The sequence below is a fragment of the Chelonia mydas genome, chromosome 1, assembly GCF_015237465.2.
Source record: "Chelonia mydas isolate rCheMyd1 chromosome 1, rCheMyd1.pri.v2, whole genome shotgun sequence".
NCBI classification, from domain to species: Eukaryota; Metazoa; Chordata; order Testudines; family Cheloniidae; genus Chelonia; species Chelonia mydas.
This window is the reverse complement of record NC_057849.1, coordinates 274353360-274639938: the sequence shown is the minus strand read 5'-3', so window position 1 is coordinate 274639938 and position 286579 is coordinate 274353360. Positions and strand designations below refer to the sequence as shown.

General features: G+C 42.0%; 2 protein-coding genes across 3 annotated transcripts; one reads left to right on the top strand and one right to left on the bottom strand.

Annotated features, from left to right (window-relative positions):
- Window positions 1-160347: 160347 nt before the first annotated feature.
- Window positions 160348-178315, bottom strand: CCDC59 (coiled-coil domain containing 59). The gene is made up of 4 exons (XM_037885729.2): window positions 177701-178315; window positions 176531-176753; window positions 166201-166300; window positions 160348-162547 (listed from the first exon to the last, which is right to left on the bottom strand). The coding sequence occupies exons 2-4, from the start codon at window positions 176599-176601 to the stop codon at window positions 162386-162388; spliced, it is 333 nt and encodes a 110-aa protein (XP_037741657.1). The 5' UTR covers window positions 176602-176753; window positions 177701-178315; the 3' UTR covers window positions 160348-162385.
- A 353-nt stretch (window positions 178316-178668) lies between these two features.
- Window positions 178669-275931, top strand: METTL25 (methyltransferase like 25). Of its 2 annotated transcripts, XM_037885711.2 has the most exons (12): window positions 178669-179303; window positions 196915-197079; window positions 205361-205461; window positions 210903-211544; window positions 214213-214357; window positions 248016-248110; window positions 250176-250205; window positions 253514-253587; window positions 258111-258204; window positions 272699-272773; window positions 273359-273430; window positions 275656-275931. In XM_037885711.2, the coding sequence occupies exons 1-12, from the start codon at window positions 178919-178921 to the stop codon at window positions 275740-275742; spliced, it is 1965 nt and encodes a 654-aa protein (XP_037741639.1). In that variant the 5' UTR covers window positions 178669-178918; the 3' UTR covers window positions 275743-275931. The 2 variants fall into 2 exon arrangements, with proteins under 2 accessions (XP_037741639.1, XP_037741645.1); XM_037885717.2 differs by lacking the exon at window positions 210903-211544.
- The last annotated feature ends 10648 nt before the right edge of the window (window positions 275932-286579 follow it).

The following is a 286579-nucleotide window of genomic DNA, read 5'->3' as shown; positions in this document are numbered from 1 at the left end:
AGGGATGCATAAGCTAGTGGGGAGCCTGCAGAAGTAAAATTATGAGAATGCCAGAAAGGAAGGAATTCCATAAGGGCGTTACAAACCCGGGCAGAATCACAGCTAAAAAGAAAGGGGAGTGTAGAAGGAGTGAACCATTACAATGCACAAGCCACAGCAGCAAGTTCAGCATATTGAGCCAAGTGAGGGGGTACAGGAGAGAGAGAGGAAGAGAGATGGGTCAAACAGAGAAAGGACTGGAACGGTCTGTAAAAATTGAATGTATTAGAGGAGGGAGGTCAAGGCTGGAAAGACTGAGGTAGTGAGGATGGGGAGGCAGGCAAAGATAGGTCCTCAGCCTGTCTTTGCCTTCCTTACTTTTCACCTTTCTCCTGGTTACATCTATTTTGATATCTTCCTAGTATCTCTTTTATTTCTTCCAAATTATGAGCAAGAGATTTGAGGGTACTTACACTTAATACTTTTAAAAAATTATTTATTTTGTTCTTCTAGTTTTAATCTTTCCTTTAATTCTTTTATTTACTTACTCATCTGTACTACCTTATTATTAAGGGCCATGCAGGCCATATGGAAGCCCCTGAACTGCTTTTGATTCTCCTTTCCTTTCTTACCTTTGTCTTATCTTGCCTATACCCCTTATAAATATAACTCCATAGATCCTTTTTGTGTCGTGTCCAGCAAAAATGAAGCACATCCATATTCCATTATATATTACATTTAAAAAAATGCTTGAGTGGTTCTTTATTTTCTATCAGCATTGTAGAGGCTTCACCTATAAAAGTGTTCTGTTAAAATCGGTATTTAAACAATTACACAGCCTTGCTGCTAGCATATGCTGTACCCCCTAGACTGTTAGCCATCAGAGCCTTATCTCTATACTGCTATCACCTATTACTGCTAACCAAGCTGCCGTCTCTGTTAAGGGGCTTGATTGATATGGGCTATTCATATCCCATCTGGGGTGCCAATTTGTTAGCTATTGGGGTTAAATACAAAGTGAGTCAGATAACCAGGGTCAATTAATTAAAGGTCAGCAGAATACATAAGTACTTAGCACCGAGCTAGTTAACTATTTTATGCTAATAATCCCTGCTGCAGCCATCACTGGTGGTGGCCCTGTAGAACCCCAGCAAAATTTTGTGGCTCCTCAATCCCTGAAAGAGTGGTAATGGGACTTTTTTTTGAAAAACAAAATTATTTTCCCCCCACCAGTTTTTGCATGATTTACACAAAACAACTGATTACCCCTAAAAGAATAGAGCATCAACAAGCCATCTGAATTTGAGAGATCCTTTTCATATGAAGTTTCGCACACATAAAAGTTAGTGTCATTATCATGTGACAAAGCACACGTAAGAATTTTGAAAAAGCTACTCCAGGAAGAGAAGAAAGTGGTGGCCCTTCAAAAGTCAGTCTATTTGTATTACTGTAATATCTATGATCTCTCGTCATGGACTAAGACCCCATTGTAGTGAAATAAGCTCCACGCTGAAAGCAAGGAGACCTTGAGTGCTAGTTTCATTTGTGCCTCTGACTGAATCTTAAACCTTATATTTGCACTTACGTAGTACTTTACAAACATTTAATTAATAAGTCAGTAAACATAAGCAGTCCCATATTACAGGAGGAAATTTGACCCTTAACCTTTCTAAGGGTTAGATTTCTAAAAGTAGCCTTGAATTTTAGATCCCTTAGTTTTGGATGCCCATCTTTAGATACCAATGGCTTGATTATAAAGGGTGCTCTTATTGACTCCTTTTCGAGTTGGGGGTACTCAATACTTTTGAAAAGTCATGCCCTTAGAAACTTAGATTTCAGAGATGGCAAACTTCAGTCGATTGTCAATAACCATTTCTTCTGGAATGCCAGAACAAGAAAAGACTTGTCCTGGAATGCCAGAACAAGAAAAGTCCTAGATTTGTAGATGTTAGTCACAGGAAATAGTCGCTACTGTATACAGTATGTCCCTGTTCCGTACACAGGTCTGGTGCTATTCTTTCCCAAGGCCTAACAGCTAATGCTGTGGGTAAGAGCTTTGAGCTGCGTGTGAGCGTCCGTATCCCCTTTTACAGGACTATGATAAATTTCATACAAAGTATGCCTTATGAGGTATCATTTGAAAACTCAATTTGCTGATCATTATGGTCCTGGTAAAGTGCGTGGCCACACTGTATGTAAAGATATAAGATTATACTGTATGATATTACTGAGCCATGTTCCAAGTCTGGAGCACAGTCACAAACCAGTTCCCACGAGACAAAAGGCTAGCCAACACCTCAGCTAGGTGTCAACAAAATCAAATGGACTATCATCTGGTTAACTGGCCATTCTTTGGCAGGAAAGAGGATGTGGGAGAAAATCTGTACCTTGACAAAGACAGCAGGGGGACTTTGTCTCCTGAACCTCACCTGGAGATGATTCTCAAAGACACGAAGGGAGAGGAGATGCCCCAAATGAGCTCTCTTTTTCTCTCTACCCATGGCATCCACAACACTTGAAAAACAAAGGAAGCAGCATTAGACTGGCGAAGGGATCCTAACTGAAAGATTTAGCCAGTAAGGCCTTGTCTACATTACAGAGTTTTGTCAACAAAAGGCAGCTTTTGTCCACAAAACAAACAGTGAATGTGTACACCTTGCAATGTGATTTTGGCAGCAAAAATGTCCAGTTTTGGTGACAAAATAAAACCACCCTGACAAGACACATAAGGCTTTTTGTGCAAAATTTTTGTCGACAAAGTGCCAGTGTAGACACCATGCTTGATTTTATTGCTTTAATTGGCTACCGGGAGGTGTCCCACAATGCCCATCCTGACCACTCTGGTCAGCGGTTTGAACTCCACTGCCCTGCAGCCAGGTAAACAACCATCTACCCCCCCCCCCCCTTAGAAGCCCTGGAAATTTTTGAAATTCCATTTTCTGTTGAGAGGTCTCATTGCATCTTCCCAGGTGACCGTGGTGGCTTATCGCAGCAAATACTCTCCCACTTGGTCCACTGCACAACTGCTGGATTTGCTCAATATATAGGGAGAGGAGACTGTGCAATCCCAGCTGTGCATGAGCCACAGGAATTTTGATACCTATGGGCAGATTTCTCGAGGCTTGTGTGAAAACAGCTATGATCGGGACACACTGCAGTGCAGAGCGAAGATAAAGGAGCTGAGGCAGGTGTACCATAAGGCGAGGGAGACAAACCGTTGTTCCGGCATTGCACCTAAGACCTGCCAGTTCTATAAGGAGCTGGATGCTATCCTCTGTGGCAACCCCACCTACACTGCCAAGAAACCTGTGGATACTTCGGCAGGCTGGAGACAGCAGAAAGAGGACCTAAGCCGGAGGATGAAGTCATTGATAAAGAAGTAGAGTTAGACAATTATGTGGAGCTCCTGGTGGGGTTGCACAGTGGGGCAGGCAGCCAAGAACTGTTCATCACTCCGGAGGTGTCTAGCCAGTCTCAGCAGTTGCTCTCTGGTGAGCAAGAAGCCGGAGAGGAGATGCGTGGTAAGTGGCTGTGGTTTGTATAGTGCGGAGGTGGATTCAGGGTATAAAAATGTACAAGGCTGGGCATTTCCCTGTGCAGCTAATCAGTGCATTGGAACAGGGTGTTGATGCACACCGAGATCTCATGGGAATCCTCCGGAGAGATCTCTAGGAAAGTTTCCTGGAGGTAGTCGGCAATCCTCTGCTGAAGGTTCCTTGGCAGAGCTGCTTTGTTTCTTCCCACATTGTAGGGAACTTTCCCACGCCCATTCAGCAATCACTTCTGCAGGGACCAAAGCAGCACATAGGCAAGCAGTATAGGGAGCAGGGCAGAAGCCACAAGCATGTAGTAGACATACCCTCACTTCCCTGCTTACCCTCAGTAGTAAGAGATCTGCTACAATGACCCCCGCCTGTAGAAAAGTGTGGGAGAATTTTACAATTTTTCCCTAGTCAGCTGCATCCTGGCATGGAAAATACTTAACCTGACAAACAGCTCAGTGCTGGCTTCCAACAGCAAAATAGATTAGAGTACAGCCTTTCTAATTTCTCAGTCAGCAAGGCCTCAACTTCCAAAAGCAGCTGAACCACTCTCTGATAAACAACATTTTTTAAGGTCAGATATGATGGACCAGAGGCAAATTGACATCAAACTTTGTTTTAAAAGAGATCTGCAGTGTTTCATTTCCCTCTCCTTATTTTGGCTCTAAGTATGAATCTTTGGTTTCCCCACTACCATTGCACTCTGGACTTTGTAAATCAGTGAATACGCTCAATGTAATTGGGAATTACCTGCTGAAGTCATTTGACTGTGCTACTGTTCAATCACACAGTGCAGTAGTCCAATTCCCCTACTTTCTTCCTCGAGAGTTAACACGGTTATTGGCAATCATTTTCTGTTATTAGGAATCCTCTGCTCTTCCTTTGTTACAAGGGACAAGGAAGAGAAGGAAAATGGCATTGCAGTGTTTCAAAAGCAGCTCCAAGTATTTGCCAATGTCAATCTTAAAGTTCTCTGAATTTCTGCTACAAAAGTCAATCCTAAAGGAGTATTTTAAAAGGGACTCTGCACTGTCAGATAATTGTACCAATCCCAACATTAGTAAAACTCTTCTAATCCATCATGGGTTTAGAAGTGCTTCATTTCTTTTGCCCTGTGGTTCTTACTTAACAAAAACTCTTTTTGTTGCACCTTTCATGCAAAACAGATCCCAAAATGGTTTATAGAATTAATATTGGAAGTTTGTAGCTATTTACCCCAGAGAAATAAAACATTGGGTGGATGGGGGCATGACAGCAAAGGAAAAGGAATAAATTTGCAGATGAGAATTGAAAATTGAGTTGATGAGGCAGAGACAAAAAGATTTTACTTTTTTTAGTATTTTGTGATTACATAGGAAGGATTTTCATTGCTGTAAAGTGATTTCACAGTAAGGTTCTCACTGATTCGCAGCTATTCAGGCAGACCACTTCATCAGTTGCCCTCCTACATCTAAGTGGGAATCTAGACACTTTTGAATTAGAAGAAAAATCAAGCAGAGAAGAAAAGCCTTTCAGATTTACAAGAAGATTTACAGTGCAGTCTGTCCTTTGCCATCTCTGCTTGGTTTAGCTCTATATTTGTGTATCTGACAAATGCATCACTGGTTTGGTAATCTGTTTTTTTTTTGTTGTTGTTGTTTAATTCTGGCTTTACTTTTGTTTAAATTAGTAAATTATAATTCAGTCCTTATGGGTTGGCCAAAAGTAATTATAACACAACATCAAGCAGTTCAGAAACACTGCAGTGCATCTTGTTGGCTGAAACATCACATAACCCTGCTAATATTCATACTTTATTCTCACAATATTCTGCCACACAATGGATTGGTTCTGAAATTTTATGTTATTCAATTTTGATTGTCTATTTGACAGACACCCTTGTTATTTAGTTGAGAACTACTGGAGATTTGCAAACCCCAGCCCATTCTCTATTCTACCTCTGAAGAGTGAGGCCTGAATCATGTATTAGGTTGTTTAACAATGGACACCAAGCCTCCTCCTAGATTGTGAAACTATTGACCTTCAAACAAATTTCAGGTTCTGAAAAATTTTCTTTACAGCAAAGGCAAAAGCCTGTTTTTTAAAAATCTTGTAAAACTGTGGTTCTGAGTATGTCATATTAAAATATGTTCTGAATGCAATTGAATATTTCAGGATATATGATAGTCAGGATTACACTGTTCCGAGCTTTGGAATATTTTACGTGGAAAATTCATTAGCAATGTCTATTTAATGTAATGTATTTTAATTTGAAATAATGGTGTTTATCTGAAATCAGATTGCCAGCATATTCCACAAATGCCAGCACATATGTGTAAACGGGGGGTGACAATACTTACTTTTCTTTGTAACGTGTTTTGAAATCTATGGATGAAAAGCAAAGTTAATTATTATGAAAGGATCCTTTCGATACATCAGAATGTGAATAAGTGTAGTAAAACTACTAGAAAGTTATAATTCAGTAAAATTGTGTGTGCTGGAATTCATGTATACATATGGGCTCAATCCTGCAAGTTGCTAAGTGCATCTCTTAGAAAAGGCTCCGTGCATTGCAGGATTGGGCCCTAATGCTACATGCATATACACTCTCTGTGCTGGCACTTGTGGAATATGCTTGTTGTGATCTTGAGCAAGTTGGTCAGCTGAGCCAGGAGAACAACCCAGAAATCCTACTTGCAGCCCAGTTCCCCATTTACTAAACCACAGTGCCTCCCAGATTCCCATATGTAGGTTAAAAGCAGCAGAAGTGTACTAACATAGGGCCAAATTTTCAACAAAGTTAAAATTTTTGGCTCTAAAGTCGCACACACAAATAAGGTAAACTAATTGTGTAACTATCCAATTTGTACACATAAGTGAAATTCACACAATAAAAGTGAATTTTTGCATAATAAATGCAGCTGGGATGTGGAAACACAAAATTTTGCCTATAGTTTTAGAAGTCAGGTCAACGCTCAGTGAAACTTTGAGCCATAAACCCTGGACTTCATAAATCAGAAGTTCTCAACCCGGGTGGTGGGAGGGAGCGTTGTCAAACTTTCAGGGGAGGGGGGCATTGCAGTGAGGCTAATAATTCAGTAATTATGGTAAAAGTATTCCAGGCCAAGCATCAGGTTGCAATGCCACTCACTCAAAAATTTTGGGAGGAGGGACTCCAATAAAAAAGAAATTCCAAAGGTGGGGCAAAATTCTAAAGGTTGAGAGCCCGTGTCAGATATATGTATCCAATCCCAAAATTATGCAAGTAAACATGAGGTTAAATTCTTGAAATATACAAGCAGAAGAAAAGAAAGGGGGGGAAAGTACCAAGCAGAAGAAAAGAAAGGGGGGCAAAGTACTATAAAGGTATACTCTTCTACTGTAGCACACAGAGCTTCTAAACCACATACCAGATGTATTGCTCCTTTGTCTGTTAACATTTCCCTAGAGTTAATGGCCTCAGGATAAGCGCAGGACCTGCTTCACCATCTCACAGTAACATGCTTTCATTGCCTTAAGCAATTGTTGCTGTCATGGAAAGCTATTGTGTAAAAAGACTTGGCACTGGACTTAAGGTTGGTTTTTGACCGGAACGCCTGGTCGAAAAGGGACTCTGGCGGCTCAAGTCTGGTTGGCAGCACAGCAGGGCTAAGGCAGGCTCCTGCCTTCCCTGGCTCCGCATGGCTCCTTGTAGTGCCGGCATGTCCAGCTCCTAAGTGCAGGGGGCAGCCCTGAGTGCCAGCTCCACAGCTCCCATTGGCTGGGAGCCACAGCCAATGGGATCTGCAGGGCCAGCACCTTTGGGCAGCACACAGAGTCCTTGGCCCCTCTGCCTAGGAGCCAGATATGCTGGCCACTTCTGGGAGCTGCCTGGAGTAGGCACCCCAAATCCCCTCCTGCACCCCAACCCCCTGCCCTGGGTCAGAACCCCCACCTGCCCCCGACTCCCTCCCCCTTCCCCAGCCCAGTGAAAGTGAGTGAGGGTGAGAGAGAGCAAGCGATGAAGGGAAGGAGAGAATGGAGTGAGTGGAGGTGAGGACTCAGGGAAGGGGCGGGGCAACGGTGTTCAGCTTTGTGAGATTAGAAAGTTGGCAACCCTAACAGACTTTTTAGACTAGATTTCAATGGGTGATAATAGCATACCTAAGAGTCTTTTGCCATTTCCATTAGATACCCCATTTATCAAAAATGGTTTATTGCTTGCCTCTTTTATTTTTCCATTGGTGTGAAGATTGCTTATAAAAATTGGGCATCCTGGGTACACAGTTATTTTGTTTGTTTTTTAAATAAACTAGGATTTAAGGGCTCGATCCAAACCCTTATTCATACAAATAATGCAGTTCCCTTCTATTAAATGGGCTAGTTGCATGAGTAAGGGTTTCCATAGTCAGGCCTGAGTCAAATTTGCTGATCCCATAAAGTGCTATTTGTTCTCACTTTGAATTGAAGGCGCACATGCTGCACCTCATAAGAGATGTTCTGGTTTTGCAGGACCCATAATACCTGAACCTTAGTCAGAGACCCTTTTCTAATCCAAACACTCAGTAACGTGCATTCAGAAAGGGTGCCCTCTCCCCAGTTAACAAGTTAGAATGCAAACTAACAGCAGAAGTCTGCTGCTTGCCAGGGGCTAAGATTCGTGATGTGACGGAGAGACTGCCGAGACTCATCAAGCCCTCAGATCGCTACCCCTTCTTGCTTCTCCACGTGGGCACCAATGATACTGCCAAGAATGACCTTGAGCGGATCACTGCGGACTACGTGGCTCTGGGAAGAAGGATAAAGGAGTTTGAGGCGCAAGTGGTGTTCTCGTCCATCCTCCCCGTGGAAGGAAAAGGACGGGGCAGGGACCGTCGGATCGTGGAAGTCAACGAATGGCTACGCAGGTGGTGTCGGAGAGAAGGCTTTGGATTCTTTGACCATGGGATGGTGTTCCATGAAGGAGGAGTGCTGGGCAGAGATGGGTTCCATCTTACGAAGAGAGGGAAGAGCATCTTTGCGAGCAGGCTGGCTAACCTAGTGAGGAGGGCTTTAAACTAGGTTCACCGGGGGAAGGAGACCAAAGCCCTGAGGTAAGTGGGAAAGCGGGATACCGGGAGGAAACACAGGCAGGAACGTCTGTGAGGGGCGGGCTCCTGCCTCATACTGAGAAGGAGGGGCGATCAGCAGGTTATCTCAAGTGCTTGTATACAAATGCACAAAGCCTTGGAAACAAGCAGGGAGAACTGGAGGTCCTGGCGATGTCAAGGAATTATGATGTCATTGGAATAACAGAGACTTGGTGGGATAACTCACATGACTGGAGTACTGTCATGGATGGTTATAAACTGTGCAGGAAGGACAGGCAGGGCAGAAAAGGTGGTGGAGTAGCACTGTATGTAAGGGAGCAGTATGACTGCTCAGAGCTCCGGTATGAAACTGCAGAAAAACCTGAGTGTCTATGGATTAAGTTTAGAAGTGTGAGCAACAAGAGTGATGTAGTGGTGGGAGTCTGCTATAGACCACAGGACCAGGGGGATGAGGTGGATGAGGCTTTCTTCCGGCAACTCGCAGAAGCTACTAGATCGCACGCCCTGGTTCTCATGGGTGACTTTAATTTTCCTGATATTTGCTGGGAGAGCAATACAGCGGTGCATAGACAATCCAGGAAGTTTTTGGAAAGCGTAGGGGACAATTTCCTGGTGCAAGTGCTAGAAGAGCCAACTAGGGGGGAGCTTTTCTTGACCTGCTGCTCACAAACAGGGAAGAATTAGTGGGGGAAGCAAAAGTGGACGGGAATCTGAGAGGCAGTGACCATGAGTTGGTTGAGTTCAGGATCCTGACGCAGGGAAGAAAGGTAAGCAGCAGGATACGGACCCTGGACTTCAAGAAAGCAGACTTCGACTCCCTCAGGGAGCGGATGGGTAGGATCCCCTGGGGGACTAACATGAAGGGGAAAGGAGTCCAGGAGAGCTGGCTGTATTTCAAGGAATCCCTATTGAGGTTACAGGGACAAACCATCCCGATGAGTCGAAAGAATAGTAAATATGGCAGGCGACCAGCTTGGCTTAACGGTGGAATCCTAGCAGATCTTAAACATAAAAAAGAAGCTTACAAGAAGTGGAAGGTTGGACATATGACCAGGGAAGAGTATAAAAATATTGCTCGGGCATGTAGGAATGAAATCAGGAGGGCCAAATTGGAGCTGCAGCTAGCAAGAGATGTCAAGAATAACAAGAAGGGTTTCTTCAGGTATGTTGGCAACAAGAAGAAAGCCAAGGAAAGTGTGGGCCCCTTACTGAATGAGGGAGGCAACCTAGTGACAGAGGATGTGGAAAAAGCTAATGTGCTCAATGCTTTTTTTGCCTCTGTCTTCACTAACAAGGACAGCTCCCAGACTGCTGCGCTGGGCATCACAACATGGGGAGTAGATGGCCAGCCCTCTGTGGAGAAAGAGGTGGTTAGGGACTATTTAGAAAAGCTGGACGTGCACAAGTCTATGGGGCCGGACGAGTTGCATCGGAGAGTGCTAAAGGAATTGGCGGATGTGATTGCAGAGCCATTGGCCATTATCTTTGAAAACTCGTGGCGAACGGGGGAAGTCCCAGATGACTGGAAAAAGGCTAATGTAGTGCCCATCTTTTAAAAAGGGAAGAAGGAGGATCCTGGGAACTACAGGCCAGTCAGCCTCACCTCAGTCCCCGGAAAAATCATGGAGCAGGTCCTCAAGGAATCAATCCTGAAGCACTTACACGAGAGGAAAGTGATCAGGAACAGTCAGCATGGATTCACCAAGGGTAGGTCATGCCTGACTAATCTAATAGCCTTCTATGATGAGATTACTGATTCTGTGGATGAAGGGAAAGCAGTGGATGTATTGTTTCTTGACTTTAGCAAAGCTTTTGACACGGTCTCCCACAGTATTCTTGTCAGCAAGTTAAAGAAGTATGGGCTGGATGAATGCACTATAAGGTGGGTAGAAAGTTGGCTAGATTGTCGGGCTCAACGGGTAGTGATCAATGGCTCCATGTCTAGTTGGCAGCCAGTGTCAAGTGGAGTGCCCCAGGGGTCGGTCCTGGGGCCGGTTTTGTTCAATATCTTCATAAATGATCTGGAGGATGGTGTGGATTGCACTCTCAGCAAATTTGCAGATGATACTAAACTGGGAGGAGTGGTAGATACGCTAGAGGGGAGGGATAGGATACAGAAGGACCTAGACAAATTGGAGGATTGGGCCAAAAGAAACCTGATGCGGTTCAACAAGGATAAGTGCAGGGTCCTGCACTTAGGACGGAAGAACCCAATGCACAGCTACAGACTAGGGACCGAATGGCTAGGCAGCAGTTCTGCGGAAAAGGACCTAGGGGTTACAGTGGACGAGAAGCTGGATATGAGTCAGCAGTGTGCCCTTGTTGCCAAGAAGGCCAATGGCATTTTGGGATGTATAAGTAGGGGCATAGCGAGCAGATCGAGGGACGTGATCGTTCCCCTCTATTCGACATTGATGAGGCCTCATCTGGAGTACTGTGTCCAGTTTTGGTCCCCACACTACAAGAAGGACGTGGATAAATTGGAGAGAGTCCAGCGAAGGACAACAAAAATGATTAGGGGTCTGGAACACATGACTTATGAGGAGAGGCTGAGGGAACTGGGATTGTTTAGTCTGCGGAAGAGAAGAATGAGGGGGGATTTAATAGCTGCTTTCAACTACCTGAGAGGTGGTTCCAGAGAGGATGGTTCTAGACTATTCTCAGTGGTAGAAGAGGACAGGACAAGGAGTAATGGTCTCAAGTTGCAGTGGGGGAGGTTTAGGTTGGATATTAGGAAAAACTTTTTCACTAAGAGGGTGGTGAAACACTGGAATGCGTTACCTAGGGAGGTGGTAGAATCTCCTTCCTTGGAAGTTTTTAAGATCAGGCTTGACAAAGCCTTGGCTGGGATGATTTGATTGGGGATTGGTCCTGCTTTGAGCAGGGGGTTGGACTAGATGACCTCCTGAGGTCCCTTCCAACCCTGATATTCTATGATTCTATGAAACTAAGAGCTGTGGACTCTTGATCCCTGACCAGGTCTCGGGAGACATCTAAAACCAAACTATAATCTATATGATGGGGAAAGCTAACACACTGACAGTAGATATAATTAAGGCTGTAATGTAAATAAGGGAAACAAATATAAAATTAGTTGAAGTAGGCTTTGCAAGATATAAGGCTTCCAATCAGTAAGCATGAGGCCTTAATGCTTGACTTAGTGTTATAAGATTTCATAATATGCATCTGTGATAAACTTGTTTTGTAGTTTATGGGTTTAAAATAGGAACATTTTAGAGGCTTTTGGTATATGTAACCATGGAGCAAAACCACAATTTACATATCAAACCACTGGGAAATGTATTGATGCAAATAGCGTAAGATAAGTCAGAACCCTAATATTTCAGGTATTTACTAATACGTTGCAAATTATTACAATAGACACTAAACTTCACTTACTGGAGTAATGATTGCAGTACAGATAGTACTGTGTTGTCCTTAGGTTGGTTTGTGTAACAGGGTACACTTCATCCCCATGCTCTGATGCCCCAGAAACGATTCAGACTCTGTCCAGTAAGTAGTAACTTCATATGAAGAAAAGGAGTACTTGTGGCACCTTAGAGACTAACCAAGTTTCTAAGGTGCCACAAGTTACTCCTTTTCTTTTTGCGAATACAGACTAACACGGCTGTTACTCTGAAACTTCATATGAGTTATATATAGGCCCATTACCAGCATCAATAGAGTCTTGTGTAGCAAAATATTTATAGTGTTTCTTGCCTTTTAGCCCTTTCCCACAGGGCTAGGGAGAAACAGTTGTCTCCCCCTCTTTACAAACTGGGTGCATACTAAGGTTACTTTACCTAAATCCTCCCCTGTATTTCCTTCCTGTGTCTTCTTTTATACCCTTCAGCTGATGACCAATTGATTCATCAGCCCTCCCACTCTGATCAGCTAATGAGGGGCATATCCCCAGTCAGCCTTCATCAGGAACTGACTGGTGCCCAAGTGATCAGATGGCTCACCTGCCAGCTTTCAACATGCTCTCACAGTCTGCTAAGTCACAAACTTCAGTCATTTAAAATGCGTCACCTAGTCACTAGATGGTGAATTTCAACCCTATGGAGAGGGGTGGCACAAATCCTATGCACCATGTAAGTGCCCTTATGACTTCATGCTAGCCCTCTGCACAGCGGTGAATTTCACCCTCTGGTGTATTAGCAACATTCCATTCTAATTTTCTTGTGGTGCCTTAAAAAAAACAAACGTTCAGCATGAACTAAATGTACAGTACAAAACACACTTGCATCAGCAGGGAACTGGATAGGAGCCTTGATCTTGTTCACATTGGACTAGATTGTGCAACCCTTTCACACACTAGTGAGAACTCACTCACATCAGTATCCCCAATGGAGCACTATGTGAATATGTACTCACTATTGTCGAAAGCGTTCGATTCAGTGACAAAACTCCTACTGACTTCAGCTCTGTAGGATCAGACACCATATAACCGAATAGGCTTTTTTCCATCTCCAATATGTATGATAATTCATTCTTAATTAAAATAAGGATAAAAATAAGAATAGAGTTTCACAGGAATTCACAGTAGATGAATGTATAGACCTTTTGCAGATTTATTTTTAAATAATCTGTTTATTGCAGATGCAAGGGTTAACAAAAACAAGTGGATATGTTCAAGATACATTGTGAAAGATAGGAGCAGTATAAGAGTACAAATTATTTGAACTAATGCTCTATATAGTAAGTTCTTACAAAAATGATCAAGTGGCATGTCAAAGTAACAAGGCTAAAGAGTTCAAGCCCTTTTGGATTTTTCAACATGCAAGATAATGACAGGCAGGTATGCATATATTTTATGAGTTTCTCCTGGACTGTGTCATTTCCTCCCCTTCTTCCCCCCATCAAGAAAGTGTCCCAAATTTTAACATTTCATCTGTTCAAGTCCAGTGCATTGGGATGGCTCCATTCCCTGAGTAGCAAGTTGTTGTAGTTGCAGATTGTGAACCTCTTTCCCCACGGCATCATGGGAGTTGTAGTCTCTAAGGCTAGATTGCAACACATAAGCTTTTCCCTGGAACACTCCCAATAAAGTTCAGAGGCCCCTCTAGTAAAGGTTGCATATATATATATATATATATATGTGTGTGTGTGTGTGTGTGTGTAAATCTGTTACAAGAAAAATACAAAATTGAGAAGAGCAAAATAAATTATTCTTTCCCCGTTATCACATTTAAAGAACAGTTGGTGAATCAGACTAGTTGAGGCAATTTAATTAAAGCAGTCTGGCTAAAATCAAACATTTGAAGTATACAATTAAAAGAAATTATTTTTCCCTCCCAATTTCCCCTTTCTATAATTAAGACTGCCAGGGCTTCCCTGCTGGAGGGTTAACAATATCACTAACCTGCTGCAAAATGTTTCAGAGTTAGGGAAAAAGCCTGCTTTCTGCTCTTGGGCTCAGCTACTCCCAACTCACACAGTGCAAGTGGCTTTTGTAAAGCAGCTGCCCTGACTGCTTGTCTTCATGGAGTCTGAGTCCAGCTACAGGGAACCTATTGAGCATACCCAAACTTACCACAGCCACTTCCAGAAACTTCTGGATGTGGCATGCTAAGGAAAAAGAGAATAGGTTCAGGTGATGCATCTGCCTAGCAACAATGACCCAGACACAACTCACTCCTACCCATCACCCCTCAGATAGATCTCTGAAAGAGATATCTCCCTATTAGGCACCGGGGTTACATTTGCAGGGTCAACTCCTGTGGTCAGTGCTAATTAAGCAGAAAGCTGATTGCTGAGAAAAGATTTGGTGATAAGTAACATACAGACTTCCTCTTGGGTGATGACCCAGATCGGTCAATTGACCACTTTCTGAAATTAAGTACCAATGTAAGGAAGTGTACCTGCTTGTGTATGTGTTTTAGAGATTGTCAGAATTACAGGGTGTGTCCTTGTTTTGTAACAAGTTCCAATAGAGGTTGTTCTAAAGTTGCTTTGAAATGGAAAAAGTTGTTGTTCTGTGTGTGTGTGTGTGTGTGTGTGTGTGTATTCTTACTATATGTTCCATTCTATGCATCCGATGAAGTGGGCTGTAGCCCACGAAAGCTTATGCTCTAATAAATTTGTTAGTCTCTAACGTGCCACAAGTACTCCTGTTCTTTTTGTGGTTAACTAAGATGGTAGAACACTGTATGGGTGTCTCCCATAGCTAATGGTTTCATACTGCCTTTCAAGTTCTATGTGTATACAGACATAAAATGAGACCAAGTATGCAAGCCTTTTGAACTGTACTCAATCTATACATCTTGTCATAAGCTTATTTAGATAGGGTATAAAGGCTGTTTACCCATATTTTCTGTGGGGCTGGAGGTGAAAAGAGAAGTGGCTCTCCCGTTGAGGGAAGATGAGCCTCACTCAGCAACCTTCACCATAAAGTGAATGCATACGCATATAGAGAAACAATTGCCATGATGAGCTATTATGATGAATCAAAAGAAGCTAGTGAACTAGTACAGTGGCAACCACAGGTTTTTTCACTGGTGTCTCATGTATTTGCACTTCAGAACAAAAACTAAAAACATGAAGTGACGCACAGAAGTGTAGTGAAGTGTCTAAAATATGCACTGACGTTTTAAGAATATGCACACAGAATATTAAATAAAGCCCTCAAGTCCATTTGGCTGCTGACTAGAACCAGCAGTGCCTTCTGTTTTATATGCAGCAATGATTTCACAGATTTTCTAGTACTGGAATATGCACACTGGTGAAAAATCTGATCAGCCACAGACAGCTATAAAAGCACTTAAAGCATGCCAAGAGTTTGATCCAGGGAATTTTCATGCATAAATTTACTGCATTTAACAGCATTCCCCCCTTCTCAGCAGACATAGTTTGTGATGGTGGGGAGCAGCCACCATTGCTTGACTATCCTTGGCACTATTAGATGGATGTCTATACTGATCTCAATATATATGTCTATATGGATCTCAAAATTAGTATGGTCTAAATATTGCTGTCAAAATTATTCCCCACCTATTGGTTTGACCTTGTTATCCCCCCCTTTTTAAGGCATTTCACTGGCTTTTCATTGTGCCATGCTTCAAAATTCAAACTTGTTTTCAAGGTCCTACATACCCTAAAATGCATTGTTCATAAAAATAAATATTGAGAATTTACTAACTTTTAGAAGTGAATGGTTTTGCGTGTATTCTCTTTTCTTTTCCTCCCCATTCTTTCAAAATCTTCTCTCTGCTTCCATTTCCCACTTTTCAGCCCTGTTCATTCTCTCTCCCCTTTCTGTGCATTTATGTGCTCATTCCCTTTTATTTCTTCTTTTCTGGCTCTGTTTCCCCACCTTTACTCTGCTTTGACTCTCCGCTCCCCACCCCCACCTCAGCTCCAAGTATGACTCTTTGGCCCCAAAATGATCTGTCCCTTTCACCTATTACAGTTATTGGGTTTCCACTGGCTCAGTCACCACCTGGACCCGTTCTCTTTTCCCTTCAACCTATTTCCCTATGCTCTAACTCTACAGTATTGCCATTTGCCCTCCCTCTGCCTTAATCATTCTCTTTCATTCCTTCCTTCCCAGTCTTTTCTCCTGCCTTAGTAACCACGAGTCTGAAGATTCCTCATGATCCAGGGCATACACAAATCTCTCATTTATGGAAGTTAGAAGGAAACTTTACCTCAGACAGTGATGAACTTGAAGATTTTTTTGGCATTGTCCTACTTCAGTGAACACATTTTTTTTCCTGTGGCAGAAGTTCCTGGCCACTGACAGAGGCAGGATACTGGACTAGATGGACCACTGATCTGATCCCATCCAGCAATTCCTGTATGTTCTGATCCATCCATAAAGATGCTGGTACAGGGCTGGGGTGATTTACATGGTGCTTCTCTGTTAGGGATCAGTGTGCAGAAACCTTCTTACTGCACAGCAGTAAGAGTGGCAGAATAGCCACAAGTGGCATTGCAAGAGTGATGCCATGTAATAGATGTAGCAATTAGAAAAACGTTATAGAGTTTAAGATTCACAAAGTTTAAGTCCAGAAGGAGCCAGTAAATCATCTCATCTAAGGGCTTGGCTACTCTTGCAGATGGAGCCAGTAAATCATCTCATCTAAGGGCTTGGCTACTCTTGCAGATGTAGAGCGCTGGGAGTTAAACCCGCCTTCGGAGACCGCAGCAGGGAAAACGCTGCTGTGTGTTTACACTGTCAGCTGCAAGCGCACAGGCGTGGCCACATTAGCAGCTCTTGCAAGGCCACGGAGAGCAGTGCATTGCGGTAGCTACCCCAGTGTGCAAGTGGCTGCAACGTGCTTTTCAAATGGGGGGGTGGAGTGTGACAAGAGTGTGTTGGGTGTATGTGGGGGGAGAGAGAGTGTTTTTTGGGGGGGCAGAAAGTGTGTCAGCATGCTGTCTTGTAAGTTCAGACAGCAGCAGACCCTCCTCCCACCGCCTCTCTCTCACACACACTCACAACAGCAACATTCCACAGTCATGGGTTGCTTTGTCCCAGAGCAGATAAGCAGCCGGCTGTCAGAAACTGAGCTTTGAAAGGGCATATCTGCATGCCTGCAGCCGAGTTCAAAACAATGACAAGAGTGGCCACTTGACTTCAGGGGATTATGGGGCGTTTCCGGAGGCCAATCACAGCACAGTAATGCAACACGTCGTCCACACTGACACCCAGGCGTTTCAGGTGGGGAGCAGCAAGCTTTATGCTTCTCGGGGAGGTGGATTACCAGGAGCGCTCCAGCTGCAGAGTCCAGGCGCTCTACGTGCCTTGCCAGTGTGGCCGGGTTGTGAGTTAGGGCTCCTGGGGCTGCTTTAATGCGCTCTAACTTGCAAGTATAGCCAAGCCCTGGCTTCCTGTATATCACAAACCATTACATTTCATTCAATTACCCATGTACGGAGCCCAATAACTTGTGTTTGGCTAACGTTTATCATCCAGAAAGGCATCCAGTCTTGATCTGAAGACTTCAAGAGACAGAGAATCCATCACTTCCCTTGATAATTTGTTCCAATTGTTAATCACTCAGAATGTAAAAAATGTTTGCCTCATTTCTAATTTGAATTTATCTAGTTACAGCTTCCAGCCCACTGGTTCTTGTTGTTCCTTTCTCTGCTAGCTTCAAGAGTCATTTGCTGCTCAGTATTTTCTGCCCATGAATGAGAGTACACTTATGCGCTGTAATCAAGTCACCTCTCATTCATTTTTTGATAAGCTAAACAGATTGAACTCTGAATTCTCCTACTGTAGGCCATTTCTTCCAGCCCTTGAATCGTTGTCGTGACTCTTTTCTGCATGCTCTCCAGTTTTCGAACTTTTTTTTAATGTGGACACCAAAACTGTGTATTCTAGTATCAGTCTCACCTGTGCCCTAGACCAGAGGTTTTCAAACTATGAGGTGTGCCCCCCTGGGGGGCACGGAGGAACGTTCCAGGGAGGTGGAGCAGGATGAGCTCCTGACCCCACAACCCAGCTGGAGCTCTGGGTGGGTGGAGCAAGCCCCCATGCCCCAACCCTGCTTCCCGGCAGGAGCACCGGAGGGGTTCGGGGGGACTTTAGGCAGAAGGGATGGGTAGGGGCCCCACAAAACCCTAATCCGCCCCTGCGCCTTCCAGTTTAGTATCATATGCTGTCCTTACCACAAGCAGTTGTGCAGTGTTTATTCTGCTGGTGACTTTGATATTTTTTCATATCATTCTGTGGTGAAAAATGGATTGGTACCTAAGTCCCCTCTAAGGTGCTCGGCCGCAGGCTATAAAGGGCCACGCAGCCACAGGGGCCTGGGGAGGAGAGAGGTAGGGGGTGGGCGGGGACTGGGACGGGGAGCAAGTTGGGGCATGCAGGGCTGCCGCAGGCCTCTGCCCCTCCCCCGGAGCTTGCTGCTGCCGGCAGGGAGAGGTCTGGGGGTAGTCCTCTGGCCCCAGCCCCAGGGCAGCCTGCACCCCAAACTCCTCATCCCTGGCCTTACCCCCAGCTGAAGTCCTCATCACCCTCCTCCCCCGCACCCAATGCTCTGTCCCAACCCTTAAGCCCCCTCCCACACTCTGACCCCCTCATCCCCAGGCCCACCCCAAAGCCCACACCCCCGCAGCCCGAGCCCTCACACCCTGACACCCCAACCCCCTGCCCCAGACCTGAGCCCCCTCCCACACTCTGAACCCCTTGGCCTCACCCCTGACATATATCACCTCCATATTGGTGCACATAATAAAATTCATTCTGCACATGGATATAAAAAATTAAAAGGAACATTGATTCGTACTTATTGCCAAAAGGTGGGAGTGTTCCAAAAAGAAAGCCAGAAGCTAAAATGGCTAAAGTTGATACAGAGAAAAAATCTGCAAAAACAAGAAAATATGATGAAGCATATTTGGATTGTGGTTTCAATTCCATTGCAGTTAATGAAGAAAGTAGGCTTCAATGTGTAGTGTGTGCAGTAACTTTAGCAAACAATAGCCTGAAGCCAACAAAATTAAGATGCCATTTTGAAACAAACCATGGCGATCTTGTAGGAAAGAACAGCGATTTTTTTTTCAAATGAAAGCTACAAAAAATTATAAACAAAAAACACAATGAAAAATGTGGTATCCACCCCTGCAAGTGCTTTAAAAGCATCATATCAAGTTGCGAACCACAAGTTGCAAAGAATAAAAAGCTTTACACAACGGAGGAAAAGCTGATTCTCCCAGCTACAATTGACATTTGCAAGACGACGCTTGGTGACAGTGCAGTAGAGAAGTTAAAAAATGATCCCGCTGTCAGACAACACATTCAGCTGCCAAATCTCTGACATGTCAGAAAATAAAAAGGCACTGCTGATCTGTTGATTGCAATCCAGTTATTTGCAATCCAGTAGGATGAAACAATGGATATATCAAAAGAAGCTCATTTAACTGTTTACATTTGATACTCTCATGAAATATCAATATTGGAAGATGTTTTGTTCTGCTAGCCAGTTAAGATGCATGCAATTGGATCTGAACAGTTTAATGTTTTTGATGACTTCCTAACTTCTCAGGAGCTGAAGTGGGAAGCCTGCATTAGAATCTGCACAGATGGAGCTCCTTCTATGTCTGGAGGTAGGGCAGGCTCGAAAGCTGAAGTGTCTGAAATTGCTCCACATATATCCTGGATTCATCGTATGATACACCACGAAGCCTTTGCAACTCAAAACATGGATTGCGAACTTACTGATGTGCTTAGTTCCATTAAAATCATGAATGTTATCAAGATGCATCCCACAAAGGCACATCTCTTTGCAATACTTTGTGCAGAAATGGGAGTGGAGCATGCTGCTTGGTTGTTTCACACTGAAATCAGGTGTCTATCCAGGGGGAAAGTGTTGCAATGTATTTATGAACTAAGAAATGAAGTTCAACTTTTTTTAGTGGATTTGAATTTCAGCAACACAGACAAACTTTGTGATCCCCACTGGCTTGTGCTTTTGGCTTACTTTGCTGATATTTTTGACAAACTGAATTCTCTAAATCAGCGGCGTATTAACGCCTAGGGCGACAAGGCCTAGGCCTAGGGCGGCATATTTGCAGGGGTAGCAAATTTATAATAGCAGCCAGAGGCTGCTTCCCCCAGTGCCGGTTTGCGCCCTCTGCCCCTGGCCCCACCCCAACTCTACCTCTTCCCCTCCCCCTCCCCTATTGGTACCCTTCCCCAAATCCCCACCCCAGCCCCATCTCCTCTCCTGAGCACACCGCATTCCCCCTCTTCCCTCCTCCTTCACGAACCTGTTTCGCACACAAGCACTGGCAGGGAGCGGGGAGAAGCAGGACCCAGCAGCGCGCTTAGGGGAGGAGGCGGAGGCGGAGCGGAGGCGAGTTGGGGGGGGAGGGGGCAAAATCATTAATCCGCCACTGCTCTAAATGTCTCGTTACAAGGAGAGGAAAGTACTATTTTTGACAGGCACAACAAGATATCTGCATTCAAGAGAAAGCTAGATTTCTGGAAAACATAGATTTGTTGGTAGCATCAGTTAACAATGGGAATGCAATGCTTAAACCAAACAGAATCTGAACTATTGAGTGTCGTGCAGCCAATCAAGAATCACTTGACTTCTCTCAGAGCCAGTTTGGATAAATATTTTCCCAAAGGAAATGCACCCCTGAATGACTGGATTATCCAACCTTTTGTAGCTGAAGCAGTGACCTTGTCCCATCTTTCAGATGAGATTCAGGAAAAGCTGACTGAACTTCAGAGTGATAGGACACTGGAAATTCAATGTAAAAAACTGTGTTTGCAGGATTTTTGGTTGAAAGTTGGCTCAGAATATCCAGCTTTGTCAAAATGTGCAATCAAAGCTCTTTCACCGTTTGGTTCATCTTATCTGAGAGAGATTGGATTCTCTTTTCTGGCTGTGCTAAAGAGAAAGTACCAAGACTGGAAGTGGAGGACAACCTCAGAGTGACTGTTTCAAAATCTCACCACAAATTGATAAACTGTCTGCAGAGAAAGAGGCACACTCTTCATGTTAAGTATCTGTGTATTTGAAACTGACAGGTGTAGGCCATTTAATTAAAAAGTTCTGTTAAGGTCAATCTGTTAGGTTTATAAGTAGGCTATCAAGCATACTTTTGTATGTGTGTATTTTTGTCTCGGTTGCGGGGAGACGACCATAAATTGTAACTCAAAGGGGCTCAGCTCAAAAAGTCTGAAAACCACTGCCTTATACAGAGCTAGAATCACCTCCCTACTCCTTGAATATACTGTATGAACAAGGGAGCAGGAGCCGGATTATATTAGCCCTTTTTGCCAGATCATTGCACTGGGAGCCCATGTTCAGTTGCTTGTCTACTATGACTCCTAATTCCTTTACAGAGTCACTGCTTTCCAAGATACATATTACAGTGCTGTTTTCTTTTAACAGTTAAAGGGGAGGGGAAGCTCAAGATAATGATGGATACACAGAGGCTTTTTAAAAGGTTAAAAATCAGTGGGGCTTTCTCATGGTGATAAAATATAAGAATGTGTAAACACATTAAAGAAAATAGGTAAATAAAGTGTTTGTGATGATTAAAAGTCATGGAGAAAAATCGAGCATTATCTAAAGCTAATACTGTTCTGTTTTAAGATCAATATATCCTCATTTATTTAAAAATTAACCATTTTCTATATATTTCATCATATATAGAAGCCTAGTTTAGAAAAAGCGTTTCTCGCACTTGAGAAGCTGAAATAACTAATTTGCAGCTATTTGAGGCATTACTCCACAGATTGCCTGAGTTTAGGTTAGCCCTACAGGTACTCCAGCATGTATAATTTGTAATTCATTAATCTTGGGAGAGAATTATGAAACCACTTTGAGAAATAAATATGGGCACTTTTAAGTGCAGCCTTTTACTAAGACATATTAGGGGGAATAAAGCATTCAGATGTCTTCCCCTTCTCACCCATCCCATGAATTACATTTTTTAAAGTATTTAAAAAATGAATATTTTATATGTACCTGAAAATTAAAGTATGTTCTTAACTGGCTTTATTCCATTATAAGATGACTATATATGGCTTTGCAGTACAGAGAGTCTGCTTCAAGAGTCCATTAAATGACAGGAAAAGTGTCTATATTCTTTAGAAATATTCATTCAGAACAGATTTATTTAATGTATTTACTTACAAACACATGCAAGCATGCAGAATATTAAAACAAAGACAAAATCAAGCACTTTAAAAATACAAAGATGTTCCCACAGTGTCGTTTTTGTTAAGCTGGGTCCAAGCTTCAAAATAGGTTCCAGAGTGTCTCCAAAGTTCAGGACTTTGATTCAGTTTATTAGTGCTAATTAGCACAATGCCAGACAGTGTTGCACCTCACATGTTGTCCGTTTCTGCGCCTAATAAAGGTAATGTGTATCTCCCATTAGCTTCAGTGGGAGCAGGACTGGCCCCGCAGTATTATAGTTTGAGTTTGCAGCACTGCCTGTTAAAGCTGCCTGATGCTTTCCATCATAAGATGCAGTCTTCTGTTGCTTATAACTTTGCCAAACTTTAACTACCTGGGCTGAAATTTTCCATGCCAGGTGTTTGCCTCCCAGGCAAAACTATTTTGGAAAGTTTCAGTCAAAAAGCTTCAACCATTTCCAAGAATGAGGTTGGGAAACAAATATGGGTGTTGCCATGTTAAAAAAAAAGTCTTATAAACAGTTTTGTTGAGAAGTTCTAGTGTCCCCATTCTTTGGGGGGAGGGACTTGAAATTTGACAGGGGTTCCTTTTTTATCAGGAATGTGCCTTTTGCTGTCCCCCATGAAAATTTGGCCCAGTTATAAGCCTTTGAAAACTCTAATTTTGCATACCATCAGAAGAGACTTCTTAGAGTTTAGCGGCTAAGTTCCCTGATGATTCTGTATGTACTGAGCATGCTTGAAGATGCGACCACAGTGCACATGCACCATCCCCACAGAAACTTAGCATGTTCCAGCCCAAGGCTACAAGGCCTCAGCAGGACTTTCCCTGCAATTGCAGGTATTGGCTGGCTCAGGCCAGGGAGCCTGTCTTTCCTGTGCTCTCAGTGACACTCTCCCCACCTTTCTGGAACCCAGGAAGCATAGAAGAGGAAGGAGCCTAACTTAAAGGAAGAGGGGATGGGAGCTGGACCATAGCTGTTGGGAGAGGAGTAGAAGGGGTAGAATACTGGGACTGGAGGGTAGCAGTGAGGGAAGAGAGAAACTGGACTTGGAGCATGGGGGGAAATTGGAACTGGGTTGGCATACCGACAGACTGGGAGCTGAAGTGGGAGACTGGAACTGGCTGATTTCTTATGTGATAGTGAGCACCTCTCTTACACCAAACTTTTCACAGGTGATCACTATGTGTGTTCCTCATCTTCTGGGTGCCCAGCTTAATGCCCTGGAGTCTGATCTGTCAAAACTTCAAAACAAACTGTCCCCCAAAAAATTGCAATTTGTTTTTACTTTTTCCCCGCAACCAACCAGCACTGAGAGAGAAAGAGTGTACAGGTGTAAGAGAGAGAAATGCCACCAAATGGTAAAGTCATTAAATTAAGTTGAAATGTAATTAAAATGCATAGTTAAATCATCTCAGGTACAGATTGTGCATATAAAATGGAAATAAACTTCCAGGTCATTCACATAGATTCATAGATTCCAAAGCCAGAAGGGACAGCCATGATCATCTAGTCTGACCTCTGGTACAACACAGGCCACAGAACTTCCCTCAAAATAATTCCTAGACCATATTATTTAGAAAAACATCCAATCTTCATTTAAAAATTATAAGTGGTGAAGAATCCACCATGACCCTTGGTAAATTGTTCCAGTGGCTAACCACTCTCACCATTAAAAATGTACACCTTATTTTCAGTCTGAATTTGTCCATCTTCAAATTCTAGCCATTGGATCGTGTTATACCTTTCTCTTCAGGATTGAAGAGCCCAATTTAAATATTTGTTCCCAAGGTAGGTGCTTATAGATTCATAGAAATGTAGGGCTGGAAGCAGAGGTGAAAGTAAGCTGATACGCCCCAGTACGGCGTACCGGCAGGAGCCGGTGTACCGTACTGGGGCAGCCCAGCTTCCCCAGGGGGCAATTTAAAGGGGCTGGGGCTCCCAGCAGTGGCTGGAGCCCCAGGCCCTTTAAATTGCCTCCAGGGCCCCGCTGCAGTGGCTGCAGGGCTCAAGCAGCTATCTAAAGGGCCCGGGGCTCCTCTGCTTCTACCTCCCTGGCCCTTTAAATAGCCGCCGGAGCCCCGCCGCCGCTACTCCAGGGCTCCAGGGGCTATTTAAAGGGCTGGGGCGCTAGAATCAGGGGAGCTCTGGGCCCTTTAAATAGCCCCCGGACTCCTAGGGTCGGGGGGACTCCAGAGGCTATTTCAAGGGCTGGGGTTCCAGCTGCCTCTGCCGCCCCAGTCCTTTAAATAGCCGCTGGAGCCCCGCCGCTTCCCCAGGACTCCGGCAGCTATTTAAAGGGCTGGGGCAGTAGAAGAGGGGAGCCCCGGGCCCTTTAAATAGCCCCCAGAGCCCCAGGCTGCTGCTTCTGCTACCCGCGGGGGGGGGCACTTACCTTACGGGGTGGGCTGGGGCTGGCTCTGACCCCCTCAACCCTGCCCCTTCTGCTCTAGGCCCCACCCCTTCCAGGGGCCAGAGCTGGCTCCAGCGTACCAGTAAGTCACTGAATTTACTTTCACCCCTGTCCGGAAGGGACCTCAAGAGTTTATCAAGTCCATCTTTCTGTGCTGTGGCAGAACCAGGTAAACCTTGACGATCCCTGATAGATAGGTGTTTGTCCAACCTGTTCTTAAAAACCTGCAATAAAGGGGGAATCCACAACATCCCTTGGAAGCCTATTCTAGAGCTTAACCACCTTGAGAGTTGGAAAGTTTTTCCTAATATCTAACCTAAATCTCCTTGCTGCAGATTAAGCCCATTACTTCTTGTCTTATCTTCAGTGGACATGGACAACAATCAATCTCAGTCCTCTTTAGAACAGCCCTTAATATGTTTGACGACTCTTATCAGGTTCCCTCTCTGTCTTCTTTTCTCAAGACTAAACATGCCAATTTTTTTTTAGCTTTTCCTCATAAGTCAGATTTTGTAAACTTTTATCATTTTCATTGCTCTCCTCTGGACTCTCTTCAATTTGTCTACATTTCCTAAAGTGAGACACCCATAACTGGACACAGTATTCCAGCTAAAGCCTCCCCAATGTTGAATGGATTGGGACAATTACCTCCCGTGTCTTACATATGACACTCCTGTTAATACACCCCAGAATGATATTAGCCTGTTTTGCAGCAGCATCACATTGTTGACTTATCCAATTTGTGATCCACCTTAACCCCAGATCCTTTTCTGCAGTACTACCAGCTAGCCAGTTATTCCTCATTTTATAGTTGTACATTTTATTTTTCATCCTTAAGTGTTGTACTTTACACTTATCTTTATTGAATTTCATCTTGTTGGTTTCAGATCAATTCTTCAATTTGTCTAGGTTGTTTTTAATTCCCATCCTGTCCTCCAAAGTGCTTGCAACCCCTCCCAACTTGGTGTCATTTGCAAATTATCATCTGCACTCCACTATCCAAGTCATCAATGAAAACACTGAACAGTACCAGACTCCTCTGGGACCCCACTAGATACACTCTCCCACCCTGACAGTGAATCATTGACAACCACTCTGAGTATGGTCCCCCAACTTGTTCCTCACTCGCCTTATAGTGATTTCATCTAGATCACATTTCCCTAATTTTCTTATGAGAATATCATGTAGGACTGTATCAAAAACCTTACTACAAATCAAGATATATCACACCTACTTCTTCCTCTATATCCACTTGGCCAGTAAGCCTGTCAAAGAAGGAAATTAAGTTGGTTTAGCATGATTTGTTCTTGTCCATGCTGACTATTCCCTATAACCGTATTATCCTGTTGGTGCTTACAAATTGATTGTATAATAATTTGTTCCAGTATCTTTCCAAGTATCAAAGCAAACAGACTGTAATCAAGTCATCCCTTAAACTTGTCTTTGTTAAGCTGAATAGATCAAGTGGTTTGAATCTATGACTATAAGTCATGTTTTCTAATCCTTTAGTCATTCTCATGGCTCATCTCTCCCCCCTCTCCAATTTATCAACATCCTTCTTGAATTGTAGGCATCAGAACTGGACACAGTATTCCAGCACTGGTCACACCAGTGCCAAATACTCCTACTCAAGACTCCTCTGTTTATACGTGCCAGGATTGCATTAGCTCTTTTGGACACAGTGTTAGGATATAGATATTCAGGCCTGTCTGTAAAGGCCTGTACTTTAAGAATTTAGGTGTATTCTTATCACTTGGCTAGTTAGAGGTATAAAAGAAAGAATCAAAATCACTGTCTGCCAGTGTAAGGTCCTTCTCTTACTGTGACAGTCTGAGGCCCTGTTCTTAGGCTAAGGCCTTTGGCTAAGCGACAGAGGCAGCCATAAGCTGGGAAGCGACCGGTCACATCCTCACATTCCAAACTAGTCACATTGAAAGAAGGTGCTATTGGGCTGTTAGGAATACAATCCTGTCCTGATAGTGCCTATCACCTCCGGAGAAAGGGAAGTGCCTAGAAGATGTAAAAGGAAATTGAGGTTGATAGTTTTCTGTCTGGTAAGAACTCATTTATCAATAGACACAGCTGGGAAACTCTTATGTCTTTATAGATGTAGTTGTGAAATCCTCACTTCTGTATTGTTTTGTCATTATAGTTCCCACTTTGCTATTGTTTATTGGCATGGTCTCTGTCTGGTTCTGTGATTGTTTCTGTCTGCTGTATAATTAATTTTGCTGGGTGTAAACTAATTAAGGTGGTGGGATATAATTGGTTAGCTAATCATATTACAATATGTTAGGATTGGTTAGTTAAATTTCAGTAGAATGATTGGTTAAGGTATAGCTAAGAATATTACTATATAAATTAGAGGCAAACAGGAAGTAAGTGGGGATTCGAAAATAAGGAAAAAGGAACTTGTATTTAAGCTTCCTGGAAGCTCACCCCAATAAACATCGAATTGTTTGCACCTTCGGACTTCGGGTATTGTTGCTCTCTGTTCATGCGAGAAGGACCAGGGAAGTGGGAGAGTGAAGGAATAAGCTCTCTAACACACAGCATCACACTGGGAGTTTATGTTCAGCTGATGATCCACTATGACTCCCAAATCTTTTTCAGAGGCACTGCTTCTCAGGATAGAGTCCCCCATTCTGTTCCTATATGTATACATTTACATTTAGCCATTTTAAAAGACGTATTGTTTGCTTGTACCCAGTTTACAAAGCGATCCAGATCTCTCTGCATCAGTGACCTGCCCTCTTCATTATTTACCACTCCCGCAATTTTTGTGTAATCTGCAAACTTTATCAGTGATGATTTTATATTTTCTTCCAGGGTATTGATAAAAAAAAAGTTAAATAGTATAGTCACGGTCATTAGTCCACCTCATCTGGGGTCACAGTTGTCCTAACTAAAACTAAAAGTCCCAAAATGTCTTAATACAACAACAACAACACCTACTCTCTCTGCCTCTTTGCTGTTTGAGAAGTGTGCCTGTGAGGCATTCCTGCCTGGAGAGCTATTCCAGTTTCTTCCTTGCTTTTACTCAGTGTCTCTCCTCAGGTCTCCCTACCTGGAGAATTTTTCTCCTGCAAATTCAAGGCCCTGCAGGAGCCTTCTTGCTCCCTGAAATCTCTACAGCTATATTGGCAATTTCCTGGGCTAGCCCCCCTTCACTGACACTTCCTGCTTCAAGCCTGTATAAGAACCTCCTTCCAGCTCTTTCCCCAGCTGGGCTTTATCACTACTTAAGCCTGAAACCTGTTACCTAGTAATCACCTGATTCCTCTCAGGTGGGGCCCATTCTGTACTCAGGTTGGCTTAGCCCTGGACTTTCCAGCCCTTGTGACAAGCCACCCTGTTACAGTTCCTAATATACTTTAAAAATGCCTTCTTATTGTCCTTAACTCTGTTGGCCATAGATTTCTCCTTGTGTCCCTTTGCGTGCTACAATTTTTAACTTCTGATTCATAGTTATTGCTATTAACTTCCCCTTTTTTCCATTTGTTTTATATATATATATATTTACAGCTGCCTGCACTTCCTGTCTAAACCATTTTTTTTTACACCAGTACCACCCTTCTTTCTCGATTGTGGCTTTTTGGGCATCTAGTACAGTGTTCTTAAATGATTCCCAATAATCATTCGCATTTTTCTGATTAAATTCTTCCTCCCCGTTGATTTGGCTGATAATTGTTTTCAGCTTTGTGCAACTGGCCCCACTAAAGCACTAAGTATATATATTAGTGGCCTTGCACATGATAAATGTAATCAATTTGATCACTGGTACCTAGTTTTCAGTTTTGTGATCCATTCCTCTTTATTGGTTTAGACAAGGTCTAATATAGAATTTGCCGATGTTGGCTAAAACACTTTCTGAGTTAGAAATTCCAAGTATGTTTTAGTACTGGCAGCATGAGACCTCCAGCATATGTCACTCAGTTGAAGTCTCCCATGATCACACAGCTCTTTTTCCTACACATTATATATAGGTACCTAAGGAGTTGGTCATCCTGTTCCCCAGTGTGAGTTGATGGTCTGTAGCAGACACCATTTAGTACCCCATTTTGTGATTTATCAGTTAGTACATTGATCAATAAGCATTCAGGATAATTTTCTTCCAAATTATCAGAGACTTGGAAACAGGTAATGCTATTTTTGACATAGAGTGCTATTCCTCCTCCCTTTTTGCCCACTCAATCCTTCCTCAATAGATTATAACCATTGATTTAAATATTCCCATGATCCCACAGGCCTCAAACCCAGGTCCATAGGGTTTACAGGAGCAGCCATGCTTCAACCCTTCACTTGGCAGCCTGCTGACAACTGCTGTCCCAGGACCTATGAAGTCCAGCCCCAGTCTGAGGCTCTGCCATTGATGTGCCATTGGTGGAGCCCACCACAGCCAATTGGCCCACTGGCTAGCAACAGGCAAAGGAAGCTGTCTGAACAACAGCTCTGGACCTTGTACCTCAAGCCTGAACTGGCACTACTGCAGGAATACCTACAAGAGAACCTGGCCTGAGGGTTCATTCACAGGTCAACTTCAGCAATTGGTGCCCCAGTTCTTTTCGTAAAAAAAAAGACAGGTGGCAGCCCCCAGCTCCTCCTTGATTACTGACTCCTAAACCAGGTGACAATCCAGAACTGTTACAAATGACCCCTAATCTCCAAGTTGTTGGACTGTGTGGGGGCTGCCCGCACATTCAATAAACTGGACCTCCCAGGAGTTTACAATCTCATCCGTATCTGAGAGAGGGACAAGCAGAATACTGCCTTTCGAACTCGCTATGGCAACTTTGAATATTTAGTCATGCCATTCAGATTGACTAATATCCCAGAAACATTCTGGCACATCATTAACAATGTGCTACATGACCTACTGGACCAGTTTATAGTAGTATACTTGGATAATATATTGATCTTCTTGAATGATCTGAACCAACACGCCACTCATGTCTGCACAGTCCTGAAGAGACTGTGACAACATGGTATCTACACAAAACACACACCATGAGCATTTGATCACTCCTAGACTGAGTTCTGGAGTTTCATCTTGTCCCTGGAAAGAATCAAGATGGACCCACGCAAGGTCTAGGCTGTCTGTGACTCGTCAGCTCCCCACAGTGTGAGTGATCTACATTTTCTAGACTTTGCACATTTTTACTGGAGGTTCATCTGAAAGTTTTCAAAACAAACTGAGCCACTCACTGCCCTGCTCTAGGAGAACATCTAATTCTACTGGTTGCCTGAGACCATTCAAACAGCTAAAGTGTTCCTTCACCACTGTTCCAGCACTGGCCCACCCAGGCGTGATGCAAGTTTTCATTTTGGAGGTTAATGCCTCTAGCACAGCGATTGGGGCAGTCCTCTCCCAGAGGCATGGACCCAAGCAAGTACTGCACCCCATCGCCTATTACTTGAGGAAACTTACTTTGAAATCTTAGACAAAGAGGTCCTGGCAATCAAGACTGACTTTGAAGAATGGTGACACGTTTTGGAAGGGACCCAGCATCTGGTCCAAGTATTTACTGATTTCTAGAATCTGCAGTATCCGTGTAGGGCTAAGGCCATAAACCAATGACAGCTTTGGTGGACCCCATTCTTCTCACGGTTCAACATTACCTTGACCTATTGTTAACGTTCAACCTAGCCAACAGGGTCAGGAACTTGGGCTGGCATACAATATCTGATCATCTGTGGAAGCAGTTTGTCAGTCCACCCACCACCCTCTCATGTATGACAGAAAAGAGACAGAGAGATGTGTATGCTTCGAAAACAGTTAACAAAGATTTATTAAGGAAATTGACAATAGCAGGGATAGGGGAATGATAACTAGAGTAAATAACCCAATAAAAATGTAAATGTGGCTGCCCCAATTGGACGTGAAGCCTGGACACCCATACAACCCTTAACTTTGGCTATATTTAAACTAAACAAAAGGAAAACACAAACTACCCCAATACTGTTCTGAGTCAGAGGAGACAATTTCAGGTAAGACAAAACAGCTGATGGTGGTGTGTCCTGTTGTAGCTTGACAGCGTAGGTTCTGAATCTTGGACCTCAAACAAAGCTTCGCAGCTTGACTTGGCCTACGGGAGGGAGGAACACAGGATCATCAGCAAAGATCAACTGGAACCAGGATTGCAGGTAAAGACGTCACTGGAATCAGGATATAGGTAGGTGTTATAGTTCATAAGTGATGGTAAAGAGATGTCTTCTTGGCCGATGGTGTGGGTCCGAAGTCACTGAGGAGATCCTCCATTTCCGCGCAAATCAACATGATACCTGGCTGCTGCTCTGATGGACAGCAAGAATGCTCAGGCATGCAGCCCTCTTTATAGGCTCAGTGGCGTGAACCTAGCAGTCTGAGCTGGTTCTAGCTGCCCCTTAAGAGTCCATTGCTCTTTTCCCGCCACTAGTTTGAAAAGGTGCGAAAGTTCTGACAATAAGGAGCAACAAAATGGAGTCTGAGTTGTCATTATGGTACAACACCATCTTGAATCATGGCGTCCATTGATTTCTGTTCCATAATTAACTCATTTTATACTAATCATTACAGCAAACACATTAATTCAAACATAAGCACTAACATTAACAACATTAAACATACATTTAGGGGAAAGCTTCCCAACACTACCTCCATGGAACTAGAAATGGCAAGGCTGACACCTTGTCCTGAAGATATAGCTCTGATCCATGAATCAGCCGACATTCTTAAGTCCCATAACTTCATCAATGTGACCCACCGCAGGACCTGCTCATGCTCATCCACTCTGCCTCTGTTTCTGTAGTTCCCCCGATGAGATGGATATTATCAACCGAGAACCACATAATACCCGGATCACATCCATAAGGGACCATATCTATGTTCCCACCAGACCTGAGAAGGTGGCAGTTCTTCAGTTGTGCCCTAACTCCATCTTGGGAGGTTACTGAGGAAATATAAAACCCAATGATTAATGTCCCAATACTTCTGGTGGCCCTGTATGCACCCCACAATAAAGACCTGTGTTGCTTCCTCCCAGGTGTGTGCCCTTACCAAAATCCCACACCAGAAAACCTGTGGCCTCCTCCAACTCCTGGACACCCCCATCTCGGCCCTGGGAGACCATTTCCTTGGACTTTGAGGTAGAACTACCAGAATCCAGTGCCTTCATGACCATCCTGACAGTGGTGGATCACTTTTCGAAAATGGCCCATTTCACTCCTTGCATAGATCTATCCTTCACAGGGGAAACTGCCCAGCTCTGGATAAGCAATGTAGTCCATCTTCAATTGCCTCCCAGATCATGCCACCTCCGACTGGGGGTCTCAGTTACCTGCCAGCTTCTGGCTTCATCTTTTAGGGGTCTCCATGCACCTGTCCTCTGCCTACGATCCTCAGTCGAATGGTCAAACGGAAAGAATCAACTAGATCCTAGAGCAGTACCTATGAAGCTACACTAACCATCACAAGAATGATGGTTCTGCACTATTACCACATGTTGATTTCTCATGTAATAATGCAGACCATGCATCCAGAGACCACAGCCCCTTCTTTGTTAACTATGGATATCACGCTTGATTTTAGTCACAATTACCAACATTTTCCTCCAACCCATTGGCCTTGGACATACTACAGCACATCCATCATACTCAAGAGGAGTTGAAGGCAAAGGAGGACCTTGAGAAGGCAAAGGAGGACTACAGAAAGCATGCAGAGAAGCATAGGCACCAAGGCCCAGCCTACTCTGTAGGACAAAAGGTATGACTTTGTACAGAGCACCTCCACAGAGTCAGACCCTCTCAGAAACTAGCCCATATCAGAATAAGCAAAAAATCAACCTGGTCATCTTTGAGCTGCAGCTCCCTCGATCTCTTAGAGTCCACCCCATATTCCATGTCTCACTCCTAAAACCCTACACTGAGAACACATTTCCTCACAGAGCCCAATCACCGTCCCCACCAGTACATGTACAAAATCAGAAGGAGTACATTGTCCATGAAGTCCTTAGTTCCAAGGTCAAGCAGAGTAAATTGTGATACCTGATTTACTGGGAAGGTTATGGCCCAAAGGAGCACACTTGGGAGTCAACGAAGAATGTTCACTCTTCTGCCTTGGTTCGGGTCTTCCACAGGAACCAAGAAACATGGATCCATGTCACCCAGAGGGTGCCCCTAGGGGAGGGAGTAATGTCATGACCCATGAGACTCAAACCCAGGCCCCCAGGAGCAGCCAACGCTTCAACCCGCCACTTGGAAGTCTGCTGACAACTGCTGGCCAGGACCCATGAAGCTCAGCCCAGGTTTGAGGCTCCACCCCTGACATCCCACTGGGAGAGCCCCAGATCAGCTGATTGGCCCACTGGCCCTACTTAAGCCAGCTATAGGAACAGGAAGCTGTGTGAACAACTGGGATCCACCCTGCTCTGGACTGTATACCTCCTGCTTCCCTGTCTTGACTTCCTAGCATCCTGATCTGGCTTGCCTCCTGACCTCTGACTTGACGTTCTGACCTCTGGTTTGCCTCCTGCCTCTGGCATCCTGACTCAGCCTGACTGGTTACTGACTTGTGGTTCTGATCTCCAGTTTGTCTGCTGCATTTGATTTCCCTATATGCTGACCCAACTGACTCTTGACTCATGACTGTCAACTCCAGCTCTGACCACTAGATCTGGCTGCCTACAACTCGGCCATGACAAATAGTGTAACTCATCCCACCAGGTTTCAGTAATACCAACCAGATCGAATTTATGCTCGTAAATAAGCAATTCCAATTCCTCTTACTTGTTATCTGGATCTGAGCATTAGTGGATAGGCAATTCAAGAATTTTTTCTCTTCATGTCCTTTGGTTCCTTGATTCATTTTGTTCTCAACATCTTGACTTTGTGCTGACTGCTCATATCTTCACTCTTCTTGCCATCCTCTTTTTCTATTAGTTTAACAACCTCCTGACTACTCTAGCCAGCCTGTCCCCATTAGACTGGTTCCCATTCTGCTGAAGTGGAGGCCATTCAAACTACACAGCCCCCTTTCTCCATAGAAGGTAGACCAATGTTCCACAGAACCAAAACACTTATCTCTATATCACTTCCCTAGGCATTGATTCACTTCCAGAATCTTATACCTTCTGTCTTCATTTGCTCACGGGACAGGAAGGATCTCAGAGAAGATCGCTTGGATTTTCTTCTTCAACATGCTTCCAAGTTCTCTGAAGTAATCTGTTTTCTGTGATATATCCCATGATGCTGTATATATATCACTGTGCTGGTGTGAATCATCACCAATGAATCCTGGCCCATCAATGTCAGAAGACTATCCAATCTTAGAGTGATATCTAGTGTCTTGGCTCCAAGGAAGCAGCACACCATCCCATTGTTTACCTGTCCCTTGCAGAATGTTCTTTCTATTCTTCTGAGTATTGAAACTCCAACAAGGATCATTTATTTCTTCCTCAGATGTTTGGAGAACTCCTTGAGGGCCAGTTTGAGTTTCTTGGATTGAGCCGCAACCCATAGTGTGTGCCCTGTACATCTCTCCATTCCTTTGGACCCGCGGGATCTTGAGAAGTGTCTTCCATAATTTCCACACAGAGGACTTGGTATCGATTTGAAACTTTTAATTGTGTGGAATTCCTTCTGCTTCTCTTCTCTCTGGTAGCCACAGCCTGCACATCCTCATCTGGCTTCAGCTGTATAGAAGGCTATCCTGACCTCTTGCCTCTGGTGATTCTTCTTTGATTTCCTCTCTCTTGAGTTCCTTGGTGGCCAGCTCCAGGCTCCCTTAAACCTGGGGTATTGGTGTTTTCTGAACCTGGCTGTCTAGGAACTCCTCAGCTTCTCTGATTCTCAGTTTCATCTCAACTTGCACCTGCAATCCAAAAATCTTTTCCTCCAGCATAGCCACCAACTTACACTTCTTGCACAGGAAATACCTTCTCGCTTCATTGAGGAAAGAATGTGGCACATCTATTGCAGGTCACCACCACTCTTCCATTGCTGGCCACCATGATATCACATGTAGTGCTGAACCTGGAAGGAAATCCACTCACTCAGTCTCTAAACTCCCTCCAGAACTCTCGTTAGCTGCCTCCGTTAGCAGCTCTCAAGTTTACCTGGCTTTTTATACCAAGGCTTCCCTCTTAGCATAGCTCAGCTATGCAGCCAGTACACAAAGAACAAACAAACAGTCAACTAAACAACCACAGGCAGACCAAACACATCAGTCACCACTGATACAGAGAAAACCCATTTTGAAGTCCCCAGACTCCATTTTCTATGTTTGGTCTCCATTGTGAATAAACCAGAGTCACTCCACCATTAGTTGGAAGCTGTAGATCACATGGTGCTAAATATAGAATTTGTAGGAAAACCAAATTGGTGGGGGGGGGAAGGTGGTAAGCAACAATGCTTCAGATCATAACACTGTGAGGTTTCTAAATAGCGGTTTCTAGTCTAAAAATAGAACTGGCAGTTAGTAAAAGAAGGTAAACAAGTAGGATGATGTCATGTAAAAATAGAATTGAAAAACAGTATAAAGATCAGTGTGTTAGTTGACAGCTAACAATTAAGGAGACAGGTTGAGGAGACAGCTGAGAAGACAGAGAGAGAGAAAGGAATTCTGAGAGAACGCACAGGAGAGACAGGGCAGCATAGTCATCCGAGTAAGTCTGTCAGACAAAGTTATAGCTATAGCCACTGCTATAGTATAGTGTTAATGTGTATATGTGTGTGGGGGGGAGCGGGGGAAGGGGTTAATAAAGATGAATGTGTAAGAGGAATGTATATATGTAAGACCTTAAGAACTGCTGTCAGCGACTTGTGGAAGACTGACCATCTGAAGCAGGGTGCACCATTTAACATTGTTTCAACCATAAAGCAATATGGTTTGGAGTGCCCTTTAACTTGTTATAAGGGATTTGTGTTTTAGATTATTATTGTGTCAGGAATTGTTGTTTGAACCATTAAAAGGGTGCCTTGTTTTGGAACACTGCTTGTGTCAATCATTTATTGGAAGGCTGTGTCCATGTCTCCTAGGATTAACAGGTCTGAGCTGTTCTGTGGAGTTTCTGAAACAGGGAATCCCTGGCAAGCCCATCATATTCCTTGGCCACCCTCGAGACCCATACTTAACGAGAACAGACTGATGTGGTCATAACAGGTGGACTGTTTTAAGAGAGCCTTTGATAAACCTGGGAGAGGACAATCAGTAGGCTATTCTGGGGGTATACTAAATCTGTTTTTGAGATAACAACCACAGCCCTCTACCTCCAAGGACAGAATCTACAGCTATTCTCCCCAAACTCTCTTGTCTGATGCCTCTGTTCCCATAACCCAAATCTATATAACAGCATGTTTCAATTGTGTAAACTTATTAGTTTACATCTGATAGTGAATTGAAAACAAATTACAAATACAGTTTGAAGCACACTGGAGACTGAAACAAATCATATTTTTTTTCAAAATATACTTTGACTTCATTTCTGTTCTTTTCCCCCAATCATTAAAAAGCAAATGTTTCCTATGAAAATGTAATTATGAAATATATCACTATAATCTTTTGTACCCCGCTACCATTGTAAGAAAAAGCAAAAACAAATCTACAACTATAGAGGATCTATTAATTATACAGAAACATCTCATCTTAAATATTTAAACATGTTTAGAACCATCTTGCTAGTCATTTCTTCCTTTACAAAACAAGATATTAAAGAAACCCCACCAACCCATTAATATGGTAAAATAAAAAGCGTCATTACAATTCTCAAAGCTGAGTTAAGTTGAAAGTGAATATTCACACAAGCAAAACCTTGTTAGATATATTAAAATACAGCTTTTAATATTTGGATTTACAAAAACAAAATATACTTGTACATATTCAGTACTCCTCCCAAAAGATTACTATATATACTATATATCAGTGGTTCTCAACCAGGGGTATGAGTACCAGTTGGGGTATGCAGAGATCTTCCAGGGGGTAAATCAACTCATCTAGATTAGTGTTTCTCAACCTGGGAGTCGTGAGCTCCAGGGGAGATCGCGGGACGGTTTAGTGGGGTCGTAAGTGCAGGGCTGGCGTAAGGGGGTGGCAAGCAGGGCAATTGCCTGGGGCCCCATGCCCACATGAGGCCCCAAAAAAGCTAAGTCACATGCTTTAGCCCCAGGTGGTGGGGGTTGGAATTCAGACTCCTGAAAGGGGTACAGTAGTCTGGAAAGGTTGAGAACTCTTACTGTATATTAACAGTATAGATAGGTTATAATGGGTTAATAAATGATTATCTGATATTTTAATAAGTGCTACAGATTATTACAAAGTTCAACAGGTTGATTATAACTATGGCTTATAACCTTCTGTATCTCCTTCTTCTGATGTGCTTAGAGCTATCTATAACATACTATTCATGTCTGTAATACACTTATAACAGCTATTAATTATTTATAAATAGTTTATAAAGGATTAATAAGTGTTCTCTTAATATAAAGTGTGACTTCTAAAAGTGCCATGAATTTCACATAGGTATATGGGTCTCAGAGTCTTCATTACACATTTACTAATAAGGAAGGAGTACATACATAATCAAGTGGTTGTTGTCAGGAAGCAGGCTCTATAAATACACATTTTCCACATTCCTGAAAACACCACAAGGTGACTTAGGTAACTACAATACAGACTGTGATGACACAAAGGGTCTGTCTAAACAAACAGTGTCAAACAGAACTGTGTCTTAGGACCCAGTTACTACCCATCTGAGACTTTAGTCAGAAGCAGCAGGAGCAGCCAAAGCAGGGACTGCTACACTGTGGGTGTGTGGGTAAAATCGAGCTCAGATGGTGCCACCCTTCCCCCTCTTTTGGAACATTCAGAGAGCTTTCTATAGTTTCTGGACCTTTTCTGCCCTTTGCTGATAAGAAATAATAATAAATAACAATAATAATAATTAATAGTTGTCCCCTGAATCATTTGCTTTCTACAATATAGACAAGACCTTCACCATGTAGTGATAAAGCCTGTAGTAGTCAGGGAACAAGTCTGTGGTGACTGGATGCCACCGCATGGCTGTGCAAATCAGGTTGATGTAAATGCCATTTCAAATTAGAACTTATTTTCTGTGAATATTCTACATGGTGGCTTTATAAAACAGAGGTCTGGTGAACATTCCTAGCAGTAATGTTAGAATTGTTAGAATATTTTCAGAAAGCAAATTCAAAAAAGGCATGAACACAAGCAAATAAATATGCTTAAAATGTGAACAATCACACAAAATAATACACAATATCTACCTAGTGCTACAGAAAATTAAAAGCAAAAATTAAGGAGTGCAAATGAAATGCAGTGGGTGAAATCCTGGCCCCACTGAATTAATGATAAAATTCCCATTGATTCCAATGGGTCAGAATTTCACCCAGTATCTGCAAATACCAACATTATGTCTAGTATTTTATCATATGTTAAATGCATAAAAGCAAGAACATTAAAACCAGCATTCCAGTTATCACTATTTTGAAAATACACTGATTTCTACATGGAATCTATTTGCTGAAAAATTTAAAATTAGGTCATTCTGAAATTTGATGACTAATTTAAAGTATGAAAATCTAAAATAAATAAAATAAATTCTGTTTGATCTTCTCAAAATGTAGAACAAATAAGTGTATTCTGTTCCTAACATCTGTCAAATCTATGCCAGAGGCATTACAGGCTTCTAGTGACTGAGGGATCCTGCAGAATTTTTCCTTCAATACTTGCTATTTTAAGGCACAAGGCTACATGGGCTGAACATCTCTGACATACATATATAAATCATTTAAATTAATATGGTGGCATGCTTTTTCTCGGAAAGCTTTGAGCCAGAAAACAAATGGCCCAAAACTTTCTAAGCAACACTAAAAGCTTACCAGGAATACTCCAAGGATAGGTATCTTGCAGAAGGCAAAACGTTGTACACAATTTATTACCAAAAAGAAAAGGAGTACTTGTGGCACCTTAGAGACTAACCAATTTATTTGAGCATGAGCTTTCGTGAGCTACAGCTTACTTCATCGGATGCGAAAGCTCATGCTCAAATAAATTGGTTAGTCTCTAAGGTGCCACAAGTACTCCTTTTCTTTTTGCAAATACAGACTAACACGGCTGTTACTCTGAAATTTATTACCAGTTATGAAAATACCTACAGCTAAAATTCACTAAAGAGCTATACCAATAGACTTCGGTCCAGAAAAGTCTTCAAAAAATGCTTCAATTCCCCTGACGTACAAATCTTTAAGTACACCACTTCTTTAAAAAAAGAAAGTGGTGTACAGTAAGATCCAGAAACTTTGATAAGGTGCAAATTGACACCCAGACACAAGCAAAAATTAGTAATAATTAAGCTTCTATATGAAGTGCTGGGTTTGTGAGGGAGGTCCTCGAGAGACAGCCTCATGGCTGTGTTCCCCGCCCAGTGAATGAGCCAGCAGAATCCTCCCTTCGTTAGATGAAGGGTTTTTAGGGTCCCCTTCTGCCATTCTGGCCCTTTCACCTGGTAAACAGGGGCCAAAGATCACACCCCAGGATACTGACCAACAGACCCCTTCCTGAACCATTATGGTATACTTTCTCCCAAAACCTACATTACTCAGGGCTTGTCTACACTGGCAAGTTTCTGCACAGTAAAGCAGCTTTTTGCACTCAAACTTCAGACGTGTACACACTGCCAAGCCACTCTGTGCGCAGAAACTCCTCAGTTGCAGCGCTGCAAAAAAATCACCTTGACAAGAGTCGTGAGGCTATTTGTGCAGAGGCTCCAGCACTCTATTGCCAGTGTGAACACTTAATTGCTTTCTGCGCTATAACTGGCTTCCGGAGCTGTCCCATAATGCCTCAAGTGACCGTTCCGCTCATTGTTTCGAATGCGGCTGCCCTGGAGACATGAGCCCCTCCCCTTTCAAAGCACCGTTTCTGACAGCCGTTGCGTGCTGTGCTGAGTTGCTCTGGGACACAAAGCAAACCATTAATGTGGAATGTTCATGCTGTTGAACACAGAGGCAGCTGTCTGTGTGTATGTGTGTGTGTGGTGGGGGGGGCGGGTGAGAGAGAGATTGCTGTGCAGAGAGCCCAGGAGGGAAGCGGGGGCTGATGTCAGGGTTTACCCCTCCCCCTGCCTCAGGGCTGGTTGCTTCCTGCCACTGTCTGAACTTACAAGACAGCATGCTGACACACTCTCTGTCCCCCATAACACACTGTCTCTCTCCCCCATTCTGTACACTCACACTCACACCTTGTCACACACTCTCCCCACCCCACTTCAGTTGAAAAACAGCTGGCAATGTAGTAGGATGCCCATCGAACAATGGGATTGGGAAACCTGCATCATGTGACTTTTTGCTTGCCCCAGGTGGCATTGCAAACCCTTCCCAAAGCACTTGTTTCCAGTTGCACAGTGGGATAGCTACCACAATGCACTGCTGTCTTTGCCTTTGCAAAAGCTGCTAATATGGATGCGCTCCAGAATCACAAGGAGCACAGTGTGGACATGCAACAGCGGTTTAATTCCAGCGTTTTAATAAAAGTGGTATAACTTGTAGTGCAGAAACCTGCTGGTGTAGACATATCCTCAGTTATTATGGTATATTAGAGATGTGGACAAATCTTTGAGGACGATATCAATTTATTGGAGCTGTTCCAAGAAGGAGGAGTGCTAGGCAGAGATGGGCTCCACCTAACAAAGAGAGGGAAGAGCATCTTCGCAAGCAGGCTGGCTAACCTAGTGAGGAGGGCTTTAAACTAGGTTCACCGGGGGAAGGAGACCAAAGCTCTGAGGTAAGTGGGGATGTGGGATACCAAGAGGAAGCACGAGCAGGAGAGCACGAGAGGAGAGGGCTCCTGCCTCATACTTAGAAAGCAGGACAAAGAGCAAGTTATCTCCAGTGCCTACACACAAATGCAAGAAGCCTGGGAAACAAGCAGGGAGAACTGGAAGTCCTGGCACAGTCAAGGAATTATGATGTGATTGGAATAACAGAGACTTGGTGGGATAACTCACATGACTGGAGTACTGTCATGGATGGATATAAACTGTTCAGGAAGGACAGCAGGGCAGAAAAGGTGGGGGAGTTGCATTGTATGTAAGGCCACGTCTACACTACCCGCCGGATTGGCAGGTAGTGATCGATCTTTTGGGGATCGATTTATCCCGTCTAGTGTAGACACGATAAATCGATCCTTGATATCTCTGCCGTCAACTCCGGAACTCCACCACTGCAAGAGGCGGAAGCGGAGTCGACGAGGGAGCGGTGGCTGTCGATCCCGCGCTGTGAGGACGCGAAGTAAGTGATTCTAAGTCGATCTAAGATACATCGACTTCAGCTATGCTATTTTCGTAGCTGAAGTTGCGTATCTTAGATCGATCCCCACCCCCAGTGTAGACCAGGCCTAAGAGAGCAGTATGACTACTCAGAGCTCTGGTATGAAACTGCAGAAAAACCTGAGAGTCTCTGGATTAAGTTTAGAAGTGTGAGCAACAAGGGTGGTGTCATGGTGGGAGTCTGCTATAGACCACCAGACCAGGGGGATGAGCTGGACGAGGCTTTCTTCCGGCAACTCATGGAAGTTACTAGACCGCAGGACCTGGATCTCGTGGGAGACTTCAATCACGCTGATATCTGCTGGGAGAGCAATACAGCAGTGCACAGACTATCCAGGAAGTTTTTTGAAAGTGCAGGGGACAATTTCCTGGTGCAAGTGCTGGAGGAACCAACTAGGAGCCATACTCCTCTTGGCCTGCTGCTCACAAACAGGGAAGAATTGATAGGGGAAGTAGAATTGGGTGGCAACCTGGGAGGCAGTGACCATGAGTTGGTCGAGTTCAGGATCCTGACACAGGGAAGAAAGGAGAGCAGCAGAATACGGACCCTGGACTTCATAAAAGCAGATTTTGACAACCTCAGGGAACTGATGGGCAGGATTCCCTGGGAGAATAACATGAGGGGGAAAGGAGTCCAGGAGAGCTGGCTATATTTTCAAAAATCCTTATTGAGGTTACAGGGACAAACCATCCCGATGTGTAGAAAGAATAGTAAATATGGCAGATGACCAGCTTGGCTTAACAGTGAAATCCTTGCTGATCTTAAACACAAAAAAGAAGCTTACAAGAAGTGGAAGATTGGACAAATGACCAGGGAGGAGTATAAAAATATTGCTCGGGCATGCAGGAGTGAAATCAGGAAGGCCAAATCACACCTGGAGTTGCAGCTAGCAAGAGATGTTAAGATAACAAGAAGGGTTTCTTCAGGTATGTTAGCAACAAGAAGAAAGTCAAGGAAAGTGTGGGTCCCTTACTGAATGAGGGAGGCAACCTCGTGACAGAGGATGTGAAAAAAGCTAATGTACTCAATGCTTTTTTTGCCTCTGTCTTCATGAACAAGATCAGCTCCCAGACTACTGCACTGGGCAGCACAGCATGGGGAGGAGGTGACCAGCCCTCTGTGGAGAAAGAAGTGGTTCGGGACTATTTAGAAAAGCTGGACGAGCACAAGTCCATGGGGCCGGTTGCGTTGCATCCGAGAGTGCTAAAGGAGTTGGAGGATGTGATTGCAGAGCCATTGGCCATTATCTTTGAAACTCATGGCGATTGGGGGAAGTCCCGGATGACTGGAAAAAGGCTAATGTAGTGCCCATCTTTAAAAAAGGGAAGAAGCAGGATCCTGGGAACTACAGGCCAGTCAGCCTCACCTCAGTCCCTGGAAAAATCATGGAGCAGTCCTCAAGGAATCAATTCTGAAGCACTTAGAGGAGAGGAAAGTGATCAGGAACAGTCAGCATGGATTCAACAAGGGCAAGTCATGCCTGACTAATCTAATTGCCTTCTATGATGAGATAACTGGCTCTGTGGATGAGGAGAAAGCAGTGGATGTGTTATTCCTTGACTTTAGCAAAGCTTTTGACACGGTCTCCCACAGTATTCTTGTCAGCAAGTTAAAGAAGTATGGGCTGGATGAATGGACTATAAGGTGGATAGAAAGCTGGCTAGATTGTCAGGCTCAATGGGTAGTGATCAATGGCTCCATGTCTAGTTGGCAGCCGGTATCAAGTGGAGTGCCCCAAGGGTCAGTCCTGGGGCCGGTTTTGTTCAATATCTTCATTAATGATCTGGAGGATGGTGTGGATTGCACCCCCAGCAAGTTTGCAGATGATACTAAACTGGGAGGAGAGGTAGATAAGCTGGAGGGTAGGGATAGGATACAGAGGGACCTAGACAAATTAGAGGATTGGGCCAAAAGAAATCTGATGAGGTTCAACAAGGACAAGTGCAGAGTCTTGCACTTAGGACGGAAAAATCCCATGCACCGCTACATACTAGGGACTGAACGTCTAGGCAGCAGTTCTGCGGAAAAGGACCTAGGGGTTACAGTGGATGAGTAGCTGGATATGAGTCAACAGTGTGCCCTTATTGCCAAGAAGGCCAATGGATTTTGGGCTGTATAAGTAGGGCCATTGACAGCAGATCAAGGGACGTGATCATTCCCCTCTATTCAACATTGGTGAGGCCTCATCTGGAGTACTGTATCCAGTTTTGGGCCCCACACTACAAGAAGGATGTGAAAAAATTGGAAAGCATCCAGTGGAGGGCAACAAAAATGATTAGGGGACTGGAACACATGGCTTATGAGGAAAGGCTGAGGGAACTGGGATTGTTTAGTTTGCGGAAGAGAAGAATGAGGGAGGATTTGATAGCAGCCTTCAATTACCTGAAAGGGGGTTCCAAAGAGGATGGCTCTAGACTGTTCTCAGTGGTAACAGATGACAGAACGAGGAGTAATGGTCTCAAGTTGCAGTGGGGGAGATTTAGGTTGGATATTAGGAAAAACTTTTTCACTAGGAGGTGGTGAAACACTGGAATGCGTTACCTAGGGAGGTGGTAGAATCTCCTTCCTTTGAAGTTTTTAAGATCAGGCTTGACAAAGCTCTGGCTGGGATGATTTAGTTGGGGACTGGTCCTGCTTTGAGCAGGGGGTTGGACTAGATGACCTCCTGAGGTCCCTTCCAACCCTGATATTCTATGACTCTATGATTCTATGATTTAAACACCTTCTGAGAGAGTCCACACAAAATGCCTCAGAAGTCAAGTTCTGTAGAGCAAAATATGGTAAGTAAATGGTAAATTCAGCTTCTAAGCCTTTCTGGTCAGCTCCTGGAATGCCTCTGATTTGCCTCAGAAAGTGAACATTTTGTTTCCATGTATCACCCTCGGTTTGGCAGGGGATAAGAAAAATCCTACGATTTACAGAAACAGCTTCTTCAGCTCTGTGATGGCATGTGCACCCTCCACCCCTGGGGAATTGATCAAAGGGTTAATCTGCTTATCTACAAAAGGGCCACAACTGCCTGCCTTTATTGCAGAGATCTGCAAAGTAGGGCTGGATTAACTGAGAGAGAATCAGACTCTCTCTAGTCTCTGCTAGAATAAGCAGAGCTACAATGAGGATGTGCAACTGCACACAGAGACCATCTTCAACAGTAGATAGGTCTGTCCGTTCCCAACCATAATCCGACAGTGTGCTCAAAGCATTACTGATTATTATGACCAGCACACAGAGACAGTCAGAGTGATAATGATGATCCATAAACAGTAAGTCAGGCAGCAACAGTAGACTTAGAACCAACATCCAGGACCCCAGGCAGGACATCACTCTCATTAATGTGCAGCCAAATCATTGCTGAATCTGTCTTGTAACCACAGAAAAGTGCTGCTTCTAAGAGACTTTTTTTTCATGTCCATAATTAAAGGAATATGAACCAACTGATGCATGTGTATATCAGCTTAGACCTTAAAGCTAAAACGTGAATTTGGGGAACTGTATGACTATTAAAAGACAGGCTTGTACAACAGAGTATGGGAAATACAAAGCGACTGAGCAAGGTACAGGCTGCTTCAGAAAGCTAATTTAACTTTAATGACCCATAGACATTTGTTGAGCCAGTGAAATTGGAAACATACAAATTCAGGCTCTAAGAAATCCACTACAAAATGAGTCGCTGCCCTTGTGGCATCTTTTCAAAAAGACAAAATGAAAAGCAAAAGGTAACCAAAATCCTGTAGCAACCAAAAATGTGTTATAATAAACTAATATTCCTATCCCCTGGGGATGGTTGAGAACATGAGCCACAAACTGCATGCACAAATATGATAAATACTGATACTGAAACTGATACTTGGGGTTATGTCATACAGTTAAAACTAAGACCATTTACCCAGTTGGAGAAGAGTAATGCAGTGACACATCAAGATGTGTCTTTTAAAATGGATACTCAGGCCCATTTCAGTGACATTCCAAAATGTATAAGTGTGTGTGTATATGACTGTTATAAATAACACTGCCACTAAAAAAAGTGTGCTGTACCCTAAAGAAAATCATGTTTAATAGAAGTCATAGAAATGTGGGCTGGAAGGGACCTTGAAAGGTCAACAAGTCCAGTCCCGAGTGCTGTGGCAGGACCTAGTAAACCTAGACCATCCTTGTTAGGAGTTCGTTCAACATGTTTTTAAAACCTTCCAATGATGACAATTCCACAACCTCCCCTCGAAGCCTATTCCAGAGCTTCTTAGCTATTCTACTATAGTTAGAAAGTTTTTCTAATATCTAACCTAAATCTCTTTTGCTGCAGATTATACCCACTACTTCTTGTCCTACCTTCAGTGGCCATATAAAACAATTGATCCTTGTGGTCTTTAGAACAGCCGGTAACATATCTGAACACTGTTATCAGGTCTCCCCTCAGTCTTTTTTTCTCAAGATTAAACACACCCAATTTTTTCAACCTTTCCTCATAGGTCAGGTTTTCTAAACTTCATTTTTGTTGCTCTCCTCTGGACTATCTCCAGCTTGTCCACATGTTTCTTAAATTGTGGCATCCTGAATTGGACATAGTACTGTAGCTGAGGCTTCACCAGTAGAGTGGGACAGTTACCGCCCATGTCTTACATACAGCACTCCTGTTAATACACCCTAGAATGATATTCGTTTTTTTAGCAGCTGAATCACATTGTTGACTCAGATTCATAAGAACATAAGAATGGCTATTCTGAGTGAGACCAAAGGTCCATCTAGCCCAGTATCTTGTCTTCCAACAGTGGCCAATGCCAGGTGCCCCAGAGGGAATGAACAGAACACGTAATCATCAAGTGATCCATCCCCTGTTGTCCATTCCCAGCTTCTGGCAAACAGAGGCTAGGGACACCATCCCTGCCCATCCTGGCTAATAGCCATTGATAGACCTATCCTCCATGAACTTATCTAGTTCTTTTTTGAACCCAGTTATAGTCTTGGCCTTCACAACATCCTCCGGCAAGGGGTTCCACAGGTTGACTGCGTGTTGTGTGAAAAAATACTTCCTTTTGTTTGTTTTAAATCTGCTGCCTATTAATTTCATTTGGTGACCCCTAGTTCTTGTGTTATGAGAAGGAGTAAATAACACTTTCTTATTTACTTTCTCCACACCAGTCATAATTTTATAAACCTCTGTCATTTCCCCCCTAAGTTGTCTCTTTTCCAAGTTGAAAAGTCCCAGTCTTATTAATCTCTCCTCATATGGCAGCCGTTCCATACCCCTGATCATTTTGTTGCCCTTTTCAGAACCTTTTCCAATTCCAATATATCTTTTTGAGATGGGGCGACCACATCTGCACGCAATATTCAAGATGTGGGCATACCATGAATGTATATAGAGGCAATATGATAATTTCTGTCTTATTATCTATCCCTTTCTTAATGATTCCCAACGTTCTGTTCTCTTTTTTGACTGCCGCTGCAAATTAAGTGGATGTTTTCAGAGAACTATCCACAATGACTCCAAGATCTCTTTCTTGAGTGGTAACAACTAATTTAGACCCCACCATTTTATATATATAGTTGGGATTATGATTTCCAATGTGCATTACTTTGCATTTATCAACATTGGATTTCATCTGCCATTTTGTTGCCCAGTCACACAGTTTTGAGAGATCCTTTTGTAGCTCTTCGCAGTCTGCCTGGGACTTAACTATCTTGAGTAGTTTTGTATCATCCACAAATTTTGCCACCTCACTGTTTACCCCTTTTTCCAGAACATCTATGAATATGTTGAATAGGACGGGGCCCAGTACAGACCCTTGGGGGACACCACTATTTACCTCTCTCCATTCTGAAAACTGACCATTTATTCCTACCCTTTGTTTCCTATCTTTTAACCAGTTACCAATCCTTGAGAGGACCTTCCCTGTTGTCCCATGACAGCTTACCTTGCTTAAGAGCCTCTGGTGAAAGCCTTGTCAAAGGCTTTCTGAAAATCTAAGTACACTGTATCCACTGGATCCCCCTTGTCCACATGCTTGTTGACGCCCTCAAAGAATTCTGGTCAACCATGTTGACTCTTCCCCAACAAATTATGTTCCTCTATATGTCTGACAATTTTGTTCTTTACTATAGTTTCAACCAATTTGCCTGTTATTGAAGTCAGGCACTTACAGGCCTATAATTGCTAGGATCACCTCTGGAGCCCTTTTTAAAAATTGGCATCACATTAGCTTCCTCCAGTTATTTGGTACAGAAGCTGATTTAAATGATAGGTTACAGACTACAGTTAATAGTTCTGCAATCTCACATTTGAGTTCCTTCAGAACTCTTGGGTGAATACCAGCTGGTCCTGGTGACTTATTACTATTTAGTTTATCAATTTGTTCCAAAATCTCTTCTAATGAGACCTCAATCTGGGACAGTTCCTCAGATTTGTCATCTAAAAAGAATGGCTCAGATTTGGGGATCTCCCTCACACGTTCAGCAGTGAAGACCGATGCAAATAATTAATTTAGTCTGTCCACAATGGCCTTATTGTCCTTGAATGCTCCTTTAGCATCTTGATCGTCCAGTAGCCCCACTGGTTGTTTAGCAGGCTTCCTGCTTCTGATGTACTTAAATTTTTTTTTGCTATTTCTTTTTGAGTCTTTGGCTAGCTGTCCTTCAAATTCTTTTTTGGCCTTCCTAATTATATTTTTATACTTCATTTGCCAGAGTTTATGCTCCTTTCTATTTTCCTCACTAGGATTTAACTTCCAGTTTTTAAAGGATGCCTTTTAGCCTCACACTGCTTCTTTTACCTTGTAGTTTAGCCAAGGTGGCACTTTTTTGGTTCTCTTACTATGTTTTTTAATATGGGGAATACATTTAAGCTTAGCCTCTATTATGGTGCCTTTAAAAAGTTTCCATGCAGCTTGCAGAGATTTCACTTTTTGCATGTACCTTTTAATTTCTGTTTAACTAACTTCCTCATTTTTGTGTAGTCGCCCTGCTGCAGTGTTGGGCTGCTGTGGTGTTTACCCCTCCACATGGATATTAAATTTTATTATATTATGGTCACTATTACCAAGTGGTCCAGCTATATTCACCTCTTGGACAAGATCATGTGCTACACTTAAGACTAAATCAAGAATTGCCTCTCCACTTGTGGGTTCCAGGACCAGCTGTTCCAAGAAGCAGTCATTTAAGGCTTCAAGAAACTTTGTCTCTGCATTCCGTCCTTAGGTGACATGTACCCAGTCAATATGGGGATATTTGAAATACCCCATTATTATTGAGTTTTTATTTTAATAACCTCTCTAATCTCCCTGAGCATTTCACAGTCACTATCACCGTCCTGGTCAGGTGGTCGGTAATATATTCCTATTGCTATATTCTTATTATTAGAGCATGGAATTACTATCCATAGAGATTCTATGGTACAGTTTGGTTCATTTAAGATTTTTACTTCATTTGATTCTACATTTTCTTTCACATATGGTGCCACTCGCCAATCAGCACAACCTGTTCTGTCCTTCCAATATATTTTGTACCCTGGTGTACTGTCTTCCATTGATTATCCTCATTCCACCAAGTTTCTGTGATGCCTATTATATCAATATCCTCATGTAATACAAGGCACTCTAGTTCTTATTATTTAGACTTCTAGCATTGGTATATAAGCACTTTAAAAACTTGTCTCGAGAGATCTGCAATCTTCGCACCAGCCAGGCAAGTCACCATGCAGTTCTCCCGGTCATTGCAAACCCAGCTATCTATGTTTCTAATGATCAAATCGCCCATTACTAATACCTGTCTCTTCCTAAACCAGAGTTCCCTCCCCCAGACAGGTATCCTCAGTGCAAGAGGATACCACATCATCATCTGGAAGGAGGGTCCCAATTATGGGATCGTTTCCCTCTGCTCCGGTTGGATGTTCTCCTTCCCTGAGACTTTCATCCTCCTCAACAGCACAGAGGCTGTCATACGGGGGGTAAGACCATTCTACTGTGTCCCAGAAAGTCTCATTTATGTATTAGGAGGCTGGGCACATACTCATGAGGAGAGGCTGAGGGAACTGGGCTTATTTAGTCTGCAGAAGAGAAGAGTGAGGGGGGATTTGATAGCAACCTTCAACTACCTGAAGGGGGATTCCAAAGAGGATGGAGCTAGCCTGTTCTCAGAGGTAGCAGAAGACAGAACAAGGAGCAATGGTCTCAAATTGCAGTGGGGGAGGTCCAGGTTGGATATTAGGAAAAACTATTTCACTGGGAGGTAGTGAAGCTATAGAATGTACTCTTTGTGTTGGTTGTTGCTTTTCATATTATTAGATTCATCTTTTGCTAATTTTAAACTTTCTTAAGGCATGTGGAATATGTTTTGGAAGGATCTGGATTTGTTCATTCATTCTTCTACCTTTATGGAATATTCTGTAAAGAATCATAGGAAGACATGCAACCTTAATTCTTGCGCTGCCTACTTTTGAGTGCTTGACTTTCCAACCTTAATAACATTGTTTTAACATAGTTTTTTAATGTGTAATAACTATACTAGGCTATAGACAAGCTCTTGGGTCATTTAAGTGGAATTATTGTGATGTCAGAGGTAACTCAACCAATCACCCCCTTTCTTTACAACTAATTTGCATGCAACAATTCAACTGTTTGTGGTATGAGAGACTCAGTGGTATGAGAGAATCACGGACACATGGCAAGAGTTGGTAGATTATTTGTCACTGCTCTTTATAGATTATGTGGCTGCATACTTGCTTGGCCATCAGTGCTTAAAAGGCTCATGCCAGAGGAACTAAGGCAGGAGTGCAGTGCGAGGCCTGAAATCACAAGGGCAAAGGGACTCAAAGATTAGATTTTCCCTGCCCCCTTCACCTGACACAAGTCATTAATACAGCCTTCTAATAAAAAAAATTCACAAGCACACTTTAGGTGCTTTGTACTGCTCTAATTCCTAGAATCCAAGGCTCAAGAAGAACCATGGTGATCATCTAGTCTGACTTCCTGTATAACACAGGGTATAGAACTTCCCCAATATAATTCCTAGAGCACATCTTTTAGAAAAGCATCCAGTCTTGATTTAAAAATTGGCAGTGATGGAGAATCCCCCATGACCTTTGGTAAAATGTTCCAATGGTTATTTACTTTCACTGTTACAAAGGTCCATCAATGGCTATTAGCCAGGATGGGCAGGGTTGGTGTCCCTAGCCTCTGTTTGCCAGAAGCTGGCAATGGACGACAGAGGATGGATCACTTGATGATTAGCTGTTCTGTTCATTCCCTCTGAAGCACCTGGCATTGACCATTGTCAGAAGACAGGATATTGGGCTAGATAGATGTTTGGTCTGATCCAGTATGGCCGTTCTTATGTTCTTAAATGTATGCCTTATGCAATTTAATTACTGTGGTGGCTGTATGTTGACATAACTTAAATCGACATATCTTTGTAGTGAAGACATTCCCTAAATGTGCAGATACATAAATATCTTAAACGTACTTTAACAAACCATTTAATCTGTTTGTGTGTGTGTGAGAAAGATTATTTCCACTTTTATGTGAATCTAATAGCTAATGTATTAGTTCTGCAAAATGTATCGATCATTTTGGATCCTCAATTAATGTTTCAGTGATTAATGAACTACTCGTATTGAAGATTTTCACATTTAATCATACAGAACCCTTTTAAGAGCAAAACAATATCTGTGGAAGATAGTAAAAACAATTATTACCTTGAAACAGCCACTATCACAAAGCCATCTTTGATTTTCTGTGTGAGAACACCCTTTGAACCTTTAGTTCATGCTTGACCCATTTTTGACAGAATTCTGCATCACAGGACATTTTGAACCATGATAGCTCTGAAAAGGAAAAGAGCATTTTAACCAAAAAGCTCTCTAACACTACGCATCTCACCATTGTTTAAAAAATGAAAGGCAAATAAGGTAATTGTCATAAACATTATTTAGCCCAGTGCTTTTCATGTGTCTACTTTTTTTCTTGTAGAGTTTTTCATATTTCTCTTCTATTTTGACAATCAAATTCTGTCATATTGAGTACATAGGCTTAATTCAGCAGCCAAACCTGCTCCCTCATATCTATCCCCAAAATATTTGTGACAACATATAATTGGGTCTGCAAACCATACACTGAGTAAAGGCAGAAGGGGGAGGGGAGCCTCTCCTACCGACAGGCAAAGAGCATGACCACACCCCCACTCAGCTGTCACAACTGCCAATCATGGAGGAAGGCATCCTCAGCTGCAACCAATAAAGGTAACAAGGCCAGCTATAAAAGGAGAGAGCTCAGAGAAGGAGGGGAGGCAAAAAGGTTTGGGACAGTGAAGGCCCAACATGCATGCTCCAGGCTGACTCCAGAAACACAGCCTAAAGGGACCAAAGCAGACTAGTAGACCTAATTAGAGGTAGGGGCAAGAACTACGCTGACCAGGAGTTAACCAAAGAAAGCCAGTCAGGGAACAGCAGAGACCCCCTGACAGACCACATCAAGGACCACTGACAATGTAGTACCAGAAGTGAGTTTGTGCCCTTGAATTTCCCTACAGAGAAGGGAAGCAAAACAAAAATAACAAAAAAAATTATTTCTTTCATATATTCCAGAGAACTATAGGGGTGAATAAACTCCTGCAGTGGCAACAAACCCAACAACAGGGGCAATAACAGCTGTTTGAACAGATGACAAGCCATCAGCAACAGTTGTTACAACAGACAGCAGAGCTAGTACCAACTGCTACACCCCTCCCCCCCCCCCCCCGAGTTCTGCCCCTAAGGGAAATGCATCACCCTTAATTCAGGGAACCACTCCAGTCTTGATGATCCCTAAGATGACAACAGACAATGACCCAGAATCATTCCTGATAACCTTCAAAAAGGTAGCCACAGCTTCACACTGGCCCCAGGCTCAGTGTGCGATCCGCCTCGCCCCACTTTTCATCGGGGACGCCCAAACTGCATACTAGGAACTCAACAACATTGCAGGCCAAGACTATGAGCATGTGAAGACAGCCATATTAGACAGGCTATGCCTAGACGAAGAAGCCTACCGCCGGCGTTTTTGCCAAAAGTGCAACCCCGCCTCTCCCAAAGGCATAACCTCGGACAGTCACTGAAAGGCTTAAGGTCTTCTGCTGGTGTTGGTTAAAACCAGAGACTCAAATGGGAATCTAGATATCTGAATTCATTGACCTAGAACAGTTTGTACAGATCCTTCCATCCACCAGCTGAGACTGGGTTTGTAGGCTCTGCCCGGTAACCCTAACTGAGGCCACCCACCTCATGGAGGACTATATGGTTGTTCAAACCATTTGTGGACCTGCCATTGAGGGAATGACAGCTCCAGATACCCGGAAGAAGATGGGCTGAGGACCCAAAAGTGGTGGTCTAGAGACGCCTGAGACAGCAAAGGGGCAACATCCCTGCACCAAGCTGCCTCTAGAAACACAGCCCAAAAGGATCAAAGCAGGCCACTAGGCCTAATTAGAGGTCAGGAGCCAAGAACTGCCCTGACCCAGGGCTAACCAAAGAAAGCCAGTCAAAAAGCAGTAAAGACCCCCGGGAAAGATCACGTCAAGGACTGCTGACACAATATTATGATGAAATGAATTCCTGTCACAAAATTGCTGATGAGAGCTTTAAAAGAAATCTGTTTGAGTTTTTTGCCAATGTTGTTCTTTGAGTTGTTATCTGGAAGATGCTAAATTTAGCGTAAGTTCCATGTCAGACTGTGTACTCATGAATGTGCCACGGTGTCTGCTTTGCCATTTTCAGGAAACCTGTCAAACAAGAAGCAGCACAAAGGCAAGAGCAGACCTTTAATTTTCTGACTACTTGTGCTGCATCTGCATCCTTCTTACCTGTCTTCCATTGAATCAGCTTCAATTGTAAGTCTTTTTTGGAGTAAATTGGTTCAATTCCAGGTTTCTCATGAGAATGTTTCAAGACGAGTTGTTATGACTTTAAGATAGAGATTCAGCTTTTTCTATTAAAAATAACAGCGTCTTTCACTCTGTTTACAAATCTTTCAACCCACATTGGACTTTTTTGAAAGAAAAAAAAAACTAAACAGACTCTCTGGGGGCTGTTAAATATTTAACATTACTGTTGGCTTTGTCTTAGCAAAGGTTTCCTCTACTCCATTTCATTTTGTAACTGGATTACTCCTAGATGGACATGATAAAGAAAAATGCCTTTGAAGTGGGCATGTACCTTTGTTCATGTTAGTCAAATACATTTAAATGTCACAAAGTGTCTGAACAAACGAGTGTTGTAATACATTTATTGTCATGATCTTTAGTGTGAAGCACTAGTGTTTTGAGTTCCTCTGAACTGTCCTGTGAAATTAAGCTTTGCTTTACTTGTAGCTAGTTATGCAAATGATGCACATGTAAGCAGGAAGCAACCTTGGAGTCAGCTGAGAAATATATTAACAAGAAATCACTCTGTCCTTTTCAGTGATTCAATTAATCAGAAACAGAACTTGGGGTTTTTTTTATGATATCCCTAACAGTATGTATACTAAGTCATCAGGAGTCAAATGACTGCAGATAAGAAAATAACAGACCCCAAATACTAATTCTTTTAGTCTCTTGCTGTAGTGTATAGGAAGTGGGTAGTATCCCTTTAAATAGTCCGTGAGCCCTCTATTGGCACTGTCTTTCTTCTGTGTGTCAGAAGCAAGTGAAGCCACCAGAACCCTGCCAGAGCAGCAGTGTGTAGGGGTAGGTAAGCCTTGCATGCCACATATGGTTAGTAAACATGGTAATTGGTCCTTACTGTGCCTTCCTTCCTATTATGCATGTTGTATAAAGAGCAAAAGAGGCACCATTTGCCATACAGTAAAAGTTAAGTGACACAGCGAAGGAAAATTATATTGAAAACAATGTCAAGAAATGTTATTTTTAAAAATGGCTTTTCACTCCTTTGCCAGTATTTATAGTTTCTTCTTTTCACAGCATGGCGTAGATTCACAAACTTTAACTTCAGGTAAGGGATATCACAATACTGGATCAGCCTGGGGCACAGACACTACTACTATCTATAACAGACCTTCCAATATTAAGTCAACAACAGCTCCTTTGGCTTATTTGAGACAACGAAACTGAGTGGGATCAACTAAGTATTGATTGAAGAAGGTGTAACTCAGTGGGCATTTTTGTAATACAGGGTCAGGTCCTTTTGCAGGTACGGTGTGTATTTTTCACATCCACTATAGCGTGCAAGAAGTATATTAGATTCCCTGCAGATATTTTTGCCCTCTGCGTTTTATAGTTTGGTTTCTGGATTGACAATGAGTAACAGTTAACTGTTTTTTGCAGGTTAGTGCTAGTACTGTATATTGAAACAGTCTCTAACCATGTCCTCATGGACAGCTGTCCCATGTCATGTCATTGATATTTTCAGTAGTCCCAACAGAAAAGGAAAGTCTGAAGGGTGATTGGAACTTAACTATCTTTGAAGCCCTGTACTAGGGTTGTGGCCTGGAGAATAGGCACGGTTGCTGCCTCTGTTGTGCCTGTTCTGTGGCTAATCGGAGGATATTAGAGTGCTGAAAACCAAGAGCAGGAATAATGGTCTAGTGATTGGCATTGGACTGTGACACCTGGGCTTAACTCCTGCCTCCAGCCACAAGTTTTCTGTGTGATCCTTGGTCTACCCTGTGCCGTTATATCCAATATTTAAAATCGGGGATTCTTCATCCAACAGGAATGTCATGAGGATAAAAATCCATTAATGGTGAGGTGCTCAGACACTATGGTGTTGAGGGCCATATGTAAATAGACACAAGCAATCAGTTTACTTTGAAAAAATTAAGTACGGTGTTTTTTTGGCATTGGTGTTCCCAGGAACAACCAGAAAATGCAGCCAAGAGTCCTGTGGCACCTTATAGACTAACAGACGTATTGGAGCATGAGCTTTCGTGGGTGAATACCCACTCATGCTCCGATACGTCTGTTAGTCTATAAGGTGCCACAGGAATCTTTGCTGCTTTTACAGATCCAGACTAACATGGCTACCCCTCTGAAGCCAGAAAATGCAGAGGCATGTGAAAATGAAAAGCACCTAAAAAATTAACTAAACTTATTTTAAAACTCAAAAAAAGGTTCTGTTGGGATGGGACAGAATTTTGGACAGAGTTGGTTGTTATTTGATTTGAACCAGTTCTCTTTCTGTATAAAAATAACATGAACAGCATGTTTCACAGTGTTTTACATTAGATTCAGAGTTTTACATTTGGATTCATTCATTCTCTGCTTCTCACTTGTTGGACCCCACAGCCAGCTGCAAATGTGTGCAGTAAACAAACTGGGAGGTTTGTATTCCTGATGATTTTTTAAAAAAGAATTCCACATAGTGCTGAACGCATACAAATCCAGGTGCAGCTGCATTTGTTTGTACTTTCTGTTTGTTGAGCATCTTCACTACATTGGCATCAATTTCTCCATTTCTCGTTCTACCAGAGGATTAGCTATAATCAGTTTTGGCTCAACCAAGCATAAATATTCTGCAAAGGATTTTGCAAATTGTAGTTCACTGGGTAGATAATCATTGAATGGCAGAGTTTTTCCTTTTGGAGTCTTTTTGATCATATTCTATCTTAGAATCATAGAATTGGAAGGGACCTCAGGAGGTCATCTAGTCCAACCCCCTGCTCAAAGCAGGACCAATCTCCAATTTTCACCCGAGATCCCTAAATGGCCCTCTCAAGGATTGAGCTCACAACCCTAGGTTTAGCAGACCAATGCTCAAACCACTGAGCTATCCTTCCCCCCATCTTGTTTTAGAAAATATATAATCTACATATTACTGTCTTAAATGTAATTCCAATCCACTGGGAAGTGATTCATCTGTGTGTGTGTTCTGGAAAGTAGGAAATAATTTATTTACTGTGGATTTTAGCTGTGCGGTTTATTGGCAAACCCATGCTGGAATTCCCTGCAGCCTGTTCTCTCTCATTATGTAACTGCATTGTCACACAACATAAAAAAAAAGTCACATATTACTAACCAAGAGGATGCGATTGAAAGCAACTGCACCAGAAAATAAACAGCTACATTATTCCAGAGGGAATTAATGTTCAGAGGCTACTTTAGATGAACAACTTAACTTTACTATTAAAAGAAGTAATTCATGTGCATAGATGGGAGAAATAAGTCTTTCAACAAAAAGCAGCACAACGGTCTTCTAAACCAGTGCTACTCACAGTGGTGGTCCGCTGACCAGTGCCGGTCCGCGAGCCATCAGCTGCCAGTCTGCGCGCACACTGGAAAAAAAATTGCCGGTCCCCCACATCAGATAGCTTGAGAAGCTCTGGTCTAGACTGTATTATGAACTAACATACACAAGTCATCACAGTGCAGAAACCAGCATATTTTACAGGGAGTATATATGGCGAGAGCTATTGATGGAGTAGATTGCATAAGAAACAGTGTGGGGAGAGACTGTTCTTGGTACAATCTCTCCAGTGCTCCTTATAGGGTGCAGTGATTCCATGCAGCTCCCCATTGACAAATGGCTTTTTTCAAAACGAAACTGCTGACCTTTTCAACATTTTTCATGTGATTTTTTTTTTAAAATTGAAGCTAGTGGAAATTTCTCATTTTCTCTGGGTTTTCAGATACAAAACATATCACTATTTTGATGAAAACGTTACAAAAAATAAAAATGTGTTTCACAAACCCTATGAAATGGAAACACCTTCAACATTTGACGTATTTTTCCATTTTTAACCAGCTCTCTGAGTGACTTTTCTGGAAGCATTGTCTCCTGAAAGCAGATCCTGTCTTTTTAGTAAAGTATTACTATTTCAGTTTCTCTACATTACAAAGGGCAGCCTCCTTGATTTAGACAGCACAGAATAAATGTAATATAACTGTTGCTGGGAAGGGTACAGAATTACTGCATTTCAGTATTGTATAAATGAAATAGCCTTAGAAAACACAGACAACATATTTCACTAGAGTGTTTTATTAGATTAGGTCTTGTACTTATTTTTTGTACCTCATTTTCCCTCCAGAGACTGATGAAAGTCTGTCCCAGATGATTGGCAAAATAAGTTTAAAAACATCAATTTTTCACATCCAACAAATTTTACAGTATTTGCTTGAGGGAATCAAGACAATGACTTTGTCTACACAGGAAAGTTTTTGTAGTAGGATCCACCTCCACTGCTCACCCCTCTTAAGAGCCAACCATGGCACCACTCACCCTTTCTCACTTTCCTCTGGGATCTTTAATCCCCCTGTACCTGAACTTTCCAGGTCTCTCTTTAATCAATCTTATCTCGAGGCTTTCTGCCTCAGGCCTATTGTCCCTTCAGAGAGGCTCTTGATCAGTAGTGGGCAACCTGCAGCCCACGGGCCAAACATGGCCCATCAGGGTAATCCGCTGGTGTGCTGTGAGACAGTTTGTTTACATTGACCGTCCGCAGGCATGGCTGCCCACAGCTCCCAGTGGCCCCGGTTCGCCGTTCCCGCCACTGGCTGCAGGTTTCTCACTACTGCTCTTGACACTCAACCATCTCTCTCAGCACCCACAGGCAGGCCATTGACAACAAACGTAAACTTAAACTCAAAAGAGAGACAAAACGAAAGGGTCTTCCATCCCTCCTGGGCTACCCTTCTACCTATTCCAGTTTTCCCACTGGCTGGATCCTCATTCTCAGTCTACCTCCTAGCCATCTGCCTGTGTCTACACCGCGCTGGGTTGATGGGAGATGCTCTTCCATCGACTTACCTTACGCTTCATGTTCAGGTGGAGTACCAGAGTCGACGGGAGAGCGCTCTGCAGTCGATTTAGAGGGGTCTTCACTAGACCCGCTAAATCGAGTCCCCCAGTGCGTCGATTGCAGCAGCGATCCCTAGTAAGTGTACACATATCCTCAGGCAGAAACGGCTCCATCCCACTCCCCGCCCAGATGCCAGGGACAGCAGCCAAATGTGCCGGGGGAGAGGTGCAGGGAGAGAAGGACAGAAAGCCCCCCGCACACACACACAGACAGATAACATGGGGTGGGGAGAGCAGTGGCCCTGGGGTGTGTGGAGGGCAGGAGGGGTCACTGGGCAGGGGAGACATGTGGGGCGGTCATGTGTCCCAGTATGGGGAGGCACCAGTTGTCTATCTTTTGCAGCCCATTCACTCTCACCCCTGAATTCCATCTCAGGCCTGGTCTACAATAGAAAATTAAGTCATCTTAACTACATGGCTCAGGCGTGTGAAAATCTACACCCCTGAGCAGCATAGTTAAGCTGACCTAGCTGCCAGTGTACACAGTACTAGATTGATAGAAGAATTCTTCTGTTGATTTATCTACCATCTCTCCAGGTGGTGGATTAACTCCACTGGCGGGAGAACCCCATTGGTGTAGGTAGTGTCTACGCTAAAGGGCTGTGCCACTGTCGTATTTCAAGTGTAAGTAAGCCCTAACACCATTAAATGATAAAAAGGGGAGAGATGGAGGTTGCCCACACCACCTTCCTTCTGCCAGCTCCAGGGGGAACAGTAGTCAATGGGAATTATCTGGATACAGTCCAGGTGAAGTGTCTGTAGTGTATTGGGTGTAACTATGCTAAATAATAGAAGCAGTCGTTAGGCCTTCTTGTGTGTTTGGTATATGAGGACTTGTGTGAATTACTTTGAGGTGTGTGTGACAGACCTGTGATTATGATATGAGATCTATGTTTGGACCCTCCAATGTGTGTAAGCAAAGGGAATAGCTGCATGTGTACCAGTATTCATCATTACTATGCAGAATAGCAGGGCACGGGGAGGTGGGAAGAGGAGGTTAATAACAAAAGATACTGTCAGTAGCAAGCTGGGATATGTGAGCAGTCTAAGCATTTATTATCTACATGCACTCCAGGTAAAGTGAGTGTGTGCTTGCTGTCTGGTGTAGCTGATCTGAATGAAAATCAGAGACATTACAACGATTTGGAACAGACCCTGGTGTCTATTACCCTCCTTTGTCCTATGACTGCAAAGGTGTTAAGTGCCCACTTCATTTCAAGTGGTTTCTTGCAACATGTGTTAATACCTTATGTTTAACAATCTGTCCTACCTTCTATTTAGCTATGACACCCTGATTACCTTTTCCAGACCTGAAGGAGGGGCTTTGTTGAACTCAAAAGCTTTTGTCTCTTCCACCAGCAGAAGTTGGGCCAATAAAAGATATTACCTCACTCACTTTGGGTATGTCTTCACTACCAACGTTAAAGCACTGCCGCTGGTGCTGTAAATAAACCACCCCCACGAGGGGAATAGCTCCCAGTGCTGGTGCACCATCTACACTGCCAGTTTACAGCGCTGAAACTTGCATCGCTCAAGGGGGTGTTTTTTCACACCGCTGAGGGAGAAAGTTCAGCGCTGTAAAGTGGCAGTGTAGACAAGGCCTTTGTCTCTCTGAATGGTGGAGTCAGTAGTTGGCTCTGCTTCATAGAAGTGTGTTTGCGAGACTTGTGGATTACTTTGAGATGTGTGACAGAGCTGTGATTGTGATATGAAGACATCTATGTTTTACACCCTCATGTGCGTGCAGAAAAGGGAGAAGGTGTGATGTGTACCACCAGGGAGCAGTGTGCATCATTTCTATGCGGAATTGTGTAGGTTACGTCAGTAGCAGGGCATAGGGCTTTTATTACAAAGGATATTGTCATGAGGTGGAATAGGAAAGGATCAAATGCTATAATCATAATTAAATGAAAGTGTAGTTTGAGACGGTATCCTGTGAGTAAGCGTAAGGGAGCTGTAAAAGGCTGTGAAGTGGTTCTTACATTATACACGTGTGGTATTCTTTCTGGGGAATTGACTGGGCTATGTCTACACTACACAGCTTTTAGTGACATGGCTGTGTCGTCACAGCCGTTGCCGCTAAAAATCGCACGGTGTAGCCGCTGTTTGTCAGCTCTCCTGCCGACAAAAAAAACTTCTTCCCCCCAGTGAGCGCTGTTTGCGTTGTCGGCAGGAGAGGGCTCCTGCTGATAACGTGCTGTTCACACTGGCACTTGTTGTGGCAAAACTTTTGTCTTTCAGGGCTGTTTTTTTTTTAAACACCTCTGAAAGACAAAAGATTTGTCATTCAATTGCCACTGTAGACATAGCCTGAGTGTGTGAGTCAATGCCAGGATCTGGAGCCTTCTGAATCTTATAATGCCAAAAGCCAATATACGTGCATATTGAGGCACTGCTCCAAGTGGGTAAAAGGAAGATAACATAAGCGGTTTGGGGGTTTGTCCTAGTTAGAATCCTGTAGGTGAGATTCAATGCACTGTAAAAGGAGAAAAAGAGCTTGTACATTTTCACAACTGTGGGTTAGTAGAGTCAAGATATGTGTGTTAATGGAGCATATTGGGGCATTGGTGAAAGAGGGCAGAGTAAAGGTTGCATGGGCAACCTTAACTGTATATTTCCTGGTTTTCAGAAGTTTGAGTTTTGCTCAATTCATCGTTCTGCAAGGGAATGACATACCTCCAACAATCTTAGCTGTGTGGGTTTTTTTCATTGAATATGAGTTTTTATTCATACCTGAATTCATACTTGAGGAGACTGTAAATGTTTGTGTAGCATCTGCTAAAGTTTAGCACTATGTAATAGAAACTCTATAGTAAGACTAAAACACATCAAATTCACCTAAATTCAGAACAGAGTGTGTAGAAAGATGTTTATGAAAGACTGCGATTTGGAGAATGCTCCATCAGAAGGGATAGTGTTGTGAGTGTGGGAATTTGGAGATGTGCCCTGGAGGCGGGGGTTGGGAACACCACATGGCTGTGTGTAGCAGCTCACTACAGAAGCTCTCTAGTTTGTTTCATTAAAGTTGTATTCCTTTCTCATTCATTGGTTTGTCATTTAATGAACCCTAAGATCCTTACATGGTGTCAGAAGTGGTGAATGAGAAGAAAACTGCAGTTTGCAACTGAAAGCAGAGACAAAGGGAGGCACCAGAGAAGTACCTTGAGCAGGGGGGAGGGGCTTTTGCATGTGTTCGGTGAGCACAATAGTAGCTTGACTAGCTTAAGAAGGGGGAAAAAACGTAAAATATGGATGTGTTGCAACCTCCACCCAGTCTGCAACTATCAGGCAATGTTGCAGAGAAGTGGAAAACAATCAGACTGAGATTTGAATTGTATTTAGCAGCCATAGTGGCAGAAGAGAAAAATGATAAAGTGAAATCATCAATTTTTTTCATGTTGTTGAGGAGGAAGCATTGGATATTGAGAATAACTTGGTGAAACCATGAAGTTAAGTAAAGTACTGACTAAATTTGAGGAACATGTCATGCCAAAGAGGAATGAAACCTTTGAGAGACAAATTTTTAATATGCATGCATAAACTTGATGACATCATAGAGCAATGTGTCACCGAATTAAGGAAACTCAGTAAAACCTGTGACTTTAGTGAACTAACAGAATCTCTGGTCAGAGATAAAATCATTTGTGGCATTAAAGACAATGTGTTAAAGGCATGGCTACACTTGCAAATATACAGCGCTTTGAGTTAAACCAGCCTTCATATAGTGCAGTAGGTAAAGCGCTGCAGTCTGTCCACACTGACAGCTGCAAGCGCACTGGCACGTCCACATTTGCGGCATTTGCAGCAGCATTGGGAGCGGTGCATTGTGGGCAGCTATCCTTCAGAGCACCTCTTCCCATTCTGGTGCTGCGGCTTGTGGGAAGGGGGTGGGGGCATTCTGAGTGCTGTCCCAAAGCCCCGTGATGCATCAGTTAGCAACCCAGCATTCCCTCTGCTTCCGTCCACATTTGGCGCCATCTTTCAAAGTTTTTTGTACTGCGCGCTCTGTCTTCCCTTTCGGTCTCCGGGAATGGAACCCGAACTACTGACGAGTCTCGCCAGCACATCACGGTTGGCAGTTGAGTTACTCCTTAAGATCCAAAGGGACAGTGAAGACTCCGACGATGATATCGACGCGAGTAACGCATACGACACAAGATTGCTTGTGGCATTCCTGGACATGCTCACCACCGTGGAACGGCACTTTTGGGCTCGGGAAACAAGCACTAAGTCGTGGGATCACATCATCATGCAAGTCTGGGATGATGAGCAGTGGCTGCAGAACTTTCGGATGAGAAAAAGCCACTTTCATGGGACTATGTGAGGAGCTCGCCCCCACTGCGGCGCAAGGATACGAGATTGAGAGCTGTCCTGATGGTGGAGAAGTGGGTGGCTATTGCAATCTGGAAGCTAGCAACTCCAAATAGCTACCGATCAGTCGCTAACCAGTTTGGAGTGGGGAAGTTGACCGTTGGAATCGTGTTGATGCAAATTTGCAGGGCCATTAATCGCATCCTGCTCAGAAGAACAGTGACTCCGGGTAACGTGCATGACATTGTGGCTGGCTTTGCACAAATGGGTTTCCCTAACTGCGGAGGGGCAATAAATGGGACGCATATTCCAATTCTTGCACCAGCCCACCTAGCTTCCGAATACGTTAATCAGAAGGGCTATTTCTCTACGGTTCTCCAGGCGCTTGTGGATCACCGTGGGCATTTCACTGACATTAACACAGGCTGGCCCAGAAAGGTACATGACGCACGCATCTTTTGGAACACTGGCCTGTACAGGAAGCTGCAAGCCGGGACTTTTTTCCCAGACCAGAAGATCACTGTAGTGGAAGTCGAAATGCCCATTGTGATCCTTGGAGACCCCACTTACCCTTTAATGCTGTGGCTCATGAAACCCTAAACAGGGAGCCTTGACAGCAGCAAGGAGTGGTTCAACAACAGGCTGAGCCGGTGCAGAATGACTGTGGAGTGTGCTTTTGGCCGTTTAAAGGGCCGCTGGCGCTCTCTGTATGGGAAGCTGGACCTGGCCGCTAACAGCATCCCTGCAGTTATATCCGTTTGGTGTACCCTCCATAACATTTGTGAAGGGAAGGGTGAAAGTTTCACTCAGGCATGGAACTCGGAGGTTCAACACCTGGAGGCTGAATCTGAACAGCCAGAGAGCAGGGCTATTAGAGGGGCCCAGAGCAGGGCTGCAAGGATTAGAGATGCCTTGAGGGAGCAATTTGAAGCTGAAAGCCACCAATAATGTCTGGTGCCCTGCACGGGAGTGAAGTGCAGTGGTTCCAATGTTAGTAGGAATCTGTGTTTGCTACGTATGATACACTGACTTGCAGTGCCTGTTGCTTTCCTGGGCTAAGGTATATTTTATGTTATGCAATAATAAAGAATGTTTTCAAAGCAAAAAAATCCATTTAATGAAAAGAAAATGCATTTATTGAAAAGAAACACAACTGTTTGGGAAACACAAAGGGCAAGGGGGTGGAGTGGGGAATGGTACAATCACAGGTTTGTGTATGTCCTGTTATCATACTCAGCCTTCCTGTCTGGAGTGCTGTGCAATGAGTGCTGCACTCAGGATGGCTATGCTGCATGGTGATGGGGGTTGAGTGCAGTGGGTAAGTGTCGTAGTTTTCAGGTCTGGGTGGTGAAGCTACTGGTATTGGAGGCAGCTGGTGGAGATAAGAACCCAGATGTTGGGGAAAGTGGGTTGGAGGTGACATGGGGGCACAAGGGAAAGAGTTTTGGGACAAGGGCTGCGGACGGCTGAGATCTCAAGGTTGCATCTGTAAAGGCAAAATGCAACATTTAACAGAGGCAGCATTGTTCACACCAGACAGAGAAATGATTCTCCCGTACTTAAGGAGCGCAAGCACAGTCTACACAATCGCATAATTTGCCTGTCCCAAAGAAAGCACATATAACCCCCGGAAGTCCCAAAATGGTGAGTAAGCACAGGATCAAGGGGGACTGATTCTTTCATGGCTGTCCTGTCCTCTGGGTTTCTGTGCCTTGGGGAGAGCCAACAGCTGCAGGGGGCCCCTATACTGAACACTGTCCCCACATTTTCCACAGGAGTTCATCCTGGAAGATATCTCACTGCTGAGGGTGACCTGGGAAGCAAGGGAGGGTCTTCTACCACAATGCAGCTTCCACCCTGGCCCATACGCAGCTTGCTTGTGTGCAGCAATGGTCCCTCCACCCCTCATGGCACAGTGGCATGGACATGTTAGCCTGACTGGGACAAGGACCACGGTGGTTTTCCCACGAAACCTGCGCAAGCGCATTGCCCAAGTTCTGGATGAGACCTTTGAAGAGATCACTGAGGCCGATTACCACAATGTGAGAGAGCACATCAACGCCCTACTCTGCATCTAGGCGTGCATGCAGCCCTAAGCCTCCTTGCCCCAAGAGCCTGCACTGAATAACTTCCTTCCCAAAATAAAAGCCGCTTACCGGGAACCTCCTCTGGTGTTTGTCTTTCCCCAAGCACCGGTCGCCGCGACTGGCTACCTTCCTCCTGGCTTGAGAACAGCTCCTGGCTGCACGCATCTAGGGATGCCGGGGTGTCTTCCTCCTCCTCAGCACCCTTGCTCCCGCTTTGCTCCTCCTCCTCCTGCCTTGTTGGACTGTGCTCTGAAGTGTCCACGGTGGTGCTCGCCATGGAGATTAGGTCGTCCCCAAGTATCGCGTCCAGCTCTTTGTAAGAATGGCAGGTTGCGGGGGCAGCACCGGAGCAGCTGTTTGCCTCACGGGCTTTGCATTCCACAGCTCCTTCACTTTAACCCTGCACTGCATCCCGGTCATGGCCCCTTTCCATCATGTCCCTTGATATCTGCCCAAAAGTATCGTAATTCCTACGACTGGAGCACAGCTGGGACTGGACAGCTTCCTCCACACAAACAGTGATGAGGTCCAGCACCTCGCCGTTGGGGATCGCCTGGCGCATAGAGGCATGGTCATCTGGAAAGATGCGCTGAGAGCAGTCCACGCCTGGCTGAGCAAACAGGAAGGGGATCTGCAAAATTCCCAGAGAATTTAAAGGGCGGGTTTGATGGTTGGTCACCTGAGGGCAGGGCAGTAAAGTTCAAAGTGATGACCAGAGTGGCTAGAACAGGCATTGTGGGACACTTCTGGAGGTCGATCAGAGCGCATTAACAGATTAGGGCGTCCACGCTGGTGCTGCGGCACTCCAGTGGGGGCGTATCAAATGTTATTCCACTCGCCGAGGTGGAGTACCAGGAGCGCTCTAGCTGCAGAGTCAGAGCGCTCTACGTGCCTTGCCAGTGTGGACACGTTGTGAGTTAGAGCGCACTGGGCTGCTTTAATGCGCTCTAACTCGCGAGTGTAGCCATTCCCTAAGAGAGAGACTGCTCTGTGAAGGAGACAACTTTTAAAAAAAAGCTCTCCAAATACGCAGGGCACAGAAACTGTGAAAGCACAAGCCAAAGAGCTGAATTCACCAGAAGGGGTTATCCATGTACTAAGTACAAAAGAATATAGCCAGAATAGGTCAAATCAAAGAGCAGAACCACTCGCTATGAAAACCACTGGTAGGGGAAAAATTAGGTACAGATGGTCATATGAAGGTGTGAATCACAGCATGGTCCCAAACAGTGTGTTGCCTTTGGGAAACGCTGTCATAAATGTGGGGAAAATAAACATTTTGTAAAATTCTGCAGATCCCATATGCAGAAAAGTCAAGTGTATTCAGTTAAAGACAATCTGGTTGAGGAATTTTTCATAGACGTACTAGTATCTAGCAAGCCAGATGAGCAGTACCGGGTTTACAATGGTGCTGCTACACCGAGGGTTAGGTCAGCATAGTTATGTCTCTCAGAGGTGTGGATTTTTCACACCCCTGAGAAAGGGAGCTATGTTGATGTAAGAGATTGAATGGATCCCATCTTGCAAGCTGGGGTTTTTCTGCTGGGTCAGAAAGTTAAGCATTTGAAAGGAGGTTAATTAGTATCCCTAACAGACCTCCTCACACCTCTTTAGACAATTGGAGAATCTAAACTACACAGGCATCTACTTGAAGGTAGAGCGGAACAGTCAACTCAGTACTGCATGCAATACTGAATTAATCTGGGAAACATCACCTTCTTGACAGGTGTGGAGCTGTCTGAAATTAAATCAAAACAGCTAGACAAAAATTTAAAAAGAAATAACTGGTATGATCATGAAATCTAAACTACTACAAATTGTTGCTTTATTGCTAGTATTATTAACTTTGAGTGAAGATTTGTGGGATTTGCCCCATACCTTCAACTACATTAGACAACAGCCCAGAGTAGACAATAATAAAGTCACTGCCAAATATATGTGTATATATATTGGGGGAAGCGGGGAGGGAGAGCTAGGAGGAATCTCTTATTTGTCTTTCAGGAAAAGTCTTCATTTATTTTGTGAACTTCTTTAACATTCAATAGATCACAGTTGATTGATTCTGTAAATTTTTATTGATGACATCTGGCAAGATGGCCTAGTAAGTCTTTTGCTGTAACTCAGCAAATAAAAATTCAGCTAGTCCTTCTTTCAAACACCTCCTATGTTGCAACAATAATAGCAGCAGTGATAGCCATTTATTTTTATTCCCCTTGATTAATTTATTCCCCCATAAACTGTGACAAAAACTAAACCTGTAAATAGCAGCCTCTGAGATTATTTCATTTTAATACAGTCTGATTCCCATGCATGACTAAATTGCTTTACTTGCCTGCAGGAACAGCAGAAGGGACCATTCCAACCAAGTTAAAATGAATATTGATGAACTTTCAAATGCCAAAGTGATTTACATATAAGTTCAATATTCTGTGTAATTTACAGGTAAAGGATTTAGCTTTAATTAAGATTGGTGAAATATTCATGACATGTCAGAGGAGTATTAGCTGGAAGGGTACAGTAGTTATCTGGAAGTCATGAACAGATAATACCCTATTATAATTAACTGGTGCCAGCCATTCTTCCTTTATATTAACCTAACAATGTTATAGCTACTAATGAAATATTTGACAGAGCTGTTTCAGTCTCTATTGCTGGGACAATCTCAGATATATTATTTTACTGAATTTGTAAAGAATTATAGTTCAATATTCTTACATATATTTTTACGTGTGCATATACACACAGTTCTTATATTACATGTTCTTAGATAGTTGCAATATATGCACTGTACACTTTCTCACACAAGGTTTTCTTTGTAATACTCAAGGAAATATAGATTGAGAGAAGAGAACCACTGCAGAAGTGCAAAGGCAACGGTTTAAATATTTATTTAGGTTTACCTGATTTTTTTAAAGTGATTTGGGAGAGACTTTGGTAAAATAAAATGTAACATTTGGGATAATTAATTAAATGTCCTTTTTTTGTCCATGTAAGCTTGGTTTTGTCACAAAGAATTATGTTATGTCACCTTTTGTTATATTGCATCATAGCCTGAGCCAGTGAATTCCCCTGTGGTAAAATGTATCCAAAATACAAACCTATTTAAAACTTTGCTTTACATACATGAAGTAAGTGAAATGTATATTTATCTAGATGAAATTTAACTATTGGGTGTCATGATGGATTTAATTCATGTCTTGGAAAACATATGTATATCATGTACACTATGGTATATAGTGCATGTTTAGTACTGAGAAAAGACAGAGGGGGGACCTAATAATAGTCTTCAAATATGTTAGGGCCTGTTACAGAGGACAGTGATAAATTGGTCTCCATGTTCATCTTATTGGGATCCAGGTTGGTCTCCATGTTCGTGGAAGGCAGGACAAGAAGTAATGGGCTTAATCTGCAGCTTTTCTGCTCTCTCTGGATCTGGCACAGCTCTGCTCCCCAGCTTAGTTTGGGCCCCTGCTTTCTCCTTAGCTCAGCGCCACTCTGTCTGACCCAGGCAAATCCAGCTCACATGGAGGACGGGACCTCCCTGGCCTCCAGACTCTCTGATTAGCCTGCCTGCCCTGTCATTCAGGCTGACCTGGAGCATTGGCCTCTCCCCATTGTTCCTGGGGACTGTCAGTCTCAGGGTCCTGATTTCCCATAGACCCTTCCCCTTTTAGTACTGGGAAGCCAACCAAAACACCCCCACTGACTGTTAGTAAGGGGGCAACAATCCCCTTACACAGGACTCAAGTTTCACTATATAAACTGGGATCCAAAAGGCAGTTCTTTGGGAACGAATTCCAGGACACAGCCCCAAAGATCAGAGCTGCCAGACCTCAACACTCTACCAATGACACCGTGCAGAAACTGGAGTCCCCCAGATGGACCTGATCCTGACTGGCCATTGTGACCAGAGTGCCGGGGAGCCAAATGAGGCCACACAATTAGGGTGAACTGCAAAGAATGGGGCAGGCAATCCCCAAAGCTGGTGGATATTCCAATACTTGGATTTACCAAGCCAGCACAAAACAGCTTTGAATATACCTCTCTTGTTACCCATAAGCCAACAACACAGTTCCCTTGAAGTAACCCAGCCGTAGGCCTCCACCCAGACACCCAAGTAAAATATGATGAGGATTACTGAAAATCTTATTAATCATATATGAAAGTTTTACCAATCCCAAAGGATCGGACACATTACCTCCCAGGTTAATGAATATTTCAGATCTTACCTAAATACATGCTTACAGCCAATTTTATTAACTAAATTAAAATTTATTAGAAAAGAAAAGAGAGAGAGAGTGCGCGCGCATTGGTTAAAAGATCAGTATACATACAGACATGAGTACAGTTCTGAGATCAGATTCATAGTAGAAATGGTGAGCTTTGTAGCTGCAAAGAGTTTTTTCAGAATTAGTTCATAGATTATAGTCCAATGTCCATATTCAGGGTGAATCCAGCTTAGGACCGGAGATCTCAGCCTTGTGGCTTAAGCTTCCCCTGCATGAAGCATCAAGCAGATCTGAGATAAAGGATCAGGTCCCAAGAGCCTTTTATATAGTTTTCAGGCCTTCTTTGACAAGTCAAAGTCCTTAGGCGAAAAATAGGCAATCAGGGTGACTTCGAAGTAGCCCTATTTCCTAAGCATCACTGGTAATTAGCTATATGGATTAACATAAAGCAATTTATCTATTAGGCAGTCTACCACAAACTTTAAAGAGACATAGACAATGATATTATTTCACCCAAGAATTCATCTAAATGTTGATATTCCCTTTTTATCTCTGAATCAATAGCTATAGTGACAGACAGGAACTGTCTGTTTACATGGCTAACATTTAACAAGCTATAATTAAACACATACAATTAGTATCACCTCCAATTCTCTAGCAATACAGGTATGCATTTCAAAGTTCTAGCCTATCTAACATGGAGTGGCCCTAATTACCATTTATATATTTTTTAACGTCTCTACAGGTTGACTGTGGGTCATTTAGTCCGCAAGATACTTAACCCTTTCTGGCCATGCGTCACACTTTATATAAGATTCATTGCAATTATATAACAGTGGTAGCAACAATGATTTGCGTGGTCATATTTTAATTAGATAACATCACAGCCATCAAGAAAAGTTCATCTGTCTTATTGGGAGTGGTGAACATTGTATGTGTAGCGTGTGCATTCTGTTTTGGTAATTCTGTTTGGTTTTGTTAATAAATAGAGGATAAGGATATTAGAGGATACTGTGTAAGGCTCTTTCACTGGTAAAAGGTTCTGCAAACCCACAGAAAATTACATCCTAAGGATTGGGTAAGGGTGGGTACTTAAATTGACAGGGTTATGCCTGAGCCCTAGGAACAGGGTAAGTGTGGGTGTCCTGGAGTGAAAGGTTACGCCTGAGCCCACAGAAGGGTGAGGGTGGGTGCCTAAATTAAGTGGGTTACTCCTTGAGCCCTAGGAACTGGGTAAAGGTGGGTGCCCCTAGAGTGTGTGAGTAACAGAGAATTTTGTGCAGGTAACATCCTTACCAGTCTGGTTGGTCCCCAAAACTTCACAGCCTCTATTCCCCCCTCCGATCCCCCATTAACTTTCTGTCCTATCAAGATCCAAGCTTGTAAAAGCCTGGGTAAATATGGCCCAAGAAATTCAATGTTCCTCCATCAAGCTTAATCTTAATCTTGGACTTTTGATATGTGGTCACTAGAGGTAGTCAGGAAATTATATTTTTCCCTGTGAAAAGTTGATGAAAACATTTTTTTTTGAGTTTGTGAGAAGAAAGCCTCCAAAAACCCAAAATATTTTTGCATAAATTTCCATTTAATCAAAACCCTCATGTGGAGCTGCTTAGAGAGCTTCTCCTCCTCCTTCACTGCCCTAGCTCAGGGCTTTTCTGTTTCTTTGTTTTCCAAATTTCTCAGGCTGGTCATTTGCACAAACCCTCCTAAGGGTCAGAGTTGATTCTGTGTGACACTCCCATTCCCCAGCCAATCAGGTTTGTGCAGAGTAGCCAGGAGGGGGAGAAAGGAGGGCAGCCAACACCCCTCCACCAGACAGTCTGGACAGACTCAAGGTAGGGAGTGAATTGCATTGGCATGTGGGTGGGGGAAGAGCTATTTTGTTGTATGCTATATGAGGGGCAAGGGAAGCGGCGGAATTGCTGCTAAAGATCCTGACCTGGGTCTGTTCCTGGCTTTGCCTGGGTTAGGTAAAAGTGCTGTTCTTTTGGTAAATGTGGTGCTTGTTCCAGAGGTTCACTCTACCCCCGCACACACACACGAGGAAGGGTTGGTGTTTGTGCCAAGTCACATGGCTGGGACGTAGGACCCCTTCTTCCCCCCGCACAAACCCCATTTTCTATTAAAAAATAATTTAACAAAGTTTTTCAACCAACTCCAGTGGTCACCCAACGTTTATGCAGTAATACAAAATATTCCCTTTGTTCAACTAATGCAACAGATAAAGGTAAAATCTATCTGAATGCAATAAGGCTGTATATTACAGTAGCAAGATAGTTATTGACAATTTACTCTGAGTTTCTTCAGCGATGTGAAGAACAAGTACTTTCCAGTTTACCTAAACAGCAAATCTCTATGGCCAGAGCTGAAAATGAGACTGAATGAGAGACAGTAGCAATCTACTGTGTTTAAATATGCATTAATATGCAAAGTCCATGAGGGTTGGGAAGGGGTGACCTACAACAAAGAAAAATGTCTAGTATTTTGTTTGTAGCAGACAAGACGTGGAAGAGGTATAATCTCCCTGCCGCCTCACCTCTTCTGAAGAAAGGCTTGTCTATGCACATACCAGCTGCACTGTTTTAACAATACCAGTATAGATAAAGTGGTACAATCACCCCCAATGCAGATCCAGTCATAGTGTTATGAATGTGCTTATAGCAGTGTAGCTTATTCCTATGAAAACCTTTATACTGGTATAACTATATCCACATAAGGACTGTGTCAGTATAACTAGATTGGTAAAAATACCACACTCCTATCCAAAATAGTTATAATGATAAAACCTTCAAGTGTATATCAGGTCTTGATTATCGAAGACTTGGTTTAAAGGTCCTGATCCTGCAAAGGAGAAGATGAAAAGGCACAGGAAATTAACACCCTAGGGCCAAGATTTCCAAAAGTAAAAACCTAAAGTTAGGCTCTGTCTGCACACGAAGCTGCACTGGTTTAATTAAAATCAATTTAAAGTTTCATTGAGTTAACCCTTGTATGAACCCTCTTAAATCAACTTAAAGCAGGATTACGTTTAGTTTAAATTTATTCCTTACTCATTTAAACTAAATTGATAATCCAGATTTACATTGATTTAAGAAGGTTCACACGGGGGTTTGTATTGGTCTAACTACACCGATTGCTTTAAAAACACCTCTTTGGTTAAACCAGTTCAGTGACTTTGTGTATGGGTCAGACCTCAGGCTTTCAAACCTATATTAGGGACCAGCCTGTATTTCAAGAGTGCTGAGCAGCCAACAGCTCCCCTTGAGGTCAAAAGGAGTAAGCGTAGTAGAATATGATCATTGTTATTCCCATTGATCATGCTGTGAGAAATTCAGGTATCATACGTGGTGGAATAAATATTTCCACATCTACCTGACTGCGTAGCTAAGGACAAACCAGATTCCTCAGCCAGTCTAACATATTTATTTTTATTTTCTCTTTCAGAGTGTGGTTCATATGATATTATGACTTTGGGAGTCTCCCAGGCTGCTGATTACTATTTCTTTCTTAAGGCTGATGTTTTTAGTTGTGTGACACATCGTGCTCAGTTATGTCAGTGGACGACACCTGTGACCAGGCAGAAGTATCATAGCAATGACTAGTCAGATTGGGAATTTAGAAAACCTGAAACACCACAGCTTTCTGCAAACCTAAAAGAGAAGCCTCCTTCTATGACATTGGTTTTATGAGGCTGAAATTAGTTTCTCCCTTATATACAAAATCTATTGCTTTAATCAAACTTTCTGTTCTTTAAATGTGAAGAAAAACTTGTGTTGAATTGCCTATTTAGCTGTGGTGGAATTAAGCTAAAGAGGCATTGATTATCTTCCTAAAGTGATCAATCATTGCCTACTTCCTAGGTTTGTCATACTTTTTTTTCAAAAAAGGTCCCAATCTTACAAAGTCTACATCTTTTAAAATGAAAACTGTACTACATGCATTCAAGTCACAGTATAGTGACTTACTTAACTAATGCTTCCATTAAGGGTATCCCTACCTGTATGTTGAATATGTATCTGTACACCTCTGCGAGTGCTAACAACAATGCTACCTCAAACACCGCAGCAAAATAGAAATCAGAGTGGGTAGCCTCCTGAATATTTTTCCTGTGGGAAATATATTACCTTCATTTCAGGTTAAATCTCACTCAAATGGCCTCCCTGTGCCTCATAAATCTTCATTTTACACATGCCCACCCATCCCTCCAGCTGAATAGAGCATTTGGAGAAACAAACAATAACACTTTTTTAAAGTACCCCAAATAATTTAAGAACATAAGAACTGGGTCAGACCAATGGTCCATGCAACCATAGGCACTGACTCCGGGGCTGGAGCACCCATAGGGGTAAAAATAGTGGGTGCTCAGCACCCAGTGGCAGCCTCACAGATCACTGGCCCCCCTTCCATCTTTACCTCCCAGCATCTCTCACCCACTGCCATTAGCTGTTTAGCCACATGCAGGGGGCACTGGGGGGAAAGGAGGGAGTGGGGTGCAGGAAGAAGCAGGGGAAAGGGTGGGGGCTTGGAGGAAGGGGTAGAGTGGGGGCAGGGCCTGGGGTGGAATGGGGGCGAGGGTGTCATTCACCCCCCAGGAACTCAGGAAATCAGCACCTCTGCATCCAGCCCGGTATCCTGTCTTCTAACAGAGGCCAATGCCAGGTGCTTCAGAGGGAATGAACAGAACACGTAATCATCAAGTGATCCATCCCTGTCACCCATTCCCAGCTCTAGCAAAATTTAGGCTTTTGAAAATCACACTAGCAGCTGGATCCACAACGTCATCTGAGTGTGATGAATCTGCTAAGCATGGGACTATAGCTCCTTCCTCAGTGCACAGCCATTTCCCTGGGCAGGTAAGGGAAAAGGCCCTGAAGGCTGGGCTCTTTTAGGAATTGGGGAAGCAGCAACCACATTTATTGCAGGATCTGCAGAGAAGTTGGATGTAGAGTGGAATCCCCAGAAACTGAATGCAGAGCAGCATATGGAAAAGGCTGTGACTGCTCGACATGACAGCTGGGTGCAGCTCTGTGTGGGGCTTATGAGGGAGTAGCAGCAGCTGGGCAGGGAGCCAGTGCAGACAGGCCCTAATGAGAGACACTAATTGAGCCTGGCCTGGAAACCTGCAAAGCACCTGTTCGCTGGAATACAGGCTCTGGGGGGGAGAGAATTCCTCCAGCACTAGGACTGAAGAGCCCTCATTCTCAACTGGACTGCCCCAGGGGACCTAAACAAGAACTGCTATTGCTCACTCAAACTGTAACCATTTAAGCCTCTGTACCTAGGTATTTGCAACCCTTCCTTTTCCTGCCAGCCCTACTAAAATACCCAGTCACTGAGTCATGGATCTGAGTGGTTATTGGGATTCCCCCAGAGCTAGGACCTACAAAGTTAGCTGCTAGAGCGCCTACAGTGCTTGCCTCTAAGTGGGGACACATCTGGCACACTATTGGCACCTTAGGGGCTTGGTGTGCTCCAGTACTGAGCAGCCTCAATAATTACATTAGACTCAGCATTGCAGTGCCTCACATTTAGGCTTGTTGCCACCTAGTAGAATCCACAGCACTGAGTTCAGTGCCCAAACTCCCAGTACAATGTTGGAGGGCGTTAAGTGCCTAAGCCTGGGATCAATAAAAGTCAACCAGCTGAACAGGGAGCTGCCTAATAGGAAACACTGAGGAAAGGGGTGTGATGTAAGCCCCACCCCTCAAAGGAAATTAGATGTAGCCTGTGTCTGGGCCAGAGGTAGGTGGGCAGATTCCTTCTCTGCAGGCATGTCTACAGTACAAACAGCCACTGCAGGAATTCCTGTGGAGGTTCATGTCCACACTACCCCCCTTCTGTCAGTCATGCGCGTCCTCACCAGGAATGCTTCCACAAAACTAAGAGGTGCAATGTGGGAGGCTGAGAGCCCGTGCTCTCAGCACCTCACACAGCTCCTGGCCAGGATCCTGGCCACCCCCTGGAGTTTCCACTCCCTGCCAGGAGCACGGCTGCCTTCCCCCCCATCCCTGCTTTTGGATCCCTGCTCCCTGCCAGAAGCGCTGCAGCTGCCTGGACTCTCAGATCCCTGCTGGAAGCACTCAGTCTTTCCTGTTGAAGTGGTTTCATTTTGTCTGAAATAAATAGTAATTGAGCCAGAGAAAGAGTGAGAATGACTGTATAACCAAGTGGTTAGGACAGTCCCGGGGATGTGGGAGACTTACATTCCAATCCATTTTCCAAAGACTAATTATTTATACAAAGTGGAACAGCTTCAATAGGAGAGACTGAAGTAGCCCCCACATCAGACTATTCATAGCATGGAGGCTGGCATCTACCTGAGTGGTGGGAGATGTGGGCTCAAATCCCTGCTCCACATCAAATAGAGTGGGGAACTGAACCCTGGTGTCCCATGTCCTGGGGAAGTGTCCAACCACTGATCTAAAGGCTAAGTTAGAGCAGCAGTAACACTACTGGTTGTGTTCTGTGCAGGGTCCAAGCTGGTGGACAGCCTCTGAGCACACCTACCAGATTGGACCTCACATGGGGAAATGCTCAAGGATCCCTGTGGGGCTTAGGCCTGAGGTAGGCGTTGAAGTCAGTGGGAGCCTTTCCATTGACATCAGTGGATGTTAGACAGAACCCATATACTTATTATTTTCAGAACCATGGCACTAGCATTTAACCCTCTACCCTATTAAAAAAAAATTTTTAGGGGGGAAAACTATCTTTGAAGTAAAGCTCTTTAAAAAAAATTGCTATTTTGCCCACTCCGCTTTCCAACAGGGATACCCTTGGAGAGGTTTGGTGACTGGCTCACTAAATCATTGTGACTGGTGTTGGATGGAACAGATGCATTCTGTTTATATTTGAAGGAAAACAATTCAAGTACTGTATAAGTACTATAATCACATAATTTTTATCCTAGTGAAAGGATACTAAGTCAAGAAACCCAACAGTATTTGAACTTAATCAGCAATGGGAATAGAAGCCAGTCGGTTTGACATTACTTCATATTTTGACCTCAGGAAATAGAGCCAAATCGCATGATCACTTGTAAAAGCAACCTGTTCAGTTGAAAACACCACTGCCTTCTGATCTTGGAATTGCCTGTGTCTCAGCTAGGTACCATTCCAGTCTCACAATCCAGGCAGATAGCTTGGCCCTCCTAAATCAACATATATCCCACAAGTCATGGGAAAATCCTGCAGTTCTAATATCCACACAGCATTAATACTAGTATCTCTATGCTATTCCATGGTTTTCTGTGCCCCAGGACACATTTCTGTGTCCCATCTGTCTCAGGAGCCATGGCTGTTTTGCCATTAATGATTTGTCGCATTGTATTTGGTGTTTTTCTCAAAACCTCAGATACTGGAATCATGTGAATGTGAGAATTGCAGCTTTTATTTTTAAAAAAGTTTCTAGCTGTCAGTGCTGCAGAGAAGAGTTTGAAAGTGTGACCCAACTTCAGATTAAAGGCTTAAAAACCAGAAAACAAATCAAATGAAACACAAATGCTGTGTTCATTTTTTAAATATTTTTCACCTAGCTCATGATTTCAGAAAACATAGGGTTGGAAGTTGTCAAGGTTCCTTCCCCACTCTGAACTCTAGGGTACAGATGTGGGGACCTGCATGAAAACCCGCTAAACTTATTTTTACCAGCTTAGGTTAAAACTTCCCCAAAGGTACAAACTATTTTACCTTTTGCCCTTGGACTTTATTGCTGCCGCCACCACCAAGCGTCTAACAAATATATAACAGGGAAAGAGCCCGCTTGGAAACGTCTTTCCCCCCAAAAATCCTCCCAAACCCTACACCCACTTTCCTGGGGAAGGCTTGATAAAAATCCTCACCAATTTGCATAGGTGATCACAGACCCAAACCATTGGATCTTAAGAACAATGAAAAAGCATTCAGTTTCTGAAAAGAAGAATTTTAATAGAAGTAAAAAGAATCACCTCTATAAAATCAGGATGGTAACACATGGTAATCAGATTCAAAACATAGAGAATCCCTCTAGGCAAAACCTTAAGTTACAAAAAGATGCAAAAACAGGAATCTACATTCCATTAAGCACAGCTTATTTTATCAGCCATTTAAACAAAACAGAATCTAACGCATCTCTAGCTAGATTACTTACTAAGTTCTAAGACTCCATTCCTGTTCTGTCCCCGGCAAAAGCATCACACAGACAGAGAAAAACCTTTGTTTCTCCCCCACTCCAGCTTTGAAAGTATCTTGTCTCCTCATTGGTCATTTTGGTTAGGTGCCAGCGAGGTTATCCTAGCTTCTTGACCCTTTACAGGTGAAAGGGTTTTTCCTCTGGCCAGGAGGGATTTTAAAGGTGTTTACCCTTCCCTTTATATTTATGACAGAAGTACTGTATGGTTGTTCTCTGAGCATATTTGACCCAAAAACATCAGAGGAGAAGGGAGTTGAGAGAAGAGCTGAGCTAATAATTTGTTGTTCTGTTCATTGGTTATTCAATAGATAGCTAAGTAGATTAGCTAGATTAAAGGGGTCAAACTGAATTCTGAATTTTTTCAGTGAATAAAAAAAAAATCAGTTGTGCTGAACCAAACATATAGTTCAACCAACCCCTAGTGTTTCGTTTTCAGGCATTTTTCAAGGACTAGCTTCACACATCAGCTAGAGGAGGGCCCCCTGATAGTTTTTAACTCTGTGCTTAAAGCACTTGCCTAGGTTGTGGAAAATACAGCCTCTGGAACAGGGATCTGAAGTCAGGTCTCCCTCTAGGCAAGTGCCCTAACTACTGGATTTTTGGGGTGGGTGTGTCTCAGTCTCCCCTATTGAAGCTGTTCTACTGCATATAAATAAAGTTCTGGGATTTGAACCTGGGTCTCTCATATCCCAGGTGAGCACCTTAGTATTGGGCTAAAAGTTGTAGGGGAGCACCAAACCAGTGCCGCCTCCTCCAGATGCTTTGTTAAGGGTAGCAAGGCCCTTTAGTAAATCTAGCCTGAAAAAAGGTTTTGGCCAAAACTGTTGGGTGAATTCATGTCAGATTCACAAATAATTCCAGATTGACTGAAACTACATTTTTCAGCAAAAATTATTTGCCTGAAATTTTTCACCCAGCTCTAGTGGAGAGCATGGAACATACAGTAAGTCTGACCCTTAATTACCATGAATTTATGCAGGAAAATCCTTGTCACGTATGGATAGGGGAAGATTCCACAGAATGCAGTTCTCCCCAGGTCCTGGTTCCTTCGCACACCGTTACTGAGATGTGCCACTTTTTTACCATCAAGCCACAAACACATAGGGATCGCATGAAGTGAAAAAAGGGAACTATGGTGCTCAGACTCAACCTTCCCTTGTTTCAATAAAATCTGGGCCATTCTTACACATGTTCAGCTGTCCTTAGTCCACAAAGAAGGATGGCATGATCTGGCCGTAGTGTGGACAAGGGGAACAGAGATAAAGCAATAAGCCACAGCATAACATTTATGCTAAGGAAACATACAGTAAGAGCTAAAAGAAGCCACATCTAGGATTGCCACCTTTCTAATTGCTGGTAACTGGACCACCGAGGCCCTGGCCCTGGCCCTGCCCCTTTCCCCAAGGCCCTGCGTCTTCTTTGCCTCTACTCCCAGAGCCCTCCCCTTCCTCCACCTCTTCCTCCTCCCCATCACTCCCTCCTCTTTCCCCCTCCCCCCATCGCTCAGGTGATCATCTCCACCTCCCTTCCACCCTAGCTGGCTCCCTCTGCTCCAGGGCTGGAATGGGAGCTGCTGCAGCTTAACAAGGAGCCTGCCTGCAAGTAGGAGGCAGCCCCGCCTGAGCAGGGACTGGTGTGGGTTAATGACCCAATGCTTCCCCCCTCCCCATGGTAACCAGATTTTGGTTTCCAGTCAGTACATCTGACCAGACACTGCCTGGTCCCCTTTTCGACCAGACTTTCAGGTTGAAAACTGAGCACCTGGCCACCATAAATGGCACCCTGACACAGAAGCCAAAAACTGTACTGTCTGGGTAAAACCAGGATGGGTAGCAGCAACCCTAATCACACCCTAAACTGAGACAAAACAATCAGAATATTCTGTGCTGCATAATAATGCAGCAAAGATACACACACACACACAAATAATTAAGAACAGATTTAAAAATATCAGAGATGACAAATCTAATTATTACATAGGAATCAGAAATTCATTTAAAGAGATTAAAGTGCTCTACACACCGTTTTTGTATAAATATAAGGAATTCCAATAGGATTTCTTACCATTATGAAATAGTATAAGCCCTTGTGCAGATGTATTTATCCTACTAGAAGGATACCCCATTCCCCTTCCTTTTTGGGAATAAACTACATTGGGGCTGTCATCTTGGTACATGAACTGGAATTGAACTAGAGACCTCCTAAGCTGAAAGCATGAGCTGCTATAACTTGAGCTTAGAGCCCTGGCTCTACTATGCCCCTGTACTCTGTAGATCAGCAGAGAGGCATACTTGTAAACAAACAAAATCAAAAACCATACTCTCTCTGTAAGTTAGAGAAGCACATTCCTACTGGTATATCTCTATCCACAATTGGTCTTGTATCACTCTATGGGTACCTCTACACAGCGAAGAGGATGCCGTGGCAGTGAGTCTCAGAGCCCCATGTCTACATGGGCTCGTGCTACAGTGATAAAAATAGCTGCATAAACACACTGGAGCCCATCCCACTCTCTGGGCTTCAGAGCCTGCGCTCCAGTTGGAGCCCAGACTTCTCCGCCAGTTGTTTGTAGCACCATAGCATGAGCCCAAGTCTGCAGACCTGGGCTCTGAGACTCCCTGCCACAGGATCCTGCCTGCTGTGTAGATGTACCCTTACTTCACCCGTAAGAAATCATACCCCTAACTGAAAATTAGTTCTACTGCCACCTTGTGTATAGACAAGGCCTCAATCATTTTAACTTTAATATGAAATATTCGGTATCTCTATATACATAGTTATGCTGAAAGCTCAGTTGTTCTAGCAGAAATCCATTTACCATAACAAATATGTGTTTTTCTGAAGAAACATCATAATTCCCTCCTTTTGGCATCTAATAATCTTTTGCTAACACACGATTTAAGGAAACTAAAAATAAATTCTTCAGCCTTGTGACCCTAAGCGTACCCCAAGGCCAGATGTCACACTGTTGGCATGATATCTCCCCAAAAGGTGGCATGTAATATTGGAAAAATAATAACTCACTGATCATTCATATTTTTGTATGATGTATGGACTGCCAACCCACAGAGACTTTTACAGATGGGCTAGAAATAGGTGACTAAAGCCTTGTCTACACTAGAGACCTTACAGCTGTACTGATGCAGCTCTGCCTCTGGAAGATCTCCTGTGTAACTTCTCTATGCCAATGGGAGAGAGCTCTGCTGCCAACATAATTAAACCACCCACGATGACATAGTGCTGTGCACCCTACTACTTATGCTGGCAAAACTTATGCCACTCAGAGGGGTATTTTTTCACACCTCTGAGTGACATAGGTTTTACCGACAAAAGTGGTAGTGTAGATATGGCCTAAAAGATGTTTAAACCAGGCATGTCAGGGGGAGTTGATAAACAGATATTTTACAGACAAAAGAAAGAGGCCCACTCCTCAAACCAGGTGTGCTCAAAGACAATGGGCTATTCATTTGTACTGGAGGTTACTGGAAGAGAACATTCCCTTTATAAAAATCACCAGTGGAAGAGATGACAGCCCGGCATCCACATTCAGCGGGGAAAAGGAACTTTATCTGGGGCTACATTATAGGAGAATACATTACAAAGGTTTACTAGACTATAAAGAGAGAGAAAGAGACCCCCTGAATTATCCTTCACCCGAGGAGACAAAAGAACAGAACACTGACTTCTGTGAAGGGTCCTGACCAGGGGGCCTAGTTCCACACAAAAGTTTATTTGGAATTTTCTCCTGTTCCAGATAATTGCACAGGTGTCACTGTGATACACTGATTGCTGCTTAACCCATTTGTTGTGAAAACTGTGACTTCCTGTACATATTTCTGTTCCACATTCATCTTAAAAACATCCTCACTACATTTCACAAGCCCTAACTTCAGAAAGTTATATTTGGAATTACCTTCAAAGCTCTTAATCCACAAAATTCACCAACATATAAATGAAACTATATTGAAACTTCAGGTATGGTTCTCGAAAGGATGTCTCCTGGGTGCTCAGAAGTTTAAAGAAATGGTTCTGCAGGTGCCATTGGCTAGAAAGGTTTTATTTTTATTAGAATTTGCAGAACCTGTCCCAGAACACTGGACACAAAGTGATGAAAAATAAATTTTAAAAATCAGAAATAAAAAGCTGGACAATACCCAGCCAAACACCAGTATTGGCATGCATCCCTTCAGTCGTAATGTATGGTTTAATACACGTCTGCTGTAATATAATATATTAAATACAATTACAGATAAGGCAGGGAAAGTTGTAAAGTAAGGGTTAATGCACAAACAAGATTATACTCAAAGAAGGGACAGGATATTTCTTCCAGAGGTATTACCGCATCTTTCTATTTTTGTATGAAAGATTGTCTTTACTATAGCATTTCAAAATCCAGCCCTGATCCCCATCTCATATCATTTACAAATTCCTTTGTGGTTTGGAATAACATTTTTGGCACCATTCAATAACCAACAATCCAGGTTTCTACTCCATACCATTCTTCCTTAATTGGTTACAGAAACAATACAGCACAATAAATTAATTATGAGAAGTTACTTCTGGGAGTAGAACCCAAACTTTCTTAAATAACTCCATTAGCTGGTGCCAGCAGTGGATCTTTGTAATATTCAATGAAATCAGACTTCCTTTCATACTATATCTTCTTTTCCTTAAGGATAATTGATAATCACCATATTTTTTCTGTTAGGGTTCGTAGGTTCATATTTTGAGACACTCCTTCCTGATCTTTTCCTGATGGAGCACAGAATTGGATAAGAATATAAAAGGGCATATGGCTGTCTGAACACTTCCATAGGACTGAAGGGGATTAATCTGTAACAGCCTGGCTCAGTGCACACTGTACCCTCACTGGTCTGTTGAGAGTGACCCAATTGCTGGGTCCCACATGCTTTCAAGCCTACTGGGTCTGAGGAGACTCTTGTCACCATCTGTAGTTCTGGGGCCTTAGGAAAATAATCCTGAGCTCAGACCTCTTGCCTGATGCCATTCCTTGAGATGTGAGTCACTTCCATGCAACCACCCTAGACCCTGAAATCCGTGTCTAAGACCGCCCAAACCTCCCCCTCCCCAAGCACTGCAGACACTTATATGCTCCACTCCCCTCAGAGCTCCACCTAGGCTACAGTCACTCTCATCAGCTGGATCAATTATACCACCACTGTGATGGACCATTGCTAAATCTTAGTTGGTGGTTTTGGGACGGTGTGACCCTCGGACGTATTTCCAATTATTACACAATAACTCTACTCTGTGAGGTCTGTTTACACTTGGAAAGACATCAAAAGAGCCATTACTTCTGTGCTGCCCTGCTGGATTAATGCAGACGTGCCCAGTAGCTTCACACCAAGTAGCCTTAGGGCTCTGAAAAAAATTCAGAACAAAATAATTCTTGCAAAACATTCATTTTGGGAAAAATGCCATTTTTAACAGAAAATGTATGTTTGCAGAATTATGACCAGCTCTACTAATTACATAAGTTAGTGTTTACTGAGTTTATAATAAACTATGACATGGCTGCTAACATTTTAATGATCATCATCATGAAAAAATGTGTTTTCTTGTCACGTGTTAGGAAGTGTACATGAGTACCATACCTCTGATTCACTAAAATGTAACATCTTAAGCCACGTCTATAGTATGGGGACTAGGTGGCATATTTATAATGCTGTACCTATGTTGGCATAACCCCGTAGTGTACAGCCTATGGGGATGGAAGTATTTTTTTCTGTCACTGTAGGAATACCACCTCCCCAAGTGATAGTACCTAGGTCAGCAGAAGCATTCTTCCATTGACCTAGCTACATCTATACTGGGGTTTAGGTCATGTCATAAATATAAAGGGAAGGCTAACCACCTTTAAATCCCTCCTGGCCAGAGGGGAAAAAACCCTTTCACCTGTAAAGGGTGAAGAAGCTAGGATAACCTCACTGGCACCTGACCAAAATGACCAATGAGGAGACAAGATACTTTCAAAAGCTGGGAAGAGGGTCATCAAAGGGTCTGTGTCTGTCTGTGTGAGGCTTTTGCCAAGGACAGAACAGGAATGGAGTCTTAGAACTTAGTAAGTAATCTAGCTAGATATGCTTTAGATGATTTCTTTAAATGGCTGAGAAAATAAGTTGTGCTGAATAGAATGAATATTCCTGTCTGTGTGTCTTTTTGTAACCTAAGGTTTTGCCTAGAGGGATTCTCTATGTTTTGAATCTAATTACCCTGTAAGGTATTTATCATCCTGATGTTACAGAGGTGATCCTTTTCTTTTTACTGTTTCTTCTATTAAAATGTTTCTTTTCAAGAACTGAATGCTTTTTTTCATTGTTCTAAGATCCAAGGGCTTGGGTCTGTGGTCACCTGTGCAAATTGGTGAGGATTTTTACCAAGCCTTCCCCAAGAAGTAGGGTGCAAGGGTTGGGAGGATTTTTGGAGGGAAAGACGTTTCCAAACAACGCTTTCTCAGGAACCTAGAGAAATGTTTGGTGGTGGCAGTGGAAAACCAAGGGCAAAGGGTAAAATAGTTTGTACCTTGGGGAAGTTTTAACCTAAGCTGGTAAAAGTAAGCTTAGGAGATTTTCATGCAGGTCCCCACATTTGTACCCTAGAGTTCAAAGTGGGGAAGGAACCTTGACAGGTCAGCATAACTATGGCACTCAGGTTTTTTCACACCCCTCAGTGCTGTCAGTCTAAGGGCATGGCTACACTTGCAGATGTAGAGCACTGTGAGTGAAACCAGCCCTCAGAGAGCGCAGTAGAGAAAGCGCTGCAGTGTGTGCACACTGACAGCTTCAAGTGCACTAGCGTGGCCACATTAGCAGCTCTTGCAATGGCACAGAGAGCAGTGCATTGTGGTAGCTATCCCAGCATGCAAGTGGCTGCAACGTGCTTTTCAAATGTGGGGTGGGGTGGAGTGTGACAGGGAGTGTGTTGTGTGTATGTGAGGGGAGAGAGAGTGGGTTTTGGGGGGCTGAGAGCATGTCAGCATGCTGTCTTGTAAGTTCAGACAGCTGCAGACCCTCCTCCCCCCACCTATCTCTCTCACACACTCACAACAGCAACATTCCACAGTAATGGGTTGCTTTGTCCTGGAGCAGATAAGCAGCCGGCTGTCAGAAACGGAGCTTTGAAAGGGGATATCTGCATGCCTGCAGCCGAGTTCAAAACAATGACAAGAGTGGCCACTTGACTTCAGGGGATTATGGGACGTTTCCGGAGGCAAATCACAGCGCAGTAATGCAACACGTCGTCCACACTGACACCCAGGCGTTTCAGATGGGAAGCAGCAAGCTTTATGCTTCTCGGGGAGGTGGATTACCAGGAGTGCTCCATCTGCAGAGTCCAGGCGCTCTACGTGCCTTGCCAGTGTGGCCAGGTTGTGAGTTAGGGCTCCTGGGGCTGCTTTAATGCGCTCTAACTTGCAAGTGTAGCCAAGCCCTAAATGCTAAGTGTAGACTAAGAGCTTGTCTACACTTACATTTTACAGCGCTCTAACTTGCTGGCTCAGGGGTGTGAAAAATCCCCCCCCCCCCCCGAGCACAGCAAGTCTGAGCACTTTAAAGCGCTAGTGTAGACAGGCTTCGAGCACTGGGAGCCACGCTCCCAGCGCTCAGAGCTAATCCCCTTGTGGAGGTGGATTACCAGGAGCAGTGGGAGAGCTCTCTCCCAGTGATCGTGTGCAACCACACTCGCACTTCAAAGCTCTGCCGTGGGAGCACTCCTGAGACCGTGCTTTGAAGTTTCCAGTGTAGCCATGCCCTAAGGCCTGGTCTACATGGGAAAGTTACACATTTGGGAAAGTTCAATTTAAGATGTGATTTAAAACCAATTTAATTAAACCAATGCTAAATACTGTGTGGATCCTCTTATTTTGGTTCAAGAGTGATTTATTGCAGTTTAGCTTAATCCAATTCCAATCAATGAAATTGAAAGTAAATTAAGCCTGGTTTAAACCACAATAGATGTCCACACAGTCTTTCCATCAGTTTTTAATTCCATTGGTTTAAAAGCACACCTTAAGTTAAACCATTTCAACTTTCTCATGTACAGAAGCCCTTAGAGAACATACTCCCTATGCAGCTGTCACCTGCATACAAATGCAGAAAGCCGTGTGTGTGTATATTGCTCATGTTTAGGCTCCACTCCTGCAGGCAGAAAGAAGTTAATGGGATAACTGGGGTGCTTAAAATTAAGCCCATGCATATATGTTTGCTGGATTAGGGATTTAGTATCTGCTCAGACACAAATGAATGAGATCGCTGGAAAAAGGAGACAGGATCTTGGTTATAGCCCTATCTATGTACATGCTTAAAATAGTTTCATCTCCTTCATCTCTGCCTAGCAAAAAAAAGAGATTCCTTTAACATTGGGGGTGGTTAACTCTGGTTGCATGTGGCTGCCTAGAAGTAGGTATCTTTACTGAATATTAGAACACCTTGGGCCAACTCTACTGTCAGTTACAGTGGTATGAATCCAGAGTAAATCCACTGAAGGGTATGTCTACACTGGCAAGTTTCTGCCCCACAAGTTATACCACTTTTATTAAAACACTGGACTTAAACTGTTGTTGCATGGCCAGACTGTGCTCCCTGTGATGCTGGAGCGCATCCACATTAGCAGCTCTTGCAACAGCAAAGATAGCAGTGTATTGTGGTAGCTATCCCACTGTGCAACTGGCCGCAGGGTGCTTTGGGAAGGGTTTGCAATGCCTCATGGGGCAGGTACAGCATCACATGATGCAAGTTTCCCCAATCCCATTGTTCCATGGGCATCATACTACATTGCCAGCTGCTTTTCAACTGAAGTGCGGGAGGTTGGGGGTGTGTGTATGGAGTTGGGGGAGAGAGACAGTGTGTTTTGGGGGACAGAGAGTGTGTCAGCATGCTGTCTTGTAAGTTCAGACAGTGGCAGGAAGCAACCAGTCCTGAGGGGGAAACCCCAACATCAGCCCCCTCCTCCTTCTCTATCTCTCTCTCTCTCACACACACACATGCACGCCTCTGTGTTCAACAGCACAAGCATTTCACATTAATGGTTTGCTTTGTGTCCCGGAGCAGATCAGCACAGCATGCAACGGCTGTCAGAAACCGTGCTTTGAAAGGGGAGGGGTACCTGTCTCCAGGGCAGCCGAGTTCAAAATAACGAGCAGAGTGGTCACTTGAGGCATTCTGGGACAGCTCCGGAAGCCAACTACAGCTCAGAAAGCAATCAAGTGTTCACACTGGCAATAGAGCGCTGGAGCCTCTGCACAAATAGCCTCACGACTCTTGTTGAGGTGGGTTTTTTGCAGCTCTGCAACTGAGGAGTTTCTGCGCACAGAGTGGCTTGGCAGTGCGTATACATCTGCAGTTTGAGTGCAAAAAGCTGCTTTACTGTGCAGAAACTTGCCAGTGTAGACAAGCCCTTAGGTTGCAGCACCAGTTCAAGACACTGATCCTGCAAGGAACACCAAGTGGGTGGAACACTTCACTGGGGCTCAGCTGTGGCACAGATGTCCACCCACAAAGTGCACCTGGTAGGATTAGAACCTAAAAATGCTGTCAGATGAAAGGCCTTTTCTCTTTATGGATTCAGTGGGGTTCTACGCAGATACTTGGATCATGCTACCAAGGCAACCTGGTTAGTTGGGACTGTATGATATATTTCATGCCATCCTGTTTTGGAACATTTTTTCAATCTATATGCTTAGAAAAAGTCACACACACACACGCTCAAAAGAGAGAGTCTTAGTTATTAGCAGTTTCTTTGCTGTTAAACCTGAAATATCACTTTTGTTAACTCAGTTGGGAATTAATTAGATCTCTCTTTTATTTAACCTGGACCTCTTCATGGTAACGATAGAGTAAAATTGGAGTTTCAATAATCAGAACTATTATGTAACCAAAAATAAAAAGCAAAGCTTGCTTCATAGCATAAGTATGCAAGCATAATATGAATTATTCTAAAGTGATTAATATTTAATAACAATTGCACCAAAGTGCATTATGCATAATTGGAACTCTGTTGGCAAGGTCAGCTACGTTTCTTGGTTTAGTAAGGTCTATTTGGAGAACGTGAGAGGACAGAAGCAGAAATAAACAGGCCGTTTATTTCCCTTTGAGAGCATTTAATCCCCACCATCTGATCTGGTTAGCTGTTCTGCAATATAATCTGTTTTTTTTTTTTATTAAACTTAAATTTATCTTTGTTTTACAATCTACTCTGGTTCAGTTATAGTATTTGTGACTATGTCATCCCCTCTCTACTTTTCAGTACAGTCTAATTATATCCAGGTACCTTTAGTTATTTTCTTTCCTACTTTGTTTCATCTCATGCCAAGCAACTGTTTGTTCTCTATTTTGGTAGCTATTTCAAGCTAACAGTTCTCATTCTTTCAAAAATGTTGTGGGGGCTGAGGTTCCCAATCCTGCAGTCTTTGGGCCAGATTCTCAGCAAGTGTAAATCAACATAACTCCATTGACTTTAGAAGAGCTGCTCTTCTACCAGTTCCTACCAGCTGAGAACGTCATTGTTTGTATGACAAAGACCACCATTCACCTATATGGCAGTTATGAATTCATAAAGTCTGCCAAACCAAGTTATCCAGCACTGGTTATATGCTGTGAACACAGCGGTAGTTAATATCACATATTGCATTCTGATATTTCTTTGATCTATTTTGTCAACAAGAAAGGATGTGCCTTTGAAAATAAAAGGTCTATTTCGGTCAGCTAAGAGGCATGTGTTTGGTCAGATTTTCACATTTAGGGACAAATTCTTCTCTTAGTGCATTAGTTTTTCTCCCTTCGGACCTGGCTATCTCGAGGCTGAACAGTTCCCTGCCTTCACTGTGATATCCCAACAAGAGATTCTGCTTACTTTTTCTTCAGGGGGTTAATAGTGTCACTGCCCACTGTTATAAGTTACTAGACAGCACTTCCTGTTCAAGACTAGTTTATTCTGAAGGTAAAAACATTACAGGGAATACATATTAAAAACAATAAAAGAACCTACAAGCATGCTAATAAGCTTACCAGAGATCACCCCAACCCTAACATGAGCTGTGGCAGGGGCAGACCACCCAAGGGGTTTCCTTGTGGTTTCAAGTTCATCACAGCTTCAGCTCAGAACAAGCAGAGTCTTGTGGGCCCTCCCCAAATTCTTCCAACCCTTCACTAGGGACTGTGGACCAGAGGTGCTATCCATTGGCTGGATCAGGAAGAACCTCATGAGCCAGTTTAACATCATGCTATTTATCCAAAATCCTCTCTTGGTCTATTGATCCCTGGAGAATCCATTTTGAACTAGTGTAGGTAGCTCCAGCGGATGGCTTCAAAGATCTGATAACTGGAGGAATTGTATCAGCATTGCCCACTCCTAGAGAAGTTATATACTATTCCACAATAACACATACACAACTGAATTTGTAATACAGTGGAACTCAAAGGTATTAAACCTAATTCAATAAGATTTAACTTAATTCAACAGAGTTCTTTAATTCCACAAGGTTTGCCCAGGAAATTGTCAGTCTGTTGCAGGCCTAATAAAATGTTTGTGTAGGTTCATAGATTTTAAGGCCAGAAGGGATCATTCTAATCGTTAGTCTGACCTACTGCATAGACAGGCCATAGAATTTCACCAGCTGATTCCCACATCAAGCCCATAACTTCTGATTGTGCTAAATAATATTCAAGCATCTCATTTACATTCAATAAATTGTGCTACAGACATGGAAAAGGCAGAAAATCCTTCAGATCAAATGGCTTAATCTCAAGGCAACTGCCAGTTGAATTACATTTAGTGGATAGTGCATCTAATCTGGTCTAGAGATAGAGAGAGAGAGAGAGGATCCTGGCAGTGACTGATTTTTCTCCACCGGCTGAATCACTACAGTCCACTGTCAAAATATATTACCATTTTGCCTCTTCATATTAGTAAGTCGGCCAACAAAACACATTTCTGAAGTAGGTAAAATGTCCCAATCCTCCAATCAACTGAAGTGCCCTGCAGCCTCTGTGACAAAGTTCCTCCTCTACCTTGGTGGGTTTTGCGCTTATTGGCGGATTTGCTCACCTTGGAGCTTCACAGCAGCCCTCAGTTTGGCCGTTTTCATGACCGCACAGTCCAGGTCAACTCCTCCTGTGTCTGACCAGGAGTTGGGAGGTTTGGGGGTAACCCGAGCCAGGCCCGCCCTCTACTCTGGGTTCCAGCCCAGGGCCCTGCAGAATGCAGCTGTCTAGAGTGCCTCCTGGAACAGCTGTGCGACAGCTACAACTCCCTGGGCTACTTCCCCATGGCCTCCTCCCAACACCTTCTTTATCCTCACCATAGGACCTTCCTCCTGGTGTCTGATAATGCTTGTACTCCTCGGTCCTCCAACAGTATGCATTCTCACTCTCAGCTCCTAGCGCTTCTTGCTCCCAGCTCCTTATACGCACACCACAAACTGAAGTGAGCTCCTTTTTAAACCCAGGTGCCCTGATTAGCCTGCCTTAATTGATTCTAGCAGCTTCTTGATTGGCTGCAGGTGTTCTAATCAGCCTGTCTATCTTAATTGTCTCCAGAAGGTTCCTGATTGTTCTGGAACCTTCCCTGTTACGGGAAACGGGACCTCCCGTGCTTGCTCCTCAGCTATCTGCTTTCTATTCTTTCCTAAAGCCCCCTGGCCTGGATTTTTCTTACTTTTGACCCTGCCTTAGTTCCCCCCCCCCCGACCGGGCCAGACGCTTTTTTGTTTTGTTTTGATTTTTTGCCGTTTTTCTTTGCTGCCGTTTGAGTGCTGGTCGGCCTCCAGCTTGCCGCCAGCACGCCCCCCACACACGCCTGCTCTCGGGCGCAGCTATTTGCCTCAGCTGAAATCCCCGGAGGAGGGGGGGAAGATTGCCGGTTTTGCTACCCAGAGGGGGGATTGGAAGCCCCCAGACCCAGCCATTTTGCTGTCTGTTTGGGATTCCTTTCTTATCTCTACAACATTCTCGGCGTGCCGGAAGCCTTGGTACACGGCCAACAAGCTCGAGAAGAAATCACCCAGGGAAACTACAAATCATCGTGGAGGGGGCCGTAAGACTGAGTAATTTTTTGAATTATACTCTCGTGGGGGGGAGTTTGACTGTGGTTTAATTGCGTTTGTGGTGGCACAGGGGGTGTGGCACGGAGCTGCCCCCCAATCCATCGGTGCCCCCCCCAACATTACTACAACTGTCACGGCCCCTCCGCCGTCCGTCCCTGCTGGCAACCTGCCATCTGCCTTCGGATCCAGCTGTTTGCTTTGAACTTTGCCTTTCGAACCGGACATAACAGGCAACCAAACGAGACTCTTTGGACAAACGTGCGTGGGTCCACACCCCCCCGCCGGACTGTTTATTCCACAGCTTGCCCCTATCACCGGACCCCGAATTCTGTTTTTTCCCCCCTCCCAGTCCAACCCATTTGGCATTCCCCCTCACCCGCCTGCAGCCCAGCAGGGAGGAGCGGTTAATCTGCTTCCCCCTCCCCCCTCCTCCTTCTGGTGTCTCCCCATCTCTCCCCGCTCACAATGGCGGGGAACGAGAGGGGCGAGGCCCCTCTAACAATATCAGTTGTCCCTCCCCCACCTACCCCCCTGCCCAACCCCCAAGTCCCCCCCCCCCCACCACTGTCAAAACACCTGCCACCGCCCCCGCTGGGGCACCGGCAGCAGGAGGCACCGGGGCGATTACTGCCGCTGCTGCGCCCACCGCCCCCCCAGATTCTAGGAACCCCCCCCCAGTTGGCCGGAAAGGCCAGGGCGGGAAGAAAGGAAAGGGCCCCGCTAAAACCACTAGGCCCTCCATGGCAGGGGCTGCCCCCACCGCTGTGGCCTCGTCATCGACCATGGCGTCCCTCCCTGCTGGTCCCTCTACCAGCTCTGCGAACGTCCCTCCCCTGGCCCCCAGGACGTATGCCCGGGTGGTGGCAGGCTCTCCCCTGCCTGCGGCCTCGTCATCTCACCCACCCACTGCCTCCGCTACCATCACCAGCGGCCGGGGCCCCTTCTCCACCTTGACCAGGAGGCAAGGTGTCCGTTGCCTCCTGGTGCCCGCCTCACCCCACGTGGAGACATACGTGCAGGCGTTGGCGAAGGTGGTAGGACCCATGGCTATTGTGGCGGCCTCCAAAATGTATGGGAAGGTCGTTCTTTTCTTGGCTTCGGAGGCTGCCGCCCAGGAGGTGGTGGAGAGGGGCCTGGCGGTGGGGGGGGTGTTTGTCCCCCTAGAGCTGCTAGAAGACCTGGGCGTTCGCCTCGTCCTCACCTCCGTTCCTCCCTTTTTACCCAATGATGCCCTGTTACCCGCTCTCTCCACCCTGGGGAAAGAGCCCCACCAGGGAATACCCCGGAAATTGTAACCCCACCCCCCCATGAGCTGCAGCATGCACTACGGAAGTTCCTAGAACACACCCGTGCTGCCCGCAATAGGGTACAGCTGGCTCTTCAGATATGGGGGGACTTTGATCAAATTCTTCATGCCACAAGGTCCCTTATACAGGAGGGCAGGGGGCAAGGAAAGCGCGGTGCTGAGGCCTACGAGCGGGCCCGTGGCTTCCAAAAAGATCTACTCATCCACGGGATGGGTCACGGGTTGCTGCGCAACCCGCCGGGGGCCACGAAGATCCCCACCAATAAGAAACCCCCACCCCCCCAGCGCTCCGCATGACACCTCTCATTATTGCAACCTTGAACACCAGGGGCTGTAGGATGGCTCTCCGCAGGTCCCAGGTGCTCCCTTACCTTCAGAAAGGGGGGTACTGTGTAGCTTTTCTGCAGGAGACCCATACGGACCCGACCGTTGAGGACAGGTGGCGGCTGGAGTGGGGGGACGGGGTATACTTTAGCCACTTCACGACTTGGCAAGCCGGAGTGGCGACCCTGTTCTCCCCCACCCTACGGCCCGAGGTGCTAGGGGTCACTGAGGCCGTGCCGGGCCACCTGCTGCACCTTCGAGTCCATATGGAGGGGCTCGTGGTCAACCTTGTTAACATCTATGCCCCGCAAATGAGCCCAAAGCGACCACAATTCTATCAGCGGGTGTCCGACTTTCTCGGCACCCTAGATTCACACAAGTGCCTGGTCCTGGGAGGGGACTTTAACACCACCCTCGAGGAACAGGACCGCTCAGGGGCCGAGCCGAGCCCAGCCGCTGCGAACATTCTCCAAGGAATAGTCGAACATCACTCCCTAGTGGACGTCTGGCATGACCACCACCCGGATGACACTTCCACGTTCACCTTTGTCCAGGTGGAAGCCCATCGGTCGAGCCACTCCCAGTTGAACCGCATTTATTTATCATGCTTCCATCTCTCATGAGCCCACTCCTCCAGCATTCGGCTGGCCCCATTTTCTGACCATCATCTAGCCACCGTGACAGCCTCCCTCTGTGTGGAGAGGCCGGGGCCGGTCTACTGGCATTTTAACAACAGCCTGTTGGAGGATGAGGGCTTTGTGACGTCCTTCCGGGAATTCTGGCTGGTCTGGCGAGGGCAGCTGCGTGCCTTTCCCTCGGCGCGGCAATAGTGGGACCTGGGGAAGGTGCGCGCCAGGCTTTTCTACTGCAACTACACCCGGGGCACCAGCCGACGGAGAAATGCAGCGATAGAGCAGTTGGAACGGAGGTCTTAGAGCTGGAGAGGTGTCTGGCCGCCAGCCCTGAGGACCCGCTCCTCTGCGGAGCATGCCGGGAGAAGCGGGACGAGCTCCAGGCCCTCGAGGACCATCGGGCCCGGGGCACCTTTGTTCGATCCTGCATCCGCCTCCTTCGGGAGATGGATTGCAGCTCCCGCTTCTTCTATGCCCTGGAGAAAATGAGGGGGGCCAAGAAACACGTCACCTGCCTCCTGGCAGAAGACGGCACCCCCCTCCCGGAACCGGTGGAGATGTGCGGGAGGGCCCGTGCCTTCTACGCAAGTCTTTTCTCCCCGGATACGACCGACCCTGGCGCTTGCAGAGTGCTCTGGGAGGAACTCCCTACAGTCAGCGCGAGCGACCGAGACCGGCTAGAGTTGTCTCTCACTCTGGCCGAGTTCTCGGAAGCCCTCCGTCGTATGCCCACTAATAAGTCTCCAGGCATGGACAGGCTGACCGTGGAGTTCTACCGCGTGTTTTGGGACGTCCTCGGCCCAGACCTAGTCACAGTCTGGGCCAAGTGTCTGCAGAGTGGGGTCCTCCCTCTTTCGTGCAGGCAAACTGTGCTCGCCTTACTGCCGAAGAGGGGGGACCTCCGCAATTTACGAAATTGGCATCCCGTCTCGCTCCTCAGCACGGACTACAAAATCGTAGCGAAAGCAATCTCGCTGTGGCTAGGGTCTGTGCTGGCGGACGTGATCCATCCAGATCAGACCTACGCTGTCCCGGACCGCAGTATCTTTGATAACCTATTTATGGTTCGGGACCTTTTGGAACTCGGGCGTAGAGATGGTCTGTCGTTCGCCCTCCTGTTCCTAGATAAGGAGAAGGCATTCGATAGGGTGGACCACGGGTACCTCCTGAACACTCTGCGAGCGTTTGGCTTTGGACCCCAGTTTGTGGGTTTTCTCCGGGTGCTGTACGCCTCCGCAGAGTGTCTGGTTAAGCTCAACTGGACCCTGACTGAACCGGTCAGCTTCAGGCGAGAAGTACGGCAGGGTGCCCCCTCTCGGGCCAGCTGTACGCTCTGGCGATTGAGCCCTTCCTCTGCTTCCTTCGCAGGAGGTTGACAGGGTTGGTGCTGCAGGAGCCGGAGCTGTGGCTGGTCCTGTTGGCATACGCTGATGACGTGCTCCTCGTGGTCCAGGACTCAGGCAACTTGGCGCGGGTGGAGGCTTGCCAGGCCATCTATTCGGCAGCCTCCTCTGCCCGGGTCAACTGGGTCAAGAGCTCTGGCTTGGCGGTAGGAGACTGGCGGCAGGCGAGCTCCCTCCCACCCGTGCTTCAGACCATCCGGTGGAGCGCAGGTCCGCTGCTCTACCTCGGCGTTTACCTTTCTGCCACGCATCCCTCTCCGCTGGAGAACTGGGAAAATTTAGAGGGCGGGGTGATAGAGCGGCTCTGGAAATGGACAGGACTACTCCGATGTCTCTCCCTTCGTGGGAGAGCGCTGGTGCTTAATTTAGTCCTGTCAAAGCTCTGGTACCGGCTCAACACCCTGGTCCTGGCCCCGGGTTTCCTGACCAACCTCCGGACATTGATTCTGGGGTTCTTTTGGTCAGGACTGGACTGAGCCCCTGTAGGGGTTCTTCATCTACTCCTGAAGGAAGGAGGACAGGGCCTGAAGTGTCTGCACACTCAGGTCTGCGTCTTCTGCCTCCAGGCCCTACAGAGGCTCCTTTATAGTGCAAGCAGTTCGGCGTGGAGCATACTGGCGCATGCCATCCTGTGCCGCATCCGAGGGCTCCGATATGACCGGCAGCTCTTTTATCTCTGTCTGGGACGTCTTCCGCGAGACCTCTCCGGGCTGCCGGTCTTCTACCAGGACCTCCTCCAGACTTGGAAATGGTTTTTAATGACCAGGTCCGTGGCGGCCACCGTGGGAGCAGATCTCCTCGCGGAACCCCTGCTACACAACCCCCAGCTCCGTGTGCAGGTGGCGGAGTCCCGCTCAGTGCGCCAGAGCTTGATCCTGGCAGAAGTCATGAGAGTCAGAGACCTCCTGGACTACGACTGGGGAGACTGGCTGGATCCCCTGACGCTTGCTCAGCGCATGGGGCTCTCCAGACCTCGTACCCCCCGGCGCGTACTTCAGGAGATGAAGGCCCTTTGCCGCCCGCTGCTAGAGCTTAGCTCGATCGGGTCCTGCTCGAGGGCACAACCCGCCCACCCTCTACCCTAGGCCTGCTGGACCTTTTAATTGGACCCCTGCCCCGTAGACCCAATCGACTCCCTCACCCCTTTACGGCGAGTCGGCTGCATGAACTGCAGCCGGTATGCTTCCAAACCGCGCCAAGGAAACATCTATACATGCTCGTGCTCCACACCCTTCACGCCCTCACCCTAGTGTCCCGCCCCGACACAAAGTGGTGAGACCTTCTGCCACCTTTGGAGAGTGAGCAGCCCCGGTGGGCCAGCCTATATTCCACCTTGGTTCTGAGGCCCGTCGGGGACATCGGTTGATGGCTCCTTCATGGAGCTGTGAGCACGGGCATGTACTTGGCGCGGTTCAACCCCATTCCAGATACTTGTCCCTTTTGCGGTGTGAGGGAAACCCTGGCGCATGTATATTTGGAGTGCGCCAGGCTGCAGCCCCTGTTCCGGCTCCTCACAGATCTTTATTACGTTTTTGGTTGCATTTATCCCCTCACCTTTTTATTTATGCACTCCCCATCCGTGGCCTCACAAAGTCACGGGATCTCCTAGTTAACCTCCTCCTGGCCCTGGCTAAAACAGCCATCTATAAAGCCAGAGAGAGAAGGTTGGCCGATGGAGTTTCCCGTGACTGTGGGGCTGTTTTCTGATCCTCGGTCCGTTCACGTATCCGGGCGGAGTTCCTCTGGGCGGCGTCCACCGATTCCCTTGATGCTTTTGAGGAGTGGTGGGTGCTGTCCGAGGCTCTCTGCTCGGTGTCCCCGTCCGGCTCCCTTTGTTTTGACCCTTTGATTGGGGGAGAGAATAAGGGACCCCAGCCCCAGCCATTGCTGCTGCGGACACCACCACCTTAGAGGGGTCCTTTCACACGTGGGTGCACGTGTCCCCCCCGGGTTGTTCACCCCACAGCCTGCTCCTTCTGTTGGGTGCTTTCAGAGGAGGGAATTGTTGATGACACTCGGGTGTGGCGCCAGGTAACTTGAGGGGGTGGCAGACCTTAAGAGTCGATGAAGCCCCCTCGCTCTGGACCACCAGGTAACTCGGAAGGGTGGAAGACCACGAGAGTCGAGGGAGCACCCCGCTCTGCGCCCAGGCAAGCTTGAACACTTCCCTCCCCTGAAGCTAATGAGAAAACAATTGTGATTGGTTGCTGTGTTACACATTGCATATGCTGTTGTTTTGTTTTGTAAGTGTGTTATGCAAATAAAAAAACACCTTTTTTTGCTTCAAAAAAAATTACTCTTCTGTAGCCATCCAGCCCAACCCTGTCACACCTCATAGAGTCCCAACATGGCCACGTGGGGGCGCAGGGGTGTGTCCCTAGTGGAGCTCATTGAAGGATTGGGGCCAATGTGCTAAACAGTGAAAATGTCAGTTTGAGAAGATAAAATACTGCAGCTGGAAAATGTACAACAAAAACTTAGATCCCTGTTTGATATTTTTCTGGAACACATACATTTCTGTATTCCTCCCCTCTTGTATCGGGCTGTTTCCGTGCAAGTTATGGTAAAGCTCCAACTGACTTGCAAAGGAAGCAGAATAGAGCCCATAGTGCTTTATGGAAAGCAAACATGACCTATATTAAGTCACTCCCTTAAGTAACACTATGCACAGCATAAAGTACTACGAACAGACATGTAAAGCACAAGGGAATTGGGAAGTCTGAACCATTTTGCAAGCAAACTTCAACACTTAACAATCCTAGTGAAATCCTATTAAGGATTCTGTTATGCACTGGCTCTGCATTTTGGCTAGACATCCCATAAAGAGCTTCACGGTACAATAAGGTCAAGATATCTTCATAAGGTTTTATTTGAGGTCTGTACTTACTTTACAGCATTAGCTTACAGTGGGTTTAAAATGTGGCAATAAGACCATACCTTTAAATAGTATAATCATTTAAGTCAATTCCAATTCATTTTAACACAAAAATTCAAGTTAATTTATTGGCTCCAAGAATTGTTGTTGTTGTTTGTTTGTTTTAATTTAGCATAGTTTCAATTAGTTCAGATTACTTTTGGCTATTCTATTTTGAAAACATTTGACAGTACCCTTAAAAGATTATTGGTATTGTCACAAATTAGGCTAGTATAAATAGGTGGTGTTCCCATTATACGCACAGACAGCATCTACACACACACAAAACTTGCAGTGATTTAACTAAAGGTGTTATTTTAAACCAATTTAGTTAAACCAGTGGCATCAGACTAATAAGTGTGGACACATTTCAGTTTGAGAGTGGTTTAGTCTAAACTAATTCTAATCAATGTAAAATAAACAAAAAAAACCCCTAGTCTAAATCAAATTAAGAGTCTTCATACAGGCCTTTAAACCAGTTCAAATAAATTGTTTTTTTAGAAGTCACACCTTTAGTTAAACTAGTGCAACTTTTTTCTATAGGAAAGGCCCTAGATAGCATATACAGAGAGTACCAGCTCTTCTATTACTTTGCACCTTGTGTAGTCCTTGTATCTGTACAAAGTGGGTTGTTGCAGCATACCTTCCTTGGACCCCCTTGAGGCCCTGTGACCCTAAAAGTATCCCAGTGCCAGAAGGCAAGGAGCTCACTGCTATCAGGTAGTGAGTTTCAGCTGGCCTGATCAGGTCAGTGTACCCCATTCACTTATGTCATAATCTGTATCTAGTGGGTCTTACGTGAGGTATCATTGGAAAACCAACAACACACTGATCATTCATATTCTTGCATGTTGTATGTACTGTAAATGCCCAAAAGAATGTCAGAGTTCCCTCCCCACTCTGAACTCTAGGGAACAGACATGGGGACCCGCATGAAAGACCCCCTAAGCTTATTTCTACCAGCTTAGGTTAAAAACTTCCCCAAGGCACAAATCTCTATTTGTCCTTGGACTGAGGTATGCTGCCACCACCAAGTGATTTAACAAAGAACCAGGGAAAAGGAAGACTTGGAGTTCCTCTCCCCCCAGCAATCCCCCCAAGACTTTACACCCCCTTCCCTGGGGAAGCTTGAGAATAATATCCTAACCAATTGGTTACAAAATGATCAAAGACCCAAACCCCTGGGTCTTGGAACAATGGAAAAATCAGTCAGGTGAAAGAAAGACAGAAAGACAGAAATCATCTCTGTAAAATTAGGATGGAAAATACTTTACAGGATATTCAGATTCAAAACACAGAGGATTCTCCTCTGGGCAAAACCTTAAAGTTACAGAAAACAGGAATAAACCTCCCTCTTAGCACAGGGAAAATTCACAAGCAAAACAAAAGATAAACTAATCTGCCTTGCCTGGCTTACCTATACTGGTTGCAACATTGGAGACTTGGATTAGGATGGGTTGGAGAAGATGGATTTCTGTCTGCCCCCTCTCAGTGCCAAGAGAGAACGGCTACAGAAACAAAGAACCCAAAACAAACCCTCTCCCCTCACCTCAGATTTGAAAGTATCTTTTGTTCCCATTGGTTCCTCTGGTCAGGTGCCAACTAGGTTATTTGAGCTTCTTAACCCCTTACAGGTAAGGAGGAATTTTAGGCTACCCTTATGCTTGTGACAACTGTACAAAAGTGAAGAAAATATAGGACTAAAATGTGTTTGAACCAGACAGGTCTGGGGAGTGGGTAAACAGGTTTTTTTCAGACAAAGGAAAGGCTGATGCTTCCGTCCAGGTGCAATTACAGAAACTGGTAATCACCGTCAAGTGGCCTTTCATTAGCATATCAGAGGCTGCAGAGACAGATCACTTTGCATTGTCGAAAGCACCAGCAGGGAAGAAACCAGCATGGAACTCTCTCCTTCAGACTCCATAGCACCTCTTGTCACAGCAGGGGTGCAGAACTTTGAGAGGATACATTTCAAAAGTTCACTGGACAAGTAAAGAGAGGGGGGCAAAGAACCCACATTATCTTTCACCTAAGATGACAGAGGAACTAAGCACTTTGGACTTTGTGGGAGATTGTGACCAAGAGGATGGTCAGCCATCTTGCTGGAAGGTGTGATAAGAATCTTACCTTGAACCAAGCCAGTTGTTTTGTTAAGCCTTAGTTGCTAGAAAGCATTTTTCACTTACTTGCTTTTAATCCTTTCTGACTTTATCCCTCATACTTGAACTCACTTAAAATCCTCTCTTTTTGTTAATAAGATTGTTTTACTTTTAATATGCTATGTTTGAATTGGAGTTAAAGCAACAAACTGCTATGATTTTGTCTCTTTAAAGGAGCAATGGACCTTACTGCTTCTCTAAATGTTGCAAGAAAGGGTTAGACATTTCAGGAGAGATGGTTTGGGGAAAATTCAGAACTGGGTTGTGTGTTGGGGTTACTTGTTTAGTAGTAAGGCTGCTGGAGACAGAAATGTGGCTGTGGAGTAACAAGCAGGCCGCTGGAGTCAGAACAGCTGAACCAGGGCTGGTTCACATGCAGACACTCCATGCATGCTTGTTTGCTGGCTGGGAGCCTCCGGATAGGGAGCTGCTGCAGTAGAGCATTTTATGGTACTCAGGATTACACCAAAATTGGTGATATAACCTCATTGGTCTGGGGTGCATCCCAAAATGTGACAAGCCCACTATGGCACAATGCAACAGTGATTCTGCCTCTGTTTCCCTCCTAGTCCCTTCACTATTCCTGAAACATGCCTACCTTCTTTCAGGGAGCCTCTACCAATTAATAGTCTCTTCTTCAAAGGAAACAAAACAAAAAAGGAAGGGCAGGGGGCCATGGCCCTCCTACTTTTTACCAGATATAAGGATGAGTGACAGCAGGGGGAGGAGCAGAGAAGAGCAAGCCGTGGCAGGGCCTTGGGGAAAGGGATGGTGTTAGGATATAGATATTCAGGCCTGTCTGTAAAGGCCTATACTCTAAGAATTTAGGTGTATTCTTATCACTTGACTAGTTATAGAGGTACAAAAGAGAATCAAAATCACTGTCTGCTGGTGTAAGGGCCTTCTCTTACTGTGACAGTTTGAGGCCCTGTTCTAAGGCCTTTGGCTAAGCAACAGAGGCAGCCATAAGCTGGGAAGTGACCGGTCACATCCTCACATTCCAAACTAGTCACATTGAAATAAGGTGCTATTGGGCTGTTAGGAATACAATCCTGTCCTGAATACAATCCTGTCCCTATCACCTCCAGAGAAAGGGAAGTGCCTAGAAAATGTAAAAGGAAACAGCATCCTGTCTGGCAAGAACTCACTTATCAATACTGGGATGTGAAATCCTCACTTCTGTATTGTTTTGTCATTATAGTTCCCACTTTGCTATTGTTTGTCTGTATAATCTCTGTCTGGTTCTGTGATTGTTCCTGTCTGCTGTATAATTAATTTTGCTGGGTGTAAACTAATTAAGGTGGTGGGATATAATTGGTTAGCTAATCATGTTACAATATGTTAGGATTGGTTAGTTAAATTTCAGAAAAATGATTGGTTAAGGTATAGCTAAGCAGAACTCAAGTTTTACTATATAATCTGTAGTCAATGAGGAAGTGAGTGGGCGTGGGTGGGAGATGGGAACAGGGAATGGGGGTAAGGAAATTGGAATCATGTTTTGCTAAAGGGGGAGATGGGAACAGGGAATGGGAGTGGGGAAACTGGAATCCTGTTTTGCTAAGGGCAGGAATGGGAACAGGGACACAGGTGTAAGGCTCTGTGGTGTCAGAGCTGGGAAGGAGGATACTAAGGAAGGAAACTGGAATCATGCTTGCTGGAAGTTCACCCCAATAAACATCGAATTGTTTGCACCTTTGGACTTCGGGTATTGTTGCTCTCTGTTCATGCGAGAAGGACCAGGGAAGTGAGTGGGTGAAGGAATAAGCCCCCTAACAGATGGCATGAGGGTGAGGCCTGGGGGACAGCACAGGGAGTGGGGTCCTGGTTCTGGCACTCAGGGGGGGAACCTTTCACTTTTCCTCAGCTAGCCTTCTGTCTCATTAACTCAATGACAAAGGACTTTCTTCCTAGAGGTCTGGCTCCTATCCAAGCTAATGACCCTCAGCACTTCTTTTTGGAATCCTTCCCCAAGTCTAGTTCTCCCTAGATTGGATCCTTATTCCCCATCTGCCTGAGGTTAGCCTTTTCCCAGGCCTGCCACGGAAACCTCCATCTCCCCTACCACCCTTTCTCTTCAAGGGCAGGAACAGAAGACAACCTGCCAGTTGAGCTCTCCTAGTCCCAGTTATGGAAATCACCCAACCCTTCCCCAGCTGGGACATTTGAATTGTGCTACCTGGGCCCCAGCCAACTGGGGTCAACTGGAGGAGGTAGCTGATCTGCCCAGGTCAGGCTGAGCCCAAGGCCCCTTAAAGTGCCAGCCAGCCTGTGACATGGGTAAAAAGTGCTACCAGATCAGAATGATAGTGTTTGACAGCCATTTTGCACTGACATTGCACAGGTATAACTGACCACATAAGATGCAAGGCAGTGGAGAATCAAGCTCACAAATGTACCCTCTTCCTGGAATTTACTGCTACTAGTGACATAAGAATCAGCAAAACATAAGCCTAGTTTTAAGCTTTTCCCTGACCTGGACTGATCCTCACATTTTTCCCATGCTTCAGCCCCAGCAGAGAGAGAGAGAGAGAGAGAAATAACAATGCCCTGCCACCTCCTAACTCTCTTGGATCTAATAGTCCTTCCCCCTCCTGGCCTGCCAAGCAAGAGTCAGCAGAAATACCTTTGCTCCTTTAAGCAGGGTTCCAGCAGGTGACTGTAGGGTTAATCAGCATATGAGCCATATGTCCAGTCCCTTTCCAAAATCCTAAAACCTGCCATCTATGTTACTGAGTCATAGGTGAAATAAGGCCCATGGTGATATACACCCCCTTCTCATCTACAGCAAAATAACTATCTTAAGAAAAACCCTAGTTAAACTGTACCAACTTTTCCCAGGCCTACCAAAACATTATAAGCCCATGCTCAGCCACAGCCAAGGAAGCAATACAGAGTGGTTTTAGCAATCAGTACACACCTTGTTCCTTGGCTAGGTGATGGGAGGTTTGTCGGTGCAAGAGGTTGTCTGCCTCTTTCTTCCTTAGCTCTGACTAGATCATTCTAAAATCAGCTACACAAGAATAACCAAGCTTACTGCGTATTGAGAACCATGACACAGCAGCCGATGGACTGAAACACAATAAATAAGAGAACAACTTCATGTGTTTAGTCTAAAAATTCTCAGTTTGCATGTTTGATCTTCACAGCAGCATGTTGCTAACTGAATCATTTGGTATTGTTAGCAACGATACAAAGCCTGTATGTATGGCCAATAGACAAGTGTTTAATCTCCTGGCTTTAAAATAAACAGTTCTGTCTTTCTTTAGCATGTCTCTTTAGATAATGAAAATGGTAGGAGGCATTTATCTGGTTTTGATCACAGTTATATGCATTATTGCTTATTTAATAGCATAAAGTGTCTGAACAGTGAAATTGCTCCCCCAGAGAAAACTCAGCTCTAAAATATAGTAAATCAGGAAATACATCCAAGCAAAATGAAAGGAACAAGGAGAGGCTGTTGTGAAAAATCTATCTGTAAAATAGATCTTTAAATATTGGTGTTGCGTACGTGTCCATGGAAATGTGTTCTGTTGTGAACCTGTTTGGGATGCTGGCAAGGGTCAGCTTGATACATTAAAGGGAACAAAGCATTCTGTGTTGTCATCAGTGTGTTGCAGCCGATTGCAATGCTCCCAGGTGAACTAGATATGAAAAACTATCCGTTTCCCTAACAACTCACGTACCTTGGGGTAAATCAGACATTAAATCCCAGGACACCAGCTGACCTAGACTCATCAGTAAAGAAACAGCAGGGCTGCCCATTAGCTGCAGATAAGATACAAATAGCTGAACATTTTACAACTATAATAAAGGGAAGGGAAATTTGTTTGGGGAGAGTCCATTAAACACAGTATCGCTTATTATTTAGGAGTAATTTTGGTTATATTTAAAGTGGCACAGTGAACTGATTGTGTTTAACCTAGCTCAAACTGGCATTGTCCATCTTTTAAATTTTTTTTCTTTAGATTTATAAAAAAGGTACCTTTCCACCTGGCTCAGATTACACCTAACATACTTAATACCACGTATAAATCTACCACTTTTCAAAGGCAAAATGCAAGGCTCATCAGACAATCAAGCTTCTTTTCCTCAAGCCAATGCCTTAAGAAAATAGTTGGTCTTCCCTGATGCCCTGAAAGCTAGCAGATTCATTAACTATCATATCACCTAGAGGAGAAAAAATCCCCATAAGATTATGTCATAAAAATAAAGGGAAGGGTAATCACCTTTCTGTATACAGAACTATAAAATCCCTCCTGGCCAGAGGCAAAACCCTTTCACCTGTAAAGGGTTAAGAAGCTAAAGATAACCTCACTGGCACATGACCAAAATGACCAGTGAGGAGAAAAGATACTTTCAAAGCTGGAGGCGGGGGGAAACAAAAGGTTTGCTTGTCTGTGTGATGCTTTTGCCGGGACCAGAGCAGGAATGCAGGTCAGAACTCCTGTAAAGAGTTAGCAATCTAGTTAGATATGCATTAGATTCTGTTTTGTTTAAATGGCTGATAAATTAAGTTATGCTGAATGGAATGTATATTCCTGTTTTTGTGTCTTTTTGTAACTTAAGGTTTTGCCTAGAGGGAATCTCTATGTTTTGAATTTAATTACCCTGTAAGGTATTCACCATCCTGATTACAGAGGTGATTCTTTTACTTTTTCTTTAATTAAAATTCTTCTTTTAAGAACCTGATTGCTTTTTCATTGTTCTTAAGATCCAAGGGTTTGGGTCTGTGTTCACCTATGCAAATTGGTGAGGATTTTTATCAAACCTTCCCCAGGAAAGGGGGTGTAGGGGTTGGGGGGATATTTTGGGGGAAGATGTCCCCAGGTGGGTTCTTTCCCTGTTCTTTGTTTAACAGGCTTGGTGGCGGCAGCATAAGGTCCAAGGACAAAAGGTAAAAGTTTGTACCTTGAGGAAGTTTTAACCTAAGCTGGAAAGAATAAGCTTAGGGGGTCTTTCATGCAGGTCCCCACATCTGTACCCTAGAGTTCAGAGTGGGGAAGGAACCTTGACAGATTACCAGGCACTTTCACACATAAATGTAGGATATGTTTTCTCAAATGTTCAAGCTGTGGCAGATCCTGTGAGAAAGACAGAGCTATAGCCCAACCCATACAAAGCTTTATAGACCAAATTCAGCACCTACAGACTAATGTGCTCATGAATATATAATATATATTAGGGCTGTCAATCACAGTTAACTCATGTGATTAACTCCAAAAAATTAATTGTGATTAAAAAAAGTTAATCACTATTCATCACAAATTTAATCACACTGTTAAACAATAGAATACCAATTGAAATGTATTAAATATTTTGGATGTGTTTCTACATTTTCATATATATTGAATTCTGTTTTGTAATTGAAATCAAAGTGTATATTATTTTTATTACAAATATTTGCACTGTAAAAATCATAAAAGAAATAGTATTTTTTCAATTCACCTCATACAAGTACTGTAGTGCAATCTCTTTGCTGCAAAAGTGCAACTTACAAATGTAAATTTTTTTTGTTACATAACTGCACTCAAAAACAAAACAATGTAAAACTTCAGAGCCTACAAGTCCACTCAGTCCTATTTCTTGTTCAGCCAATAGCTAAGACAAACAAGTTTGTTTACATTTACAGGAGATAATGCTGCTCTCTTCTTATTTACAATGTCACCAGAATGCGAGAACAGGCATTTGCATGGCACTTTTGTAGCCGGCAATGCAAGGTATTTACGTGCCAGAAATGCTAAACATTCATATGCCCCTTTCATGCGTCAGCCACCATTTCAGAGGACATGCTTCCATGCTAATGACAGTCATTAAAAAAAAATGCGTTAATTAAATTTGTGACTTAACTCCTTGGGGGAGAACTGTATGTCCCCTGCTCTGTTTTACCTGCATTCTGCCATATACTTCATGTTATAGCAGTCTCGCATGATGACCCAGCACATGTTCTTTTTAAGAACACTTTCACTGTAGATTTCACAATACACAAAGAAGGTACCAATGTGAGATTTCTAAAGATTGCTACAGCACTCAACCCAAGGTCTAAGAATCTGAACTGCCTTCCAAAATCTGAGAGGGACAAGGTATGGAGGATGCTTTCAGTGTCTTAAAAGAGCAACACTCTGATTTGGAAACTACAGAACCCGAACCACCAAAAAATAAAATCAACCTTCTGCTGCTGGCATTGTGACACTTTGTACCTCAGGGGAACAACCTGCACCTTCATGTTCATCCTTATAATATGATTGTGTGGTATCCAATGCAAAGTTTGTCATGATGGGTGTTTTTGGAAGGCTCATGATGCACTAAGCATTGTTGTTATAGGTTGTAATTCCATGTATATAGTTATGAGGCTGAAAATGTGTCCTCATGGCTTAAAACAAGCCTAAGCAAAACTCTCCAGGAGCAGAGGGACAGCTCAGAGCTCATCATTGCACGTATAGGACAAACCCAGCCCAGCCTCACAGGAACAAAGGACACTGGCCTAGGCAGCAACAAAGGATCTGTTGGACTGTCAAGTGAGTCACCCCACCTTCCCATGGTCAGTTTGGGACTACGATCAGGTAATGCTCACCTGACTCTGAAGATGGGGGCAAAGCCAAAAGAGAAAAAAGAACATGATAAAAGGGAGAGATGTTTGCCACGCTCTTTCTCTCCCACCTACATCTACAGACACCACACCAAATGACTGGAGCACTGATCACATGGGAGAGCCTGGCTGAAGAGCGACCAGCTAGCCTGTGGTGAGAAGCATCTAAGTTTGTAAGAAGAAAAGGAGTACTTGTGGCACCTTAGAGACTAACAAATTTATTTAAGCATAAGCATTCATGAGCTACAGCTCACTTCATCGGATGCATGCAGTGGAAAATACAGTGGGGAGATTTATATACACAGAGAACATGAAACAATGGGTGTTACCATACATACTGTAACAAGAGTGATCAGGTATGGTGAGCTATTACCAGCAGGAGAGCGGGGGGGGGGGGGGACCTTTTGTAGTGATAATCAAGATGGGCCATTTCCAGCAGTTGACAAGAACGTGTGAGGAACTGTGGGGGCGGGGGAATAAACATGGCGAAATAGTTTTACTTTGTGTAATGACACATCCATTCCCAGTCTTTATTCAAACCTAAGTTAATTTTATCCAGTTTTCAAATTAATTCCAATTCAGCAGTTTCTCGTTGGAGTCTGTTTTTGAAGTTTTTTTGTTGACGAATTGCCACTTTTAGATTTGTAATCGAGTGACCAAAGAGATTGAAGTGTTCTCCGACTGTTTTTTTAATGTTATAATTCTTGACATCCGATTTGTGTCCATTTATTTTTTTACATAGAGACTGTCCAGTTTGGCCAATGTACATGACAGAGGGGCATTGCTGGCACATGACTAAAGACTGGGAGTGGATGTGTCATTACACAAAGTAAAACTATTTCCCCATGTTTCACCCCCCGACACACACTGTTCCTCACACATTCTTGTCAATTGATGGAAATGGCCCACCTTGATTATCACTACAAAAGGTTTTTTCTCCCCTGCTGTCCTGCTGGTAATAGCTCACCTTACCTGATCACTCTTGTTACAGTGTGTATGGTAACACCCATTGTTTCATGTTCTCTGTGTATATAAATCTCCCCACTGTATTTTCCACTGCACACATCTGATGAAGTGAGCTGTAGCTCACGAAAGCTTATGCTCAAATAAATTTGTTAATCTCTAAGGTGCCACAAGAACTCCTTTTCTTTTTGCAGATACAGACTAACACGGCTGCTACTCTGAAATCTAAGTTTGTAAGGGCATTGAAAATGTTAAGATCAGCTTAGAATGCGTTTTGCTTTTGTTTCATTTGACCAAATCTGACTTGTTATGCTTTGACTTATTTATAATCTATCTTTTATAGTTAATAAATTTGTTTGTTTATTCTACCTGAAGCAGTGCATTTGGTTTGAAGCATGTCAGAAATCCCCTTGGGATAACAAGCCCAATACATATCAATTTCTTTGTTAAATTGACGAACTCATATAAGCTTGCAGCATCCAGTGGGCATAACTGGACACTGCAAGATGGAGGTTCCTAGGGTTGTGTCTGGGACCGGAGATATTCGCTAGTGTCATTCGGCTGCACAATCCAAGCAGCAGCTGGCCAAAAGTACTCACTCACGTAACTGGGAGCAGCTTACATGCTAGAGGCTGTGCGTGAACAGCCCGGGAGTGGGGACTCTCACAGCAAAGCAGGGCAAGGCTGGCTCCCAAAATCGAGGTTTGGAGTCACCTAGCAGATCATCGATCCAGATAACACTAGGGAAACGTCACAGCATCTGACTCAGATAATGAACATGTGTCAGTTTACATTGCTTTGGATTCTTATCGAGCAGAACCTATTATCAGCATGGACGCCTGTCCCCTGGAATGGTCATTGAAGCATGAAGGGACGTATGAATCTTTAGCGCATCTGCCACGTAACTATCTTGCAACGCCAGCTAGAACAGTGCCATGAGAACACCTGTTCTCACTTTCAGGTGACATTGTAAACAGGAAGCGGGCAGCATTATCTCCTGCAAATGTAAACAAACTTGTTCGTCTGAGTAATTGGCTGAACAAGAAGTAGGACTGAGTGGACTTGCAGGCTCTGAAGTTTTGCACTGTTTTGTTTTTGAGTGCAGTTATTTTTGTACATAATTCTACATTTGTAAGTTCAACTTTCATGATGAAGATATTGTACTACAGTACTTGTATTAGGTGAATTGAAAAATACTATTTCTTTGGGTTTTTTACAGTGCAAATACTTGTAATCAAAAATAAATATAAAGTGAGCACTGTACAATTTGTATTCTGTGTAGTAATTGAAATCCATATATTTGAAAATGTAGAAAACATCCAAAAATATTAAAATAAATGGTATTCTCTTATTAACAGTGCGATTTATCACGATTCATTTTTTTAATTGCTTGACAGCCCTAATATATACACACGCACTCAAATGTAAACCAAAATGTCTTATATAAAAATCAAGTCGAGCTCTTCCTCTCCCTCCGAAAAACATATTCTTGTTCAGTTCTCAAGATCCCACATTACGTGCATGCTAAAGTTATAATTGTATTTTCAGTGACTAATCGGCTTCTCATTTTGTGGAGCTCAGTGTGTAATTTATTAAGAACTAACCTGCTCTTATTTAGTAACTAGCTGATTCACATGGTTTGAGGTTTTTAAAGCAGATCTCATATTTAATCATTAGTACATCAAATGCTTTCTGAGAATTTACACTTAGAAACAATGGAATTAAAGCTTTGAATACAAACATTGTTAAAATTATGTTGATTTGTGATTTTTGTTTTATTGGCAGCAATACCATATCAAGTTAAGCCATCAGTACAACTCTGCGTTCCTTAGTAATGATATATTTATCTATAAGCAGCAGCATTCTTTACCAAGGATATGCAGCTTGGATTGGATCTATAGCTCAGTAGGGGTTCTCCTGGACTCTCACAAGGCGTTGTCTAAATGCATATGCAATTTTCTGTGGCTTTCCCTGTGGGACAATGTTTATCACATAGCAACATCTGCTAATGAGCATGTTGCAAAGCTAGCTTCATACTCCCTCCCCCACTCTCCTTCCCCGGGGATGACTTCATCCCACTTGCGGGAAATGCATCCAACATCTTAACTATCACAGTTAAATAGAAAGACTTGAAAATATGGTGGTAATGTTATAAACAGGCAACCAGCATTTTGTACAAAGGTGATTAGGAACATGCTTTTGAGCGTAAAATGACTGTAGCTGATGCAATACTAAAACCTAGTTCACTGCTACTTACAGAAACTGAATAATTAAGAACTAATTTAGAGTAGAGTCCTTCACAGCTCCAGTCCAGCCAAGTGCTGAACGGAGAGCTCAGGTTGCTAAGCACTTTACCAGAAGAGCTCAGTAGCTTGCAAAATTTGGCCTTTAGTTTGTATACTCTTGAGGGCAGGGATGGTGGACCATATCCTCAGCTTGGCATTGCTCTGGTTTTCAATGGAGCTATGATGATATTCACCAGCTGAAGATCTGGCCCCTTTTCTTCTTCTGCATATTATACAGCACTGAGCACACTCTCTGCGTAACCCATAATGAAAATAATAATGAACTTGAAGAAAGCCACCCCCTGCTCCTATACATTAAATCTGTCTGCAGAATGGGATATATTGCATCTCCTTGCTTGCCTAGGGGATTATCCCTCAGGACCCAATCCTTTTCTCACTTGCACCTGTGTAGAACTGGTGTTACCCTAGGGACCTCAGTGGAGTTACTTTTGATTTTTACTGGTGTAAGAGAGAGAGGAGAATCAAGCTCTCAGTATGGATCTTATTAGATAACCCGTTTGTCTGTAACTGCTTCCTACTTGAAACAAAAGCTTCTACTCACATGCTTAGGGCCCTACCAAATTCACCGTCCATTTTGGTTATAGGATTTAAAAAATCATAAATTTCATGATTTCAGATATTTAAATCTGAAATTTCACAGGGTTAAAATTGTAGGGGTCCTGACCCAAAAAAAGGAGCTGAGGGGCAGTCACAAGGTTATTGTAGGGGGTTGTGATACTGCCACCCTTACTTCTGCACTGCTGCTGGCGGCGGCGCTGCCTTCAGAGCCGGGCAGCCAGAGAACGGCAGCTGCTGGCCGGGAGCCCAGCTCTGAAGGCAGTGTCGCTGCCAGCAGCCGCACAGAAGTAAGGATGACATGGTAAGGCATTGCCACCCTGACTTCTGCACTGCTGCTGGTGCTGCCTTCAGAGCTGGGCACCTGGCCAACAGCCACCACCCTCCGGCTGCCCAGCTCTGAAGGCAGCCCAGAAGTAAGGGTGGCAATGCCGTGACCCCACCCCCCACACTCAAAAAATAACCTTGTGAACACACCCCCACAACCCCATTTTGGGTCAGGATCCCCAGTTTGAGAAACACTGGTCTCCCCCGTGAAATCTATGTAGCATGGGGTAAAAGCACACAAAAGACCAGATTTCATGGTCCATGACGTGTTTTTCATGGCCGTGAATTTGGTAGGGCCCTACACTCTGAACAGATCACAAAGCCCAGGACCAAGTGCATGAGAGTGGGGGATATAGCTGTCTTGATTGAGAGGATCCAGCTATGGAACAAAATTCTGGAAGAAATTTAGATGAATCCAGAGTCTAACTATTTTTAAGGATATGCTACAAAGCTTTCTTCTTTCAGCCATCATAAAAACAAGAATGTCACTTACAATATCCACAAACCCTTCTACCTGCTTTCCCCATTTAAAAGAAAAAATAATCTCTTAGACCAATTATGTGTAAGAATTGTTGCCTAGTTACTGAAATGAAAAACTGATGAAATTTTATTTATACTGTGGACCAGGTCCTGGAGTCCAATTGAAATGTATAGAGTGCATGTCAGGAGGATGGCAATGCAAAGGTAGCATAAAGCTCACTTTTGCCTTCCTTTGATCCTGTGTGCAGGGCTGGGCCACCACCAGCTACAAACTGCTGCAAGGCTGATCAAAACTTCATCCCAGATTGCTATTGCATAGGAACATTCTGGCCATACCCCACCTTGTTCTAGCCAGGCCTCCTTTGCCGTGCCTCCCTTCCTCCGCTACCCAGGCAGCAGGGAGGAGTGGGTGTATGAGCTTGTATCGGGCTCTAGGCCACCGGGGACTCCCCCTTGCAATGGAAGAGGGTCTTTTTAAGGCTGGTTAAGTCATCTTGATGGCCAAATTCTGCAGGAGGTGCAGCACCAGAGAATATAGCCTTTTATCCTTGTGCCCAGCAGGCACTGGCCCACATTGAAGGAAGTGGAGAGCCACCCTACCCCAGAGAAGCTCCAGGAAGGCACAATTTCTCCCATAAATCCTATGAACACCCTCATAGAGTACAGCACGCTTCTCCCCAGAGAGGATGGGGCATGGCCTCAGCATCCCTTTTGGGATAACTAGTGTCCCCATGTGTGCTGTCACAGAACAAATCCTGTGCCAAATGGCACATAAATTATAACTGTGCCTAAGAAGATCTGAGGTGGGGGGGAGAGAAGCTACAAAAATTAAAACAGGATAATAGTTCCATTTGACTAGCTAATTCTTTTACATTTCACTGCAGTCTACTCCTCTCTTTGCATAATGTGGTTACACTGCTAAAAATGCAGTATTCAAGAGCTTTCTGCTATGCTTCTGAAATAACCTTTAATATTGGCATCATAAACTGCAGTTGTTAGTATGTATCATACCACTTACCAATGTACTGCTAATTAAATGAGTGAAATCTTTGCCACTCAGTGGGTTAATTCATACTTTTATCACCACACTTTTTGCAGGTTTTGTGTTCCAGGTGTTCCTACAGCAGTGTCACACCTGCCCACTTCTGCCTCACACCGGCCAGTAATGCAATTTAGAAGTTTAATAATACATATTATGAATGATCCAGGTCAGAGGGTATAAATCATAACACAAAATCTATGTCTTTGAGACATGGTATTTCTCAGGTATTTCTTTCTGTATATTTTGTAAATGTAATACAAATCAGATTATCTCTCACTCTAGAGGATGGCAGGGCTTGGGAAACTACATAGATTGTGTTTTCATCCCACGGAGACAGAAGACCGGGGAAAAATGGCTCCCAGTGTCACAACGGTGACCTCCTTTTGCTGATTAAGGACACAACTTCCCCTAGACACTGTTATATTTTATTTTGCCAGATGGCAATAAGACGTAGTATGACGTGAAAACCTGGTCATGCATGGAGAAACGCTAAAGACAGGATATTGACTGTGTGGTGGCATTGTGAATAGTGTCATGTTAAGAGTCATTTTGAATTTCCTCCTGCCCGTGCCGGTACACAAATAGTTCACCACAGCTCTTACGTTTGATGCATTTTTTATGCATCTGTCAACTCCCGCTTTTCTGTGGTGCTCAGATCGGGGCATTCATTGTCACTGCTTTGAAGATTCTGATGGAGATGTCCTCTCCCCTCCCCCTGAAGTAGCAACTGCCTTCATGAAACTGCCTTTTACACTGGAACACACACATAAGTGGTGCTCCTTTGATATGTTAGTCACATCTTTACAGTTCTGTGATAGACACTGATGCCATTTTATTTTCCAGTCTTAAGGAGAGGAAAAATACTGAGTCTCAGTGGGGTGGGGGAAAGCTTTTGAGGCAGATAAAACTCCAGTTCTGATAAATAAATGTGGTTGTTTTTTCCACAGGCAAGAAATCAAGCCTCATTGTATGAGGCAGAAACATTTAAACTCTCAAAACAAACTAGTTGAGTATTTTCCAGGTGTCTACTGCGGGATCAGTACTGGTGTAGAGTTGTTTTAAAAAAGAATGATTTTTACTTTAAGAGTAATCACCTGCAAATATTGATGTCTCCATAAAATATTAATGTATTGGATCCAAAGCCAAAGTTTGCCATTCAGTCAACGCAAATTTCTTTGAAAGTGGTAAATTCCCATCCATAAAATAAGAGCTTTTACAAATACATTGGAGGCAAAGAGTACTTGCATCAAACCTAGCATCAGGAGCCATGAGTGGACCCTTTTGCTTCTGCAAAATCCTGTTGAATCCAGTGGAAATCCATATAGGGCCAGGGAGGGATCCAAGTTAGCAGATCCCAATGCAAGATCAGAATTCTAGTTCTTTGTGGTGGGGGCCTTATTTATAAAGAGCCATTGTGGTGTTAATGTGATGCTAAATTTAATATATTTTATATATTACAGTAGGGTCAAAAGTCCCCAATTAAACAGTCCTTCCTTATTTTACAGAACACTGCACTCATGCTTAATTTTAATCGTGCGCTTAACTCCCACTGACTTAGAGTTAAGCACACTTCAGTGCTTTGCTGAATAGGGGATCAACTTAAGTATGGGCGTAAATGATTTGCTGACCTGGGGCCTACATATGCTAGGTGCTATATCAACATATAGGAAGACGCAGTCCCTGCACTGGAGAGCCTGCACTCTAAAAGACAAAACCCAACCCAAAGCAAAAAACAGATAAAAGATGGGGCTAAAAAGCAGGGATTTGAGCAAAGTGATCAAGCTGACAATTAGCACATACGTGTTAGTTCCTTTACTATATTGTTGCCCCTTTTTGACCGAGCAGTTAGTCAAAGTTCCAGTTAGGAGGAGAAATTGGTGACAGGTATTTCTTTGATGCAGTCTTTCATTATTTACAAGGGATGTACAAAGTCCTGCTTCACTGGGCACAGGAAAAACCAAGAACAAAAGGGGCAAAGACTTATCTTATAGCCCCAAGCCTCTTGAGCCAACTTCAGCCCCAAAAGCTCTCTCTCTAGCTTTTTCAAGGTCACACTGTCCTCACAGGCCAGTGTTCGGCTTTCTTGTTCTTCTTGCCTCTGCCTCTCTCCCTTTTCTTCTCTGTTCTCAGTTTCTGTGTATTCCCTATTTATTCACTCTCAATCTCTCAGCAAAGCCCCTTTACCCACACACCCCAGAACTCCTGGGTGAGTTCACATAACCCTTTTTGTCTTGGTTAGGAGCTTGTGATTAATTTATCTTTATAGTTATGTAAATTGAAGGGTGAGTTCATACCCATCAATCTCAGCAAGGTTTTACTTCAACCCATAACAAGATTGCACCCAGCTCATAACAATATTTATGCATATAAAAACTTCTTTTTAAATAGCCTGTACATGTTGACTAACTTCTTGTGGGCATTGTTACATAACAATTAATAATTAGGGCTGTCAAGCGATTAAAGAATGAATGGTACTGTTAAACAATAATAGAATACATTTATTTAAATATTTTGGGTGTTTTCTACGTTTTCAAATATATTGATTTCAATTACAACACAGAATACAAACTGTATAGTGCTCACTTTATATTTATTTTTATTACAAGTATTTGCACTGTAAAAAACTACAGAAATAGTATTTTTCAATTCACCTAATACAAGTACTGTAGTGCAAACTCTTTCTCATGAAAGTTGAACTTACAAATGCATAATTATGTACAAAAAACTGCATTCAAAAATAAAACAATGTAAAATTTTAGAGTCAGTCCTACTTTTTGTGAAGCCAATCACTCAGACAAACAAGTTTGTTTACATTTGCAGGAGATAATACTGCCTGGTTCTTGTTTACAATGTCACCTGAAAGTGAGAACAGATATTCGCATGGCACTGTTGTAGCCAGAATCACAAGATATTTACGTGCCAGATGCCCTGAAGATTCAAATGTCCCTTCATGCCTCAACCACCATCACAGAGGACATGCATCCATGCTGATGATGCGTTCTGCTTGATAAGAATCCAAAGCAGTGCGGACCAACACACGTTCATTTTCATTATCTGAGTCAGATGCCACCAACACAAGGTTCATTTTCCTTTTTGGTGGTTTGGGTTCTGTAGTTTCTGCATTGGAGTGTTGCTCTTTTAAGACATCTGGAAGCATGCTCTACACCTCATCCCTCTCAGATTTTGGAAGGCACTTCAGATTCTTAAACCTTGGGTCGAGTGCTGTAGCTATCTTTAGAAATCTCACATTAGTACCTTCTTTGCATTTTGTGAAATCTGCAGTAAAAGTGTTCTTAAAATGAACAATGTGCTGGGTCATCATCTGAGACTGCTAAAACATGAAATATATGGCAGAATGCAGGTAAAACAGAGCAGGGGACATATAATTCTCCCCCAAGGAGTTCAGTCACAAATTTAATTAATGCATTATTTTTTTAAGGAGCATCATCAGCATGGAAGCATGTCCTCTGGAATGATGGCCGAGGCATGAAGGGGCATATGAATATCTGGCATGTAAATACCTTGCAATGCTGGGTATAAAAATATGCCTGTTCTCAGGCTACATGCAAATGCCCATTCTCACTTTCTGGTGACATTGTAAATAAGAAGAGAACAGCATTATCTCCTGTAAATGTAAACAAACTTGTCTTAGCAATTGTCTGAACAAGAAGTAGAACTGAGTGGACTTGTAGGCTCTGAAGTTTTACATTGTTTTGTTTTTGAGTGCAGTTATGTAACAAAAAAAAATTACATTTGTAAGTTGCACTTTTGCAACAAAGAGATTGCACTACAGTACTTGAATGAGGTGAATTGAAAAATACTATTTTGTTTATCATTTTTACAGTGCAAATATTCATAATAAAAATAATATACACTTTGATTTCAGTTACTACACAGAATAGAATATATATGAAAATGTAGAAAAACATCCAAAATATTTAATACATTTCAATTGGTATTTTATTGTTTGTTTAATGGTGCAATTAAAACTGTGATTAATCTCGAGTTTTTTGAGATAATCATGTGAGTTAACTGCCATTAATCAACAGTCCTATTAATAATAGAGAGAAAATAGGTCCACTAACAAATGAAATTAATGACTCAAATTGCTTAGCTACTGAACTCCATTTAAATCAGTCTTTGAAAAGTAAAGTAAAGAAATAGGAATAATTAGGAAATGAGGAAAACCTAACAACCATAATTGTTGAGCATGAACAAGTCCTGGAAAATATTAACATACACAGAACACCTGATCTGTACCCTAAAATAGAGAAAGTTAGATAATAAACTTATTGTACTACTTATCGGACATCAGAAATGGTAAACATACCAAAGCCAGTAGGAGAACACTTCAATCTTCCTGGACATTCTATAACAGATTTGAAAGTAGCTATGCTTGAACAAAAAAACTTCAGAAACAGACTTCAAAGAGAAACAGCAGAACTAAAATTCATTTGCAAATTTAACACCATTAATTTGGGCTTGAATAGGGACTGGGAGTGGCTGGCTCATTACAGAAGCAGCTTTGCCTCTCCTGGAATTGACACCTCCTCATCTATTATTGGGAGTGGACTATATCCACCCTGATCGAATTGGCCCTCTCAACACTGGTTCTCCACTCGTGAGGCAACTCCCTTCCCTTCATGTGACATTATATAATGCCTGCATCTGTAATTTTCACTCCATGCATCTAAAGAAGTGGTGTTTTACCCACAAAAGCTTATGCTCAAATAAATCTGTTAGTCTTTCAGGTGCCACCGGACTCCTTGTTGTTTTTGTGGATACAGACTAACACGGCTACCCCCTGATTATTGTACTGCTGAAAACTATAGCCCTGATTCAGCAAAGCACTTAAGCATTTAAGTAGTCCCACTGAAATCCATTTAAGCACATGTTTAACTGCTTTGCTGAATCAGGCCCTATATGTGGTAAAAATGCAGAATAAAAGAAAAAAAGAAATGTAGTTCCTTTAAAAAAATAAAAAAGGAGGAATGATCCTGGTAATTACCTCCCTGTAAGTTTAATTTCTTTACCTAACAAAACAATGGCACAAATTTATGGGGCAAATCCTGCCCAGGCCTCTGTGGTCATAGAGACTTCTCTGGGCAGCAGAATCAATACAACTCTACTGTGTAAGAACTAGAGGAGTAGATTCCAAGGTCACCTTTACACTAATTTGCACTATGCAGAATTCAGCCAGGCCCCAGGTTCTAGCACTGTATGCAGACATTACTTCATCCACTGTTGATAAACAGCCAGCACTGATGATAAGAAACCATAGTCTCATAGCAGAACAGTTTTTTAAGACAGGTATAGAAGAATAACGTCCCCCCCCCCCCCCCAATTTAATGACAGAGGACATTTTTAACTTGGCAGAGTGTAAGTACCTGAATTTGAATTTTGGCCAGGACATCTGTGGTTCAAGAGAGGGATTTCTGAGTTGTTGCCAGTTTATTTTTAACAGCATAAGAAAAAAACAGTCTGGGATTTACCTATGATTCTCATAGACAGCACTGCTATACTCAGTGGGTTTCCCATGACATTTCAGAGCACTTCTTTTCCATATCAGGTAGCTATAACTGATTGACTAATTTTCATTTTTCTTGACTAGGTATCAGGTCAGAAGCCTCAGAGGGCCTTGTAGACGATCAGGAGTGTTCCTGAATTACTGGTGTTGGGGCTAAGGACAGATTAAATGAGCCCGCATCCAGGAGAATGTTTGGTTGTTTGCTCTGAAAACTTTGATTGGCTGCCTGAATTACAATCTGGATGTAATTGCCAAAGAGCCAGGTAGCTTTCTGATGCTGGTGTGTCAGGCTTGTTTGGTTGGGTTCTGGTGAGCCATTTGGCAACATTGGTCATAAATGAAAATTGTTTTGAAAATATAGCCCTGTTCAAATATGAGTGCCTATACTGCACCAAAAGTGTATGCATGCATCCCCTGTACCTCCACCCATGTGTGCACACAACATTTGCATGAGCAAACTGCATTCTTAGCCATACAGTTATCTGTTTTGTACACCCACAGAGTCATTTTGCATATGTAAAATCATTTTCCTGAATTGAAGCCTGGGACCTGCATAAGCAACATGTGTTTGCACACATTTTGGGAAGCAGCTGAAGCAAACAAGTTTGAGTCAGCTGGCAAAAGAATGACCTCAAGAACTTAATGCCTCCAAGACAGAATTCCAACTCTCTTGGAATAATGTAGCTACCACTTTTCACCTGTTATGACCACAGGAGTCTGGTTCCCTTCTTTTTGGAGACTGTCAGCAATGCCCCAATTGATTCACAAGACAGAGTTTATCTGTTGGCTTTCTGCTATGCCAACAGTATTGCTGCAGGAAAAGCTGGCAGCAGCAGCTGCTGCTCCTATTTTTCATTTAATGAGGATTTGTTATGACCCTGTGATTCATCTCTGTATGCCCATACCTGGTTTCCCTGTAAAACTATTGGCTAAGCCTTCTCCCACCTGTTTAAATCTTTAATTTGCTTGTTTAAATAAGGCTCACATTATACACGAAACTGCACACCAAATCCTTAGAGACACTGTTATTAATTCAGTACCCGTGGCTGTGCCTTTCAAAAGTCTCTCTGCCTTAATATCAATCTGCATCTTCTACAATCATCCTTTTGCCCATAATTTATTTTTAACAAGTAGCATTTCTGATGTTTCACTGACAACATTCTCGAAGAAGCAACTGTTTCATTGTTACTATGAGATGCAACCTCTCACCTCCAGAGTTTACTCCCTAACGTGTTCCATCATTTTGTTCTCCAGACTTTCTATTCTATATTTATGCAGACTGATTGCTGATGACTCAGATTTATTAATGATTTATAGCAACAGGGGATGAATATGACTAGACTAAGAACAATTATCTTAGCGCATTATGGCCAAACCATGTAAAACAATTGTCTGTAATACATAAATGAATCATTTCTCTTTCATATATATGCATATAAATACACACAAAACATTGTAAAGCAGGTGGTTTGCTACACACACAACACGCCTGACACAAAGCCATAAAAGCAAGTGAAGATACACCACTTGACAGAAGACGCCCTCTATTTCTCCACTCACAAGCACACACCTTACCATTACCACGCCTACCATAGGCCAGGGAGTTGAAAGGGTCACCTGGGCTTGGCCGGACCATTTTTTGGCTAGGTCAAACCTGAGTAGGGCTGTGACCCCGCATGCTATGTACCAATGCCACTCTCAAATTTGGAGGCGGGGGTGATATAGAGGCTCATAGGCCAGGCTGATGCGGGGGGAGAGAGGGACGGGGCTGAGAGTGGAAAGGAGGGTCAGACGGGGGGGAGGAAGGGACAGGGACTAAGCTATGCTCTCTCACTTTAAGTGGCGCTCCACAGCCCCTGTAACACCGCAAACCATGAGTGAATTATTCCAAAGTGGATGTTAATTGAACCCGTATGTTACACCACCATTTATTCTGTATATGTCACATGTGCTAGAGAAAACACTATTTTAAAGGATGTTTAGAGAATTACAAAAAATAACTCCCTTAAAATATTTTGAATCCCTTTCTCTTGGATGCCATGAGTCTAACTATAGAGGGCTCAAAGGGAACAATACAGCCCTCTAAAATAGCCTACAATGGTTTTCTCCACATAAAAAGGTACTATTTTGAAGGCCATTATCTCAGGATCTTCCAGAGTTTGAAGCAAGAGGTTGGTGCTATTGGGAAGCTGGGAATATCCCCTTCCAAGAGTATCAACTTCTATGGGGCCAAAAGACATCAAATTTTAAGATTGTCTTGTTGTTCTGCAAAGAAAAGCTGTCACTGGTTCAGGGCTGAATCTTGCCTGTTCTTGGTGCTGAGACAGGAAAATCCACATTTAGGGGGAAAAGAGGAACTAGCTCTCAGGAAACATGTTTTGAAATTAATGGGAGATGTTTGAATCAGTTCAAAGCCTTGGGGTGTTAGAATAAGTCACGGGGAGGTGGATTAATAGGCAGAGAGCAGCGAAGCAGTCAAATGTGCATGCTAAAATCACTTATCACCTGGCTTTGCAATTTTGCTCATGGCAATCACCTCAATATTCATACACACACATCAGCAAGTTCTGAAATCCCTTTTCTCCTTTCATTTGAGTGGTATGAAGGTGTGTGAAAATGAAAGGCTGGCAATCTTCATGAGATAAACAAATAACATATATTTATTTATTAACTGCTGCCTTTTGTCTCCCCAAGTACTTTAATAACTATTGCCTTGATAATCTCAGGTTTGCAGGTTCAGGTCTTAAATACATACAACACCACTTCCTAAGTGGATGGCAGCAGCCAGTCAGATTTTAGTGCACAGAACATTGCATAACAGAGGGAAATTCTGACCAAGGATATCACTGCCAACCCCAACTTTTATTCAAAGTGCTACAGAATCTTTAATAGCCATGACGTGCAGACAGGGCTCAAGATTTTAAAACGTCATCCAAATCGTTATCTGTGATCAGTTAAAAGATAGAATAGGAAACTCTCCGTATATCCTATTACCAAAATAAATTTGGAAGGAAGAGAGAAGCTATACACTTGACACTGATAAGGTTCCAATTAGACAGAGCTGAATAATACAGGCGAAAACTCCACCCTACCCAAAATATTTACATTTAGGTCTGCCGAGTGAAACCCAAACACTCTATGGGTATGTCTACACTACGGAATAAGGTCGAATTTATAGAAGTCGGTTTTTTAGAAATTGGTTTTATATATTCGAGTGTGTGTGTCCCCACAGAAGTGCATTAAGTGCATTAACTCGGCGGAGTGCTTCCACAGTACCGAGGCTAGAGTCGACTTCCGGAGCGTTGCACTGTGGGTAGCTATCCCACAGTTCCCGCAGTCTCCGCTGCCCATTGGAATTCTGGGTTGAGATCCCAATGCCTGATGGGGCTGAAACATTGTCGCGGGTGGTTCTGGGTACATATCGTCAGTCCCCCCTTCCCTCCCTCCCTCCGTGAAAGCAAGGGCAGACAATCGTTTCGCGCCTTTTTTCCTGAGTTACCTGTGCGGACGCCATACCACCGCAAGCATGGAGCCCGCTCAGGTAACCGTCACCGTATGTCTCCTGGGTGCTGGCAGACGCGGTATGGCATTGCTACACAGTAGCAGCAACCCCTTGCCTTCTGGCAGCAGACGGTACAGTACGACTGGTAGCCGTTCTCGTCATGTCCGAGGTGCTTCTGGCCACGTCGGCTGGGAGCGCCTGGGCAGACATGGGCTCAGGAACTAAATTTTTGGTGACTTGACCAGGTCATTCTCTTAAGTCCGGCAGTCAGTCCTATTGAACCATCTTATGGTGAGCAGGTAGGCAATATGTCCTTCTGCACTGTCTGCTGCCAGCCAAAGATGTAAAAGATAGATGGAGTGGATCAAAACAAGAAATAAACCGGATTTGTTTTGTACTCATTTGCCTCTTCCCCTGTCTATGGGACTCATTCCTCTAGGTCACACTGCAGTCACTCACAGAGAAGGTGCAGCGAGCTAAATCTAGCCATGTATCAATCAGAGGCCAGGCTAACCTCCTTGTTCCAATAAGAACAATAACTTAGGTGCACCATTTCTTATTGGAACCCTCCGTGAAGTCAACCCTGTAACCCCTCCCTGCATCAGAGCAACGGCAAACAATCGTGCATCTGAGTTGAGAGTGCTGTCCAGAGCAGTCACAATGGAGCACTCTGATTGAGCTAAAACATTGTCGCGGGTGGTTCTGGGTACATATTGTCCGGCCCCCGTTCCCTCCCTCCCTCCGTGAAGGCAAGGGCAGACAATCGTTTCGCGTCTTTTTTCCTGAGTTACCTGTGCGGACGCCATACCACCGCAAGCATGGAGCCCGCTCAGGTAACCGTCACCGTATGTCTCCTGGGTGCTGGAAGACGCGGTACGGCATTGCTACACAGTAGCAGCAACCCATTGCCTTCTGGCAGCAGACGGTGCAGTATGACTGTTACCCGTCCTCGTCGTGTCCGAGGTGCTCCTGGCCACGTCGGCTGGGAGCGCCTGGGCAGACATGGGCGCAGGGACTAAATTTTTGGTGACTTGACCAGGTCATTCTCTTTAGTCCTGCAGTCAGTCCTATTGAACCATCTTATGGTGATCAGGCAGGCAATACGGATTGCTAGCAATCGTACTGTACCATCTTCTGCCGGGCAGGCAAGAGATCACGATGGCTAGCAATCGTACTGTACCATCTTCTGCCGGGCAGGCAAGAGATGAGGATGGCTAGCAGTCGTACTGTACCATCTTCTGCCGAGCAGCCATGAGATGTGGATGGCATGCAGTCCTTCTGCACCGTCTGCTGCCAGCCAAAGATGTAAAAGATAGATGGAGTGGATCGAAACAAGAAATAGACCAGATTTGTTTTGTACTCATTTGCCTCTTCCCCTGTCTAGGGGACTCATTCCTCTAGGTCACACTGCAGTCACTCACAGAGAAGGTGCAGCGAGCTAAATCTAGCCATGTATCAATCAGAGGCCACGCTAACCTCCTTGTTCCAATAAGAACAGTAACTTAGGTGCACCATTTCTTATTGGAACCCTCCATGAACTCCTGCCTGAACTACTCCTTGATTTAAAGCCACCCCCTTTGTGGATTTTAGCTCCCTGAAGCCAACCCTGTAAGCCGTGTCGTCAGTCGCCCCTCCCTCCGTCAGAGCAACGGCAGACAATCATTCCGCGCCTTTTTTCTGTGCGGACGCCATACCAAGGCAAGCATGGAGTCCGCTCAGCTCACTTTGGCAATTAGGAGCACATTAAACACCACACGCATTATCCAGCAGTATATGCAGCACCAGAACCTGGCAAAGCGCTACCGGGCGAGGAGGCGACGTCAGCACGGTCCCGTGAGTGATCAGGACATGGACACAGATTTCTCTGAAAGCATGGGCCCTGACAAAGCATGCATCATGGTGCTAATGGGGCAGGTTCATGCTGTGGAACGCCGATTCTGGGCTCGGGAAACAAGCACAGACTGGTGGGACCGCATAGTGTTGCAGGTCTGGGATGATTCCCAGTGGCTGCGAAACTTTCGCATGCGTAAGGGCACTTTCATGGAACTCTGTGACTTGCTTTCCCCTGCCCTGAAGCGCATGAATACCAAGATGAGAGCAGCCCTCACAGTTGAGAAGCGAGTGGCGATAGCCCTGTGGAAGCTTGCAACGCCAGACAGCTACCGGTCAGTTGGGAATCAATTTGGAGTGGGCAAATCTACTGTTGGGGCTGCTGTGATGCAAGTAGCCCACGCAATCAAAGATCTGCTGATATCAAGGGTAGTGACCCTGGGAAATGTGCAGGTCATAGTGGATGGCTTTGCTGCCATGGGATTCCCTAACTGTGGTGGGGCCATAGACGGAACCCATATCCCTATCTTGGCACCGGAGCACCAAGCCGGCGAGTACATAAACCGCAAGGGGTACTTTTCAATAGTGCTGCAAGCTCTGGTGGATCACAAGGGACGTTTCACCAACATCAACGTGGGATGGCCGGGAAAGGTACATGACGCTCGCATCTTCAGGAACTCTGGTCTGTTTCAAAAGCTGGAAGAAGGGACTTTATTCCCAGACCAGAAAATAACTGTTGGGGATGTTGAAATGCCTATATGTATCCTTGGGGACCCAGCCTACCCCTTAATGCCATGGCTCATGAAGCCATACACAGGCAGCCTGGACAGTAGTCAGGAGCTGTTCAACTACAGGCTGAGCAAGTGCAGAATGGTGGTAGAATGTGCATTTGGACGTTTAAAGGCGCGCTGGCGCAGTTTACTGACTCGCTTAGACCTCAGCGAAACCAATATTCCCACTGTTATTACTACTTGCTGTGTGCTCCACAATATCTGTGAGAGTAAGGGGGAGACATTTATGGCGGGGTGGGAGGTTGAGGCAAATCGCCTGGCTGCTGGTTACGCGCAGCCAGACACCAGGGCGGTTAGAAGAGCACAGGAGGGCGCGGTACGCATCAGAGAGGCTTTGAAAACCAGTTTCGTGACTGGCCAGGCTACGGTGTGAAAGTTCTGTTTGTTTCTCCTTGATGAAACCCCCCGCCCCTTGGTTCACTCTACTTCCCTGTAAGCTAACCACCCTCCCCTCCTCCCTTCGATCACCGCTTGCAGAGGCAATAAAGTCATTGTTGCTTCACATTCATGCATTCTTCATTCATTCATCACACAAACAGGGGGATGACTACCAAGGTAGCCCAGGAGGGGTGGTGGAGGAGGGAAGGAAAATGCCACACAGCACTTTAAAAGTTTACAACTTTAAAATTTATTGAATGACAGCCTTCTTTTTTTTGGGCAATCCTCTGTGGTGGAGTGGCTGGTTGGCCGGAGGCCCCCCCACCGCGTTCTTGGGCGTCTGGGTGTGGAGGCTATGGAACTTGGGGAGGAGGGTGGTTGGTTACACAGGGGCTGTAGTGGCAGTCTGTTCTCCAGCTGCCTTTGCTGCAGCTCAACCATACACTGGAGCATACTGGTTTGGTCCTCCAGCAGCCTCAGCATTGAATCCTGCCTCCTCTCATCACGCTGCCGCCACATTTGAGCTTCAGCTCTGTCTTCAGCCCGCCACTTACTCTCTTCAGCCCGCCACCTCTCCTCCCGGTCATTTTGTGCTTTCCTGCAGTCTGACATTATTTGCCTCCACGCATTCGTCTGTGCTCTGTCAGTGTGGGAGGACAGCATCAGCTCGGAGAACATTTCATCTCGAGTGCGTTTTTTTTTCTTTCTAATCTTCACTAGCCTCTGGGAAGGAGAAGATCCTGTGATCGTTGAAACACATGCAGCTGGTGGAGAAAAAAAAAGGGACAGCGGTATTTAAAAAGACACATTTTATAAAACACTGGCTACACTCTTTCAGGGTAAACCTTGCTGTTAACATTACATACATAGCACATGTGCTTTCGTTACAAGGTCGCATTTTGCCTCCCCCCACCGCGTGGCTACCCCCTCCACCCTCCACCCTCCCTGTGGCTAACAGCGGGGAACATTTCTGTTCAGCCGCAGGCAAACAGCCCAGCAGGAATGGGCTCCTCTGAGTGTCCCCTGAAGAAAAGCACCCTATTTCAACCAGGTGACCATGGATTATATCTCACTCTCCTGAGGATAACACAGAGAGATAAAGAACGGATGTTGCTTGAACGCCAGCAAACATACACTGCAATGCTTTGTTGTACAATGATTCCCGAGTACATGTTACTGGCCTGGAGTGGTAAAGTGTCCTACCATGAAGGACGCAATAAGTCTGCCCTCCCCAGAAACCTTTTGCAAAGGCTTTGGGAGTATATCCAGGAGAGCCGCGAATGCCAGGGCAAAGTAATCCTTTCACATGCTTGCTTTTACACTATGTATAGTATTTTAAAAGGTACACTCACCAGAGGTCCCTTCTCCGCCTGCTGGGTCCAGGAGGCAGCCTTGGGTGGGTTCGGGGGGTACTGGCTCCAGGTCCAGGGTGAGAAACAGTTCCTGGCTGTCGGGAAAACCGGTTTCTCCGCTTGCTTGCTGTGAGCTATCTACAACCTCCTCCTCATCATCATCTTCTTCGTCCCCAAAACCTGCTTCCGTATTGCCTCCATCTCCATTGAAGGAGTCAAACAACACGGCTGGGGTAGTGGTGGCTGAACCCCCTAAAATGGCATGCAGCTCATCATAGAAGCGGCATGTTTGGGGCTCTGACCCGGAGCGGCCGTTCACCTCTCTGGTTTTCTGGTAGGCTTGCCTCAGCTCCTTCAGTTTCACGCGGCACTGCTTCGGGTCCCTGTTATGGCCTCTGTCCTTCATGCCCTGGGAGATTTTGACAAAGGTTTTGGCATTTCGAAAACTGGAACGGAGTTCTGATAGCACGGATTCCTCTCCCCATACAGCGATCAGATCCCGTACCTCCCGTTCGGTCCATGCTGGAGCTCTTTTGCGATTCTGAGACTCCATCATGGTCACCTCTGCTGATGAGCTCTGCATGGTCACCTGCAGCTTGCCACGCTGGCCAAACAGGAAATGAGATTCAAAAGTTCGCGGTTCTTTTCCTGTCTACCTGGCCAGTGCATCTGAGTTGAGAGTGCTGTCCAGAGCGGTCAAAATGGAGCACTCTGGGATAGCTCCCGGAGGCCAATACCGTCGAATTGTGTCCACAGTACCCCAAATTCGACCCGGCAAGGCCGATTTAAGCGCTAATCCACTTGTCAGGAGTGGAGTAAGGAAATCGATTTTAAGAGCCCTTTAAGTCGAAATAAATGGCTTCATCGTGTGGACAGGTACGGGCTTACATCGATTTAACGCTGCTAAATTCGACCTAAAGTCCTAGTGTAGACCAGGGCTTAGATATTGTCACAATGTGATTTATGATGTTTGCTGTTGATCATCATCATTGTGCCACTAAATCACAAGAATTGTGTGATTAAGTGCCCTAGCTTGAGAGCACTAGGAGGGGTTACTGTTTTGTTTGGAACTGGTTTTGCACTGAACCATTTGAACCTGAATGTCATTGGGTTTCTCCACCTCTATTTCCATTAAGAAATTATGTAGGATTTAGTTTGTAATTGATCAGTTGACAGTGCATGACTTTACAATCCCAGACACAAATACAGGTGCTTAATGGATCCATAGGCCCTAACGGACAACTAGTTGAAAGGTTTTGTAAGTTCGATTAAAAAGGGAAACAAATTCTTTTAAAAAGAATGAAAATTAAATCCCAGTTTTTAACCGTCTGTAGAGCTGGTTGAAATATTTCAATGAAATGTTGAAAATTTCAGATTTTGGTGAACAAAAGGGGAGATCATGAAAATGCTGGGATCTCCCCACCCCCCCCCCCTTTTTTTAAACTGGCTCTAGCACTATCTAAAGAAATACACTGTAATGTAAAAAATGCACGTAGTGCTTTATGACCTGACTTGTGCTACATCTACATGAATAATTTCCAGTAAATACCCTCTTACGGGATCTTTATTTGTACCTATAAATGCAAGATTATAAGAGCAATCCGATACAGCAGGCAGAGTATTTGTAGAGGATTTTTGCTCTTATCAGTTGGTTGACACTACTTAGTCCTCAACAGCATGTGCTTTATGTCTGGTTATGCAGCAGTAGCCAGCAAATATACTGCCGGTCAGGTCTGATTAATTTTTAACCATACCTGATATTTGATATGGTCCTTAAACAGTTAAGGACACTGTACAGGGTAGTTTTCATGCCAGAGAGTTCTTATTTTTAATCCATATGTACATGCCACACACACAACTGGAGGGGACAAATGCTGTTGCTCAGCAACAAGAAACTGGCAAGAGCTCAAGAACTCCACATTTCCCACAGACAATAGCTCTCCAAGCTCAGCCATCAATAGCGTTTGATGCAAAGGCAATGCCCAGTTTATCAGACTTGCCATCTACTAACACCTCAAGTGTATTTGTGTCTGACATATGTAAAAAAGGTATCTGAGCTACAGCTGGTTGAATAATTCATTGCAAATTTCACCCTATTATCTTCTTGGGAGCCAATCCCAATTACTACAAACGGATTTGTTACTTGTAGGTGTTCAGTGAATAATTTGTGCAAAAAAAGTCAGCCTATGGGCTACTCAATAACTATTCATTTTAACTATTCCCAATTTGAGGGTGTGGTTGGACACTTAAGTCTCTTACAGAAATACAAAAGCATAAACTATCTCCTCTCTATATCGATAGCCCCTTATCTTTTCCTCCAACAACTCGTCTCCCCTTTTTCTTCCTTTGTATATTCCCCTCTCTCTGGTCCTTGGACAAAGAGTATACCTTTTTAATTATTTTTGAAACATTTTAATGACTTATCTGGATTTTTAAAGATTTGGGATTGCTGAAGACTCAAAGTCAAGTGAAACTTTATATTATATTTTTATCTATCGCACTTTGAGGGCCCCCACTATTGTGATATCTGAACACCTCACAATCTTTAATATATTTTATCTTCAAATTCCTGTGAGGTAGGGGAGTATTGTTTTACCCCATTTTATAGATGAGGAACTGAGACACAGAAAGACCAAGTGACTTGCCCAAGGTCTCACAGAAAATCTGTGGCAGCAGATTGAACCTGGGTTTCGATTCCCTGGATAGTGTCCCAATAACTAGGCCATTCTTCTTCTCTTTATTTATACAGATGTATATTGTCTTGTATATATTTGTTCAGTTTTAAATAGGTAACAATAAAATGTATTTATTCTATGATTATTAATAAAATGTCTGATTTCCTATTATGAGGCTAAAAGAGAAACTGCCTAAATTTTGATCCTAACATTTTGAGATTAATTAACTTTTGCGCAGGCTGGATTCTGCAAACTAAGGGCTATCTGATACAGACGCAACAAAAGTCAATGGAAAAATTCCCATTAAACTTATATAATGAGCCTTGAACAAGAAACAAACAAGTATGTCCAGGAAGTTTAAACACAGACTTTAAATATACAAGGAAGGCAGATACATGAACTATTAATATATGAAGGAGTTTATACAACTTCATAAAAGGTAAAGGTTTCTCTGTGGGGGCGTGGGAAGGGAGAGGTCAAGGGGAGAGAGATTACTGAACAACTGACACATGGTACAAAATAAACCGCCTCTCTCTCTCTTTTTTTTTTCTATTTAAAAAAAATTATCTTTCTATGAGAAAGTTTCCAGCTTGGATGGAGACCTGTGTGAAATCCTAACCCTATTGAAGTCAATGAGAGTTTTGACACTGACCTTAATGGGGCTTAATATTTTTATTCATTTTTCAGTGCTATAAAAATAAGAAGAAGAACTTAGTATGTGAAAAAAATGACCAGCTAGAACCTGGACCCACAACATGACTTTTCATAAATTACAATTAAATATTTTGCTTCTAACACTGGAGGGTGCTTTAATCAGATCTTTGCTCTAGGTTGAAGAAATAATAGCTGGGAAATCCACTAGCTATAAATTTGTCACCAAATTGCACTGGTACCTAATCAAGAGAACACCCATTTGACAAATTAATAGGGGAAATAAACAAAGCAGGAGTTAGGAGCTCAGTTAGAGGAGTCGGATTTGGCTAGATGCCCAGCTAATATCAGTATGTTTCAGGTACACTGCAGAGTTTTGTTGGCAAAAGTTTTGTCGACAATCAAAAAGCACTAAAAGAAAATCGATATTGCATGTTCGTATTACGCTCCCTCTGTCAGCAGAGCACGCCCACAGTTGGGGCACTAGCATCAACAGTGACAGCAGTGCACTGGGGATAGCTATTCCACAGTTCAGCTCACCACATTCTGCCGCTGGGTCTTGTGGGAAGGTGAAGTGGATCACAGCACATCGTGGGTCCTGGTTCAACATCCCATTATGCATTGCTTCCTGTCCCAGCATTCCATGTGCTTCCATTTTTGGTTTGCAGCATTTTTCAGCTGCCCTTGTTTGCTGTTCACCCCACCATCTGTGTGTGAAAGGATGAATCCCGCACTGCTCTGCTAGCTGTCAGTAACACATCGTGAATGGCAGTGCAGTTAATTATGAAGGTCCTAACTCAACAGGATTCAGTTGCCTGATGTGCTGTCTGGCAGGGATAGGAGCAACTTTAGATTAGTTTTGGCATTCATGGAACTCTGCATATGGTGGACTGTCGCTTTTGGGCTCAGGAAACTAGCAAGGAGTGGTGGGATCGCATCGTCATGCAGGTCTGGGATGACAAGCAGTGGCTACAGAATTTTCGGAAGAGGAAAACTACCTTCCTGGAACTGTGTGCACAGCCTGCCCCAGCCCTGCGGCACAAGGACACCCAAATGAGAGCTGCCCTCTTGGTGGAGAAGCGTGGGGCGATCGCAATGTGGAAGCTGGCAACTCCAGACTGCTACCAGTTGCTCATGAATAAGTTTGGAGTCGGGAAATCAACCATTAGGCCTGCATTAATGCAAGTGTGCAGGGCCATTAATCGCATTCCACTACGAAGGACCATGACTCTTGGCAATGTGCGTGAAATAGTGAATGACTTTGCAGAAATGGTTTTACCTAACTGTGGAAGGGCGATAGATGGCACACATATTCCAATTCTGGCACCAGATCACCTTGCAACGGAGTACATCAATAGGAAGGGGTACTTCTCCATGGTATTGCGGGTGCTTGTGTGTCACCTCAGGCATTTCACTGACATTAATGCAGGGTGGTCTGGAAAGGTGCATGACTCATGTATCTTCAGGAGCACCAGCCTTTACAGAAAGCTGCAAGCAGGGACTTTCTTTCCAGACCAGAAGATTACGGTGGGGGATGTTGAAATGTCCATAGTGATCCTGGGAGACCCGGGGTACCCCTTAACGCCATAGCTCATGAAGCCTTGCATGGGAAGCCGGGGTAGCAGTAAGGAGCGGTTCAACAACAGGCTGAATAGGTGCAAGATGATTGTGGAATGTACATTTGGCAGATTAAAGGTGCCCTGGCGGTATCTTTATGGATGGTTAAACCTCAGTGAGGATAATATTTGCATGGTCATAGCCGCTACTGTAGCACAATATTTGTGAAAGTAAGGGTGAAAAGTTGGCTCAGGGGTCAACTGCTGAGGCAGACCACCTGGCCACTGATTTTGAGCAGCCAGATACCAGGGCTATTAGAGGGGAACAACTGGGGGGCAATTCAAAGCTGGGAGGCTTTGAGGCTACACTTTGAAAATAAGAGCCAGTAATAGATATTACTATGCTCAGGACTGCAATGCTTAATGAAATCGAATTTTGTAAGGAAGACTTGTGATTTGTATGGCCTAGGATACCATGTAAGCAAATGATTAAACTACTTGTGTATGTGTTCCTGCCACCTGCTATCACAATTTGCAGAAAACAAAGATTATTTATCATTCAGAAACTTTGCTTTTATTGCACAGAAAACAACACCACACCCACACCTACACATGCTTGGTGGGAGAGGAGGCAACAGGGGAGGGCTGACTTTCAAAGCTGTGCGTAACTCCATTTATCATTTTGAAAAGGTGTCTGTGGGGGTGGAGTGAACAGGAAAGCGAGAAGTCCCAGAAAGTGGAAAGGAATGCACGGGTGGAGTTTGGGGAGGACATGGGAAAGAATTCTGAATGTTCTGAAGGGAAAGGTGGGAATGCACCTGCTCAGTCTGGAGCATTATGAGGGACTTCAGCATCTCAGTTTGCTATCTCATAACTTTAATCATCCTCTCAGTAGTGCCCTTAATGAAGGCATCATTTTCTTTTCTGTCCTGCCTTTCGATTTCCCTCCACTCCCTGTGTCCTCTTTGCTTCGTCTTGGGTGCTTTCTTATCTGGCAGAGGCACTCCACCAGTGTGTAGGGAATGCCTCTGAAGGCCAAATCTGTGGAAGCAGAAGGAACAATACCCAGAAGCATGATTGTTAAGTAAACACACAACATTGAAACATTTCAGTAAAATACACCTCTAGTAACATACTAATCACTTTCACACTGACCCTTGACAAGCGCACATGCCAGTGAACACCCCAAGCATGCTGAGTTTACCCTGGGAAGGGGGCATTGTAGGTGGGGAGAAAAGCAATATGAAAGGGTCTCAGTGCAGTTGTTGAGGGAAAATATTCTAAATTTTCCCACCCTTTTCCACAGACTGGGGTCATTGCAGCAGATATCTCACTCCTGAGAGTAAGCAAGGGTGCATCTACGACACACCTGCATCTTCTAACCTGGTCCATCTGCTGCTCGCATGTGTGCTGCTTTGGTCCCTGCACAAGTGATTGCTGAATGGCAAGGGAACGTTTCCTTCAATGGGGAAAGGGACAAAGCAGCTCTGCCATGGAATCTTTGGCAGAGGATTGCCAAGTACATCCAGGAAAGTTTTCTAGAGATCTCTCTGGAGGATTCCCATAAAATCTCAGTGTACCTCAACACCCTGTTCTGCCATACTGATTAGCTGCACAGAGAAATGTCCAGCTCACAGAAACACAGCCAGTCTTCTACATTTCTATGCCCTCACCCCACCTCCACACTTCACAAAGCAAAACCACTTACCAGGGGTTTCCTCTCCTGCTTCTTGCTCGCCGGAGTGCAACTGCCGAGACTGGCTAGACACCTCTGGAGTGGAGAACAGTTCCTGGCTGGACACGACCCCGCCGTGGCTCCACATCATCTAACTCCACCTCTTCATCAATGACTTCATCCTCTTGGCTAGGTCCAGCTCTAGCCCTGACAAAATATCTATGAGGTTCTTGGTGGTAGAGGTGTGGTCACTGCTGAGGATAGTGTCCAACTCCTTATAAAAACGGCAGGTCTTCAGCACAGCGCCAAGTGACGGTTTGCCTCCCTTGCCTTCTGGTACATATGCCTCAGCTCCTTGATCTTTGTTCTGTCCTGATCATAACCCTTTTTGCATAAGCCTTAAGAAATCTGCCTACAAAATTCCTACCGCTGGAGCGCAGCTGTGACTGCACAGCCTCCTTTCCTCAAATACAGAAGGAGATCCAGCAGCTCCTCAGTGGTCCAAGTGGAAGAGTGTCTGCTGCATGAAACTGCCTTTGTCAGCTGGGAAGATGCAATGAGACCTCTCCACGCTGAGCAAATAAGAAGTGGAATTTCAAAAATTCCTGGGGCTTTAAAGGGGAAGTGGGGAATGGTTGTTTACCTGGCTGCAGGGCACAGGAGTTGGAACTGCTGACCAGCGTGGTCAGGGTGGGCATTGTAGGACACCTTCTGGAGGCCAATTAAAGCAATAGACTCAAGCACAGTGTCTGCACTGGCACTTTGTAGACAAAACATTTGTGCAAAAAGCCCTCTCATCGAGGTGGTTTTATTTTGTCACCAGAACTAAAGAGTTTTGTCATCAAAAGTGTCATTGAAGTGTGTACACCTCCACTGTTTTGCCACCAAAAGCTGACTTTTGTCGACAAAACTGTGTAGTGTAAACAAGGTCCAAGTGACTGCTAATTTGGTACTCCTATGGACATACAGATATCCCATTTTACAGCAGAGTTAATCTAGATGCTTGCTGTAGGGGAACAATCACACATTCTCATATAGTAAGAGTACCCTCAAGTTTTTGGACACTGATTATAGCTATAATTAAGACCAGAGCTTCAAAGTGGCTAGCACTATTGACCCAAAGGATCTCTGTTGGACTAAGGCCAGAAGACAGCTCTTTCAAACAAAACAGATGCTTGATTGCTCAGTTGATTCACGCAGTGAGATACAGTAGAGAGCCTCGTTTTGGAAAAGAGTTCTGGACACTAACCAACAGAGACAACAATTGAAGGATGTAGTAGTCCTAGAAAAACCTGACAGTTAATCTTTAGGAAGACCGTAATCCCCATTAGTAGGAAATTCCAGGGATTTAAGGAACAGTAATGTATCTTCATTCAGGCCAAATCCTCTTCGTATTAATGGCAATAGTAAAATTTCCATTGACTTCATTGGGAATAGGATTTGGCTCTAACTAATAGGGTGTTGATTTGAAAGGGTTAGTATTCCCCAATTATGCAGGGAACTCTGCTGCCATATTTACACATAACTGTATTGTTCCGATCTTTGCTCAGAAGTATTTAAAAAGCTATGTTAAGGAACATTAACTGTACCAAAATGTATAAGAAAAATGTGGGAGTTATCATCATCCTCATTTCATTTAGTTTCCATGACAACAAAAGAGGCAATTCCATAAGTCCAAGAGCTCGTTATTTCAGTCAGTTTGCAGTTTCCTCTTGAGAAATCAGACAGTATTTTTTAGTCTCCTGGAAAAAATTAATAATGCAATGGATGAAATCTGAAGCAGAAATAATTAAAATGAGCACACAGACCCCCACACCCAATAGAAACAGTGCATCTCTTACGAAGAACGCCTATTGAGCCATACATTATTAGTTCTTTTTCCATGGCTGCACCCCCATCCACCCCTGCCCAAACTCAGGGGATTTGAATTATTAAAATTCCTTCTGCTGATTCCCTGTGACAAAACCTGCCACAATTTGAGATCTCCTTTTTAAAAAAAATACTTATAAGGTGAGAGAGAAACTTCACCGTACTTTTTATGTCTGAAACACAAGTCTGTGTAAGTAGTCCCTGCAGCAGCAGAGAGTGATTCAGCGCACTCCCTGATTACACTAATAGTATGAACCCTTCACAACAGATTCATATACTTAGTGCCAGGGAACAGCACTCGCTGAAAAAGAATAGCTTTCTTTTGACTAATCAAGGCCCCAATCCTGCAAAGATTTATGCAGTTGCTTAGCTTTATGCACCTGAGGCATCCCATTGACTTCATTGGACTTTCAACTTCATGGGCAGCTGCTATTTAAGCCTCCCCTAATCCAGCCCGTGACCCTGCCCATGCTTTGCCCTAAGGCCCTGTCCTCGCTCACCTTCTCCCCTGAAGCCACTGGGGGCTCAGCTCCAGCTGGTGGTCAGAGGCTAGGGCAGCCAGGGGTGGCTCGAGGGGTTGAGCCAGCCTGCATGATTGGGGGCCGGCCTGGGTTGCAGGGGGGGGGAGCCTCTGGCTGCAGGCTCAGGGATCCAGCAGGTGGGAGGATGGGGCCTTAGGCAGAAGGGGTGGGACCAGGGGCCTAGCCTCCCTGAAGGGGGAGTTCACCCACCACCCATATTTAACATGCATAAAACATAAGCACGTACATAAGTCTTTACACAATGAAGGCCATAGTCAGCCTTATTACATGGTAGGAACTAAAGAAGGTTTTTCCTTCCCAGGGTTCTAGTTCCTTCACTGGGAAAAAAATTACATGGTCTTTAGCTCCATTATTTATCCTCTTGGAAAGAGTACTATTGCCTTCGAAAACAGAGCCCCTCTTCTATGGAATAATTCCTTAGATCTTGAAATATATGCATAGCAGGTGACAATATAAAAGGCGTCTAAGAGAGACAACCTGTCCATGCAAACAGAATGTCTGGATCATGAAAAGTAAACAGGCAACAGTCAAATTTTTTAAAACTGAAGTATTGTAACACAAAGAAATTCCATGTCAGCATCCTGGTGACAAAACAACTTGTGCGTCATTCCTGGGTCCTAAGAGGTCACAGCAGAAGTGGACCTCTTGACTGAATTAGATCTTTGTATGGCATTGTTGTTCCTTTAGCATTCTTGGTATAGTCGTACTGAACAGTCTTTGTTCTGATAGGAAGACAACATTATTTTGACATTTTTCACGAGTGTAGCAAGCACAACAGTGCTCCTTTGCAGCAAATGTATTGCTTGCAACATAAGAACTGCATTTCCAAGTTCCTAATGTAGGACCACAATAGTCAGTGATGAAAAACACCTATTAGATCCCTGAGCTCGGCCCCTCCATCCCCGCTCTGCATCCTTGTGGTTCTTGATATAGGGCCAGGTTTTCAGCCCCGTCAGTTTTGAGCTGGATGACTCAGCAACACAAAGCAGCCAAAGATTCCCCCTAGACAGAGAAATTCTTTGGTGGTGTTTTGTACCACAGTAGGCTCTACCATATAGGGACTTATGGAGGGAATACTAGGGACAGTAGATGGCAGGACAGAGTAGAGTTGATAGCACTTTTTCTGATCTTTGGCTAACACAGCAATCCATAAATGACCACAGCACTTAGCTTAATTTAGAGGTTGCTCTAATGGGGTTGCCCTCAGCCAAGGATCCGGTGGAGTGCTGTGCTCTCCATTCACTTCCTCTTGCCCTTGGCACACCCATTCTGTAGAAAGAGACCAGGAGGGGAGCAGGTAGAGTAGAGTCAACAACAACTAAGAGTTCCCCCCCTGTCAGATAGCGGAGAATTCCCCTCTTTAAGGTGGTTGATTTGCATTGCTAAGGCACTGGATTGAGTCAGGTCTAAGCATCTGGCCCAGGGTTGATAATATATAGTTCCATTTAAAAAGAATCAAAAATAAACTATCCCAATTCTGCCCAAGCTACTTCCAACAAAGGAGTTTAATGTTTGCAAGTAGTAACAAGAAATGCAAGGAGAAATGCTCTGAATATATCATACCACCTCCCAGGCTTAACAAAGCCCTGATCCTGCAAAGACTTATGCCTGTACTTAACTTTACACAGTGTAAATAATCCCATTGACTTAAAGTGGACTGTTCACACTGTTCTGCACATGCATAAGTCTTTGTAGAATTGGGGCCCAAGCTTGTAAGCTCTTTGGAGTAGGGACGGTCTTTTTAGTTCTTATTTGTACAGCACACAGCACAATGCCCCATCCTCATGGTTCTGAAATAAACAAATAATGATGTTCATATGAGCTAAATAAATAGACTCTGTGAAAATTTCTTCTTTGCACTTGATTGTGAAAGTACTTGTAAGACACTTTCTTTTATAAAAGTATTAAATTTGCTAATAAATTTACAGACCAGAAAACAGCATAACTAGTAATTAGATAAGCATTAAACTTACTCTCTAGAAGAAATTTCAAATCTGCGTGCAGCAACAGTCTGGTAAATGCATTATTGACTGGGTGATTAAATGCAAAGAGATGCACATTTACTCAGCTACAAATCCATTAACTTTGCTTTGAAACAACACTTCTGCTCTCTCAGGAAAGTCAGATATTGTTTTTGGCCTCGCAAATAAAATCTGAGATAATTATATTTCAATGAGTGTTTTACTTTATTTCATTTTGTCATGCTCGTGTACCCAGGAATGTTTCACTACTTTGTCTCTAAACTGAGTTTAAAGCACCAAAGCTAAGTAGCACAATTAGATTTTTGCTTTCATCCTAAAGTGCCCTGGGATGTACTTTACATGCTCTATGAAAGGGCATTAGTGTAACCCCACAGTAAAGTCTACAATATGCCCTCCTGCACCATTGTCACTCCACTGAATAGATTTGCCTTTCAAAGACATGGCCCTGGGTGTGCATGGCAGAGGTGATGCACTTGTTCTCCAGAACTAGAGGGAAGGTGACTGTGCTCATTATATAATGCTCTTTGTGTATACAGACTCCTGGCATTCCCAACCAGAGAAGAGTACAGGAGTTGCAAGTTATCTGAAAAAAGAAAATGACAAATCAGTGGCGAAAACTTGAATTAATTCTAGTTTCTCCTTGCCTGATTGAGTCCTGAGGAGCCTGTTTTCTCCACTATAAGGTCTGAAGCCCTGATTTCTTGCATCAGGACTGCCATCCTTCCTTTTTTGGAGGAAGAGAAAAGATTACGTTCAGAGTTCTAGCAAGCTTGTTTTTATGTATTGAAATTCATTCCTTGGCCCATAGGATTCAGAGCTCTGCCTCCCGAAATCTTTCAGACACCCTGCCTAATCAGCAAGTGAGAGACTGGAACAGAGATGAGATCCTGTCCCCACTGAAGTCAAAGGCAAAACTCCCATTCACTTCAGAGGGGCAGGATTTCACCCCAGGAACTCAGCTAATGTGTTACTACCACTAAGAGTTGTTGCCAGGCCCAAACTGGGTTTTTATTTTAAGATAGTAAAGTACCTCTATAATTTTTCTACTGCTAATGAACTCTCTGTGACAGAAATTTAATTTTCTTTTATTAAAAAAAATTAAACTAATAAATCCCTTGCTTCTGCGGGCTTCATTTTTGGAATGACTCCAATGACTTTGAAAACATGGCACTATCTTTTTAAATGGACACTGTGCACTAAAAAAAGACAGAAAATTAATTCATATGATTTCATGTCACTCTTTGTGAAACATTAAAATTGTGATTCTCTACAAACATACAACAGCATGAAATAAGGGCCCGATCCTACAACCCTTTACCACTGGATGTAATGCTCAGTCCACCCATTAAAGTCAACAGCCCCAGCCCTGCATTGAGATCTGCTCCTGAAGTCTCCTATGATGGTAGAAAATGGAATGGTCCCTTAGGTCTCCATATAAGCACCAAGATCTGTGCTGGTGGATCAAGCAGTGGAGGACTAGAGCTTGTGAAATCATTGACAGTGATGAGTGGCAGTCAGCGTCTGCAGGGAGCAGGTTGCATACCAGTAAGTTACCAAACTGAAACTGTTAGGTAGACTTTTATCTAAGCTCTCTTCTGTACTACAGCTCCATCCCTTAGCCAATATTTATTAAGCTACTAGCCATGTACCACACATTGATGTCAGCAAGGTGGGTTTGACTGACTGAAAAAAGGAACTAATCAGGGTGTCTGTCCCAACTGTTCATCCTGCTGACTGGAAAGAATCCCTAAAATAGTGCGATAAATCTGCATATCTGAATATAAAGGAGTTAGGTCTTGGGAAAATGTACACTAGGCTAGATCAACAAAGGGATTTAGGTGCCAAATAGCCACTTTCTTGGCACCCAATCCAACATTTGGACACCACGGAGATCCTCCGAAGCCCTGCTCAGCTGCTGCCTAACCCTGTAGACACCTAAGTTTCTGCTGGTAAAGGCCCCATGATGCCTACATTTCCGCCAGTCAACATGTGCAAAATATCTAAGTCCTGACAGTACCAAGCCATTCCAATGGTTCCTACCATTTACCTAAGCCAGGTGGATTTACAAACTAGCCCGCAGGGCTTGATCCAGTAGTTATGCTCGGATCATGTCTAACCCACACAAAAAACATCTGGGGATGAGCAGATCAGGCACTTTTGTGGCTGGCCAGTGTGTGTGTGTGTGTGTGTGTGTGTGTCCCAGTAGCCCAGGGGTTAAGGTAACTGGAATAAAAGATCCTAGAGTTCCAATCACTGCTCCAAATCAGGCAGAGTGGGGATTTGAAGACAGGCCTCCCACATCACAGGTGAATGCCCTAACCATTGTGCAATTGGCTATATAGTAGTGGAGGTCTCTCTTTTGGTGTGTTTGTTTTTCAAGGAAGAGCTGACCTGGCTTACGTGCCAAACTTCAGGAGCAAGTTCACAGTTGAGAATTCTGAGCACAGGGAGGCACCTCCCTCCAGCGTGGTATTAGGCACCTAAGGGACTAAGCTCCACCCCTCTCCTCAGCATTTCCTATTGGTTATCTTAGGCAGTTCCCTGCTCGATTTGCTGGTTTCTGCAAATCCCTTCCTTAGTCTCCTAACTCTTCCCAGGCATTGTATAGGGAGCATAGGTGCCTAACTCAGGGCTGTGAATTCCAACGGGTGGCAGGGCACCTAAGTCTCTTTGTGAATCTAGCCCATTGTCACTTGTGATGCAGTTGTTTCTAGGTGCTGCGCATATTTTCAGTAATGTCCGCTTTGCCTGTATCGCGCTCTCACTAATTTATTTTTCTTAAGTGTAGCTCCTGCCTATAGGTTATACACAACCAACCAAACATGGGTGCTAAAACATTGCGGTACCCAGAAATTCATATTCTATAATCTACTAGAATTTCATTTAAAAAACCTAAAGTCTATCTGGAACTACCTGAGACGTTCTACAGATACTTCATTTACCTAAATGATTTCCTGTTGTAAAAAGCTTGTTGCCATTAGACCATTTTTAGTTCCCCATACTCCAATGAAACTGAATCATCCCTTCAATTACCTTTTTTCCCCAGCAATATTTTCATTGTACATAAATAGCTGCACTGAGCTATTTGTCAGTCAAATTATGTAACCAAGTTCCTGGTAAAGACTTCACTTGGAAATGTGCCATTTGCCCATAAGACTCATGAGACAAAGCAAACTTGTAAGATGCCACAAGTTATATATAAATTCTCTCTCTCTTTTTTTTTTTCGGCTCAGAGGGAGACAAGTCAGGGAAAGACTGCATAAATAGCACACAAGTGATTTGTTTCTGCTTGTAGAATTCTTGGCCGGCTTTAGTTATCATAAATTTACAAGATTAAAGGTTCAAACTTCATAAACAAATATAGTTTAAAAATTTGCTACTTTAACATATTTTTCTAGGCTCTTTTTATAATGTTGTTTATAATTTTATTTATTTATTTTGCTAGAACTGCAAATAGAAGTTGGACCTTAAATAGTATTGAATCTCTTGAACTGTTGCATCTTTTTCTAACTGCTGCTTCCTTACTACTGATTTTCACTGGGGAAATTCAGCTCCATGCCTCCACCCAGTGGGGTTTCCTTGGTAAAGAAAGAAAAGCAAAGGCCCCTGAAAAGCAGTTCTACAACAGGTACAAACAGGACAAATGTAGCTGCATCAGCTTATTTCCTCCCATCATCTGTGTTTTTTCTATGTAATGGACCTGCTGAAGTGTAGAATTTTACTGGATTTATTCACCAGAAATGCAAATACGTGATCTGATCAATTAATAACAGCCTTTGTGATTTATTTGCTGTTGCTGTAGACACAGTAAATCATGAGAAGTCCAACAGCCAAATAGGCACTATGAAAAATTTGAATTTCAAAGGCTTTTGATGATATTGACAACTTTTCCTGAAAAGTTTCCCATTTGAAAAAAGGCTATTTTTAATGAAAAAAATTTTGCGCAATCAAAGCTGTGTTGACTTGCTGTAATAACTACCAGCCTAGGTCAGAGTGAAACCAGTGACCCAGAGATATTTATTATAAGATATATGTGATGAGCTAAATTCCTCAAACTTCAGCTACATTGTTAGATTAGCACTATGCTTTTCTCCCAAGAGATCCAAGGTCAAAACAGTGGCTAAGATAATACAGAAAAATAAGATTGGTGTCTGTGTAATGCTGGAGCTATAGAGAGGAATTGCAGCACAAATAAAAGAGATCATCACTTACTATAAAATCCTTCAACACTACTAGACCTGTGTTGGCTATTTATATTGGTGAGCAACCAGAGAAACCTAACAGGAGGAATAACAGTCTTAATGGGATGAAACCAAATTTTTAAGAAATGGGTAGATATCATTTACGCTTATAGCTACTAATGATTCATAAAATGGATATGTTGGTGCTCAAATAGGTGTAAGAAGGATAGCTTGTTTGTTAGAACATGGGTTAATTAATTTTAATATGAAAGAACTTTCTCTGATTTTACTGTCTAAGGATGGCCATGCACAAACTGAAGTTCAAGAGATTTACATCTAGAGTTTGCATTGCATTACATAGAGAGTTTGCACTGGTTTTGTTAAAGCATCATGAAGACAATGGCTTATCTCAGTTGTCTTGTTGGATTTTTATGCTAATTCCAGTGTGTATTTATTAATAAAGCCACCATTGCTGACAGGTCCTATAGCATGTATGTGTAACACCAACAGACCCTGGTTGTCAGTGGGTGGGGTCGAACCGGGAACTTCCCTCTTGAGCTTAGTGCATGAACCTCTGCTGCAGGGGTCTCAAACTCAAATGACCACGAGGGCCACATGAGGACTTGTACATGGGCCTGAGGGCTGCACCACCCCCTCGCCGCCCCGCCACCACTCCACCCCTTCCATGAGGCCCCACCTCTGCCCCGCCTCTTCTCATCCCTTCCCAGTATAGCATTCCTGTGTTATATACAATATTTTCTGATGAGTTTAAAAAGCATAACGCTGTACAGAAACTTTTCTTCACAGGGCCAGAAGCAGTCAGGCAGAAGGAGGGAGGGGATGGCAGTGCTGAGACATATACGTTTTGTCAGAGCTCTGTGAAGAAAAAATTGGAATTTCAGTTTCATTTTATATGTAGTCAAGTTGGTTTGAACCTGAAAAGCTATTTAAGTGGAAATTTAGACATTGGAGAAATGCCTAAAGTACATATTGAACACTGTATGGCAGAATTCTTTGTAATTAAGAAACTATCAACAAAATCCACGGACTGTTCAGTAGCAGTTGACATGGATTCAAAGCCAAACTCAGCAACAAATGCCAGCTCAACTCTAGGCACTAATGAGCAAAATAAGTTGGAAAACAGGCTTGGACACAAATACAGATACAGTCCAGTCAGTGATTCCTATTCTGGATAATAAATTTGACCAGATGTCTGTGAAAATGTGATGGCTGTAAGGATAGAACTAACCGAAAGCTTGGGAAATGAGTTGACCCAGCCATAAGCTGAAGTGAAAGGCCAGTCAAGGAAGGCAGATCAGGGTCTTCATTAAACTCTTTTAGAGACATAATCAACAGCAAACTTAGAAACATTTGAACGTTGTGCTCAAAAGTATTGGATTTATAGTAGTCCTCTGCTAGTGGCTACAGTAAGTAAGCTATCGGCAGGGACAATTTAAGTGACACACTGCCCTGCTGACATATTTCAATCATATGTCTCAACCAAAACTTGATTTTTTTCCGCTTGAAAATATGGATAAATTAAAAAGAAATACTGGTTCACAGATACAAATACTTATTGTAAAAAAATAAAGGCAATGGTACTAAAATGTACTCTTAGAGAAAGGTGCAAACTAGGGCTGTCAATTAATCACAGTTAACTCACGTGATTAACTCAAAAAATTAATCACACTATTAAACAATACAAATTGAAATTTATTAAATATTTTTGGATGTTTTTCTACGTTTTCAAATATATTAATTTCTACTAAAATACAGAATACAGTGTACAGTGCTCACTTTATATTATTATTTTTTGTTACAAATATTTGCACTGTAAAAATGATAAAAGAAATAGTATTTTTCAATTCACCTCATACAAGTACTGAAGTGCAATCTCTTTATCCTGAAAGTGTTACTTACAAATGCAGATTTCTTTTTGTTACATAACTGCTCTCAAAAACAAAACAATGTAAAACTTTAGAGCCTACAAGTCCACTCTGTCCTATTTCTTGTTCAGCCAATCGGTAAGACAAACAAACTTGTTTACATTTACAGGAGATGCTGCTGCCTGCTTCTTATTTACAATGTCACCTGAAAGTAAGAACAGACGTTCACATGGCATTTTTGTAGCCAGCGTTGCAAGGTATTTACATGCCAGATATGCTAAACACTCGTATGCCTCTTCATGCTTCGGCTACCATTCCAGAGGACATGCTTCCATGCTGATGAGGATCGTTAAAAAATAATGTGTTAATTAAATTTGTGTCTGAATTCCTTGAGGGAGAACCGTATGTCTTCGGCTCTGTTTTACCCTCATTTTGCATATATTTCTTGTTATAGCAGTCCCGGATGATGACCCAGTACGTGTTTGTTTTAAGAACACTTTCAGAGCGGATTTGACAAAAAGCAAAGAAGGTACCGATGTGAAATTTCTAAAAATAGCTACAGCACTCACCCCAAGGTTTAAGTATCAGAAGTGCCTTCCAAAATCTGAGAGGGATGAGGTGAGGAGCATGCTTTCAGAAGTCTTAAAAGAGCAACACTCTTGCTGAGGAAACTACAGAACCTGAACCACCAGAAAAGAAAATCAATCTTCTGCTGGTGGCATCTGACTCAGATGATGAAAATGAATATGCATCAGTCCGCACTGCTTTGGATCGTTATCTAGCAGAACCCATCATCAGAATTGACGCATCTCCTATGGAATGGTGGTTGAAGATGAAGGGACATATGAATCTTTATTGCATCTGGCACATAAATATCTTGCAACACCAGCTACAAGAGTACCAGGTGAACACCTGTTCTCTCTTTCAGGTGACGTAAACAAGCCATGGGCAGCATTATCTCCTGTAAATTGTAACCAAATTTGGTTGTCTGAGCGATTGGCTGAAGTAGGACTGAGTGGACTTGTAGGCTCAAAGGTTTAACATTGTTCTATTTTTCAATGCAGTTATTTTTTGTACATAATTCTACATTTTTAAGTTCAACTTTCATGATAAAGAGATTGCACTACAGTATTTGTATGAGGTGAATTGAAAAATACTATTTCTTTTGTTTTTAGTGCAAATATTTGTAATAAAAAATAAATATAAACTGAGTACTCTACACTTTATATTCTGTGTTGTAATTGAAATCAATGTATTTGAAAATGTAGAAAACATCCAAAAAATATTTAAATAAATGGTATTCCATTATTAAGAACACAATTAATCGTGCAATTAATCACGAAAAAATTTTTTAAGCACAATTACTTTTTTAAAATCGCTTGACAGCCCTAATGCAAACTTCATAGATCTACAAAGAGGCAAGCCAAATCCCTAACAAATGTAGGCTTTCAAAATCTGGTTGGAATTGGCATTCAGGCTCAATCTATTACTGAGATGGTGTGACAGGATGATGGGCCAGAAGGGTTTAACACCACACTATGCGCGGAGAAAGTCACACCCTTAAGACCATACTGGGCATGCTCCAAGTGCTATGCCAATATGAAAGAGAGCAGCCAGGCTCAGTCTGGACTGACTGCCGGAGAAGGAGGACTTTTGATGGAGTCTCCAGCTGAGGAGCCATCACAGCTCTTTCCTGAGGGAGCCAGAGATCCCAAGAACCAGACTGGAGATTTGTGGCCAATGGAGCCCCAGGGAATTATGCTTGCTGAGGAGCCTGGAGACCCCGATACCCCATGGATTACAGCTTCAGGAAGCCCAGTAGGACATAACCCAGGGATGGTAACTCCCACCCATATGAGGTCAGCATGTTTCAATGGGATACACCACTGACCCAGCGGCCTCTCGGGTATTGGCCACTGGGCTGCACTGCCCTGTATCTGAAGGCCACTGTATTGACTCTGGCCACTAGGCCATGCTGCCCTGAACACAAGGGCCACTGCTTTCACTCTGACCCTTGATCCTCAGCGTGGTGAGATCCGAGACAGTCGGGTAGACAGTAACCACGATGTCCATACACCCAGTATCCGCCCCCGCACGGGATGGGGTGTGCATACACCACCACAGATGGGGTTTTGAGCTGCAAATTCATCTGTAAACTTGCATTCAAGGATCAAATGTGGGTTTTTAATCTAAGCTCATTTCCATGTGTCTTCTGAAGAAATCACTAAATATAAATATTTTTCCGTTTTATTTTCTGTAGCTACCATTTTTCTAATTCCTATTGAGTGAAGCATGACATAATTTTACACAATATAAACACAGTCATCTAATAATTCCCAGCCTGAAATTCTGACTGTGATAACACTACTGAACTGTTGAATTGTCTTCCAGATGCAAGGTAAATTAGGGACATTCTCATAACACCAAACAATTGAGGAGCTTTTTAGTTTAACTTGCAGTATGCTTGTCTCTAAGGGACCAATCCAAAACTCAATAAAAAAACTTTCACTAACTTCAAGGGGCTTTGGATCAGGCTTGAAGTGATTCGCTATACCAGTGGTTTTCGACCTGCGGTCCGTGGACCCCTGGGGGTTCTCAAACGAAATCTAAGATTTCCACACCTCCATTCAAAGGGTCCACACCTCCATTCAAAAGTTGTTAGGGGTCTGCAAATGAAAAAAGGTTGAAAACCACTGCTCTGTATTAATCTTGTATGGTGTAGGGAAGTATTACAGAATGTGGGGTAACGGCAGCTGAGCCAGCACTCTGATCACTGCAACTCCAATTAGTTGTCCCAGAGCACACCTGACTAAGGGAAGTGTTCCCAGTTGATAGACTGGGATAGTCTGGAGGGAATTAAAAGGTTAATTAACTCATTAGCCTAGATGACACAAAAAGAGAAGGAAGGAAGAAAAGACAATGACATCAGAAACAGCGAGCACTAGCTAGCCACTGGAGATCTCTCCCCTCCTTGTCTCAGGAGCTGAGGGCTCCAAGTTACTGTTGGTATGTGGTAGCATGGTCTGTAAAGGTGGTAGAAAAAAACAGTGTAAATAAAGCATACAAGGTGCTTTACCTGAAGAAGGTATCTGAGCTGTTTGTGGGTCTAGAAAGAAGGTAGGAGCAAGTCTGCTCTGCCACAGGAAGAAATATGAATACAACTCTTTGGGGCTCTGGTGACTATTTCAAACCCAGTGATACAAATTTACTGGTGTAAGTGAGTGCAACTCCATGTCAACAGTGAAGCTGCTTCTGCTTACGCTGCAGAAAATCTTCTTGCAGCCCTTACAAAATGGGACTAATCTTTCATCCTAATTCCTCTCTTCTGCTTACCTCCTCCACTTCCACTGACCATTCTTCTTCCCTTTCTGTCTCCTGGTCCAGAATCTTGACCTTAGAGACTTACAATTTATTTTACAATACTTTTCTGATGTAGCTGGTTGTTAACTGAATATGTTGCATTACTTTCAGAGATATCACTACCTGAAAATTGAAGGGCTCTCCAGCACTAATTCTACCATTACATTGATCAGTTTGGCAAAGTGGAAAGATTCCATCCAATGTGGTTTCGCAAAAGTGAAGTGGTATTCACAGACCAGGCCTGAAGTTGTAGTGATGGTTCAGAGTGCATAGCAAAAATCCTTACAAGAACACTGTAGTTACCAAAAGGCACCAAGGAAACCATTAAAAGCAAAGAAATTCAGAGCTGTATGGAAAGTCTTAGTGAGGGTATGCAAACTACCTTATCTCTGCCCCCATAATGATGTTCTGAGAAAATAAAAATGTCAGACTGCCTTATCCCTTCATTGCAGTTTCATATTAACGATGTCACTCTTAGGCATACAGTGGTTCGGGTGAGTCTGTCCTTGTTCACTGAGAAGCACATTTGCAATACTCCACCTGCAAAGAAAGTAAGATGAAAGGCTGGCTTCTCTGTGCAGGACAGGTAAGGGAATAATAATTAAAATGTGAATTTCTATGCTTTTGTGTTTGGGTTTCTTTCAAATTTAACCTTAACTCTGAATTTCTTGGCTTTACAATGGTGGGGTGGGGTGGGGGAATGTGGGGAGGGGAGCGGGGGGAAAAACCCAGGTTGTGGTGTTAGTACCCTTAAATTTATTTCACCTTAATGTTGTTTTTTTGTCTGGATATTCACATAAACTCTGGATTAGAGGGAAGTCAACAACCTGAGAGGGTTTACAACACAGCCCAGGAGACCTTAGAAAGGATAATGTTTGCAGACTAGGATGCTACTGTGGGAACATAAAAACGCGACTGTGGGAACATAAAAACTTCCAACATCTTGCAAGTTGAGAACAATAAGCTCTTTACCCTCGCCTTGCTCCCAGCAGATCCAGAGTAGTGTGCGGGTACGTACACACTCAACAACTTTAGGATTGAGCAAGTATAAAGGATACTCAAACCCCAACATTTTAAAAATTTCTCCTCCATTCCCTGTGCCCCCACCATGCTCTGCTCCCCACTCAGCATTCCTCTATACTAAGGATGACTGAGAAATACAGTGATTTCTCCCCATCACCCTTAAGCTCCAGTCTCACTCTCACTGCCCATACATTCAAGAAATCTGATACTCCAGAAAACATTCAGCACATAATCCACTGTGGATCTGTGGCTGCTGGAGTCCCAGGGTGCCTGCACACTACCAGATAACTGCTCTCCTGCAGTGGTGGATTAGCCACTGGTCCAATGGGGCATATGTTGAGGGGCCCCGGCCAATTGCGGGGGGGGGGGGGGGGGGGGGAGGGCAGAAAAATGGGCTCCCCCATGTCCTGACCCACTCCGTCAATCTGATGGTCCTGCCGGGGCACAGGGTCTTGCCCTGCTCTGCCCGTCTGGTGCTCCTGCCAGAGAGCGGGGTTTGGGTGTGGGGGCTTTCCCTGCTCTGCCTGCCCACCACACCTGCCAGGGAGCTGGGTTGGAGTGCAGGGGCTTGCCCAGCTGCATCCAGCACTCCTGCCAGGGAGCAGGATTGGGGTACGGGGGCTTGCCCCGCCTCACCCACCCTCCTTCGCTCAGCCCCATGGCCTCTGCAAAAGTCAGAGGTTACAGAAAATCATGGAATCCATGACTTCCTGTGCCAGACACAGAGACCTAGTTATCACACATTTCAAGGTGAAGTGGCCAGTTAACATCTCTACACTCATGGGGTGGGGCAGGGGGAGGGCTACTGGGCTATACATTGTTTTAATAAGCCATAAATCCAGTGTCTATTCAGTCCATGAATTTTAGTATCTAGCAAAGTTATGAATTTAACTATAACTATTTTATGTTCACAACAAACACTTTCTTCAAACCCTGGGAACAACCATGGTGTGACATTCCCCTGGTGTTATCTGGACTGGTGATCTGCTAGGTCACTTCAATCCTCGATTCTGGAAGCCAGCCTTACCCTGCTCTGCTGTGTGAAACCCCACTCTGGGGCTGTTCACGCACAGCCTCTGGCACGTAAGCTGCTTGGATTGTGCAACCGAATGACACTAGCCAACATCTCCAGTCCCAGATACAACCCTAGGAACTTCCATCTTGCAATGTCCAGTTATGCCTGCTGGACGCTGCAAGCTTATATGAGTTCATCAATTTAACAAAGAAATTGATATGTATCGGGCTTGTTATCCCAAGGGGAGTCTCTGACATGCTTCAAACCAAAAGCACTGCTTCAGGTAGAATAAACAAACAAATTTATTAACTGCAATGGATAGATTTTAAGTGATTATGAGTCAAAGCATAACAAGTCGGATTTGGTCAAATGAAATGCATTCTAAGCCGATCTTAACACTTTCAGTGCCCTTACAAACTTAGATGTTTCTCACCACAGGCTGTCTAGTTGCCTTTCAGCCAGGCTCTCCCCTTTGATCAGTGCTTCAGTTGCTTGGTGGTATAGATGGAGGTGAAAGAGAGAGGAAGAGCATGGCAAACGTCTCTCCCTTTTATCATGTTCTTTCTTCCCTCTTGCCTTTGCCCCCTCTTAAGGGTCAGGTAAGCATTACCTCATCTTAGTCCCTGACTGACCAAGGGAAGGGGGGTGACTCACTCGAGAGTCCAATGGATTCTTTGTTGCTGCCTAGGCCAGTGTCCTTTGTTACTGTGAGGCTGGGCTGGGTTTGTCCCATACATGCCCCGATGAAGTGTGAATTGCCCCTCTGTTCCTGGAGAGTTTTTCCTGGGCTTGTTTTAAGCCATGAGGACACATTTTCAACCTCATAACTATATACATGGAATTACAACCTATAACAACAATGCTCAGTTCATCATGAGCCTTCCAAAGACACCCAACATGACAAACTTTGCATTGGATACCACAAAATCATATTATAAGGATGAACATGTGGTTTCAGGGTGTTCTCCCAAGATACAGTGTGTCACAAATGGGTACTAGGATGGCTCCCCAATATGCCAGCCTCTTCATGGGCTACCTTCAAAAAGAATGTCTGGACAAATGCATCACGCCACTAATGATGTACCTGAGATACATCAATGACATTTTCATCCTCTGGACAGAGATCTAAACTCTCTCATAGATTTCCACCACGATGTCAACCGCCACCACCTATCCACTGAATTTTCTCTAGAATGCTATCACACAAGTATCCACTTCCTGGACACCACAATCAGCTTCAACAATAGAACCTTACAGACAACTATATACAAGAAACCCACATATCACCACGCCTACCTTCACAGATCCAGTAACCATCCCAAACAAGCCAAGAAATCTTATCTACAGCCAGGTGCTCAGATACCACAGACAAATCCAAGTCACTTTTGTTGAACTTTTCAGGTTTAATTAGAAAAGAAAGCATGAGGCCAAATTGCTGGAAAACTTGAAATCTGTCAGAAAATTCTGATTCTAGTTCTTGCATGTACATTCTAGTCTCAACGTCAAACGCAGTGTGCTGTTCCACATGGCGTGATAGTGATGTAAGCAGCAAATCAGGACTTAAAAATATCCCAGTACAGTGGCATTGGAACAATTTTTAAGGTGGGAGTGCTGAGCTGTGCCCCCTCTTGCCCCTGTCTGCACCCCTCACTGCCCCAGGCTTGGGCCAGTGGGCCACAGCTGGGGGCATTTGCAGAGCCCCGGGCCGGTGGCCAGGACCCCAGGCTGGCAGCAGAGCCCCCCAGACCAGTGGTCGGGACCTGGGGCCAGCAGTGGGCTGACTGGGGCTAGTGGACGGAACGCCGGCTAGCAGGGGGCTGGCAGCCAGTACCCCAGGCCAGCAACTGTGGCCAGGACCCGGGCAGTGTGATTGCCACTAAAAATCAGTAGTACCTTTCGCAGACCTGAAGAAGAGCTCTTTGTAGCTCAAGATCTTGTCCCTCTCACCAACAGAAGTTGTTCCAATAAAAGAAATTACCTCACCCATCTTGTCTCTATAGTACAGCTTAACATTTTTACAGATGGTAACCCAAAAAAGTATTTATGCCACAACTAGCATGAAAATGCCTTTCGTTTTTCATTGTATGCATTTAATTGAGAGTTTCTTCAACGGAATGAAAGGCATGTGCTGACTTAAAAGACAGAAATTATATTAAGGCACACGTACCTCCCGCATGATAAAATAAAGCACATTACTTAGTGTGGACAGTAAAATATAGCATTTGATGCTCTACTGCATTGCTTCATAAGTATGCAGCTCTGCATGTGCAAGTTTGTGTAAAGTGGATGTAAAACCTTACAATTAGTAAATATCCGTGATATGTTTTTGGGGCGAAGTAGGAAAGCAGTAGTTCCCCGGTAGTCATGATGAGTCTGGGTGCAAGCTCCAAAAAGGGTGAGGCTGAGCCAAAAAGGGTCATGGTTAGCAAAAATATACCCGGCACTAATTCATCATTTCGGAGCGTGAAGACAGACGATGTAAGTGACTGATGTATATGACAGCAGCCGTCAGACTGCTTTAATCACACATGCAATACTGGTCTAGGTGGAATTTCATGAAGGAACATTAAATAGTGCCAAGCTGACTACACCTTATTCATTTCTACACTGCTGGCACAAAAGAAACTGGATCAGTATTTAAAACTATAAAAATAAACTAAAAAGCTTAACTCTCAGTATAGGATATTATCTTGCAAAAGATATATTTACCCATTTTTATTGCATATTGAACTCATCTTTAACTGGCAGAGGAAGGAGACTAATCATAAATATTATCAATGATTGAAGATAAAATGTGAAGGCTTTCACTGTAATCTAGCATTATTCTATTAATATACAGGATTACCATCTGGGTCTCCTTAAGAGGGCCCACACCATATTTGAAACATGATACAGGCTGGGTATTTATAGTCCTTGGATCTAAAACATACTGCAAATTACAGCATAATTTGTAATCCTCCCATTGCTAGAGAGGAGACTGAATCTCAGCTTCAATTAGAGTTCCTTTTACTTTTAGATGAACACAATATATGTGTGTCAGTAATTGTAGGATATTTAGTTTCCATCTATGACCTGGTGTGCCTGGGCAGCCCTCACTGAAAATGCCAGGGTCAGGGCAGGCTGCAAAAAAGAGAGCAGATTCTCCCAAACTGGTGGTTAATACTAAAGTTAGACTAACCAACCACTCACAAACTGTGCTTCTGAGTCCCCACACTGGTTATAGAGAACCTAAAAAAATAAATCACACAGCCTCCTTTATTGCATTCCAGTTCTCTGGCTCCCAATCAGCACCTATGTCCAGGACAGTGAGAAGTTATTTAAAAACTCTGCTCACATATACAAAATATTCTTCTGACCCCAAAGGGTCAGCCACGTTACCAGGTCAATATTAGTTTGGCTCTTACCCAAAATACCACACTGCCGGCCAATCCTTTAGTGTCTAAAACTAAAAGTTTATTATAAAGAAGAAAAAAAAAGAACAGGAAGAGAGTTGTTAAATGATAAAGCACTCAGATACATACAGAGACTTCAAAGTCAATATATCAGGTTCTTAGCTGGCTTGAAAGTCCCTCTGGAATACATCCACAGCTTGGATGGGTCATTCAGTCCTTTGTTCAGAGCTTCATTTGTAGAAAAGTTACTCCAGATGCAAGAAGCAGGAATGAAGACAAAATGGAGATGATGCAGCTGCCCTTTATATTTCTTTTGCCATGCAGCTTGTACTTCCTGTGTCCCAAACGCAAGCTTCACAGCACATGGCATGGAAAAGCCTTAGAGTTCTCTGTCCACCGGCATGCCCCTACATGCCTTGCTGACTCATAAGGTGTATCCCTTGCCTTCTCTCAATGGGTCAGTTGTATCGCTGATGACCCTTGATGGGCCATCGAACAGGGTAGGCAGTGCTGACGCCAAGCTACCTGGGGGTGTCACCCAGAAACACAGCACGAGTTTGGAAATACAGATATACCACACATATCTATAACTCACACTACAAAGGTGATACAAACATATAAACAAGATCATCATACTTGGCAAATCATAACATTTTCACAGATATCTTACATGGCATATTTGGTCAGATTCATTGCAATTTTATAATATTGGTATCAATGATATCACAAAGTGTCCCACATTTTCCATACAGAGTCATACCATCTATGGTAGGTAATTAATTCAGCCACCAGTATTTAAATATATTACTTATAGAGCTAAAAGAGAATCCTTATAATGTGAGATTACCATCGTTTAGTATAATTTTCCTGAAAAACATTTAAGGTTAATTTCACACAGTGTAACAAACTGTGCTCAGGCATTGAGGGACAGAAACCACAGCCCCGGCCCCAACCCCAGTTCCAGCCCCAGCCCTGTTGAACAAAAGAATACCAATTGAAATTTATTAAATATTTTCGGATGTTTTTCTACATTTTCAAACATATTGATTTCTATTACAACACAGAATACAAAGTGTACAGTTCTTACTTTATATTATTTTATTACAAATATTTGCACTGTAAAAATGATAAAAGAATAGTATTTTTCAATTCACCTCATACAAGTACTGTAGTTCAATCTCTTTATCATGAAAGTGAAACTTACAAATTTAGATTTTTTTTTACATAACTGCTCTAAAAAAAAAAGTAAAACTTTAGAGCCTACAAGTCCACTCTGTCCTACTACTTTTTCATCTAATGGCTAAGAGAAACAAGTTTGTTTACATTTTTAGGAGATGCTGTTGCCTTCTTCTTATTTACAATGTCACCTGAAAGTGATAACAGGCCTTCACATGGCACTTTCGTAGCCGGTGTTGCAAGGTATTTATGTGCCAGTTATACTAAAAATTCGTATGCCCCTTCATACTTTGGCCATCAGTCCAGAGAGTAGGCTTCCATGCTGATGATGCTCATTAAAAAATAATGTGTTAATTAAATTTGTGTCTGAACTCCTTGTGGGAGAACACTATGTCTTTGGCTCTGTTTTACCCGCATTCTTCCATATATTTCATGTTATAGCAGTCTCGAATGATGACCCAGCATGTTTGTTTTAAGAATACTTTCACAGCAGATTTGACAAAACACAAGGAAGGTACCAATGTGAGATTTCTAAAAATAGCTAAAGCACTCAACCCAAGGTTTAAGAATCAGAAGTGCCTTCCAAAATCTGAGAAGGACAAGGTGCGGAGCATGCTTTCAGAAGTCTTAAAAGAGCAACACTCCGATGTAGAAACTACAGAACCTGAACCACCAAAAAAGAAAATCAATTTTCTATTGGTGGCATCTGATTCAGATGATGAAAATGAACATGGATCGGTCCTCTCTGCTTTGGATTGTTATCAAGCAGAACCCATCATCAGCATGAAGGCATGTCCTATGGAATGGTGGTTGAAGATGAAGGAACATATGAATCTTTAGCGTGTCTGGCACATAAATATCTTGCAACACCGGCTACAACAATGCTATGCGAATGCCTTTTCTCACTTTCAGGTGACATTGTAAACAAGAAGCAGGCAGCATTATCTCCTGCAAATTGAAACCAAGTTTGTTTGTTTGAGCGATTGGCTGAAGTAGGACTGAGTGGACTTGTAGGCTCAAAGGTTTAACATTGAAAAATAAAACAATGCAGTTACTTTTTGTACATTATTCTACATTTGTAAGTTCAACTTTCATTAAAAAGAGATTGCACTACAGTATTTGTATGAGGTGAATTGAAAAATACTATTTCTTTTGTTTTTAGTGCAAAATTTTGTAATCAAAAATACATATAAAGTGAGCACTATACATTTTGTATTCTGTGTTGTAACTGAAATCAATATATTTGAAAATGTAGAAAACACTGAAAAATATTTAAATAAACGGTATTCCATTATTGTTTAACAATGTGATTAATCACCATTTTTTAAATCGCGATTAATTTTTTTAAATTGCTTGAGAACCCTAAAATTAATAATAAATGTAACTCATACAACCCCTATACTCCATAACAGCTTTTGTGGATTATGCGTCAGAGTAGGAAAAGCAGGTATTTTTGAAGCAGTGGATTTTCATTGTGTCTGGACATACCCTGGCCAGCTCCAAATTACCTATGCTCTTGCTTTAAAAGCTGCTGTGGTGATTGGGCTATAGTACATTTATTGTGGGAGCCAGAGTGCAAGCACTCTCCTTAGGTGAGACAGCAGAAACTGCATTTTGATCTTGCATGTTCATGTAAGGTGCTGAGGGATTAGGGTCTGACCTTCAGAACATTTGCATCTGTTTCCACAATAATTTTATTTCTTCATTGTTTCTCTGAATTACTAGAATGACAATTTTGGAAAGTGAAGTCCGCTAGCACATAAATATCTTGCAACACCGGCTAGACATCCCGGAGCCACCATTCATTTCTTTTCTCTGTGCCTTCTCTGTCCTGTGCTACCAATCTGCCTGAATCCTGACCTCAAAAACACCACTTCTAAGGGTGACAGGATGACTCAGTCTCCATGCACTTCTGATCCTTGGGATCTCCACCAACTGGGGGGATTTTTGTGGCATGGACACTTGTTCACTAGGAACTTTTCTGAGACAACTCATCTCCCATGGGCTATTGAACAGCTGAAGGCTTCAGTCACAATTGGTGTGGTTGGATTTGAACCAATAACCTAAACTGAAAGACTGGTTCCCATTATTAATCCCACAAATCATCTTTTAACAAAAGAAAAATTGATGAAAACCAAACACTGTCACCAATACAGTATGTTAAGGCATCAACCGGCAACATTCTGCTCTGCAGTTTCAGAACCCTGGTTTCCAGTAATAGTGGTGAAAACTGAGCTAAGTGATTTTTAGGTGAGGAAAAAAAAATGGATCAAATAGTTAAAATGTTTGTCTGGCATTGTCACATAAACAACATTTTCTGTTTTCAGTATTGGCCTGGTGGTAAGATGCCAGTGTACTGCACTGCAATTTGGAACTTGCATATTTAAATAAGAGACTACTGTGTCAATGCTCCAGGCAAGTTAATTTTGATAAAGAAGTGACAGATTCTTAACTGGCAGGCAGGAAGTGTGAGATGTAGCAGCAAGCTCTGTTAGCCACCCAACTATCAGCATTGTCAGTGGTCAGAAATGCAGGTGTTTGTTTTCCCCTCAGTTCAACGGGAAAAGGGCTCCTCCTACATGATAGCAAAAATTTCAATGGGGAGCTCCGCCTTCTGTCGCACCACTATAAACAGGGTTAAGTGAGACTGTCATAAATATAAAGGGAAGGGTAAACACCTTTAAAATCCCTCCTAGCCAGAGGAAAAACCCTTTCACCTGTAAAGGGTTAAGAAGCTAGGATAACCTCACTGGCACCTGACCAAAATGACCAATGAGGAGACAAGATACTTTCAAAGCTGAAGGGGGTGAGAGAAACAAAGGTTCTCTCTGTCTGTGTGATGCTTTTGCCGGGGACAGAACAGGAATGGAGTCTTAGAACTTAGTAAGTAATCTAGCTAGAGATGCGTTAGATTCTGTTTTGTTTAAATGTCTGAGAAAATAAGCTGTGCTGAATGGAATGTATATTCCTGTTTTTTGTCTTTTTGTAACTTAAGGTTTTGCCTAGAGGGATTCTCTATGTTTTGAATCTGATTACCCTGTAAGGTATTTACCATCCTGATTTTACAGAGGTGATTCTTTTACTTTTTCTTCTATTAAAATTCTTCTTTTAAGAACCTGATTGCTTTTTCATTATTCTTAAGATCCAAGGGTTTGGGTCTGTGTTCACCTATGCAAATTGGTGAGGATTTTTATCAAGCCAGGAAATGGGGGTGTAGGGTTTGGGAGGATTTTGGGGGGGAAAGACGTTTCCAAGCGGGCTCTTTCCCGGTTATATATCTGTTAGACGCTTGGTGGTGGCAGCAATAAAGTCCAAGGGAAAAAGGAAAATAGTTTGTACCTTGGGGAAGTTTTAACCTAAGCTGGTAAAAATAAGCTTAGGGGGTTTTCATGCAGGTCCCCACATCTGTACCCTAGAGTTCAGAGTGGGGAAGGAACCTTGAGAGAGACACAGCTGTAACTATTCTGGCCACACAGTCTCAGCTTTTGGCATACACACAGCTCATGCTGGGAACACAAATCATAGACCATCTCTTCTTTATGTATCTTTAAAAACCATATTCTCGTCTCTGAATGCAAACTGTCCTTTAATAAAAAGGCTTTAATAAAAATTACACAATAAAACTAGCATGACCAAATTAGCATGTTATACACCAGTAATTTAGACATTTTATACACTAAATCTAATGTTATAATATTGTTATCTGATGTAGGATCTGAAACTAAAAACAAATAGTAGATATACAAGGTTTAAAATATTAAATTATTTCCACTGTCTTTAAAAACAAATTGGACTTACCCGCAAAATGGATTCCTGAAATTCCAGTCATGAACAAAGACTCATAGGATTTCTCATCTTAGTTGAAACTGATTTGTTAACTGATTAATTCAGATTTTGGGGATAATCCTATTTTTGGAAAATATGGAGGGAGATGAGTGCAAATAAGAAAATAGTAATCTGAACTGGTATTTATTGTTAGCTATTCTCTAAACTTCTATTGATTGTTAGAAAAGTGACAACAATGTTGGTGATGAGGATGTGCAAGAGAGATGTAAATGAACATCTTGAAAGTCCACAGATTCTAGAAATATCCCTGGATGAATTAATTAATTAGCCATGGATGAATTAATGAGTCCTAGCACTAGCAGGAGAGCCCTAAACTTGGACTACACTGGTTTAATAACAATTTTATATGTTTTTATATATATGGTTTTAATATAAATTTTAATTTATTTAATTTAATTTATGGAATGATTAAAATAATTATAAAAATACTGAGTTCTTTTGTACTGACAAAATATAAGCCCTATCTCTTCCCACACTCACAGTAGAAATAAAAATAAGGTAAGTATAAGGAAGTGGGGACAAAAGTATTTTGTTTTCTGCTTAAATGTAGGACTTCCATTCATTATACAACACTAACAAAAGCTTAAACCAGTTGCTATATAACACTCTACAATGCACAGTGTGCTGGATCTGTTCAGAAAATAGTTTTAAAGAGGCAGACAATCCTCAGGTCGCTTTTTTGTTGAGAGACAAGGACTATCACATAGTTTTTTAGAAAACAGATAAGTAAACAATGATTAATAACTATTTATTTTTCTCTTGGCATTGGGGAAAAGGGATGGGGAAGCATGCAAGGAAGAAGGAAGTCTCCCAGAATGGCCCTCTGAACTGGCAAAAATTAGTCTCCTTGATTATTAAGCCCTAATCCCTAGAGGGGAAAGCTGTTAAAGCAATCACTTGAGAAAGGGAAAAGAAAAAGCAAAACATTTTCTTTGAGGTTACAGGATTTGTTAGAGATACTGAGAGACTCTAGTGACGGGGCAATACAACTAGCTACGTAAATAGAATGAGAGTGACTCTTGTTTTCTATTGCAAAAACCAGAAACAAACTCCAGCTCTGTATACTGCCAGCAACTGGGGAGAGCGGGAGGGGAGTAAGCTCTAGCTGAAGAGGCTAGGATGATTCCACATTCACACCTCCTTCCAAACACAGTTGCCAACCTTCACACAGTAAATAAGCACCCCGACTTTCACAATAAGCCAAAAAACAGGCTAATCCCATTTCAAAACAAGGCCAAAACAAGCCAATCCCTAAGAACTCCAACACTCTATGTGACTAGATCCCCCCGGCGTGCAGTCTGGGACTGTGGTGGACCCTCTGTGCACCCGACTCTCTCCCCACCTTGTCCCTGCTTGCCGGGAACTGATCAAAATAAAATAAATAAAATAAATAAATAAAGAAGCAACAAGCAACTCACAAGCCAATTAAGCCACAAACAAGTGGTTTTTCCCCCACAGGTTTGGCATGTCTGCTCCCAAAGCCCGCATAAAAGTCTTCCTTTATATTAGCCACACCTTTCATACTTTTTCTCACACTCCCTTAAGAAGGTGTTATTTGGAGATCTGAAATTTCTATTTAGAGACTTCAGCAGGCCTTCACATAGCCTTCACATCTCATTATGTTATGAGCCAACAGTTCAGCAAAAAGTTCGAAAAACGATACACTAGCAAAAATTATTTGGCGAGGAAACAGGCTTTTAGTCTTTCCCTCCCTATCTTTTGTTAAATAGCTTTTTCTAAACAACTTTGTCCATCAATCCAGTTGAAGCTGTTTCTAATAGCTCTGATCAAAAGATTAAAAATGCTTTTCTGAAAGCAGAAAGAGACACATTACCTCCTAAACCTAAGAGCATGCTATAGTAATTGAATCAGTTTTCAAAACTATATATTCACTTTATATATATTCACTTTATAACTTGTGGTGTTGGCATAATTTACCAAAAACCTGAGGGAGAGAAGATCTGATATCCAAGTCGTCCCAAATTTTCACCAACTCATTATTCACGTGAGGGAACAGTTACTCTCTCTCAGCTCCCCGTTTGTAAAATGGGGAATGTAGCACTTCCCTACCTCACAGGGATGTTGTGAGGATAAATTCATTAAAAGGTGTAAGGTTATGAATATGTTAAGTGTAAGATACTAAAGTGATGGGGTTAGGGTGACCAGATAGCAAGGGTGAAAAATCGGGACGGGGATGGGGGTAATTGGCACCTATATCAAACAAAGCCCCAAATATCGGGACTGTCCCTATAAAACTGGGACATATGGTCAGCCTAGATGGGGTCAGTATAAGTACTGTAGACAGGCAGAAACTATTGGACTGAGTGGATGTACTACTGAATACACCCAGCCATAGAAGCTCAGTTGCTGACTCAGGACTTGAAGTTAGGTAAAACCACAGTGGTACAAATAAAACCCACTCAGGCTCTAGATATTGCCACACGATAGCACCCTGCCATCCTCAACCTAACCTATCCTTCACCGACAAATTGACATCTTTCAACAAGCAGCGCCTTTCACAAGATGCATCTTAAAAAGAAAACTAAATATAACTCCACCCTTTCCTGTTCCTCCCAAAATAGCATGGAGTCCTGCAGGAAGTGTGTGGAGAATCCACCGGAAAGGTCTTGCCCCCACTTCCCCTCCCAAATAGCCTGCTCCCTACCAGTGCTTAAGTTGTTATGGAAAAGGTGCCAGGGCTCAAACGATATTTTTACTTTCTTAACTGACGCAGCAAGCCCAGGGGTGCCAGGGCTAGGAACTGCCAAGCCAAGAGGTGCTGGGGCTCAGACCTGGCACAAATTAAGCACTGCTCCCCACCCTTCAGGAACTGCTGCTGCTGCTATGGATTGGGACTGGGACCACCAGGAGAAGCAGTAGAAAGCGTTGCTGCTGTGATGAGGTGCTGAACTACAATCAAGCAGCAGCTCAAGATATCCTACAAGTCTCTTAGGGGAGGTCTCCACAGCCTGTGGCAATGAGCTTCTGAGCCCAGGTCAACAGAGCTCATGGGGCTTGCGCTGTGGCACTAAAATAACTGTGCAGACATTGCAGCTTGGGTTGGAGCCTAGCGCTTCAGAGTCCGAGCAGCAACTTCATGGCACTGTCTACACAGCTACTTTTTTTTTGGCACCGCAGTGGGAGCCTGAGTCTGTCAAACCGGGATTGGAGTCTCGCAGCCACTGGCTGTGCAGACATACCCCGTGTGGTTGGAAAGACTTTGGCCGACTAGAGCCCCCTAAGACTGATGGGTGGCCCCACTTAAGCTTTCAGCATATATGTAGGAACTTTTTTATGTTTTCTCTGTAATGGTTTTACATTAAGAATAAAGGTGCTTGCTTAGGGAAACAAAGACCTGTGTGCTAACTTGTAACTTGGCAATATACTGTTCCTAGCCCTCAGAGAGAAAGGAAAGCACTGGTACTGGCCTTCAGGCAGACTGGGGATACTACAGTGTAAAGGAGTTACACAGTCACAGTGCAGGGAGTTGTGCAGCCTTAAAACCTCCCCATAAAAAGGAAGTAAGACAAGGGTCCCTGGCCAAAGACAGGTGATGGTAGGACATCTGCCTGGTAAGGACACTCCTGGAGCAGACCACCGCAGGGGGAAATACAGGTGCAGTTACCCTGAAACTGTAAGACACCCAGCTACAGGAAGCACCACTTACAGTCCATTTTCATCATTAAGCAAGAATTAAACAACAAAAATGGTGGAGAAATAAGAGAGGGAAAACAGCGAAAGGAAAGTAAGAAGGCTGGGGCTTGCTGAAACAAAATTGTGAGGGACACAGTGCCACACAGCTGATCTGTACTCTGAATGGGGAGAAAAGAAGCCTGAAAGTACTATGATACAATCATCCCGCAATTCTAGTTCTTTAACATTAACACAGAAGAGACCAGGCAAGCTGCAAAAAGCCTGCAGGAACATTCAGCTGGAAGGAAAGCAATTCATGTTCTGGCCCACTAGCCAGCATTCAAGACTCCTCAGTGGTAGGAAGGAATAGGATGACATTCTTAATAACCCCATCCCAAGAACATATAGTAGTCAGGAATACTAATTGATGAATGAAAGGCTAATGATTTATAGTTTATGGGCCCATTATACAATGAATCATACAGGAAAAAACTTGAATTAAAAATCTTGAAAAGAAAATTAATAAGTGACTGAAGGCAGAATTCTGAATCTTTAAATGAGAATAGGAGTCTGCCAGAAATGTTTAGTAGAGTAAAATAGAGTAGAGACAAATGTTTTACAGGGACAGCTTATATCCCACTATCTGAAGTGGTGATAGAATCCATAACCCCTGAGAATTTCCTAATGAATGAATCAAAGGTTTGGGGCTTGTGAAATTTCTCCTATATGTTTTGATGACTAACATGATGACAATTATCTGTTCAATAGTTATACCTGTGGGTTTGGGAAAAACAATCCAAACAAGCCCCTCCAAACATTAACTAGACACAAATCTGTCAGGAAAATGTCTACCACCTATTTAATCATGTGCAACAGCATTATTATAATTATGTTAGTACTTCATTCATATACATTCATAATTGTATGGAATGGTATATAGTTTACTGTATGCTCATAAGCCCACTTTCTTCAATTTCATCCACACTAATTTAAATTAAGCTTAAAAGTTTGTTTGATGGAATACAGATGGAAAAGCAACCAGGATACTTAAATTAATTTCATGTGAATAAGTTACATCATATTCATTTTTTAAATGAAAAGAACTCATGAATTAATTAACCATATGCAAGAAAAAAAACTGAAGGGCAGAAAAAGTAGATGTGGGAAGTGTAGAGAACACCACGCATAAATTCAAAGCCCACTGTACTTTAGGAGTAAAAGGAACTGAAATGTAGTGGAAGGTACTCCTCATTTATATCTTCAACTCTGCACAAGAGGAAAGGGTGGAAACAGGAGAGTACCTCCAGATGGAGGCTGCTCTCTAGAACACTGGTCTGGTGCATTTATCCCAACAATGGCGATCCATACAGACCGTGCTTGAGAAAGGTGAAGTGCTAAAAATCATACCCCAGAAACTGTATGAATCTGTTTTCCAGCCACCAAAACCAACTTGAAGCAAAAATGCTGAAAGGCACTTCTCAATAAAGACCATTTTCCTGCCACAGTGCAGCTTTCTATGAGCAAAGAGTTTGAGAGACTAAACTTGGAAAATTTCAGCATGGAAGGTTAAAGTAACTGAAAATAAGGGGGTAGGATAGAAATACTGTTAAAATTAGTGATGGTGAGTGTGATGTGCTGACTCTATAATAAAGATGACTATTCAGATATACAAGAGCCTTTACTTTCTCTCCTGCAGGTAATGCATTCATCTGCTAAAAAAGATTCTTAGGAGAAAAGCTCACACTTACTCTGTTGCCAAATTCTATAGTATACTGCTTGAATGAGATTACAGCAACGATGCAGAACTAAGAGGGCAAGTTGTGTGAAGAGGCAGTAGCAGGCAAATCCTTACGGCTCTGAGAAATGAGAACAAACTGTCTATCCCCAATTCTAAACTACTTCACTCTGGAGGGAGCTTAAAGTCAACCAATCAGATTTTATAGTTTGTTTTCTACATGAGTACTTCAAATAAAAACAAAGACAGCAAGAGGATTTTTTTATTTCAGAAGATACTAAACTTCTCATAACAATACATTGTTAATAGCATAAATATTTCTCTAGAATTTTGATCTGCAGATCTGATGGTTCTTCTTACGGCGTATGGCCTGAAGAAGTCTTTCCATCACATTCAATTCCTCCTTATATGGAATGGTATCAATGAGAAATTCCAAGTTCCCTCACTGCTAATTATGTATATGGATGTGCAGAAGGGGACCCCCTAGAGAGTCTACAACTTAGTTATTTTTGCAGCCTTTCCTTTGACAACTGATCAAATTTGAAGATTCATCCAAGTGTCTGGATGAACAGACCCTCCTCCCCTTTGTGTCTGAATAATCTTTATCATATGTAGAGACTGTTCCAACATTATTTATTGGCTGTCAAAGCAGGGAGAGAGAATTTTGACAGAACTGAATTTCCACATGAAAATCTAAGAGGGTAGTTTCCTTTCAGTAATACTCTCAAAGCACCCCATCCCCTAAAAAAAAAAAAATCAAATCAAATCTAACTTATAAAGCAATACTATGAGATCAAAGAAATAACTTCATACCTTTTTAAACAAATGTGGTTTACACCACAAAATATATTGCAAATTAAACTATGAGATGAATTTTTTTCAACTTGATATGAATTAATGCCTCACAGTGCTCAAAGGGGACCCATTACACCTCAAATGCACCTTTTTGTTCAAACTTCAAAACATGGCATTTTAATATATGGAGGAATAAGTTAAAAGTGTCATAAATATTTACCACTTTTGTAATAAACCCTTGTGAAGTGAGGTTCTTCATTTTTGTATTGCACCACATTATATTGACCATACTATGCTTGTTGCTATTTAAAATTACAACCTTAAAAATGATTTTCTGAATGCTATGGAAGATGGAAACATGGGAACATACTGTTCTGAAAAAAATTTTAACTGCTGCCATGGCTGCAGGCAAGTGTACAAAAATTAACATTTTTATAGCTACATCCAGAGCTAAATATCATTAGCATTAGTAAACATGACCATCGCCCAACTTAAAAATAAGCCCATAATATTTACAAGCTTTGCCTGAATGTTTTCAAGAGAGGAAAAAATTCTCAGTAGAAGGAACCATTACTATTAGATTTAAAGTGATAGCACGGAAAAATGTTAAACAGATGTAAATGGAGTTCAAATGTATTTATGGAAGATCTGTTTCAAGAAGAAGAGCCATAAACAAGATATGCAAAGATATTTAGCTAACATCTGGAATGACCAAAACACATTATCTGTGCAACTGAAAAAACCTAGATGAGAGCATACTAATCTCTGGAAAATCTTATCCTAATAGGGGCAAGGGAAGTGTTCTAATACAGTAATGCAAATGAGACTGTCTTCACTTCTTCTCAAGCAGTAGTCAAAATGTCTTACTTCCATTGATGAGGTCAAAGATTTATTTATTTAAAAATCCACTGGTATCTTAGAATTGGCCACAGAATTAAACATAATTAATACAATACCTAGCTCTTACATAGCATGTTTCCGTCAACAGATCCCAAACTGCTTGGCAAGTTCATTAGACATCACGTTCATGTAGTTTACCATCCTGTTTCTCCCTATTCAACAGACATGATTTCAGCAGCCAACAACACAAGAACTTCTAGAGCTGAAAACAAATGCTTTATGCCATCTGAAAAGCAGCATGGAATCCCAGCTCTCAAAAACGTAAAAAGTCTCAAACTAGCAATTTGGGATATTGGCTGGTAAAAATCAAGTATAGAACTGAAGAATAAAGCAAGGTGCTAATTAGAACATTTACTGTAAAGGTTCAACATCCCACAATCTGCTTGAGCTAGAAATATTATTTTCAGACCAGTACAAATGTTTTCAGGACCAATGACTTTCTCCAGCACAATCCTGGACCAATAATCAGAACAAACAAAAATAGTTGCCATATATTCTCATAAAAAAATAATCACCTACAATAAAAAGTCCCAGCCAATACATGTATTTAGTAGATTGATTTAATTCACTGAAAAGAGAAGATAATCTGGTCTATGTTTTTTGTTGTATTTTCTGAAGGAGAAATTCTATTTGTAAATTTAGATTTGGCTGTCCTTTTTTGGTCCTTTTACTTAATATTTTATAAGTTTCCATTTTCTTTTGCTTGTAGAGCCTTTGAGCTTCTTCTCTTTCTCGTTTCCTTTTCTCTGCTGCCTGAAATAAAAGCAGCAAAAAAGTAACTGACATGAGAACATCAGAATCAGTACAAACCCCGAGACGTGATTTTTAAAAAATTCACGCGTCCTCGTGAAAATATTGGAAGTTGGGTACCATACTGGTTTTATGGCCACCACCACTTTTAAAAGAAATTTGAGAACTGAAGACGAGTCAGATATTATTGTAACAGAAACAAATGTTACATTCGCCTAAAGCATTGGAATGAAGACTGCATTGGCAACTTCACATCTGTGGCACAATGGTACTCTCTACCATAAAGCTAAAGCTCTTTTGTCTTTCACACAGACCTTTCTAAAGGGCTGGCTGAGGCTGTAGAATGAAATCCCACAGGAACGAAGGCAAATCACAAACCTCACCACCTTCTGTTCCAAGGGCAAGACACATTTTTTTTTCACCTGCTTTCTATAACAAATACACTGCAACATACATATTAAAAAAACAAACTGAAACAAGAAATAAAAGCCTCCCCACTACAACAAGACACTGTACTGCACACACTTCTCCCATTGGGGAGAGAATGAGAAAAAAAAACTGAAAGGCACACTCATACTACAGTGTACAGTGCATCCAATGAAGTGAGCTGTAGCTCACGAAAGCTTATGCTCAAATAAATTGGTTAGTCTCTAAGGTGCCACAAGTACTCCTTTTCTTTTTGCGAATACAGACTAACATGGCTGTTACTCTGAAACCTGTCATATTACAGTGACGAGCATGGTATAAAACTCTTTATATAATATTATTCAGCATTTAGGGCCAGTTTAGATGCTACTATCAATATTTTGTTTTACATTGAATAAATTACTAAAGCAAATTATATTTTTAATGAGCATGCTAACTAGTTTGATACACTGAAGTCATATCCGATCAAAATACGAGAAGCTGCCACTAATCAGACTAAAGGCTTGCTTCAGTTTATTTGGATGGCTGCTCTGATGGGATTTTATTCTTTGAAATGCAACACTGTAAAGGCCACAAAGACAGATGTCTTAGCAGCAGTGTGCATGTCAAGAGATGCTAGTTTATAAAATGCATATTATATTCTTTTCATTGCATAAATAGGCTTCAGAGAGTTTTGTAGAAATTAAAAACACATGAAAAACAATTTTATGCAACAGAAATATTTCATAATTCAGCAGGAATAGTGCTTTATGTTGTATGAAAATATGAAGTGAGTTAAATGTAAACAACACAAACAAACATTTCTAAATAGGAATCCCAATGCAGCTGAAAAATCTAAATAATGGCAAATACTAAGTCCCTTTCAAATACACAAAGTGTCCATAAATGAGTATTTTATTAATGAACATTACTGAAAAAATACTAAAATTTTTTACTGAACAAAAACAAACATCAAACACTCCTAATCAATTGCATTTCATGCAGGCCAGACAAAGAACCATCAGAGAAAAGTTACTTTAGATCAATGCTGACATTGGGCTTGAAACAAATTATTCTGGAGCAGGAAGAATGACCCTGTCCATGTGGAATATGCAGGATGGCTTGTGTCTACAGGTATACATTTTGGAGGCTCTTCTTGCTGACACGACTACAAGAAAACACGTTTCTATGGAAAGGAAATAAACCTGACTTGTGGTATGGACAGATATGCTGTCGTAAGAAACATTAATATCATTGTGTGATCTATTAGAAACTTGATGTGTCAAGATTTATAACACTATTTAGCACTTAGGTGCAAACAGCAACGATGGAAGGTCTTACACCATCTTGTAAAAAACCTGGTTTTCTGGGGTCATTTTTCCTTGGCATCTTTAGGAGGATTTTGCATGTTCTGAATAAGTGGAACACCTGAGAAAGGTTAAGAGTCCTCTCTTTGGAGGAGCATCCCCTCTCTTTAGAGCCTGTGGTTCAACAGCCCTGCTGTCAGGCATAAGGGGGACACAGACATGGAAATCCTGCCTGCAGAATAGGTGGGAGTGAAGACCTCTGAGACCACACTATTAGGTCTGAGTACCAAAGCCTTTTTGATCGGAGGGGGAGGGGAGGTGGTTAGGATGACTTGCTTCCCCCTTCATCTTCTGAATCACTTTTACTAGTGACAAAAGTGGAGGGGGAAGCACAGAAAAGATGATTCAACTATCTGTTAGCCACAGCCTCCATTCTAAGAGATTTCTGGCAAGTTTCCTTGGTGAAGAGTCTCACACCTTTATGATTTAACTGCATGAAAATATATCCCCCAGGGAGTGAAGTGGGAGGGCGCTAGATCCCTGCATATAAATTGGTCTGCTGTATTCAGGGTCCAGTCCAAGTTGTCCATCAGCTGACAGCTTAGCATGTTCACTTCTGTGGTGAGTGAGGGAAAGACATAATAAACAAGTCCTGCATCCTAACTTCAGGTGCCATTTTGTTCTCCAGGAACTTAGGTTTCATCAAAGAGTCTTAACATTGATGGTTACAAAGAAAACTTTCAGTATGTGAATTGAGTGTAGACTGACAGTGACTGACTGAACTGCAGATAGCTTGGAGCTAGCCTTAAATTCCAATATTGTTAACTGTTTCATTGCTAAGCAAAGTATGGAAGGAATGATCCTATTATCATAGAAATGTAGCTCTGGAAGGCACCTCAGGGGTCACCAAGTTCAGCCCTTGTGCTGAGGCAGAACCAAGAAAACCTACATCATCTCCGACAGGTGTTGTCCAACCTGTTCTTAAAAACCTTCAATGATAGGGAATCCACAACTTCCCTTGGAAGCCTATTGCAGAGCTTAACTACCCTTAGAGTTAGAAAGTTCTTCCTAATACCTAACCTAAATTCCCCTTACTGCAGACAAAGCCCTTTCCTTCTTGTTCTACCTGAACATGGAGAATAATTGATCCCAGTCCTCTTTATGACAGCCCTTAATGGATTTGAAGACTTATCAGATCCCCCTTCAGTCCTCTTTTCTCAAGACTAAACATGCCCAGTTTTTTTGTTTTTGACCTTTCCTCATAGGTCAGGTTTTCTAATCCTTTTATCATTTTTGTTGCTCTCCTCTGGGACTTTCTCCTGTTTATCCACATCTTTCCTGAAGTGTGGCAACCAGAATTGGACACGGTACTCGAGCTGAAACCTCACCAGTGCAGTATACAGTGTGACAATTAACTCCCAAGTTTTCCATATGATAATCCTGTTAATACATTCCAGAATGATATTAGCCCCCTTTTTCCTTTTTTTTTTGGTGCAACTGCATGACACTGTTATCTCATTATGAACATTTGCAGTTTCCAGAGTGAGTGATATCTCAGTTAACATCACAAATGGATGGCACGGGGGAGATGTCACAACTTATTTTTCCCCAGTCAAAAAATCAAGTCCAAGAAGTCCAAGCAGGGCAGCCAAACCTCACTGAAGGGAAGCCAGATCAAAGAGCATAGGGGCCATCAACTCCTGTGGAGTTTGAGCTTAGCCAGATAAGCACATAGTATATTAAAACCCACAGAGAGAACAAAACTCAGGAAACCCAGTGCAGTGCACGACAGGAGAGCATGAACAATCATATTTTAACACTTGTACATTTGTGAGTGGTATTTAATCTGATTTCGGAGACAAAGAATATCATTTACCTCCCACCCTCCAATTTAACCTCTGGACACAATCCTGCCCCAAATATCTCAATTTAAGATTTGTTCACCTCTTTCTTCTTGTTGCGTTCAGCCTTTATTTTCTCGTATTCTTCTTTTGCTTTTTGACTTGAAGTTTTCTTTTTAAACTTCTTTTGAGTCGTATCTGACCTATAATGGACAAGTGTACATGTAATTAGCTCATGGGTCTTTAGATTACCACAATCATAACTGTAGCACAAAGCAGGATTGATTTAGTATAGACTATTTAGGAATTAAGTGGCTCTAAGAAGAAACCATGAATCTTTACATTAAAAAAAAACCAAACAAAAACCAAACAAAATACCCTCTTTTTTCACAACAAAAAAGGCATTTGTCTCTTCATTCTTGTGTCTGCTGGGACTGCAATGTGTTCTTGATTACACAAATACTAGAAATCTCACCAAATTTCTATACCAAAAGCACGCTTAGTCCTGCCATGAGTGCAGGGGACAGGACCAGATGATCTCTCGAGGTCCCTTCCAGTCACAGGATTCTATGATGCTTACCTGATCCAAACCTTATGTGGCTTATCTATTTATCACAATCATGATGGGAATCCAATAAATCAAGTTTCTCAGTAAATTCTTAATATACCAGCGACTGAACTACATGGAGCTGTGTGCACAAAGAGGAACGGCAGGGAGTTGTTCTAAGTAGTACAGTGCCTCGTGTGCCCTGTGCATATGGCCCACAGAACTGAGGGGTTGCATTAGGGACATTTCTGCTCCCCACATCACCACCCTCTTCAGACTGCAGAGAATTCCATGTAGTAATCTGGCAGGAGGCAATGCAGCTTAGCAGGGGTAGATGTTTCCTGCCACCACACTCCTCCTCCCTTGTGGGATTTTTCTTTGTAATAGAGTTATCAACCTTCATGATTTTGTTCAGACTCCCAATTTTTACATTATTTAAATAGCATGATAGGTAAATAAGGACTCAAGCCATTAGCAACATTTAAACCGGTTCCCTTTGAAAATAGGTAATACTTCTGAATGAAAATACTTCTGCCAGACAAACTAACAGGTGTATAAATTCCTTGATGCTCTATAGTTTAGATTTCAGAGATGACAGCTAATCAGTGCCATCTAGCAAACATGATATAGGCTCAGTCAGAAATAAAAGGAAAGTTCAGATACTGTCTTAGAACTCATGCTGCCATTCAAAAGTATCACATTTATTTTCTGCAAGTCATCAGTTTATTTTCAGCTCCATCATGTGGCAAGACTGTGTACTAACACCTAAAATTGAGAGCACACCATTTTCAAAGTATGCTACTATTTTAAACAGTAATGCAGCATACAAAGACAAATGCCAAAAATAAATAGAATAGAAACACCACAGACAAGATTCTACTTGATATCCCCTATACCTTAATACAGAACGTGGTAAAGTGGCAAATAATCCCAAACTACATTAACTAGGATTCAAACTATTAAAAAAAATAATCGCAATTAATCGCAAGATTTAAAAAAAGTCACAATCACAGTTTTAATTGCATTGTTAAACAATAACAGAATACCTATGTAAATTATAAATATTTTTGGATTTTTTTCTACGTTTTCAAATATATTGATTTCACTTACAACACAGAATACATAGTGTATAGTGTTAATTTTATATTATTTTTATTACAAATATTTGCATTGTAACGATAAAAATAAATAGTATTTCTCAAATCACTTCATACAAGTACTGTAGTGTAATCTCTATCTGGAAAGTGCAAAGTACAAATGTAGAATTATCTTTTTTTTTTTTTTTTTTTTTAAAACATAATTGCACTCAAAAGCAAAACAATGTAAAACTTTAGAGCCTACAAGTCCACTCAGTCCTACTTCTTGTTCAGCCAGTCGCTAAGACAAAACAAGTCTGTTTACATTTATGGGAGATAATGCTGCCTGCTTCTTATTTATAAATGTCATGTGCCTGTTCTCACTTTCAGGTAACATATTTGAAAATGTAGAAAAATATCCAAAAATATTTATAATAAATTGAAATTGTATTCTATTATTGTTTAACAGTGTGATTAATCACAACTATTTCTTTTAATCTAATTAATTTGTTTTGCATTAATTGCTTGCATTAGCTGCGATTGACAGCCCTAATATTAACTGTCATGCATCAAATTCACATAGCACATGTAATACAGCAGCAGTCATACAATCAATAAGAGCAAGAATTTCTGGAGACTCAATTTCAAGCAACTGTAACACATTAATACAAAGTGACTGAAAACTATACTTGTACAACCATATTAATTAGTACAATAATTTCACTGTTGCACTATAATGTATTAAGTGTTTTTAAAGATAAAGTGATAGATTTATATATTTAAAAACAAATAAGATGCAACAAGATTTGTAATTAGCTCTGGCCAAAGTTCCAATGACAGTAAAATCCTCAGAAGTGAACATTATCACTAGAACACCTCAGTGAAATTATCTCTTCAATATATGAACTACTAAGAACAAAATTTTAAGTCTCAGCATTCCACATGAGAATTATGATTCACGACAAGGGGATAGTTGGAGACATCAGTGATATAATCCATCACAGAGTATCATCATCTAGTACAGTGGTTCCCAAACTTGTTCCGCCGCTTGTGCAGGGAAAGCCCCTGGCAGGCCGGGCCAGTTTGTTTACCTGCCGCGTCCGCAGGTTCGGCTGATTGTGGCTCCCAGTGGCCGCAGTTCACTGCTCCAGGCCAATGGGAGCTGCTGGAAGTAGCAGCCAGTACATCCTTTGGCCTGCGCCACCCACTAATCGGGGCGCCTTGAATATGTGAACACCTTAAAACAGGGGTTCTCAAACTTGGGGTCGCGACTCCTTAGGGGGTCGCAAGGTTATTATGTGGGGGTCAAAAGTTGTCAACCTCCATCCCCAATCCCTGCTTTGCCTCCAGCACTTATAATAGTGTTAAATATAAAAAAATATGTTTTTAATTTGTAAGCAGAAATCACACTCAGAGGCTTGTTTTATGAAAGGATAACCAATACAAAAGTTTGAGAACCACTGCCTTAAAATGATATACTCAAGTGAAGAGATGTAGACAAGTGTGATAAAATAACAGCCTTTGGAGGCTGCATACAGGAACAATATGGTGTCCAAGCTGCAGCTGTCAACGATGAAAAAGGAAAGTGAAGAGTCAAAGGTTATAATGGCCAAAATTAAATAGTATGTAAGAACCATGGTCTAAAGAATGAAGTAGGTGACTTATCCAATGGATGCTTTTGATTATATGTAGTGGGTAGAAACCTACTATACAGCTAGCCTAAGTAAATAATTGAAAGATAACAATTTTTTTTCAAATTGTTATTATGGGCTGCCTACAAATGTTCTAAATTTAATCTCTATTGTTTAACTGGGATTGGAAACACTTTCAGCACAAAATACTGAAATTTACTTTCTGTGAACATTTATACAAATAAATTGGATCACCTGAATGGCTGCAGACACAGAAAGGCTTAAGAAAATTTAAACATTTGAATTAAGCTGTGTAAGTGTGTGTAAAGTATCTTCTATTTTCACAGTTCTAGAATTGAATCATGGACACTGTGAGTGATGAATTGATTGACAAGATGAAAGATGATAACTTCTGTATTGTAAGAAGAACAGTTAATCTGAATATTGAGCTGTAATTAAAAGGTGCTGGGTCAAAATTAAGTTTATTTGAAAGTAAGGTGACAGGACTCAGGTGCAGTTGGTTCAGGCATGTTGAGTAAGTGGATTATGGAAACTTATGTAGAGTGAGGAAGCACAATGAGATGATATGGAAAAAGGCCCAGGCAGGACCCCATTTACAACATATTTTGCCTCAAACTGCTCTACTAATAGTCCCCTATTTTTTTATTTATATAAAAAAAATATTGTACTCATCATGGAAGTGCAGACACATTTGGAGGATAAAACATATGTAATGTGTATTTTTAAACAGCTGTCAAGACTTTAGAAAAGAAACAAGGAATACCTTATCCAATTTAAGATGTAAGCAAAAAGCTGTTTAAAAGTTAGTGGAATCTTTTCATTGACTTCAACAGGAATGAGATCAGGGCCACTGTGACAAGCAGCACAAAATCTAAAACAGATTTGCTTTGCAGTCCAAAAAAAAGACACTAACAATCTTCAGAAGCACATTATCCCCCCATCATCCGAGGGTACTGGCTGATAACATCACCACCTAGTAAATTACCTATAGCACAACAAAGTGGGTGTTTGCAAAAAACATTTTCTCCCTATTAGATTTAGAAACCAATCAACTTACCTTTAAAGGGAAAAAAAATAAGGATTTTTAAATAATAATTTTAACATTAAACACAGTATTAAAAACCAGTTGTTCATTTTTCCAAATAAAAGTTCAAAGCTATTTATTCCATAGAGACTATCATTTTCCTGTTAACATGAAAGTAGGAAAATTAGGACAGAAAAATGCCTTTTGCATTCACACTCAACATAAAATATAAACTGAAATTTAACTACCATTCTCTTCCAACCAGTGTAGTTTTAATTTAAATTCCTTTATTGCTACAGGATCTGTGCAGGCATCTCAGTTAGTAGGATTTGGGGACGAAATTAGTAAATTATTTGGCCCTGAATCATTATTTCATTCTTCCACTGAAGTCCCATGGAAAAATTCTCATTATTTCAGAGGGCTCAAGAAATGTTCCCACTCATTTTTCCATCATGTGCTGAATAAATTGTGTTATGTGCCTATGTGTGCCACCAGTAGAAACAAAAAAACCTAGATATAATATATATTTTTAAAAAGTTACATAGGGATAATTAGTCGAGCCAGGACAAGTTTGGCATTTTAGAACTCACTACTCAAAGAATTAAATTTAAGTGTAAGAGAAATAAAAATTATGAAATGCACAGACCAGTCAAAACACTAAAATAACACTTTGAAAGAATAAAATTACAGCAAATATGTGCATTGAAGGAAGTACCAAGAAGCAATAATAATAATACAAGTAGGTGTTGGGAGGTGAGTTTGAAAGAGACTGTGTGTGTTGGCTGCTGGTGTAGGGCTAAATTTGATAATTGTACTATAAGAATTGATGTAAACCTTGATTTCATTCTGCCAGCCACCTTTTTTGAATAACAGAAAGGAATGACTGTCTGAGACTGGCATCCTGTTTCCCATATGCATTACAATTAGGACCTGTTATAAAGTTTAGTTAGTAAAAGACAGGATTTTGTATTGTGTCTATGATAAATAGATTAGAGAAATGTTGAGGGCCTGAAGCCCCAATGTGAATTGTTTTAGTTATAAGATTTAGCAAGGCTTAATTTACAACGTAGACTGTTTGTGTGACTGAGGAATACATACATCAGGAAATGATCAGGACTTGGGTATGTGTTGTGTGACTGAAAAGCATATGCTAACTGTTGTATTTACAATAAACATGGCACTTTGCCTTATCCCTCTTATAAGATCCTATTGGTATTATTTTATTAGTGTAACATTAATTGGTGGAGAATTGCGGAAGGGGGAATACTGGCATTTGTCCCGGTTACTGTAAAACCAACCAGTGTGCACACGACCTGCTCTTAGGAGCGCAGCATTATTATTGATTAACCAAGCCTGCTGACCTCTGGAAGGTAGAGGCTTCATAAAGAGCTCATAATATTCTAAGCTATGATTACAGAATCCAAGCCAGATTGTTCACTGAAATATCAGGGGTAACAAGAGCCTAAGGGCCTGGCAACACGCTGAACGATATCAGGGGTAGACGGATCAGAGAATCTAGGCTGTGTCACTCACTGAGCGATATCAGGGGTGATGTAGGAAACAAAATAAGCTTGTAAAAATGTTTAAGGAAAGGGTCCAGGAGCGGGGGGGGGGCTAGTTGAGAAGCCCACCCTCCTTGCTAAATTGGAGGAACAAATGGAACAAAGCTTGTGCCCAAGGAAAGGGACAGTTCACCAAAAAACCCCAAAACCCTCCCACCAAGATCGGGCCCAGATAAAGAAAGTGAAAAACAGGCTACATGCCCTGAGGGCATGGTGGCAGAAGTAAGGAAAGGAGTAAGTGCAGACATGGGGAACTGAAACAATACTTGGAATGGTGAAATCTAAGTTGATTAAGTTGTTTTTTTAGAAAATGAGCAAGTGATTTAACTAACTGCAGAAGCTGGAGGGAATTAAGCAGCTAAACTTTGTGAAAATGTTAAAAAGAAAAAACGTGTTAGAGGAAAAGAATTCTTGGTTTCTTTGCAGCCATTTTGAAGGAAAAATGGGCCCTTTTCCAAAGGAATGTCTGTAAATTAGCCAGGCAAAAATAAACTGATTAAAATCATTTGGACAATTTAGTCAAATTTGCTAAAAGAACATAAGGGGGTTCTATTGGAACTTAACTGCCACAAATGTATAAAGGGAATGTAAGATGTAAAAAACAGAGCAGTGTGGCAGGAATGTTAAGAAAAAGAAAATGTGTATGTATCTATCTGTGTGTGTAAATATGTAAAGTTCTAAGGACAATTGGTTTTGTTTCCGTTTTAAATAATGCCACTAAAAATCCATTTGACTCTAATTGAAAGTTGCAAAACTGACAGAACTTTTTGCTAGACACAAGTGATTAGTGTTGTGTGGCTTTGGGATTTGGCATTTAACCCTTTAAGAGGTAAATCAATGCTTTACAAAATTTAAAATGTTAAGTTGTGGCTGCAGGAGGGCAGTTAAAATCAGGAGAACAGGAATAGATTCTGGATTCGTTTTTTGTATTTGTTTTTTTTTTGTAACAAAATAGCAGATAAGAGCTGTAGTAAAAGAAATTTAAAAAGACAGTGCTCCTCTGAAGCAACAGCAGGGGTCAGGTGCACAAAACAAAAGAAGCAATGTTAGAAACACTGAACCTTAAGATGGCTCTGAGTAATCAAACTGTCACTTTGACAAAGGTACATGAAAACTCTGTAAGCACAAAAAGAAATAGTTACACCTTATGTAAAAATTGATATGGATAATGTTATAGAGGTTAAACTATGGAAGGAATGTACATTTTCCCCAGAACATGTGCAGTATACATTGTAAAAGAAATGCAGACATACCATGCTACTTAATTAAAATCCTATTAGGGCTCCAAAGGGAGCCTCACAATAGGTTGTGATTTCTTTTTCAGGTCGCTGTATGTTTTGAAAGCAGGAGTTAAAAGTGAAGCGTAATCAAAACTCTGTTAAAAGTTAATTGTGTCCCTTTTAAGACAGAGTCTCTAAGCTGCTGATGGCTTTGGATCCAAAAGCAAGCAAGGAATCAGTCTGTGTTAATGCAAATTACCTAACTGATAAAGAAAGCAGCACAAAGAACCTGCAGATAAAGGACATACCTGGTCAGCAAACAAATTGTCTAAATAAAAGGCATGGTATAACAAGATACCTTTAACAGATTTAATGTTAATAAGTACCCCTGCAACAATGTATATCGTGTGTATGATTTTTGGAAAAATCCTTTAAAGGTCACATGGTAATGATGCTTCTCAGCTATTACCTGTAAATAAACTTAAAGCTTAACACAGCAGGAAAAACATTATAAACTTGGTCTGCTGTATAAGAAGAGAAACTGAGGTACCGCACCTCGTGGATTTAATGATTAAACAGTGGGATAATTTCCCCATAACTCTTGAAAGGTAGAAGCCATTGAAACCTGGCCTCCCTATAGAACAAAACACAGGAAAGTATGGGTGTAATTCCTCGGTTTTGCCTGCAATCAGCAATGGTATCTGTGAAAGAAATATTTTAAGCAATAATCTGCCACCCCAAAAGGGGTAGAAACATGTTCTTTTTGTCTTTCAGAAAATCAGGAAAAGCTGATACCAGCTGAAAAGCAACCCAAAATCCATGAATCTACTGTCACAATAGAAATTGTGTTTTGTGTTCTATGTTTTGTCTTGTCAATGTTTGGGGTAATATCAGAACACACTAAGGTTTTAATACACTTCAAAAGAAAAAAAAAGTCACTAATACTGCATCCATTCATACTAATAAATATGTTTCTAGCATAGAAAGGCCAGACATTTTAATTGAATAAATTGTTGTTAAAATCGCACACCAACAGGCTCTGGAAGCAAAAATATGGAAAGTTAGCCCACTCCCCATATTGCACATGGGATCCTTCTGGACCTCGAGCCAGTGGACTGGGGAGGGAGGGCGGGAACCTACTGGACACCAGAGGTTGCACTGAGTGGGCTCCTCAAAAGTGGGTGTGCTTGTCCTTGCCTGTTGCTCCAGAGCTCTGTAGTAAAGATATTTCACTAGAATCACGTATGTGAAATAAATTGAATAATGAGACCAAAGAACTGTATAATGGGCTATGTGTCTGTGTTAATTCTTGGAAAAAAGTGTTTTGGGAAGATAAAAGTGTTAGCAACCCACCAGGAGACAAATGTAAATGTAATGCAAGTACTGTATTTACCAATAATCGGCGTACTGTAAGCACTGATTTAGCTAAGTTCTCTATCAATCTTGGCATTGAATGGCAGAAAGTTGCCAATCACCTGTTAAAAGGTAAAAAAGTAACACAGTTCCTAGAACAAACAAAAAGGCAATGTGGGAAACTAACATTCATATTATATATGCAAGACTGGAAACATGTTAAGAATTGCCACTGCAGAAAAACAGATAACAGCTTACCATTGGTATAATGTTTTTATGGGCTGGTCACCCACCTGTAAAGGCATACTGTCAATTATGCTTCATCCACTACTAATTGTACTGATATTATCCTGCATCTGCTTAATTGGAATAATATGTATGTGTTGCTGGATAAAAAGATTGTTTGTTAAATTGCAACCGCAAGCTCAAATCGCCTCTCAATATGTGGCTATGAGACAATTATATTAGATATGACCCACTCGAGAATTGTTCTTGAGGGGTCAAAAGGGGAAATACGTAGGGCTAAATTTGATAATTGCACTATAAGAATTGATGTAAACCTTGATTTCATTCTGCCAGCCACCTTTTTTGAATAACAGAAAGGAATGACTGTCTGAGACTGGCATCCTGTTTCCCATATACATTACAATTAGGGCCTGTTATAAAGTTTAGTTAGTAAAAAACAGGATTTAGTATTGTGTCTATGATAAATAAATAAATAAATGTCGAGGGCCTGAAGCCCCAATGTGAATTGTTTTAGTTATAAAATTTAGCAAGGCTTAATGTACAATGTATTCTGTATACCTTTGAAGGTTTCTGTGACAGCGTGTTCGTGTGAATGAGGAATGCATGCATCAGGAAAAGATCAGGACTTGTGTGTGTGCTGTGTGACTGAAAAGCACATGCTAACTGTTCTATTTACAATAAACGTGGCATTCTGCCTTCTCTCTCTTATAAGATCCCATTGGTATTATTTTATTAGTGTAACACTGGGGAAAGCTGTGGCGCTGTCTCTTTAAGACACTCACTGAAAGCTCTTCTGCTCTGTCCTGAGCCCTGTCTCCCCTCCCCGGCTCTGCAGAGATGGGGTACATGGGCAGTGGGAGGGGGAGAGAGAGACAGACTGTGTCACCTGGCTGCTGGGGAAATTTCAGAAACAGTGCACCATCTCTTTAAGAAAGGCACTCAGAGTTTGGGGGTTGTCTACATTTACCGGGGGATTCACGCATGGTGATCAATGCATCAGTGGTCGATTTAGCGCTTAATCTACCGCAGATCACTTTCCCATCGACTCCTGTACTCCACCGGATCGAGAAGAGTAAGGGAAGTCAACAGAAGAGCGTCTCATGTCGACATCATGTAGTGGGACCTTGCGGTAAGTAGATCCAAGCTATGTTGATTTGAGTTACGCTATTCATGTAACTCAAATTGCGTAGCTTAGATCGACTTTTCCCTTTAGTGTAGTCAAGGCCTCAGACACTCACCATTCAGACCGCAGCAGCTCCGAGTCCTCCTGAACCAGGTTGTCCCCTCTGCCCTGCTCTGCGGAGATGGGGTACAGTGGCAGGGGCCAGGGAACACCCTGACATCAGCTCCCTTCTGCACAGCCAGCAGAAGCGTCCCGGGAGCAGCTGCAGGATGGTGCAATGCAGGGGGAGGGGCACCTGAACACATGCTACTGGCTGTGCATGCTCTGCTATCAGGTAGGCGGCACTTAAATCTCTCCTCTGCGGCCGCCCAAGCACATAGCTTACAGGGAACACAAGACGCAAACCCTGATTATTGTCAGTTTTGCTTTCTGGTTCGATAAAATAAGCACAAAGCTGTTGTTTGTAACAATTCAGAATAAGATTTAATATTAAGAAAACATATCTATTCATTAGGATTTTATAACATCTATACCTTTACTTAAAGATAACAAACCAACCATAGGACCTAAGCTGTGGCATCAGGTGACTTAAGAATGAAGGGGAAAAATTGTTTTAAAAATGATACTTACTTTACTGTTGTGCTGCATTTTTGTTCTAACAAAACTACAGTTCTTTTAGATTTTGATCGTTTCTCAAGCATTTCCTCCTCTGCTAAATAGAGATGCTTCAAGTGCTCTGGGTAAGAATCTGTATATTGAACTTTCCATTGAGGACGTGCCTTTCCTTCCTTTTTTAGTAATTTCTTGTATTCCCGTTGGATCTTTTGCTTTCTCCAAAATGCAAATCCTTGCCCTGAAGCCATTAGAAAGAGTGAGTTAGACACAAACTATCTAAGAAGGTAACTTAATAATAATACGCTTTTAGTCTGCTAGTGCATTTTTCACTCGTTTTTCCATCACATGAACCAGAACTAGCACTTTAACTGTTACTATAGACCAGGGGTTCTCAACCTTCCGCCTTCCCCCCTCCCCAAATCCCCTCCCCACAACATGCTATAAAAACTCCATGGCCCACCTATGCCATAACAACTGATTTTCTGCATATAAAAGCCAGGGCCGGTGTTGCAGGACAGTTGCCTGGGGCCTCATGCACAGGGACTCCTCCGAAGCTATATTGCTCAAGCTTTGGCTTCAGTCCCAGGTGGCGGGGCTCAGGGCCCTGGGCTTCAGCCCCATGTGGCAGGGCTTCAGCTTTCTATCCTGGGCCACAGCAAATCTAATGCTGGCCCTGCTTCGCAGCCCCCCAGGGGGCCTCGGACCCCTGGTTGAGAACCACTGCTATAGACAGGGCTCCACTGTTTTAAGTTGCGTCAAGAAAACTGAAAAAGGCTTCAAAACATGAAGATGAAAACGGCTGATCCCTACATTAGCACTTAGGCTGCTAGCACTGTTGCAGCTGCACCACTGTAGGAAAGTAGTTGCAAAACATGGTAGTGTGGGTGTAGCCTTGCTGGTGATAATCACTTAAAAATACTTGGATGAATACACCAGATGATTCATAAGGTCTCCTTACTGCTTTTACAAATCCATTTCTGAACAGTGTGTACTTCTCATAATCTCTTGCTTTCAGCCCTGCGTATGAGATCAAAGGGAATTCAAAGAAGCGTTGCTAAAAATAATCTTGGACGCCCAAGAAATATTTAAGTACAACTGGAACAAAACTGTCTCAGTTATAGAAGTACAATGCTTTAAAGTACTTTAAAAGAAAATATTATCTTATATCTTTCTTTCTTCAATTACCTGCTTTTTATAACTGTCCAGGGAAGAGCTCTCTCTCAAGCCTAGAAATATATGTCACCCTCAACACATACATGACTATTATTAGCATTCACTCAAATCACTCACAGAAAAAAAATAAATAAATAGTTATTCCACTTTGTATAGCCATTTATCAGTTAGAAGCATAAATGGGAGTCTTCTTTTCCATACAGAAGGATTAAACCCATTCTGGCACTTGGATAACTGCACACGTGGTTTCCATACAAGCATTTAGCTGAATCATTCCTGCTCAACGGCCAAAATTTGAGAGTTGCTTGGCTCACCCTTCAGTATTTTCTCTAAAACACTTTATCACTGATGTGTCTCCTACTACGAATGAAGGAATTAAAATGCATTTGCAACACATGTATTTCTTTATGTCCAACGAACCACAGAGCTGGCCTGAACCCAAAGCAAAGACAGCTTGGGAGCCCTTCTGCATTCTGGGACCTCAAGAGCCAACTAGTTACAACCCCAGCAACTCCACTTTGCAAGGCGGGCCCCGTTAGAGCATGCCCAGCCTTATCTATTTACAGCTCTCGAGTTAGCTTAGACCCCGCTCCCTGACCAGTGCTAAGGAGGGGAGAAGACCCAACTGAGCCAGAGTCCCGACACCATTCCACGGGGGAACCCTGCTTCCAGAAACCAGGCGGGGATGAGGCCTGGGGCACAGGAAGCACCTGCCAAGAGCCTCCCACTCCTCCCCATTATAACGGTCAGAAAAGCGCCAGGCTTAGCTGCAGCCCGTGAGCCTCGGGCAGCCCGGGGCTTATGACACTACGTGCAACGACGGCAACAGGCCCCGAGGGGCTGCGCGAGCTCTGGGCACAAGGGGCGGGGACGGCCGTTGGGGGGGAAAGCGCGAGATCCCCCTATCCCCCGCGCGCTGCCCCTGAACGCTGGAGCCCGCGCGAGGCCTAAAGCGCTCCCTCTTCCCCCCGCCACAGGAGCCGCGGGGCCCGGGCGGCGGCGGCTCTCTCTCCCCACTCACCCTCCCGAACATTCCCCAGAAAGCTCTGCTGTGGGTTCGGCCGCCACTGCCGCTTTCGGCGGGGACCCTGGGCCGCCGCGGTGTTTCTCTTCGGGGCAGCCCGGCGCCTCGTATTCCCTGCCGGTGCCATCAGCCTTTCCTCCAGTCCCTCACACTCGTCGTCGCGCTCTGGGGACGTCACCAAACAGCGCCCGCCTCCTAGCGGATAGATGGTGAACTCTGCTCGGTGTTCGATTCGCCAGCCTGACCACCTGAGGCAGGGCGAGCCCGAGCCGTCCGGCCGACAGACATCACAAATCGAGCACCGAGGAAACTTTCCTCCCTTCGGCATGTCGCGTTCCCTCGGCTCCCTCCCGCCCGAGCCGGCAGCGGAGACGGTGGCCTCCCGGCTGCGGGCCGTGGCGCAGTTTCTCAGGCGGGCGCTGCCGCTGTGCCAGGCCCACACGGTGGAGTTTTACACGCGGGGGCTGTGGGAGCAGCTGGTGGCTCTCTCCCCCGAGACGGTGCTGGAGGTGTTGAGCGGGGCCGGGCTCCTGCGGCAGCAGCAGCGCCCCCTGGAGGAGGCCGCCGGCAGCGGCAGGGCCGAGCTATGGGGTAAGTGCCAGAACCCCCATTCGGGGAGCGTTAGTGCCCTGCTGGTCCCAGGGTGGGCGCTGGGGTCACTCTCTGGCTGACTTTGCTCCTCGTGGCAGTGACCGTCAAGGCCTGGCAGCCGGCATAGTGTTGCCACCGGGGCATCCTGCTGGGTGTTTTTCTTCGAGCCCCAGATCCTGGAGTCAGGTGATTCCATAGATGCTCAGCTTCCCATTAAAAGAAATGCCTGTAACCCTCCTGATTGCGAGAAAAGTTTGACCACGGGACTTGCATGTACTAAAAGCTCAGACACCAGATGGCCAAGTTTAGAGGAACCCCACATTTATTGTTTAAAGGATCGTGATTTTTAAGCCAAGCTCATGATTTTTGATCGCTTGTGGTTGGCAGTGTTCCTTCCGCGGCATCAAAGGAGAGGCACTGCACAGCGTGAGGCTGCGGAATGGACATCCCACGCTGCGTTGTCAGGCTGCAGGGACATCACTGCCCCACCTGCCACAGCAAGAGGGACAATCTCAATGAATTGTGAGATGGTTGGACAGTTTTTCAGTGCCATGTTATACTAGCGTGTTCAAAATTTCATCGCCTTGCTATGCAACATCACAAATTGCCTCAAAAGCAGTAGGCACTTTCAGGAGTGCTGCTGTTTCAAAAGAAAGTAAATCAGGAAACTCCTGGAAATGCAATGGGACATGCATTAACAGACTCTAGAGATAACATTTGTATTCATAAAGGAGACCTGTAGTGATAATGTACCAAGGGCCGCCTAGGCTGCTGAACAGGAATATAGCAGTACCTCTTTGTCCCCATCTTACTGGTGCAGCAGTTGATAAATAATAATACTTTTAAGGGACTTAAGGTTAACAAGTTTTCATGCTGGCTGTGAAGCAGCAGTTAACTAACTGACACTATTCTTGGAGTTGTGCTGACTTCATCCATGATGCTGATGCTCAAACAGAAGTTTTGGCTTAATGAGATATTATATATGCTGAAGTTGTTAAAATGATGATTCACATCTCTGTTGTCTTGTACTGGATTACTGTAACCTTTTCAGCCTCCTGACTGCTCCTGTCTTCAAATCATCCAACACTGTTTAGGTAAAATCATTTTCTTTTCTTGTGCCTCGAGATCTAGTCATCCTTCTCAGATTCAGTCAATGGCTCTTTGTCTGTTTCTGTATCAAGTTTAAACTTGTTTTAATTGCTTTCAAGATACTACAACTCCAGCCCAAACTATGAGAGATTGGGAAGGGCCACAAATGAGATCTTGGTGGGAAGCCCAGTCTCCTAGCTATACCCAGGAGCTGGAATTCCAGGGGACTGACCCTAGATCCTGCTTGTGGTGCCATCATTGGTATCAGCCTCTAGACATTAGTTACCTGAAAAATTTGAAGCCTTGCTCCTTTTCTCTAGCTTCTGGAAAGTAGAATGACCTTTATTCTCTCTTCCCTCTGCAAAGCCTTATAGTCACTGGGGAAGAAGATCTGCTTTAGGGGAGGGTCTTGTCCACTATTCTACTCATCCCCCCAGGACCTTTGCAAATACTCTCTGTCACTCTCCATTTTCGGGTTGTCGTACCCAGTAAGCCTGTTTCTGCTGCTGCTTGTAGTTTTTTCAAACAGCAGCAGTGTGAGGTTCACATATGCAGCCCACAATCTTTTGAATAGCATCCGCGAAACTCATCAGAGTTTTGGTAACTTTCTGTTTATGCTTGGCAAAGTTAAGAGCAGCAGCAGTACGTAGTCTGGGAGCATAATGTTGTAAAGTCTTATTCTGTGGGCAAGTTAGAGACAGAAAGGCCAGGGAGATGTCATTTGGTTCATAAAAATCTACAGACTCATAATTTCAATGGTATCATCCTCTGCAGCATGGCAGGGGGACTCACTGCCCAGGCCTGCCTCCCCCTGCAGGTCCGGGCCCCTGGTTGGTGGAAATTTGGATAATACAGTGTCATTGGAAATGGGCTGAGTTGGGTATCATTCGAAAGCTCCTTTTCCCCACAAACACAATGGTATTAAAAACAACAAACCTAAAACAGTTGTGTAGATCTATATTAGAAGAAAACATTTAAAAAGCATGTTTTTTTGTAAATTATACTTTGAAACAGGGATGCATTGCTTACATATTAAAAAAGACACTGATCTTTCGTAATCCTTGGAAAGTTAGCCTTGACATGTAGGACTGAAAACATTTATTCAACAAAGTAATCATTGTTGTCTCCATCTCTGGCACCACTTCTAGACACACTGTCACATTAATTCTTATTCACACCACACTTGCACAATTCTGTATGAGACAGGCTGCTGGCCATATGTTTGCAGCGTGAGAAGCATCTGGTTTTTCCACATGACCATTTGATTAGTCGAAGGATTCATTTGGAAATACATGGTATTTCACAGATAACTGGTGTGATGAGTCCATTCTCCAGGACCCATACAAGTCCGATAGAAGAGAGTAGTTTTGGACATGCTCAATTATCCCCGAGCCATTCCATTGCATGATAATTTGCCGTCCTGATAGCAGGTAAAAATGCACGCATTGTCAGTGGCAATTTTTCTCCATTTGTCTGCTTCTTGAAAAAAATCCACCAATGTAGCGTAAGGTTGGCCTTCAAATGGTAAACTTAACATATGAACACCCCCCAATGGATTTACATTTCATCAGTGACTGTCCAGCCACTTTTCTAGTGGCAGCTGCAGTCAGTTGTCTTGCCACTTCCCCAGTGGTGACTGCCATCAGCTGTCCTGCCACTTCCCCAGTGGTGAGTTGGGGAGACCCAGGCCCACCCACGACTCCAGGTCCCAGCCTATGGTTCTTGTGGATCGCAGCCTCCTGCTGCACCTCTAATATCGCTGCCTTTCCCTGGGCCATTTCCCCACAGCCACAGCATCCTCCTCAGTCTTAGCAGCCTGTCCAGAGCTCCTTCTCTTCTCTGCGGGTTCCTGCCTCTACTAAGCTGTTCATGGTTCGACAGTGTTGTCACCTGCTCCAGACAGCTACTGACACTGCTCTGCCCTGAAGCTCTTTATATATGGCCCTGCTGGGCCCTGATTTGCCCCTCTTCACAGCCCCTCTCCTATTGGCTGCTTTTCATGCAACCTCTCTAGGGCTCTATTAATCCTTTATTGGCCAGTATGGGCCATTTGCCCCATCACAGCATAACATAGGCCACAGAATTTCACTTGGGAATTTCTTCATGAATACCAGAACTTCTAGTTGAGTTAGAGCATGTCTTTCAAAAAGACATATCATTCTTGATTCAAAGACTTCAAGTGATGGAGAATCTACCACACTTCCTGCTAAATTGTTCCAATTATTAATTACCCTCAGTGTGTTTTAAAAAAAAAAAAGTTCCTTATTTCTAGTCTATTTTTTCTACTACTTCTTCCAGCCCACCAAATTTTGTTACTCTTTCTTTTGCTTGATTAAAGAGCCTTCTACTGCAAACAGTCTTCCCCCATATGAACTGTGATCCTAGACTGTGATCAAGTCACCTCTTAATTTTCCTTCCCTTTGTTAAACTAAATAGATTGTGCTTCATTAATCTCTCACTGCAAGACAGGTTTTCCAGACCTAGAACCATTTTTGTAGCTTTTTCTGAACACTTTTTAATTCGTCAACATCCTTTTCAAAGTGTGGACACTTCAAAGTGTGAACCAGAACGGGACACAGTATTCCTATAGTGGTCTAACTAATGCCATATACAATGGTAATAAGATATTCTTACATCTACTGAGTATTCCCCTGCTTATACATTCAAGGACAGTATTCACTCTGTTAGCTCACACTAATCCCTATAGTCACTGCTTTCCAATATAGTTTCCCATCTTATGGTGTGCCCTGTATTTTTGATTCCTACCTGTATGATGTTGCATTAGCTATGTTAAAACACGTGTTGTTCAAATGAGCCCAGTTTACAATGTGATCTGGATTGCTCTCTATAACTATTACCTATCCTTATTTACCATTCACCAATTTTTGTGTCCTATGAAAAACTTTACCACCAATGATTTTATGTTTTCTTCCAGCTCACTGATAAAGATAGTAGACTAGGAACAGATTGAGTCAGGAGCAGATCCTAGTGGGATCCCACAAAAAATGCCCCAGTTGTATGATGATTCCCCATTTACAATTACTGTTTGAGATCTATCAGTAAGCCAGTTTTTAATCCATTTAATATGCTACACTGAGTATGTATAACTTTTTATCATACTGGTGTGCAGTACTAAGTAACGAGCCTTATACAAATCTAAATAGATAATGTCAACAGTTACCTTTTTCAACTAAACTGATGCTCTCATAAAAAAAAAGTTTAGTTGAGAACACCTATTTTCTGTAAAACCATTGTTGATTGGAATTATTTTTATCATCATTTAATTCTTACTGATTGCATCCTGTATCATCCTTTCCATGATTTTCTCTGGGATCATTGTCAATCTAACTGGCCTGTAGTTATCTGGATCATCCCATTTACCCTTTCTAAATATTGGTGCATTAGCTTTTATTTCCAGCCCCTGAGAATTCCCAAGTATTCCAAGATTGTTAAATGTCAACTTTAATAGTTTTGAGTGCTCTTGATGGAATTCTTTCAAAACTCTTGAAAGCTAAGAAATGAGCAGAAAATGTTTTAATGATCTGGTCAAGAGAGTGGGGGAATCAGTCCAAAGAGAGAAATCAAACAAGCCGGTTACTGAAAAGATGCAAGAAGCAGTGAGGTCTGATCAGTCATTATAATGAAAATATAAGGATGAGAAGACTGAAGAAAGAGAGCCAGACATTTAAGCTGAGAAACTGAGAAGGAACCAGAAAACAGTAAATAATGACATCTCAGAGAGAGATGGAAAAGCCAAATGGAGGAGATGGAATTGTAGCAGGGAGAAGAGCAGCTTGGTCATCAGTACTGAGACCAGTACTGCTGTTCAGCATATGATCAATCTGGAAAAGGAGGTAATAGCTATGTGGTGATATATGCTGATGATTCAAAATTATTTCAGGTTAGGGAGGACTATTGGGAGCTCCATTTGAGTCTAAAAAAATTAGTTGATGAAGTTGTAGACAATTATGCATTGGAAGGAACAATTTAAAATAGATGTGCCCAGTGGCAAGTTCTCAAGTACAAGATCCAGGCATCATTGTGGATTTCTCCGTGAAGATGTCTGTGAAATGTGTATCAGTGTTTTGGGGGTTTTTTTTAAGTGAATAAAAGGTTGTATGGAGAATAAAACAGAAAATATGGTAATGTGTTTATTTAAATAGATGGTTCGTTTCAGTTTGAATAATGTGTTAAGTATTGGTCATATTATTTCAAACCCAAGATAAATAGAAAAAGAGAATGGAGAAGAGAAATGAAAATGATTGAAGGTATGTATAGTAGCTATTCAGTATTATGAAAGATTTAAAAGACTATGCTTATTTAGTTTGGGAAACAAACTGTGAAGTTATGGTGTATAAAATACTGTAACTTATAGAGGTACTGGTTCAGGGAATGGATATACTTTCAATGTGCAAAGGAATGTGACATCGAGGTTATATATCCAAAATGCATTATTGCAAATCTGGATAAAATTAGGTTTCCCATTACATATGGCAAAACCTTCACCTTCTAAGAGTTAATGAGAAGTTCAGGTCTGACTATACGTACAGAATCACCAAATTGTATAAGATGAATGGCATGTAGAAAACCATTCAGGCACCCACTGTTTTTATTTAAGTTGCCTTATAATAAGGGGACACTAAATGAAATTTAAAGGCAACATTGAGAGTGGATTCAGCAAAATGGATTCTCTACACCAAGTAAAGATTGCTAATAAAAATTCAAATATTTCTGCAAAGTAAAAGGTTGCATTTTTGAAAACTGGCACAAAACATTCCCATGTAATTTCCATACAGATCAGATTTTTCATATAAAGAGCATATAAAGGGTGTAACCCTCATATCATGTAGCTTACATAAATTCAGATCCAATTTTAGACATAGAGAATACCTGCTCTATTTTTCATGCATCTAAGATCTGACATTTATCAAGTTACATCTCATTTATCTAGCCATGATTTAGATCAGGGGTTCTCAACCTTTTCCTTTCTGAGCACCCCTTCCCCCCCTCCCCCCGGCAACATGCTATAAAAACTCCACAGCCCACCTGTGCCACAATAACTGATTTTCTGCATATAAAAAACAGGGCAGCATTAGGGGGTAGGAAGCAGGACAATGGCCTGGGGCCGCATGCCACAGGGCCCACCATGAAGCTACCTTGCTCAGGCTTCAGCTTCAACCCGGGGTGGCAGGGCTGAGGGACCTGGGCTTCAGCACCATGCAGTGGGGCTTCGGCTTTCTGCCTGGGCCCCAGCAAGTCTAATGCTGGCCTTGCTTGGAGGCCGCCCGGAAACCTGCTCGGACCCCTGGTTGGGAACTACTGATTTAGATGACTGTAAAGTTAGACAGAGATTTTGTAAAAAGTTTGTAACCAATTATTTTGCATTTTTATACTGTAACCTGCTCAAATATTCATGGTATAATTTTAACTTTTTGGCATGTTTACTGTTTGCCTGAAGACCTAGCTACAGGTGCGTGAGCTGACCGGTTAATGGGCATTCTAGATTTCATGTGGTGGGTAATCTTAAAGTTAAAATGCTTTGAGAAATTCCCGCCTTCGTGACATTTCAAAACAACATGCAGTACGATTCTCTGCTTTGAGGAAACATTTCAGCTGTCTTTGATATAATTGGGTTTTGTTTTGTTTTTAGCTGCCGGCTAAATAACAATGTAAATTGTTAGGACTATGTATACAGATGATAGCATTCTAATATTACATGATCCAAATATTTATGTTTGTTGTCCTGCAGCATATTATTTAGTGATATAATAGTATTCAACGAAGTTAAGTAATATTACAGTCTCTTAGTTCCTTTTATTTCAGTGTATACTTGTAAACATACCTTTTAACAATACAAAAGCAGATATCAGAGGGAGTGCTGTATTTTGGTACACCTCTACCGCGATATACCACTGTCCTCGGGAGCCAAATAATCTTACCGCGTTATAGGTGAAACCGCATTATATCGAACTTGCTTTGATCCACCGGAGCACGCAGCCCCACCCCCCCGATTTACCGTGCTGATTTACCGCGTTATGTCCGAATTTGTGTTATATCGGGTAGCGTTATATCAGGGTAGAGGTGTATTCCTATATTCGTTGAAAAGCCTTTTTCCCCCCCCCAAATAATTTTGCCTAATTAAGTAAAAATGATGCAGAAATGGATGGTTGGATGCATTTAACAAGTTCTATTTGAGGTTAACATTGGCACAATAAGTACATGACTATTTTACAGATAATTCTCTAATGAGTTCATTGCATGCATTTCCAATACATTGGAGTTATTTATTTACAGCTTTCACATATTACTATGAAATAAGGCAGATGAACCTATACAAAATAGGTCACTGAGCATAAGTGGGCAATATATATTTACCTTATTTATTTATAGATAACAACTTACAATTGTTTTCACTTCCCCAGATTAAATGCAAATATTTCATCTAATCTTCATCAATAGCTGAATTGCCCTTAGTAGAAAGAACAAAAATGTTTCAGTCACTAATGCTTGGTTTAGGATGGTAATACAGATGTGTTTTAGTCAGTGTAATCTTTCCCATCACATTGTTAAAGAAATGCATAGATCCGTAGTTAACAAGAATTTCTTGTTTTCATAGATTCATTATAGTAAAATATTTTCTCAAACTATGCTATTATTCCTGTTTGAGGGGAGGAAAGAGTAACAGTACCATTGTAATGACAAAGGACATATTTTCCCCAAGTTTAATTTTATTTACTGATGTTAGCAACCAGTATATTTAAAAGATAAGGAATACCTCTACCTAGCCAGATGTTGCAGAAGGAATCACTCAGAAACCAAAATGTGTTTTCAGCATATATATATATGTTTCGTTGTTATGTTGCTGATCAATTTGGGAATATGCTCATTTAAAGTTGTGCAATGCTCCCTTATAAAGTTGTTTGGCAGCTGCCTGCTTTGTCCACTGCTTGCAGGAAGAGCTGCCTGTTGCAGCTAGCTGGTGGGGGCTTGGAACCAGGGTGGACCCGCAGCCCCGCTATCAGTTCCCCGCTGCCCTAAGTTCCCTGTGCAGCAGCTGTCCAGCAGGCTACCAACTGCCGCATTTCAGCTGTCCCTCCCCCCACTGCCATGTGCTGCTCCTACCCTCTGCCTTGGAGCTGCTCCTGGGAGCCTCCTGCTTGCTGTGCAGGGGAGAAGGGAAGAGGGGGGCTAATGTCAGGGTGTCCCTCTCCCCCCTACTTCTGCCTCCCGCTTACCCCTTCTCCATATAGAGCAGGGTGGGGACAGGACAGAGAGAGCATGCTGGCTGCAGCTGCTGTCTCAACTTCCTGATTTTTTTTAATGGCAATGCACTTAGAATGGAGTCAGCGTACTTAAAGGGGCAATGCACATCTCTCTCTCTCTCTCTCTCCCATGCACAGGGTGTGTGTCTCTGTGTCTGTCTGCCATGCTGTCTCCCTTCCCTCCATTCGTGCTGCCTTGTAGAGTGTGAGGCTACATTAACAGCAATGTGTTAACCCTTGAGGGCTCAGCCGAATGCTAGTTCATCATTTAGTAGTAAAGCATTCCCTGGGAAATATCCCAGCCTCTTCCATCCTCTAACTTCACCACCTCAACCAAGCTTTACAATCATCATTGCTGTGTACAGTATTAAATAGTTTGTTTAAAACTTATACTCTGTGTGTGTGTATATATAATATATAGATAGATAGAGAGATAGATATAAAATATAGTTTTTTGCCCCTATGTACATTAATTCTTATGCGGAAATTGGATTAGCTTAACATCGTTTTGCTTAAAGTCAGATTTTTCAGGAACATAACTACAACGTTAAGTGAGGAGTTACTGTATATGTTACAGAGATGAAAGTTTATTCATATCTGTTTTTTATTCATTTTGCATATGCTAAAGAAGTATTTTAAAATATAGCCTAAAGACTTAAAAATCTATAGATTTTTAAAAGTGGTTAGTTAATTTTGGATTATTATATGCAAATGAATGGAAGAAATAAATTGTGTGGGAAAAAGGTTTCTTATGATTGTCCTGAGACCAACATATTTTTTTAAAAAATGTAGTAATGGCTAAAAAAGACTCTATTCTTGGAATCCTTGTCTTTATAACTCATGATTGTATATGCCAGGTTTATCAAAATGCTGAAAGGAAATTTACTGGATGTTGGTTAGTCTGCAAGAAATCTAATTCTAAGATAAATAAATTTATATATGTAATATTAGATTGGATTGGAATTTTCACAAGTTTTACAATATAAAGTAGTAACATTTAAAACATCATAATGCCTATGAAACAAAATTGGAACACCTCCTCCCCGAGAGGAAAATCAGGTTGTTGTTTTTTCCTCCTGGCAACACTGATGAACAGCTGGCTAGTAGAGAAATCTCTCTGCAGTTTGAGATTTAATACTCAATCTCTGTCATACTCCCAACAATTGCTGGCCTGTAGCCTTGGTTGTTGACTCCCCCAACCTTTAATCTGGGTCTCTTGCTTGACAGATTAGTGAGTTGTCTGTACTGTATTAAACCTAAGGATTTCTATGCAATTTTTATTGCTTTTGGCTATACTTATTTTGTGGATTTGTGTGAATTTAATGGAATTCTGCATTCAGTTCCGGGGAATTGAAAATAAGTTAAATGAATAAACCTTTATTTTAAAAATACATATTTTTATTCAGTAATGTTGATAAGGAAACAAAAAGAATCATGTATAGTTTCACTCCTTGAAACAAACCTAGGGCTGATTTTTTCTGGCCAACAGTGGTGAGAGAAAGTAGAGAGAAATTACTAGCACTGTCGATTAATTGCAGTTAACTCACGATTAACTCAAAAAAATTAATTGCAATTAAAAAAATTAACCGTGATTAATCGCACTGATAAATAATAGAATTACAACTGAAATTTATTAAATATTTTTGGATGTTTTTCTACATTTTAAAATATATTGATTTAATTACAACTCAGAATACAGTGCTCACTTTCTATTATTTTTATTACAAATATTTGCACTGTAAAATGATAAACAAAAGAAATTGTATTTTTCAGTTCGCCTCATAAAAGTACTTTAGTGCAATCTCTTTGTTGTGAAAGTACAACTTACAAATGTAGACTTTTTTTTTGGTTACATATCTGCACTCAAAAACAAAATAAGGTAAAATTTGAGAGCCTACAAGTCCACTCAGTCCTACTTCTTGTTCAGACAATCACTGAGACAAACAAGTTTGTATACATTTGCAGGCGATAATGCTGCCCGCTTCTTATTTACAATGTCGCCTGAAAGTGAGAACAGACGTTCACATGGGACTTTTGTAGCCGGCATTGCAAAGTATTTACATGCCAGATATGCTAAACATTCGTATGCCCCTTCATGCTTCGGCCACCATTCCAGGGGACAGGCTTCCATGCTGATGATGCTCATTTAAAAAAATAATGCGTTAATTAAATTTGTGACTGAACTCCTTGCGGGGAGAATTGTATGCCTCCTGCTCTGTTTTACCTGCATTCTGCCATATATTTCATGTTATAGCAGTCTCGGATGATGATCCAGCACATATTGTTCATTTTAAGAACACTTTCACTGCAGATTTGACAAAACGCAAAGGTACCAATGTGAGATATCTAAAGATAGATTCAACACTTAACCAAGGTTTAAGAATCTGAAGTACCTTCCAAAATCTGAGAGGGACGAGGTGTGGAGAATGCTTTCAGTGTCTTAAAAGAACAACACTCCGATGCGGAAACTATAGAACCTGAACCACCAAAAAAGAAAATCAATCTTCTGCTGGTGGCATCTGACTCAGATGATGAAAATGAACATGCATTGGTCCGCACTGTTTTGGATCATTATCGAGCAGAACATATAATCATCATGAATGCATGTCCTCTGGAATAGTCGTTGAAGTATGAAGGCTTATATGAATCTTTAGCACATCTGGCACATAAATATCTTGTGATGCCGGTGCCATGCGAATGCCTTTTCTCACTTTCAGGGACGTTGTGAACAAGAAGCAGGCAGCATTATCTCCTGCAAATGTAAACAAACTTTTTTGTCTGAGCAATTGGTTGAACATGAAGTAGAACTGAGTGGACTTGTAGGCTCTAAAGTTTTACATTGTTTTATTTTTCAATGCGTGTTTTTTTTTTTACATAATTCTACATTTGTAAGTTAACTTTCATGATAAAGAGATTGCACTACATTACTTGTAATGGGGGACTTGAAAAATACTATTTCTTTTGTTTTTTTACAGTGCAAATATTTGTAATCAAAAATAAATCTAAAGTACATTTTGCATTCTGTGTTTTAACTGAAATCAATATATTTGAAAATGTAGAAAATATCCAAAAAATATTTAAATAAATGGTATTCTATTATTGTTTAACAGTGTGATTAATCATGCAATAAAATTTTTTTAATTGCTTGTCAGCCCTAGAAATTACATTTGTTTTTTTTAAATATAAAAGTGTATTGTTTTGTAAAATATGAAATAACTGTTATTGTGCAATTTCACAGTGAAAGTAAATACTGTACTAGTAGATTTATGATGTACTGTGTAGTAGCACTCAGTCTAACACACTGACATAATTTTTCATTTATAGCTGGATCTCTAGTATATTGAACACTACGTTTATGAATGTTTTCATTCTTATCCCAGAGGAATGATCAAAATAATCTTTTAAGAGTATCTGTGTATGTAGTGTTTGATTCCTAGTCATATGAACCGCTTGAGCCAACTTCTGGTGCCACTAATCCTTCTGTGGCATGGCTCAGAAAGGAAGATTCAAGCCTTCTTCATGGCCGTGTCCATCTTCCTTTCATCTTTCTGTGCATCCCTTGAGTACAGATTGCTATTTTGTTCCAGCAGTTACTGTAACTACTCCAGTTTTAACAATAATCTTAACTAAATTGGTTTTAAACTAAAGTAAGAATTTACTGACATTTTACAGAACAGAGAGACACCAAACAAAAGGATTGTTAGGTAATACATGGCTGCTCTGGTTGCTGTGCAAAAGTATTTTCATGCTGGGCCTAAAGTTAATTACACAATAGTTGCAGATTTTACATAACATAAATGTATTAGTTCTGCGACAGCTCAAGCTGTGACTGTTTCTCCCAGCACATCTTCCCAGCAGAAATATGTCTGTGCTTAGGTATCCAGCTCCTTTTATAGTTCCCCAAGCTTTGAAGTAAAGGAGTCATCCATTACATTGCAAACAAGTGTTTGATTACTTCACCTCTCTGATATTAGATTGTCCTGTTTTGTTTGATTTGAAGGTATCAGAAGGATTCTTTATTTCCCTTCTGTGATTTCAGAGTGCACAAATCTAATTTCCCCTTCTTCCTGTAAAAAAAACTTGTATTGACTTTTTTTTTTGTAATGAAGCTTTGACATTCTTCCTTACGTTGTTTCAGTATTTCTGTATGTTCGTGTTCCTGTTTTTTGTTTCAGACTATATCAGCATCTTGCATAAAGTTTTGTTATTTGCAAATTATTGGATCACTGATTTACCTCAATAATACAAAACAAGCAAAGTCATGTATGTAATGCAAAAAGCACTCTTTAATTTTGAAGTAGAAAAATAAAGAATAAAAATTATAAGGACAGCTACTGAAACAATTTAAAAGTGGATAGTCTGATTATAGCCTGTCAGAATATTTATTCTTACTAGGGCCACCTATTGCCACCTGTAGTCATGTCTTGGGAGTACCTTGCTCCCCAAGTAAAACTACTGAAATCAATGGGACTGCTTTCAGTGGATCAAATTGTGGCATGACTTGTGCGTTCATGCAAAGAGGTAAGGGGGCTTACAGATTGTGAGTAGCAGTTCAGTAAGGAGAATAGCCTCTGCAGGAATGCTACATCCTCCCCTTGTACAGGTGAGTGGAGCAGGTCAGGGTGGCTATACCTGTGTGCCAGGGGAAGAATGCTGTGTCAGGTATAAACGCTGTGCCAGCATTATCCATGAGATCCAGGGGGAAGCCCTAAGGCAGTTTGAGTTTCAGATTCACAGTCTGCCTTCCAGTAAACTCCAGGAGCAGCACAACTATGTGTTGCCCTTGACTCAAAGCTCATGGCGTTTGAGTCCAGAGTAAGGTACTGTTCAGGGTGAGAGAAGAGTAGCAAAATCTGGCCTTTATTAAAAAGATATTTGTCTAATCTAAAATAACAGGATTATAACAAATAATTGAAGTTTTTCTTTAACGCTTTTGCCTCTTGAATTTGGTAGATTATTTTAGATTTGTTCAAAATTCTATTCTTTGCCGCTAATGTTGTTACAAAGCAGACTCAAGACTTCTAGGCACATGTGCACCAAACAGTGCACACGTGCTGGCCCTTCTTGTAGTGCTTGTGTTGTTTATTGTGCAACTTCTAGTAAAATGATACAGATTTATTTTTTATAATATAACTTTTAGTTATGATAATTAACTTTTATTTAGCGTGTTACATTTTCAAAGTGCTGTACGATCATTAATTAATGACTGATAATGGGTGTGGGGAAAATATTTGCATAAAATCTTGAAAATAAACAGGTTTCAGAGTAGCAGCCATGTTAGTCTGTATTCGCAAAAAGAAAAGGAGTACTTGTGGCACCTTAGCGACTAACCAATTTATTTGAGCATAAGCTTTCGTGAGCTACAGCTCACTTCATCGGATGCATAAAGTGGATGCATCCGATGAAGTCAGCTGTAGCGCACGAAAGCTTATGCTCAAATAAATTGGTTAGTCTCTAAGGAGCCACAAGTACTCCTTTTCTTTTTTGAAAATAAACACTTAATCATGGAACTGGTAAGAAAGTTAGGTACATCTTTCTGCTTAGCACTTTTGTTTATGTCCCTTTGTAACAAACTTCTCATGAGGAATGCTATTGGAATCTATATATAATTACACATACAACCCATTACATTAAAGGAAGTTGCTTAAATTTGCAAAGATAAGCACTCAGAAGTTAGAAAATGCCAGAATGAAGGTTGCCTGCGAAACCTTAATTTGGCCGTCTTGTGTGTATAAATTATGGTTAAAGTTAAGATTTTGTCATGGTTATTTTTAGTAAAAGGTTGTGGGCACTAAACAGAAATTCACGAGAGCTATGATTGTCTGACTTTTACTAAAAATAACCAAGGAGGGAGTGCTGGGGGAGGAGTTGGGGGAGAAATGACAGCTGGAGTTCCATGGGTGGACTGACTGCCTGAGCCCCATTACCAGAGGGGTGGGCACAGGCCCAGGGGCATCCACAAGGGGGCACGCAGAGCCATGACGGGGGGCACACAGCTCTGGCCACAGCCAAGGGAGAAGGGGGGCACAGCCCCAGCTATAGCCACTGACAGCTGAAGCCAAAGAAGTCATGGAGGTCTAGGAAAGTCACGGAATCCTTGACCACCTTGACTAAATCGTATCATTAATTTATAGTACAGTCCTTAATTTCATGATCACATATATTTTTTCCCTCAGGACCCCTACCTTATTCAGTAGACAGATTATAGTGCTCACTGAATGAGCAGCTATCAATTTTTTGTTTCTCCTTATTGTTTAGTGTGTGGAACCATTCAAACTTTACTTTGCAGACAGCATTACTGATTTCCTCATGGGCTTTTTTTGTTCATCACTATCTCGTATATGAGTTCTTCACAAACAGTTTATTTTCCCAATGACTCTGTGAGGTAAAGGGGTTGGCATAGTTCTCGTTTTACAGATGAGGACTTGAGACTTAGAGAAATTGAACTCAAACATTTTGACTACGTTTGGGTGCCCAGTTTGAGACACCTAGAACCTGATTTTTTCAGAGTACTTAGCATAATATAGCACTTTATATGTTCAAAGCACAGCTCCCATTAACAGTTATGAATGCTCAGCAGTTCTGCAAATCAGACCCCAAGGTATCAAGTTGAGACCCAGTAAATAAGGAACATATACTAATAACCTGTGAAATTTTTGATTAGGTGTCTTGCCTAGCATCACACAGGAATTCTGTGGCAGAGGCAAGGATAAAATCCAGTTCTCTAGGGCAGTATTCAGTGTTTTAACAATGAGGCTGTCCTTTCTTTTCCTGTAGTTCTCAGTCTTATTCACTACACACCTTCCAAATTCTGACACAAATGGGGCAGGGGTTCTATGGACAGCATTCTCCTTTATTACACTACCTTGATTAATCCCCAAAGCAGGTCCAGCATGTACACTGAATGGGAAGGAGTCCTGGGGAAAAATAATATGTATACATATAATTAAGGATTGTATCAGAATACATACACACAGTGGGATGTGTACAGGCATCCTTAATTCTGGCACTTTCTAACTTTTGAATGCTTAACTTTGCAACCTTCTAACAGTTCTTTGTGTATAATTTCCTCAGTTTTAATAAAGCAAACTGAGGAAACAGAAATTCCTTCATGTGGCATTATATTGACACCCACATGGTTCGTCAGCAAAGTTGGAACCTTTAGATCTACAGCACGGACCTCTGCCACTTGAGTTAATTGAATAACCGGTTGCAGTAGTAGGTTATGGTCCTCTGTGTGGACCAGCACTAGAGGGGGATGAGATACGCACTTTGCTGATGGTTGTCACAGATATTTGCTAACAACAGAGAAATGCTGAGGCTCAGAAATCTTGTGTTCCACTCCATGTACTGAAGGGGAGTGTTCCTTAGAGAGCACAGTCTCTCCTCCCATTTTCCACCAAGCTTGACCCCTACTGCCCCATCCCCACCAATCTGTCATGCTCCCAATACTGACTCTTCCCCACTCCTGCTTCCTTGTCCCATGACTGTTGTCTGTGATTCCCCTGGCTCTGTCAGTTCCAGTTCCCCTTGTCTGTTCTGTCTCTCCATTCCAAGGGTCTTTGTCCTGCTAGTCCCAGTTCTCCCACCTTCACCCTGCCCACAGGCGCTGAATCTCCTTGCTCAACTAGTTCCAATCTCCCTACTTCCAACTCCCTGTCAGAGTTACTCCCTTCCCCCACCAAGTCCCAGTCTTTCCAGACTCCCTATCCCAGTCTACTCTTTCCCCCCCCACCCCCTTCATCTGGCTTTTTTCCCCTCTAAAGTCAAATCAAATTAGTTCCTACTCCACACTGCCTGGGTGCCAGCAAGGAGTCATTGAGAGCACAAGAGAGAGAGATTCCCTACTGTCAGTTCCAGTGCTTGGCCTCACCCCAGAGCAGCTGAGAGAGGCCTTTACAGAGAAATTCTTTCTGAGCCTCCATAACACTAGACTGGAGCATGTTGTTGCTCTGTGGGGATGGCACATGCACAGTTTGATCATCACTAAGAGCTGTCGGACGCTGGAGCATGCACAGTGTAAATGGAATTTTAGGAGATTTTACTGTTAAGCTGCAGGAAATCTCTACTGAGCTTGTGCACATTGCGATTTTTTTCATAGGTTTGTAATTTGGTCAAATTTTTACTGGCACAGGCATATCCCTGACACAAAGGCTATCTAAAATGTGTAGTCCATAATCCAAAGCATGGGTGCTTAATTTAAAGAAAAAGGTTGCCAGAATTTTTTAATATGAGCATATCAATACATTTTGCCCTAGCCCTGTTCTTTGAAATTGCTGCAATTTTTCTGAGCTGAAATGAAAATATATCCAGCTGAGGTAGACACCTGGCACAGAAAATTTCAGCTGAAACGGTTAAAGTTTGGCAAAGTTATAAGGAACTGAAAATAGGGTCTTGTAATGAGAAGTATCATTCAACCGTAATATGGTGCTAGCACCCCTGCCTATTATGCAGTATTTGCACATCCAGCATGAGGTATGCTAACAACGGTAGGTAGAAAAAATGGCACAGCACCTACATACACTATGTCTTTCTCTTACAGTGGGAAGACTACTGCTGATATCAGAGGGCTTGGATCAGAGCCCAAATGGATTCTTCACATACACCCTTATTGAAAAGGGAGTATATTTGGACTATGATTTGAAGTTCATTCATTTAAGTAGAGAGTTTTATTATCATTAAAATAAATAAAAGACAATAGCTACTACAAGTTCTAGAGATCCCCTTTCATATTCTCTTTTCTGTTTTTCTCTATATAAATTATCTTGGAAAAATATAGAAAACAGTATGAAATGGACTCTCTAGAGCAGTGGTTCTCAAAGCTGGTCCGCCGCTTGTTCAGGGAAAGCTTCTGGCGGGCCGGACCGGTTTGTTTACCTGCTGGGTCCGCAGGTTCGGCCGATCGCATCTCCCACTGGCCGCGGTTCGCCGCTCCAGGCCAGTGGGGGTTGCGGGAAGGGCGGCCAGCACGTCCCTTGACACTTTAGTCAAATTCTGCTGTCTTTGAAGGAGCTCTGCTGAAGTGAGTTGATTTACCCCAGATTTATATTAGTGTAACTGAGTGCAGAATCTGGCCTAAATTCTATAAGCAAAATTTAAATGTGAAGAAGTCTAATGAGTTGTCCAGTTCTGAAGGGCAAAATATTAATAATCTTTTGTACTTCTTGTTTGTTGTTTATTGTTCTTCATTCAAGAGTAGAAGAGCTTTTTCTTTGTTAATTATTGTTAACATGTAACTTTTCCCTCCACTTTCCACACAGATAACTGCAAGTTTTCCAACGTGTTCTGTGAAAATTCTCAGAAGCTGGTCAACGTGCAGTTCTTTGCCCTTGCTGCTAAGTACCATTCCTTGCCAAGCCTTGAAGTGTGTACCCCATTAGAACAGATGCTTGGAGCACTGAGTGGAAAGCAACACAAGAGATGTGGTATATTGGAATTTATTTTATCTTACAAAAAATTTCAGCAGGTGCTGTGATGGCTAAGGTTAGATGAGTCTCTTGCTTTACTACTCAATTTACTTTTATTAGTAGCTACTTACTCCAGTTCACAGATTTATATGATTTTTTCCCTCCTGAAATCTGAATAAAAGGCGTCACTGCACTCCCATGCCTGTAGATGTTTCTAAGACTCAGCCTTAGAAGGGGCTAGCTAGGAAGGCAGACAGAAGGGAATTAGAGGTTTCAGAGTAGCAGCCGTGTTAGTCTGTATCCGCAAAAAGAAAAGGAGGACTTGTGGCACCTTAGAGACTAACAAATTTATTTGAGCATAAGCTTTCGTGAGCTTAGACGTGGTTCAGTACTTCGGCAAACATCTAGTTCTATTCCATTATTGTTTCTCCCTGAGGAAAGTAAGTTTTGATTGGTATTTTTACTCTTGTTGGGGACTTCACTAGGATGGCTTTCAGCTATATCACCTCAAGCTGTTATCGTCTCCTATCTGAAGCATCAGACAAGGGCTTTGAATTTTCATCAGATCAATAGGATTCCGCATGGTTACAAGGATTCATTCATCTTAGCAGATACTAATGGGTCTAGGTCTCTATTCAGATAAGAGACCTCTACAGAAAACCCAAAAGGTGCAGACAATTGTGCATGTGAATTGCTTTTGGGGGGCTGGAACTGTGTCCTCTTATGTGTTTGTACAGCCCCTACTGTAGTAGGGCCTTATGGGAATAAAAACAAAAGCATTTAGTGATTTAATATCCTTTTACAGCATGCCCAGTAGGCATCTGCTAAGACTTTTTAGCACTCCTTAATATAATCTTGCTTATTTTGGAACTTCATATATGGTGTGGGGAAAATTGTACGTTCTCCTTGCCTTCACTGACAAACCTGGGGCCACTATAACAATGTACATGAGAAAGAATGTAAGTGTCTGTTGGACTGTCTCCCTTGATTAACTGAGCCCGTGCTGAACACTCAACCACGTATTCCTGTGGCAAAGAAGCTTTTACTTTAAAATTTCATTTGAGCATGTATGTTCTGAGGCATTCTGCTCAACTACTTTTTGATGGTCCAGGAACATCAGACATATAGGAACAGTCTATATCTACAAACAAAATATGTGCTTAATGTTAAGGGTGTGAGTAGTCAGACTGGTTTTCACGTGACTACTACTACATCCTTAAAGTTAGGCACATGCTTAAGTGTATCAGGGCTTAACATATCTTGAAAACATGGTATTACTCTTGTGCTCAGAGTTAAGCACATGGTTAAGTGCATTGCTGGATTGGAGCCTTAAAGACAGGATTGACACCGCAAAAGGAACTGATCTTCCTTATTCCTCATCTCTTTACTTGGGCTAGAGTCTGATCTCAAGTGCGCTGGTATAAGTCTAGAGTCTGTCCACTAACTGCAGTTATTTATATTGAATTAAAGCGGCATGAAAGGTGAATTCTTTGCGCTGGAGTTACTCCAGATTTATCTTGGTTTAACAGATCAGAAATTGTCCTCTATTCTTTACTTGCTTTTCATCGCAATCATTTTCAAGTGTATGCCACGCGTCACCTGGGGAAGTGCATCGGCTGCCACTGGGAGTGGTGCCAGGAGCTGGGAGTCCTGGTGCCGGAGATCAGGTCCGACGACAACACCATCGTCACCCCAAGCGCCAGAGGCATGCTGGAGAGAACCCTGAAGGCAGCCATCCACTCACTGTACATGGAAACCCTGAAGCATAAACCGGACCAGGGTAAAGCCTTCGAACTGACGAGCAAGTGGGACGCTAGCAACCACTTCCTCACTGGGGGCGGCTTCACCCGTTTCGCTGACTGGCAGTTCATCCACTGTGCCTGGCTCAATTGTGTCCCACTCAACGGAGCCGTCCGCCACGGAAACCGAGACAAGCGTTGCAGGAAGTGCGGCTACTCCAACGAGACCCTGCCCCATGTCTTGTGCAGCTGCAAGCCCCACTCCAGAGCCTGGCAGCTGCACCACAATGCCATCCAGAACCGCCTGGTGAAAGCCATCGCACCACGCCTGGGGGAGGTCGCCGTGAACTGCACCATCCCCGGTACTGACAGCCAGTTGCGACCTGATGTGGTAGTCACCGACGAGGCCCAGAAAAAGATTGTCCTTGTCAACGTCACAGTCTCCTTTGAGAACAGGACCCCGGCCTCCCGCGAAGCCTGAGCTCGTGAACTGGAAAAATACGCCCCCCTGGCCGACACCCTGAGAGCGAAGGGCTACGAGGTGCAGATGGATGCCCTGATCGTCAGAGCCCTGGGCACCTGGGACCCCTGCAATGAGTGTGTGCTGCGGACCTGTGGGATCGGTTGACGCTACGCATGGCTCATGCGGCCCCTCATGGTCTCGGACACCATCCGATTGTCCAGGGACATCTACATCGAACACATCACCGGCCACCGACAGTACCAGGACGTGTGAGCCGGAACAACATCATGCATCAACTATGAGAAAGGGACCGAGAGACTTTTTCCATTGAACCATATGAACTGGAACCATAAACTCACTGAACATTAAATCTCACCAAATGCGGGTAAATCCATCCTCATTACAGATTATGTATTCCTTATGCCATCAGATTGTAAAGCGAACTTCGTACCCCTTGGTAGTCTGTATCTTATTCCCTGATAACCAGAAACTTCTACGCTTAAACTCTGTACCATTTTTTTTAATTTTAACATCATCTTAATAAAATTATTAAATCCATTCCCTCCCTAAGGCTCACAATCTTGGCATTGTCTTTGACACTTCTCATTAACTGCTCACATCCAGGCGCTCAGTGCTCTCCTACCTTTGTTTTCTAATCTTCTTCACTCTGTACATTGTATTTAAACTCTAAAGTCGCTTCTTCTTCACCATCCTAATAATGGGGGTTGGCCATTTATTCCATTTACTGCTGTAATTTTTTTTCTGTCCGAATTCCTTGTCTTTCATCTCTCCAGACTATCCAAAATGTTACAGCTAAAATCATCTTCCTCTTCTGGTGCTATGAACGTGTCAGTCCCCTCCCTGAGTACCTTCACTGGCTTCTCTTCCTCCTTGCATCCAACTGAAGCCTTTTATCCTTGTCTTTATGGTTGTATATGTGCAGCTCTCTTTTTGCTTGCATCTTGGCTCTTTTTTCCTTTTCCATGCTGTCATAAATATAAAGGGAAGGGTAAACACCTTTAAAATCCCTCCTGACCAGAGGAAAAACCCTTTCACCTGTAGAGGGTTAAGAAGCTAGGATAACCTCGCTGGCACCTGACCAAAATGACCAATGAGGAGACAAGATACTTTCAAAAGCTGGGGGGGAGGGAAAAACAAAGTGTCTCTCTCTCTCCCTCTCTCTCCCTCTGTCTCTCTGTCTATATGATGCTTTTGCCAGGGACAGAACAGGAATGGAGTCTTAGAACTTAATAAGTAATCTAGCTAGAGATGCGTTAGATTGTGATTTCTTTAAATGGCTGAGAAAATAAGCTGTGCTGGAGGGAATGGATATTCCTGGTTTTGTGTCTTTTTGTAACTTAAGGTTTTGCCTAGAGGGATTCTCTATGTTTTGAATCTAATTATCCTGTAAGGTATTTACCATCCTGATTTTACAGAGGTGATTCTTTTTACTTCTATTAAAATTCTTCTTTTAAGAAACTGAAAGCTTTTTCATTGTTCTTAAGATCCAAGGGTTTGGGTCTGTGCTCACCTATGCAAATTGGTGAGGATTTTTATCAAACCTTCCCCAGAAAGGGGGGGGTAACATTTGGGAGGATTTTTGGGGGGAAAGACGTTTCCAAACGGACTCTTTCCTAATAATAATAATAATACCGGTTAAACGTTTGGTAGTGGCAGCGGTAAAGTCCAAGGGCAAAAGGTAAAATAGTTTGTACCTTGGGGAAGTTTTAACCTAAGCTGGTAAAAGTAAGCTTAGGAGGTTTTCATGCAGGTCCCCACATCTGTACCCTAGAGTTCAGAGTGGGGAAGGAACCTTGACACATGCTCTCTCAGGCCCTGCAATATGCTCAATTCTTTCTAATTGATGTTTTTTTCCCCTGCTTCTCCCATTATTGACTTTGTACCCTTTTTTGCTGCTGTCCCCAGCATTTGGACCAGCTTGCCAATCCCCCCGAGCCATATATCAAGCATCTTTCTTCCTTATGTCTGTACAGAGCTAAACATCTACATTAAAGGATAGACTAATAATTGTTTAATAATTGTTTTCTATACACTGTGAATGAGCTCTGTGATTGTAATATAGTAATTGTAATCCTGTTCTTTATTACACTATAGGAAATATTACAAATATTTCATGTATTGAACTGTTTTACTATAATTGGAGTCCTTTGTATAGTGTTGCCAACAAGTCAGTGAAGACCCCTTAATCTAAATGAATTACCTGTCATCTGGTTGAGACAAAGTACCAAGCTACAGATTTGTAATATGGGACTTTTCATGTGAAAACTGAGATCTTTAATCTTCTTGTAGACTTTCCTGGACTCATTCCTGTATTTCAGAAAAGATGCACATTTGTTATCCTATGGGAAATGTTCAGAAACAAATTAGAATCTTTAAAGAGGGCCTTACATACAAAGGAAAAATGTCAATTATATTATGCAAAATTATTCTTCAGCAAAATTCCGTTTATTGTTCCAATGTCTTTTGTAATGTTCCTTGTCATAAGAAAAAGATGTTTGAGAGACACAAACACCTCCAGAGTTCTCTAACCTGTGAAATAATTTTAAAACCTTGTAATATGGATACACATAATAGTAACAACTTTTAGGGTGGGTTGTTTGAAAAGGAGCACACCAGGTCATTAAAGTGCTTTTGAAAATCCAATCCTTAAATCTTTAATAGGGCTTAAAAGCTATAGTGCGGACAGGGCCATTTGGAGTGCAATTCTGAATCCAGGTCTTAGCATGGTTCTCCGTTGCTTCCTGGCATAGCTTATTGTGGGCCATATCAGATCTCCAACTTCCTTGACTTCAGGGTGTGGAATGTAAAAGATCCTGGTCCAGAGGAGGGGATTTGGAACAGGAGAATTCCTCTTGGTAGGAGATTAGGGTCTGAATGTAGGAAGGGCAGCATGCTGGAGAAATGGACCCAGAGACGTCATTTTACCCTCCACAAATTAATGCTGCCCTAGTCAATATAAATTTACCCACCTTTCCTCTCCATGCATCTCCACAAAACCCTTCTTTAGCAGAGGTTCTGATTCATCAGCCAGTACAGCAGGGAATTCCATCATCAATCTGACTCCTGCAGAAGCTGTGTTGACCAAGAGGAGAAGCTGGTATACAGGAACATGGCCTCTGTGTAGATGGACATAGCCTGTGTGGATCCTGAAGTTCATTTAGGAATATAGACAGCTGCTGGTTTCAAGGGTCAAACCCTCTGCATTTTCCACAGGAGGTGAGGGTGCACAAATCCTGCTCTCTATCAGAACACTGCCTAGGAAACTCTTCAAGGAGAACTTCACAAAATGTCCTGTCTTCAACATGCAATTCAGTTGACCAATATGTGGGATAATATATGTCTGTTAATTACTGAGGTAGGAGTTGTAGATGTATATTGCATTGTACAATTAATGTCGTTTTCCAAACCAATAACAGCTCCTTACACCCAAAGAGTTTACAGTCTAGAGGTACAGCAGATACATTTCAGTACAAAATAAGACAAATCACACTTATGTTGTTGTTAGCATGTTGTAGGAAGAATGTTTCAGAGAATAAATGAGTCTTAGCTTTTTTCAGGAAGGGGGTTCTTTGTTTCTAAAATTACTAATTTTTGCTTGAGTCAGCTATTATTCACATTTTAAAGAGAGACTAAAAGCATAGCCACTTAAATTAGGTGAGCAATTATGAGCAAGATTTTGAGGGAACAACAGCACAGTGCATTGCAAAAGTGTTTTCAAGAAAGATTTTTATTTTTTAAACTGGAAAATTCCCTGCAGATTTCCTCAAACTTTGCAGTTTTCCCCTGCAGTATTCCACTGGCTCTAGCTGTAAGCTTTTTCATTAGACTGCAGTATATCAGTTATTATAACAGCATGTTTGAAAAGTGGAAAAAGTTCTTCAGTCGCTAAAAATCCTTACAAAAACCCAATATTTAAACTAATAATTTTACATTTTCCACGTTTTCTCCTATGTTCTGGGTCATATGCTGATGAGTAAGCACAGTGGACAGACTGGAAAAAGTGGGAAGAATGAACATAAAGACATTTATGGACCATTAGTAACTATGATGATAAGCACTTTTTATATGCAGGTAAATGTGTAGGTAGAAAGAGACATTAATTTTGAGTTGGAACCTCAGCTGGTGTAAATCAGCCTACCTGCAGGATTTGTCTCTTTGCTTTCAAAAGTGCTTCAGTTCAGTTTAAGCATTGGGATCTCAGACTCTGCTCACTTAATATTTTAAATGCCCCCATCTGGGCTTTGACATTTATACTGAAGTGCATGGGGTAGTATATGGTGTGTATTTCATAACAATATTGCTGGTTTTGGAGCAAGATTTGCCCAATATTTCCCTTATTTGGGAAAAACTTAAATTTTTGTCAACAAAGGGTTTTATCTGAACAGGGAAATAGAATATATATTATTTAGGGAAAGTTGTCTTTGAAATGGAAAAAAGTTCTAAAAATCACAGAAATGAAGATCCTGATACTTTGGTATCTGTGATCCTCTGCTTCCCCCCCCGCAGCACCCCACTTCAGATCCTAATCTGTCTGAAGATGTAGAAAAGCTGCAAGATTTCATCTCTCAGCATAAGATTACGTCAGCACTATGCTCGTGTGGGGGAAGAACCCTAAAGTTCTCAATTGGAATGGTTACAATTTTGGTTTTTTTTTAGGAGAATCTGGGCCGTAACAAGTATTTTTACATTTAATGAGAACCTTCAGAAGTCCTCAATAAAACAGTAAAAATGAAATGACAAACATTGGTTTCTCCCATATGCTTTTGTTTGTTAATTTTAAAGTTTATGATTTTCTTTTGTTTGTTCATAGATTCTATATTAGATTCAAAGTATTGTCATAATAGTTTGTTATACAGAACCAGATGTTTTAAAAATGCAGAGATCCTATGGATCTTGGAGAAAGTGGGGAAAACTCTAGGATTCTAATGAACTCAGTTCAACCTTTTATAAATAAGTAATGCACTGGGCATCGTTCCCAGCATGATGTGATTAAGGAATGAACGTAGTTATTGTCTGATTATCAGTTTCTGGACAAATTAAGACAGTAATGCAGGAAATGCAGGAAAGAGGAAGGTGTATTAATCTGACTAGTTATGCAGAAAAGTGTCTCTAACTGTCCTATGTTCTGTTTTCTGTTCTGTAAGTGTGCTCTCAGGGTTCAGTTCTGCATATCTTACTTCACAAGTATTTTATGTCTCTGTATGTGTGACTCCACACAGACAAGTATCCAGGTCCCGCCCCCGCCGGTGGGCCTGCAGGTATCATTTTTTCCCCTCTATACACACAGCTATCTCCTGCAAAGTCTCTTAGTCCTTGGGTCTGGGCAAGCAGGGATAAGCAGGTGCTGTATGCCTGCTATTTATCCCATCCCTCAAGCAAATAGTCAGGGAGTGGGCTGTGGCTCTGTCCCCTCAGGACAGCTGAGCCAGTGTGAGGGTAGTACTCTGTTGGTAAGGATCAGTAGTGGATTACTACCCCTTGCAACAAATGGGGAGCAGGTAAAGAATTGTGCTTCTCTTGCCTCCATTTCCTCGGTATAACTGATAATGGCTTGAAGTGTGTCTATTGTGAGATGATCGGCAAACAAGCAGAATTAATAGAGTGATCATCATTTTAAAGTGCCAGAATCAGCAAACTGTGCTGTGAGAATGTTTCCCAACACTGCCTTTATGTTTCCTCTGAGTATAGGTAAAAGTAGTAGTAGTAAAGTACATGAAAAAGAGCTAAACTAAATTCCTGTGGGGAGGAAGGAATAAGAGATCACATTTCGTAGTAGCAATTTTTTGTCATACTAGGTATTTTATTCTGTGTTTTGTTAGTATTGCTTACAATATTACCGGTATTGCTCTGATGTTGTTCAGTTTCACTAAATCATCTCTGATTCAGAAGTATAATCATAAGAGTATTCTTACAACTTCTTAGTGAAAACAAAACTGCTGCAGTCCAAAACCATCGATATATTCAGATATGAACTTTTTAAAAATATATATTTATGGATAGATGTTGACTCATCTGAGGACTATGAAGGCCAGACAGTCTGAATTGTATTAATGTTTCTGTTTTTCTGATCTCTCAGAAATCAAAACAGATGAGTTTATGAATAATAAGAAATCTCATGAAGTGCAGAAAATGTCAGAATTGATAGACAGCATTGCAAATTTTTGTGGTATAAAGCAGGTAAGAATGTACTTTTCAGTGTGTATTACCATATAATTTACAAATACTTGGCTCATCTTTTCTATCTTGTTCAAATCTTAGATTTTGATATATACTTAATGTGGATTTTATTTTTCATTTTAGTAATAGTGACTGAAGGGGAAGCCTTAGAGCAAAGCTGAGGGGCTCTTTACCCACCCCATTGTTAGCTTCAGGCAGATAAGCTCTCCAGTCATTATTACAATTATGAATCATGAAAAATAGGCATGATTTTATACGCTGAGCAGTTAAAAGCTGCACTGCATGTTGCCAGGAATGTTGTGTTCCTTGTACGGTAGTGATAAGACGAGAGCAGTAACTAATAGGGAATTCTCTACATTCCATTAGGCTCATAAAAATAGCAAATAAAACAGAATACAGTATCTGACAAGTTTTAAATGTAAATTTTTCTATTTTTGCACTAAAGAATTGGAATTTCCCCCCTCTTTAGTGCCATCCACCATGATACAAAACACTCATTTGGTGAGTGAGCCTTGTTGGTCCAACTGTTCCTGGTTCCAGACTCATAAGCAGCAGGTCAAAGTGGCTTCAGCCACTCCTCTACTCCCTGGTAGCAGTCTGGTCATGGATATGATGGACGCTCAGCAATTTCATATACACCTCTACCCCGATATAACGCGGGTTCGCATACAATGCGGTAAAGCTCCGACACGCTGCTCTGAGCAGTGTGTTAAGGGTGCCGGGCCGGACCGGGCCTGAGGGGTTGGATAAGGGGCAGAGGGTCTAGGGGGCGGTCAGGGACTCCCCCCCCCCGCCAGGGTCTGGGAGGGAGGAGCTGTGAGGGGGCACTTTTGGGGGCCCCACAGTCCCAGAGTGGCCCGAGAGATTAGCGGGAAGCCGGGAGCAGCCCGCTTTGCTTCCCTCACCCCGGCCCCAGCTGTGTCGCTCAGGGGAGGGAGCTTGGGGGAAGGGATCCGCCCCCCGCCCCCCCGCACTTACCAGCAGCGGCGGAAGCGGAGCAGCCCGGCCCCAACCTGCTCCACTCCACCAGCTCCCAGCCGCGGCGCTCCGCTTCCTGCCTCCGGTGAGTGCGAGACCTTTCCCCAACACCCCCCTTCTCTCCCCCCACCAGTGACACAGGTGTCCTTTCCCCAACCTCCCCACAATCACCGGCAGCAGGAAGCGGAGCAGCCCAGCCCCAGCCCACTCCACTCCGCCAGCTCCCAGCCACAGCACTCCGCTTCCCGCCGCAGGTGAGTACGGGGGGCGTCCTTTCCCCAACCTCCCCACACTCACCGGCGGCGGGAAGCGGAGTGCCGCGGCTTGGAGGTGGTGGAGTGGAGCAGGCTGGGACTGCGTTGCTCCGCTTCCCACCACTGCCGGTGAGTGCCTATCAGGGGGCGGGGGATGTGAATCAGGGTTGGTGCAGTCAGGGGCAGGAGTAGGGGGTTGGGTAGGGGGTGGGGTCCCGGGGGTAATTAGGGACTGGGGTCTCTGGAGGGGGTGGTCAGGGAACAAGGAACGGGGGTCCGAAGCAAGTTCGATATAACGTGATGAGATTTTTTTGTCTCCCGAGGACCACGTTATATCGGGGTAGACGTGTAGATGTTAAATAGTATGCAGCATATATACTTGTGGGACTCAGTAGGTGAGGAAAGGAAAAGTTGCCCACCACAGCTTTCTGCATATATTCTATGGGTATGTCTACGCTCTGAGCTAGAGGTATAAATTCCAGCTTGAGGATACATACCCATGCTACCTTGATGAGAGCTAGCATGTTAAAAATAAAGTTGTGGTGGAAGGGCTAGCCGCCGCAAGTAAATACCCATGTGACACACTAGGAACATACTTGGGCAGCTAAACCTTACCATTGCTTGCATTACCATTTACTACATTCTATTTTTAGTGTGCTGTCTCGACCAGCACTAGTGTGGGTATGTCTCATCCAGCTTGAAATATAGACATATCCCGAGATAAAAGATTGGAACCACCTCAGTGTGCTAACTCTGATTCCTGGTACAATTGGTGCAATCAGCCAGCACTCTGTCTTTATTTGATTGACCATTGACAATAAAAGATGCGTATTTTTAACCATGAGTATGTACATTTGTTGGTTTCAAGCATCTTTGGCCAAAGAACTGATTCTTTTGGTGGTGGTTTTGAAAAAAATAACTTAGGACCATTGATTTTAATGAAAAACGCGGCTATACCGTATGTCACTAAATATGAAATACAGATGGCTTTATGTTAACTTTATTCCATCATTCAGTCATATACTGTAACAGAATTTATTTGTTCAGTTACAAATCCCTAATATATGAAAAGAGCTTTCCAGTTACATTTTTTTTAAAATTCTCCTTTTTAGTTATTAAAAAGCAACCTCTTTTGTTTTAGTTACCTTTAAACTTTAAAAAATAATATGAATTGTAAAGTTTTAGGAGAGTTTTTTCCATATTGATTTCTTTCAATCCTGCTGACAGAACAAAATATATATAACATTTAATTAAAAAATATAGAGCAATGAAAACACAACACATGTTTTACAACAGCACAGCTGTCCTCAGGGTGTTTCTTTCAGAAATTACAGATCACTGAAGGATTGAAAAGTGCCCTTAGATTCACCTCCGTATCTATGATGTATAATGGGTGGTAGAGGATATTGTTCTCTTGTGGTGCTTTATTATGTATTATAACAAATAGTAAAATGGGTATGAAAGCAGAAATGTTATGCTTATTGTAATCACTTTCAAGTTAACTGTTTGAGTTAAAACATTTTACAAGAGCTTTAAAGTTTTGTTACTTAAAAAATAAGTTTTCTACCTCATTTTAGTGTTGTTCCTAATACACACTGTTACTGAAACATCATACAAATGGAACTTTATATAAAGGTCTTTGTTTCATTCTGAAAATAACCTAGTGTAATTCTTGTTTTCTTTTACACATATTTGTAAAATTTTCTTTGGAAGATGCAGTATACACAACAAATTCATTCAGTGAATGAAACAAATAAGATCTAATTCTGCATTCATTATGTATTTCATTCAAGGCTTGATGCTGGGAAATGCTCACAGTCTTCTGGAAAATGATGTCCATGCCTGTATCGGGCCAGGAACTATGTTTAAACATAGTACCCAGCCCAATATGGACAGAGCTTTTGTAGTTTATTATGTCACGGAAATTTCATTATAAAAGTTCATGCTTGGCATGTATATCATAGTATGTTGAGTATCTTTCCTTATATGGAATTACAGCAGGGATTAATTTAGTCCAATATGTTTGTTTCAGCATATAATCACTGCCTATTTTTAAACCTATATTTTCTTTTCACTTTACAAAGACCACAAAAGTTAAAAGTGTATGGTGTTTATCTGTATATTTTTTTCACTAGATAATAAATGAAAATACCTTGTCAAAACAGTTGTACATCTTGACAGCCACTAGAGGTCATGGTAATAGGTTTCTGAACAATTCACAATCTGAATGTATGTCCACTTAGTTCCTTTCATAGGAATAGTAATCCAAATGCTATCTGAAGGTTGGGGTGTGGGTAGAATCATGACACATTCTACATTACAATAATATCTATCTATCTGCGAATTCCATCCTGTCATTATTTCTTAACTAACTGGCAAAAACATTCCACATGTTCCTTTCTTGTCTTTCTTTTAGATCTTTGTGGGAGGCATCTGGTGTGATGGTGGAGAGGGTGGCAAGTGAACTATTATTACAAAAGTTACAGCCAAAGTCTATCTCATCTCTCTTCCACCAAAAGTGTGTGTATACACATGTCACCCAAACAATTTAAGGATTAAGTTGGAAAACATAGAGAAAACTGACAGAAAGAAAGCAATAGGGAAAAAAAACCAACATACTCTTAATCCTTGCATAATATCTCTGAGTCATAAATTCAGTCCATAATTAGTTTTACCCGAATCATAAATACTCTCTGCTCTGTGTAGTCCCTTCCTTGACTTTTATCCAAAAATACCTGGGTTACTAATTCTCGGATTTCTTGGCTTGAATAAAAATTATAGCATCCTCAGGACTTCAAAAAATAAAACTGTCCTTTTTATTCCAGCCTTGCTGAATTCAAAGGTACTGCCTGGTAACTAAGTATGTGCAGTTCATCTTAAGCCTGGGTGAAACCTTTTATGCCTGTTCACATGGTTTGGCATAAAATCAGAGCAGATGTTCAAATGAGACATGTTAGAGTCCAAAAATCCTTGGATCAAGCTATTCAGGAGCATATACCTAACACACAAGGTTTTATATATAGTCCATATAATTCTTGGCAGATATTGGATCAAAGGGAATTTTTGTGAAGTCTCCATTCTGTTGAGAAGTGGCTCTCTGTTACCTAATCCGAAATCTTACCAAGCATTGGGCTGGGGCCTCATGTGCAATCAAAATTCACATAGTGAAAGACACGAGATTGTGTAAAGTTGGTGTAAAGTTCTTACTTTCTGTCCTGTTCCTGCTGCTATTATGTGCACTGCTTCACTGCATTATGTTGGCTCAGCCATGGGTTGGAACTATCTTACAGTTATAAGAAGCTTCAGAGTAGCAGCTGTGTTAGTCTGTATCCGCAAAAAGAACAGGAGTACTTTTGGCACCTTAGAGACTAACAAATTTATTATAAGCTTTCGTGGGCTGCAGCCCACTTCATTGGATGCATAGAATGGAACATATAGTAAGATGGTGGAGGTAAGATAGAAGGTGGAAGTTACCATACAAACTGTGAGAGGCTAATTAGCCTCTCACAGTTTGTATGGTAACTTCCAACTTATCTGTATATATGTATATATATATATATCTTACTATATGTTCCATTCTATGCATCCGATGAAGTGGACTGTAGCCCACGAAAGCTTATGCTCTAATAAATTTGTTAGTCTCGAAGGTGCCACAAGTACTCCTGTTCTTTTTACAAGAAACTGAAAACCTAGGCATTCCAACTTTCTTCTCATCAACGAACATCAGGAAGGGTGTATGGCATGCGAGCTCCTACCTAAGGCATCTGTAATATGTCAATGCAAGATCACCCTTACCTTGGAGTGATCTTCCTTGGGTTGGTTACACAGATTTAGTTTCCCAGGTCTGCCAGCAGTGGCTCAAAGTGGCTACAGTTGAGAATATGGCCCATTAATTTTTTATTTTACTTTTTTTTTTAAACAAAATGAAATTCTGCGCAAAAGTACATTAAAAGACTTAGAAAAGTCAGGAGGCTGAAAGTCATGATTATTTCATTGACTGTGTTTCTGTGATAGAACTAAACCAGTTTTAACATATTTGTATTTTAAAACCAGAAGCTGAGCAAAATAAAAGATAAGTAAATTATGAAATCTATACTTCTTTTTCTTAGGGAAATGTTTTTTATTAGCATGTGTTTGAAACATGTCTTATTTGTTGTTCATTAATATGGTACATGCTATTTTTAATTCATTCTGTTATCTTTACTATAGGTGATTGACCTGGGCTCTGGAAAAGGCTACCTAAGCTCCTTTTTATCCATGCAATATAATCTAAAGGTTTATGGAATTGATTCCTCAAACACCAACACTTATGGAGCTAATGAAAGGAACAGGAAATTGAAGAAACACTGGGGAGCTTATCAAAGTCGGGCAAGAGCAAATGTCAGAGGCCAAGTGTTGGAAGAGCCAAAGGATAGGGCAGTGCAAGATGAAATAAAATGTAAAGCAAATATCAGTGAAAAGCTTTTAAGTACTAACAACAGTCTTTTAAGTCAGGACCAGACGGCTAGCTCAGATTCTGTTCCTTTGGAAATTACTGGTGCTTTCACAGACTCTGCTATGTTGAAAACTGGCAAACAAACTGAACCTCATTTGGTGACTCAGACACAGTCTGACGGGAACAAAATTTCTGAAAATGCTTTTTCTCTTCTAAACATTCTACCTGCTGATGCTGTAGAAGCTGTTTCTTCATCTAAATGTAACATGGAGCTCTGTGAAGAGGAAAAAGAGCAAAGAAAAATGGCTTCCATCAAGGCCAAAGCAAGCAAGTCAAATGACTCAAACATTTATTTGCCATTGACCTCATACATCACTGCAGAAACAGAACTCCGTGATATCATTACGGATCTGGAGGTTATTTCACTTATTAGCATTCTTATTTTTGAAGTACCAGTGTCAGATTCTCCATTGCTTTTGCACCTTGTGTATACATTTTCACTTGTGCAAAGTGATTGCCAATTGAGTGTAGAATGCTGTCAGCAGTGTGACTGGAGAATTCTGACTCGGTAACACTTCACACCCACTTTGCATAATCATTTCTTACTGATGCATTTTTTTTTTCCTATTTCAGAAGATGTGCTGGACTACTTTTGGCTAGGTGACCTAAGCATACTTAGCACTACTTATGTAGTGGCTGAAATTACCACTTAAAACAAAGTTAACAGTAGCTGTGCAATGATATTCATCAATTGTCCTGTAACTTTACTTTTCTAGTTACATATAACACATGAAATTACAAGGAGAGTAATTTATATTTACACGTTATTCAGGAGAATATATTTTGCATTAAAAACAACTTTTGTGAAATTATTGTTATTTAGTAATTAAAATGTACGTAACCTGAAATTGAAATTTAGGTATGAAATACTTTATATGATACAGTATAATAACCCCTTTTATGGACTTGCCAAATAATTTTATTTATAAGCATCATTTTTTTACAGTTTGGATTTTCGGACTTAAAGATAATGATAGTTTAATAATCGACTAAACAATTGAAGCCTGATCTCAGTTTCCCTTATGAAATCATTTACACTGGTACAAAGTGAGCACAAAGAAAATGCTACCAAGTAAGAACGATTGTGTTTTACATCCACTAGGTGCTCTCTTTGCACTTATGTAAATAAATGCAAAAGATGGAGATGAACAGAGATCAGGCCCCTACTTTCATTTTTAGAAGCAAAGGCACACTAAGGTTGCTACAAATAGTAAACAGTATTGCCTGGCAGGATATGTGATAAATTGTACCATTAAAAGGCTTTTAAAAACTTCATTACAAGTGGTTAACACTTTGTTTTAAAACAATCAACTGATTTTGCAGTACATGCAGTCCTCGACTTTACGACATTCGAGTTATGACAAACAGCACTTACGGCGTTCATAAATTGTCATCGTGTTTCGACTTTGTGACATTGGTTTTGACTTTATGATGCTTGATCCAACATTGTTCCTATGGGAAATATGAGTTAAGACATTTTTGACTTAAGACACAATTTTCAGGAACCAATTGTGTCATAAGTTCGAGGACTGCCTATGTTCCTAAACGCTGAGAAAGTTTGGAGAAAAACTGCAGTGTTGATTGATTTATTTGGCAAAACTTTAAAATTAATTTGAATCGCTAAAACAGTATCAGGGTTTGAATATATGTTTGTGTGTAGCCCAGAGCTAATGCTGAATTAATGAATTCTGTTAGATAGATCCTCTGTATAAGGGATCGGAATCTGCTCTCAGTTACACCAATAATGGGGTTTACAAAAATGGAATTGAAGTAGGTAGATCACAACAGTATAACTCAGAAAAAATTTGGGTTTTGGACTGTTTTAACAGAATCTTCATATTTAATATGGTTTTTAGGTCTCTCGCATCTGGTGGCCATCTTCCACCACCTTTCCTTTGGGAGAATTTGTTCAACTTTTCCAGCCTGCAGGTTTAATGCTGTTCTTGCAGGGGCATGAATTTCCATCCCTTACTAGTCCCCATAGCCCTTCTAAGGCTCTCTACCATTAAGGGAGGAAGTACTGCAGAGTGCTTACCTCACTATAGAGTCTGCTAAGGAAAGAGGATTGTACAGATGGCACTTAATTCTTACAGGCTGAAAATTCCAGAGAGATTTGGAATGGAGTAGAAGGATAGCAGGGAGAGAAGTGAGGGTGAAAGAGAGGAAAAAAGGGATGACGGACAGTATAGTGGAGGAAGGAAGGAAGGAGAGAAGTATCATGGTGGGAAGTGAGACAAAGGATAACTGGGATAGAGAAATAAAAGAAAGGGACAAAAGGAGAGTGAGGAAGAAGAATACAGGAAATGGGGAGAGAGAGAAGAAGAGTATATTATCCATAACTAAGGCTCTGATCATGCTTCCATTGAAGTCATTGACAAAACTCCCGTTGACTTCAGGGACTCTGAGTTGGGCTCTTTAGAGAGGAGAGATACTGCAGAGTCAGAGCAAACAAAACAGATGGAGAAACAGCAGTCACAAGCAGCACTTATTTTCAGTCACAGGTGGAAAGTACTGCCAATGTCTGTTGAGGCATTGAAAAGTAGCAGCAGTGTCGTGGGTACATTCAGTCATGCAAGTTAAGGTAGAAAATTTTGAAGAAAAGAAAGAAAAAAGAAGAGGAAAGAAAAAGGTCAAAAGAGAATGGCTGGTCATTTGGTGATAGGTCTCTGCACTGCCATGCAAGTGGCTCAAGTTCAGTTAATGGTCCTGGGCTTCTGCTTGCTCCTTGCCAAGGAAAGGAATGGATAATAAGGAAAAATTAGAGTAGCCTCACAGTTCCAACAAAGATACAGAGAACACTCCACGCATTTGTTTATAGGAAAGGTTCTCACACTTTGTTGGCACTGAAATGCTTTTGGTGTTCTTCAATAAATTTCCAGAACAGGACACCAGGAGTCTCCATGAGCTTGTATATTTAAATCTCACAGCAAATTAACCATTTATAGCTTGTCTGTTTTTGCTGTTCTTGTCTTTCCTTTAAAAGAAAAGAAATGAAAAGAAATGTTTGTTGCTGTTTATTTTTAGGACTGTATAATGGTGGGACTACATACATGTGGGGATCTTGCTCCGAATACACTGCGAATCTTTACTGCTAAGCCTGAAATCAAGGCAGTTTGCAGTGTGGGCTGCTGCTACCATCTGTTGACAGAAGAGTTTGAAAACCAAAAAGGTACAGGAATTCTGCTGAATCAGGTTGCCAGTCTGCAAGATGAGAATATAATTACCTTTTAACTAATAGCTACCTTGTGTCCAGTGGTGCAAGTAGAATTCATTTCTTACCAGTTTTCCCCCAACCAACTAAAGAGAGGGTTGGGGGGAGACACATGACCTTCCCACATGACCCTTCATGTGACCCAGCCCAGGGCCCCACGCGCCCCCCCCCCCCCCCATGATCCATCCCATGTTACCTGGGAGGGGAGCGCTCCCAGTGGGTAGACACAGCACAGGTGCTGTGTGGGCTGCTAAGAGAAGAGGAGGGCTTGCTCCTGAAACAATAGCCAGTCCACAGTCACACCTGCTTTGGGAATTGCCAGCAGAAGAGTTTCAAACCAACTCCCTCTGACAGCAGAGAATATTTTTTTCCAGACACGCTGGCAACCGAGCCCCACACTGGCAGCTCCTTTGGCACAGCTGTGTCGCCTCCAGCCCCTCCCCCAGCCCTTCCTTGCAGCTATATCTCCTGAGTCCTGTCTGGGGTCTGTACAGCAGCCCCCGCTAGAGGACAGGGCGAGGCTGGGCCCTGGGGCGGTACAGCCGCACCAGAGGAGCTCCCGGCACAGGGTTCTGCTCTTTTAGCAGCTGAGGTTCTGGGCTCTCCTGGTAACTGCAGTGACAAAAGGAGCAGAACGTGGGACCACTGGGTGGCCCCAGCTGGCAGCTCCTCCGGCATGGCTGTACTGCCTCCGGCAGGGCTGCTGTGCAAACCCCGGACAGGAGATGCAGGCACACAGCTGTGTGGAAGGGCTGGTGGTGGTAGGCCCCACGTTCTGCTCCTCCTGTGTCTTTCCAGTACACCACATCGGCTATAAATATCTTACTGGCACAGCATACTGGACCGTACTGCCCTACTTGCACCACTGCTTGTGTCTATTCTTTTTCAGTGGTTTATTTAGAACTGTTTTTAATTACATTCTGTGAGACATTCACTCCTGGATGCCTTGTAGCTTTCCTGTTATGCCAGCATTTCCAATATTCTTCTTGAAATTAGGCACATTAATGCAGAAGGTTTTTATGTGGTTAAAAATACAGCTGTTTCTATTCCATTATTTCACTCATAAAATGTGGATTCTTTTGGTCAATATATTTTTATCCTTTTAAAATATTTTGGGCGAGATTTTGCCTTTGGCTGTGTGCACACAACTTCCATTTACTTTGGGTTGTGCATGCATAACTAAGAGTAGAATTTGGCCCTCTGAGTTTAATCAATTGCTTTAAAAAGTGCCCATCAGAATGTAGCACTTTGGGCCATTGCAGGATAGTTTGTAAAACAGTACATGTATAACAGATTTTCCTGGAGTACAAAGCTGAAAGTTGTCTGAGGATATCTTCACACTGAATTAAAAGCTTTCCTTCAAGTGTTAGTTTTTTTCATTTCTGGGGAAAGGTTGATATAGTTAGTTGTAAAGTATAGCCTTCAAAGAAGAAAAAGGTGAGGATTGTAATTGCACAAGTTTTATCAGTGTGTACTGTAGTATGTGAAACTGATGGACAGTTGTGTTATCACAAAAATTCTGGTTATTTTTAATGTCCGCCATTCAACTCTTGCAGTGGTATAATCGTTGTTACTGTCAAAAATACAATGGTGAATTACAAACTGAAGTGACTTTTAAAAAATTCAACAAAGCACAGCAAATAACTGGTGCTGATAATATTAACAAATAAATATGTAGATCTCTAAAACTGGTATTGGTAACAATTTAGCCAAAGTGTTAGATTAATGTATGTGAGAATTTTTGTGACAAATGAAAAAGGGTATTTACCTCAGTAAGCAAATAATTGTTGGATTTTGCATTTAAATGAGGCAGCTGGAAAGCTTTGGAGTGAAGCTTTGTTATATAACATACATGCTTTCTGTGAAAGTGAGAAAGGAGATGAATTCCTCTTTTCCCAGTCCAATAATCTGTGACAAGAACTACAGTAATTGCCCTGCTGTACTTCACCCTAGAGTCCTCTACTACATCTAAAAATGATAAGTGCTAACTGGATCAGCAGTGAAGTAGTTAATGCTAACACTTAAATTTGTCATCAAGCTTGAATCATAGAGTCATAGAATATTAGGGTTGAAAGAGACTTCAGGATGTCATCTAGTCCAATCCCCTGCTCAAAGCAGGACCAATACCAACTAAATCATCCCAGCCAGTGCTTTCTCAAGCCAGGCCTTAAAAACCTCTAAGGATGGAGATTCCACCATCTCCCTAGGTAACCCATTCCAGTGCTTCACCACCCTCCTAGTGAAATAGTTTTCCTTAATATCCAATCTAGACCACCCCCACTGCAACTTGAGACCATTGCTCCTTGTTCCGTCATCTGCCACCACTGAGAACAGCCTAGCTCCATCCTCTTTGGAACCCCCTTGAGGAAGTTGAAGGCTGCTATCAAATTCTCCCCTCACTCTTCTCTTCTGCAGACTAAATAATCCCAGTTCCCTCAGCCTCTCCTAAATCATGTGCCTCAGCCCCCTAATCATTTTTGTTGCCCTTTGTTGGACTCTCTCCAATTTGTCCACATTCCTTCTGTAGAGGGGGGACCAAAACTGGAGGCAGTACTCCAGGTGTGGCCTCACCAGTGCTGAATAGAGGGGAATAATGACTTCCCTCGATCTGCTGGCAATGCTCCTACTAATACAGCCCAATATGCCATTGGCCTTCTTGGCAACAAGGGCACACTACAGACTCATATCCAGCTTCTCATCCACTGTAATCCCCAGGTCCTTTTCTGCAGAACTGCTGCTTAGCCAGTCGGTCCCCAGCCTGTAGCAGTGCATGGGATTCTTCCTTCCTAAGTGCAGGACTCTGCGCTTGTCCTTGTTGAACCTCATCAGATTTCTTTTGGCCCAGTCCTCCAATTTGTCTAGATTACCCTGGACCCTAACCCTAACTTGCTGAGGGTGCAATTAATCCCATCATCCAGATCATTAATAAAGATGTTGAACAAAACCGGCCCCAGGACTGACCCATGTTAACACCATGTTAAAATAAGATGAATGGGGTAGTTTACATCTCTCTCAGCTATTGTTTCAGGTTCTCTGCAGACTCAGGCATACATCAGTTCCTCCATTTACAACCACAAGGGAGAGAGTTACTTTTGTAATGAAAGTTTAGATTCCTGAGTATGATTATGCAGCAACTGAAAAAGAATCTATGATGCATCAATGTAAGTTCCTTCATAATCTTATTCTACATGAGGTCCTGCTTACAGGAAATAAAAGAACATAAAAGAGAAGTGAAACCAGGAAGGGAAGGAAAATATTACAAAATCTATCCATGTTTTTAGATATATACTCAATAGAAATAATAAATGACGCACAACAATTTTTACTCTAGTAATTAGGCTTAGCCCTCAGGCTAATCAGGTGAATTTTACAAGCCCTGATATCAAGTTTTTCTTCCCCAAATGTTAATTACCTATTGTAAAGAGGGCAAAATGACCTGACCTTTCTGTAGGTGTACTTCTTTTTCCAGAGCAGCCCTTAAAGCCTTAAGAAACTAATACTACACTGCCATCACTGCCACCAAAAGTACAAGTGTGATATTTATTGTAACTTGAAACATAAAGTTATGCAGGTGCACAGTGATAGGAGATGTTGCTCTTTTGCAGCTTTTTTCTTTTAATTGTATAAATGAAGCCAGATTGTATATTAGAATTTCTAGTTTAATTTCTTGCAGCTTGAAGAGTGTAAGTTACGCTAATGAAGAGCTCCTTATGAAAAGAAAAAGGAAAACACTTTTTTTCTTTTCTTGGGAGACCACACTGAAGCTATTCCAAGCATGCTCAGGAAATCAGCAAATTCAAAATTTTACTGCAGAAATATGTATTACAGCATCTAAAACTATGGTTTCCACAAAAAAGCAAGGTTGTCCCTTTCTCTTGTATAGTGGAGGGGCTACGACCAGTTACAGTCCTTGCTCTCAGGGGAATGCAGAGACTCCCAGGGGGCTCATGCAGTCCCAGGAAAACAAATTGTTTCAAAGGGAGTGTGGAGGAAATGGGACCATGGGTCTTCCCCACCCCTGCTATGGACTGGCCTCTGGGACTGGCCAGGTGTGCCAGGGCAATGTAGACTGCACCTCCAAGAAACCATTACCCTTCTGCCCCAGGGCTAAAGCACAATCCCTGCCACAGCTCTCCGTGGGCCAATGCAATTTGGCACTGCCTTTCAAGCAGGCCAAATTATAATTTAAATAATTTGTCCAAAAGCGTTTTTCTAAAGGGGAATGACAGTTCATTAACAAGATTAAAAAATTAAATCCAGGGTAGATAAGACCTCGGGGTATGTCACATTACCTCAGTGGGTCACAGCTGAGAATACCAGATTCTGGACAAACTGCTGAGAAATAGGGCAGCCTCACCACAAACTGGTGGTTATTGTATCATTAGATGTACCAAGCCAGTAACAAAAGTAAACTTTTGTCTCACCATATTGGTTAAAAAGTCAAAAATTCAGTCTCCTTCAGCATTCCAACTCTTATTTCACCACCTAGACACTAGACTTTATGAGGAGTGGTTATTGAAAACTAGGGCTGTCAAGCAATTAAAAAAATTAATCGCGATTAATCATATAGAATACCATTTACATATTTTTGGATGTTTTCTACATTTTCAAATATATTCATTTAAATTACAACACAGAATACAAAGTGTACAGTGCTCACTTTATATTTATTTTTATTACAAATATTTGCACTGTAAAAAACAAAAGAAATAATGTGTTTCAATTCACCTAATACAAGTACTGTAGTGCAATCTCTTTATCATGAAAGTTGAACTTACAAATGTAGAATTATCTACAAAAAATAACTGCATTCTAAAATAAAAACAATGTAAAACTTTGGAACCTACAAGTCCACTCAGTCCTACTTCAGCCAATCGCTCAGACAAACAAGTTTTGTTACAATTTGCGGGAGATAATGCTGCCCATGGCTTGTTTACAATGTCACCTGAAAGAGAGAACAGGCATTTGCATAGCACTGTTGTAGCCGGCATCGCAAGATATTTACGTGCCAGATGCACTAAAGATTCATATGTCCCTTCATGCTTCAACCACCATTCCAGAAGATGTGCATCCATTCTAATGACGGGTTCTGCTTGATAAAGATCCAAAGCAGAGCAGACCAACACATGTTCGTTTTCATCATCTGAGTCAGGTGCCACCAACAGAAGGTTGATTTTCTTTTTTGGTGGTTCTGGTTCTGTAGTTTCCGCATCGGCGTGTTGCTCTTATGACATCTGAAAGCATTCTCCACACCTCGTCCCTTTCCGATTTTGGAAAGCAGTTCAGATTCTTAAACCTTGAGTTGAGTGTGGTATCTATCCTTAGAAATCTCACATTGATACCTTCTTTGAATTTGGTCAAATCTGCTGTGAAAGTGTTCTTAAAATGAACAACATGTGCTGGGTCATCATCCGAGACTGCTATAACATAAAATATATGGCAGAATGTGGGTAAAACAGAGCAGGGGACATACAATTCTCCCCCAAGGAGTTCAGTCACATATTTAATTAACACATTTTTTTTTTAAGAAGCGTCATCAGCATGGAAGCATGTCTTCTGGAATGGTTGCTGAAGCACAAAGGGGCATATGGATGTTTAGCATTTCTGGCATGTAAATAACTTGCAATGTCGGCTGCAAAAGTGTCATGCAAATGCCTGTTCTCACCTTCTGGTAACATTGTAAATAAGAAGAGGGTAGCATTATCTCCTGTAAATGTAAACAAACTTGTTTGTTTCAGTGATTGTCTGAACAAGAAGTAGGACTGAGTGGACTTGTAGGCTCTGAAGTTTTACATTGTTCTGTTTTTGAGTGCAGTTATGTAACAAAACAAATCTACATTTGTACGTTGCACTTTCACGACCAAGAGATTGCATTACAGTACTTGTACAAGGTGAATTGAAAAATACTATTTCTTTTATTTATCACTTTTACAGTGCACATATTTGTAATAAATAATATACACTTTGATTTCAATTACAACACAGAATACAATATATCTGAAAATGAAGAAAAACCATCCAAAATATTTAATACATTTCAATTGGTATTCTATTGTTTAACAGTGTGATTTAAAACTGCAATTAATCGCAATTAATTTTTTAATCACGATTAATTTTTTTTAATCACCTGCACGTGAGTTAACCACAATTAATCGACAGCCCTATTGAAAACCAGTTTCATCAAACAAAGGGTTCTTCTGATCTCAAGAGATCAGCCACATAGATCAGGATTTAACTCAGATCTTATTCAATAATCACTGCTGCCAATCCTTTAAATAAAATATAAACGTTTATAAGAGAAAAGAAGAAGAGAGTTAAAATGGTTAAGATCATATACATACAATCATTGCAGTATTCTTATATCAAGTTTGCAGCAGCGATGGAATAAGCTGCTGGCTTGTAAAGTCTTTGGTAACTTCCAAAAGATTGGAAGGTCCTCAGTCCATAGTTTGAATATAGAATCATAGAATATCAAGGTTGGAAGGGACCCCAGGAGGTCATCTAGTCCAACCTCTGCTCAAAGCAGAACCAATCCCCAATTTTTGCCCCAGATCCCAAATGGCCCCCTCAAGGATTGAACTCACAACCCTGGGTTTAGCAGGCCAATGCTCAAACCACTGAGCTATCCCTCCCCCAAATATGTTCCTTTTAGTTGTAAGTCCAGAGAAGCAGAGCAGGAAAGAGGCAAAATGGTGTCATTCCAGGCGTCTTTTATACCCTTTTCCATGCTCCTAGAAATGTTTCTGTTTCAAACAAAGCCACAGCCTCAGTTTTGTGGAAAGTTACCGGCACAAGATGGAGTCCAGTGTCACATGATCATATCACATGTCCTTGCTGACTCACAGGAGCAGCCATTGGCATATCCATGCCAAGATGTCCATCGGAAGAAATATTTTGACAACTCTTGAAATAATCTTCCTTTGGCTTCCTCATTTAAGTAGAATTGGTCATTTATACAGAGATTTCTCTCCAGATAAATGTACTTAGTGATTAGAATAATTGATTCCCTTGGGGTTTTCCTTCGCTGTTACAGAGTCTATGTGCTCTAGATTCACCCGATCGCACAGCAGTTGCTGGCAAAATGTATTGTTTTAATATTTTTAGATACTGCTTCTGTTTCCAAAATTAAATTTGGAATGTGATTGAGTCACTTACTCTGAAAATATACAGTGACTACTCTTTAGTAGGATTTTACTATTTATAAGTCATTAAGGCAATTTATCAGGAAAATTTCTGTTTCCTATTGGTAATTAGGCTGAAATAACCTCCCTGGATCAATTTTGCATCAGTTTTGGATCTGAGGCTTTTGAGGAGCCTTCCTACCCCTCACTGCCATGTGTCTTGAAGTAAATGGGCCAGACAGTGGGCACTTGATTATGACCTAAGAGAGGTGAATAAAAGAAGGGAAATGTGAATTAAATATAATTGTAAGGGACTCCCCTTTGCCTACCTGTCAAAAATACAAACTTTACTGGTTGGTCACAAAGAGAGTTGGAGTTCTCAAATACAATGTCCATTATTGTGAGAGCAGATGCACCAAAACTGCCATCACTAAAGAGACAAGGTGGATGAGGTCATACCTATTTTTGGACCAACTTCTGTTGGTGAAAGAGACAAGCTTTTGAGCCACACAGAGCTCTTCTTCAGGTCTCAGAAAGGAACTCCCAGCATCACAGGAAAATGCAAGGTGGAACAGATTGTTTAGCATAAGTAGTTAGTTCATATTGTAAGGGACCATTATCTGTCTTGTCTCTAGTATCCTGGTACTGACACGGCTACAACTACACTATATATTGTTAAAGAAGCAATTTTCATAATTATTTCATAGTTTGGTTGCAGAGGGTTTGTCCTAAAATCTCACTTCCAGGTGTACTATTGTGAGTAGTCCCATAGATTTGAGTGGGACTTAAATCCTCTGCTGATAATAGCGTGACTACTCAAGGTAATAAAAACTGTCCTGATACTAAGGGTTTGAAAGATGAGGCAATTTGTCTATAGTAGTTTATAGTAACAAAGGCATACGTGCCAGACTGATGAATTTTAAAGGCTTACTAGAAGTTCTGAAGAGTACCTTTTCTTTATTTTGAGAGACGTTCAGAAAGAGTAAATAAAGCCGCAACACAGATCTCATATAATTATGGGCATAGTCCATGTCTGAATGAGTGCACATTTACTGATTATGTATGCAACAAACTTTCTGCAAAAGAACAAGAGCCTTGAGACTCCTAATCCAGATAAATATAAAATTTGGCTCCGCTAGTTAACTTCTAACTTTTAAAAGCTTGTAAACATAATTAAAGAAAATGAAAAGGATGCAAAAGAAGGCATACTTTATTTTAAGATTTTCAATACATTTGTGTAATTTAAATAAAAAAGGTGTTAAATAAATTGAATGCAGGGAACAAAAAGGACCCCAAAACTGAGTGGCACCTTAGATGAACACACTGCAGACACATTATGGCTGTTTACCATTGCATTCTGCTGAAATGTAGAAGGATTAATCATTGCTGTAGAAGTATTATAGGACTGGAGCCTTGTATTTTTCTTGGCTGCCTTTTAAACATTACAAATATCTGCTTACATTTTCAAAAATATTACGTGGTCACTGTCTTAAAATAGCCATCATTGAGACCATGGCAACACATGAAAACTATTCCAAGCTAAAGATCAAAGAGCCTGATTTTCTTTCCAGACCATCTCTCGATATTGCCGCACGGGGCACATTTGCGATATTTCATTGAATTTGTGAGAAATCTAATACATGACTGTAAAAAAAAAAAAACCAGATATTTTTAATCAAAATGTATCTGAAATATTTTGGAACATTTAAAAATCATTGTCTTGTTAAATTTCACAGACAATGTTGTTACTCTCCAACAATCTCCCCCATGAAGTGACCAGTTTAAAATTAAGTATTTTTTTTATTTTTTCAGAATGAACAGAACAAAAAGGATTTCAAATCTTGGGTTTAATCTGTATTTGTAAATCATTCTGTCAAGTATGGAAGGGAGTATATCTGGTGAAAGCCAGTGTTTCCACAATAAATGATGACTCATAGGGTGCCTACGTTGAATATTGGAAATGATTAAGAAGATGCCAACAGTTTAAATCATTGGGGTGGGGGGATCTATTTTCATATAAACTTTTTTCAGTAAAAGGATACATATAGTTTAAGAGATTTTTAAGATGAACACACTACAGACTCAAAGAACCTGTTTGAAATTTAAAATCTGTAGCTGTTGCTAGGGAGAGTGACAGTTTAAGTGGTTCCTCCCTTTTCTGCAGAGCCTTAGAACTAGGATTTGGCCTGTTGCCAGATGCCGTGAACATTAGGCAAAACCAGGTCTGGTTATTTGTCTTTCAGTAGTGTCCAGAATGTATCCGGCATCGTGTATGCACGAACAGGCAGACACACAAAGACAGTCCGTCCCAAACATCTTTCAACCTAAGAATGAAGTAAGATATTTTCTGTTGAAACTACTTCAGTGAAAAAAAAAAAGATTAAATGAAAGGCTGATTCTTTGTTTAGCTGCAAACAGTGAGGAAGCACCATAAAAATGATTTATGAAACAATTGCAGTTTAGTGTTGTGTAGCCATTTTAAATAACTGTTTTTACATTTACTTAAAATTGTTCTGGGAGTTCATTTTCCTAGCCTGGGAAAAAGCATGTATGTGAAGAAGTACTTTGCATAACCAAATCTTGCACACAGTTTTGCATTCATATCTTCTGATAGGATAGACTATACAATTTTAAAAGCATGGTAGTACATTTTTTTAGTTTAGGACAAACAGCACACAAAGTTCTGGTATCCCTTTATAATATGCAATATCTAGGATATCATGGCTACAGAATAAATATTTAACTACTTTTTCATTTTGATCCAAGTTTAACTCTATTTGATATAGGTTTGCTGTAATTTCACTTAATATTAATGAAAGTTATTTAAATGGATGAAAAAGATGGAGCAACCTTAATTTCACTGTTTCTGTGGTTGCAGATACTCAGCTGGTGTAAATCATTGTAGCACCATTGGATTTAATCTTAAACTTGGAACTATCTCATACTCGACTGTTCAGCTTTAAACATTCATGATAAAACTGCTACACTAATTTTCTTTAAACTTGGCTTGTTTGTAAATCTCACTAATACTTAAAAATTAAACCGCACCTGAAGACTTAGTAATGCACTGTATCTTACTGGATGTAAGACTGGATAAAAAATTCCAGTTTGGGTTACATGTATGTTTGTACATATGATCACAGGACAATTGCACAACTGCCCAATACCATTCCTGGGAACCTCTTCAAAAGGAAAGACTTGAGTTACTTGTACACAGGTCCATCTGCTTCACCCAGGGTTCACAGACATAAACAAAACAACTTCTGAATAGTTTCAAAGGCAACTACCTTGGATATCTTGGCTTGTTTTTTTACAGAAAAGAGATTTTTGACCAACAAGACTAGCATAGTTCCAATGACATAACTAAATAAAATGGTCATAGAAATAATTTGTCATGTCTTGGATAAAATTTTCAGAAGTTCCCAAATGACTTAGAAGCCTAAGTTTCATTTTCTCTCAAGAGCCTAAGTCTCATTGGAAGTCAATGGGGCTTAGACTTTTCAGTGCCTAGAGATCACAATGGGGCTCTTAAGTCACTTGGGCACTTTTGAAATTTTTACTCCTTATCTTGCCTGTCTGTTTGTGTTTCCAATGTAGTATGCAGTTTGCCACAGAATCTAGGTTTCAGATACATAAACAAGGCTCACCCCAATTCTGTCCAAAATAGGTCATGCACTCAGTACTCCCTTGTTTTTGCTTCTTTCTTGGCATTTGAGATAATGGCAGATCTGTCTTTCCACAACCTTCTCAATAGTCTTCCCAACACACAGTGTTAGGGGCAGGGCAGTAATTGGCAAGACCTTCAATGTGAAGAGTTGGTTTCTTGTATTATTTGAAAGATTGTGGTACTTTTCCCTTCCAAAGAGATGTGTTGACAACCTGCATCAATAATGGGCTATGTATCCCCTAATAGGTTTTGCCAGCCTAAAGCTCACCCCATACTTCTAGAACATCAGAGAGTGACAATGACCAAAACGCTACCAGAGAAGATGGTGCATTTGTGCCTACTCTAACATGGACCTGCTATCATAAAAGCAGTCAATCTAGTATGAATTTGGTTAATCTCATCAGCAAAGGAGATATAACTGACAAAATACAACATGACCTTCCTCCTCTCCTCATCTAGCCTTACCTTCCTCTCCCCCCACAACCAACTCTCTCCTCTTTAGCCTCAGAAGTTTCTCATCTGCTCTCCTCTTCTAACCTATCTACCTACCCCAGTAACCCCATCCCATCCCATCCCAACTCCTGATCTCCCTCTCATCCACTCTGACCCCTCCCGTACTCTTGTCATTAATCTCTTACTGTCCTCTGGCTTTCCCCCCCTCACAATACAAGCATGCTGTAAGCTCTCCCTTTTTAAAAGCCCCCACCCTTGACCCCTCTTGCCTCTCCAATTACTGCCCCTTCTCCCTTTCAGCTGTAAACTCATTTAATGTCGTTTTTACAATTGCTGTCTGTAGTTCCTCTCCAATTCCATCCTATACCATCTTCAAATTCAACTATTATCTGTATGCTATTGGTTCACATATCTACCTCTCTACTCCAGACCTGTCTCCCGTAGCAACTAAAATCTTGGCCTGTCTCTCTGACATTTCCTGGTGGATGTCTAGCCACAAGCTCAAGATCAACATAACTAAACAGAGCTCTTAATCTCCCAAACCCTCTTTCCTATCTCCTTTCTGTGAACATCACCTGTTCTGTCACTCAGACCTGGAATTTCGGTGACACCTTCAACTCTCAATAAAAAACAGGTCCTCATATCTAGGCTACATGTAAATCTTGCCATTTCTTTTTGCATAACCTCTCTAAGATACAACCTTTCCTATCCTTGTCTAGTCTTTTAGCTCATGTCTCAATTACAGCAATATCCTTTTCTCGGGCCTTGACAAATGCAGTCTTGCCCCGCTCAGATCCATTCAGAATGCTGCTGCAAAGCTCATTTTCCCAGCCAGACACTTTGACCATGACACCCCTTTCTGTATCCCTCCACAAGCGACTTCACTTTCAAGGGCCGTCATAATGTATACCCACTTTACCAATTATTTCTCATTTAGTATCTAGAGGTAGACTCCAATGCCAGCCTCCATTGCCCACTTAGTACATTTTCAAACATATACCTTCATGCTTTCTCCCATGCTGCTCCTGATGCTTGGGAAGGCTTGCCATAAACATCCACAGCTATCTCATTATCCTCCTTCAAATCCGTCCTCAAAACTCTCCTTTGCTATGCTGCCTATTAAAAATGTGACAACAGTTAGGCTGCTGGTGGGCTGAGACCACAGCCTTTTGTGTTGACCTATATTGTCTCATTGTTTCCTTGTGCTCCCCCCATCTGTCTATATCCATCTATTGTCTCTTGTCTTATTGCTAGATTGTAAGCTCTTTGGAGAAGGGACCATCACGCTGTGTTTGTGTACTGCCAAGCACAAGGGGGTCTTGGTCCATGATTGGAGTTCCTAGATACTGTGGTAATACACGTAATAATAATAAATCACATTGAGATACATTAGACTAAAATTCTATGTTAAGGTAAAAAGAAAAAGAGTACTTTTGGCACCTTAGAGACTAACCAATTTATTTGAGCATAAGCTTTCGTGAGCTACAGCTCACTTCATCTGGTAGTCTGGATTCACAGGGCTCTATACTACCTGAAACAGGTAATTTCATTGGTCCAGTAAAGTATTTCTACCATTCTTTATTTTGCCTCAGTCAGATTCAAGTTGGTGGGGGAGGGGGGGGTTTGTTGGGTTTTTTTTTTGTATACTTGTGCACCAGTCTCTTTTCATGCTTCATCGGTAACAAGTCATTTGTTTATCAGGATGACCTGTAAGTGTGTTCAAAGGGTAGGGATGTTTAGTGAAAGATGTACACAAAGCCCACAGAGAAACTATGCTACAGCAACCAATTTTCAAAGAAATAATGTATAGGTCAGCATTCTCACACATCTACAAGAGTTAGAAAAGATTTCAGATCGTACGCAAAGAAAAATGTAGATCATTACCAAAGAAAAATATTGAAGGACCAAAAAGGTTACAAACTTAGATATGTACAGAAATGAAAATGGATCACTACCTATCATGTCCCATTCTTCTACGCCAGTTCAGCTAATAACCTAAGAACATTATCTGTTCACAACTCTTTGTTCTCTGCTAAGTGCATCCAACAATGTCAGACAAACAGTTTGTGCTCTCCTGAAAGAACCTCAAAAGAATTCTTTAACAATCCATTCTCTGGAATGAAACAGATATTGCAAGAGTCATAACTGTTCAGTCTGAGAATGCTGACTGAAAATTAAGTAAACAATTACAAAGATTCTAAATTAGAAGTTAAAATATTCAGAAGAAACAAAAATTACACAGCACAGAAGAAAAATACTCAACATATATTAAAATAACAGCTGGTTTTGAGGTCAGTTGTAATGAAATATATCATATAGGGGACGGGAAGGTTACAGAGACTGGTATTATTTTATGATCAAGGTAATTTTTCTGTCTTGAGAGTAGTATTTTACACACTATTGTTCAGGCAAACTGTCACTGTATCTTTTTATTACACTAAGAGTTTGTAAATCCTCCCTGGACCTGCCTAAGAAACAGAATATGTGCACTCTGCTAGCCGTTGGGTTTGTCAAAAGCACAGTGAATATGATTTTTGAACTAATGCCTGTAGCAGTAGTAAAGAATTATAACTACTATATGAATCTTTGTGGAAACCTTAAATATTATAAAAATGATTAATTGCACATACTCAATATAGAAATTTTTTTACAGTAGGTCAGTGTTAATGTACTATATTTTGGAAATAAGAAAAATGTTTAATCAAATTATTGTCTTACCGTTTTTAAAACAGATTTTAGTTGTCTGAACATGTCTTAAATTCAATTTTTCTCCCTATTATTTTACATTATTATTATCCCAAACCAGCCCAATGAATATTTTGTCATATTTGACCAGAGAAAAACAAACAAAATATTTGTAGTTTTTATACTAGCACCAAATCTAAAAAATTTTCCCCTATTTGTTTCTGAAGATCTATTTTACAATGATAGAGATGGAAAATTTGCCAACTAATAATAGCAAAATCGATGAGAAACTGGAGATAATAATATACATCTAATATGATTTATGAGAAAAAGGTGTTTTTATAAATATGGTCATTCATTACACTGAACACTACTTTTGTTGTACCTCTTTCCCCTATCTTTCATATGTTTGTCTGTTTTAGTGTATATTTTTTCAGGCAGGGACAATACATTCTTTATTTGTATAAATCCCAACCAATTGTGACGCTACCAGAAACATATTACCACCCCACCCTGACACCCCCCAGAAAAAGGCAATTGCCTTCTTCAGTAGGAGTTCTGTCACAATAAAAACAGCAGGATCTGTCCTAGTGTACAGGGGTCATTTCTGAACTTGAAATTCATCCATCTCTGATTTAGATGCACCTCTGGTTAACGGCAACACAGCTGCACTGCATAAGTGTTTAGGACGTAAGTGAAGAAGAATCCCATATCCAGCTGAAAATGCAGAGCTTGTCTTTACAGACAAGACAAATGGCTTGTTACAGAATTTGAACTGCAAGCCAAGACAATGTGACAGTGCTCTTTTGTTAAAATTAAGGAGAAATAGTTGAGTTAAATGGTATTCTGCCTGTTGGATGACTGTATATTCAAATGGTAATTTGTAAATGTTTTCTTCAAATCATAGTATTCCAGATTTTAAAAAATATTTGTTTTGAATTTAAATGTTTGACATAAGTTACTTTACATTTTAAGCAAGTGTAGAGATTTAGCAAAAAAATATTGTTGTAATGGTGCTAGTCTACAGCTGAAGCACAGAACTGTTACCTAGAAACCTTCAGTGGCTGGGGCTTGATAGATATATCAACAGATAGCTTAGAAAAAGATTCTGACTCCCATTCCAGTGCCCTAACCAACGAAACATGCCACCTCACCAGCAAGCATTGCATCAGTCAACAAGCATTCTTAAATCTCTATTTATCACCCAATATTACTGGAGAAGAAATTTGATTTGTGTCTCACATATGCAACACTGTCAAAATGGATCGTACTACGCTGCATATTCTAGTTCGCCAGGTGCAGAGGTGAACAGAGACAACACTCACTCTTTGCTTTAATCTTCAGACCAAGCAATGTAATAAATCAAAGTTATCAGCCAATGAACAAATATGGGAAGTGTTACCAAAAGGAAAAGGGATTAAATATTTGTAATCAGAGAGATTAATAAAGTGAGAACTCAAATCTTTGCTAAAATTATATTAAAAAAAATCTTTTAGGACTGTGACTTAATCTTAGGTAAAATCTGATTAGTAATAATTTCCTAATACCAACACTTCCTAATCCTGGCGCACACTGTTATAACTCCAACAACTGTACTCTTTCTTAACATTAACTGGAAACACCTACAACTATTAGTTCTGACATAGCCACAATATACCGAGTATTAAAAAAGCCTCACTCATGTGAAGATGTATTAAATGCTAGTCTATTTACAAATGTCTTGAATGCAAAAACATTCACTAGTAAAGACAGCATTATACTCTGAAACCTGAAATTGCAAATCAGGCAGTAAAAAGTAAAGAGAGAACGGTCAAGGACAAACAATTCAATAGCTTCAACAAGAGTCAATGACAAAGATTTTCCCTACTTAAAAAAAAAAGAGAAAAAGAAAAAGCTGGACACCAAGTACATATTGTGCCAAATCCCCATTCTCATAAAGAATGGACAGAGTAAATTTCTTAACTGCAAAATAAGTTGGAAATAAAGAATACAAAAACAGAAACTGTCATAAAAATATATAAAAGTTTGAGTATGCTACACAATTTTATCTGACCTCATTACAGTGTAATAAAATGTTTTTGAAAAATATTTTTAATTTATAAAGTGATTTTCTTCTCAAAATATTTACATATGTCAATGAGTTAAACCTCACAGCACATCATGCTGTACATGGGGAAAAGTTGTAACTTGCCCAATGTCACACATAAAGCCTTTGGCAGAGATAAGATTTAAACCAAAACCTCATAACTCCCAGATCAGGTTTCTATACCCACTTCTCTCCTCCCCTCTCCCCCGCCCCCACCCTGGCTGTCATTGACCTCTGTGTGACCTTGGGCAAATCACTTCATCTTTCATTGACTTTGTTTCCCCTCCCACCTTTTTTCTGTCTTGTGTATTTGGATTGTAAACTTCTGAGTCAGGGACTATATTTCACGATTGTGTTTGTACAGAGCCTAGGGCAACAGGGTCCCAATCTTAACTGGGGCCTATAGACCCTATTGTAACATATATATATATATATATATATATATATATATATATATATATATATATATAATAAAAACTGTTGATTTTGTGTTAGCACACCTTCACTTAGCACTTTCTTTAGTGTTTTTATCTCATTTTCAATATTATATATATAAAGACATCATGTATTACTGATATCGAGTTTCAGGGACAAAATTCATTTTGTATATGGAAAATATTTTAATCAGAAATATCAAAAAGAATCTAAGTAGCAAGAACAAGACAGAAGGAAAGAGAAAAAGGAATGAGGGAGGGGAAAGGGAAACAAAAGAATACTATGTACAATTGTCATATGACTCATGCTGCTGTTGTTTCTATAGGGTATTTTAATCATATACTTCTAGGAATGCTGACCATATTTCTTCAAAGAAAGCAAAGCTCAGGCTACACAGAAGGAAACGATCTCAAGACTCTTTAAATCATGTAGTTTGTTACATGATAGAAATGAAATTGCTGTACACTTTTGCTGTTTTTCTAACAACTTTAACAATTAAAATAGGAATCAGGGAATAGATTTGTTTATTTTTACCCCATCTGTTACGGCTGGTTTTATCTTAACCACTAAATATATCATGAACCACCCAAGCTTGAAAATGATTTTTATGGTGGTTACCTCCCAGGTATTGGTCTTTGTAATTAAATAGCTGATGAGCAGATCTTAGTGCCAGCTTTGTGGATTCAGCTGTGTACAAGCGTTAGGTGCTATATCGTGTTACTCTTCACTATGTGACTTTGGCCAGAATCCCAAAGCCATCCCTGCCAATAAGTATGTGATTAATACGGAGCTTTTTCGATGTGCTTGGCAGTCCTTGTACAATTACCTCACACTGACAGCTGTATCTGATCTTCAGTCAGTTGTTGTGTTTTCTGCAGGCTTTCAACTTATTTTATTTTTGCCTTGGGGTATTTTATAGCTGGCCAGAAATGGTTAGAAATGGAGTCTTAAAATATTCTAGCTGCTGCTGCTTCTTCTTTTTCTTTTTTTTTTTTCTTTTCCTTTTTCTTTGCACTTCATTATTTTTTGTGGCCAAAGAAAGAGATTGTAAATGCTCATGTACATTGAATTTGTATAGTAGAAAAACGCAATTGAAGTGTAAACAAAATTAATAAGTGATCTCAAGGTTCTGTACACTTTGAACGTGAGGAAATGAAAACATCCGTTTCAAGGAATCCTTTGAAAGATATCTCCCCGCCTGTCCCTCCCCTCCCACCCACTTCATCTCAAAATAATATATAAACAATGGTAGAGAGCTCTGTCTTGCAAGATGACTGCAACTCTAAGTCAGTCTTCACTGGCTTTTGACAAAAACAAAACAATACCTAATTATCTTTTTGTAGGACTTTCTGTTTTAATATCCAGACCCAGCACATAGTTTGGTCAATAAGTACAATAGCAGTTTTCTTTGTCTTTGATCAGAATTTCACACCATAACTTAATTTATTATTTCACTGTGACTTTTTAGTTTATAAATAAGGCCAGAGGTTTAGATAGACTCCGTGCGTACTAATGTGGATGGTGAAGGAGACACTGGCTAATAATTAGAGTTCTATTTGGTGCCTCAAAAATAAGGCCAGTATTTGGATTCTTGTTGTTTAAAGGGACATTGTTAACTCAAAAAAATCACATTCTATCTGAAAATCATATACCCAACATTGTTACAAATAACCACTAAGGTGCTAGAAACTCAGCTGATGTCAATTTGTATAGTTCTTCGAGTGCTTGCTCATGTCGATTCCATTGTAGGTGTGCTTGTGCCCATGTGTGTGACCATCGGAGACTTTTGCCTTACTGGTACCCATAGGGCTGGCTGTGGCACCCTCTGGAGTGTCGCGCTCATTGCACAGTATATCAGGTGCCACTGGCCCTGCGCCCTCTCAGTTCCTTCTTAATGCCCATGGTGGTCAGTCGGAGCACCTCTTCCCTTGCTTCGCAAGTGGTTCGTGAAAAGAAAAGGAGTACTTGTGGCACCTTAGAGACTAACCAATTTATTTGAGCATAAGCTTTCGTGAGCTACAGCTCACTTCATCGGATGCGTACTGTGGAAAGTACAGAAGATGTTTGTTTCTATACACACAAATCATGAAAAAATGGGTGTGTATCACTACAAAAGGTTTTCTCTCCCCCCACCCCACTCTCCTGCTGGTAATAGCTTATCTAAAGTGATCACTCTCCTTACAATGTGTATGATAATCAAGGTGGGCCATTTCCAGCACAAATCCAGGTTTTCTCCCCCCCACACACCCCTCCCAACAAACCCACTCTCCTGTTGGTAATAGCTTATCTAAAGTGATCACTCTCCTTACAATGTATGATAATCAAGGTGGGCCATTTCCAGCACAAATCCAGGGTTTAACAAGAACGTCTGAGGAAGGGGGGGGAGAAAACCTGGATTTGTGCTGGAAATGGCCCACCTTGATTATCATACACATTGTAAGGAGAGTGATCACTTTAGATAAGCTATTACCAGCAGGAGAGTGGGGTGGGGGGAGAGAAAACCTTTTGTAGTGATAAACACCCATTTTTTCATGATTTGTGTGTATAAAAACAAACATCTTCTGTATTTTCCACAGTATTCATCCGATGAAGTGAGCTGTAGCTCACGAAAGCTTATGCTCAAATAAATTGGTTCGTCTCTAAGGTGCCACAAGTACTCCTTTTCTTTTTGCGAATACAGACTAACACGGCTGTTACTCTGAAGTGGTTAGTGGTTTCTCATCTAGTTTAGCTTTGTGCTTTACCTACCTGTACATTGTCTTAATCATTGTTAGATAGTTGTTAAGTACCCTTTAAGTGTTTAGATAGTGTCCCAGTGGGGACTTTGCCCCCGTACATGCCCTACTCTCCACAAAGAGAGCACGACATATGTCTCAGGACCCTCCTGATGAAGGCTGCCCTGCTCCCAGCTGCGGAGGCAGCACGTCCCAAACCGGAACCCAGCACTTCAACTTCAGTGCATAGTGCATCTCCAGCTCCGGGGTTCTCCCAGCACTGATCCCCGTCACTGGTGCCGAAGAAGAAGACTAAGAAGATGGCACCAGCCAAGCCCGACCAAGGGGCTCTGGGCAAAGGACCCCACTCGGTCCTCACACCCACTCCAGACCGCTTAAGGGCTCGGCCGTGGGGAGTTCCTTCCCCTGTAAGGACACACCACCAACTCCAGGGAGCGGTAAAGGGCCTAGGTCGATGTCTTCGTCCCACTGTCGGTTGCTGTTGCTAAGACTCCACAGCCCTGCCCCAGTAGCCGGAGGGGGATGACTTCTTGGACTTGGAGGCACAATTCAGCCCCTCGCCCAGACAATGTGATTGGGCTCCAAAGGGTGAGTCAGCAGCATCAGCACTGGCCTAGCAGAAGAGCCAGTGGCTGACCCAATGGCCATATTGGAATGCATGGGGCGTTCCCGACATGCTGGTAACCCACTCTCGCCAGCCCTCAGTTGCTGCGTAAGACAGACCGCAGGCGCGCCCCCAGTACCTGCAGCACTGGCCCTGGTCCAGGGCATCCTAGCAACCGACTTGGGTGTGAAGCCGGTACCCACCCCAAGGCCACCCTCCCTGGCAGGTGAGGACACCTCTGGACCTCCTCGGTCGTCCAACATCCTCCTCCTTCCCAGACGAGGCTGTGGCAGAGCCTTTTAGGGCTAGCCCACTGAACGATTTCCATGAGCATCAGGCACTGCTCTGCAGGGTGGCAGCTAACTTGGGCCTCAAGGCCGAGGAGATGGAGGAACAGATGGACACATTATTTAATGTGCTGTCCGTATCTGCCCCAGCCCGGCTCGTGCTTCCAGTATACGAAGGGGTCTTGAATATTGCCAAAACCATCTGGCAAACCCCATCCTCCCATCGCCCCCCCCCACCTCAAAAAGGGCAGAAAAGTAATACTTCATTCCCACAAAAGAGTTTGAGAACTTATCCACTCATCCTCCACCGGGGTTGTTGGTTGTGTTGGTGGCCAATGAATGGGACAAACAGGGGCCCACCAGTTCTACCCCGAAGAACAAAGAGGTGAAGAGCCTGGATTTGTTCGGTTGAAAGATTTATGCTATGTCCAGCCTCCAGTTTTGGGTGACGAACCATCAGGCCCTCCTGGGTCACTACAATTTTAACTTGTGGGACTCTCTCCCCAGGTTGAAGGACTCCATGTCCCAGGAGGTGGCCCAAGAGTTTGTGACCCTGGTGGATGACTGGACCCCAGCGGCCCTGTCTTCCCTCCAGATGGCCTGGGACACAGCCAATTCAGCTGTCCAAGTGGTCGCCTTGGCAGTTGTCATGCGGCACGGTTCCTGGCTCCAAACCACCAGCGTGTCCCAGGAGATGCAGGCCTCCATCCAGGACATTCCATTTGATGGGGTTGGCCGGTTCTCCAACCAAACGGATGCGGGTCTGCACGGCCTAAAGGACCCGAGGGCAATCCTCTGCTCCCTGAAGATGCACACACCTCAGTCGTCCAGGCAGCCATTCTGGCCTCCTCCACCACCTAGGCAGTGGCAGCCTCTGCAGGGGCCTACGAGGAAAAGGGACACTGGGTTGAACCACCACCGCCCTTAGTCATACCGATCTCCTGCACAGATTGGCCCGGCGAAACACCAGGGGGGCCAGAAGTGCTCATTTTGAGGGTGTGCTCAGGAGCAACACACTAGCCAACTACCCAGATCCATCTTTCCTTTTCTCAACCGCCTTTTCCCTTACCGCTCGGCCTGGTCGCAGGTTATCACGGACCACTGGCTCCTGGACATAGTGGCTCGGGGCTATCCCCTGCAATTTTTGACCGCCCCTCTTCCCACTCATCCCCTTTCCCCGTCCCTCTTCAGGAACCCGTCTCACTAGCAGCTCCTCATTCAGGGGGTTGAGAACCTCCTCAGTCTGGGGGCCATGAAGGTGGCTCCTCGGGATATGCAAGGAAAAGGATTCTATCCCGCTACTTCATAATCCCGAAGGCAAAAGTGGTGCTCAGACCCATCCTGGACCTGCAGGGCCACAAGAAGACTCTCATGAAGTCGAAGTTCGGCATGATATCACTGGCCTCCATCATCCCTTCTCTGGATCCGGGGGACTGGTACGCCGCTCTTGACTTAAAAGACACTTACTTTCATGTCTCTGTCTTCCCGGGGCACAGACGTTCCCTGCGCTTTATAGTGGCAGGGCGCCACTTCCAGTTTACAGCTTCCCCTTTGGCTTGTTCTTGACCCCCAGGGTGTTCAGGAAGTGTGTAGTGCTGGTAGCGGCTTACCTGAGGCCTCAAGGGGTCCAGATCTTCCCGTATCTCGATGATTGGCTCATCAAGGGCAAGTCTCCGGAGCAGGTCCAGAGGAGCATCGATCTGGTGCACTCCGCCTGCAGCAATTTGGGTCTCCTAATAAACACAGAAAAATCGACATTAACGCCAGTTCAAAGCATAGAGTTCATTGGAGCAGTTCTCAACTCCATGCGAGCCAGGGCCTTCCTGCTGGAAGCACGCTTTCAAGCAATGTCGGAGTTGATTGGCCACATACAGAACCAACCGCTCACCATGGCCCACACGTGCCTGCGACTGTTGGGCCACGTGGCCACGTGTACTATGTGGTAAGTCATGCCCGGCTTTGTCTGAGGCCCCTGCAAGTGTGGCTGGCCTCGGTCTACATTCCCAGCAGGCACCCATAGGACCCAGTGGTCACGGTGCTAAGCCACGGCCTCTCGTCTCTGGACTGGTGGTGGGATACCAGGTTGGTGCTGCAGGGAGTCCCTTTCATGATTCCCTCACCCTTGCTCACCTTGGTCTCAGACGCATCAGACCTGGGCTGGGGAGCCGATCTGTGCGAGTTCAACACCCAGGGCCATTGGCTGCAACACAACCTGTCCCTTCATATCAATGTCAAGGAGCTCAGAGTTGTTTGCCTGGCGTGTCAGGCTTTCTTCCCACACCTGAAAGGCAAGGTGGTGCAGGTCCTGATGGACAATACTGCCGCAATGTACTACATCAACATGCAGGGCGGCTCCAGGTCTTTGGCCCTTTGTGGGGAAGCTCTTAGCCTCTGGGACTTTTGTGTGCGGCATGCCATTCATTTGGTGGCCGCCCACCTGCCCGGAGCCAAGAATGTCCTGGTGGATTGCGTCAGCAGCACCTTTTCATCTCGCCTCGTTGCTGTCCTCAGTCATGGTGCACCTGGTGGCCATCTCGGCTTTCCATCCCCTGTTTCACAGCAGGTCGGTCTTCACCCATCCCATGATAGCATGGTTCCTTAAAGTTCTGGAGCACCTTTACACACATGTTTGGGACCTGAACCTTGTGCAGTCCAGGCTCACATGCCCCCCCCTTTGCGCCCCTGCCTTCCTGTTCCCTTCTGCTTCTCTCCTGGAAGGTTTCCTTTTTGGTCGGTATAACCTCAGCCAATAGGGTGTCCCCTTATATGGTCTTCTATAAGGACAAGGTACAGCTGCGTCTGCACCCAGCCTTTCTGCCCAAGATCGTTTCCCAGTTCCATACGGGTCAGGATATATCATAGAATCATAGAATATCAGGGTTGGAAGGGACCCCAGAAGGTCATCTAGTCCAGCCCCCTGCTCGAAGCAGGACCAATTCCCAGTTAACTCATCCCAGCCAGGGCTTTGTCAAGCCTGACCTTAAAAACCTATAAGGAAGGAGATTCTACCACCTCCCTAGGTAACGCATTCCAGTGTTTCACCACCCTCTTAGTGAAAAAGTTTTTCCTAATATCCAATCTAAACCTCCCCCATTGCAACTTGAGACCATTACTCCTCGTTCTGTCATCTGCTACCATTGAGAACAGTCTAGAGCCATCCTCTTTGGAACCCCCTTTCAGGTAGTTGAAAGCAGCTATCAAATCCCCCCTCATTCTTCTCTTCTGCAGACTAAACAATCCCAGCTCCCTCAGCCTCTCCTCATAAGTCATGTGCTCTAGACCCCTAATCATTTTTGTTGCCCTTCGCTGGACTCTCTCCAATTTATCCACATCCTTCTTGTAGTGTGGGGCCCAAAACTGGACACAGTACTCCAGATGAGGCCTCACCAGTGTCGAATAGAGGGGAACGATCACGTCCCTCGATCTGCTCGCTATGCCCCTACTTATACATCCCAAAATGCCATTGGCCTTCTTGGCAACAAGGGCACACTGCTGACTCATATCCAGCTTCTCGTCCACTGTCACCCCTAGGTCCTTTTCCGCAGAACTGCTGCCTAGCCATTCGGTCCCTAGTCTGTAGCGGTGCATTGGATTCTTCCATCCTAAGTGCAGGACCCTGCACTTATCCTTATTGAACCTCATCAGATTTCTTTTGGCCCAATCCTCCAATTTGTCTAGGTCCTTCTGTATCCTATCCCTCCCCTCCAGCGTATCTACCACTCCTCCCAGTTTAGTATCATCCGCAAATTTGCTGAGAGTGCAATCCACACCATCCTCCAGATCATTTATGAAGATATTGAACAAAACCGGCCCCAGGACCGACCCCTGGGGCACTCCACTTGACACCGGCTGCCAACTAGACATGGAGCCATTGATCACTACCCGTTGAACCCGACAATCTAGCCAGCTTTCTACCCATCTTATAGTGCATTCATCCAGCCCATACTTCCTTAACTTGCTGACAAGAATACTGTGGGAGACCGTGTCAAAAGCTTTGCTAAAGTCAAGAAAAAATACATCCACTGCTTTCCCTTCATCCACAGAACCAGTAATCTCATCATAAAAGGCGATTAGATTAGTCAGGCATGACCTTCCCTTGGTGAATCCATGCTGACTGTTCCTGATCACTTTCCTCTCATGTAAGTGCTTCAGGATTGATTCTTTGAGGACCTGCTCCATGATTTTTCCAGGGACTGAGGTGAGGCTGACTGGCCTGTAGTTCCCAGGATCCTCCTTCTTCCCTTTTTTAAAGATTGGCACTACATTAGCCTTTTTCCAGTCATCCGGGACTTCCCCCGTTCGCCACGAGTTTTCAAAGATAATGGCCAAGGGCTCTGCAATCACAGCCGCCAATTCCTTCAGCACTCTCGGATGCAACTCGTCCGGCCGCATGGACTTGTGCACTTCCAGCTTTTCTAAATAGTCCCTAACCACCTCTATCTCCACAGAGGGCTGGCCATCTCTTCCCCATTTTGTGATGCCCAGCGCAGCAGTCTGGGAGCTGACCTTGTTAGTGAAAACAGAGGCAAAAAAAGCATTGAGTACATTAGCTTTTTCCACATCCTCTGTCACTAGGTTGCCTCCCTCATTCAGTAAGGTGCCCACACTTTCCTTGGCTTTCTTCTTGTTGCCAACATACCTGAAGAAACCCTTCTTGTTACTCTTGACATCTCTTGCTTGACATCTTCCGGTCTTCTGCCCGAAGCCTCATGCTGCAGATGAGGAAGGCAGGCTGTGTACCCTGGACGTCGGGCAGGCACTGGCCTTCTACATAGAGAGAACAAAGCTGTTCCGTAAGTCTACACAATCGTTTGTTGCAGTCGCTGACAGGATGAAGGGTTGCCCGGTGTCTACCCAGAGAATCTCGTCCTGGATCACAGCCTGCATCCGCTACTACTATGAGCTGGCGAAGGTGCCCCCGCCAGCGATTGTGATGGCTCATTCAACTAGAGCAAAAGCATCATCAGCAGTCTTCCTCGCTCAGGTGCCAATCGAGGAAATTTGCCGTGCCAAGACCTGGTTGTCCATCCACACCTTTGCTTCACACTATGCGCTGACCCAGCAGGCTCAGGCTGATGCTGGTTTTGGCAGAGCAGTACTCGAATCTGCAAGACTGTGAACTCTGAACCCGCCGCCATGGATTCTGCTTGTGAGTCAGCTACAGTGGAATCAACGTGAGCAAGCACTCAAAGAAGAAAAAACGGTTACCCCACCTTTTTGTAATTGTTGTTCTTTGAGATATGTTGCTCATGTCCATTCCATTACCCACTCTCCTGCCCTGCTGTCAGAGTTGTCGGCAAGAAGGAACCGAGAGGGCGCGCAGGGCCAGCAGCACCTGATATACCATGCCAGGAGCGCGGCACTTCAGAGGGTGCCACAGCCGACCCTGCTGGGTACCACTAAGGCAAAAGTCTCCAACGGCCTCACATGTGGGCACACGCATACCTACAATGGAATGGACATGACCTGCACATCTTGAAGAACAACATTTACAAAAAGGTGGGGTAACTGTTTTTTCCATGAACTTAAAGCATCTGGTCCAAGAGTTTTCATGTTTCCAGCTTCTACACTGTGTCCTAGACTGAAGAAGAAGAGTAAGTTAGGAATTTAGACTCAATAAATACATTGGGAAGTACAAATGGAGAATTTGGGGTAGAAGGAATTGGTGAAAACTGAGACACTGGAATGAAATGGACAGGAGCTCTGGAGCTTGAATATCAAAAGAAAAAAATTTGCATGAGATGTGGGTTTTGTAATGTAGGTATAACATCAAAATAGTTTTTTAAAATGCCACTTTTCAGGAATAACAATGCACACAACATACGTTAAACAATATTCCATAAAAGTAGCGTTGCATGTTGGTTGATATTTGTTGCATTGTACATTTATAAAGTTACAGCAGCCATTCAGTTTCACCAAATGCTGTTTCTTAAGCAGTGGTAGGGGAAAGATGCTCATAAGCATACAGAACACACTAGATGATGTCACCATGTTGGTCCGTGTGAACTAGATAGTACCAAGAGGAATCAACAACACTAACTCTATTATAGCAAGACCAGTATAAAAACAAGTAGCAAAAATGGAGAAAGATAAATCCAATTTAGAATCAGATTTCTATTGTATTACTTTCAATGGCAATCTTGGTAAGAAAGCCAAGTTTAAAGTGTCAGTGTCACTTTCAAAGCTATTAAAATGCTTCCAGACTATACAATCTCTGGGTTTAGTAATATTATAGTTATGTCAGTGCTAAATTAGAATGAGCTTTCTTTCTCTTCAAGTTATACTCATGCTGAAACACTTTAAGAGACTGCTATTTCACAACACTTCAGTAACAAATTGCCTCAGCCAAGGTAAAGGTTAAAAATGATATAAATGACAGTTGTTTTCCTTTGGAGGGTATAATTTCTGAAACAAAATGCAATCCTGAGTAGAGTTGGCAGTTCGGCCTGTACATTAAAAGGTTATTTCTGCCTTCTGTTTGCCACATACTATATACAAACTGATGGACTCAGTCACTAGAAAATAAATCACAGTTCACCTCCATCTATTTTTAGTTATGTATGTATTGGAATAGCTTAATGCCTTAACAATAGGATGAGAAGAGAAAGGGCATCAGCAATTTGAATGAAACAAGTATCCTCTATGTTTATAGTACGTTGCATAGTGTAATAACTGATTTGTGTTGACTGTCTGTCATAGATCTGAAGAAAAAGAATAGTGTTCCAAACCAGAATTTATAAATCATCTACATGTTATTGAAAACAGAAAACAAGAAATTGGATTTGTACTCTTTAAAATAAACCATTGGTGATTTGGATAGTCATTGCCTTGCCACCCAGTATGAATTGTGTTTGCTATAGTGAGTAATGTTTAGTGTTAAATAAATTAGAATGAGTCTGTAAGAAAAGTTTTGTAAAAAAAAATGACTGCATTAGGGACTATTTGCTTAGTAATAAACCATTCTGTTTCAGAAGTTGCAGAGGAAACTTGTGAATATGTTTCTATGCATAACACTTGAGAATCACTGGGAACTAAAAAGAAAGAAAACATTTTAATAAATGCAAACGAGTCTTCAGAAACACTGGATCAGGCAATAAACAAGATACTATAATACACTGTGGAACTTTCTCCGCTAAAGAAGTAAAATATAGTGGCCTTGATCCTTCACTGCTTTGTACCTTTTGGAGTCATTTATGCATGTGTAAAGTTAATTTAAAATGTTCCTAGACTAGAAGTGTGGTATTTTACACTCACTCTGCATAGTATAAAATTCTATACCAGGTATAGCATAGAACACAGAAGAGTGAGGCCCACTGTTTTCCTATATATTGATCCAAACAATACACTGAACTGGGTAAAATTGACGACATTGGTACCCTTCCTCTTTAAACATTTTTCTGTGGCCTATTCCACATATATGAATGGAATAACAAATACAAGAAAAGGTTACTCAGGACTTCCCAAACTAAAAAAAATCCTTTGCTCTTACATATACTGCCAAATATTTTTTTTTTCTATAAGCACCAAAAGAAGCAGGGTATGTTTAGTGTTCCACACCCTGGCCACGTGATTATAAGTTGCACTATTTTCTATCCACACATATTTGTTTTAGTTAGTTATACAACTCTTGTTTAGCCATGAAATGCTGACCAAACAAATCAGTGTGAGGGACCTATGCAGTGGAATGGAGTGGTTGACAAGGTGGAGTGTAAAGCTCTTTTCCCTCATTACAACATGCTGAAAGAATTAAAACTTAGTATGAGGGTGGGGGTAGTTGACAAAAATCCAAAAAAAAAAAATTTCTGGATAATACGTCTTGCTTAATCGAATCATCAGTGACATTTTATATAAATCCAGCATCCACTTGCATCTTCCCTTTTCCCCATTGGGAACAGTTAAGTAAAGGAAAAGAATTCTATCAACTACAAATGAAGCTGACATAGAATATAAAATAGACATTCCAAAATGTAGGCAGAGTAGTTGGAGTTAAAAACTCTCTGCAAAACCTTACAGAAAAGTAGTTGAAAACAGATTGTTAGCCTCTAGAAGACCATAAAACTGAAATTACAAAATCAAGATCAGATAACAGTAAACACACAACCTTCATGAAAAAATTAATGCATTATGAAATAATCCAGATGCAATAATATTAAAGTACGTAACTAGTAACTAGTAGTTGGTTTCCCAGAAGAGATGGAAAGACATAATTCAACGTACTTTGAAAAAAATTAATTCTTACAAAACTCTTAAAGACTTTTTTCCATGTTCAGTTGGTAATAGTTTTTCTCCTTGTGTGTGGTAACTAGCTAGCCTATAGAAATAAACAGAATGGAGAATTAACTAAATCAAATAATTGCTTTTAAAATAGTACTCCATAAACACACCAATGTTACCTCCATTTTGTCTGGGTTTAGAAGTAGGACTTACGCTCTTTGGCTATAAGAAGGGGTTGTTTTCATCACAGTACATCAGAATGCTTTACCTGGCCTGGCATTGTGCATTTTTGCATAATCAATGCCTTGATTTGTGTTGTTGGACCATTGATCTGGATGTTAGCTCATTTACATCTGATGTGTGTCTTCTGCGTATTGCACAGTCTGTAACACATGGAGAATAGTGACATGCATCTTGGAACCAGTCGAACATCCCTTAATTGTATTTGCTTAGGTCACGATTTACCAAATTGTTCTGTTCAGTATTAGGCACATATGTAGGGACCATTAAAATCAGTGGGATTTAAAGCATGTGCTCAGATACCTTACAGAATTGGGAACCTTGTGCTCATGTTGTGAGAAGGCATTGCTTCCGTTCTGTTATACCTCATATGAGCCTTTCCTCTGTATATTGAGTGGTATTAGAAGTACACAGTGGCCTATGAAGAGCCGATAAACCTGAATATAACAGAATTGAGCCTGACTGTGAGACGTTAGCTCTTTTGACAGCAGCTCCTTTTGGTATGCTCTTTCTTGCTATTCCTTCTGCTACATGTGTGCTGTGGGATCTTTGTAAGTTATTAGCCTGCATGTCAGGATATATCTGTTTCATTAACAGTGAATAGGTCTACATTCCACTTCAGCTTTTATTCAGTGCTTCATCCCATTACCTAGAATTACTCACTTTGTGTGAGGTTGTATAGAGAGAAGAGTTCTGCGTGATCCACATTCCTTTAATGAATTGTAAGATGTCTTGTTAGTTGCTTCATATACAATAGACTGGCTCTTTCACAATTATATGCTGTACAATGATTTGCTATACAATCTTTTATAATGTATCCACAAAGTATTCCTGAACATTTTCAGGGTTTATATATCAATATTTATTGAACTCCCAATTCAGGATTCTGTTAAAGAAGTTTCTGAGATCCAAACTTGTTTTTTCTTAGAGACCAGACATACTGATTCAAACTATAATTATCCTCATTGTAAAGGACATTTCACTGCACAATATTTAAAAGAAACCCAATATGACTTTTTAAAATAACTGTAAACATGACTTTTAAATATGAATCAACTCAGTCTCCCTTCTACCTCCTACAGTTTTGAGGGTAAAAATAATGCTGGTTAGAAATCTCACCTGTGAGCAATCAGGTAATTAGACATTGTGTAATGTTACTAGTGCCTACAAATAATGGTAGGCACAAAAAGGGTGTCCAGGTTTTAAAAGTGTGGCTCATAAAAATAGCTGCTTAATACAGGCTTATCTATCTGCTGAATTGTTGTTTTAAACACCCACAGTATGCGTGGGAGTATATAAGACATGAGTTAAGATACTTAAAACCTGCCCCAAGTAGCTTACATTCTAAATACACTACCAAAATAAATCATATTGGGAGAGCTAGAAGAAAGTACAGTGTTAGAGCATTATTTTTCCTCACTGCTTGTTTCCATGAGTGGATGACAGCACTTTTACTAATTATTTTGTTCAGGGAAAATAGAAATGGTTTAGATTAATTTATCAGTGGTGCAGTAGATAAATGTTAGCCTAGCTCAGATTGTAGCATTTTTAACTTGTATGGGTGATGGGTGTCTCTGGAGTGGGATAATGAGAAGACACTCTCAGAGTAGAGGAGAAAATAAAAATTCCATGATTAAAACCCGCAATTTCTTTTCAGAGCTTGCTAATTTTTGTTTAAAATATTAATAATGCACGCATTTATAGAGAGTCTTATTACTGCATACCAAACAATAAAACCATAACAGTTTTCTTTGCGTAAATGTATTTCACAGAATCTTATTAACTATCACTTTAGCATAAATAATCTGCCAAATTTTTCTCTAATGTAGCCAATAGTTACAGCAGTGATTACGCTGACCTGAATTATTTTATATACAATATTGTCTTGAAACTGTTTTTGTGAATACTTTCTGGGATTCTAAAGACATAGTCTCATACATGAACCTTCATTTTGTCATGGTAAATTCAGTCAGTCCAGTAACCAAGCAAACCTTTCCACAAGGTACTGAACTTCAGGATAATTCCCAATTTTACTCACATAAACAGCATGCAGTTCCATTCTATTCTGGAGCCTAACTTAATATCTATCTAAGACACCCCTGTGTTCATAGATTTTCATGGTATGGTAGTTATTCTTCCTATTTTTATGACATAATCCATCAGACAGTTTCAAAGCACGATATGTACATTAATGGATTAAGTCTCAGAGCACTTTTGTGTGATAGGTTAATAATATTACTATCTCTGTATTATAGATTCATACATTCCAAGGCCAGAAGGGACTATTGTGATAATCTAGTCTGACCTCCTGTATAACTCAAGTCATAGCACTTCCCCAAAATAATTCTTTGAGCAGATCTTTCAGAAAAACATCCAACCCTGGTTTAAAAATTGTCAGTGATGAAGAATCCACCACAACTCTTGGTAAATTGTTCCAATGGTTAATTTCTCTCACTGTTAAAAAATGACAGGTTTCAGAGTAACAGCCGTGTTAGTCTGTATTCGCAAAAAGAAAAGGAGGACTTGTGGCACCTTAGAGACTAACCAATTTATCTGAGCATGAGCTTTCGTGAGCTACAGCTCACTTCATCTGATGAAGTGAGCTGTAGCTCACGAAAGCTCATGCTCAAATAAATTGGTTAGTCTCTAAGGTGCCACAAGTCCTCCTTTTCTTTTTGTTAAAAAATGTACGCCTTATTTCCAGTCTGAATTTTAATTTATAGCTATTGGATCGTGTTCTACGATTCTCAGCTAGACTGAAGAGCCCATTATTAAATATTTGTTCCCCATAAAGGTATTTACAGACTGTAATCAGTCACCCCATACCTTCTCTTTTATTATGCTAAATAGACTGAGCTCCTTGAATCTACAATATGACAGGTTTTCTAATCCTTATATCATTCTCATGACTCTTCTCTGAACTGTTTCCAATTTATCCACATCCTTCTTGACTTGTGGATGCCAGACCTGGACACTCTTTCAGCAGCGGTTGCACATGCCAAATACAGACATAAAATAACCTCTCTACTCCTACTCGAGATTCTCCTGTTTATGCAGCCAAGGATTGCATTAGCCCTTTCAGCCACAACATCACACTGGAAGCTCATGTTCAGCTGATTATCCACCACAGTCCTCAAATCTTGTTAAGTTTCTTTGGTTGAATGGCTTAACCCAAGCCACTCAGTCAGTTCTGTGACACAGCTGGGAGTGGAGCCTTGATCTCCTGATTCAGAGTTAGGTGCTTTATTCACTATACCATGCTTCTGTAAAGCTAATTAGGATATTGGGTATAGTGACTAATTTTAAAATTAATACATTCATAAAAGCACATCCTAATTTTACCTCCATATAAAATCACACATTTACAGTCCCCTTCACTTAAAATAATTCACAAAAAGCACAATTTGGGTGAGGATCGATGTGATACATTCTGCACTCAGTAGTGACAAAAATACAGGGAAATATATGTCACAACAGATTACACCTTTGCTGTTATCCTGAGATTAGGACCACTGTGAACAGGACTGCAAATAAAGATTATGACTAGAGATCAGATAAATTATCTTAAACATAAACCTACTATTCTCTCCTCCTTTATTGTACATAGGACTCCATTGGATATATCTACACTGGAATTACGAGGTGTGATTCCCAGCCCAAGTAAACAGACTAGTGCCAGCTCTGCTTGAGCTAGCATGCTAAAAATAGCTGTGTGAATATTGCAGCATCACTGGGGGCTCAGGCTAACCACGAGTCCAAGCCCACCTGCCATCTTAGCCTGAGCTGCCACCAGTGCCACAATGTCTACACTGCTATTTTTAGCATGCTAGCTCCAGCAGAGCTGGCACAAGTCTGTCTTCCCCTGCTGGGAATCACACATCCTAGACGCAATGTAGACATACCTTGTAGGCCAAAGACTTCTGTTGGTCTTTTTTCCCAAAACATCATCTTAATATTTTAGGGAGCTTCTCTTTTTCTTCTCCTGGTTGCCCTTCGCTAGCCACATTCTCTAATTCTTAGAGCTTCCACTGTTAGTCCATTGGTCTGGGGTCTTTTTATCCTTTATCAATTTTGGTCTCCTTTTTCTGTCTGCTAGGTCTTTGAAAAGAGTTCTGCATGCAGGTTTGTATCCCATTCTTTGAATGCATGTAACTTTTTATAAATCTGAAGACTTTTGTATTTCCACTGGCCTCTTTTTAACCTCTTCTCCTTGATTAATCTTAAAATATTTTAGAGCCATCTTTCTAAATTGAAATGCCAAGATCCTATCCAACTTGTTTTCATTTTTAAGTATTAAAATCACATTCAGAATGATTTAAACACTCAGCTGACATCAAAGTGTTTTTTAAAGAAAACCTAGCAGAATTTTTCATACACACAGGTAGTATTCATAATGTTGCAAGTTTAGCTGTCCCAGTGTTGCATTAGGATTAAGCATTAATTTAGGAGCATTGTTGTCACTTGAAACATTAAAGAGACTGAACCAAACTCAGTCGCAGTCTGTGATGTAAATGCTCTGGTGTTTTGAAGAAGCAGCAAGAGCCTTTGCAGCTGGTCCTTTCTGGAAAACAAACATAATGGCTAACAACAAAACAGGCCGTCAGCACTTAGTAAACAAGCACACATTCGGTAATGACTTGCCAAAATACTGTTTAAAAATTGTTTACTGTAAAAGAAAAGCCCAGCACTAAGTGATACATACGTCCTGTTACATTGATGGGCTGCCAGCTCAGCATCTTGGGATGATTGTCAATGTGTTGAAAGAAAGAAAGAAAGAAAGAAAGAAAGAAAGAAAGAAAGAAAGAAAGAAAGAAAGAAAGACTTTGCAGAGAATTCACTTGGTTCGGTCTTGGAGGAATAGTTTTGGAAAATGTGAAGATTTCAAAAATGGAGCCTAAAGCAAAAACATCTGTTGTTGAGAAAATACCTTTTTTCATAACACTAATATGCTTTCTGTTATTGGATAGGAATAACAGTTACATAGCGCTGCTCCTATGCTCCAACTACTGTTTGTCTTTCTCAATAGATGATTTACTTTAAGAGAAGAAGAATTTAATAAAGTAACACACTATTTTTCTCTCATCTGCAGATTGCTCTCCGGGATTGTGGGGGTTTCCCATGTGCCGGTATTTAAAGGAAGAGGGCTGGTGCTGTGGTCGCAATGCCAGAATGTCAGCGTGCTTAGTATGGTTCTTTTTTCTTTTTCTTTTTTTTTTCCCTACTGGAAGTTTTATCCAGATGTTATAGAATTCATTATTTTTGGCTTGTAATCCTAGAGCTATGACTTAAATCCCAGACTCTACAGAATAACATCATTAATGTTGTATGCATGATAAATTATAGATAAAAAAAATTGTATTAACCTTCCAACTTTGCACACTTTATATTTGCGAAGGGCAGGAAACAATGAAGATAGACAAAAAATATTTTTAAAATGACCAAAAAGGCCACAATCTTGTTGAATTGAATTTAAGCAAAGTAATCTCTAAGGGCAGTAGGTCATGGCAGTGATTTAAAAGGGATAGTATTTCTTCTACCACCACTGACTTCCCCAAAAAGGTTCATTGTTCATAACACTCAATGTCCTAACTGTACAAGACCGTAAACAGGCCTTTCTAGCCCCAAAACCAGAGTAGGCCTACACACTTATACAAGCCTTTACACCAGGAAATCATCTAACATTGCACCAAGAGACAGAGTGCTCCTGTATACTCATTTTACATCAGCACAGGATGATGGATTGGTGCTTAATCTGAGGATAAAGGCATGACCCTAAATCTTCAACTACTGTGGCATTAGGAAAACGCCACCTCTAATCTCTGTTGATTTTTAACCCCTTTTCCCAGGATGCACCACAACAGATGCTGTTAGCCTCAATTTCAGCTGCTAACTCACACAAATACCTGCCAAAAACCAACTCAGGCCCATATGTCAAGGTTAAAGAGATCAGAGCTAACATTAGAGATCTTAAGACTGAAACATGTCAGGACAATTATGCAGGATGCTTTCACCCCTAAATGTGACATCCTCAACAAACTGCGTGAAACATCTCCAGTTTCATCCCAAGTGGTTAAGGATATGGACCAAAATGTAAATTCTAGAACCTTCGTACGTTACCCTAAAACCCTTCAGTAAGCCCTCCCAAAATGTTTTTGCCATCTTCTGTTGTCCCAGTAATATATCCATTATACCCTAGATCAAATGGCAGATTAGCCCGTTCCTTTCTTTATAGAATTTCCATTTCCCACTCTTTCTTAGGGCTTCTCTACATTGAAAACACTACAGTGACACAGCTGCGCCACTTTAGTGCGTCAGGGTAGACACTGCCTATACCAATGGGAGGGATTCTACCATTGGTGTAGGTAATCAACCTCTCCGAGAGGCAGTAGCTAGGTTGACCTAGAATTGTCTACATAGGGACTTAGGTTGGCTTTACTCCGCTCAGGGGATGTGGATTTTTCACACCCCTGACTGACATAGTTAAATGTACCTAATTTTCTAGTGTAGATTAAGCCTTATTTAGTGAGAGAAGAAGTAAGCTCAGGCTGCCTTTTGACAAGGATAGAATGTTCTATTTCAGAGGCAGACAACCAGCTGGAGATGCCTTTGGTCACACAGAGCAACTGTAGAAAAATCTTCCACCCATTTCATATTTTTTCTTAATTCTTTGTCACCTTAGATCATAAAAATCAAATACTCTCACACCATCAGGATTCATGGGCTGAAAAATCTATTTTAAAGGATCTACATGATATTTTAAACTGCAGTCTCTCTAAAGTTTTTATTTTGTTTAACTTTAAGTACTGCGAGTTGAAAATGAACATTTGTGTAGTCGCTAAAGACTTAAAAAGATATTTTAATATATTGTGCATTAAATTAAAAGATTATTTAAACTATACGTTATAATATCTAAAGTGAGCTGTTATTATGCTTATACTTGTATAGGAATATAGCCAAGAAAAAATAAATTTCTTTTTTCCTTAGTGCTCTCAAAAATTGAAGAAGCTATATATAGATATCTATATCTATGCATTCCTTTATCATTGCTTGTCCTATAAATAAACCCTAAATAACAGAAGTGAACTGATTAACAACCTCTAATGGTTTTAACACTCGTAAGTGTACACGCTCATGTTATATCACATAATTAATCTTGTAAAATGTCATTTCCACCAGGCTTTATACAATGTGATTATAAAATGCCCTGATAAAGAATAAACATAGCTGTTTAATTTCTTCACTTTTAAAGGCTTTGGAACGAGTTGCGGTCAGCCAAGTGGTAAGTAATGTTGTTTATTTTAACCCTTCTAATGACAAAACTGTTTTCTCTTTTTGAATACTTTTAATACATGACCTTCTCCTGAACTTGTGACTTACTGGATTCTAAAACACTACAATTAACAGAATATAAATCAAAGTCAGATTGATATCATGTTTCAGCACACAGAATTGCATTTTTATTGCCTTGTCTGCACATAGTGATGCTAACATATCTTATTTTCTTCAGACAATTAAGAGTAAGCTAACATATATTTTAGAGAAAGTACAATTTTAATATAGTTGAAAATACCTTATTTTAATAGTAAGCTATTTTATGCTTAATCATGCTGGTTAATATTCTTCACTAAATCCAAAAGTGCTTCTTTCAAAACTTAAAGTATAAAATTACCTTTCCAAACTTTGGATGCTTTCTTACACGGACTGCTCCAACAGAGGCTCCTAGCCCAGTGAAGCTCATCTTTAGAGGATTCACTGACCCCTTTATTCTGAAGAACCACAATGTTTTTGGGTCTAGCAACATGGTCACTAGGAGTAAGGAGTTAGTTCAGGCTCTTCCCAACTCATTAAATTCTGGTAATTTCTGCAGAGATTTCCAACACTTGTGGTGTTTTTGAGGCAAAAACTTGTCCACAAGGAAATAATATGAAACTTATTTTAAAATAATATAATATTTTTCAAAATATTGCAAAAATATTGTTCATAAAATACTATGGGAAACCGTGGAAAAGGTTATTTTTCAAATTTTTGTTAAAAATTTATTTTAATAAAGGAGGAGGAGCGGAACTTTAGGTACATCTAACTTTTAAAACAAGTTAAACAGCAGTAAACTAATTTTTTTTATTGAAACAAAAATTACAGTGTAAGATAGTCCCGTGTATTTTAAGAATGTTTTATTATCTATATAGCAAGTAAATTATAAAAGCTCCTAATACTATGTAAAAGGCCTTGAACACACAACTTTTAATTAAGTTAACAAACAGTTACTGACATACTTGGCTCTCTTGGATCGTATTCCATGGTTAAAATTCAATTAGTAACTAGAGAAATTTAACAGTGTTTTGCTCCACCAGAAGCCTAACCTGGTACTTGGTTGTGTTCCTGAATCTGGTACAGCACACTGCAGACAAAACTCCTAAACCATGTAGGCCAGTCCTCTTATCCTCCCAGCTCTCACTGCTGGGTCCATATTTTCTCAGAAAACAGATACAAACTCAGCACAGGAGCATGATTGGTGTGGACCATACCTGCTAGCCTGAGAGCTCCTGTCATAAATATTAAGAGAAGGGTAACTACCTTTCCGTATACAGTGCTATAAAATCCCTCCTGGCCAGAGGCAACATCCTGTTACCTGTAAAGGGTTAAGAAGCTCAGCTAACCTGGCTGGCACCTGACCCAAAGGACAAGATACTTTCAGATCTTGGGAGGAGGCTTTTGTTTGTGCTCTTTGTTTACGTGGTTGTTCTCTCTTGGGACTGAGAGAGGCCAGACAGAAATCCGTCTTCTCCAACCCATCCTAACCCAAGTCTCCAATACTGCAACCAGTATAGGTAAGCCAGGCAAGGCGGATTAGTTTATCTTTTGTTTTATGTGAATTTTCCCTGTGTTAAGAGGGAGGTTTATTCCTGTTTTCTGTAACTTTAAGGTTTTGCCCAGAGGGGGATCCTCTGTGTTTTGAATCTGCATACCCTGTAAAGTATTTTCTATCCTGATTTTACAGAGATGATTTTTACCTTTCTTTTTTTTTTTAATAAAATCCTTCTTTTAAGAACCTTACTGATTTTTCCATTGTTCCAAGATCCAGGGGTTTGGGTCTTCGATGATTTTGTAACCAATTGGTTAGGATATTATTCTCAAGCCTCCCCAGGAACGGGGGTGTATAGGGCTTGGGGGGATATTTTGGGGGGAAGATGTCTCCACGTGGTCTCTTTCCCTGTTCTTTGTTTAAAACGCTTGGTAGTGGCAGCATACTGTTCAAGGACAAGGCAAAGTTTGTACCTTGGGGAAGTTCTTAACCTAAGCTGGTAAGAATAAGCTTAGGGGGTCTTTCATGCGGGTCCCCACATCTGTACCCTAGAGTTCAGAGTGGGGAAGCAACCCTGACACCTCCAAAAGCCTGAGATCAAATTAACATAATATTTTATGCTAAATTGCATACTCATAAGCTGTTAGAAAATTGAAATGTGAAGACCAGGATGAGCATGAATATTTAGTAGTTTTTTTCACTGAAAAGTATTTGTAACTGTATTTTTATTTGGCTATAATTTATGGACAGATACTGGGTAACATAAAACCAGAAGCTATATAATATTTTTCACTATAGTATAAGTAATTTACAATCATGTAACCACAAATACAAAAGGCAAACCCCAGATGTCTTCCTAATCTTGCAGGGTAGTGACTAGTAACTTTTTCACTTAGTACTACTGTTGTAGGAGACAGGAAAGTATTGTGATTGAGAATGTCTGTATGATTTATTGCAGCGGCTTGCTTCTGGCGGGAATATCACACTTGTCTCTCGTTTTTTAAATCCCTGTCTAAATTCTGTTCTCTGAGTACTTTAAATCATTATTGTGTAATTTATCATTTTTTTGTGTATGCACACTAACTGTACAAGTATTTAATAGACTAGATTTACAGGCCAACTTATCCCCATTGTAAGCCCATTGACTGCAGTGGGTTTACACAGGAGATGCATTTGGCACTACATTTTTAACTGACAAACATTAACTTTTCTTAAGTAAACACATTTTTCATACCTAAAGGTATGAAGTTTTAAATGTACTGCACTGTTTTTATAAGTGCAGAACTTTCTGCATGGATATCAGTGTTTCAGGGAACCATGATAAAGTAGCTATAAATAAGAAAATGTTTTGACACAGGTAGTATGTTTTCCTTTTGCCTCTTTTTTTATTCATTGGACCAGACTCTGCTCTGAAGTTTGATGGTGCAATTTTGGAATAACTCCAGTAACTGCAATAGAGTTCCCTGGGCTTACGAATGAAGATCAGAATTTGGCCCATCTTCCTTTCTTTTTCTCTAATCCCTATCCCTCCACCCACTTCCTATCAAACTCTGCAGTTTCCTGTGTTTATTTTTTCTCACAATTATGGTTATGATGTCCTCTGACCCATTTTAACTTGCAAACAGGAAAATTAGTAAATTGTCCTCTCAACCAGGTTAATAAGACTGGTTTGAGAGAATACAAACCAGTAATTAGGTAAGGCAGCCAACACCATTCTAGTTACTCTGGTCTTGATTTTGATGCCAACTTTACATTCCTGCTGTTCTTTGCTTTCTTTTTTCCAGCTGCCTACAGAATCATTGTTTTATCGAGCTGTTCTACAGGTTATTATAGAGGAATGTTACGGTGTCATCAAAAGGTATGAGATTCTGAGACCAAGGCCTAATTCTTCCTCCCTTACTCTGCAAGTTGTAACTACTAGCATGAGAGTTGCAGAATGAGGCCCTAAATTCTGTCTGTATCTGTTTATATTACGAATGCAGTCAGTAAATAATACAGGGCTCTTTCATTTGCTCTGAATCCATATGCAGAGGATACCATCCACAAAGAGCTCTTGCCCTTCCAGCATTGCAGAGGTATTTGCCCTATCCTTGGCACTGGACATGTAGGCAACTGTGGCAAATTCACTAAAAAGCCTAGTGAGGAGAGAGTTTGGTCGCTCCCACGATGGGAGAGGGCATAAAGGACAGGGTGGATCAGGTCCTGCAAGATTTCTGGCCCCTGATGGGACTTCCAGGATGGGCTGGAGGTCTTGCTGGATTTGACATGAGATCTGGAGCCATAAAAATAGCCCTGTGCTCAGGGCCACTTCCTGTTTTCCAGTCCGTCCAGGGGTCGACTCACCCTCTCTCCCTTATGTAGGTTGCTGCTTTGGGGCTGGGAAGGAGTTTTTCCCCATACCACCAGACTGACTGAGGCTGGTTGGGTTTTTCACCTTCCTCACAGTGAAATCTAGGGGTTGAGTTTTTTATACAATCGGAGGGCTGGGATTCTCCCACACAGAGGGCACAGCTGGGACCTATGTGAGAGTCATTTAGTTGTCACAACTTTTGACAGGTGCCCAGTGCAGGAACTAGCTGATTTAGGCTCCATATTCAAGAAAGAATGGTAAAATAATGAGCATCCCAATGACATCTCCTTACGAGATGGGAGCAACATGTCTAATCCCTTGGGGAGAAATGCAAACCAGGGGCTAGAACGTTACCCTGGGGGGACCACCCTGCCAATGCCCTTTATAGCAGTCCTAGCAGCAGGATGGGGGTTAATATCTCCTCTTGCCTCAGCCCCCAAAAGTGGGAGAGATGCTCGTGGGCGGATGGAGGTCCCCAGAGAACTTCCTAGTGTGATGATTGACTCCCCTTGTGGTGAGAGCACCCCCAAGAACTAGCAAAGGAACAATGCACGGGACTCCATCTCAATGGTAACCTTGAAGATAATTTCACTAGTAAAGTTGAGGCCTGGTTAAACCCGCACCATGTGTTCTTGCCTTCTTCCATGTGGTGAGCACACCAATACAGCTTTGATACAGATTGCATCTGAGAGTGCTTCTTTATCATAGGTCTCATAGTCAGCTACTGACTTGAAGGCCTGTCAGTGCACATTGAGTTGAGCAGCAGGGAGCCCAAGAGCCAGTGTGGACACCCAGGACAACTGGCCAATTGTCTTTGGCATTTGGGGTGGGAGCATAGCTTTTTCCATCGATGGGCAACCTCCCAAAAGAAGAATTTCTTCCTTTGCTTGACATTATGTATAATAAAACTACAAAGAAGATTTAGCAGAACATGAGAACTAGGTTGTAAAAACTGAAAGTATGGGCTAGACCAGTGTATGTTATCTATTAAAGTAAAGGTAACATGGGGGAAGTAATAAAGATTGCACTTTTGAAATTAAAAGAGTTTTAGGCCCAGTTTTTAAGCTCGCTAATGTGAAATGTCTCCAGTTTTGATGAAGTAGCTGGAATTTTCTTTGTCTCGGTGAAGCCTTGTGGGACCAGTTCAGCAGTTTTTAAGATGTCAGGTTCCTTATCCAATAACACTTAAAAAGCAGTTTAAGACAATTAAAAGAATGAATTATGATGCCTTGAGTCATTAAGAGCCTATTCTGACTTTTTAGAGCTTCCATGTATTCAGTATATATCTTTCTTATTACAACTATGCTGCTTCTGATTTGTGGGACAGATACACTAAATGCTTATTTTTTTCAAAGAATCTTTTAAATGCATAGCCATTAAGTAGTCTTTGGACTGCATTTGCCCAAAGGTTTTATTGCATTGGAATAAAAAAATACATTCACAGGAATTTCCTATTTCCCTAAAAATAAAATAAAATAAAATTGAATGTTAATTGACACAAAGAACTTGGATCCTGACCCTAAACCCAATGATATCAATGGAAGTCTTTCTGTCAAGTTCAATAGGCTTTGAATCAAGCCCACAGCTGAAAAGAATAGGCTTTCTATGAGTTTCCAGTAAAATAGTTTTTAAGAAGATATACCTGTCAAGCTGTCCTACAGTGATTCAAGAGCATGAGTACCAACTTCAGGACAGGTTTCAGAGTAGCAGCCGCGTTAGTCTGTATTCGCAAAAAGAAAAGGAGTACTTGTGGCACCTGAGAGACTAACAAATTTATTGGAGCATAAGCTTTCGTGAGCTACAGCTCACTCATCGGATGCATTCAGGACAGACTGTTAAGAGGCAGGGCACAAACCCGAAATTGGCTTTAAGTTCTATACTTAGATTTCACTAACCAAGCATCAAGTGCAAACTCCTCAGGTACTATAATACTCTAACCATGGAGCCACAGACAGTCCCCTTGGGTATGCCAATCTGCCTTTTCACCTAAGCAAGCTTGCTTTTGTGATAGATGGTCTCTTACACTAAAAATCACAACAATGTTCAGGTTGCTCTCAGTCCCAAAGGACCAGTCACTTACCTCAAGTCAGTTGCGCCTTAGATCTCACTCCAAAGACAATGCTTGTAGCCAACTCTATAATAAACTATCTAAAGATTTGTTAATTAGGAAAAGGAAATAAGAGAGTTATTTACAAGGTTAAAGCAGGTAAACATACATACACAAAGGAGTTACAGTCTTAAGTTTCAAAAGGTAATAGAAGTGTTTTTATAAGCTCTATTTGTCCCTTGAAGTAACCCAGGCGAAACACTGGGGACCTCTTGCTTATGCCTAGAAAACCTTGCCCTTGAGAGTACAAGCAGCACAGAGATACAGTTTCTCCTTATCAGAGATTTTTATTCACCTTTCTTCTCTGAACTGCCAGCTCAGCTGATGGGAGGAATTTATTTGCTTCTCCTCTTCGTGGGAGGGATTGGGAGACAGGGAGAGCAATTAACAAAGTATTTTGTCCTCTGATGTTCCACAGTAGTTCATCTGGTGTCAAGCAGTCTTCTGTGTTGGGCAGGACCTAATGCCTTCTTTTGGAAGCCAGCATTTCACACTAAGAGCACGTCTTCACTGGCTTGTGTAGTAACGGCACAGCGCTGGGAGACAGCTCTCCCAGCGCTCTAAAAAAACCACCTCCAGGAGGGGCGTAGCTATCAGCACTGGGAGTGCGGCTACCAGCGCTGGTGCACTGTCTACACTGGCACATTACAGCAATGAAATTTGCAGCGCTCAGGGGGGTGTTTTTTCACACCCCTGAGAGAGAAAGTTGCAGCACTGTAAAGTGCCAGTGTAGGCAAGCCCTTATTCAGGTCCCTTTCCTGTCTGGTGATTTACAGTTACAGAAACATACAATGCAAAGACTCAAATACTATCTTAAAATATGGGATACAGATGTTATAAGGGAGATTAATGCATACAACAACTTACAAGCATTCAATAAAGTCTAAATACTAAGCACACTTTTATAATGCTCATACTTATTTTAACAGTAGTAAAAACACAGGTGAACCAGACTAATTCCAGCTATGTGTTTGGCAGTATCAAAGTGAGGCATGGGGACCTTGGCAGAAATTGGCACCTGGTTTGCCAGTGTTATAATACCTAATTAATATTTTATGGAAAATCTGTTTGTTCATAAATAATACATTGAAGAGAATATTTGTGAGTAGCTAATGTCTTTGGGATTATGATTCTTACAGTACAAGACTACCAAGGTCACTGAGACCTGGAACTGTGTGTTATATAGGTGATGGCTTTGAAAGTTAATTCAGACTGAGTTCTGACAAAACATATTCATACATTTTTTTCCTAAGGTATTTCAAACGGAGATTACATGTAATTTGCTAATGTGAGTGCATCTTCTGTTTGCCTTCTGGTACTTTTTGTGCATTGCTTTATCACTTTGCCTGAACCAATTCAAATATTGGTCAAGTTTCTGAAGAGGCACCCCAAATTGTAAATCTGGAAAATTCTGACATTGCCTAATTTAAATGAGAATCACATACTACACATACATCTAGGAGAGAAATCTGCAAGGCATAAATAAGATCAGAATCACACTTAACTTACTATGTGATTCTGGATCAGCAGATGGCATTGAAGAAGTTCTGCTTTCATAAACATTGAACTCTTGCTAATATTGTCAAGTGAGGCATTGAAAATGGACACTGTGTAATGGATCCAATAAAATAAAAACAATGTTAGGAGAGGAATGGAAATAAAAAATATCACCTTCACCTCATTCATAATTTCAGGTATTCATGAGTAATAATATTTTTGGTCTAAAAACTTCTTTGGGTATTAGTTAGCTTGCTTTGATGTATTTTTAGATAAAAGAAAAAGTAAAATTGAAATAAATTATTATTCTAACTTCTTAGAATATCTATTGTATATGTTTTTAATGGGTTGAGATTTATGAAACAATAATATGGAACTTTTGCGTTCTGAGAAAATTAAAAGAATAACCTCAATACTACATTTGCAGTGATCGGCATGTTGGTAAAATTTTCTCCAAGTCTTCCTCTTTTGTGGATTATGTCAGAAAGTCTCTGAAGAAGCTTGAACTAGATGAGTCAAAGGTAAGCAGCTGATTTCATATTGCATACAATTCACATATCAATGTAAATTCTAAGAAGTGGCCAGAATTTTGATGGAGCTATTTGTGTATATTATGTGAGCAGCTATTATTACTAGAATATACATCAATGCATCTTCAGCTCTTTGTGAATTAAACAATATTTATCCAAGACAAATTATTTCAGTTTGTATATTCAGTTTGGGGATTAACTGCCACTTTTATTTTCTTTAAAATACGTTCATTTTCATTTTAAAACTTATGACTTGTGAGATGCCTTTTTATTTTTGTTTTTGTATGATTACTAGTAGTCTAAATAATGTTTTTGAAACCCCCCAGAAAATACACTCTAAAGCCTAAGTGTTTATAATTAATGAACATCTCTATTTATCCAGATACATTTACAATATGCTTTTCCTTCTCCTTTGTCCTCCAAGACATACGTGGTGGAGATGGGTACTCCACCACATAACTCTTGCATCCTCTTTGTGGCCTAAAATCATAAAATGAGTACTAGACTGTAGATACAGTATCAAAGCCAGGAAGAAGGTTTAGCTGAAACCTTTACTCATATGAGCTGATAACGCTTCCTGGTTCATTCAATTTTCCTTCCAATTTTACCATGCTCTGATAGCATGAAAAGACTCAGTACAGGGTTTGGCAGAGCTAGGGTTAAAGCTCCTAGATGCCTTTGTAATCCAGGGAAAATAGGTGGATTAATCTGATTCTGTGAAGGAGGTGGATTGTAGAAAGAATAGTAAATATGGCAGGCGTCCACCTTGGCTTAACAGTGAAATCCTTGCTGCTCTTAAATACAAAAAAGAAGCTTACAAGAAGTGGAAGATTGGACAAATGACCAGGGATGAGTATAAAAATATTGCTCGGGCTTGCAGGAGTGAAATCAGGAAGGCCAAATAACACCTGGAGTTGCAGCTAGCAAGAGATGTTAAGAGTAACAAGAAGGGTTTCTTCAGGTATGTTAGCAACAAGAAGAAAGTCAAGGAAAGTGTGGGCCCCTTACTGAATGAGGAAGGCAACCTCGTGACAGAGGATGTGGAAAAAGCTAATGTACTCAGTGCTTTTTTTGCCTCTGTCTTCACGAATAAGGTCAGCTCCCAGACTACTGCACTGGGCAGCACAGCATGGGGAGGAGGTGACCAGCCCTCTGTGGAGAAAGAAGTGGTTCGGGACTATTTAGAAAAGCTGGACAAGCACAAGTCCATGGGGCCGGATGCGTTGCATCCGAGAGTGCTAAAGGAGTTGGCAGATGTGATTGCAGAGCCATTGGCCATTATCTTTGAAAACTCATGGCGATCGGGAGAGGTCCCAGATGACTGGAAAAATGCTAATGTAGTGCCCATCTTTAAAAAAGGGAAGAAGGAGGATCCTGGGAACTACAGGCCAGTCAGCCTCACCTCAGTCCCTGGAAAAATCATGGAACAGGTCCTCAAGGAATCAATTCTGAAGCACTTAGAGGAGAGGAAACTGATCAGGAACAGTCAGCATGGATTCAACAAGGGCAAGTCATGCCTGACTAATCTAATTGCCTTCTATGACGAGATAACTGGCTCTGTGGATGAAGGGAAAGCAGTGGACGTGTTGTTCCTTGACTTTAGCAAAGCTTTTGACACGGTCTCCCACAGTATTCTTGCCAGCAAGTTAAAGAAGTATGGGCTGGATGAATGGACTATAAGGTGGATAGAAAGCTGGCTAGATTTTCGGGCTCAACGGGTAGTGATCAATGGCTCCATGTCTAGTTGGCAGCCAGTATCAAGTGGAGTGCCCCAGAGGTCGGTCCTGGGGCCGGTTTTGTTCAATATCTTCATAAATGATCTGGAGGATGGTGTGGATTGCACCCTCAGCAAGTTGGCAGATGACACTAAACTGGGAGGAGTGGTAGATACGCTGAAGGGTAGGGATAGGATACAGAGGGACCTAGACAATTGGGGGATTGGGCCAAAAGAAATCTGATGAGGTTCAACAAGGACAAGTGCAGAGTCCTGCACTTAGGACGGAAGAATCCAATGCACCGCTACAGACTAGGGACCGATTGGCTCGGCAGCAGTTCTGCAGAAAAGGACCTAGGATTTACAGTGGACGAGAAGTTGGATATGAGTCAACAGTGTGCCGTTGTTGCCAAGAAGGCCAATGGCATTTTGGGATCTATAAGTAGGGGCATTGCCAGCAGATCGAGGGACGTGATCGTTCCCCTCTATTCGACATTGGTGAGGCCTCATCTGGAGTACTGTGTCCAGTTTTGGGCCCCACACTACAAGAAGGATGTGGAAAAATTGGAAAGAGTCCTGCGGAGGGCAACAAAAATGATTAGGGGACTGGAACACATGACTTATGAGGAGAGGCTGAGGGAACTGGGGATGTTTAGTCTTCAGAAGAGAAGAATGAGGGGGGATTTGATAGCTGCTTTCAACTACCTGAAAGGGGGTTCCAAAGAGGATGGCTCTAGACTGTTCTCAGTGGTAGCAGATGACAGAACAAGGAGTAATGGTCTCAAGTTGCAGTGGGGGAGGTTTAGGTTGGATATTAGGAAAAACTTTTTCACTACAAGGGTGGTGAAACACTGGAATGCGTTACCTAGGGAGGTGGTGGAATCTCCTTCCCTAGAAGTTTTTAAGGTCAGGCTTGACAAAGCCCTGGCTGGGATGATTTAGTTGGGGATTGGTCCTGCTTTGAGCAGGGGGTTGGACTAGATGAACTCCTGAGGTCCCTTCCAACCCTGATATTCTATGATTCTATGATATAGAACAGCGGGTAAGAACATAAGAATGGCCATACTGGTTAAGACCAATCGTCTATCAAGACCAGTGTCCTAGCTTCTGACAGTGACCAGTGCCAGATGGGTAATAAGTTGAATGGCAGTGTCAATAGGAAAACCAGAGTAATTCCCTTGCTTTCCCTTTAGCTGTGTTGACTTAGGTCTTAGATGACTTGGTATAAATCAAGCCTTTCCTTTCCGCTTTCTATGTAGATACTCAGTGTGGCCTCCATGACCATAGTAACTGAATGCCTCCTTATATAAAACCCATTTTACACACGCTGTCATCTAACATAAATAAACACACCTCCCACATGCTTGAGTTTCAGATCAAGGATGCGGATTCTTTTGCCTGTGCTGAAACTATGCTGGTCAGCCTTCCATAACTTTCTTATTTCATCTGCAGGTATGATAAGCATGCCTCCTGTGTCTTCATTATAGTTCCAAATGAACCATTATTCTGCACAAATATGGAGATATTTCACCTTTATTATTTAAAATTATGAAGATCAGAAAAGCTGAATAGTGCGGCAGAGATACCAGAATAAGTGGTTTTTGCTTAATAAATTAACCCCTCATCATTTTCAGCTTCCCGTACTCCTATTTTCCTATGCCCCTTATTTGAGGGTCTTTGTTCTATTGGAGGATACAGTGGTATAGCAACAGGAGACATTCCTTTTGCTCAAGGAATGAGTGTGCTGTACCCTGAGCATTTCCAGCTGGTCATGCTATGGAAGCTTGGACCTAAACTCATGCTCTGAATTGTGTTACCACTGGATTACCATACTGCTATCAATATTAAAATGAAATATTTTAGCCACAGCTGTAGAAGACCAGAGGAATAGATCAGTTCTGTCTATACTTTAATTCATTATATAACCAGATTATGTTTGTGTAAAAAGTTCTCACAATGGAGGGAGGCAGTAAAAAGATCTAAAATTGGATATTAAATAATGCACAAAGTGTACAGTTTTAAATTAAATCTATGTTATATTACATTTACAAACTTATATTTAAACAAATCTGTGCATGGAGAACAAGTATATATTAATGTGTTTCTGATTCTATAATGACCATCTGTTAATCTTCAAAACTCTGTAAACAATTGAAGTGTCTAGCTAATCTAACATGCTTGTGGATTGGTTCTCAGTCCTAAGAAGTTACTGTGAGAGATGTGGAGTAAGAGACAGAACATTTTCATACTAGTCATTATCATTCCAAAGCAGGAAGGGCTACATATGAGAGATTTATATGTGGCTAGAGTCCAAGTAGAAGACAATCAAAAATGGGAAATCCCAAGAAGTCACTTATAAAAGAGGACCGGGAACATTTTGCCGTTTTCTCACATTAGTAAAGTCATCTGTATGGCTATATAGTTTGGAATCTGCCCAAAAAATTCGTTATAAATTCTAGCTTGTGTGTACAGTTTAGGATAAAAATGTGCTCCTGATTGCCCTGTGAAATTTCTAAATGGTTGTTTCTGCCTTGAATGTTGTTACATTAGATCCGTTTCGTCCTTTGGTGGACAGTCAAGCCTACCACTTCCCTGGGGCTAAAAAATAACCCCAGGGGAGGCACTACATTTGCCTACCTTTTTGTGCAGTTCTGATAGAATGATGGATAGGACAAGAGGAAAAGGCAGTAGTGGAGTGAGGGAGGGTGTGGAGGAGTGAGGATAGTATTTTTCTCAAAGATGGTTTCTTTGCCCTTACACAGTTACTGGTTCTAGTCACATTCACATAGATACACACAATTTTGTAAGGAGGAAGCCCTTATCTGGCAGAAGCTCTCTTACTTTCTAATTCACCAAATACCCTTTGTCACCTGTGATCGTATGAGGGAGCACTTCTTACTTTCGCATTTGTGCAGAACAGAGACACCTTGGGTGATTGATGCAGGGGCTCATACCAGCTCCTTCCTCCAGAGGAGTGTCCACCTTTCCACTTAAAGGCTTCTTTGATCTTTTAAGAAAGAAAAAGAAACAGAAAGGATGGGTTTTTCTCTCTTTCCAGTTTTGCTACCACTGTCCAGTAAAAAATATTCAAGCTCCCTCTGCAGCCTCAGCAGAAAGCAGGGTAGGGAGTAGGGCTACTTGGAAAAGGGAAGGAAGACAGCTCATTTGCAGGTGCTTTGCTACTCCTGAGCATGCATGGATATGGGTTTTTTGCCTACCAAGCTGACCTTCCACCTCAGTAGGTCAGTCAAGGATACAAGTGTTACTCCCTGGGGAATTCTATGCCAAAAAAATTAAAATTGTGCCACTCAAAATTAAAAATTCTGTCCACAATATTTTAAAATTCTGCAAAATTGTGCATATTTTGTCAAAATAACGCAATATAATCACTCTGGTTTCAATTATTTCAGTAATTTATTTAAACTACAATAAAATGGATGAAGAATGGGAGTGGGGAGCATTGGAGGGAATCCCCAAACCCCCTCTGTCTAATAGTAATGTAGCTAGGTTTGACCCTTTATTTCTAGTTAGTAGTCAACAAATATATGCAGCCGTATGCTCAGTGTTACATCATAGGCAACTGAAGAGCAAGTGAGGGCTGGGGAATCAAACTCACAATTTATATTGGCTACTGACCATCTCCAGAAAGGTCAGTAGCAAACAGTTCATGGAGCACATTTTGATAGGAAATTCTTTCAGTTCAAAAATTTAGACCAGCTCTAATCACGAAAGCACCATAAGCATTTATAAAGCCATACTGTCCTTTACATCCCTCTGGCAATGTGAAGAAGCCTTAAAACTTTTACACCTGTTTTATACTCCTCGGGGAACTCATAAAGACAATGAGAACAATTCACTAAGCAGGCAGGCTGCTACATTCTGCTCTGCCGGAAGGGACAGAGCCTGCCCCATGCCTACCTCCTCAGAAACACCTTGAAGCCCTGCCCCTCCATGCTGAGCATGCTGCAATAGTGAGGAAGAGAGTGTCTGTCTCTCTCTCTCTCTCTCACTTGCACAACTGCCCAGCCCTTCTCCCACCCCTCCTGACAGTGATTTACATCTCTACCGGCTGCTCTGGACACTCAAGCCAACCTGCCTGTGCTGCCAGGGAGGGGCTCATGAACGCTTTTGCCGCTTCCCATTGCTTTCCTGTCATAAGTAATTTTTCTGCGGGGAAGCAAAGGAATCTGCAGGGGACATGAATTCTGCACACGTGCAGTGACACAGAATTCCCACAGGAGTAAAGTGTTCGTACATGCCTCAGAAAACCTGAAACAGGACTCGGACATTCTCAGGTAAATTAAAAAATTAGTTATTTTGCAAATATATTTCGTTGTTACTTTTACTTTTAACAATTCATAACCTATTTAATCTAAACTATTCCCACCCTAAATAGGTAGCATGTTCACCCCAGCCCAATATACAGGAATACAGCAAATGGCTTCAAGTATAATAAAACTTTCTATGGCAGAACTCTCAAGATCTTCTTATAATTTAGTTTTATGAATTTGTCATTATGGTATCATGTATTTTTAAAGCTCTCTCATGATAGCCTATGTTTTAGTGTGCATAAAACATAATGGGCCAAGTTCAGTGCTGATATATACTCCAGGTTTACCACTAAATTGTCCAAGTTTATATGTTTAAAGAGAGTAACAAGCTCAGTTTCTAGTATTTCTGTCCTAGATGGACATCTAAATATGAAAATCTGGAACCTTTTGGTAGTAATGTAATGGTAGTTACCCCCATGTTATTTATAGAAAACGATTGAAAATATCTATTCTTTAATTGTTTTATATCAATACAGTAACACTGATTAATGCAAAAAGATTAAATTTTATTTAAATCCATTTTTCAACCTTCTTTGCACCCAATGTCTTAGCACCATTGCTATTTTTTATACTCTTCAGGGCTTCTTTATGGCAGCCTGAACTCATGAAAGGGTTAAGTCATTCAAGTATAAATTCTATATGGAGATAGCTTTGTCAATTGATATTCCACCTACAGAGAAAAGATATTAAATAATCACCTTGAATCCATCTTTTCACCACATCCAAGCATACAAGCTACTGTATTAGGTATAGCTAACTTTTTCACTGAGGATGGTTACTTTGTCTTGTAGTCAAAATATTTCACACCCAATTTAAGAACTCCAGAAGTATCCAGTTAAATATGTACTATGGAGATTCAGTAGCAATTCCACAGTTTAGTCTATGTTATCTTAAGAGTGTGTGTGTTTATATATGTTGCTTTAAGTTTGATTGATTTTCTAAATCCGTAGTGCTGCATCAAAAATGTTGGCTGTGCCTAAAATTTTTCATTTTCAGTTTTGCACAATATGTTAGTGGTGTTTAAATTAATGGCACAGCAGTAAATTGCATACCTGGAAACAATAACCCTGCAGCAAAGACATTTTCCTCTCTTTAAAAATAATTTAAAGAGCTCTGATATTTGTTATGTTGCATCTAGAAGTCAGAACGAAAAATATTCTGAATCTCCTGATGTAGCTTTTTTATGCAGCACATAACGAGAAATGTTTGTCATCGCATAACCTGCTGTCTTTTATTATTCTTATGATATGGGATGCTTTTTATTGGTACAGCCCTTCATTTGTGCAGTATATAGAACAGTAGTACTTTTAATCTGTACAATAAAACAAGCTTGTTATTTTTATTAACATTCTTTGAAGGAATTGAATGCCATTCATTTTTAAAAGAATGCTTATATTGTAATAATTTCACTGGTACATTTCTTTTATGATCATTAATTTGAGTCAGGATATGGGTATTCTCAAGGGGACTTGATGTTCATTGGTCTTGCAGTGAATTTTTAAGGTATTTAGTCTTAGTTAAAATTACTATTCCAATTTTGCTACATTAAGATTGTGCCTTTGTGAATTGCAGAGTATTTCATTTTTCAGTGGTAAAACTAACTAGATTATGACTGATACTGTGTAGATAATATGTTGATTATTCTGTTAATTAGAATTCATTATCATTTTGTCTTACAAAAATGTATCCAAAGCAATTTTTGTCATTTCCTTGAACATATTTTTAGACAGTTGATACGTGTCTTGTTTTTACCAGCATCACCAGAGCGACACACAGTCTATAGCCTCCTGGCTGGAGCAGACAATAATGAACAGTGCATATTATCTGGCCCTCAGGGTGGGGAAGAGCAACAAATAGTCTATAGCCACAACCTCCTGGCTGCAGCAGACAGTAGTTAGCAGTCTACAGGCCTGAGGGCCTAAAGTGAGCATGCAGCCAATACCTAGCTGTGGGGTTGGCAGCAAAGGGGGAAGGATAGGGGGACCCAGGCCCACCCTACTCCACCAGATCCCAGCCCAGGGCCCTACCAGTGGCATGTGGTCCCACCACTGTGTCAGCAGGAACCCTCCCAAAACACACTGACGGCAGCTGCAGCAACACAACCAGACTAAAGTCTGGTTTTCCCTGGGCTACTTCCTACCTGTACCTCTTCGTAGGGCCCCATTGCTCATGGGCCCCCAGTCTCCTCTGAGTACTCAGCAGCTGGCAGTCCCAGCAGCTCCTCAGGGTACTCGATTGGCAGCAGTCCCGGCAGCTCCTCAGAATACTCAACTGGTGGCAGTCATAGAATCATAGAATATCAGGGTTGGAAGGGACCTCAGGAGGTCATCTAGTCCAACCCCCTGCTCAAAGCAGGACCAATCCCCAATTAAATCATCCCAGCTAGGGCTTTGTCAAGCCTGACCTTAAAAACTTCTAAGGAAGGAGATTCCACCACCTCCCTAGGTAACACATTCCAGTGTTTCACCACCCTCCCAGTGAAAAAGTTTTTCCTAATATCCAACCTAAATCTCCCCCACTGCAACTTGAGACCATTACTCCTTGTCCTATCATCCGCTACCACTGAGAACAGTCTAGAGCCATCCTCTTTGGAACCCCCTTTCAGGTAGTTGAAAGCGGCTATCAAATCCCCCCTCATTCTTCTCTTCCGCAGACTAAACAATCCCAGTTCCCTCAGCCTCTCCTCATAAGTCATGTGTTCCGGTCCCCTAATCATTTTTGTTGCCCTCCGCTGGACGTTTCTAATTTTTCCACATCCTTCTTGTAGCGTGGGGCCCAAAACTGGACACAGTAGTCCAGATGAAGCCTTACCAATGTCGAATAGAGGGGAACGATCACGTCCCTCGATCTGCTGGCAGTGCCCCTGCTTATAGATCCCAAAATGCCATTGGCCTTCTTGGCAACAACGGCACACTGTTGACTCATATCCAACTTCTCGTCCACTGTAAACCCTAGGTCCTTTTCTGCAGAACTGCTGCCGAGCCACTCGGTCCCTAGTCTGTAGCGGTGCATTGGATTCTTCCGTCCTAAGTGCAGGACTCTGCACTTGTCCTTGTTGAACCTCATCAGATTTCTTTTGGCCCAATCCTCCAATTGTCTAGGTCCCTCTGTATCCTATCCCTCCAGCATATCTACCTCTCCTCCCAGTTTAGTGTCATATGCAAATTGCCGAGGGTGCAATCCACACCATCCTCCGAATCATTAATGCCACATCTTGCTCCTGACAACTGTCTTAAACCCAGCCTAGCTTGACTTTGGTACCTGTCTTCTTACTCAGCTTGGTAGCTAGTCCTGACTCCTGCCTTTGACGCTGGCCCAGCTTTACCCTGGTACCCATCTCCTGACTTGGGTTGGTAACTTGTCTCAACTCCTGCCTTCAATTCCCACCCAGCAGACTGCTGGCCTGGCCACCTACACCCCAGATATAACAGTCTCATACTTTATTAACATGAGCCAATGATCCATGTCAGATAAGTCTATATTTCAAAAGATACTGGGTTCAGTCCTGTATCAGTTATCAGCATATTGTTTATTCTATAATTGATAGTGTGGTTTCATGCATTTGTTTCTGTGGAAATTATGTTCCTTTCTAAATTAGTGTGAAAAGGAAGAAATAGTTTAATTTCAGTGTGTTCCGTTTCCTATAGTATTAAGTACAGATTTACATGTTAAGGCCATTGTAAGACCAAGTATTTAAGGCTGGAAATTATGAAGAAACCTAAGGGAATTGGGTGCCCAAATCCCAATAAGCTTCTTTAAAAATCCCAGCCTTAAATTTATTAGGCCAGATAATGTCTCTATATGGAAATGCCTACATAGGGGCTGGGAAACTATGTGAGGTTCTCTTCATGGACTTCCCTCTGAATTCATCCATGGTTTGTCCCCTTGTAGAAGAAATTGGGGTCCAGCCCACACACCCAGTAGATCCTTTGACATCCTGTGGACCTTGGAGTCCAGTGCGGAGCATCCAGATGGAGGCCCTCTGTCTTCATGATTCTATGCTGAGCTGTGTCTTGCAGGTGCTCCAGCCATATACCAACATTAATGTAATGTTAAATAATCTTTAATGCCATTAGCAACATTAATTTCCATATGGCATTTTTCACTAGTTGTATCAGAGTGACAATGTGTACACTCCTTTCCCTCCCCTGCCCCCTGACAATCTGTCACTCTTACTTGCTGGCCTGCACCTTTCCCATGCATGACTCTTTGGACCTATGGAGAGCATGCCAGAAGAATGAGAGGGATCGTGCTATACAGGTAGCTGACCTCCTATCTCTTCTGCATGGAGAGGGGGAGATCAACATATTGGAAGGTCCTCTCTGCTGATTTTTCACTCACTGGAGAACAATGGCTTGAATGTTCCAAATGACCTTTGCAGTTAATTTGACTCATATATGACCCTTTCAAAACTGCATGTTGCACATTGGCAGTGAGATATTTTGCATGCGGTTTTTCATTAAACTTGTAAAGGGTGTAACTAAGGCAGGCTGTGCTATGCATGCATTGATGACAAACTTAGCTGCACAGTGAAATACGTACTGAAGATGTGCATGGGAAAAGGGAGAAGCCCTCAGACTCTATGGAGCTTGTCAGGACCAAGGAGTTATGAAGGGCTGCTTTATGATTTGTGTGAAGTTTCATGGGAAAGAGATTCTGTCCTGTAGCTCTGCTAAAATGCTTAGGATAGGATGTTCGATAGTGTCTGTCCAAAAACTTCCTGGTTAGGTAATTTAGATACCAATTTTTTTGTAAAACCAACATAGCTTCAAAAATCTGGAAGTTAAATGCCTTAGTTTTGTGGGTGGTTGTTTTTAATGTTAAAATTAGGAAATTCCAGACAAAAACTATGTTGAGAACATTATGACCTATACAATTAAACAGTCAAGGGAGGAAATGCCAAAATAACAACTGTACACTTTACTCTCCCTCTCCTTCTCTATAAGTGTATGGTGATCTTTAATTACATGATTGTTGAGTATTTCTCAAGCTGTATAACATGATTTTTTTCGACTTTGAAAAACAAATGTGTAGTTTCTCGTGATTTTCTTTTTTTAATGCTGCTACTTTCTTTGTCATAATGCAGCATAACTTCAGCAGCCTTACATTTAACCACCTAGCCTTATGTGTCCTGAGAGGCTATTACATACCTAGCTCCTACTACTTTTGTGCTTCCCCACTCTCACTTTAAACTTATTACCATTTCAGCACCTGCCCCTGTCCTTTGTTTGTGTTTCCCCAGATTAGATTCCAGTGATGATGGAATCTGTGAAATTGATCGCTGCCTTACATTTTTAAAGAAAGAGAAAACAGACTTCACTATCCACTGACTTATGCCAAAATATTGTCAGTTGTCATGGATTTTTTTACAAGCAGCACTGGGCTTGGAATTTAGCTGTAGGGTATTTGTTTTTATATTGGATTGGTTCATTTTAAGAAAATGTAGTGCAGAGTAATGAATTAATCAGATTAGACCAATGGTGGTTGCTTAGCACTTGGCCGTGGTCCGTGGAGAGCTGTTCTCCTCCTTGTTTCCAGCTGCTACATTGCATTAAAAGAATCTAAAAGTATACGAACTACTTTCCTACTACTACATTTGTAATTAAGTAATGGCTATAGTTACTACATGATTGTGAATGGGAGGGAAGGTGGACCACAATCACTGTAAGAGGAAGTGTCCATGACTTCTATTAAAATGTTGTTCATGGTATAAACAAAATTGGAGAGTATGAAATTATTATTAATTTATGTCCTTCAGTCTGCCAACAACATGAGTCTCATTGGCCTGTTTTTCATCTTCTCACACAAACATCTTCATACTGCCTTCCACAATGTTCCTTACATGTGTAACGCTCACCTTGAGTTAATCTGTAATGCTGATACCCGTTCCTTTAAATCTCCCCTCAAGACCACAGTGCTAATAAGAAACGATCCAATAGCTAGATTGAGTGGAATAAAGATGAGGTTAGTTGGCAATTTATCCACCTATAACCATAAGATTTGGGGGGTAAATACATATGTATGTATATGGAATATACATAGGATTGTATCATTGTTCTGTGTCATTTATCTTCAGGATCAGGATTGTTTCTTCATAAACATTTGTACAGTACCTGGCACAATGGCGCCATGTCCCTGATTAGAACTTCTCAGTACTCATATAAGAAAATATCAAGCAGTAATAAATGGCACATATTGTTACACTGTGTCATGTTATCTTAAGAGGAAAAGAAAAGGGGATCATGGTTTTGGTACGGATATTTGTGCACAGTGAATGGTGCTCTCACTTGAGAATTAAGACTTTGTATTCTGGGCAGTAAAATAAGAAAGCACATCTCTGTTTATCTAAAATCCCCTGCTCATTCTCCCACCACAGAGTAGTATTGGATGTGTCGCCTTGGCAACAGCTGTTCTAGGGAAATGGTGGAGGATTACATAATGGTGTTGACAGTCTGGGGAAATTAAAGGAAAAATCATGATCTGTGGCTTTCTTTTTTCAGAGGAGGGGTGCAAGAACCACATGTACAAAATCACATTATTTTCAATAGTGCATTAAAACTTAAAGTAACATGAATCTATCCCAAAACCAACTAAAATGTGTGAATTTGTGGAGGGAGAGGACGGAAGAGACTCTGGCCACAGTGCAGTCTTCCTGTATTGCCTGAGAATGTTAGGAGCACGCTCCAGTTCTTTCACTGCAGAACTGGAGACTTTAGAAAGAATTGGCAAGTGCAGCTGGCATACTCTTTGGGCTTGTCTACACTAACCGGGGGATTGACGAGCGGCGATCGATGCATCAGCGGTCAATTTAGCAGGTCTAGTGAAGACCCGCGGCTAAATCGACCACAGATCGCTCTCCCATCGAGTCCTGTACTCCACCGGATTGAGAAGAGTAGGGGGAGTCGATGGGAGAGCATCTCCCGTCGACATCGCATAGTGTGGACCCCGCGATAAGTAGGTCTAAGCTACGTCAATTTGAGTTACGCTAGTCACGTAACTCAAATTGTGTAACTTAGGTCAAATTTCCCCTGTAGTGAAGACAAGGCCTTTGTTTCCTTTGGTGATTTGCATTCAGAGTATAATGTCCAAATGTCACAGAATAATATGGTCTCTATATTCATATAATATTTTTCATATTTTGAGCACACAACTTTTTACACTTGCAACTCTGAGAACCGTGTGTAGAATAAACACAGTAGTGTGCACAAATCAAGTAGTTAGAAATACTGTTAGATGTGCATATGTAAATCAGACCCTTTGCATGTGAAAAATGCACATGATAACTTGCTCATGTGTAACTGTGGCTGCTGTATTGAGCTTCCTTTGAGAATTTGGACCCAGATGACCGGACTCCTCCCCTCTCACTGCCCAGAGCTCTCCTTGGTCCCAGCTGGGAGGCAGCCCCACTCCATCCTGGGAGGATCCCCTAGGTAGGATCCTGCATTCCCCCAGTCCCACTCCTCCCCTGCAGGATCCTGCAGCCACGTGCTTTTCTTCTCCTAATCCCATGGTATTCTCCATAGCTGTCCCCCATCTCCAGTTTTCAGTGGGAGGGCTTCCCCAGAGCGCTTATCTTCATAAACTCATTCTTCCTTCACTAAAAGAACAGTACCTGCACTGTGGGGGATGTTAAGCCATTACTGCCAAACTTGGAATAGGGGCCAGCCCAGTTATGCCCCAGCTTCCCTGTGGCTGCTGCCTGTAACACAAGCAGCATAATGGCCTCTAGTAGCCAAAGGGGGAAGCTGCATGTGTCTCAGGCAAAATTCCAGAGCTGCCTGTGTCTTCTCACCAAAACCAGCCCCAAACTGCAGCACCTGCAATATTACAGGCATTGGCAACACTGCACCAGGCAGTCTCCTGAAGGAGAGGGAAACTGCAGAGAATTACAAGTGAGAAAAAGTAACATGGAAGTATTATAGTTATTTCACAGACGGATAACCTGAAACACAGAGAAAGTGTGTGACTTCTCCAGGGCGTGACAGCGAGTAAGTGGCAGAACCAGGAATAAAACCCAAGAGTCCTGACTCCTACTCCTTTACTCTGATATATCATATGCCCCCCCTTAGCTCTATAATTGAGCCCTTTTGTACTTCTTCGTAAAAATTGATGTGAAATATCCACTGTAAGAAATAGGAACATTACCTCCACTTCAGTGTATAGTGCTCATTTAAGAATGGTTTCAGGCTTCTGAATAATGAATATATCTGAATATTTCATGTTAGTGAAAAGGCTAAAGTTAATCGAAGAATTCAGGTAATTGAGAACAGAAAAATGGCTCATTATAAGCCTTAGAAAAGTACTCCTATAACAAACAAAACTAAAGTTCATTTGACATCACTCTTAATTAGAAAGAATAATATTGTTTCAGAAATTGCCTTGGCTAGGTAATAGGAATGGCTTTAATTGTTGTCATCCATTTTTTTTCCCTCTGTTGCAGCTCCCAGACAGCTGTATAATGGATTACTATGAAAAATACAAGCATAGAATGAATGAGCTGGAAGCATTTAATATGGTAAAAACAAAGGATTAAAAACATTACCTTCTATATATGTGCTAGTCTAGAATAGAGCCGTATCGAATTTTATGTGGTGGTAGACCATCTTATATTGTGATATACTGTCTTACTTCGAGAATATCCTATTCCAGAGCTATATTGGGTGTCAGTAAAATAATAACGAGAACACATGGAAGGTTCTTTTTCAAGGGGGATTATGAATGAGAAGAAAGAAATGTCAGACTCCTTTTGAAACTGGATTGATCTCCATGAAGTTATTTCACAAAAAATTCTTCTAAAAAATTATTCCCCTATTCAAAAGCTTTTTGCCACTTTATAGTATGATTTGCATATTAGATTGTGCCTCAGAGCCAGCCAGGTAAAATACTTTCCCTGCTTATAACATTCCATGGACTTTTGATCTTTACTAGATTTTTCTGAAAATGTCAGAGAGGGAAGAACTGGCAAGGTGGCACCTGTAAAGGTTTTGCTCAAGAAAATGATTCACCTTCCTAGAAGTGTTTCTGGGGGACAGAGTTGTCTTTTTAGTAGTATGTTGGCTTACTTTCCTAAAGCCATGATCGTGTCTAACCTTTCTTTCAGTTGAAAGTTGTTCTGGCTCCCTGTATAGAACTTTTATTACTTCTGGATCGTCTTTGCTACCTCAAAGAGAAGGTGTGTTTACTTCATATTTTATGTTACCTGAAGTCTGTTTATTTTAACCAAATTATTTACTGAGTACCAAAGAGTCCCTGTTGTAGACTTACTATTCTCATCATTGTTGCAAAAATTTAAGTATTAATTCCATCTTTGTCTAAACATATGCCCAGCAGATGTTTTTTTATTATTATTTTAAGCAAAGCTGCAACAGTAAAGTTTATGTTCTTTTAATTGTATGGTAATTACTAGTCAGTAGACGGTAAAAAAAAAATTTAAACCCTTACAAATCTTATTCCATACCAAGTATTGGTATATTAATCATTAAAATTAATACTGGAAGTACTAAACAAACGTTACCCTGTGTATACTAGAGCTTTCAACTAATGATATTGTAAGGACTGATCTGCTGCCCACTGATCTCAATGGCAGTCTTTCTGTGGACTTCAGTGGGCTTTGGATCATGTCCAAAATGCACATGGATTATTTTTATGCCTACTTACTTAAGATATATAATGAAAAAAAGCTTTTTTTTCAGTTATATAATAAATTGAGTTGTACCTGACTAACATATAGCACATCTGAACTGGCCAAATACAGATCTGGTGTACAGTAAGCTGGTGCAACTACACTGACTTCCATTGAATTACACCACTAAGTCTCAGCTTGTCCTAATTAACTCAAAAGTAATTATCATGCTTATGCTGTTCCAATAAAACATTTTCCATCCAATAGTAATTTGTTAGACTGTTATGGTGGTTTCTTTGAAGCTTCTACTGTGGGCTATATTCAAAATAAAGTTTTGTGACCTTTTCATATTAAACCCATTCGTGTGAGCAACTCTTTTTTCCACTATAAACTTTTCATTTTAATAGCTCCGTTTTATCATAAGGAAAGTTTTGTTTTATTCTCTTCTACAGTACACTTGGAGCAAATGAGTTGTAATAAATGTTTGGTTTTGTTCTAACTGGTATTTTTACAGAGGGAGGCATTTCTGAAATATCTAATGATGTATTTCCCAAATTCCAACTAACTATAAATCATGAAGAGATCTGTATATTTCCCAAACTGGGAAATCAGACCTTCTGCAGTTAGCACTGATTTACCTTCTCTAAATTTAATATACCCATAGATTTAATCTTGCACTGGTTACTCCTGAGGGAATTCTGCGCCACTTCACACTGCAGAATTCATGTTCCCTGTAGATTTCTTTGCTCCTCCCCACCACCCCCCAGAAAATGATAGGGAAGCAAAGGGAAGATGCAAGAACAGTCATGCACTCCTCCCCAGCAGTACAGACATGTCGATTCCAGTGCCTGGAGCAGCCAGTGGAGAGGTAAATCACCCTGGGGCTGGGAATGCCCATGGGAATAGTTGGGGGGGGGGGGGCATTGTGGAGTCATGTGCCACTGCTCCCCCATTGCTGCCGAGCACAGAGCTGCCGAGTGAGGGAGTGTGCCGTCCGGCTTGCTGACACCTGAATCCCCCATACGTGGATCCTGCTGGGCTAAGCCTGCCTGCCCACTCCTGGTGCACCTGTTGCAGAGGGCAGGGCCCCAGGGTGTTTCAGGGTCAGTGTCGGGTGCAGCCTCACCACTGAGTACCTGGCCCAGGGAAGGGGGGACTACAGGGTGATCTCCTACTCAATGCAGCCAGTGGTCTGTGCTCCCCACTGCCATGCTGGAACCTCCACATTTATGTATTGACAAATATAATTTGCTGAATTTTAAAATATTGTGCACAGAAATTTTTTTTTTGGTGCATACTTTAATTTTTTGATGCAGAATTCCCTCAGGAGTAACTAGTAGACTCACAAATTGTATTTTTCTATACAAGATGAAATAGAAATTATAGAAACTATACAAAGTGTTAGGGCCAAATCCAAGTCAACTTACTCATGTAAGAAATCTCATTAACTTCAGTGGTACTATTTGAATGAGTAAAGTTAGTAGGATTTTGTCTTTAATTTCACTGCTTGTAATTCATAAAAGAAAAGATCTGTACAGTAAGTGGTAGACCCACATGACAATATGTAAGAAATAATTTAAAGACTTTAAACCACAGATTGTTTTTCTTTTCATAAGCATTATTTTGTGAGGTCACAACTGTTTCATGTATTGCATAAAAGTTAGAGTTTCCTTTTTTTGTCAGTTTTGTATTTCCAAAAATATGGAGCCATTCCCATATCTCAGCTTTTAAGTCAAACACATTTTTATGTGCTTTAATCATGTATCATTTTACAGGACAACATTACCTGGTCTGGACTGGTGAAGTTATTTGATCCTGTGAAATCCCCCAGATGCTATGCAGTTGTTGCTCTGAAGAAATAGAAGTGTGTTCAAGTTGAAGCAAATTGCTAGATAGTTCACTGCTCTAGGTCTGATACTGTTGTTACTTTTGACCCCCATGTTTATTTTGTTGTTATTTTAAGTTATTATCTAAGTACTTCAGTGATATATTATGTAACCATCTTGTTTTTACTTGAAAAATAAAGCATTAAGTATGAATCATGAGACATATATCCAAAGTAAAATTGAAGTCATTTTATATTTCAACATGTCCTGGTCTAATTTATTAAAGTAACGTTAAGCATCTGATTTTCCCAGAAAAATTCAGAGGCCCATATTGTGAGATTATTTTTAAAGCAGAACTCTATTGATGGTAATATCTTAAAAACTGATGGGATAGTATAGCTCAGAATTATGGGGACATGCCCATTCTCTCAGAATCATAGAACTGGAAGGGACCTCGAGAGGTCGTCTAGTCCGGTCCTCTGAACTCATTGGAGAATTAAGTATTATCTAGGCCATCCCTGACAGGTATTTGTCTAACCAGTTTTTAAAAATCCCCAATGATGGAGATTCCACAGCCTCTGTGGTCAATTTATTCCAGTGCTTAACCACCCCGACAGGAAGTTTTTCCTAATGTCTAACCTAAAATCACCCTTACTGCAATTTAAGCCTGTTGCTTCTTGTCCTATCCTCAGAGGTTAAGGAGAACAATTTTTCTCCCTCCTCCTTGGAACAACCTTTTATGTACTTGAAGACTGTTACCATGTCCCCTCTCAGTCTTCTCTTCTTCAGACTAAACAAACCCAGTTTTTTCAATTTTCTCTTATAAGTCATGTTTTCTAGACCTTTAATCATTTTTGTTGCTCTTCTCTGGACTCTCCAATTTGTCCACATCTTTCCTGAAATGTGGCACCCAGAACTGGACACAATATTCCAGTTGAGGCCTAATCAGCACAGAGTACATTGGAAGAATTACTTCTTGTGTCTTGCTTACAACTCTCCTGCTAATACATTTTAGAATGATGTTTGCTTTTTTTCCCCAACAGTGTTACACTATTGGCTTATTTAGCTTGTGATCCGCTATGACCCCCAGATCCCTTTCTTCAGTACTCCTTCCTAGGCAGGCATTTCCCATTTCGTAGGTGTGCAACTGGTTCCTTGTAAGAGGAGTACTTTGCATTTGTCCTTATTGAATTTCATCCTATTTACCTCAGACCATTTCTCCAATTTGTCCAGATCATTTTGAATTTTAATCCTATCCTCCAAAGCACTTGCAACCCCTCCCAGCTTGGTATCATTCACAAACTTTATAAGTGTACTCTCTGTGCCATTACCTAAATCATTGATGAGGATATTGAACAGAATCAGACCCAGAACTGATCCCTTGGGACCCCACTTGATATACCCTTCCAGTTTGACTGTGAGCCACTGATAACTACTCTCTGGGAACAGTTTTCCAACCAGTTATGTACCCACCCTATAGTAGCTCCATCTAGGTTTTATTTCCCTAGTTTGTTTATGAGGTCATGCAAGACAGTATCAAAAGCCTTACTAAAGTCGTGATATACCACAAATACCACTCCCTCCCTCCCCCCATCCACAATGCTTGTTACCCTGTCAAAGAAATCTATCAGGTTGGTTTGACACAATTTGTTCTTGACAAATCCATACTGACTGTTACTTAATCACCTTATCTTCTAGGTTTTGCAATTTGATTGCTTAATTTGCTCCATTATCTTTCCGGGTTCTGAAGTTAAGTTGGCTGGTCTGTTAATTCCCCAGGTGTCCTTATTTCCCTCTTTATAGATGGGCAATATATTTGTCCTTTTCCAATCCTCTGGAATCTCTCCTGTCTTCCATGACTTTTCAAAGATAATGGCTAATGACTCAGATATCTCCTCAGTCAGCTTCTTGAGTATTCTAGGATGTATTTCATCAGACCCTGGTAACTTGAAAACATCTAACTTCTCTTAGTAATTTTTAACTTGTTCTTCCCCTATTTTAACCTCTGATCCTACCTCATTTCACTAGCATTTACTATGTTAGACGTCCAATCGCTGCTAACCTTAAAACTGGTGAAAACTGAAACAAAAATGTCATTTACACTTCTACTATTTCCACATTGTGTGTTATTGTTTACCCCCCACATTGAGAAATGGGCCTACCCTGTTCTTGGTGGTCCTCTTGCTTTTAATGCATTTGTAGAATGTTTTCTTTTTACCCTTTATGTCTCACTTAGCTAGTTTAATCTTGTTTTGTGTCTTGATAACTCTTGTTAACTCATCTCAGTCAGTGAAATCTAAACTTCTGTAAAGCCAGCAGAAGTTTTACCATTGACTTCTGTGGGACTAATATTTCATGGTTAGGTGTTCTGGAAATCTCAGTTTCAACTGGATGAATCTATGCTGAAATTGAAGGTAAAATTTCCTTACTTGGCTTTGATAATTGTAGACTTTCACACTGTTTAATGTAGTATTTTAATGTTATTTTTACTTTCTATTCATAATTTCAATAAAATATATTTTTAAAAAAAGGTAAAACGGGCTATTGAGTGGGCAACATGTGATACATTCGTGTAATCTGCAGATTCACGATGCTTTGGAGCCATTGGGATAGTGCATACTATTAAGGATATTTCTTCTGCATGTTCTTAATGCTCTTTTGTATTGTTGCTAATACAACATGGCTGCTACATTCCAACCCAGAACCAGCTACACGTTAGTATATTAGACAGGCCAAAATGTTCTAGGAGCCTTCAGAATTAAGGGTATTGTATAAATGTAATGATAAATGTGTTGCAGTTAACTGCACCTCTTCCCCCACTCTGGTCTACTCAGGGGCACGCCTTTAGGTCTCAGGCATCAGCCACCACCTCTTTGTGGGCAGGACCCTTGTCCCACTTCCTCCAGACTAGGAAGTTAGTCTTGCAGTTCTTCAATTCACTGCGTTTACCCCAGCAGCACTGACCTGAATCCAGCACCTGTGTATGGTTTGCTCTGTCACAGGAACAAAGACAGGGTGACGAGCCAGCTTTCAGAACACAGTACATTTATTTTTAGGACAAAAGCATTACAGAGAAAACATATCACAAAACAATACACAGTCTGCACGCACACTAAACTTACCAGATGTCATTCATCTTCCACATGGCTTTCCAATCCTTCAAACGCTTCTAGCAGAGTTTTACCCTGGTGGTTACAATGTCATGTCCATGTTTGGATCAAAATTAGGGACCCCCTCTGCCATTCAGGCTGGCCCTTTATACCACAAGCTTTTTCTTTGTCTCCTGGGTCTCTTGCATCCAGTGTGTAGCAGTATATGTAATTCTCCCCAGTGGGTGATACTTCTCTGGAGTATCTGCAGTAATTATCCCCCACTGATCTTAGTTCCTGGGGGAAGCTTGGTAACCCTGTCCCATGGAGCTAAACTACAATCCCTAATTTCCAAAAATACATAGAACATGTATAGTTACAACAGTTTATTATTAATCCTGGTGCCTATGGCATCTGGCACATCTCAGTATACTAGTCTTTTGAAGTTTCCATGCTTCCAAGGTTTTGCCTCTCTCAGAAAATATTATACTTTAACCCCATACTTACTTACTTCCTGAATGCTGCAAAGATATATTTCAGTGATCCATATATTACAGCAGATCTTACAGGTCTCAATCTTGATTGGTACCACATTGTGCTAGGTGCTATACAGACACATAATAAGAGACAGCCTCTGCCCCAAAGAGTTTGCAATGTAAATAGAAAAGTCAGACAAAGGCAGTATTATTATCTGTACTTTTGCAGCTAGGAAACTGAGGCACAGAGAGATTAAGTGACTTGCCTTCAATTGCACAGGGAGTCAGTTGGAGATATGAGAACTGATTTCAAGAGTCTCAGTCCAGTGCTTTAACCACAAGACTGTTCTCCCTCTCTAGGAGACATATCTTCTAATCCCACCGATGGCTGACATGAGCAGCACTAAACTGGCCTTAATCAGGTCTGTGATTCAGACATATTTACCTTCTATGCTGTTTGATTCAAACAAAAACTCTGGTATTTTTTCCCAAAAGTGAATTCAGGCCAGGACTGTATTACTAGGGGTACAATTCCCTAAATTATGTTGACCTAAGAATCCTGTGGGGATTGTTTTACAGGAAATGGGCCAAGTGCAGAATTTAGGAGATTAGATTTAAGTTTGGTTTTTTGATCATTCAAAGTTGTTCTCTGTAGATCTTTGTCTCACCTAAATTTTAAATGCCCAAGTACTGGGCCTTCAATCAGTTGGGCCTTCCACTAGCATAGTTTCAGGACAGAGAATGAGGAACCAATCTGGAGGTCTAGACAAGCTGTGGACCAGCACAGGACCCAATGGGGTGGAGGAAAGATGACCTTTGCACTTCCCTGAGATTGCCAGGGGCCAGTTCACATCTGATGCAAGTTAAACAGGCTCAGCGCTGCTCTAATGCCAGATGGTAACTGTCCCCAGACAGCTATTGTGTTGTGCAGTATTCTTGACACACTATACCCCCAGGTTATGCCTGTACCTCTAAAAGATGGTCACAGAGGGCCAGGTATGTTGCCTGTACTCCACCAGGGGACTTTCCCAAGGATAATTCTCAGCTGCCCTCTTAGAATAGCTGTATGGCCCCTTTGTTCCACCAGAGTGGAGTGTATCAGGGGCCATGATCGGTCCTGAATGTGCCGTGTATAAACTGTGACTAAGTTGAATCTTCCCCAAACTCCCCAGGCAGTTGTACTTGGCTGACGAGGCCATTGGCTGCATGTGTGGGAACTTATTTGTTGATGTATTTATCTCTGTGGGTTGTCTCATTAAGCTTGCAGATGTACTGTCAATGTTAAATGAGTGAAAATTTTCTATTTTAAGTCTGAGTGGCTTTTATTAGAATTTTCCAGTGCACGACACCATACGAGTTTAATATGTTACAGTGCATAAAACACAATTAATTAAATTACCCATATATAGGAGAAATGGACAAATAAATAACAGACTGTAGTATAATAAGTAAAATGAAAGGGGGAGAAGGAAAGTGGGAACTGGAGGTTAGACTGGGTAGGAGTGGGAAGAAAGGAAAACTTGCCTGGTGCTAATGGTTTTTGACAACGGAACCAAATACAGTGACAGCCATAAGAGTGTTTTTAGGGCTGAGAGAAAGTAATCTTAGCTCTGTGTATGTCTGCAAACGATGTCTGAATGAGTGAATTAGGCAAACCCTCCTGAGCCATTCAGGAAAGAGAAAAATGAGAGGTGTCTTTCCAACAAGCCAAGTCTGTCTTCCACTGTACATTTGGGAGAGATGCAAAGGTGTTGGTTGTTCTAGTGTTAGGCTACTTATATTTAAGCTGTGGCTCCCAAAACACATGTTATCCTCATTAGGTGTATGGAGCTAATCTGAGCTCCTCACGTTCCTCTTGGTCCCTGGAGTTTCAACCCCTCAGAGCTGCTGAGCACATGCAATTCCCATGGAAGTTAATGGGAACTGTAATTGTTCAGAATCTCTCAAGAGCAGGATAAGGAAGAGAAAATGGAGCATTCCACATGTAAGACTGTATGGGGAGCACTAAGGAACCTAATGAGCTGGTTGATTCCTTCCCCAGAGAGGAGGAATAGAGGTGAGAAAACCTTTTGCTTCACCTCCTAGCCGCTGGAGGTAAGAAAGCAATATTATGTCCAGTATAATTTGTGCTATAAAATAATTGTTGTTGTATCATGATATTGTATAGTGATGATGCATCAGTATATGTTGACTAGTCATGCTGGTGAAATGTAATGATGTTTTCATGATCACATCACAATTAACTAGTCTGTTGGAACACCGTTATTTTAGTGTTCTATGTGACTCCTTTCAGAGATGAATTGGTTGTCCTGCTTTTCCAGGCCAAGTACCAGAAACACATCAGATATGTACCCAAACAGGGAACCCACAAATAGTCAATGTCTTGCACTCAAGACTGGTGCTAACACTACTACACCAGTGTTAAAAATATCCCAGCAAGGCCAACGTACATTAGATTCAGGACGCCCAGCCCAATTCAGTGTGAACGGAATCAAAACTGTACAATGAATGCTGCAAATATAATTAATTTTGAAAACTTTAATGTGTAAAGTTCTGACTAAGTGCCAAGTATAGTTGGTTGTTATATAAAAGGCCATTTGATCCAACTCAGAGTAGCAGGCACGATCTCTAGAATTAGCCCAAACAAGGTCTGAATAAATTTTCATGGGCTCCTTATCAACTTTGCAGGCTCTTTCAGTAGTCAGGCACTTTGTAGTCTATGCAGACAAAGACAGAGGCAATGTGCTTCTTAGAACAACAGCTCTTCCATGAGAATTCTGTCAGATGTTCACTGTCAGAGAGGTCATCAGAAGACCAATCTCAATACAGTTTCTAAGCTTCAGATACCTGAACACCAAGGAGAGGGGGAAATTTCATTAAGCCCATCGTGGCCATTTTCAAGGATTCTGCCATTAGGAAAACAGTGTCTCACATGTGATGAGATCTTTTCAAGTTTTATTACTGAAAAGATTACGGTGAAAACATGGCTATTTTCCTTTCACTGCCGCACAATGTGCCATGTTCATTCATATACACTACTTCAGGAACTACTGGAAATACCTGGTCTTTCTTCCAGTATTTGTCTGTGTGGATGATGGTGCACATGCGCATTGTATGTGAAGACATGGAACGTCTTGGCCAGTATTGTCCATTGGGGTTGCACCTGAATCCTGCACATCCTTGTGCCCCTCCATTCAAGGATGTATAGGTATTGCAATCCCAACAACATCTCAGTTTCCTTTTACTGCCTTTAGCAGTGAATCAGAACTCAGAACCCTGCAGTATAAGTCTGCTACTTCATAGCACCTTTCCTCACAAACAAAACAAAAGGTAGTAAGGTTATAACTTTATAGTTTTTGTTATAGTTAGTTTTGATTAGATATTAGATACTCTGAATATTTTTTATGTTGTCTTCTGTGTGGACAGCCACTCTTTTCCTCATCTTGGATAGACGACCAGCTGGTCGATGCCCTATGCCGGAGCATTTTTAGTTCTTCATAATGGAGCCAAAATATTTGAACTTCAAGCCCTGTCTGTCTTCTGCCTGCCTGATATCCATTTCTGACTGGCATACTGAATGTCCCTCTGTCTTCTGGAGAACCACTTTCTCTATCAATGCTTGGTATGTTGGTCCTGTGCCACCAGGACCCACCAGTCCAGAGGCACTTGTTGAAGCTCTGGCTCTAAGAGTAATCTATGAAGATGGCATCACATTTCAACAGTCAAAGGCCAGATTCTAAGAAGTGACCAGCTACTACCTTCAATGAGCTGAGAGTCTATCCCTAAAACCCTCTGGGAGTGGTCCTTAGTCTCCAAAAATGACCTAGTCAGATACCATGAGTTCTGGTCTGGATCCCGGTATTTTGCCATCATCTAAACCCTTAAATTAGGGCAGATCAGAGATCTTGCACCAATTCTTTTGGCATTACTTACCCTGCTTCCTCTTCAAAGCAGGAGGTTTGACAGTCCACTTGAGAGCCATACACTGATCCTGACAGCCAGACGGTATCTTCTCCCCTGCCCCCTTTGCCAACATCCTTTCCTTCTGTTCAGCAGCAAAGGCTGAATTCACTTTGGACCAGTGAGTCCTCGAATCATCAAGGGTTATTCTGTACAATTCCAGACCCCTAGTCACTCCATCCTACTCTTACCCATCCCTCTTCAGGGACCCTTCACATAAGACTTTACTAAGAGAAGTGAAATTCCTACTTCAGCCAGGAGTCATAAAAGAAGTTCCACAGGAGTTCACAGGCCAGGGGATTCCATTCACACTATTGTCTCATCCCAGAAAGGAAAAGAGGCATGCATTCAATCTTCAACAAATTAATTCACAATTTCATTCAGGATGGTGATTTTATCTTCCAACTTGCCTCATTAGATCCTTAGCATTGGTTCATGTCTCTTGACCTACAACGCACCATATCACACATTCACAGTGTGAGATGGTCATTACCAATAAAGTGCTGCCATTTGCTGTCTTCACAACCCCAGGTGTCTTTATAAAATGCCTGGCAGTAAAGGAAGCATTAAGTTAGCCATACCTCAAGGATTATCTCATCTGTAGGGCCCTACCAAATTCACAGCCATGAAAAACACATCATGGACCATGAAATCTGGTCTACCCCCATGAAATCTGGTCTTTTGTGTGCTTTTACCCTATACTATACAGATTTTACGGGGGAGACCAGTTTCTCAAATTGAGGGTCCTGACCCAAGAGGGAGTTGCAGGGGAGTCAAAAGGTTATTTTAGATGGGGGTTGCGGTATTGCCACCCTTACTTCTGTGCTGCCTTCAGAGCTGGGCAACCAGAGAGCAGCAGCTGTTGGCTGGGTACCCAGCTCTGAAGGCAGCACCCCACCAGCAGCCACACAGAAGTAAGGTTAGCAATACCATACCATGCCATCCTTACTTCTGCACTGCTTCCTTCAGAGCTGGGTGGCCGGAGAGTGGTGGCTGCTGACTGAGAACCCAGCTCTGCAGGCAGCAGCGCAGAAGCAAAGTTGGCAATACCATACCGTGCCATCCTTACTTCTGCGCTGCTGCTGACACAGCTCTACCTTCAAAACTGGGATTCTGGCCAGCAGATACCGCTCTCCAGCTGGCCAGCTCTGAAGGCAGCCACCACCTGCAGCAGCATAGAAGTAAGGGTTGCAGCACCACACCCCCCTATTATAACCTTGTTACTTCACCCCCCCCCCCCCATCTCCTTTCTGGATCAGGATTCCTACAATTACACCACCATGAAATTTCAGATTTAAATAGCTGAAATCATAACGTTTACTATTTTTAAAATCCTATGACTGTGAAATTGACCAAAATGGATTGTGAATTTGGTAAGACCCTACTCATCTGGGTAATATCCCTACTAGACATCTTGAACACTTTTTAAATACAGTTCACAATTTTTCTCAATCCTTGGGTGTGGACATGAACTACAAGAAATGCATACTAACTTCAACCCAGTCCGTACATTTCATAGGAGCAGTTCTGGACTCATGGTTCCAATCCATCACAGTGTTAATCTCAGACCTTCAAAGAAATCCTCTCACAATACGAAGAATCTGTCAAACTGTTAGGACACATGTTATTGTGCACGTATGAGATGCTTCTTTATAGACTTCACCTGCCTCTTCCTCAAGGCTGGCTGAGGTCTCTGTATCAGCCCAGCGGACATCACATGGACATTCATCTCACAGCCCAATGGTGATGCAGTCCTCCTGGACTGGGAGAGATCCAGTAACAGTTTGCAAAGGAGTGCCCGTCTGTTCCCCCCTTCCTATAGGGCCATTAGTGACAGATGCATCCATGCTGGGTTGGGAAGCACAACTAGACCCAAGCCCAAGGGCTTCCCAAGAATCCATTATCCCCATAAGTGTTCTAGAGCTCAGTGTAATATGGATATCTTGTAAAGTCTTTCTTTCCTCACTGAAAGGAGTCACTCTTCAGATCATGACACACAACACACTGCTATGTACTACATCAATAGCCAGGGAGGGGCGTCATCATGCTCTCTGTGTCAGGAAGCAGTCACACTCTGGAAACACCAAAAGACTCTGCCACCTTCCAAGTATAAGCAACTACTTAGCAGACTACCTCAGCATACGTTACTTGGCCATCATCCAAGAGAGATCTGAATAACTGTCTTGAAACCCATATTCTCCAGCTGAGGTTTTCTCCGAATATATCTGTTTGCCACTGACCAAAACAACAAATGCTCACTGTCCTTCTCCGGGGTAGAGGGCAATATTCAAGATACCTTTTTTCCTTTCTTGGTCACAAGGTCTTCAGTATGTCTTTCCACCAGAATCCATGAGTCCCAAAATCATCAGGAAGGTCAGACAGAATGCAGCCGTGACAATATGTATACCTCTATTATGGACATGTCAGCATTGTTCCACAGACCTGTTACACCTATCAGAACAGCCTCCAATCCTGCTTCCAAATTTCCCAGGATCAGGGATGAATTCGCAACATCTTAACCCCATATCTCTACACCTGAGCAACTGGATGTTGGCTTGTTGAGTGGAATAGCTAGTTCAATGGAGGTGCAGGATATCCCTGTGTGACGGGTTCAGTCACAGAGACCCCCTTGGGACTGTCACCCGACGTGCTGGAAGTATCTCTGAGCCCGTTTTCCCTGCCACCTTGGGACTCCAGAACCCTGCCTTGTTGAGCCAGACACACTAGCCTGCTGCAACACAGACCCAGGTCTGGTCCATGCCCCCAAAGCTGCAGACTTTAACCAAAAACCGCTCAGCAGGTCACCTATTTCCAGCACACAGACACCCCGCTCCCAATGGGATCCGAACCCCAAATAAATCCATTTTACTCTTTATAAAGCTTATACAGAGTAAACTCATAAATTGTCCACCCTCTATAAAACTGATAGAGAGAGATGCACAGCTGTTTGCTCCCCCGGGTATTAATCACTTATTCTGGGTTTACTAATAAACAAAAGTGATTTTATTAAGTATATAAAGTAGGATTTAAGTGATTTCAAGTAATAACCGACAGAACAAAGTAAGTCACCAAGCAAAATAAAACAAAACATGCAAGTCTAAGCCTAATACATTTAGAAACAGTTTACAGGTAAAATCTCACCCTCAGAGATATTCCAGTAAGCTTCTTTCGCAGACTAGACTCCTTCCTAGTCTGGGCCCAATCCCTTCCCCGATACAGTCCTTGTTAGTTCCAGCAGACATCTTAGGTGAAAAGCAGGGGCTCTCTCATGACTGGACCCCCTTTGTTCTCTTCTACCCCCTTTTATAGCTTTGGCACAAGGTGGGAATCTTTTGTCTCTCTGGATCC

Bases quoted from the DNA above. Each gene is read 5' to 3' on its own strand.
- METTL25 (XM_037885711.2), top strand. From the start codon at position 178,919: ATGGTGAACTCTGCTCGGTGTTCGATTCGCCAGCCTGACCACCTGAGG. The intron at 197,080-205,360 runs GTATATTGGAAT...CTGATCTCTCAG, and splicing joins AAAGCAACACAAGAGATGTG to AAATCAAAACAGATGAGTTT. The intron at 253,588-258,110 runs GTATGAGATTCT...CTACATTTGCAG, and splicing joins TGTTACGGTGTCATCAAAAG to TGATCGGCATGTTGGTAAAA.
- CCDC59 (XM_037885729.2), bottom strand. From the start codon at position 176,601: ATGCTTGAGAAACGATCAAAATCTAAAAGAACTGTAGTTTTGTTAGAA. The intron at 166,301-176,530 runs GTAAGTATCATT...TGTCCATTATAG, and splicing joins AAATGCAGCACAACAGTAAA to GTCAGATACGACTCAAAAGA. The intron at 162,548-166,200 runs GTGAACAAATCT...CTTTTATTTCAG, and splicing joins AACGCAACAAGAAGAAAGAG to GCAGCAGAGAAAAGGAAACG.